At 57.3% G+C, this 257,806-nt stretch overlaps 2 protein-coding genes and 1 long non-coding RNA gene across 7 annotated transcripts; 2 read left to right on the top strand and 1 right to left on the bottom strand.

Annotated features, from left to right (window-relative positions):
• Window positions 1-57,580: 57,580 nt before the first annotated feature.
• Window positions 57,581-96,548, bottom strand: LOC142831135 (uncharacterized). 2 transcript variants are annotated; one of them, XR_012906790.1, is made up of 3 exons: window positions 96,113-96,548; window positions 59,484-60,257; window positions 57,581-58,485 (listed from the first exon to the last, which is right to left on the bottom strand). It is a non-coding gene; the product is annotated as an uncharacterized LOC142831135 (long non-coding RNA). The 2 variants fall into 2 exon arrangements; XR_012906791.1 differs by having other exon boundaries at window positions 59,790-60,257.
• A 23,933-nt stretch (window positions 96,549-120,481) lies between these two features.
• Window positions 120,482-244,991, top strand: ACSF3 (acyl-CoA synthetase family member 3). Of its 4 annotated transcripts, none has more exons than XM_075939852.1 (10): window positions 120,482-120,619; window positions 127,342-128,063; window positions 130,199-130,354; window positions 150,916-151,070; window positions 152,787-152,932; window positions 169,283-169,395; window positions 196,891-197,017; window positions 238,142-238,276; window positions 239,194-239,305; window positions 244,698-244,991. In XM_075939852.1, the coding sequence occupies exons 2-10, from the start codon at window positions 127,386-127,388 to the stop codon at window positions 244,822-244,824; spliced, it is 1,749 nt and encodes a 582-aa protein (XP_075795967.1). In that variant the 5' UTR covers window positions 120,482-120,619; window positions 127,342-127,385; the 3' UTR covers window positions 244,825-244,991. The 4 variants fall into 4 exon arrangements, with proteins under 4 accessions (XP_075795967.1, XP_075795970.1, XP_075795969.1 ...); XM_075939853.1 differs by lacking the exon at window positions 120,482-120,619 and adding an exon at window positions 125,566-125,700; XM_075939855.1 differs by lacking the exons at window positions 169,283-169,395; window positions 196,891-197,017.
• LOC142831034 (uncharacterized) lies at window positions 210,790-221,866 on the top strand. The gene is made up of 2 exons (XM_075939856.1): window positions 210,790-216,894; window positions 217,268-221,866. Exon 1 carries the CDS (start codon window positions 211,472-211,474, stop codon window positions 213,056-213,058), a length of 1,587 nt encoding a protein of 528 aa, XP_075795971.1. The 5' UTR covers window positions 210,790-211,471; the 3' UTR covers window positions 213,059-216,894; window positions 217,268-221,866.
• Window positions 244,992-257,806: the final 12,815 nt, after the last annotated feature.

The raw sequence follows: 257,806 nt of genomic DNA, 5'->3' as shown, positions 1-257,806 counted from the left end.
CCTGACAGTTAGGAACTGCTTCCTAATGTCCAAGCTAAACCTCCCTTGCTGCAGTTTAAGCCCATTGCTTCTCGTCCTATCCTCAGAGGCCAAGGAGAACAATTTTTCTCCCCCTTCCTTGTCACACCATTAGATGGCCTCTCAAGGTCCCTCCCGGGCTACATTAAAGCAGTAGATTTAGGTTTGCCTTCAGAAAAGGAAACGTCCCTAAAATGCCATGCAGAATGTAACCAAATGAATGCCACGCGAGAACCTTAGCTTATTCCCTTGCCTGAGTTTGGTATCCTCCACGTCTCCCCGGCAGTGTTTGGTAAATCTCTCGGCTTCCACAGGAGGGGAAATCCAACCCGACCTGAGCAAGGCAGGAATGTTCTAGCTCTCATGCATGCTTGAGCCGGCTGGAGGTGTTCCCAGCTCTCAGCTTTGGAGCGATGGTCCCTTCTTGGTGTGACCACAAAAGGAAGCCAAGGGTAGGGAGGGATGGGGGACAGAGCCCTCCTCTGAATGGCAATGTCTCTGTGTCCCCCTCGGCTTTTCATTCAGCCCCTGGGTTGAACCTCCTCCGTGTTCAATGGCGCCCCAGCGAGAGGCTTTCAAGGACGTCGGAGCTAGTTTGTGGCCATGGAGCCCTTGAGGGGCAAGGAGAGCTGGGGGCAGGTTGCCTGCCGAAAGGGACCCTCGACCCATTTTTAGCATTTGTAACTTACTGGCTCCTTGGAACCGAGGGATGGAGAGGAGCTCAGCCATGAGGGGAGACGGGGCTGCATTGCATTTTCTCTGATGTCACAATTGCCCCAGTTCTGAGTGACTCGGGTTTGGAAGGACTGCCATGTTGTAATGAAGGTGACTGTCCCACCCTTCGTTTCTCTCAGTTCCTCCACCGAAGCCCGCTGTTCGCTAGGGGACTTTCAATTCCTCACCAATGAGGATGGGGGGTCTGGGCCCTCCCTCTCTCCCGGACCCCAGCCCAGGGCCCTAAGGACAGGATCGCCCGGTCCTGCCCTGCTGGCGGGGCGGTTGCCCGAAACTCACCAGCACGCCGGCTCCTTGCCCTGCCCTGGGCTACTTCCTATCCTCGTTCTGTGTCCAGTCTCGCTGGCTCTGACACTCCGTGTCCCTCTTGCCAGTCCTTCTCTCCGTCCGTCCCGTCTCCTATCTGGGGGGATTCCCTCTCTCTCCTCCGCTCCCACGCCCTTCGTCTGCCCCCCCCCCCCGCTCTGGACCCACCTCGACTTAAAATGCCTGCGCCGGCGTCTCGACGTCATCACGTTGGCTGCCGCGCGCGTCGGCCCCGCCCCCTCCGGGCTGCGGAGCCAGAAAGCCACGTCCGGAGCCCGAAAACACCCTCCTTGGGCTGCGATGGCCGAAATCGACTTTTGAAGCCAAAAACGGCAACACGGACTTCCGCGCCGGCCCTACCGCCGCTTCTTAGCTGGGCGGCGGCGGCGGAGCACGCGCTGCACGTCCCCCTTGCACTTCGGGCGGCCCCTAGGAGCGTGAGGGCAACCGCAGGGTCGGTGCGGGGAGGGTCTGTATCCGCGGTGTGGAGGTGGCCCGCTCCGTCACACATGTGCAGAGAGACGGGGACGTCTCAGCTTAGAAAAAAGGAGACTAAGGAGGGATATGATAGCGGTCTATAAAAGACGGTGCTTTGTGCTGCTGTGAGGGCAGAGGACTGGACTCGATGACTCTCGAGGTCCCTTCCAGTTCTAGCGCTCTAGGATTCTATGAAAATCATGACTGGTGCAGAGAAAGTGAATAAGGAAGTTATTTACTTGCTCCCGTAACACAAGCACTAGGGGTCACCAAATGAAATAAATAGGCAGCAGGTTTAAAAGGAAGTTTTTCTCCATGCGGTGCACAGTCGATCTGTGGAACTCCTTGCCAGAGGATGTGGTGAAGGCCAGGACTTTAACAGGGTTCAAAAAGGAGCTAGATAAATTCCTGGAGGTTAGGTCCATCAATGCTTATTAGCCAAGATGGGTAGGAATGGTGTCCCTACCTCTATTTGTCAGAAGCTGAGAATTAGTGACAGGGGAGGGATCGCTTGATGATTACTTGTTTTATTCACTCCCTCTGGGGCACCAGCCACTGTCAGCAGACAGGACACTGGCCTGACTTTAGGTCTGACCCTGTCTGGCCGCTCTGATGTTCTTACGATTTGGGCTGTTGAAGTGTCCCTGTCAATAACCTATCGAGTCATTGTCACAAGATATGGTTGTCGTGAACGTCACCTTCTTGCAAGCAGGTTTCTTCAAACAAGGCCTAGGCTTGCCATCTCAATGAGGTGTCACGGCAGGAACAGTTTGGCGCAGCTATAGCATTCCATTCCCGAGACAGTTTGGGGCCAGAACGTTGCGATGCGAGATTCTGACTTTCTGAACGAAGCTATTTGAAAATTCAGTGCCGCTCGAGAACGCGCGAGCCGACTTGTGAACTCTCAGAAGATGCCTCATGGACGCCGAGTACGCGCTGCAGTTGTTGGGCTGATACACCGTATACGTGCTCAGACGTCACAGAGAGGGCGGGTCCCTGCTTTGAGGGCAAAACACAGCTCAGCTTTAACGGGGACGCTGTAATCAGTGCATCCATGACACACCAAGAAGAAATAACCTAAGGGCATAGTCCGGTGGTGTCCAGTGGTTAATAGGGAGCAGGTTTGGAAGAAGCAAAATGAAGTTTTTCTTCATGCAGCACCCAATCAACCTGTGGAACTCCTTGCCAGAAGATGTTCTGAAGGCCAAGACTTTATCAGGGCTCAAAAAAGAGTTAGCGTCATGCATGGAGGATAGGTCCATCAATACTTGCTAGCCAGGATGGGTCGGAATCGTGTCCCTAGCTTGTCAGAGGCTGGGAATGGGCGACAGGGGAGGGATCATGTGATGGTTCCCTGTTGTGTTCCCTCCCTCTGGGGCACCTGGCATTACTGAGGGCAGACAGGACACTGGGCCAGATGGGCCTTTGGTCTGACCCAGTCTGGCCGCTCTTATGTTGTTCTGAGCTTGGCCTGTTGTAAACCGTGGGAGTGAAGAATGAGTCACCATGGCTCCCGGCGGGAATTTTCTCATCTTACCTCGCTGCCTGTTTCTTGCTCTTAAAAACGAGGGGCCGAGTGGAGACTCTTTATCTCCCTGTTCCGAGTGGCCGTGCTAGTGTTAAGGGGAGGTCGCTGCCTCTCTGCTAGGAATGGCCGGAAGGGCATTCCCCACGCACCCCAGCCCTGCGCAAAGCCACGGCATATGGGAGGTGGCCCAGACACACGTAGGGATGGCGGGACAAAATCCAGCATAGGGCAGCTACCTGCCCCACTCACTTTAGCTCTTTGGGTGGAATAGGGGCGCCGACCCTGTGTGGGGTCCATGGCCAAACGAGTCCCTGTTGTCTCTCCCTGGTCCACGCCCCGCACGGCAGCGCTGCAGTGGTTGGGGGGGGGGGGTGCAGACAGGGGGCCCGATCCTGTTCCCGGCTCCGCGTGGGCTGTGTCCCACTGCCTGGGATGAGGATTCTGCAGGGATGGGCAAAGGGGAACAGCCCCTGGCTCGCACACATCACAGGCTTGTGGCCATGGGAGTCTGCAAATTGGCTGTAGGCAGTCGCTTTGGGAGGCGGTAGATACTTTATTGGTAGATACTTACGAGGAGATCAGTGACAGGGTCCCATTTCCTGGGCACGCTCCTCGCAGGCTGGACCCCGCGTCCATACCAGCTGTCTGCGCCGGAAGAAATTAACGAGGCTGCGTAATATTTTAGGAGACTCTTTGAGAGCCGATGGTGACCCCATAAAGGTCACTCAACCCATTCAGGGAATAAATTCCGGTGTTAACGAAGCCCTCGCAGGGGGGTAGAAGCAAAGGGGGCCTCCCCCAGTAACATGGTGGCTGTGCAGATATGTGGGGAGGGGGTCTTGTCTGCAAAGTAGGCCTGCGATTAGGATTAGCCGCACCACGGAGGGGAGTTTCCCACCGGCTAGAGATGGGAATGGGACCATGGGGGGGATTAGAGTCCTGTGGATCTCAGGGGGCTGCCATCTGCGTGTTTGTTTCAGTGTCTGGACCAGACCCCTGCTAACCGGGTCATGCTCCTGGCTGTGTCTCCGGAACGCGCTGCTGACCTATTTACACCGAGCGGCTCCGTCGGAAGCCAGGGCGATGATGGATGGAAAAATGCCCCTGGCACCTTCCCATATCTCCCCTCCCCTGCCCTTCGCACCTGCGGGCCAGAGCCACACAGGAAATGGGACCAATCCCAGGGTGTTGGTAGCGGAACCATGCCAGGGGGGTTGCTGCCCGACTCCTAATTGCGCTTCTCTGTTGGAGTGGAGGGGGGATATCGGCCGAACCCGGCTTATCGGGAATGGCTTGTGGAGACCGAGGCCAGAGGAGACGATGATCTCACACAGGAGATACAGGAAACTCTTGACGTTCACGGTGGATGCGTTGTTGGCTCTGCCACAAATGGCGAAATTCGCGAATGCGGGAACTCGCCACGGGGGCCGGGATCCGCGGGGAACCCGCCACGGGGGCCGGGATCCGCGGGGAACTCGCTGCGGGGGCCAGGATCCGCGGGGAACTCGCCGCGGGGGCCAGGATCCGCGGGGAACTCACCGCGGGGGCCGGGATCCGCGGGGAACTCGCCACGGGGGCCGGGATCCGCGGGGAACTCGCCGCGGGGGCCAGGATCCACGGGGAACTCGCCACGGGGGCCGGGATCCGCGGGGAACTCGCCACGGGGGCAGGGATCCGCGGCGAACTCGCCACGGGGGCCGGGATCCGCGGGGAACTCGCCACGGGGCCGGGATCCACGGGGAACTCGCCACGGGGCCGGGATCCACTGGGCACTCGCCACGGGGCCGGGATCCGCGGGGAACTCGCCACGGGGCCGGGATCCGCGGGGAACTCGCCACGGGGGCCGGGATCCGCGGGGAACTCGCCACGGGGCCGGGATCCGCGGGGAACTCGCCATGGGGCCGGGATCCGCGGGGAACTCGCCACGGGGCCGGGATCCGCGGGGAACTCGCCACGGGGCCGGGATCCACGGGGAACTCGCCACGGGGCTGGGATCCGCGGGGAACTCTCCACGGGGCCGGGATCCGCGGGGAACTCGCCACGGGGGCCGGGATCCGCGGGGAACTCGCCACGGGGGCCGGGATCCGCGGGGAACTCGCCACGGGGGCCGGGATCCGCGGCGAACTCGCCACGGGGGCCGGGATCCGCGGGGAACTCGCCACGGGGCCAGGATCCGCGGGGAACTCGCCACGGGGCCGGGATCCACTGGGCACTCGCCACGGGGCCGGGATCCGCGGGGAACTCGCCACGGGGCTGGGATCCGCGGGGAACTCGCCACGGGGGCCGGGATCTGCGGGGAACTCGCCACGGGGCCGGGATCCGCGGGGAACTCGCCACGGGGCCGGGATCTGAGGGGAACTCGCCACGGGGCCAGGATCCACAGGGAACTCGCCACGGGGCCGGGATCCACTGGGAACTCGCCACGGGGCCGGGATCCACGGGGAACTCGCCACAGGGCCGGGATCCGCGGGGAACTCGCCACGGGGCCGGGATCCACTGGGAACTCGCCACGGGGCCGGGATCCGCGGGGAACTCGCCATGGGGCCGGGATCCGTGGGGAACTCGCCACGGGGCCGGGATCCACGGGGAACTCGCCACGGGGCCGGGATCCGCGGGGAACTCGCCACGGGGGCCGGGATCCGCGGGGAACTCGCCACGGGGGCCGGGATCCGCGGGGAACTCGCCGCGGGGGCCGGGATCCGCAGGGAACTCGCCACGGGGGCCGGGATCCACGGGGAACTCGTCGCGGGGCCGGGATCCGCGGGGAACTCACCAGGGCTCCCAGCTGTCGCGGGGAAGTCAGCGCAGTTCTGGGCAGCCGCCAGGGAGCCAAGGGCGGGGTGCCGTGGTGGGTTCCCTGCAGCTCCCGGCTCCTGCTGCCTCCCCCCAGGCCAGGTCTCCTGGTTTCCCCTCTGGGTGCTGGGCCAGGGTGCAGTAAAGGTGCTTGCTGGCCCAAGTGAGTCCACATGGTTTTATGGTCACCTGTGAGGGTGGAGGAGGGGCGGGCCTGGTTAAACAAAGCCCTTTGGCCCAGCTAGCCCCACCCCGCTTGGCCTGTAGCCAATGGCAGGCCTGGAGGGAGGATAAAAGGAAGGAGCCGGGCTCAGTTGGGGGCTGACCAGCAAGGAGACAGGAGCTCAGTTCTGCCGTCTACAGGATACAAGCCAAAGCCCGTCCACTTGGCCAGCCCCAGGCGCCGGTAACCCTCCACCCCTGGGACAAAGGGGGGGACCTGCTAGAACCCTAACTAAGGGGGGAATCTGCACGCCTGGGCCCACGCCCCAATCTCAAGGACACTCATGTACTGGGCTGGAGTTTCCAGGCCGGGGCACCAGCAGCGGGGTTCTGCACCCCTTTTCTGCTGGCTAATTCTGGGACCTAACCACTAGGCCACCCTGCGGCCAGGGGGACCTGGCCACATCACCACACCCATTTCTTCTTGTCAGTGCCCGCCTGTGGGATGCCCCTGGGTGCCCAACCACAGTGTACAGCCCCCCCCCCCACATCACACCCCTGTCCGTCTGTCTGTCTGGGGGGGGGGGTCTACACTGCACCGTTCTTTCAAGATGACTAGCATTATTTCGAAAGAACGCGAGCATCGACGCCGCCATTCCGAACTCATTTCGACCTACCGGACGGCTTATTCCGAAATCTATAAACCTCATGCTACGAGGAATAATGCCTATTCCGAAATAGCTATTTCGACATAAGGTGTGTGTAGACGCGCCACTGCTGCTATTTCGAAATAGCCCCTCACGAGGACCGTTCCTAGTTTTTCCTCCCCAGTGCCTTCTGGGGCTCTAAATCGAGATAGTATGTCTACATTCGGGGAGCCTGCCTCGGACTAATTTTGAGGCTTCCCTGCAGTGTAGACGTGCCTCTCGTAAGAGCTCTCCAAGGGCCAGTCCTGTCCGCCTGGGATCCCGATGCGCCACGGGACTGATTCTGTTCCTACAGGTGCTCTTGGAACTCCATTGGCTTGGGTCGAATCACGCCGGGTGTACGCCGGGGGAGATCAGTCTTCAAAACATGGGCTTTTCCGTGTTTGAATATCAAAGAGATGCAGATTTGGGACTATTTAGCTTAGCGCCATGGGCACTGGTATTTCCAGCGCCAGCGAAAGGTGCTGGACAGAGAGCCATGCAAAATAACCCCCGGGGTGGGGGCTATTGGCCCAATTCGCCTCCCTGCTGAGGCTGGGCGCCAATCGGTGGCTTTGGTGATGGGGCGAGATGGACCGAGCCCCCCCAGCCACCCCGGACACCGAGAAGCCAGCAGCTAAGAGCAGCTTTCTCCCCAGAGACGTCTTGTCCTGTTTCTCCTCTTCCAACCGTGTGGGCCTATGAACGTCGTAGCCCTCCCTGTAGCCATGGGAGTGGGAGCAGCCCCCTCGCACCAGCTGAAAGAGAACCCACCCTGGTTCTTGAGGGGCTGGCTGGCTTGCTACTGTTCTCCAAAGACGTGGCAAGTCCCTCGGGCAAAGTGCTTGGGGACAATGAGGCCAGGTGACATGGCGTGCCCCGTGGGTGGGAACGCCGAGGAATGAGGGTTCCTGCCAGCTCAAAGCCTTAGAGCTTTGTACAAGGGCTTTTAAGAGAATCATAGAGTCCCGGGGCGGGCAGAGACTCAGGAGCTGAGTCCAGCCCCCTGCCCAAAGCAGGACCAACCCAACTCCATCAGCCCAGCCAGGGTTTTGCCAAGCCAGGACTTAAACACCTCTAGGGGTGGAGATTCCACCCTCTCCCTAGGGAACCCAGCCCAGCGCTTCCCCACCCGCCTAGGGAAATAGCTTTTCTTAATATCCAACCTAGACCTCTCCCACCACAACTTGAGACCATTGCTCCTCGTTCTGCCACCACTGAGAACAGCCTCTCTCCAGCCTCTGTGGAACCCCCTGTGACGGCGCGTTGGGGTCCTCCGTCTCCTGCACCCCCGAAATGGCAGGAACAGACTCCACCAGCCGGTAGAACAGAGGTGGTTTATTGCTCCTCCAAGATACAGCACAGCACAGATGTCATCAGGTTACAGGGCAGGCCTAGGATGCCTCAGCCCCCCTTGATATGGGGGGGGTCTCGGCTTCTAAACCCCCCAGCCTGTTGCTGAGGCTGCTTCTTCCTCCATGCTCCCAGACAGACACTAACTAACTCTCTTCCAGCCCTGCCCCCAGCCAGGGCAGCCTTCACCTTCCTTTGTTCCTCTCCATGGGGGGTGGCTGGTCAGACAGGTTGAGACACCCTTTGCATAATGACTCATCCTGTTTTGCTGGGCCGTGGTACCAACTGCAGCCAGTGGGGGTTACCCCAGAGCCAGCAGCACAGAAACCAGCCAGGTACCCCCACTACGTCACACCCCCCTTCAGGGAGTTGCAGGCTGCTCTCAAATCCCCCCTCACTCTTCGCTTCTGCAGACTAAACCAGCCCAACTCCTGCAGCCTCTCCTCTTAGGTCATGTGCTCCAGCCCCCAAATCATTTTCGTTGCTCTTCGCTGGACTTTCTCCAGTGTGTCACATCCTTTCCGCAATGGGGGCCTGTGACGTAGTGGGGGTACCTGGCTGGTTTCTATGCTGCTGGCTCTGGGGTAACCCCACTGGCTGCCGTGGGTACCACGACCCAGCAAAACAGGATGAGTCACTATGCAAACCAGTGGCCAGACACCCCCCATGGAGAGGAACAAAGGAAGGTGGAGGCTGCCCTGGCTGGGGGGCAGGGCTGGAAGTGAGGGAGTTGGTTGCTGGCTGTCGGAGGGCATGGAGGGGAGCCTAGGAGAAGGGGCTGGAGTTTAGGGGCCCAGTCTCCCCCATCCCAAGGGGGCCTGAGGCATCCTAGCCCAGTTCCTGTGACCAGACTACATCGGTGCTGCGCTGAGCTGGAGGAGCAATAAACCACCCTCAATTCCACTGGCTGGTGCAGTCTGTTTGTGCCATTTCGGGGTGCAGGAGACGGGGAACCCCCAACGCGCCGTCACACTGGTGTCAGGAGCGGGATGCACTGCACCCCGTGGATGGAGCTTCCAGCGGCAAGCGACAAGGCGCAGTAGAAGCAAGAGCCCTGGAGCCAGGCGTGCTGGAGACAGAGCGAAGCGGTTCCTGGGAATCGTGGGGCGCTGCAGCACTAGACTGGTGAGTCTGCACCGAGGGGCCCAGCGGGCAGATGGCCTACGCCCGACTCTTGAAGGCAGAGCTGGTGGGGCTGTGCAGAGAGAGGGGCTTGCCTGTGCAGAAAGCAACCAAGGCCCAGCTGATTGCCCAGCTGGAAGATAATGACCAGCCACAGGGCCAGGATCTTGTCCCCAGGGGAAGCAGCCAGACCCCCCCTGAGAGTGTGTCAGGCTCAGAGAGGGGGAGGAGCGCTGGAACCCACCGGAGAGATGAGACAGCGTCTCCCGGGAGGCCTGCAAGCCGTAGCCCATCTAGGGCAGGGGCCAGCCCAGCGGAGCTGCGGCGCCTGGAGATCCAGCTGCGGATCAGGGAATTGGAAGTAGAGGACCGAGAGAAGGACCGCCAGGATCGAGAGAGGCAGCGGCAGCATGAGCTGGCCATGGCAGAGCGGAGAACCGGCGGGGCACCGGCTGCGCCAAGTGCGGAGGGGCCCCAGGGTCCCAGGACTGCCAGATGCTTGGAGAGGCCCGTGGTGGCCCAATTGAAGGACATGGGTGACATAGACGGGTTCCTCAGTGCCTTTGAGAGGGCCTGTGGACTGCAACGGGTCCCCCCAGCTGACTGGCTGCAGGAGCTCATCCCCGCACTGAACCAGGAGGCGGCCGGAGTGCTCAGTCAGCTGGAGGACCTACAGCCAGGGGATTACAACCGAGTCAAGGAGGCCCTGCTGCACAAGTTCGGGCTGACCCCCGAGATGTACAGGAAGAAGTTCCGGGGGGTACAGAAAGGGCCACGGGAGACCTATGTGGACCTGGCCTCCCGCCTGGCGCAATACTGCCGCAAGTGGGTGTCTGGAGTCGGAGCCCAGACCGCAGAGGAGCTGCTCAAGCTGGTCATGATGGAGCAGTTCTATGAAGCGTGCCCACCCAAACTGAGGCTGTGGCTCAAGGACCGGAGACCAGAGAACCCCCAGGAGGCCGGGAGACTGGCGGATGAGTTCACGGAGAGCCGGTCCGGGTGTGAACGGGAGTCCCGGAGAGAGAGGGAACCGCGCAGAGACCGGATCTTGGATGAGCGACGGAGGGAGTCAACTACGGGGCGAGACCAAGGAACAGGTCGTCTGCACCCCAGAGAACCAGCCAGGGCCTGGACAGAGACAGCCCAAAGCCTAACTTGCCATCGCTGTGGGCAAAAAGGCCACAAGAGGGCTCAGTGCACCAGGTCCCAGGACCGGGGACTTTCCAGGGTTAACTGGCTGGGGCGGGAGGAAGGGCAGGCTGCCCCAGAGGCAGGGGCTGGCAGGCAAACCTCAGCTCAGAGAGAGGGGAAGGATGCTCAGTGCACCTCCCCTGGGAGGTCTGATTCTCAGGAGGCGGATTTCTCCGTGTACCGGGTGGGGGCAGGACGGCCCCTGCGGAGCGAGTGCCTCATACCCCTGGAGGTGGATGGTAGGAAGGTGACGGGCTTCTGGGACACGGGGGCGGAGGTGACTCTGGCCCGATCCGACATAGTGGCCCCGGAGCGGATACTACCCCACGCGCAGCTGACCCTGAAGGGCATAGATGGGTCCCCGTTTAAGGTGCCTGTAGCCCGGGTGCATCTGAAATGGGGGGCGAAGGAAGGCCTCAAGGAAGTGGGGGTGCACCCGCACTTGCCCACCGAGGTGCTGATGGGGAATGACCTAGAGGAGTGGCCCCATGAATCCCAGCGGGCTCTAGTCACTACCTGGAGCCAGAGCCAGCGGGGGGCTGACAACGTGGGTCCAGGGAAGGACTCCTGGCAGCATCCTCAGGGTCCCATCCCAGTGGACACGGGGTCCAGCCAGGCTGGGACTCCGGACCTAGGCAGAGGTGGGGGACAGGTCCCGATCCCTGCCTCAGCAGCTGAATTCCAGGCTGAGGTGCAGGCAGACCCCTCCTTGCAGAGGCTGAGGGACCAGGCTGGCCTCCGTACAGCTCAGCCCCGGGGGAGAGGTGGCCAGGAGAGATTCCTGCGGGAGCGTGGGCTCCTGTTCCGTGAGTGGCTCCCCCCCAGGAAGGCGAGGGCATGGAGGGTAGAGCGGCAGCTGGTCGTCCCCCGAAAGTATCGCCTCAAGCTGCTGTATTTGGCCCACGATTCCCCCGTTGGGGGCCACCGGGGGATCCGGAGCACCCGGCTGAAGCTGCTCCAGCACTTCTATTGGCCGGGAATCTTTACAGCCGTACAGCGGTACTGCCGGTCCTGTGACTCCTGCCAGAGGGGCGGGAAGGCCCAAGACAGGAGGAAAGCGGCTTGGGGGTCTCTACCCCAGATAGACCCTCTGGGCTTGCTGAGAGAGTTATGGGAGGGGAAGTCCTCCCTGGATGGAGCATCGGGGGTGGAAGCCGCCCTGGCTGTCCAGAGAAGGCTCGCTGGGCTCATGGCCCCGGCCCGAGAGACCCTGGCCAGAGATCAAGGCCAGCGGAAGGGTGGGTGTGACCCCCGAGGACAGGCCTGTGCCAGTCGCCCTGGAGCGGGGCGGCGAGTGGACGGAGGAAACCAACTCATGTGGGGCCTTGCCATGGCCGGCCTGAGTCAAGGGGAGCACCCATGTCCCCGGGGCGGGTTCCCACGCAGAGGACCCGAACTTCCCTAGGTCACGAGCGGAGTGACCCTGCTCAGTTCGCTCTCGGAGGGGGGAGAACTGTGACGTAGTGGGGGTACCTGGCTGGTTTCTATGCTGCTGGCTCTGGGGTAACCCCACTGGCTGCCGTGGGTACCACGACCCAGCAAAACAGGATGAGTCACTATGCAAACCAGTGGCCAGACACCCCCCATGGAGAGGAACAAAGGAAGGTGGAATGCTGCCTTGGCTGGGGGGCAGGGCTGGAAGTGAGGGAGTTGGTTGCTGGCTGTCGGAGGGCATGGAGGGGAGCCTAGGAGAAGGGGCTGGAGTTTAGGGGCCCAGTCTCCCCCATCCCAAGGGGGCCTGAGGCATCCTAGCCCAGTTCCTGTGACCAGACTACATCGGTGCTGCGCTGAGCTGGAGGAGCAATAAACCACCCTCAATTCCACTGGCTGGTGCAGTCTGTTTGTGCCATTTCGGGGTGCAGGAGACGGGGAACCCTCAACGCGCCGTCACAGGGCCCCAGACATGGCCTCTCCAGTGCTGAATAAAGAGGAATAATCACTTCTCTGGATCTGCTGGCAATGCTTCTCCTAATGCTCCCCAATATGCCATTAGCCTTCTTGGCTACAAGGGCGCCCTGTTGACTCATATCCAGCGTCTCATCCACTGTAACCCCCAGGTCCTTTCCTGCTGAGCTACTGCCTAGCCAGTCGGTCCCCAGCCTGTAACAATGCTTGGGATTCTTCCGTCCCAAGTGCAGGACTCTGACTTGTCCTTGTCCTTTTCAGCCGTGGGGAGCCCTGGGACTTGTCGATCCAAATGTAGGGCTGGTGGGCATTTTCCTCTTTGTCTGCTCCTGCCAGGAAAATAGCAGGAAGCTGTTAGCACCGCTAGAAATGAAAGTCTCAAGGGTACATCTACACTACAGAGGAAGATCAAAGCTACCACTGTCAATCTTCCAGGGTGTGAATTAATGGGTCTAGTGAAAACAGCTAATTCAAGCTGAGAGGGGCGCCCCGGTCGACGCCGGTAGCCCTGCTTTCACGAGAGCGTTCTCCCTTCGACTTCCTGCCAGGCGGCTAGTGCCGAAAGCCGAGTGAAGCTACTTTGACTTCAGCGGCACAGTTAACGGCGCTGAGGCTGCATAGCTGAATTCGACAGTGTAGACATACTCCCGGCTAAGCCCTGGGTCCACGGCAGCTTTTTACTGCTCCATGAAGGAACATCCCTGGGGGTATGTCTACACTACCATCCTGGTTCGAACTAGGGTGGTAGTGTAGACATACCCTGGGAGATTAAACCGGGCATAGAACGTGCCGGTCCAGGAACCGGGAGGAAGGTAGAATTCAAACCATCCAGTGCTTTTTCCTGTTCAAAACGTTTTTGAAGGTTCTCCGCTGTGTCTATGGAGGGATTTCTTTGTGCCGTCGTTATTTCCCCTGCGTTTTCTAAAATTAACGCACCCCACTTTCCTGCCTTGTTTCCATGGTTGGCAGCAGCCAAGTATTTAATTTAGGAGCAGGCCGGAGTAGCCCTTACTCACAAGTAGCCTCCGGGAGGGGGAACCGCTCGCACTAGGCAGAGCTCCCAGGATGGGCTTGAGCCTTCCTGACCGTGGCGTTGCTTTTCCGTGGGGCCAGATTTGGTATCGCTCTGCGGCGTGGGCTCAGGTCCCACCTGGAGTGTTCTCGAAACCGTTTTCTTGCCTTTGATCTTGCCAAAGGACACAGACTGGGCTGAGCCGGAGGGCTGCCTAAGGCACCGTTCCATGGCGTGCTGGCCTGCCCGGCCCCGGCACACGGCCCCTTTGCGAGTGCAGGTTCTCTGCCCTGGCAGCCCCCTTTCCCCAGAGCCGCTCTTGACCCCTCGACGTGCTGAAGAGCCTAGAAACACCTCGGATTGGGAGCAGACGGAAGCCAGGAGACCCGCTGCGCCTCGTGGCAGCTCCTACCCAGCTGCGCCCAGCTTGGCTGCTCTGCTGTGCTAACCAACGGTGACAACGTCAGCTGGCGGCGGCCTGAAATAGTCCTGCAGGCAGATGTGAGAGCCAAGGCAGCCGCGGGGAAACAATGGGTGGGAAAACCAGGATGGGCGGGGTGGGGAACAATCCACTTCTTTCCACAGGACGGGGATATGGGCTGAGGCACCAGCCTTCGCTCGACCTCTGCTCCGGTCATGGCAGGCCAGGAGAGTCCAAGGGCCCTGGGGAGGGAGCAGAACGGCTTGCTTCCCGTGGGCAAGAGGCCAAGTTTGCCAGCTGATTGTTCCAGGACAGCTGATGGACACTGCAACGGGACAGGAGTGATGTCCTCTATAATCTAGGGACTTGTGCGGCCACCCAGGAGAGATGCCGCCCTGCTGATTAGCAGAGCACTCCCAGCTGGCGGCCTGTGTGTCTACGGGTGGTGCACATCTGCCCATGCCGCAGTGCATGGAACAAAATTTATTCTGCTCATGGATGGAAAATTGGTGACTCGATGAATAGGGCTGTTGCCCCTGGAGCAGTGCCATGGGGTGATCCTAGGGGACACTCAGCTGCCGGAGGCCCTCCCTTAGCAGTAAGGCGCAAAACCAAGCTGGGATGACTGGCGGGTATGTCACTTTTCATAGAAATCAGAGCATTACGCCTGAAGTGCCGGCCAAATTCTAGCTGCCGTGATTACTTTCCACCTCCCCAAATTCCCCTGCAACTCCAACAGGAGCACCAGGGAGAGGTTATGCTCTTCCACGCCTAGCTCTCTGCGGCGTACAAAGTGCTGCCATGTGCTGTGTCCTGCTCCCCCCCAGCCATGGCTGCATTTCCACTTGTTTGCAGGGATCCTGGCATCATGGGAGAAGGAAATCTCCGGGGGATTCCCGGGGAGGCTCCCTTGTTGGATCACGGTGATTTGGTTCCCGACAACGGGCTTGTTTTCGTGTCCAAGAGGACAGCGCTCCACTGAACCTGGCCTTGCCGGGTGCCTGCCTGGCTGGACAGCAGACCTGCTCCATGCGCATGGGTCATGGAGTGGGGGGAGGGGGAGACACTGGGTCCTGCACCCGCATCTGCAGCCACATGTGAGCGTCAGCCGGCAGGAAGAGCGGAAGGTTTATTGGTTCACAGGGAGGCAGCGTAGAACAGACTTGTCAGCACAGGAACCAGGAGCAGCCAGGACCATACATCTGCAGGATAGGGGGGCCCAGAGCCCGGGCCCCCATCTCTGCGCCCCAAGCCAGCTGGACTCCCTGCATCCTCAGCCAGCCGAGACGAACTCACACACTCAGCAACCGGCCCCAGCCTGCAGGCAGCCCCGCCCCCTCCTTTGTCCAGCGTTCCGGGCAAAAGGTGTTACCTGGTTGTACCCCGTCCCCCGGCTCAGGTTCCAAGAGAGCCTGGGGCACCCTGGGCCAGCCTCCCCTTAGTGAGAGTCACACTCCAAATGCCCATCCCCAGCCAAGCACCGGTGCACTGCCCAGGGAAACTGAGGCACGCCCCCAGCATTACGACACAGCAGCCCCGGGCCGTCGCGCTCACACGCCCCGTGTCGTCCCAGCGTGGCGCGGGAAAAGCCGTTAGCGTTTCTTTTCCCACTTGGAAGCCGGGAATGACGATTCCCAAAGAGGCCGGATGCGCATGCTCCTTATGGAAGGTTCCGTCTGCCGCTGCCATGGAAACAGACGGGTATCCTGCCTTCCCCGAGTCGATCCGCCCACCAGCTTCCCACGCCCAGTCCACACGGGCCCTGCCCCTTCCCCACACACATCTGGCCCCCGGGCGCAGGCAGACCCTGGCGAGAGGATGTTTTCTGCCCTCTCGCTGTGCCAGAGTTGGTCTGTGCTGCTGCAAAATCCACCTGTGGGGCTCAAAGGGGCGGTGGGGGCTGATGCTTTACAGAGCGGAGCCAGGTCTGACTGTCAGGGTGGTGCCTGCCCACCCCGTCCATCCGCACACCCACAAGTTTGGGCGTCTGGCTCCTGGGCTCAGTCCAGAGCTCGCAGTGGGGACTGGATCTGCCCACGTGTGCTAGAAACCAGCCACGCCGACGGCCCTGCATTGCCAACCTCTCACGGTGCTTTCCCGCCGGGAGGGGACAAGGCCTTAGCTGCCCTCCGGCCCCATCGCGTACGGGAGGCCTCCCCAAAGCCGTCAGCAGGGGGGCGAATTTCAGCCCGGCCGATCGGTGAGCGATCTGCCCATTCCCGCGGCAGGTTTCTGGGCTCCCATCAGGCCCACGTGACAAGGCACCCAGGGCTTGCCAAAGGAGCAGAGAAACAAGCATGGCCGATTCGGGACGCAGCTGATGCTTTCGTGAAGGCGGCACGTGGGCAGTCTGGCTGTACCCAACAGGGCAAGCTCCCCATGGCTGCGTGATGGAGACGCCGGGATGTGCCGGGACATCGTGGCCCTACAGCCAGGCTCAAGCAGGGACCCTCGGGACCACCAAAGCCGTGAGAGATGGGGCGCACCCTGCCTGGAAAACCCCATCGGGATGAGGCCGGAGATGCTGCAAGCAATGGCCCCTGCAAAACCTCGTCCTCCACTATCCACCTGGGTCATGATGGAGGCTGGACGGTGGAGTCCACCTTCCCGCAGCCAAAGCAAGAGGGGACGTGGGGAGCCCCAAATCCGAGTCCCCCTGCCATTGCCACCGTGATAGGCAGGAAGGAGAATTCGGAGGGACTGTACGGAAATGGGACAGCCAAAGCGAGGGCTCAGTAGCCTCCCCAGGAATTGAAATGGGGGGTTCGAGTGTACAGTGGGGGTGTCCGGGCCGATGAGAGTGAGACCGTGAGGGTGAAGGTGGGCTGCATGGCACCATCGTTCACAAAACTGGGGGGGTGTTGGGGAAATTCAGGGGGGTGTACACCCGCATGGGGGGGTGTAGGGAAATCCCTGCACCAGCCGCCCGCACAGCCCCCTCCAGGAGTGCGGGTCAACGAATGGAAGGGAGGGAGCATCGCCGCAAAGAGCCCTCGCTCTGACGTCACACCGCAGACGCTGATTGCTCCCTTCGGCTTGGTTCGTCTGCAGGGCTGTGCCTAGACCGCACCTCTAGCGACAGAGGGACGGAGATTAGGCCCGTCGAAATTGCTAATGAAGCAGGGATTTAAATCTCTCGCGCTTCATTCATATAAACTTGGCCGTGGCTTTTTTTCAAAACAGCTTTTTTGAAAGAAAAAAAAAACCCAAAAAACTGTGGCAGTCTAGAGGCGGATCTGTATGCGGGAGGAGCAATAAACCACCTCTATTCTACTGGCTGGCGGAGTCTGTTCGTGCCATTTCGGGGGTGCAGGAGGCGGGGGACCCCCAACGCATCGTCACATCGGGATACAGCCGAACCTCTGTCACCTGAACCCCCGTTCCGCAGAACTCCCGGCTGCCCGGCTACAAGCCTGGCTACATCCCGGCCTTGTCCTGGGCTGCATCTCTCTCTGCCCCCAGCCTGCTTTGGGGCAGGCAGCCAGCAGGAGGGGCCAGCCGGAAGCCTTGAATGTCTGTGCCTACAGGTCCGGGGGCTGTAGACTGTAATGCTTGCTGGGCCGGCTTCTCTTATCCAGCTGAGACCACTGGACAGAGGGGCGGGGCGGTTTCTCCTGCGTCCTGGAATGGCACCTTAGGGGGTCTAAGCATTGGTCTGTTCTCGAACCAGCGTGGTGGCGGGAGGGACGGCTGGGCTAACGACCCAGAAAAGTGATTTGCGACCTTTGTTTAGCTTTCCTGCCGCACCGTGCCCTCAGCTTTGGGGCACCCATGTGCCAGCCCCCCGTCTCTGCCTCCCGGCTGCCACAGCTGGAAACGCAGCCCCTCTCGGGCAAGGTGGCGGCGGAAGTCCTAGAAGGCACCCTGCCTGGGAACGCGCGGAGAAAGCACGGGCGCTAGGGGATGGGTGGGATAGTTTATAGGGCACTACGTCCTGCCCCTGAAATCTCAGCTCACAAGTGGGGGGGAAGGTTTGAGACCACGTGTGACTCTGCCCCCTTGTCCCGCCGGGGTGGGGAGCGTGGGGCTGGCGATTTGACGGACGGGACAATTGCCTGTTCGTTGTCCCTCGTCCTTTCCTTTCTCCTCTGCCAGAACCGGGCGGAGGTAGGACTCCGAGCTATCAGTGGCCCTGCCTTGATGGGAATAAAATATGCACCGAAAGACGAGAAAATGGAGAAAATAAAAGAGATAAAAATGGGACGATCAAGCCAGGAACTTCTCCTCCTCTGATTAAAAAGAGAGCGGCGGGGGGGAGCGAGGGGGGGAAGATGAGCAGCCCTCGAAGAGGCAGCTGCTCCAGAAGCAGGCGCCTGATAAAGGGTCTGCGGCAGCCTGCTTGGGAGAGATAAAGCGAAGTCCCTGCATTTACTGTCCTCAATCCAAGTCTTACCATCAATATTAATACAGCCTGACAAACTGGCATTTAAGATAGAATAAATATAGACTGGCGCTGCTATTACCTAGACCTTATTAATCTGCTCGCAGGCATCTAAATGCCGTTACAAATATGGAGTTTACCACTCAGCGCGTCAATAGCTTTACAATCCATCACGCTTTCCTGCCGCGTCCCCCCCCCGGCTATTGTCTGTGAGCCCCCGGCGACCTGCGTGTCTTTAAAGCAAGCGGGGGAGGCGGGGGGGGGGGCTGATGGGAGAGGCGGCGGGACAGGCGGGGGCATTGTTTCAGAAGCGCAGCGTATGAAAATGGCAGCGGCGCAGCGGCCAGAGAAGGCACTTGGGAAGCTGAGTGCCGGCGGGAGATCCGCGGGAATCCCCCACGGCCGCAGTTCTTCGGGTCTTCCCCCTTGGCCGCCTCACAGGGCAGCCTGCAAAGGGAAAATCCCCCAGAGAGCGGGCCCCGGGGTCATGCTACTGTGCACGGGCGGCGGGTAATGTAGGCACGGGAAGGCGTTATCTTCCCCAAACCCGCCTACACTGCCCGGCGTTGCAGGAGGGCTGGGGATGCCAAGCCCTGCTCCCTGGGACTGGGCGGGGCTTGGCGGGGGGGGAGGGATTGTTGAAGGGGAATGGTCTCGGGGGAAGGGGTGTGGCTTCAGGAGGGAGGGGAGGGGCTTGGGCTTGCCTTCCCCAGCTGGGCCTTTACCTGCTGCCCATGATAGTGTGGGTGTTTGTAGTTAACAAGGTCCCTAAGTATTTGGCTTGCCTGGCTCCAGGGAGCAGCCCGCTAGCAGCTTCCAGATGGATGTACCATCGCTGGATGGAGGTGCCGGCGCCGTGTCTCCAAACGGTGCCACTTCCCTGGATGGACAACCCAGCTATCCCCTAGGCATTGGGCTCAGGCAGGGGCAGGGAAGCCCTTTGTCTGTCCGGGCCAAGCCATGCTCTTAAACAGTGCATGAGCGTGAAGGCAAGAACATAAGAACATAAGAACGGCCGTACTGGGTCAGACCAAAGGTCCATCTAGCCCGGTAGCCTGTCTGCTGACAGTGGCCAGCACCAGGTGCCCCAGAAAGGGTGGACTGAAGACAACGATCAAGCGATTTATCTCCTGCCATCCCTCTCCAGCCTCTGACAAACAGAGGCCAAGGACACCATTTTATCCCCTGGCTAATAGCCTTTCATGGACCTAACCTCCATGAAATTATCTAGCTTCTCTTTAAACTCTGTTATAGTCCTAGCCTTCACAGCCTCCTCCGGCAAGAGCAACAGGCAAAAAATGTTCAGTCAGTAGCTATGCTAATTAATGAGGCTCCAGAGACAATAGATCTCTAAGTGCCAGAGACACACCTGGGGAATGTCTTGATATCTGCAAGCCAGCCAGGATAATGGTTGCCGACTTGGGACACAGGGATAGGCCACTGACCAGGTGACCTGCTGCAGAAGATGCCAGGAGAGGTATATAAATGCCATGTGGCACTCTCCATCTTGCCTTCAGTTTTGCTCCTGATCTCAGAGGCAGACTTGCAGGGAACCACGAGCCAGAAAGAACAGTGGACCCATCCTGACAGCGGATGTACACCAGAGACTTTTAAGATAGCAGTTTATAACTTCTCTGCTAAGGGCCTGTATCGAGAACCGGGTGATTCGATGCATGTAATGTATTCTCCTTAACAACCTCACTCTCACGCTTTTCTTTCTTTTAGTAAGAAACCTTTAGATGTTAGATTCTAAAGGACTGACCCAGCGTGATCCTGTGGGTAAGATCCAGAGTGTAAATTGACCTGGGAACTGTGGCTGGTTTCTTGGGACCGGAGAACCCGTTTGGGGTAGGTGAGATTGGATCCTATGACCCCTCACCGGTGTGTTAGGCCCGGGGCTGATTGGGGCACAGGGAGAGCTGGGGTGTCTGAGGGGTTTTGCTCGTGAGGCTTCTGGCTGGCCAGGTAGGCAGCTGAAGCGCTCGGTACGACTGGTTTGTGGGCTATTTGGGAAGGTCTCCAGTCTGGGGCTGTAAGGAGCCCCGAATTTGAGCAATTCACCCTGAGCGGACGCCCTCAGCTGTGCCCAGACCCGGCCCAGAGGGAGGAGGGAGCGAGGACAGAGCACGAATCCACAGACTTGTGGTGTGCCAAAAGGGCTGGGAATGAAGAGTAGGAAGTGCGAGGCTCCGGTGCCCCAGCGCACGAGAGGTGTGTGAGGGGGCAGCCGGAGGGGCACGGGCCCCGGGTGGCATCACAGTGGGCTGCAGGCCGCAGATAGCCCCACGTTGCCCAAGAGTGGAGATCCCACGTTTGCTGCCCACACCTCTGGGTGTCCGTGGCACTGGACTGTCTCCCTGAGGACAGAACGACCCGGGGTGGGGGGAGAGGGTAGGTCAGGCTTTTGCAAAGGTCTAGAGGAAGCTGGGAAAATAGACCCCAGCAACGCCCTGTTTCTGCCAAGCTCATGAGCAGACTGGCCGCACTAGCCGCAAACCTATGTTACAAAGGGAAGACCATGAGATCCTTAATTCTGCTTCCAGCCCATTGTCCCCGGCTGTCATGCCCTCTGGGGAGCCTACCTGTGTGGCGGTCTTCTGCCGAACCCTCTAGGTCCAGCCTTATCCGGAGTAACGCCGGTGCACCCCCTGGAGGACTGTTTCAAATAAGGACATCCCTTTGTCACAGCCGGTACCGCACGCCCTTGGGAATGGGCGAAGCCTCATTAGATTTTCAGGCAGCCTCTCTGGAGTCGCCCTTTCCCGTGCAAACTAGACAGCTTCCCAACAGACGCAAGCCAGGCGCATCCGCCGGGTCCTCTCCCTACTCCACGTGCGTCTTCTCGACCCTCGACTCCACTCACCATTGGCAGGAGCCCGGACGAGTCTCTCGGCAGCTGCCGAGGCTCAACTTTCAAAACGGTTGCGAGCAGCTCAAGAGCAATTTGCCCTTTCGTCTCCTCGCCTCATTCCCAAAGGAAATAATAGACTAAAAATAACCCAGGCAGCGCCGGCTCTGAACCAGAACTAGACAGGGCAGTCTGGATCTGAGACGTGGGGACAAACCCCCTCTCCAAAATGTAAATGGTTTCTGTCCAAGGGTCTGATCGGACCCTTTCTCTGTTAATCATGAAGATAAACCTATGAAGGGAGGCTGAAAGAACTGGGTTTGTTTAGCTTAAAAAAGAGAAGATTGAGGGAGGACATGATAGCAGTTTTCAGGTATCTAAAAGGGTGTCATAAGGAGGAGGGAGAAAACTTGTTCATCTTGGCCTCTGAGGATAGAAGAAGAAGCAATGGGCTTAAACTGCAGCAAGGGAGGTTTAGGTTGGACATTAGGAAAAAGTTCCTAACTGTCAGGGTGGGTAAGCCCTGGAATAAATTGCCTAGGGAGGCTGTGGAATCCCCATCTCCGGAGATATTGAAGAGTAGGTTAGATAAATGTCTACCAGGGATGGTCTAGACAGTATTTGGTCCTTCCATGAGGACAGGGGACTGGACTCGATGACCGCTCGAGGTCCCTTCCAATCCTAGTATTCTATGATTCTATGATCCTTTGGGGTCATGTAGCACAGCCCAAGTTGCAAGTCTCATGTGAAACAGGCCACTAGCAGCACGGAGACATGTTGATGGCGGATCCTTAGTGCGTTCCCGTGCACTTCCTGGAGAGAATAAGTGACCGTGTGGAAGAGAAGACCGGGAGGTATCTGATGACCCTCTCTGCCGCTAAGTTCATTAGCATTCCCGTCGAGTTAGGACAAGAGACTTTCCCAGAACATCTAAGCTCGCCCGCTACATGTCACGTTACAGTATCTGTAAGGACCCGCTCAGCTCCTCTCTTTTGGCTTCTGCTGGTTTGATGTTGCCCCCAGCGTGTGCCGCCTACACTGTCCATATGTGTGGCCGCGTGCCTCGCGTAGCTCCCCACTCTGGGAAGTCATTAGGAGGGGATGCTAGGCCGTTAGCGGCACCATTGTTGGAAAGGCTGCTACACGGAGCTTGCTTCTGCCCATTTAGGGATCCACCAGCTGTCCAGGCCAGAATCGCTGGACCAGCCAACTGTGCAAGGCTGTGCAGGAACTCGGCAGCCACAGCACTGAGATACGACGGGCGGTGAGTGCTGTAAGCCACAGAGCTCATTCATCAGCCTGGGCCCCAAGGAACACTCTCCAGCCAAGGAATTCCACGCCCAGCAGTTCCCCATGGAATTCTTCCGCAGTCCTGTCCCTTCCTCATTGCTTCCTACAGGACTGCATGGCATGGACCATCTGCCCAGGGACGAGCTGAGTCCTGTCCACCGTCTTTCCTTTGCAGGAACCCTGCCAGATCAACAGCCCAGGGGCGTTTCTCGTCTCCTTGGCCTCCCGTTGATCGGAGCGCTTCTCTGTGGGCGGGGCCTGATTGTCCATGAAGAACTGAGCAAAGACCAGGCACTCTTGGGTAATGTCTTCCAGGCGTTGCTCCGGCCCACGTCCCAGCTGATTACCCCCAAGGTAATCGTTTCGAGTGGCTGTAATTCCCGGTAACAGAGCTGTGTATCGGAGAGTTTCTTTCCAGGGCTTCTTTAATTGCCGGTTACATTTTGGATTAGCAGCTCGAGCAGAAAGATATCCCTGAAGGACCGGCTCTTCACCAAGGCCTAAAGGCATCAAGGTGGGGAGCTGGTTGGCAGACAAATGAGTTGGGATTTCTTTCGATGTGCAGCTTGTTTGTTGCTCGTTCTGTGGCTTTGTTTGGTTTTGTTAGGGGTTGGCTACCCTGATCCATGAGCATGTTCCAACAGGCAAATGATAACTCTTGGGTGGAAGACGACAGCCGGAAAAGACAATCTCAAAGCCCGACAGCAAGAACACAAGGAGGCAGCCGGACCAGCAGAGAGGGCAGATTTCATCAGCTGGGGCAGCGAGTTGAGATGCTTGGCACAGAAAGCAATGAAGAGGGTAGAGAAAAGTTAAAGCATCCTGCAATAGAATTGGTAGTTAGGCCACGCTGCTGTACCCAGCATATCAATCGCGCAATCCGGCGATTCACCTTCAGAAAGCCAGGGCTGGTTTTGGTTTCTATTAAGATTAGACAACAGAAAGAGCGCTTGTGTCTCAGAGACACATGCACAGCCAACTCCTGGAGCGGCAGGAGATAATACCAAGGTCTAGGAATCCCGAAAGGGACAGCCACGCAATCGAGAAGTGGGCATCGACGTTGAATAGAAACACCCGGCAAAATTGAAGCGTCGGGCTGGATTCTGCTCTCCCTGACACTGCCTTAAGCCTGGAGAGACTCTGTTGATTCGAGCGTTGCTTCTGCAGCTTTACCTCCGGTGACTGACACCAGACGCTGCCCCCTTATTTCTAGAGCTCGGCTGCTTGGAAGGGTGTATGGAGGACGTTCGCTCAGGGCGTGCAGAGGGGAACCAGCCAATCGCGTGGATTCAGGAAGGTGGCAGGTGCTAGGAGGGCTTTCCTGGTTGGGGCCCAAATAACCCAAACGATGAGACTTTTCCTGCGGGAGATTCACTAGGAAGAGAGCCGAGGTCTCCCCCAATACAAAACACGTCAGTGTCACGCATTCTGCCTCGAGTTCTCCTGGGCAAGCGCGTGTCCTTTCCAGAGCGCTTGATTCTGCCCCCCAAAATCGCCAGTCTTCCCACAGCCTCCCCAGCGGCAGGGCCAGCCTTCGTGCAATTCGCCCGATTGCGCCCTGAAGCCGGAAGTGTGCCGGGCGCGCTGTGGGAGGGGGCTTCAGCCTCGGAGGAGAGGGGCCCCTGGTGAAACTTTTGTGTGCATGGTTGGTTTTTTTTTGCTCAACCAAAATTGCTGTCTGTGGCCGGGCCCCGTTGAAATTGTTCGAATTGGGCCCTGCACTTCCTAAAGCCGGCCCTGCCCAGCGGTTTCGTTTGGGCGCCGACGTTTAGAATTCAATGCGAAGCGGAGACTAAACAGCGGCTGTGTTCCCTCGCCCGCAGGCTGCTCTGTGGAAGTGATGCCAGATGAAGCCCTTTAAAGCAGGGTGGTGGGGTTTTGGGGGGACTGGGCTGCCCCGGAGTCCCGGAGGACCCTTTTACCGCATTGGTTTTGCCATGAGTTGATCTCTTGCGGTGTGTTTATTTAATGAGTTTATAAATCTCCTGGCTTCTCTTTTCCATCCTTGGCCTAACTAGCAGCAGTAGTGTGCTTTGGCACCCGGATTTTCATCCCAGGCCGCAGCGGGAGGTAGCGCCCCACAGCATCTACCCCTGGGACGGGGCGTGGCTACGGGTGAGCGTGAGTGAGTCAAGGCCCCCCACTTTGTGTCCACATCCACCCCCCACCAGCCTACCCCCCGCTGTGGCCAGGGAGCGGGAACGGGGCTTACCCCCCATTCGCCCTTTCCCCACCTCCATTCTTGCCCACCCACCCAATGTCGGGGGCATGAGCAGCTAGTATCCTAGGCAGGGGGAGGAGTTGCCTTCCCAAGCCGCCAGCCTGGCCCCGCCCACACTCCGCCCCCATTACAGCTGCTGTAGGAGTACTGCGGGCGGAGGGTTGCTGCTCTCAGCACCTGCCCTCCTCGTGCACTGGGCTGGGGAGGTCGGGGCTGGGGGTGGGAAGCAAGCCCCCAGCCCTGCCTTCACCGACCGCCCATGGTGGGGGGCCCTTCTGGCTTTGCCACTGCTCTGGGATTGTCTTAAAAGCACCATCCAAGCCTTGCTTGGCCACTCACTCATCAGTCTCATCTCCACAGCCCCCTTGCCCAGAAGGACCCCCAGTTCCCCAGTTGTGCCCGCTGGGATGAGCTGTGGGTACCTCCCCTTGCCTGGCTCTCCAGCACGCCACCGCGCCTGGGTCCCTCCCTCCAGCTGTTTCCTCTGCCTAGCTAGCCCCTTGAATGGCCCCCCATTCATGGCTCTCTCCCATCCCGGCTCCACGCCGCAAAAGACGTACAGTCCTTGCGGGACGCGGAATTCGTTATTGATGAGCCGGGAGGGGGGGATCCTCTGGCTCACTCCCCCTCCCCTACTTAGCACTCCCCGAGGGGGTCCCTGGGAGAAGGTGGAAGCACCCGGGGACGTGCTGTGCAAAGCAGGCCCTCCCACTCGTGGGGCTGGGCCTCCTTTGTTGTGCCTGGGACAACCGGGATCCTTCCCCGCTTGTGATCCGCCTGCCCGTGCTCCTGTAGCCTCCAGGGGCAGGGAAGAGTCCTGCCCCCGCCCCTGGGGGCACTCACAGGGATGGGGGGCCCAGCAGGGTTCTGCAGCTCGCCCAGGACTCTGCATGGATGGGATCCACACCGCTGGCCCTGCTGTGCGAGGAGAAGTTAGGTCCTGGAACAGCCCTGCGTCCCAGGGCAGAGCAGCGGAGCAGCTGGTCCTACTTCCCACCCTGGTGCCAACTCTGGCCACACCCTTACACAAGCGACACCATCACAGGAGCTAACCACAACAGCCAGGGGCTCCTACAGCCTCGACTGTGACCTCTGCCAGCACGGACCAGCCAGGCCCCTCTGCCATGTGTGTTGGCCAAACCGGGCAGTCTCTGCGACAAAGGGACCAAGTCACACACCGGAGATGGTAACACACCGAAACCTGTCAGGGAACTTTTTAACCCGCCTGAACACTCGGTCATGGATTTAAACGTAGCCATCCTTCTGCAGAGGAATTTCACCCCCCAAGTCCAGAGAGAGTCTGCAGAACTGGAATTTGTCTACAGATCTGACACTGTTACCCTGGGCTTGAACAAAGACATTAAGTGGTTAACACACTACAGAGCCGTTTCCCCTGTGTGACAGGGCACACACTCCCCGCACTGGGCAGGAGGAGGTTAATCCAGCTCTGAGGGCTGAGAAAGCCACACCCCCTTTGCCCTACTGGGCATGCTCAAACGGCACAGCTATAAAAGGGAGCAGCTCAGCTCAGTTGGGGCTGGTGGCTGGAGGGAGTGGATGTGCATCACCAGCTCCAGGCAAGCTGTAGTGACCACCCAGATGCCAAGGGGCTACCGCAGGCTGGAGGCCAGATGTTCCCAGAGACCTCATGGGTTCCAGAGGCAAACAGGAGCAGACAGATCCCAGCCGAAGGAGGGGAGATGGAGATTCATGATGGAGCTGAGGTGGCTGTAGCAGGAAGCGGCCCAGGGAAGGCGATGGCTACCTGGTGAGTGAACTGAAGCCGGGAAGTCTGCGTGTTTCAGGCGGAGCTTTTCCCTGCTGACTCAGTGGCTAGAGAAAGCCATTAACAGGGCGCTGGGCTGGATACCCCTGCGGGGGGATGTAAACTCTTCCCCTATCTCCTGTCCCTTGAGAGGGGATTGCACTACCCTACGAGTACTGTACTGTTGGGCTGCACTGCCCTGGGAGTGGGGGGCAGGTTGTGGACTGTGACCATTGGGCCTTGCTGCCCCATGGGGAGGGGTGAGTTCTTGACTCTGATCCTTGAACTGTGCTGCCCTGTGAATGGGGGTGAGTTGCGGACTGTGACCATTGGGCCGCACTGGCCTGCGAGTGGGGGAGGATGGCAGACTCTGGCCACGGGGCTGCTCTGCCTTGTGGACTGGGTGGGTGGGGTGTTTCTGCCTTTGGTGTGTGGGCCAATCGGTTGTGGAGCAGTGGATGCAGACTGGGGGGTGGGGGGCAAAGAATTCACAGGAGCGCCGAAAGTGAGACGGGTGCCCTTGTCCCGCACTGGGCGGGGTCTTCTCCCCGTCCGCGTCACACCCTGCCTTTAACATCCGCATTTTCCCAAAAACTACAAATGAGACCCATCTAGCCCACTGAATTAGCCTCACTATCACCGGTCCTACAATTGACAGGCCCTCCTTTTGCTGTTACATATCTCTTGGCTTCTGCTATTTCCACTCCAGTTCATCTGAGGAAGTGGGTTTTACCCTCCAAAGCGCATGGTTCTATACACTTTTCTGGTTAGCCCCTAAGGTGCCGCAGGACCACTCGGTTTTAAAGTTACGGACTCTCACAGTTCCCCTCTGAGACTTTTTAATAAAGGCACCGTTTGGTAGCCCCACACCAGTGCGGGAAGGTTTGTGCCCGCAGCCTTGGGGCCAAATGCAGCAGCAGGGAGCCCGGCTACCCCAGTGCGGTTTGCAGTTACTTGTCCAAACGCAATGCCCAGAGTTTTACAGGAGCAGAACTGGATGCTGGGTTGAGGCCAGCGAAAAGTTGGCACGAAAGATTCTGATCTGATGTAGGTCTAATCCGCAGCCTGGCTCGCTCTCCCCACCTGGCCGGGGTCTGGTGTGCACTGCTGTGTGTGCCGGCACACCTGGAGGGGCGGGGCTGCACTCCGTTGCCACGGAGAGCGAGACTGTTTCCATCAGCTGGGTTGCCAGGGAGATTGAGAAGCTGTTCGGGGTTTGCTCTCTGCCCACTGGGCACCTGGGCAGAATGCGCTGGTGGACTTCCTGGGAACGTCCCACCATCAACAGCTGCGCCCCGAGGGAGACTTCATCTAGGCAAAGCTTACTGAAGGCAACCGGCGCCCAGAGCCGGAACCAGCATGATAACATGCAGGGTTTGAATGTAGTTTGAATATATAGACTGTGAGCGGGCCCTATACATACCTATATAGACTGGGTGGCACAAATAAATGCCGTTTTTTTTAAAGGCAAGGGTAAAACGACATGAGCACGCTCAAAAGGGTCCAAACGGTCGTTAGCCCACTGGGCACGGCGCACGAGCACAGCTCTGGATTTCACACCGCAGCGCCCACAGTGCGGACTTTCTTGCGGCGCTTGGGTTAAAATGGCCGTAGGTCTTTGGAACTTCGTTGTACAAGTCGTCAGGAACATGTCACTGCTGCAAAACACCCGTCTGGACAGGTCTTTTGGAGATCGTTTGGACTTTGAACCTCAGAATCCTAGTGTGACGTAGCGGGGGGCTGTCTGCTCTGTGACCCGGGGTCCCCCTGCGCCGTGATGGGAGAGTCTCTCTGACTCTCCCAAATGTGGATTAACCCAGACACCCAGGCTCAGACTAAGTGAAGTGTTGGAACATAAGCTTTCCTGGGCAAAGGAGGGCAGAGACCAACACCTGGCTGGGGGCAGGGCTGGAAGTGAGGGAGTTAGGTTTCTGGCTGGGATCATGGAGGAAGCAGCCTGGGCAACGGGCTGGGATTTAGGGGCCCAGGCTCCCCCATCTCAAGGGGGCTGAGGCATCCTAGGCCTGGCCCTGTAACCAGATTCCATCTGTGCTGTGCTGTATCCTGGAGAAGCAATAAACTCCCTCTGTTCTACTGGCTGGTGGAGTCTGTCCGTGCCATTACGGGGGTGCAGGAGTCGGGGGAACCCCAACGCGTCGTCACACCTAGCCCACTAGAATGGGCAGGGACCTGGAGAGTTCTCGAGTCCAGTCTGCCTCGTGGACTGGGTGGGTGGGGTGTTGCTGCCTTTGGTGCGTGGTGCTTAGACCAAGCACCATCATTTTAGATCAGCCGTTCCCAACCTTTTCCAGATGGGGCCCATTTTGACAATTCAGAAAGACTTGGTGACCCAAGGCAATTCAAAACTGGGGGGAAGAGGAGGGGCGGAGACACTTGGCGACCCAGATTTGGGTCCCGACCCACAGGGACGACCCACCTGCTCTAGATCGTCCCTGACGGCTGTCTAGCCAGCTCTTCAATATCTCCACAACCCTGCTAGGCAATTTATTGCAGTCTTTAACCACCCGGACAGGGAGAAGTTTTTTCTAATGTCCAATCTAAACCTCTCTTGCTGCAGTTTAAGCCCATTGCTTCATGTCCTGTCCTCCGAGGCCAAGAAGAGCAATTTTTCTCCCTCCTCCTTGTCACACCCTTTTAGGTACTTGTCGTTTTAACATTATTGTTTTAATACATAATAGAATCCATGGTGTAAATCTCCAGTATATGACACTGGCGAGTGGAGCGGAGCCAATAAAGCGCGGGGCCGTATGCAGGGGAATGGACTTCACACGCCTCACAATACCCGGTCAGGGCCTGTTCCCCCAAGAGAGCAAAGGGGCAGCTGGTGACTCCCTGTTGTGATAGCTGAGCCTGAACCTTGCCCTTCCTCGTGAGCTCAGCCGTGAAAAGTGAGTGGGTGCCTGGCCACGGTCCCGGTCACCCGGAACAACCCGCGTGGGTGGGGAAAAGGCCGGAGGGGAGACAGAGGGACAATCCGAAGCAAAGGGCCGAGGGCTAGAACTCCGGGACCACGTAACGCTTGTGCCTGGGAAACTAGAGTAACTAATGAACCCAGCCTAGGACAAAATAACGAGGCCGGGATAGTCTGCGCCCCACCCCTCCCGCCTGCTGCCTTCAGAGTCCTGGAAGGGGAACAATTGACGACTGGAGGGAGCGTCTCTCGTGGCTGCCAGATCCCAGGCCTTCATCACCGGAGTCCTGACTGGCCGGAAAGAGGCCAGCGGGTGACATCCCCACATCGGCTGGCTGCAGCTGACACCCCAACACCACTCGGGCTCTGAGACTTTGTCCCACCCCCGCCTCCTTGTCCCGGGGCCTTGACTTTCCCCGCATCTTTCCTCTTGCCTGTCTGTCTCATCCTACCTCTGTCTGGGAGGAGCCTGGCTGTGCTGGTCTGGTCTGTCCGAGAGCCTCCTGGGGCTACCCCCCTCCCTGGGTTACTAAGCACCTCCCCACATCAGCCTGATCCTACTGCAGGGGCAAAGCTCTTCCCTGCCCAGGGCCTGGTCCCTGGTCCCCCAGACCTCTCCCAGGGGCCGGGGTGTGGGTGGGAGGGTGGAAGCCAGCCCTGCGGCCGGGGACCAAGCCGGCGAGCCAGTGCCCCTGGCCTGGATCTCGGGGGACTGGCCCAGGAAGGCTCGAGAGATGCAATGAAAAGTAAACGAATTCAGTCCCATGAAGAGCCCACCCCGGAGGCAGGGGAGGAGCCGGCTTTGCCGAGTGGAGGAGCTGGGGAAGCGCGGCCCACGCTTGGCTGCTGTCCCAGTTGAGGGAATTGCTCGGGGTTGGGCCGGCGCCTGGCTGGGCATCCCTAAAGCGGGGTCAGGGGGCAGCGCTGGCCTGTGGGGGGCTCTCGTGGCGGCAGGGGCAAGTGCCGCTTATCCACCAGGCCCTGGGCTCGCCCTGGCTGTCACCGGGCTCCTCACCCGTCCGCTCGGTGAGCCCAGCACCCACGGGATCCCAGCGCTAGAAGGAACCGCGAGCGGTCGTCTGGTCCCGTCCCCTGCCCTCGGGGCCGGGCTCCGTGTAAGCCGGACAGTCGTGGGCAGATGTCTCACCTGCTCTGCAACCCTCTAAGAACGGGGACTCCACACCCTCCCCGTCCTCGGCTTGGGGTTCGGGGAGGGGAAACTGAGGCAGGCGGAAGCCAATTGACATGCCAGTGGCAGAACCCAGGTGTCCCAAGTCCTGGTCTATGCCCTGGCACCAAACTGTTCTCCCGCCTCAGTGACGCCCGCTGGGCTGGGTGCTCGTCTCCCCGAGGAACGTGACTCTGGGCCCCGGCATCCATGCTCCCTGCTGCACCGGGTCCCCAGGACGGTCACTGCCAGGTCTGTGTGAAATCCACCTCCCAGAGCAGGGGCCTGCTCCGTGTTGTTCCCCCAGGGCTGTGGGGCCCAGGCGGCTGCGAGGGAACTGTGGGGAGGAGGGCCCTGTTGCCTTCACAGGACCAGAGGGTGGAAGGTGGCTGTATCTTGCTGTGCCCCACATCACGGGCAGAGGGTGGTGTGCCGGGTCACTGGCGCAGGGCGGGGAGGGGCTCCAGGTGGAGACAGACCCGAGCGGCAGAGGCTGGGAAGGGACAGAACGCTGAGCGAAGGGGGAAGGGTGTCCGGGAAGGGGATGTGAGCCGCGGGGAAGGCTCCTGGAGGCTTAGCTACGCTCTGGCAGGTAAGGGGGCCCCGCAGGGGCTGCCTGTGCTCAGAGGTTGGGGGGGAGTTTTGTAGCCACCGCTGGCCAGGCCTGGACTGGGTTTGAAACCGGAACTTCAGGAGGACACCCAAGTGGAGCCTGGTGTGCACCACAGGCCCCTGGAGCAGGGGAGGAAATGACAGGGGAGGGGTTTCCCCAATCTCTTCCCCCCTCCCCCCCGATAGAAGTGGCTGCCAGTCTGTGCCAAGGCAGGCTGGCAGGTGCCCAGGGCTGGCATTGTGGGGGGGTCCTGGTGGGGGATGCTGGATTTGGGCCAGCCAGGAACAGGGCGGGATGGAGGTGCGTTGGCCCAGTGGCATGATGGGGGAGGAACCCTGCATGGCATCTCCTGCCCCTGCCTGTTGTCCGGTTCCCAGGCCTGGGGGGGCGCTGGACTAGACGCAGCAGGAGGCCCTGGCAGGGTCCGTGGGGACGTGCCTGACCGGTGGGCTCTTGTGCAAGCCGAGCAGGCCGCCGGGCGTGGGCAGTGGAGGCACCCAGAGAGGCGCCGTCACCTCGGGGGGCTCCGGAGAGGGGGCGGCGGCAGCAGATGGCGCGGGCGAGAGCGCGTGATGGACGGGGCGAGCGAGCGCGGCTAAGCTGGGGATCTGCCCGAGCTGTGCTCGTTATAAGTGTATTATTCAGCAGCAGCTTCTGTCGCCCGCCATCTGTTCCTCCCGCTGGCGCCAGGCAGGCAGCATCGGCGTAGCAGGGCTAACGCCGCCCGGCTCCGGCTGCCGCCCGGGGCTCTCCAGCCGCGGGGCACTCGGCCGGGAGCCAGAGCAGGTGCGGGACAGGGGCACGGACAGACCTTTCTCCCCTCCTTCCCGGGCCCGCTCGTAGCCTGCCCTCTGCCCTCCTGCTCTGCGCTCTCGGCAGTAGGGCTGGTTTCTCAGCACCCTGCTTCTCAGGCAGGCCTGACAACTTCGGGTTAGCCCTCTGGAAAGGGAGCCCAGCCAGCCCTCTGGCAGGGGTGGGGCAGGCAAGTGATCACAAGCGCTCACGTTCACTGCAAGTGCTGCTCGGGTAGCTTCACGCCCGCGCTGGAGGAGGCCTGGGGGTGCAAAAGGAAAGAAGGCTTGGCCGGAACAACGGGACCCTCCCCAGAGCAGAGACCGTCCCACAGCCCCAGTGCCGCGGTGGAAGAGGCGCATGCTGCGGCTTTGATGGGTTGGGTTTAAAACATCTCTCCTCACAGGAGAGCCGTTTTAAACCCGAGAGCCTGGGACTTCTCAGTGTAGAAAAGAGGAGCCTATGGGGGGACGGGACAGAGGTCTATAAAATCATGAGTGGTGGGGAGAAAGTGAATATAGAAAAGTTCTTTACTTGTTCCCATGACATAAGAACTAGGGGCTACCACACGAAATAAATAGACAGCAGGTTTAAAACAAACAAAGAAGGTGGGTTTTTTTCACGTGGAGCGCTGTCAACCTGTGGAACTCCTTGCCAGAGGATGTTGAGAAGACCAGGATTTAACAGGGTTCAAAAAAGAGCTAGATACATTCATGGAGGATAGGTCCATCAATACTTATTAGTCAGGATGGGTAGAAATGGTATCCCTGGCCTCTGTTTGTCAGAGGCTGGGGTAGGGTAACGGGAGGGATCACTGGATGATTCCCTGTTCTGTTCACTCCCTCTGGGGCACCTGGCATTGGCCACTGTGGGCATCAGGATGAACCATTGGTCTGACCCAGTCTGGCTGTTGTGATGTTCTTAGAACTTAAATTGCAGCAAGGCAGGTTTAGGTTTGACATTAGGAAAAGCTTCCTGTCAGGGTGGTGAGACACTGGAATAGATGGGAGAACCCCCAGCACTGGAGGGTTTTAAGGGCAGGTTAGACAAACACCTGCTAGGGATGGTCTCGTTATCACCCCGTCCTGCCTTGGACAAGGTGGCCGGGTGAGGCGGCCTCCCGTCCTTCAGGTGGGTGGCCGGGCCAGTGGTAGCCGTGTGAAACGGAGGAGTTGGCCAAGGCAAAGGGAGCCCCGGTGCATGGCGAGAACGGGGCCGGTTGGTGCGGCGGCAGCGCGCCGGGCAGGGAATCGGACGCAGCCTTGGGAACAGCTGTGCGGAGAGGAGCGCGAACGGTCCCATCAGGACGCGTTCTGCTTTGTCGGGGAGATGAACGGAGGAAACTCGGGGCAGGGGAGGGTAGGAGGCCAAGACTGTTGGCCCAGGGCGCTCGGGTGCCAAGTGGTGTCTGTCCCCTGGGCTCTTAGCTCCAGGCCTGGTTCTATTGTGTTGGGGGGGGCCTGCCCCCATTCGAGACAGGGACAGTTTTCCTGTCCAGCCTCTCTTCCTTCCACAGTGCAGCCTGCATCAGCCCCCCACAGCCCCCGCCCCCCTCCCTTCCCGGGGTGCTACCAGAGCACAGATCGCACTGTTCAAACCAGAGTCAGTCGCTGGCTGCTGCCAAGCATCCTCCCTTGCTCCTCCCTCTCCCTCCTGGCATTGCTGCCGATTCAAACAGCGCCCCCCCCCCCTTAGCCGCAGGGCCAGCTCTGCAGCACTCCCAGGTCCCGCCAGCTCTTCCACTGCGTCAGGGTGCGAACCCCATTCTCCTGCCCCGGCACCTTTGGGAGCTGCTGCTGAGGCCAAGCTGTTCTGGTGGGGCACGCTGGAATCCGCACCCAGCTGGCTGACGATGGACCGAGCGGGCTCATCCGTCAGCACCTTCCCCGTGTGCCCTGGCCCTACCCCTGGAGATGGTGGATGTTTTCAGAGACCTCTCCACAGTGACTCCAAGTGTCTCTCTCGAGGGGTTGGAGCTAAATGAGTCCCCATCATTTTGCACCTGTAGTTGGGATGTTTTCCCAGGTGCGTGACTCTACCTGGATCAACGTTACATTTCATTTGCCGTTTGGTTGCCCAGTCACCTAATTTTGTGAGATCCTTTGGAAGCTCTTCACTTGGGTCTCAACTAGCCTGAGCGGTTTAGCATCGTCTGCAAATGTTGCCACCTCCCCGGTTCCCCCCTTTCTCCAGATCACTTACAATTAGGTTGAGCAGGATTGGTCCCACAACGGACCCCTTGGGCGCTCGCTCCAACCTGAGAACTGACCATTGCTTCCTACCCTTTGTTTCCTCTCCCTTAACCCCCATCAGTCCCCCGAGCCCACGACTCTTCTCTCTGCAGAGCAAGGGGGAGAACTGAGGGCCCTGTTCCTCTCCCCGATGAACGTCTGTGTGCTCCAGGCCACCGGGATCCTTGGTGCTCCGTGGCTCAGATGCCACCTGGCCGTTCTCTGGAGACGCTGCAAATCCGTTCTCCGGTGGGATTCCAGGGTTGGCCTAGCACGAACAGCACAGGAAAGAGCCACCTGCAGAGAGCCACGCTGGGCAGCCCTCGGGGGACAGGACACCTCATTTATGAATTACCAGCTGCTTCGGGAGATGAATTATTCATCTTGGCAAATGCACCTCACACCCACTCTCCCTCCGCCCACTCTGTTTGCAGGAAGGCCACGGGGGCTGCTTTCTCTCCTGCCCTAGCTCTGGACTCCGGCAGATCCCCTCAAGCACGCAGCCACGGGACTCTATGCTAGGAGATGTGCTGGTTTCCGCCTCTGCTTCAGCCCTCTCTGCACTTCTCCTGGGCAGGCAGGGAGGTATGAAGGACTGGCAGTACTGTGGGGGCAAATGATCTTGCTAGGCACTGAGGGGGAGTCTTGGCTGGTTTCTCCTGCTCTGCCACATCCTTTAGGGTCCCAGTAGCTCCTTAGAATCCAGGAGGCCAGGGGGATGGGCACAGGCGCTAGGAGCTGTGTCCAGGAGGTCCCACGTGCCACGGCAGTTGCTCTGTCTGTGCGGTTCCATCTCCTCGCTCATGTCACCTTCCCGGCAGCCACTCCACCTCCGGCATCCCCAGCCGTTTCCATGTCTTGCAACAGCTGGTTTGCGTGGTCATGGGGGGCAGCAGCTGGGCGGGCTCGGACTGGAGAGGGGTCAACTCAAGGGGCACTCGCGTTGGGACGGGGAGCCTGGGGGAAGTGTCGCGTCTCTAGCCAGCTCGTGTGCTAACCTCACGCCTGGCCCGCAGATTTTCCCCTCTCCTGCGACATGATGACAGTGCCGTGCCATGGCAGCCTGTGAGGAGGGCAGTGGTCCCTCCAATCTTTTCCATCCGTGTGCAGAATAAATTTTGTTATGTGCACTGAGGCCTGGGCAAATGTACACCACCAGTAGAAACACAACCTAGCAGTGGGTGCCCGCTGATCAGCTGAGCGGAATTGCAATCTCTCCTGAGTGGCCACATGAGTGCCCAGCTTCCAGGGAACACTGGGGGGTGCTGGCCATGGGGGGGGGGGGGCGCTGGCCCTGGGGCAGCTGGAGTGAGCTGAGCAAAATGCTGGCATAATTAGACATTGCGCTGCCCAGAGAACCCCTTTGGGCGCAGGCTGTGGCCAGAGCTGGGGTCTAGGGACTGGGCTGCTCCACGGGGCCCTGGCGTGGTGCAGGCGACCAGTGGGGTGGATTAAGCAGATGGGTTAACAAGGCTCTCTGGCCCCACACCCAGGGCAGGGGCAGGTGCTGGTGCTGGGCCTGCAAGAAGACACCCAGCAGGGGCCAAGGCTTATGCTGTGGGCCCCCAGACTTGCCTTGGCCACCTCGCCCAGCCCTGGAGCTCAGGGGATGAAAATCGCCAGGGCCTGACGGCGGCTCCTCGCTCCCTCCACCTCCCGGCGCACGGAGCAGCTGGAGCAGAGCTAGGCCAAGGGTTTGCTTGCAGAAGTGGCTGGGAGTTCGGGGGGGTATACACCCTGCCCCAAGGGGTCTAGGGCTGCCAGCCCCTGACTCCTCATGTCCACATCACGTCTGTGCTGCGCTGTATCCCGGAGAAGCAATAACCCCTTTGTTCTACTGGCTGGGGGAGTCTCATCTTGCTGCAGATGGAGGGCAGGATGGGGGGGTCCCCGATATTCTGCCACACTGTGCACACCCCGAATGTACACGCAAACACCACTGCCTGTACCGCCACACGCCTGCGCACGCCCCGAATGTACACGCAAACACCACCGCCTGTATCTCCACACGCCTGCGCACGCCCCGAATGTACACGCAAACACCACTGCCTGTACCTCCACATGCCTGCGCACGCCCCGAATGTACACGCAAACACCACCGCCTGTACCGCCACAGGCCTGCGCACGCCCCGAATGTACACGCAAACACCACCGCCTGTACCGCCACACGCCTGCACACGCCCCGAATGTACACGCAAACACCACCGCCTGTACCTCCACACGCCTGCGCACGCCCCGAATGTACACGCAAACACCACCGCCTGTACCTCCACACGCCTGCGCACGCCCTGAATGTACACGCAAACACCACCGCCTGCTCTTCCACTCACATGTCTACATGTTCACTCCTGTGCGTGCACCACTCGATCCTGGCAGGCCCTGTCTTTTCTTTCACCTAAGGGCTCCATTTCCAATGTCCCCTCAGCCTAGAGGCCTGCTAGCACAGCCCCGGGAGACATGCCCATTATACCCCCATGGCAGAGCCGCGCTGGAGGGTGAGTCCCTAACATGGCAGCTGCGGCTGCTCCGCGGGAGAAGACGGGGTTTGGCTGGTGTGCAGGGGGCCAGCCCCTGAGCCTGGCAGGCAGTGGGCCATGTATCAGCAGCCCCAGGCTACAGCAGGCACAGCGCTGTTACCAGGTGACTTGACCAGCGCCACACAGCGAGTCAGTGGCAGAGTCAGGCATTCTAACGTCTGGGCCGGTCTCTAACCCTTGGGCATGCTGCCACGGAGGAGCCAGCGAGCTAGCCTCTGGAGTCACGGCCTAGCTGGGGTGAGCAGCCGGGACAGGCTGCTGCCTTGTGGCCCTGTGCACACTCGCTCGGAGGCTGGAGGCGGGCCCGGGCACCAAGAAGGCTGGGTCCTGGCGTGCTGAGAGCGAAGTGACCTGCCAGAGCCACAGCTCTCTGGCCCTTGCCACTGGGGACTTGCTTGCCAAAACCTCCCCAACCTCCAGCAATAGCTGGCGGAGCTTAATGAACCCCCCCCCCCCCCCCCCCCCCGCAGTTCCACCTGGCGAGGAATTAACAACAATAACAAAGCGGCAAACAGGCGGCGGAGGTGTGAGCGGTGGCGAGCGCGCGGGCGGCTGGGCCGCAGCTATTTCTAACCAGCAGCAGGCAGGGAGCAGGGGCTGCCGGTCCCTCACCCCCAGAGCCGCTTGCTCCCTCCTGCTCCCCCAGAGTGCCAGGCCGAGCCCCCAGGAGCGGGGCCCTTTCCTGGCCGGCCAGGGGGGCAGGCGGCAGGGCTGTCTCCAGCGGCCGAGGCCGGTTCGGTGGTCTCAGCCTAGTCCCTAGTGGAGGGTTGGCCAAATGACAGGATCACCTCTGCTCAGCGCAGCCGGCGCCCAGGGCCGCAGGCCAGGCAGGTGCCTGAGCAGAGCTGTGAGGGAGCCCAGGGCTGAGGTACTGGGCCGGGCGGCAGGCCGAGCCCCTGACGGGAGAGCCCCGGGTAGGATATTGGGGCTGTGGGGAGGCTGGAGGTCAGGGCTGAGAGGCACCAAAAAAGCTGGGGGAGCCCTGGGGAGATTAGCAAAGGTGGGGCTGTGACTTGGGGTGAGGGGCATCGATGGGGCTGTGTGAGGGGAGGGGGCCAGTGTTGGCATTGGGGGGCACTGGCAGAGCTGTGGGCTGGGGGGAACTGGGGATCAACACTGGGGGGGCGCTGGCAGAGCTATGGGCTGAGTGGCTGGGGGTCGGCACTGGGGGGCGCTGGCAGAGCTATGGGCTGGGGGTCGGCACTGAGGGTGCTGGCTGAGCTGTGGGCTGGGTGGCTGGGGGTCAGCACTGAGGGCGCTGGCTGAGCTGTGGGCTGGGTGGCTGGGGGTCAGCACTGAGGGTGCTGGCAGAGCTATAGGCTGGGTGGCTGGGGGTCAGCACTGGGGGCGCTGGCTGAGCTGTGGGCTGGGTGGCTGGGGGTCGGCACTGAGGGCGCTGGCTGAGCTGTGGGCTGGGTGGCTGGGGGTCAGCACTGAGGGCGCTGGCTGAGCTGTGGGCTGGGTGGCTGGGGGTCAGCACTGAGGGTGCTGGCAGAGCTATAGGCTGGGTGGCTGGGGGTCAGCACTGAGGGCGCTGGCTGAGCTGTGGGCTGGGTGGCTGGGGGTCGGCACTGAGGGCGCTGGCAGAGCTGTGGGCAGGACTGTTAGGGGGGCTGTGGGTCAGGAGTGGGGGGTGCTGGTGGAGCAGTGACAGGGGCCTGCTTTCATCTCCCTGCACTGTCTCATTCAAACCCAGCCCATCAGTTCCTGGCTCTGGTGAGCGCCAGACCCACCCCCAATTCACTCCACAATCAGAAGGCCGGAGCAGGCCCCATGTGCAGCTGGGGGCCTGCCCCAGAGCCACTGGGAGGACACGGCCGAGTCTCGACCCAGTTCTGGGGATAGGGCTGGTTACGTGGTGAGACTGGAGGGGGGGGGCCTGGCTGGCACTGAGACTAGGCAGGGATTGGTGCTCAGGGGCCATGTGCAGCGTTGGGCCGGGCATGAGGCTTAAATTCAGCTGGTAGCCAAACATGGGCCTCAGGAGCCCCTCGGTGCAGGTGGCCCGCGAGGCCTGTTTGCCTCTGGCATGTGTGACCCAGAGCGCGAGGCCTGGCCTGGGGCGGTGACAGGGAGTCGGGGGAGGGGTGTCTGTCACCCCAATCTTGGCTGCGGGATCGTGGCATCCTAGTCCGAGGAAGCCTGGGCCCTGATCCAGCAAATCCCGACGAGAGCTGGAGGCCTCGGTCATTGCTGGCTTGTGCACCACTGTCTGTCGGCCCCTGCTTAGTACACTCAATGGAGGGCAGGGCCGTCCTTTGACTCTGTGTCTGCACGGCCCCTCGCACGGCCCCTCGCACGGCAGAGTCCCAGAACATAGTGCACAGAGATACCAACTGCAGCCCACCGGCGCGGGTGGGGGGGCAGGCTGGGCTGACACACATCTTTCCCTTTAAGCAGGTTTATTTGCAAAATTCAACCCTCCACAATAATAAATAACTGAAACCTCCAGCGCAGCCAGGTGGTGCCAACCCATGTGCCCTCTAATCTTTTCCATCGTGGTGTGGAATAAAATTATTGTATGTGCACTGCAGCATGCGCGACTGTGCACCACCCAGAGGCACACAGACCCTAGCTGTGGGTGCTCTGCTAATCAGCTGGGTGGTGCTGGCATTTCTCCTGCAGTCTGCACAAGCCCTAGCTTACAGGGAACACTGGGGAGGAAATTTCAAGGAGAGAGTCAGTCCAGACGGACATATGGGGCTCCTCAGAACACAGGCCAGGAGAAGATCCGGATGCCTGGGGATGAGTTTCTCTCCTTGCAACAAAGGATTTCTTTCCCCTTTCAACACCCTCCCCCCCCCACACACACACTCCCCCTGTGTGAACCCCCTCTCTGCCTCCCCCTTTGCTGGGCTGTAAACTGATTTCCTCCCCCCCCCCTTGCTGGGCTGTAAACTGATTTCCTGCCCCCCCTTGCTGGGCTGTAAACTGATTTCCTGCCCCCCCTTGCTGGGCTGTAAACTGATTTCCTTCTCCCCCCCGCCGGCAGGCAGCAGAAGTGGAAGCCCAGGCGCTCCTCTTGGTGATAATTATTGAAAAGTTCAGAGCCGAGCGAGGCAGCGCGAGGGGCGGGGGAGGCCATTAAAATGCATGTGCACAGCTTGGCTTTGCAGCAGATGTTGGCATAATTAGAGAGGAAAAAATTATGAAATTAATTTGTGGTTCAATGTAAATTTCAGCGATGGGGGAAACGCGCCGCGCCGCTCGCCTCGTGCGCACGGAGAGGGGCGCACACACACACACACACACACACACACACACACGCACACCCGCCCGCACACACGCCAGCTGCCGGGGAATGGTAATTGTCAGGAGGTATCCAGGGGGAGAGACTGGCATGAACAGCAAGGAAATGGGATGTATAATTCATCACCTTAAAGGGACAGGCCTGTGTATTTGGGGGCGTCTCGTTCCTTCTCTTGGTGGGCAGGCAGGGCCTGGCGCTGCAGGTCGGGTTCAGAGCCGAGGGGCGCTGGGGGGCCGGGAGACAAGGGGGAATGACGCGCTCAGAGGGTGCCTTCCTGCGCCACGAGCGGCGTCCGTGGGAGCGTCACGGTGCCAGCGAGCTCTTTAAATCGAGGGGCAGAACTCAGCTTTGTGCGCCCAGCCAGCCCCGACGGCAGACCCGGTCCAGCGCCCCCGGGGTGAGGGGGGGGGTCCTACTACTGGCTCCTGTGAGGGTCGGATCAGGTCGGAAGAGGCCAAAGGCTTTTCCCAGAATGCCGCGGGCTCAGTGGGGCCAGGACTCTGGAGGGGGCCACCCGGGCATGTCACCGCTACCTTCTGGAGGGACCGTGGCTCGGAGCCTGCTCTCCAGGTGGCTGTGCCAGCCGCCCTCTCCAGACCCGCTGGGCACCGGCTAGGCCAGCCCTCTTGTCTCCAGTCTCGCCCGGCCCCTCCCAGAGCCATGGGTCCCAGGGGGTGGACTTTTCGCTGTGGCGCCTGGCAAGAACTCAGGACGTTACAGCTCCGGGGACCAATCACGGACGCCCCCGGGCCTGCCTTGAAAGGACGGTGGGTTTCACAGCCCAGAGCCTCTGCCGGGGGGAGGGGGCCTGGAGGAAGCAGTGGAAAATGAGGGGGAACCCGGGGGTGTTTCAGAGTCAGCGGCCACGGGAGCCACTGGGAGCCCTGCGCGCAGAGAGCCGGGGAGTCGCTGTCCAGCGCGCTGGTGCTGAAAGGAGGACACCCAGGCGGCGTGCCTGGCGCTGGCAGATCTGGGCAGCAGCTTGGCCCCAGCGCTGCCTAGCATTGCGCCCGCTCCCAAAGAGGAAGGAGCATCTGGCTGCGAGGCTCTCCCGGAGGCTGCGGGACGTGGATTTTTTGTCTATCTCCTAGAACTAGAAGGGACCTTGAAAGGTCACCGAGTCCAGTCCCCTGCCTCCGCAGCAGGACCAAGTACCATCCCTGACAAATTTTTGCCCCAAATCCCTAAATGGCCTCCACAAGGATTGAACTCACAACCTTGGCCAATGCTCAAACCACTGAGCCATCCCTCCCCCCGGCGAGGGGGTGATGGGCGCCATGGAGACTATCCTCAGAGAAGCCCTCAAGCCCCGTCTTGCTCACTCAAGCACCTTACAGTTCCCGCAAAACTTCACACACAATGGTCACTTTCCAGCTGGCACCATTCCATCCGGCCTGCTCCAGACCCCTTCCGGCAGACTCAGTGGAGCTGAGTTAATTGTGGTCACTTTTCAGCCCAGAGCTGGCTGCATTTGGGTTTTGGCAAGAGACGAGATTTCTGTATAAATCGGTCCCCCCGTCACCCGCTAACCAGGGTCTGTTGTTCTAATGACAAGGAAAGTCTCAGTGGCAGCCAGAGGCCTTAGTAACCGCATTGCCTTGGGCGTCTGCCTTGCCAGGAACATAGCAGCCCCTTGCCCAAGACCAACAGGCTTCTGGCCTTTCTAAGCTATCTATCGTGTTGGGGTCCTTTTGGGTGGAAGGTGCTGGGAAGGACTGTCACTGGTGGCCAGGTCAGATTGGTAGAAACTGCAGGAGTAGGTGCATGGGAATGGCAGAATCATCGGAGGGGATTTTTCTATTTCTTTGTTCGTTCATAAGAGTTTTCCAGGTGGGAGGCGTTGATGTCACACAAGCTGCTCTGTCACACAATGGGACAGAAGAGGTCCCAGCCCGGAAAAGCAGGCATGGAAAATACACTTTGAACCATACATAAGAACAGCCAGACTGGGTCAGACCAAAGGTCCATTTAGTCCAGGATCCTGTCTGCCCACAGTGGCTAATGCCAGGTGCCCCAGAGGGAGGAAACGCAACAGGTAATCCTCACATGATCCCTCTCCTGTCATCCATTTCCAGACAAACAGAGGCTAGGGACACCATTCCTACCCATCCTGGCTAATAGCCATTGATGGACCTAACCTCCAGGAATCTATCTACCTCTTTTTTGAACCCTGTTAAAGTGCTGGTCTTCACAACATCATCTGGCAAGGAGTTCCACAGGTTGACTGTGTGCTGAGTGAAGAAATACTTCCTTTGGTTTCTTTTAAACCCGCTGCCTATTCATTTCATTCGGTTCTTATATTGTGGGAGTAAGTAAATAACTTTGTCCTTATTCATCTTTTCCACACCTGTCATGATTTTATAGACCTCTATCCTATCCCCCCTTAGTCTCCTCTTTTCTAACATGAAAAGTCCCCGTTTTTAACCTCTTTTCATAGGGGACCTGTTCCAAACCCCTCATTTTTGTTGCCCTTTTCTGAACCTTTTCCAATGCCAAGAGATCTTTTTTGAGATGAGGTGACCACATCTGTACGTGGTATTCAAGATGTGGGTGTACCATGTGTGACAACGCGTCAGGGAGCCCCCCGACCCTGCACCCCGTCTGCAGCCAGATGTGACACTCAGTCAGCCAGTAGAGTAGGATGTTTTATTGGTTCTCAGGGACACAGGCGATGGCAGCAGGAAACACTGAGAGCAGACAGCCTTACCCCTCCTGGGGGGTAGGGTTCAAGGGCCCCTGAACCCCCCTGTCCTGGCTTTAGTCTGCCTTGCTCTTCTTCCTCCCCCAGACTGCCCCTTCTCCCAGCCACCGCTCCGGAGACCCCCATCCCCCTCTGCATCCTGCACAGACACTCCCAGAATCCCTGCAGAGCAGCTCAGGATCACGAAAGCAGACAGCACCCCCACTACGCTACACCATGGATTTATATAGCGGCAAGACGCTATTCTCTGTCTTATTCTCTATCCCTTTTTTAATGATTCCCAACATTCCGTTTGGCTGTCTGCATTTTATAAGGACATGAGGACAGCCAGACCAGGTCAGACCAATGGACCATCTAGCTCAGTGTCCTGTCTTCAGAGAAACAGGTTAATAGGCAGCTGGTTTAAACCAAACCAAAGGAAGTATTTCTTCACACAATGCACAGTCAACCTGTGGAACTCCTTGCCGGAGGATATTGTGAAGACCAGGACTTTAACAGGGTTCAAAAAAGAACTAGATAAATTAATGGAAGATAGGTCCATCAATACTTATTAGCCAGGATAGGCAGGAATGGTGTCCCAGCCTCTCTCGGAGGCGGGGAATGGACAATAGGGGAGGGATCACTTGAAGATTCCCTGTTCTGTTTACTCCCTTCAGGGCTATCTTGGCTAATAACCCTGGAGGGATGCCACGTTGGTAGGGGCGTGGCCTGCCCTTGAGGGTACACCCGCCATGCCGGTCCAGTCCTCGCCTGCTCTCCCTGGCAAATGCTGAGCAATCCCCCCTTCGTCCCAGAGACCTGCCCTGTGCCCTCCCCTTGCACAACAAGTGAGTTGCTGGCTGTGCAGATGTCTCCACAGCTTGGCTGGAGGCAGACTTTGGGCTGCAATGCAGAGTGGGCAGGAGTCAACAAACCACCACCCCTGGGAAATTCTTAGCACCTCCCCCTCCCTGGTACGAGGGGCAGGGGAGGGCCCAAAGAAAAGCACAGTCAGCCGCGAAAGCGGGCGGGGCCAACTCCATGATCCTGGGCATGGGCCGTGCTCTACAAGCGAAGGCACCCGGGCTCTGCCTGAAGGATTGAGGATCCCAGGTTGCAGCTGGCCTGGGCTGGCCCCCAGACAGAGTCCGAGCAGGCGGGTATGAGCAGGGGACTGGGTTTTCATTGGCCGCATCATGCTCGTTGCATGCTCTTGTGTTCTGGATTGGATGTACCTGTCCTGCAGCAGTGGGGTAGGGCAGGCTGGGGAGGGGCCTCCGCTCTGGGGAGCTCGTTGGAAGAAGCGGGTGATGGAGAGGGGAGCAAGGCATGGGAGTAGGATCAGGAGGCCAGAGCCGACTGGCAGACAGGTAGAGGACACGGAACACTTCTTCCAGCCTGTGAGCCCTGCAAGGCAGGCCTGGCCTCTCGCCAGATGCGCGTGCAGCTCCTAGTATGGTGGGGGGGCCCGTTCTCAGATAGGCCCCGTGAGGCACGACCGCAAGAGCCGTAAGCATTTTCTTGTATTCCCCCCCAAGGTCATGGAGCCAGGTAATTCTGCAGGGCCCTGAGCGATGAGTGACCTCCCTGACCTCTGGGAAACAACTTTGCACGCTGGCCATTCAGCATGTGCTCCGGCGTCTTGCTGAATCGGGAAAAAATTCTGTTGAAGAAAGAAAAGGGGGGGAGACCAAAGGACTCCAACACTTATTAAGCAAATATATATAAAACAGCATTAAAACAGCATGTCCCCTTTAAGAGTGAGTGCAGGGATAGGAACAGGGGCATGGTTGAGCACTAAGACCCAGGGGAGTCATTGCTTCCCCTTGGTCTTTTTGCTGGCAGCCATTTTGTGCCGGCAGCCTTGCAAAACCAGGTAAACATGGGGTCTGAGGTTGAGGGGCTGGGGTGTTGGGGACTCAGCGTGGGGGGAGGCCAGGCACTGAATGTTTGTAGGGTTGCCATGTGCTTGGCATTTTCGCCTCCTGGCTGGGGGAAAAAAAACAGAAAATACTGGACATCTTATGTGTCCGGTATTTTCTGAATTTTTTTTCCAGAGAGGAGGCTAAAATTCACCTGTCCAGGTGAATACCAGACACCTGGCAACCCTATACTCCTATCAGAGGGAGGATGCTGGCAGGGCCACCCTCAGTGGTCAGGTTAGGGGTCTACACTAGACCTGCTAAACTGAACACTACAAGACCGACCTCCGGAGGGAGTATCCTCTCCGTTGTGCCAACAAGCCCTTGTTGTGCTGGTATTTCGAGAGGCACTCTGAGAGCGGGAATTCAGTGATGGCATGGGCACCTGGCTTCCTTTTCGCTCTGTCTCTCTCCTCCTCCTCTCCCCCTCCTCTCCCTCGTTTTATTGCCGGGTGATGGAAAGGAATTAATATCTGTCCACCTTCCATCTCTTGGGAATGGCGAGCCCATGTTCCCGTTGATGCAGGCAGCGATCATCTGGAGCATCTGTTTACCTTCCCTCTTTGCAGATGCGAGGTCAGTGCATAGTCTGTTGTTTCCGCACCAAGCTTGACCAGGAAAGGCCAAGCTAGCCAGAGAAGTCAGCATGCCAGGGCCAGGGGAGCAAAGCCAAAAAAGCAAAATGGCTGCTGGAGCTGGACTGACCTGGCTTGGTCCCTGAGAAGCTAGCAGAACAGTGTATAGAATGTGCCGTTTGCAAAGGCTGGGGTGATGAGGGGTGATCTCTAGTAGCCAGCACCAGTGTCGGCAAGTGACATGGATGGCCAGAGAGATGCAACGCTGGCCATACGAGCAAAGTCTGGAGGCCCTGGCTCTGTCTGGCATGGAAGAGAAGAAATGGGGGGGGGGGGGGGGGATGATAGCCCTCTTCAAATGCTTGAAAGGCTGCCCTAAACAGAGGGGCTGTGTCTAGACTGGCCAGTTTTTCCGGAAAATCAGCCACTTTTCCGGAAAAACTTGCCAGCTGTCTACACTGGCCGCTTGAATTTCCGCAAAAGCACTGACGCTCTCATGTAAGAATGTCAGTGCTTCTTGCGGAAATACTATGCTGCTCCCATTCGAGCAAAAGTCCTTTTGCACAAAACTTTTGCACAGAAGGGCCCGTGTAGACAGCTCAGATTTGTTTTGCGCAAAAAAGCCCCAATTGCGAAAATGGCAATCGGGGCTTTTTTGCGTAAAAGCATGTCTAGATTGGCACAGACGCTTTCCCGCAAAAAGTGCTTTTGCGGAAAAGTGTCCGTGCCAATCTAGACGCTGTTTTCCGAAAATGCTTTTAATGGAAAACTTTTCCGTTAAAAGCATTTCCGGAAAATCATGCCAATCTAGACGTTCCCAGGGAGGGAAGTTGTCCTCTCTTGCCAGAATGGGCAGGACGAGGGGCAAAGGGGTCACACATCAGGCGTGTGGATTTACATAGGGTTGCCAGGTGTCCGGTTTTGAACCGGAGAGTCCTGTATTTGAGCTTTTTGTTTGGGAAACAAATTGAGAAAACAGAACTGGCCGGTATGTTCTAACGAAGCTGGAATGTCGATTGTGATGTCATGGCAAGTGTGTCCGGTATTTTTGTTGAAACCATCTGGCAACCCCACTAGACTCCTAGGCTACGTCTAGACTGGCATGATTTTCTGCAAATGCTTTTAACGGAAAAATTTTCCATTAAAAGCATTTGCGGAAAAGAGTGTCTAGATTGGCACGGACGCTTTTCCGCAAAAGCACTTTTTGCGGAAAAGCGTCCATGCCGATCTAGACGTACTTTTGCGCAAAAAAGCCCCGATCGCCATTTTCACGATTGGGGCTTTTTTGCACAAAACAAATCTGAGCTGTCTACACTGGCCCTTTTGCGCAAAAGCTTTGCGCAAAAGGGACTTTTGCCTGAACAGGAGCAGCATAGTATTTCTGCAAGAAGCACTGATTTCAGACAGTAGGAAGTCACGGTGTGAAGACTTCAAGAGTGAGAATCTGCCACTGACGTTCATTTAAACCAGCAAGCGCCCCGTGCTCCGTGCTGCAGAGAAATGAGAACCCCCCTCCACACCCGAGGCTCTGCCAATCTGACCAGGGGAATTCCTGCATCGGCCCTGCACTGGCATTTTAAGGGTTAAAACCCAGCCCTGGGAGGGGGGGTGGGGCTGTGGAGCCCACAGCTGGGGCAGATGCAGCCAATCAGGGCCCAGCTGGGGCTGTATAAATAAGGGCTCCTGCAGGGAGAAGAACAGACTCACTTTTGCTCTGGCTGCGGAGCTGGAGGGAGTTGGAGGGACCTGGTGGCCAGCAGCCCTGTTAGCTTCCTGAGACAGAGCCGAGCTGGGGAAAGGCAGGCAGGGCTGGGGGCGCTCTGGCCAGGCGAGCTCCCAGGCTGCAGGGCCTGCGGCAAGGCCTGAGCGTACTAAGGCGGCAGGGATGCTACCAGTGATAGGCAAAGGCAGCAGGGCCAACCCCCTTGCCAATGCTGAGTGTCCATTTCAGACGGCAGTGTGCCCCTAGATGAGGCCTGGACTAGATGGGGCTAGATGAGGCTTGGACGTGGGTCGGCAAGGTGGGAGTCAGGGATTAGGGTCCCCAGAATCAGGGATTGGGGTTCCCTGGAAGGGAGGACCCAGAGGCTGTGTCTACACTGGCGGGGTCTTGCACAAGAACCACAGAGCGTCCACAGGGCCCGCCTGCTCTTGCACAAGACTTACAGTACGGTGTGGGAAGAGATGGCTTCTTGCGCAAGAGCTATGCTCTTTTCAAACAAGTGTAAGCCCTCTTCGCAAGAGCTCTTGCACAAGAGGGCAGTGTGGACGCTGAACAGGGGTTTCTTGCACAAGAAACCCCTATGGCTAAAATGGCCATCAGAGCTTTCTTGCGAAAGAGAGTGTCCACACGGCCACGGATGCTCTTGCGCAAAAGCACGTGGACGTGTTCTTGCACAAGAGTTTTTGCCCCAGAACCCTTGCGCAAGATGTGCTTGCATGAGAACCCGCCAGCGAAGACAGCCAAAGTGCGGGGGTGCTGACCTAGGACGGAACCAGCAGTCATGACACCAGCTGCAGGGGGCGCTCCAGGGCTGAGGAGCTAATTCCCAAGGCAACCAGCAGGAGGCACCGTAGGACGGAGTGCTCACCCCATGACCGTGCTCAGTTATATCCTGGGCAAGACTGGCCAGACAAAGGTCCAGCAAGGTTATTAGCGGGCCTAGCTCTAACAAGGCACTGCGGCCCGGGCCGCTGGCACCCGCACGCTGGGCCTGGGCTCCGGCTCTGTCCATGTAGGACTGCAGCTGCTGCGAAGAGCTCCCAGGCCGGCAATGGGGGGGGGCCCTAGGCCATCTGGGGGGGGCTAGGCTGTCTGGGGCACCTTCCCCACCAGCACCCGCGGCAGCCTCGCCCTCTTCTCCTGTGGGGCGGGGGCTCTGCCGGGTGCAGCCCGCACCCTTGTAGGTCGGACGCGCTGCCCACGCAAGCAGGGCCAGTAATAACGCACAAGGCCATGTGTGGGGGAACCGAGTGCACACGCCTCATGCCGGCCCTGGATACCAGGGCTTCTCCTGGCATCGCTGGCCCCCTGCCTCCAGAGCGTGGGTAGCTAGGCCGACAGGACACGTCTCCCATTGCCCAAGCGCCGGGGGCTCGGTTGGTTTAACTGCGTCGCTTGGGGGGGAGGGAGTTCACGCCTCTGTGCAGTGTGGTGACACTGAACCAATTTCCTAGCCTTAGCGACCCACCCCAGAGTACCCGGATGCCTAGAGCTCGCCCTGGCCACGTGGGAGACGAGCTCTGAGTCCTTGCTAGGCCTGGCCTCCTAATCACCCGGCTAGACAGTCAATCCCCGGTCCCTCTGGCGGGAGCGGTTCTCTTGCCTGTGGATAGATTAATGGGTCGTGGGCTGCTGGGAGAGACCGGCTCTGTAGGCCCAGACCTGCTCCACTGCTGGCTGTTCTGGGGAGGGGCTTCCTCCCTCCTGCCGCCGAGAAACCCGCCTGGCCAACCCAGCGCTGTTCCACTAGTGTTGGTGTCACTGCTGTGGGATTTTCCCACAGAAAACGGTCTCCATGAAAACGCTCCAGCTGGCGGCAAAGCTGAGGCAGGGAGCATGCTCGGACGCTCGTGCCAGGACCCAGATGCAGCGAGATCTGAGCCCTGGGCCTCCTACGCCCGGATGCAGGAGGGAGCGTTCAAGGCGCTCCTCACCGAACCACCCTGCCCAGTGCCTCTCCGTGCAGGCCTGGCGGTGCAATCCACGAGCGATTGTCCCACCCTCGTTAACCGGACGACTGCACGCCCAGAGAGACCATTTTATTCCTCAGCTGGAGTCTTGTGTCCAGTTCTGGGCACCACATTTCAGAAAAGATGGGGAGAAATTGGAGAGGGTCCAGAGAAGAGGAACAAAAATGATGCAAGGTCGAGAGAACATGAGCTATGGGGGAAACTGAAAAAACTGGGCTTGTTTAGTTTGGAAAAGAGAAGATTGAGAGGGGACATGAGAGCCGGATTGAGAGCCGTTTTCAAGTATCTAAAAGGGTGTGACAAGGAGGAGGGAGAAACATTGTTCTGCTTGGCCTTGGAGGATAGAACAAGCAGCAATGGGCTTAAACTGCAGCAGGGGAGGTTGAGGTTGGACATTAGGAAAAACTTCCTGCCTGTCAAGGTGGTTAAACACTGGAATAAATTGCCCAGGGAGGTTGTGGAATCCCCATCACTGGAGAGATTGAAGAGCAGGTTGGACAGACGCCGGTCAGGGATGGGCTGGACCAGTGGTCCCCAACACGGTGCCAGCAGAGGCATTTGTGTGCGCCCGCCAAGTGCTCGGGACTGGCCCCGCCCCGGTCGCGTGGCTGATGTGCGGTGCCGGCCTCAGCCGCACTGTGCATACACGGCACCAGCCCCGAGCGCATGGCGCATGGGGAGTGGCGGCCCCAGGTGCGCGGCCAATTGGCCACCCTAGCCCCAGGCACGGGGCAAATTGGCCGCCCCACCCTCAGGCATACGGCTATGGGGGGTGCCGGCCCTGAGCGCACGGCTATGGGGGTGCCGGCCCTGGGCACACAGCTCTGGAGGGCGCCAGCCCCAGGCTTGCAGCAAATGGGCGGCCCCGCCCGTGGCCACGTGGTGCATGGGGTTGCTGGCCCCAGGCATGTGGCTCATGGGGGTGCGGCATATGCGCGGCCCTGCTCCCGGGCGCGGGAGTGTCCCCTCCCCCTGGCGGGCGAACGGCCCCGCCTCCTGGCGCCCGGCAGCTCCAAAGGGTTGGGGACCACCGGTCTAGACGGTGCTTGGTCCTGCTGTGAGGGCAAGGGACTGGACTCAGCGACTCTCCCGGTCCCTCCCAGTTCTGTTCCAGGACTCTATCCTTGATGGAGCCGCATTGTCAATATTTAAGGGCACGCGGTTTGTGCGATGGAAACCTCTCTCCCTGGCCCCAGACCAACACGCTGTTGTCCACCCCTCACCTTTAACGCCCACCGGGGAGCGCTGCTGCGGAGCAAATCCCCGGCACCCATGCACTGGCTGTACCGGGCCTGCCCGCCCCTCTGAGCCACCCAGGAGAAGCAAGGCTCTCCGGGTCAAGCAGGAGCTTGCTGGGAGGAGTCTGCACCCGGTTCTTCTGGTGGCAGCAGTGGGATTTCCGGCTCCCTTGTTAGAAGATGCTGGTCTGCGCGCAGACTCCAGAGAGCATCCCCAGGGGGGCGGGGCAGCATGGCGCTGGTTAGTAATGGCCGTGATTATCCCTGCCTGTCTCTGGAATGGCCTCGGGACGCTCTCAGGGACCTCCCCTTGCCACGGCTGCAGCCCTCCCCATACAGACTTGCTCTTTCCGTCAGCTTTGGAAGCTCCTCCAGGCTGTGTCCCTCTGCTTGGTTGAATTTGCCACCGGGCTGGCCTGGCTCCAGGCCCCAGCACGGAGGCTGGACCAGCAAAGTGCCCTGCGTTTCCATACCTGGAGATCACCGATTCCCAGCGACTTCCCGCAGGGCCCGTGCAAAAGCAAATCAGCGGAGGCTGCAGAGAGCCACTCTCTGGCCTACCTGGCCAAGGCATCACACCGCTCTCCCGTCCGGCCCCGCCGGAGCAGCCGCCCTGCTGCGGGCTCTCGTCCCCCTTACATACTGGTCACGGTGAATGCCAGCGTCCCAGCCGCGGTGGGTCTGGGCAGCCTCTGATCCTGCCCCCCTCCGGCTGCAGCTTGGCTCCCCTGTGCCTCTCAGCAGGATGGGATTACTCGGCTGCTCTCAGAGCTGGCACTGGGGCTGGCTCCTTGAAAGGGCTCCCTTCCAGGGGATTATGGCTAATGCATCTGGAGCACCATTCACTCCTCCAGGTTTGTGATTTATCTGCAAATCAAATTCCCGTAATCCCGCCGGCCATCTGGCCCTGTGTCTCCAGCCGTCCGACGCGCGGCCACCCACGCTGGCGCTGAGGGGGAAGGGCAGATAGTGGCCCGTTCCTGGCCCCCCATAGCCTCCAAAGCTCCCACGGCAGGGGCTGCCTTCCTGCACACACGCCTCCCCGGCTCTTCTCATGCCAGCCCATGCCGGGGGAGAGCCCAGAGAGCCGACTGGCTTGTGGCATCCTCTCCTCGGGGGGTGGAGAGGCGGGTACCGTCGGGGAGAAGCCGGGAGAGTCCGAAGGCCACATGTTCATTTCAGTAAGAGCCAGCAGCCATCCCGGGCCTTGGAGCCTGCCTCCTTTCAGTAAAGCCCTCCCAGGCCTAAGGCGGTTGTTCCGGGACAGCTCTACGGGGGAGGGTGGCTGGTCTGGTTTGGGGGGTTGCTGGGGGTTCAAATCCCTGCTCCAGGGGACCTTGGGCGAGGGACTTAGCCGCTCCGTGCCTCAGTTTCCCTTCTGTACGAGGGGGCTGAACGCACCGCCCTGCCGCGCAGAGGGGCCGAGAATTGATCTGCGAAGGACCGCAAGGCCTCCAGATACTCTGCTAATGAGGCTTTTCCAACTTTGGGGGGGCTGTTTCTCAGCTGCTCCCTCATCCCATCGCTCTTGAGGGTTTCCGCAGCCCTGGCTTGGTGCAGCCCGCGAGGGTGTCGGGCATTCCTGCACGTTTTGTGGAGGATAGGGAGCTCTGGAGCCTCAGGCTGGGGATAGGCCCCTCCCAAAGAGGAAGACATATATAAAAGCCGGGGAAAGGCAAGGGACAGGATCAGGCTGCATCGTGCCAGCTCTAAGCAGCTGCTGCCCGCTGGCTGTGCAGGGCAGGACAGGGGTCCCTGCCTGTCTGGGGCAGGCCCAGGGACCCCAGCCAGGTGGATGCTAATGGAGGAGATGGGACCATTCCATGCAGCTCTGGCCAGGGATGTTCCTGGTGTCGCTGCTCTCGGAAGCACCCGGTAGGCCGGCGATCACCCCCTCCATCCCCGCCCCGTTCCCAGGCCCCTTGCCTAGGGCCCGGCACAATCGGGTGCTGAGCTGGCGGGAGGTTCGGGGTGGTTCTCATTCCTTCACGGGGTCTGTCTGCTCATTCAGCGCTCGTCCTGCCCCTCCGCAGACTCCCTGGGGCCCTCGCTGCTGCAGCACACGAGGAGGGGGCAGATCCTCAGAGCAGCAGCTGGGAGGAACCTTACGAGCACTTTCCATCTTCATGTTTCAGGGTGGGAGGGGTCAGGAAGGGGATTTCCCTCTGCGAGCCCTGTGGTGCATTGGTGCTTGGGGGCCGGCGGAGGCCAGGCAGCTGAGTAGTGGAACAACTAATCATTGCCTAGGCTTGTGTGCAGGGGAAAGGGAGGGTCTTAGCAAGAGAGAGTTTGAAGAAGGGGGTAGGGAGCAGCATCTGTCCCGGTTCTTGTTCCATTCTGTCCCCCCGGGCTCTTGTCTGACCCTTCTAGTGCTGTTTGCTCTCCCCCCTCTGGTTTGTCCTTCGCATGCGGGCTTGTCCCACGCCGGGGAGAGAGGTGGCCGGGGAGAAACCCCCCGCGAGTGGTGCTGGAGAGGCAGCGGGCCTGCGGGCTTTGTTAGGGGGCTTTGCCTGGCACACTGTGTCACTCGCCTTTTGCTTCCATTCCTTCACATGGCCGCACTAGGGGGAGGGGGTATTTTTCCCCCAGCAAATCCCCCCCCCCCCCCCCCAGTTCTCAGCTCATTAAGGCTCTCCCATTATTCTGACATTTGTGCGCGTCACGTACCGGGAAGAAGTAATTTACTTAGAAGAAATTAAAAGTTCATTTTAATTGAGCGCACACTGCAGTATGCAAATGAGGAGCGCATTATGTACGCTGATGCAGAGACAAAGGCTGTAATCAGCTGTTAACCCTCTGCGGGCCGGGCCGGGCCAAGGAGCACGGGCCTTCTGCTGCCAGGGTCGGGGCTCGGCCTTTGGGGCTTGGCGGGGAAAGACGTGGTGGTGCGCGGGCGGGTCGCCGCGCAGGCCCCTCCTCCGCCGCACACTTTCATTTGTGCTTCCGCCGCGGGGGATTTACTTGCTGCTCCCTGCAGCTGTAGTCGGGCTGCCCGGCCCGTCCTTGCAAATCCCCCGCGCCGAGATGGAGTTTCAGCCACGCAAACGAGACCCAAGGGGCTGTCCCTGGAGCGTGTGCGATATGCACAGCAAGGGCTCCCTCGAGGCATGGCCGGAAGGGGGTCGGAGGGAGCGGGGCTGGCTGGGGGGGAACCGGCCGGTGGGGAGCAGGACTGGCCGGAAGAGGGTCGGAGGGAGCGGGGCTGGCCGGGGGGGAACCGGCCGGCGGGGAGCAGGGCTGGCCGGAAGGGGGTCGGAGGGAGCGGGGCTGGCTGGGGGGGAACCGGCTGGCGGGGAGCGGGGTGCAGTGTGAGCGTGTCTACCAGCCGGGCAGTACACAACTGCGCACTGATACTCACGATAACAATAAAACGTATTGAATTAGAAAACACTGGACATTTCTATGTCCGGTATTTTCTCAATGTGTTTCCCGGACAGAACGCTCCAATTCCGGACTGTGTGGTTCAAAACCGGACACCTGCCCGCCCTGCCAGGATCAGGCACCTGCCCAGCTGCACGGTGTCTAGCGGCGTTTGGGCTGCCCTGGCGTTGGAATGGCCTGGACGCGGGGCAGCGCCAGTGGGTTTCGGGCGATTTCCCTTGCCAGCGGGTGTTCTGGGCACCTGGAGGAAATGCAGAGCCAAGGTGCAGACCTGCCGGTCCCCACGGCTTTGCCGGGGAGGGCTGCCTTTGCAGCGCTCGGTTCTGGGGGCCGCACAATGGATTTCCGAGTTTCCTGGCCTACGGGCCGCCAGTTGAGAACCCCTGGGCCAACCCATCTCCCGCCCCCTGTGGTGTGGGGACAAGCCAGGTCTCCCCTCCTGCGGCTCCTTCCGGGCGTCGTGCGGGCGGCTGGAGCCAAGTGGAGTCTGGATGGGGGCCCGGGATGAAAGCGTAAGGTGCCGATGATGATCTGCCCTCCAAGCTACCCAGTGAGACTCACAGCCAGCGCCTCCGTGCTCGGCGAGGCATAAAAGAGGGGAGAATTGAGGTTCTAATGGTCGTTTTCAGACTCGTGGAGGCCAGGTGCTGAGTCACTTTGGGGTGCTGATTTGGAAACCAGATTCGTGCAATGACCGTGTAGACACACTGGAACCACGTCTCTGCAGAGTCTGATGTAACCCCACACGTGCCGCCATCTCCAGTTTCATGCCCGCAAGTTTCACGTTCCCTGGACTTCACCCAGCCACTCCTGTGGCAAAGTGGGGACGCTTCCCAGTCCCTCTTTCAGTGGACCTGGGACAAGGACTTTTCTGGCTTGAGCCCCAAAACAAATCAGCAATGCCCTGCCGGCCGTGTTCTCTGTATGCTAGGTGCTTGCACGGCTGCTCTGGAGGGAGTCAAATGTCACCCAGTGGGTTAGCAGAGCGCCCACGGCTAGGTTTTGTTTCTCTGTGTGGTGCACATATCTCTGTGCATGCAACAAAATTTATTCCACACCTTGGTGGGAAACATTTGTCCATGGATGGAAAAGATTAGTGGGAAGATTGCCTGCCAGCCGTGTCTAGCTCTTGGGGCAGGCCCATGATCCATTAGAGAAGGCTCATTCCCCACTCTTCTCTCTAGCGTAGCTCCATGTTTCTTACAAATCCACCATTTTCCCAACACAATTTCAGAGGTTCTCCCCACTGTTCTTGGCCCGGCTGCTGTCATTCTGGGGCTGAGCTTTGCTCCCGGCTCAGCCCAGCGCTCAGCAACCCAGAAAGTCCTGGGCTGAGCTCGAGGCTCGTCTGCTTCCCCTCTGCTCTCCCCAGCCAGCCCTCAATGCTCGCAGGCCCATGCACCCTGCCGTGCGCCGTCGTCTGGGACCGGCGAGGATTCTGAGTCCTCCCTGCACAACGGGATCTCAGCCAGCGTCCCGCACCCTGCCCAGCACTGCAGGGACCTCCCGGCCGCTTGCTTTGCTCCCGGATGACTGACTGGTCGGGGGGTGGTTGTTTTTAGCTACCTGTCAGACCTGGGATTTTTTAATGAGAGTGCAGCCGCCACGGGTGTGCAGCAGGGAAGTGACAGCCGGCTGCGGGAGACAGACAAATTGCCTCCCCACCGGTTCAAGACACCCACCGCTTCCAAACAAAGCGTCGCACTCGGATGAGCAGGAGCTGGGGGAAGGAGGGGGCCTGCACCAAACTGCTCCGCTCCCTCAGACCGGCCACAGGCCGTGCACACAGCTCTGCTGCCGACATCCGTGGCAAGAGCCTCTCCAAGGTGTTCAGCCCCCTGCCCTGCAAGGGAAAACACCCACCTCCCTGCCTCCCGCAGGCTGCTCCGGCCCAGCGCATCTGGCTGCCACTCCCTGGCAGAGAGCCCCCCCCCCCGCCACGGCCTGCGGGCAGGGACAGGGGAATTCTCATCCGAATCTGCCAGGGATGAGCGCTGGGCCCAGGGTCTGGATCCGACCTGCATCAGACCGGGCCCTGAGCGCCAGTGAGGGGAGACCAGGCTGTTAGCCCTCCAGGAACGCCGAGCGCTCCCGCGTGCCCCCTCGCCGGCACAGCCTGGAGCTCCTTCTCAAGGCCCCCTGCCTCCGGCAGGGACAGGGGCATGCAGCCCCCGGCTTCCTCCCCTGCACCCAGCGACCTCCCCCCCGGGACTCCTAACCGGCTCTGGACATGGAACGCGGGATGGGGGAAGGCGCAGGGCAGGCAGAACAGAGGCGGCCTGGGAGGAATTTCTCCCCCTTCCCCTGCCAGCTCCCTCGCATTCGCAGCCCTCTCCAACCAGCCTGCCTGCCTTTTAAATGTGCTAAATGGGAACAAATGCAAATGCAGAGACACTTGGAACCTGTTAAAACAACATCCAGCCCCCCTCCCCGGGCCTGTCAATCCCTGCCGGAGAGGGGAACGCCCGATGCACAGGAGCCGGCAGGGGGCCAGGCGGGGCCCGGGCGTGGCACAGGGGACAGCGCCTTTCCACTCCGGCCTGCCCCTATGGACGCCGGCCCTGCGGGTGGTTCTGGGGAAGGCGCCCTCTCCGGCTCCACCTGGCCCAGTGTCCTGCCTTCGCCAGCGGGCAGGGCCAGCCCGGAGCAGTTACCGTGGCCCGTCCCCTCTCAGGCAGGCCCCGCTTCCGGCAGGTGGAGTTCTAGGGACCCCCCGAGCGTGGGCTTGTGCCCCTCGCCGTCTTAGCCAATAGTCCGTGAGGGACCTGCCCTCCATGCACCCGGCCTGGCACAGCCTGGCCCCCCATTTGCCCAGGAGTGGCACTGCCGGGGGGAGCCCCTTTCTCACCCGCCCTCTGCTTTGTACGGCACCCGATCGCCCCTGCTCTGGGCAAGCCCGGGCCCTTCGAGTGCCCCGGGACGAGGACAGCGCAGGAGCTGCAGGTTGCCCGGGGCAGCGGGCACCTGCCCCTGCAGAGATTCCCCTTTTTAGAACGGCTGGCGGGGGTAGGGCATTCCCCCAGCCGGGCTCTCCCGCGCTCCAGGCCTGCCTGCCGTCGGGGTGGGACTCGGGAGAGGGCTTGGGCAGTCCAAGGGCTGCCACCGGGTGGGGGAGGGGAAGGGGGAGGGCTGCCTAGCGCTTCCCGCACCTTGCCTGGCTCCAGCCAGAGCGGTCCGGCTGCCACTTTCCGAGAATTCCCTCGTTTTCTCTGCTGCGCCCCCTTTGCCCCTGTGCTCCAGCCGCCAGTCACTGCGCTTCACTGCCAGGCACCCCCCCGCTGTCGTGCTGGGAGGCCCCCGCTTGTCTGTGCTGTGCAGGGAGGGAGGGTCGGAGAGAGGGATAGAAGCCTAGAGCACTAGAACGGAAAGGGACCTCGAAAGGGCATCAGGTCCAGTCCCCTGCCCTCCCTGCAGGACCAAGCCCTGTCTAGATCATGGGTTCCCAAACTGGGAGGCATGAAGAAATTCCGGGGGGGGGGTGACGTAGTGGGGGTACCTGGCTGGTTCTATGCTGCTGGCTCTGGGGGAACCCCCACTGGCTGCCGTGGGTACCACGACCCAGCAAAACAGGATGAGTCACTGTGCAAACCAGTGGCCAGACACCCCCCATGGAGAGGAACAAAGGAAGGTGGAATGCTGCCCTGGCTGGGGGGCAGGGCTGGAAGAGTGTTGGTTAGTTGCTGTCTGGGAGCATGGAGGAGACAGCCTAGGGAAAGGGGCTGGAGTTTAGGGGCCCAGTCTCCCCCCATCTCAAGGGGGCCTGAGGCATCCTAGCCCAGCTCTGTGACCAGATGACATCTGTGCTGTGCTGTATCCTGGAGAGGCAATAAACTTCCTCTATTCCACCGGCTGGTGCAGTCTGTTTGTGCCATTTCGGGGTGCAGGAGACGGGGGACCCCCAACCCGCCGTCACAGGGGGTGAGTTGACCTAGATCCCCCCCAATAATTCCCCTCCGCCCCTGCAAGTTTTGTTGCTATTTTTGTTTTTTGTCAGTTCCTTTTTTTTTTTTCCTCAACAAGTTTTGCTGCTATTGCGGGGGGGGGGGGGGGGGGGCGGGAGGCGGGAGGGTTTCTCAGGAATCAAGAAGGGGGCGTGATGCTGAAAAGTTTCGGAACCCCTGATCTAGACCATCCCTGACAGGCGTCTGTCCCACCTGCTCTTCCATATCTCCAGGGATGGAGATTCCGCAACCTCCCTAGGCAATTAGTCCAAAGTTTAACCACCCTGACAGGAAGTTTTTCCTCATGTCCAACCTAAATCTCCCTTGTTGCAATTTAAGCCCATTGCTTCTTGTCCTCTTCTCAGGGGCCACGGGGAACAATTTTTCTCCCTCCTCCTTGTGACACCCTTTTAGATACCTGAAAACCGCTATCCTGTCCCCTCTGTCTTCTCCTTTCCAAACTAAACAAGCCCAGTTCCTTCAGCCTTGCCTCATAGCTCACGTTCTCTAGACCTTTCCTCAGTTTTGTTGGTCTTCTCTGGACCTTTTCCAATTTCTCCCCATCTTTCCTAAAATGTGGTGCCCAGAACTGGACACAAGACTCCAACTGAGGCCTAATCAGCGCAGAGCAGAGCTGAAGAATGACTTCTTGTGTTTGGCTCACAACACTCCTTTGAATAGGTCTGCATCTTCCTCCCCGGCCTCCTCTGGGCATTGGATATAAACAGGGAGCCAAGTCCCTAATGGCTAGAGGTTAGCTTTCCTTCCCAACCTCCTTTGGTTGATGTACATAGCCTACGGTATAAATGTCCAATCCCTCTTTAATTCTCGCCATGGTTGTGGCGTCACTGACATCCTGTGGCAAGGAGTTCCACAGGCTAATTGGATTTTTTGACTTGGCCAGGCGACCCCCCTTCGTGCTTATGCTGGGAGACCAGCGGTGCTCAGGCCCAGGAATCCCCTCTGCAGTTCGACTTTGGTGCGCTGGAGCTGCAGCCGTTCCTGCAAACGCCCCTTCTGTTCAGCCAGGCCAGGAATCAGCTGCTACCTTCTGTTCTTGCACCCCATCCCTTCCCCCCTCATACAGCTATTTGGCCTGGCTTGATCCTGCTGTCCTCTGTGCCCCCCAAGTCACACCCGTTGGCTTGCGGTGCATCCTGACACCACCTGGGCCGTGCCTTTGTGATGAAGTCCCCGCACGCCGGGTGATTGCCACTCCCACGTCGGGCTGCAGGGTAGATTTAATTGATACCACGTAACCTTTGCATCCTGTCCCCCGTGCCGCTGGCGCGCCTCACCCTGCCGCTCCAGATGGCACCTGCGAAAGAGTTAAGTCCGCTGTGATCAACAGCAAGAAGCGAGTGGTAAACAATTTTCCTCTCCCTCTGCTAAATTAATATGCAAATTCCACCCCTCCCCCCTCCACACACACACACTCGCTCTTCCCCTGCTTCGAAATTAGCGAGGTAGAATGCTTGGACTAATTATGCATTCAAACGAGCAGGCTTCGTTAATGTGGCACTAAGAGGAGGCTGAAAATGATTGTGAGACGATGAAATTGAAATTCGAGCACGGCACTTCTAGTGCATCTGGAATCGCTCTTGCGTGCCCCGGCAGATGTAACCTGGCAGTGACCGCCAGCGACAAGCCAGCTACCGCCTACATACCTGTGCTGGGTGGGGGCTAGAGGCAAGGAGAGTAAATACAGCACCCCCCCCCCCCGCCACACACACACACACATGCGATTTCTCTCTCACCTACCTTTCCAAAAACAAAACCACTTTGCACACAGACCCCTGTGCCTGTCTGGCCTTTGGAGAAGGAACCACGTCCTCCCAGCAGCTCTCGGTCGGCAGGAAGCCGTAAGCCCCTGAGAATTGTTTCTATGGGCATGACGCCGAACCAACGCCCGGGAGGTCGCTTGATCCTAAACAGGGTGGGTGTAGATTTGGGGCGTCTGTCTGTCAGGGCTAAGGCTGTGTTGGGAGGGACCCTGCTTGTCCGGCATTTCTCAGTGCTGGGGCTGAGGCGGGGGGGGGGGGGGGGGTGTGAACTGAAAGCACAGGCGGGGGGGTGCGGGTTTCGATTTGGCAGCATGGCTCCCGAGGTGGGGGAGGGAGCAGCTCATTGAATGCCTGGCTCAGGAGTCAGAGTTGAGGCAGCGTGGTCTAGCGGTTAGGGCTCTGGATTGGCACTTAGGAGATCTGGGCTCTCTGACCTGCTGTGTCACCTCGGGGGCTTTGTGCCTCAGTTTCCCCTCCCCTTTTATCTGTCTTATGTAAGCTCTTGGAGACCAGGCCTGGAACTGAGACTTACGTTGCACCTGTGCAACCCCCTAGCCCAGTGGGGCCCTGCTCTCAGTTTGGGGCCTCCAGACACAGCCGAGGTGCAAATAATGGAAGATCACGGTTGTCCTGGGTTCTGTGACTGGCCTTTCCGAGCCCTGATGCGAATCCCCGCTCCTCCGTGGCTGACCCGCCCCGCCCGGCATGTTGCCAGGCAGACCGAGTTCCTGCTGGTGGTGGCGATCGTGGGAGGGGTCACTGTTTGGAAAGCTCCGGGGACCCTTCTGAGGCCATAAACCTCAAGAATCCCCATTGCTCTCCCCGTCCCGGGACGCACCCTGGCTCCCACGAGGCGTCTGCGCTGGCCTGAGCCCGGATCCGCAGCCGAGGAGCCTTTGGTGAAATTCCAGGCAGCCTTCCTCCTCATTCCCACGTCCCGGTGGGTGGCCCCGAGCATCCCAGGCAGCAGCCGAGCAGCAATGGACACGTCCCTGCAAGCGCATGACCCGCCACTCCTCCCATCGCACTGCGCACTGCGCGGCCCCGTGCCCACCCTGGCACCGGAAGGCACCCGCTGCTGGGGAAAGCCAAAATCCAGGACTAGTTCGACCAGCAGGGGAAGGCCCCAGCACTGGAAAGCTCCTGGTGCCAGTGGAGGCTGGTGCAGATGAAGGCTCCCGTGAGAGCGCTGCGGACTATCCTACGAGCAGACTGTTGGACTCCCTTGGCAGGCCGAACAGGATCCTCCGTGTGACGGACCCAGCAGTGGCGGGGGAACCCCTCAGTCCCTGGCCACGGGCTGCATCTGCAGGGGATACCAAAACCAGAGAGAACGATCAATACGGAGAGCCGGGGGCTGACGCGAGACAAATTCACATTGCATGTAGCCCACGAGTTATTACCCGTGAGGGTAATGTACCTCCCGGCAGCTCCCCGAGGGCTGTGCTGGGTTCTCCACCAAGGGGAAGGTGGAACACAGGAGTGGCCAACCCATTAAACGAAGAGCCGAAACAGGAGCGGAAAAAATGCGAAGAGCCGCACCAGAATTTTTGTTTAAGTAATTTTTTTTTTTTAAAAAAAGGACACTGCCTCTTTAAAAGACACGGCCCATCAGGCACCCATCAGCCACCACCATCTTGGTGACGCCATTCTGAATAGCCGCACCAGATGGCTCCCTGCCCCGGAGAGTGTGACGTAGTGGGGGTACCTGGCTGGTTTCTATGCTGCTGGCTCTGGGGTAACCCCCACTGGCTGCCGTGGGTACCACGACCCAGCAAAACAGGATGAGTCACTATGCAAACCAGTGGCCAGACACCCCCCATGGAGAGGAACAAAGGAAGGTGGAGGCTGCCCTGGCTGGGGGGCAGGGCTGGAAGAGTGTTGGTTAGTTGCTGTCTGAGAGCATGAGGAGACAGCCTAGGGAAAGGGGCTGGAGTTTAGGGGCCCAGTCTCCCCCCATCTCAAGGGGGCCTGAGGCATCCTAGCCCAGCTCTGTGACCAGATTCCATCTGTGCTGTGCTGTATCCTGGAGAGGCAATAAACTTCCTCTATTCCACCGGCTGGTGCAGTCTGTTTGTGCCATTTCGGGGTGCAGGAGATGGGGGCCCCCCAACGTGCCATCACAGAGAGCACAGGGAGCTGGGGGCCGCGGACCATTTCTAGGGGCGCAGAGGAGGCGTCGCGAGCCACGCTTTAAAGAGGGGAAGGGCCGCATGCAGGTTGGCCAGCCCTGGTCTAAAGCAAGGTTGGATGTTTTTCTGAAAGATCTGCTCTTTTCCAAACAGGAATGAACTCAAGGGAGTCCCTGGCCTGAAATGGGCAGGGCGTCAGGCTCATAAGGGTTACCTCTTGGCCGTATTACTGACGACTTCATGAGTTTGTTTGGGCTTAAATAACAAAGGCATCGATGGATTTTGACTTTGGCCCATGACCTGCCATTCCCACCCCCAACGTGCTTAACAAACATTTAGTCACCGGAATAATCCGCCAGCACCAAAATGCAGCCGCCTCTGGGGTGGGACACATCGGCTGTGTAACAGCTCGTGGCAATGCTACTTAACATGCTAGGACAGGAAGCAAAGAAGAGCCCTGAGGTCCATGGGAAGGACGGTGGATCCCGACTCCAAGCCTCAGCGCGAGGCGGGAGGGAAGAAAGGGGGAAAGGAAGAGGGAAACCAAGCTGAAAACACACCTCCGCCCGCAGAGCCCGACGGGTTGTGTTAAATATTCATCAGGCGCGAGGCCTTTACTGGAATCGTCCATTAAGTTGTAATGTACAATGTTCAGCGTGCCCCTAGCACCCGGGGGTGTCAGACAGACGGACGGAAGCCAAGGGTGGAAGATGGATGGCCCAGAAGAGGCTGGGGATCCTAAGCTGGCTGCATGGTTAGTAATCAGTGGGGATGTGCAGACTTTAGGCAGCTCAGCAGTCAGTAATAAATAGAGGAAATAAATAGACAAGCAGATTAATAGCCCCCCAGTACAGGGAGCCAGGGAGCGGCCGGAGGTGGCCAGGCACAGCCCAGGAGGAGGGTGAAATTGACCGGGGACCAGGAAGTGCCACTAAAGAACCAAGCTATCTCCCTTCTCCTGGGACACGGCGGGAGAGGAAGAAACACGTCCAGGGAGGCCCCCGCTACCTAGCAGGACCAGAGCTCCGTGTCTAGCTGGAGCCTGGTGCATGAATAAACGCATTTGGGGAGAGCTGGATCAGCAGGCGTGGATCGGGTGGGGGGAGATATACGGGGGGGGGGCAGCCCGTGTGTCCCAGCCCCAGAAGGTCCCGCTCCTGCAGGGCCGCCTCTGCATGCCAGGCGTTGTGGGGGTGGCTGGTTTCCCCCTCTCGCTGGTATTTTTTCCCCTCTGACGATGATGCATGGCCGTGCTAATTCGGCATGCTGCCATTAATTCCAGCACAGCTGCTGCTCTCTCCCTCAAGGCGTTTCGCTAATACGCAGCTTCAGAGCCTCTCAGCAAATTAACATCATTTGTTCTGCAGAACATGTTTTATTTCCACACTACATGCAGCGCTTATCACGCCAGGCTCCGCGCCAGGAGGGCACCAGCGGGGCCCCTCCACGGGGCTGCCACCCTCGGAGACCCAGCTCCCGCCTGGGACATACACCCCCTACCCTCTTCCTGCCCCCTGCGCCCCCAGTCTAGAGTCTGCCAGAGGAAAGGAGCAAGGTGCTCAGGCGTGGGTCTCCTAGGGCGCTCTCTCGGTCGCATGCCTCTTGCAAGCTGCAGCTGGATGCACTGGGAAGCCCGGGACAGTCGTGCAAGAGGGGAGGCGCGGTCCAGAGGCGATGGGGGAGAGGCCAGGGAGATGGGTGCAGAAGACACCGTGGCAGGAAGATGACCCGCCCCTGCTGTTTGGACCAGACCGCTGCTCCTGCCCCTGGCTTAGGTCTGGGGTGGGAGGAAAGCCTCCGTCAGCAGCTGCCTGCACAGAGCAAGAGGATGCGGATGCAGTGAAATGAGCCCTGGATTTCCTGCCTTGCAGCAGCGCTAGGCCGGGGCTGGGGCGTTGCTGTGTCGCAGACCCGCTGGCTCGCTAATTGCCTTTCCGGGCTGCCAGGGCAGTGAAAACAAACACCCGCTCTGTGGCATGTGTTCTGATTAGCCGGCCGGTTCCGCAGCCCCTCGCGATCCCCCAGAGGACTGGAAGGGACCTCGAGAGGTCGTCGAGTCCAGTCCCTGCCCTCATGGCAGGACCAAAGTCTGTCTAGACCATCTCCGATAGACATTTATCTAACCTACTCTTAAATATCTCCAGAGATGGGGATTCCACAACCTCCCTTGGCAATTTATTCCAGTGTTTGACCACCCTGACAGTTAGGAACTTTTTCCTAATGTCCAACCTAAACCTCCCTTGCTGCAGTTTAAGCCCATTGCTTCTTGCTCTATCCTCAGAGGCCAAGATGAACAAGTTTTCTCCCTCCTCCTTGTGACACCCTTTTACATATCTGAAAACTGCTCTCATGTCCCCTCTCAATCTTCTCTTTTCCAAACTAAAGAAGCCCAATTCTTTCAGTCTTCCCTCCTAGCTCATGTTCTCTAGACCTTTCATCATTCTTGTTGCTCTTCTCTGGACCCTCTCCAGTTTCTCCAATCTCTTCCAAGGGGAAGAGCCTTGTTATCGGCTCAGGCTGGTCCTAGGGGTCTGGGCTAATCCACATGTGGGTGAGTCGGTGGGAATCGCACATCACAGCGCAGGGGACACCGGGTGACTGAGCAGACAGCCCCCCCGCCACGCCACACCTGTTCGAACCAAAGCCGTGGGGATTGCGGGTGCGGATCAGCCCAACACAAAGCAGAACTCGTGACTGGAAGAGTTTAGCCCAGCAGCGGGGCGACCCTCGTTGGACCGGCCCGGGCAGCTCTGCCCTGGTGCTGGGATTTCAGCGGTGCCGTGGGAGAGCCGGCTGCCCCACCGCCTGGGGAGGCAGTTCCACAGGCTGGAAGATCTGCCAGGTGGGTTTTCCCCATCATCAACCTCTATTTCCACTCCCAGTTCCATCCCCTGACTCCCGGGCATCCCCTGCCCCGGTTGGCTGGGCAGGCGCCGGGCCTCTGTCGAGCAGGGGTGGGCAATAACACGGCGGCGGTTCTCCGGAGTCGGCCCTGGCACGTGGCTGCTGCTCTGTTTACCTGCAGGGCCACGGATTGCGCTTCCCGGCCAATGGGAGAAGCAGGAAGTGGCGCAGACCAGGAAACAGCTTCCCGCAGCTCCCATTGGCTGGGAATAGCAGCCGGCGGCCAATGGGAGCTGCGATCGCCGGTACCTGTGACCATGCAGGTAAACAGAGCAGTGGGGGCCTGCCAGGGGCTAACCCTAGGAAACCGGATCCGGCCCACGGGCTGATATTTGCCCACCCCTGCTGTAGACTGAACACACTGCCGGGTTGGCCGTCCCGCGCCCACCAGGGACAGAGCTCGCTGTTCCGCCAGCCCTCCAGCCTCGGGGTCCTTCTAGCTCCTGTCTGAACTCTCCTGGATCCCAGGATCTTTCCAGGTGTCCAGAACCGAGCCCGGGGTTCCTGGCAGGGACTGGGGTGTTGTGACTACGCCCCAGAACTGCCTTGTGCCTGCTAAGATTGGCACAGGAGGCCGCCCACTGCTCCCCTGTGCTGGGGGCTGACTCCCTGGCAACGTTCCCTCTAAATGTTTGCATGGGAGTGCGGAATACATTTTGTTCTGCGCACCACGGCATGTGTGGATGTGCACCACCAAAGGAACGTGCTGCCAGCGCTCGGCTAACCCGCTGGGTGGCACCTGAATCTCTCCTGGGCAGCCACCCAAGCGCTCGGCTTATAGGGGACACTGCTTCCCGGGGCGGGGAGGGCATGGGAAGACATAGCTGGGCTAGAATGACGTGCCGGGGGGGGGGGCAAAGGGTCTTGTCTTCACGGGGTCAGTAAGGAATCTGTCCTGCAAGGCACTGCGGGCCCTGCAGCCTCACGAGTGCCTGGTCCGTATCTAGCGCATCAATGTAACTGCACGTAGGAATGTGCCCATCACCCTGGTATCCAGCCTCTGTTTAGGCTTCCTGCTCCCCCTCGCCTGGCACACCCACCAATGCACTGTGCCCCGGGCAGGCCAGCCCCCAGTAGAGGGCCCTGCAGCAGCCGGGCATGGGGGCAGCCTGGCACCTCGGCCATATTGATCGGGCCTGTGTGAGCAAAACCCACCGGCTCCCCTGCCGCCCCCAAGCCCTCCCTGGCCTGATCTCACTCTTAGTCCTGGCTTCTGCGGTGGGGATGATTGGCACAGCAGTTACAGCGCCGCCAGCAGCCATCCCTCCGCCGTGACAGGGACGAGGGAGAGCTGAGGACCTGGCCCCGGGCTGCCGCCCCGATCAGGGGCTGATCGATGCCTTCTGAATTGACGTGAATTATCTCGGCGCGAGGCACCGGGCCTGGGCCGGCAGGCCTGCTCCTCCACCACTAGCGCAGGCAGAGAGCAAGCCGGCCCCTGGGCATGACGTGTCCGTGGCACGAGGGGCCCGCTCGGCCTGGGCGGCGGAAAAGCCACGAGGCTCAAAAGCGGCTGGTGGTTCTGGGGTCGGCGCATGTGAGGCGCCCAGCGTGGGGCGGTGCAGGGGTGGACCGGGGTTCCGTGGCCAGGTAGGCCCGTTCCTGCCACAGGCCACACCTGGAGGGAGTGTCTGGGAACGGGCATTAACTGCAAATAGGTCCAGCTGGGCAGGAAGAGGGGCGGGAGGCTGTAAAGCCAGGCAGCTGGGAGAGGCTGTAGCAGGTTGGTGCTCCCGGAGAAAGGGGGCCCAGAGGAGTCGGCAGCAGGTCAGGGAAGGAGCAGCACAGCTTGGGAGAGTAAAAGCCCAGGGCTGCTGGGTTGAGAGTCCCTGGACTGGCGGCCTAGGCTCCCCTGCCCACCCTGGGGGTATGGGGCCAGCAGGGCGGTGGACTGGGGGGGGTGACGGAGCCCCAGAAGTGGGCGTTGCTGAGTGACCGGCCGGGGAGGACGTGCGGTCCCGGGAGCAGGGGGGGGCTGGGGAGCAGAGGTGGACGGACGACAGGGTGCAAACCGTGGGCGGGGCGCTGGCCTCAGGCGCTAATCCACAGCGACCCGGAGGAGGCGTCCGAGCATCGGGGAGGGGAGGGGTCTGATTGCCAGGCAGGGCTGAGCCCCCACCCTCTCCAGGCAGGGTCCCCGCAGGTCTCCCGTCTGCCCCAGCTCCGCCAACCGAGCCACGTAGGTTCGTGTTCCAAAATGAGACGCCAGGCTGTTTGGGAGCACGACGTGGCTGTTGTCGTTGCTGTGCAGCAAGGGGGTGGCGTGGCCCGAGTCACCATCCCAGCAAGCACGGGGGAGAAATCTGGGACACTCGCCTAGAACTATCCAAATGTCGGGTAGGCTCACGGCAGCCGGGCTGTCCTGCCCCGAGGAGGGTACGAGACAGGGCTAGACACTGACACCCACAGCCGGGCTGTCCTGCCCCGAGGAGGGTACGAGACAGGGCTAGACACTGACACCCACAGCCGCGCTGTCCTGCCCCGAGGAGGGTACGAGACAGGGCCAGACGCTGACACCCACAGCCGGGCTGTCCTGCCCCGAGGAGGGTACGAGACAGGGCTAGACACTGACACCCACAGCCGGGCTGTCCTGCCCCGAGGAGGGTACGAGACAGGGCTAGACACTGACACCCACAGCCGCGCTGTCCTGCCCCGAGGAGGGTACGAGACAGGGCTAGACACTGACACCCACAGCCGGGCTGTCCTGCCCCACGGAGGGTACGAGACAGGGCCAGACGCTGACACCCACAGCCGGGCTGTCCTGCCCCGAGGAGGGAACGAGACAGGGCCAGACGCTGACACCCACAGCTGCGCTGTCCTGCCCCGCGGAGGGTACGAGACAGGGCCAGATACTGACCCCCCAGCCGCACTGTCCTGCTCCGAGGAGGGAACGAGACAGGGCCAGATGCTGACACCCACAGCCGGGCTGTCCTGCCCCGCGGAGGGTACGAGACAGGGCCAGACGCTGACACCCACAGCCGCGCTGTCCTGCCCCGCGGAGGGTACGAGACAGGGCCAGACACTGACACCCACAGCCGAGCTGTCCTGCCCCGAGGAGGGTACGATACGGGGCCAGACACTGACACCCACAGCCGCGCTGTCCCGCCCCGAGGAGGGTACGAGACAGGGCCAGACACTGACACCCACAGCCGGGCTGTCCTGCTCCGAGGAGGGTACGACACGAGGCCAGACGCTGACACCCACAGCCGGGCTGTCCTGCTCCAAGGAGGGAACGAGACAGGGCCAGACGCTGACACCCTCAGCCGCGCTGTCCCGCCCCGAGGAGGGTACAAGACAGGGCCAGACGCTGACACCCTCAGCCGGGCTGTCCTGCCCCGAGGAGGGTACGAGACAGGGCCAGACACTGACACCCACAGCCGCGCTGTCCCGCCCCGAGGAGGGTACGAGACAGGGCCAGACGCTGACACCCTCAGCCGGGCTGTCCTGCCCCGAGGAGGGTACAATTCGGGGCCAGACGCTGACACCCACAGCCGCGCTGTCCTGCCCCGAGGAGGGTACAAGACAGGGCCAGACGCTGACACCCACAGCCGCGCTGTCCTGCTCCGAGGAGGGTACGAGACGAGGCCAGACGCTGACACCCACAGCCGCGCTGTCCTGCCCCGAGGAGGGTACAAGACAGGGCCAGACGCTGACACCCACAGCCGCGCTGTCCTGCCCCGAGGAGGGTACGAGACGAGGCCAGACGCTGACACCCACAGCCGCGCTGTCCTGCCCCGAGGAGGGTACGAGACGAGGCCAGACGCTGACACCCACAGCCGCGCTGTCCTGCCCCGAGGAGGGTACAAGACAGGGCCAGACGCTGACACCCACAGCCGCGCTGTCCTACGCCGAGGAGGGTACAAGACAGGGCCAGACACTGACACCCACATCCCAGTTTCAGACATTTGTTCTGATGGGTCAAAGCAAAGTCAGGAGATACCTGCAATGGGAGGAAAAAGACACCACAGCAAATTTCTGGTAACAGCCACTGCTCTCTTTGCTTCTCCCAATGATTCACCGGGCTTCTGGGATGGGAGTTGGTGTAACCACCCGGCAGATTTGGACCTGGGATCTCTGGAGCGAGGAGCTGCTACAGTGTGAGCTAAAGCCAGCTGGTTCTCAGCTGAGGCTGTAGGGGACGGTGCAGGGGTGTCCCTAGGGCGGTGTTCTAGACTGTGGCCATTGGGCCACACTGCCTCAAGATGGGGCATACGCACAATGTGACCCTGGAACAACAGGAACTGCAGAAAACTAACCTTGGGGCCACGGCGTCTCCCTGCACTAATCAGACTCCTCCGGTCCTGGCAAAGGCCAGAAACAGCTGGCAGCCCAGATCCCCATGGACTCCTAGTACCAATCCAGTGGAGAGTCTAAGGGAGGGAGGAGTGGCTCGTGCGGTGCCTCAGTTTCCCCTTTCACTCTGCTGTTTTGTCTCGGCCGGTAAGACTCCCTCCCGGGGGCCGTACAGCACCTCGTGCGCTGGGAACCCTGCTCTCCGGGCACCACGTCATGCAAGTCCCACCAGAGAGCAGTCGACACTGGCAGAACGTTTCTCCTTGATCCCTACAGTCGGCTCGGGCTGGGAAAACGCAGTGGGTTCTCGCCACGCAGTGATCAACACCAGGGCTCTCCTCCCAAAAAGAGGCAAGTTCCCCGGCCACGCAGCACTGGCCGCCGCGCTGTCCGATCCAGTGTGGACGGGCTCCCCCGCTGACCCGGTTTTGGGGGGCTGCTCCCCTGTGAGCGGCCGAACGGGTGGCTGTCGCTCCGGCGTTTGCTCGGCCGGCTTGTGGGAGGAGGGCAGAACTTCCCAGGCCTCCTTTCTGCTAACTTGGCTGAAGAGGGTCACCGGGCAGGCACCTCCCCAGGTTCCAGAGGAAAAAACTGCAGCTCAAGCCGGGATCGGATAGACCCTCCCAGGTGCAGCGTCCTGCCGGGAAGCCCCTATTCCAGTCTGGTCTGAGCTGGCCTTGCATCCCGGGTCTAAACGTTGGCTCCAGACGCAGACCGACGCCTTCCCCCACAGCCCCGCTTCCCAACCGTGGTGCTGCCCGCTCGGGTCGGCCTCCGCAGACATTTGCGGCAGATAAAGGGGGCGCTGCCGGGAAACCCAGCTGGGTGCTACCCACACGGAACCCAGGCTAAATTCATTCCGGCTAAGCACTGGTCCCGTGAACAGCATCTTCCTTCCATTCAGGCCCTGCCGCAGACAGACGCTGCACGAGATGGCCCAGTGCGGGCAGATCCTATGTACCTCCAGCGTCTCCGCGGCCATGAGGCAGGCACTGTGCCCGGCCGGCCGTGGCAAGCGGACAGGAGGAAGCCCAGGGGCTAGTGGGAATCTGGCTTGTCTCTGCTAAGGCCGCCATTGGAGGTAGGGTGCGTGGGTTTGCCCAGAAAGGAAGGGGAAGGCTGTCGGCCAGCCAGACACCCGGTCCAGGAGGGCAGGAGTGGCTGTGCCACAGCAAAGGGCAGGAGCGTTTTCCCGGGGCTGGCAGTTAGCAAGGCCATGGCTCCCTGCTGGCTCGGGGGCCGGCTCGTGCCGCGGTGCTGGGTTCGCCGGGGCGCGGAGCTGCGGAAGGCTTTCATGCCGAAAGGAAGCGCGAGGCTATGAATATTTCATTAGCAAAGCAATGTGGTGTGCTGCAGCAAACATCTGGCCGGGGTCTCCCGAGACCTCCAGCTCGGTGCAGGAAGCAGGAACTGTGAAATATGGAAGGAAAAAAGAGAGAACAGGAGCGGGGAGGGGGAAAGACCCTGGGGCACCTGCCGCACTGCTGCCGGGATCCCCGTCTATCCCCCTCTCCCCGCTCCCCAGCGGGCTCCCTGCCGGGAGCTGCTGCCATGTGGGCCATCTCCGAAAGAGGGACGATTGTGGGAGCCACGCGGGGGCTGTTGGCACGAGCCCGGCAGCCGTCTAGGGGCGTGGAGCGCGGGCAGCTGCGGGGGTGCTGCCGGCCTGGCAGAACAGGTCGTTTGTCCCGTGCTGAGGGCAGAAAGGGAGGGGTGCAGGCTCGCTGGGTTTAAGGCGCCGTCGGCACTCACAGGGCCAGGGTCTGTCAGGCTGTCGACGGGCGCTATGGTGCCCCTGGCTCTAGGAAAGGCCCGACGGGGGGCCCTGTGGAGACGCCAGCCAGGGTCAGGCGCTGCCCGGGCGGGACAGCTGGCACCGCTGGGGGGCAAGCGGGGTGGGGGCAGGTGAGGAGAGGCCAAGGAAAGTCGGAGGGGTGAGGGGCCCCTGGGTGGGCATGGGGCGGGCTGGTTCAGCAAGGCCTCCAGGGCAGGCCGTCCAGCAGAGACGCGCTGAGGGGAGAGAGTCGGAAGGGATGGGCCGCGTCGCTGGGGGGATGGCGAAGGGGGCGCTGAGCGAGGCATTCCTGAGGGAATCCGAGCAGAACGTCCTCTCCTCGGCGGGCCCTGAAACAGCCCCCGCCCGGACCCGCGTGCCGACGGGGGGTGGTTCCCGGGCTCCTCGCGCCGGAGCGGTGGCGGCACCTCAGGCCCGGAGTGCTCCCAGGCTCTGTCCCTACAGGAGAGCCCCCGGGTGTGTGGGACTATCCCAGGCAACCGCGACACGGCGCCGGACACCCAGGAAGGGTCGGTCCGATTCGTGACACTTGTCTGCCTACCCCCTGTGCTCCCCCGTCGGCCCCGCGTCTCTCTCTCCGCCTCGCTCCCTGGCGCGTCTTGTTCATCAGGCCTGTCTCGGATACCCCGTCCGTACAGCACCGGGCGCGACGAGGCCTCGCTGCAGCATTGAACCCAAATCCTACAGCTCCAAGTCCCCGGCTAGCCCTGCAGCGTGGCGGCTGGCGGGGTGGAGACTGCAGAGACTGGGCGGGTAGGAAAAGGGAATGAACCTTAAGCCAAAGGAAGAAAAAAGCAGGCACACCCCCCCCTGTGGCGCACAGTTCGTGTTCTCCGACCTAACGGTTTCCCCCACCCCCATGACAGAAACCAGCTCCTGGTGTGTTCCGTGCTGGGGGAGGCACGTCTATGGGTCACGGTGGTTAACTGGCGTCCATATCTCCCTCATCCCCACTCTGCTGCCGCGCGGCCGCTCGGGCTGAGCGGAGCTGGAGAATTTGCCAGACCGAATGGCCCGGCACCCGGCGCCCGGACGCGTTTCCTTTAAGGAGAACATGTAAAGTCAGCAGCCCCGAGACGCACCTGGGGCCAGGGAAGGCGCACGCTGGGGGCGGGTCAAGGGAGAGCAGCGTGCGTGGCCTGGTGCAATGGGGAGTCGCCCCAGGGGGGACTGCGGATGCACCGGGCCCTGCAAGCAGGGGGGTTTGGCTCAGAGCCTCCCGCGCGTTAACAGACTCCCTGAAATTCAACACCCGCCTTCCCCCTCTTGTCCCAAAGCACAAGGGCTCAGATGGGTCGGAAGAGTTTCTCTTCTGCCTGACTCCCCAACCACCGAGCCCCAGCTCCTGCCGGCTTTTGGGGCCCTGGGGGCTTCCCATGGAGAGGAACGGCTACAGGAAATGCAGGCCGGGCCGGGGGCGGCGTGCCCTCCCTGGACCGTCAGCTGGGCCGGACTTGGCACCTGGCTCCTGCGGTACGAAGCCGACTTCTTTGAAATTGGTTCCAAGGATTTGATGGCTGTTTCCACGGCCCCTCGCTGGGGTTCTGATTTTCCCAACGCAGGGTCCCTCGGGGGGAAAGTCTCCGACCCGACAGGGGGCGGTTTGCGTCTTGCTCCCTCGCATCCCCATCCTCTGCCGGCCCTGCCACTTCCAGCCGTTGCGTGCCGAGGGAAAAGAAACTGATCCCACCCCAAAAAAATCTCGAGTTTGTCCGAGCATCGGAGGAAAAAGGTGCCGGTTGAATGGATGCACCACTGCAACGCCCCCTCCTGCTGCAAAGCCAGGCAAGACCCACCCCCGGGCTGTATTTTAATACTAATGCCTCAGCCCCCGACCCCGGGCTGGCATTTGGACTGAGGCAGCTGCCCTGCAAGCCCCTCAGACAGACAATGCCCGTGTCTAGACCCCCGCCCGCTCAGCGCAAAGCGGCTGCGACACCCGTCGCGCTGAGGAACCGCTGCCGGAGAAGCAGGCCCCAAGCCAGTGGGTTATCCAAGGGCTTAGCCCCCTCCCCTTCCCCGTCGCACAGCTTTCCAGTGCCAGGGCAGGGCAGCAAATGCCAGCGTGGGGTGAGGGGCACGGCGCCGGACACACAGTTGTGTCAGCACCCACCCTGACTTGCCCCGGCACACGGCTCCCCGCCCCTGCACGCTCCATGCCCGCCGGCTCCGGTGTGCGCGCACACGCCCACGTTCACACGAGCCCACCCGGAGATTTTGAGACAAGTACCTTCTTCCTCTCCCGCTTCGCCGCCTGCTCCCTGCCCTGCCTTCGCCAGCGGGCCTGGGGCTTCTCTCTCGCTCTCCACAGCCCGTCCTCCATGGCACCTCTGCCAACACAGCCACCGCCTGCTCCGAGACGGGCTGCCAGCTTCTTTTCCGCTCCGCCTGGGTCGGGGCTTTGCTGTTGTTGTGTTTGGCCCCATGCTGCCTGCTGGCATGTTGGCAGCAGCTGCCCCGCCGCTCCGCCGATGGCATGGGTCCATTTTTTCCCCCCTTCGCGATCTGTCCTCCCCAGCCTCTCCTCTTTGCCTCTGGAGCCGCCCGGAGTGCCAGCTCTCAGTGAAATTGGCAGGGAACGAACAGGAGCCTCTCAGCAGCTGAGTGCAACCACACTTAAAAAAAAAAAAAAAAAAAAAGGAGCCCAAACAGCGCACAAACAGCCCTTCTGTTCGGCGCGACCGCTGGCAAAGGGGCTGGGGGCCGCAGGGGGCTGTGCCGGGGTTGGCAGCCGCTCTCCTGAAAGGAGCAACTCCATCGCGGCGGCCTCCTGCGCGTGCCAAAACAAAAAATTAATAACAGAGGATCTGGGATTCGTTTCCCACATCTGAGCCTCCTGCAGGGGGGGGCCGGAGGGACCCCCCTTTTCTTCACCTGGTCCCGCTTCACATCCTCTCCCCCGGCTTCTCGGTCCTCCCCCTCTCCGGCATAGGGGCTGCGGGGGCCTGGTCCAGCCCTGCGATGTTGCAAAGAGCGGTTGCCCGTTCGCGCTTCGTTCTCGCCGCCGCACGGAGAAAAAAACCCGCCAGGAATTGCAGCCTGAAGCCCGGCTACTTGCACAGACGAGCCTCGGTCTTGACGCATTTCAACAGGAGCTCCCCAAGCCACGCCCCCTTACCCAGCATCCTCCGCTGCCTCAGGTTCAGAAGGACCTTGGCAAATGGGGAAGGGGAACGCGGAGGCGGGGTGTCCTGTCGCAGGGTCTGGGGGGCTCACGATTATTTCCCCAGCGTGGCCCTGGAGGAACATTGGCTGAGCCCTAGCAAGGTTGGCCCACAACATTTTGGCACCTGAGGGGGGAGCTCAAATGACGTCCCCTCACTTGGGCCAAAACTTTGCAAAGTCTCAATTCTGCCTCCTTCCTGTTCTACACCTCTCACGGGACTGTTCTGCTACCTGCATATGCACCAGCAGCAGACACAATTTTCTACCCTCTGGTCCTAGTGGCACCCCCCCACAGTCTGGCACCTGAGGCGGCTGCCTCAGTTTACCTCGTGGTAGGGCCAGCCCTGAGCCCTGCTAGAGCAGGCCTCTGTGCCCCACGGCCGGCCTTCCTGCTTGTTGCACTACAGAAAAGTGCAAAGCCCCCTAGCACCAGGCCACCCCGGAGCCCTTTGGGGGGAGCCGGCAGGCACTCGGACGCCTGAGCTTTGGCTCGGCTCAGAGCCCCGCGGGAGGAGTCCAAAGCAGCGAATGGGATGAGAGGGGGCGCCCCAAGAGGTCGGAGGGGTGCTCGCCCACCTGCCGGGATCACCTCAAACCTTGGCACAAACGCATCCCCGGCCCTGAAGCGAAGACCCTGCCTCTGCTCTCGCCGGGGAGGGTTAAATCCAGAGCTCTCGACGCGGAGACCGGAAGGGAGCCTCGGGGCGCATGACGCCCAGTCTGGAGTGTTCCAGCTGGGCTGGGTGGAGAGTCCAGATGGCAGGAAGGGCTTGTTGGCTGCTCCTTGCCTCTGTCACGGCGCATCCTGTCTGCGACTAGGGGCACGTACCTACAGTGAGGCCGGATCCGTGCCCCCAAAGCAAAGCAGTTAGGAGGGAGCAGGCCGGCCAGAGGGGTCGGCGGGGGGAAGCTGGAGAAGGCAGAGAAGACGAATGCTCTTTGCTCATGTCCCAGCTATGCAGGGGCTCTGACTGGGGCAGCCTGGCTGGGCATCCTGCCTCCACTTCCACCGCCGTGCCGTATTGCTGCAGGGTGACATGCGCAAAAGTGACAAAGGAGCTTGGTAGGCCTCAGAGTGTCTAAGTCACTTGTGGCAAAGTTCGGGCCATGCCCCGTGGGTCTCGCGCTACCGGCGGATAATATGAGCCTCCGAGACTCGCTGTGGTCCTATACGCGGCTCCTTTCTCGGCACAGGAGGCAGGGTCCACAGCTTAGTGAGCCAGACTCATCACAGGCAAGTCCATGGTTTTGGGGTGAACACCCCCTGATAGTCCGGCTCTCCCTTCTGTGTTGGCGTGGGGGAAGCTTTGAGCTAAGTCTTGCAGATCTTTTTTTTTTTTTTCTGCATCAGCGTCTCTAAATGGTGGCCTGTCCTATCCATCCCCACGGGTAAAATCCTTGCCCAGGCTCTCACCATCTGGTGTCTTGAGGGTGGCCTTGACAAATGCAAGTCTGGTGCCAATGAGCAAAGGTTTTCATCCTCACCCGTTATCTTCCACCATCTCTCCCCTTGCTCTGCCTCCCTTTACCGGCTCCCTCTTCTCTATCGGACAAACCTAAGCTGCTGGTCTTTACTGCCAGGCCTTCCTGACCTATCCCCACCCTATCGTTGCTCATTCACTTTCAGAACACCGACCCTCCCATAGGTCCACGATTCTAGCTTACGTCGCCCACGGGCCACATTTTCAAACAGGCCCCTTCCTGGTTTCTCCCAGGCCACCCCACATGCTTGGCTCCTCTAAACATCCACAGGCCTAACGCCTTGTGTTTCCCCCAAATCCCCTAGGACGGGCCACGGTTGGAAGACAGCGCCCTAGCCTCGATGGACCTTTGGGTCTGAGCCAACATGGCCGCCCTTACGTTCAGCTCTCTCCTCCACGCTCCTCTCTGCTTTGATGCCTGTGGAAAAACTCGGCAAGCGCTCGGCTGCTGGTGTGTGGAGACCACAAGCCGTTGTGTTGACTCGTATTGTCTCCTCCTTCCTTTTGCCCATTTCTGTTCAGTGGCTGTTTGTCTTGGACTTTCGGCTCCTTGGGGCCGGGGCCAACATCTGTTCACACACAGAACCGAGCGCCCTGAGGCTCCGAGCTCCAGGCTCCCTCTGATGCCCCCACAGCCACTGTGGTGCCAGCGTCCGGGAGCCCTCTGTGCTTGCAGCTCCCCTGGGCTACTTGGGGGCGACGTTGGTGTAATGGAGGGGCATTTGGCCCATGTTCTTCAGCCATGTTTCTGCTCTTCATCAACGATTTAGATATCGGCATAGAGAGTACGCTTATTAAGTTTGCAGATGATACCAAGCTGGGAAGGGTTGCAAGTGCTCTGGAGGATAGGGTCATAATTCAAAATGATTTGGACAAACTGGAGAAATGATCTGAGGTAAACAGGATGAAGTTTAATAAAGACAAATGCAAAGTGCTCCACTTAGGAAGGAACAATCAGTTTCACTCATACTCCTTCCTAGACAGTCGCTTCCCATTCTGTATGGCAGAAAGGGATCTAGGGGGTTATAGTGTGTATGCAAGCTAAATATGAGTCAACAGTGTGACGCTGTTGCAAAAAAAGCCAACATGATTCTGGGAGGCATTAACAGGTGTGTTGTGAGCAAGACACGAGAAGTCATTCTTCTGCTCTGCTCTGCGCTGGTTAGGCCTCAGTTGGAGTCAGGAGCGGATATAGGGCAGGACGAACGGGGCGGCCGCCCCGGGCCCCGCACTTCAGAAAGCCCCGCGCATGCGCCATGGCAAAGAGGGGCCCCGCAAAACGGTCATCTGCTCCTGGTTAGAGTATTGTATCTAGTTCTGGGCACCACATTTCAAGAAAGATGTGGAGAAATTGGAGAAGGTCCAGAGAAGAACAACAAGAATGATGAAAGGTCTAGAGAACGTGAGCTATGAGGGAAGACTGAAAGAATTGGGCTTGTTTAGTTTGGAAAAGAGAAGAGTGAGAGGGGACATGACAGCAGTTTTCAGGTATCTAAAAGGGTGTCATAAGGAGGAGGGAGAAAACTTGTTCATCTTGGCCTCTGAGGATAGGAGAAGCAATGGGCTTAAACTGCAGCAAGGGAGGTTTAGGTTGGACATTAGGGAAAAGTTCCTAACTGTCAGGGTGGTTAAACACTGGAATAAATTGTCTAGGGAGGTTAAATATCTGTGGAGATATTTAAGTGTAGGTTAGATAAATGTCTATCAGGGATGGTCTAGATAGTGCTGGGTCCTGCCGTGAGGGCAGGGGACTGCACTCGATGACCTCTCGAGGTCCCTTCCAGTCCTAGTATTGTATGATTCTATGAAATGTGGCGTAGCACTTACAGAAGGCTTCGGGTGGTCCGTACCCTTTGCAACCTGTAACTAATCAAAGTAGCCCTGTGATATTTTTCAGCAGAATCCAAAAAGGGAGCTTCGGCAGCACCGACACATTCTGTGCTTTTCTGTTGAAAACTAGACACAATTCTGAAAGGTTTCAATTTGCCGTTAGAAACAAAACAGTTTGGAAATTTGCATCGGTTTGATTAAAAAAAAACTTGCTTGGAATCGAAATGAAACAGCGTCTTCAACCTTAACAATTCTGGACAGTTCAATTCATGGGCAATTTTGAAACAAAAACTGTTCATGTTACCCTGAACTGTTCTTTTTTGCAGAACTGCCAGCAAATGGGAAAATCCATTATTTGCACACTCCTTGTATTTGAATAAAACCTAAAATCGTCACTGATTAAGTTTGCAAATGACACCAAAACTAGGGAACGGCAGCTAATGAAGTAGGCAGGTCACTGATGCAGTGCAGTGTGGATCGCTTGTAACCTGGGGAAAAGCAAACAGCGTGCGTTTAAAACAGCTACCTGGAAAGGTATCCGTGTAGGGACAAAGCATGCCAGCCAGGCTTAGTCCAGCGGAAGACTCTTGGGGATGAAAGTAACTTACATTTCTTACAGGTACAGGGGGCAGAACTCAGAGGTACTGGAAGGGAGCTAAGGATGGGCAGGGTGCTGCAGTATCTCTCCAATACTGGGCCAGTGCCTGGGGCTCTCTGGCCAGTCCCACGTGCCCGGGGCTCTCCAGCCGGTCCCGCATGCCTGGGGCTCTCCGGCCGGTCCTATGTGCCCGGGGCTCTCCGGCCAGTCCCGCGTGCCCGGGGCTCTCTGGCCAGTCCCACGTGCCCGGGGCTCTCCAGCCGGTCCCGCGTGCCCGGGGCTCTCCAGCCGGTCCCGCGTGCCCGGGGCTCTCCAGCCGGTCCCGCCTGTCCGGGGCTCTCCGGCCGGTCCCGCGTGCCCGGGGCTCTCCAGCCGGTCCCGCGTGCCCGGGGCTCTCCAGCCGGTCCCGCCTGTCCGGGGCTCTCTGGCTGGTCCCGCATACCTGGGGCTTTCTGGCCGGTTCCATGTGCCCGGGGCTCCCCTGCCTGCCCTGTACATATGTGGTCCTGGCTGCCAGCCTTGCATGTCTGGAGCTTTCCTGCCAACCCCAAGCACCAGGGCTTTGCTCCCGGCCCCAAACTTGGGCAGGAGGGAGGACAGGGTTAAGGCGTCTTGATCAAAGCCCTGCCCCCCACAGGCCGCTGTCTCACCGGTGCGTCACGCCAGGGCGCATTACTTCTGCCCTTGAGGACTCTATTCTGGGCAGCAGTGACGGTGAACAAGGTCCAGGGGTCATGGTGGATAATCAGCTGAACAGGAGCGGCCGGTGTGACCCTGTGGCCAAAGGAGCCAACATGCTCCTGGGATGTACAAACCGGGATGCACAGTGGCGACCGCCGCCGGAGTCCTGTGTGCGGCCTGGTGCCCACAACTCAAGCAGGATGTTGACAAATGGCACAGGGCTCCGAGAGGCGCGTGGGACTGACGGACGGGTTAGGAAACCTGCCGTACCAGCGATGGGCTCACCGAGCATGGCAAAGAGAAGATTAAGGGGAGACCTGATCACAGACCATCAGCCCCTGCTTGGGAACCATTTAATAATGGACCTTCCTCTTGCAGAGACAGGTGGACACGGGCCAACGGCCGGGAGTTGACGCCAGACAAATTCAGACTGGAGAAAAGACGTCCATTGGCAGCTGTGAGGGTAATTAACCGTGGGAGCCATTTCCCAAGGGTCGATGATAAGATAAGGGCCTGAAACAAGCCCACGTATCACAGACCGGCTGTGAGGCCTCAGGTCTAGGCCGCAATGGGCAAGACTTTGCTACTGAGCTGTGAGTAAGGGGCAGGCCCCTGCCCACGGCTCTGGACACAAACAAGGCCGAGAGCGTAAAACACTAATCGTACTACCTAGGTTCCGTCTGTAAAACACTGATTGGTACTGGGCCTACGCTGGAAGCCCATTCCTGAAGGATGAACCCCCAGGGCACAGGGTGACGGGTGGTATCCAGGCAACGGCAGAGGGTGGCCGCCTGACACGTGAGGAGCGAGGTGTAACTCGCTTGTACCTGTGTGTAAAGGGGTGTCTTGGCGGGACTGACTTTGTCCAGCCTCGGGGGCGGCGGCGCCGTCCTGGCACTGACTGAGCCGCGCCATTGGCATGGGGCACAGATGTGCAGTGGTTGGGAAGAGAGCTGACAACTGTGACTGCGCTTCCTTTGACAACAGGCCTGGCCGGGCGCCTTTGATCCGTATCTGCCTGGGGGCTCTCTCAGAGTCTGCTGCGGTGGCTGCTTGTGCAAAGTCAGCCCAACACACAGGAGGAGCATAGGTCAGATGGTGATCATCACGGATGGAGCAGGGGGCCTGTCAGGAAACCCCACCAGTGACTCCTGACTACTACACGGTCCTGGTGGATTCTCCCCCATTGACACTGTTCAGATCAAGATGGGCTGTTTTCCTAAAAGCCCTGCTCCAATGTTCCTTCTAATTGTTTCCGTCCATGTACAGACTAAATTTTGTTCTGTGCACTGAGGCATGTGCAGATGTGCACCACCAGTAGACACACAGGCATGTGCAGATGTGCACCACCAGTAGACACACAGGCTGACTCTCTCCTGGGTGGCCGCCCGGGTGCTCACCTTCCAGGGAACTCTGCTCTGCCCTAGGATGGTGGGCAAGGCTCTGGCCCGTGCTGGGCAGGGCTCAGAGGAGATGACGCGCCCACCCAGGCTCACTGAGTCTGGGAATGTCTGAGGCGGAAAGGGCCTGGGCTAATACGCTTTATTTACACGCTCACGGAACAGATCCTGGGCACTTGCCAGCCTGAGCCAGCATCGAACGCTTGGTCAGTACAGTCACTGGTTTGGAGCGAGCCACGTGGCCCCTGGCTGGGCTCTGAGTGCAACCCAACAGGTGCCAGGTGGGACGGCGCGTTGGGGGTTCCCCGTCTCCTGCACCCCGAAATGGCACAAACAGACTGTACCAGCCAGTGGAATTGAGGGTGGTTTATTGCTCCTCCAGCCCAGCGCAGCACAGATGTAATCTGGTTACAGGAACTGGGCTAGGATGCCTCAGGCCCCCTTGAGATGGGGGAGACTGGGCCCCTAAAACTCCAGCTCCTCTCCCTAGGCTGTCTCATCCATCCTCACAGACAGCCACCAACCAACTCACTCACTTCCAGCCCTGCCCCCCAGCCAAGGCAGCATTCCACCTTCCTTTGTTCCTCTCCATGGGGGGTGTCTGGCCACTGGTTTGCATAGTGACTCATCCTGTTTTGCTGGGTCGTGGTACCCACGGCAGCCAGTGGGGGATCCCCCAGAGCCAGCAGCATAGAAACCAGCCAGGTACCCCCACTACGTCACAGTTCTCCCCCCTCCGAGAGCGAACTGAGCAGGGTCACTCCGCTCGTGACCTAGGGAAGTTCGGGTCCTCTGCGTGGGAACCCGCCCTGGGGACATGGGTGCTCCCCTTGACTCAGGCCGGCCGTGGCAAGGCCCCACATGAGCTGGCTTCCCTCTGTCCACTCGCCGCCCCGCTCCAGGGCGACTGGCACAGGCCTGTCCTCGGGGGTCACACCCACCCTTCCGCTGGCCTTGATCTCTGGCCAGGGTCTCTCGGGCCGGGGCCATGAGCCCAGTGAGCCTTCTCTGGACAGCCAGGGCGGCTTCCACCCCCGATGCTCCATCCAGGGAGGACTTCCCCTCCCATAACTCTCTCAGCAAGCCCAGAGGGTCCTCTATCTGGGGTAGAGACCCCCAAGCCGCGTTCCTCCTGTCTTGGGCCTTCCCGCCCCTCTGGCAGGAGTCACAGGACCGGCAGTACCGCTGCACGGCTGTAAAGATTCCCGGCCAATAGAAGTGCTGGAGCAGCTTCAGCCGGGTGCTCCGGATCCCCCGGTGGCCCCCAACGGGGACATCGTGGGCCAAATACAGCAGCTTGAGGCGATACTTTCGGGGGACGACCAGCTGCCGCTGGACACCCCATGCCCTCACCTTCCTCGGGGGGAGCCACTCACGGAACAGGAGCCCACACTCCCGCAGGAATCTCTCCTGGCCACCTCTCCCCCGGGGCTGAGCTGCACGGAGGCCAGCCTGGTCCCTCAGCCTCTGCAAGGAGGGGTCTGCCTGCACCTCAGCCTGGAATTCAGCTGCTGAGGCAGGGATCGGGACCTGTCCCCCACCTCTGCCTAGGTCCGGAGTCCCAGCCTGGCTGGACCCCGTGTCCACTGGGATGGGACCCTGAGGATGCTGCCAGGAGTCCTTCCCTGGACCCACGTTGTCAGCCCCCCGCTGGCTCTGGCTCCAGGTAGTGACTAGAGCCCGCTGGGATTCATGGGGCCACTCCTCTAGGTCATTCCCCATCAGCACCTCGGTGGGCAAGTGCGGGTGCACCCCCACTTCCTTGAGGCCCTCCTTGGCCCCCCATTTCAGATGCACCCTGGCTACAGGCACCTTAAACGGGGACCCATCTATGCCCTTCAGGGTCAGCTGCGCGTGGGGTAGTATCCGCTCCGGGGCCACTATGTCGGATCGGGCCAGAGTCACCTCCGCCCCCGTGTCCCAGAAGCCCGTCACCTTCCTACCATCCACCTCCAGGGGTATGAGGCACTCGCTCCGCAGGGGCCGTCCTGCCCCCACCCGGTACACGGAGAAATCCGCCTCCTGAGAATCAGACCTCCCAGGGGAGGTGCACTGAGCATCCTTCCCCTCTCTCTGAGCTGAGGTTTGCCTGCCAGCCCCTGCCTCTGGGGCAGCCTGCCCTTCCTCCCGCCCCAGCCAGTTAACCCTGGAAAGTCCCCGGTCCTGGGACCTGGTGCACTGAGCCCTCTTGTGGCCTTTTTGCCCACAGCGATGGCAAGTTAGGCTTTGGGTTGTCTCTGACCAGGCCCTGGCTGGTTCTCTGGGGCGCAGACGACCTGTTCCTTGGTCTCGCCCCGTAGTTGACTCCCTCCGTCGCTCAGCCGAGATCCGGTCTCTGCGCGGTTCCCTCTCTCTCCGGGACTCCCGTTCACACCCGGACCGGCTCTCCGTGAACTCATCCGCCAGTCTCCCGGCCTCCTGGGGGTTCTCTGGTCTCCGGTCCTTGAGCCACAGCCTCAGTTTGGGTGGGCACGCTTCATAGAACTGCTCCATCATGACCAGCTTGAGCAGCTCCTCTGCGGTCTGGGCTCCGACTCCAGACACCCACTTGCGGCAGTATTGCGCCAGGCGGGAGGCCAGGTCCACATAGGTCTCCCGTGGCTCCTTCTGCACCCCCCGGAACTTCTTCCTGTACATCTCGGGGGTCAGCCCGAACTTGTGCAGCAGGGCCTCCTTGACTCGGTTGTAATCCCCTGGCTGTAGGTCCTCCAGCTGACTGAGCACTCCGGCCGCCTCCTGGTTCAGTGCGGGGATGAGCTCCTGCAGCCAGTCAGCTGGGGGAACCCGTTGCAGTCCACAGGCCCTCTCAAAGGCGCTGAGGAACCCGTCTATGTCACCCATGTCCTTCAATTGGGCCACCATGAGCCTCTCCAAGCGTCTGGCAGCCCTGGGACCCTGGGGCCCATCCGCACTTGGCGCAGCCGGTGCCCCGCCGGTTCTCCGCTCTGCCATGGCCAGCTCATGCTGCCGCTGCCTCTCTCGATCTTGGCGCTCCCTCTCTCGGTCCTGGCGGTCCTTCTCTCGGTCCTCTACTTCCAATTCCCTGATCCGCAGCTGGATCTCCAGGCGCCGCAGCTCCGCTGGGCTGGCCCCTGCCCTAGATGGGCTACGGCTTGCAGGCCTCCCGGGAGACGCTGTCTCATCTCTCCGGTGGGTTCCAGCGCTCCTCCCCCTCTCTGAGCCTGACACACTCTCAGGGGGGGTCTGGCTGCTTCCCCTGGGGACAAGATCCTGGCCCTGTGGCTGGTCATTCTCTTCCAGCTGGGTAATCAGCTGGGCCTTGGTTGCTTTCCGCACAGGCAAGCCCCTCTCTCTGCACAGCCCCACCAGCTCTGCCTTCAAGAGTCGGGCGTAGGCCATCTGCCCGCTGGTCCCCTTGGTGCAGACTCACCAGTCTAGTGCTGCAGCGCCCCACGATTCCCAGGAACCGCTTCGCTCTGTCTCCAGCACGCCTGGCTCCAGGGCTCTTGCTTCTACTGCGCCTTGTCGCTCACCGCTGGAAGCTCCATCCACGGGGTGCAGTGCATCCCACTTCTGACACCAGTGTGACAGCGCGTTGGGGGTTCCCCGTCTCCTGCACCCCGAAATGGCACAAACAGACTGTACCAGCCAGTGGAATTGAGGGTGGTTTATTGCTCCTCCAGCCCAGCGCAGCACAGATGTAATCTGGTTACAGGAACTGGGCTAGGATGCCTCAGGCCCCCTTGAGATGGGGGAGACTGGGCCCCTAAAACTCCAGCTCCTCTCCCTAGGCTGTCTCATCCATCCTCACAGACAGCCACCAACCAACTCACTCACTTCCAGCCCTGCCCCCCAGCCAAGGCAGCATTCCACCTTCCTTTGTTCCTCTCCATGGGGGGTGTCTGGCCACTGGTTTGCATAGTGACTCATCCTGTTTTGCTGGGTCGTGGTACCCACGGCAGCCAGTGGGGGTTACCCCAGAGCCAGCAGCATAGAAACCAGCCAGGTACCCCCACTACGTCACACCAGGCCTTGTGCCTATTCCTGCCCTGGGGCAGCATTCTTAGCCTGGGCCCTGGACCACAGCCCCCTGCGTATCACCCAGGCTTACCTAGCAGGTCTGATGGGCATAACACTCGCCAGCCAGCCTGCTGAAACCTAACCCCAGCTGATTGTCACAGTAGGAACAAAATATTAAGGGGGATGGGAGGATTTTAACACAACGGATGGGCTCCGTGTCTGACTGCGGACATCCCCGGGTGAGCTCCCCTCTCCTAAGACAGTGTTCTGGTTTTAGACCAAAGTTCTTCTGATCTCCTGTGGTTCCCAGCCTTTTCTGGCCAAGCAACTCTAGCCTTTGCTGAGAAGTGGTGGAACTTTTGCCATTCTCTTTCCTCCCTGCTTGTTTCTCCCGACAGCCCCTCCTTAAACTAACCCCCTGGATCCAGACAGTAACATCCCAATAACCAGGTTGCCGTAGAGTTTCAAATGCTTTACTAAAAATTATAGCTATTCTCTTCCCCTCTTTCCGTTCATCCAGGAGCTCCGCCAGGCTCTCAAAAGCAGAACCAGCTTTTTCTGGCAAGGTCTGGGACACCAATGTTCCCTCTAATCGTTTCCATCCATGTGCGGAATAATTGTATGTGCACTGAGACATGTAAGAATGTGCACCACCAACAGCAACACACAACCTAGCTGTGAGCCCTCTGCTGATCCGCTGGGCAGCACTGGAATCTCTCCTGAGCAGCTGCACATGCGCACAGCTTAGAGGGAACACTAATTCTGTCCTGTGTCAGCACATGCTGCTAATTATTGATGATCCCATTGTCATCTCTGAGTTTAACGGGAGGGTTTTTTCCTATTAATATTTGTTCTGTGGCTTTACAAAGACCAGCCAGTAGCACTGCAGATTTGCCAGGATCACTCCTCTCTGTGATGTTAACGATCAAAGCTAGATGTGCTTGTCTCTAATCTCCCCAATGCCTCCCCCAGTTTCCATGTCTTTCCAAAATGTCAGTGGTGCGGTAAGTTTTCTTGCTCCTTCCCTTATCGTCTCGCATGCCTCTTGGCCAGACCAGCTGACTTGCCCGTGGGCCGGTTTTTCTGGGTGGTCCCTAACCTGCTCTAGAGCCACAGACACTTGTATAAAGTTTTTGCCCTAATTTTCCAGTCATCTTTTGTTTCATTGTCTGAGTGGGAACAGACTTGAAAAGAAGTTCGGCATCTCCCTTCCCCCTTCTGGGTCCTCAGTAACGCCGCTCGCTTGACCTTTCATGACGAGACCTAGTGGGTCCCTGTTTTCCTTTTCACTGACATATGTATCATAAATACCTTCAACTGTATCACAGGCCTTTCAGGTGGGATTCACTCCTGCTGCTTTTCTGCTGGCCTTCTCTGTCCTCTGCAAGCTGGCCCCAGCTGGGCACTCTTGCTGGTAGGTTTGCCAGATGGTCTCCCAAAAAAATACCGGATACCCGGTCTATTTTGGCCGAGCAAAAAAATAAAAGAACGCGAGATAAGCAGCAATCACAACCCTGACTCCCACCAGAATCTCCCAGGCTGGGAGGCGGGGCCACCATCGGTACTGGGAGCCGCCCACGTCAGGCTTCCGTCCGGTGCCCAGCCGGAAAAATCAGAGAATACCGGACACTGCATGTGTCCAGTGTTGTCTGATTATTTTTACCAGGCAGAGGGCTCAAATACCGGACTATCCGGTAGGTTACCGGACAGCTGGCAACCCTATTTGCTGGCTTGTTTCCCACGTCTTTTCTATTTAGTGCAAAGGATTGCAGGGGGTGGGGGTTCCCCTCTTCTCTCGCGTGAAGTCAGATTTGCCACTTCTAGCTCCCTGTGCTGTTCCTTACAGTCTTTTGGGCCTAACATACATGATCTCTTAGACTTTCCCAGTTGCCTTCTCCAGGGTTGGCTTGAGACATTCCCTCTACTCAGATGTGACTCCCGAGATCTTTTTAATTCCTGTGACGGGGTGTCTGTCCCACATTGTTCCCTTTAAGGTGCTTGGTGCTTGCTCCTGCCGTGAGGGCGGGGGATGGGACTGGACGACCCCGCGAGGTCCCTTCCGGTTCTAGTGTCCCATGAGTCTATGGATGTGTATTGTGGGGATGCTGAGCCATGGGACCAAATTGTAAACCCTGTGTATGCGGGAGGACGCTCCGTACCCCTCCCTTCAGTACCACCAGGTTTAGCCCTTAATCAGGTTTCATTTCCTAGAGTGTCATGCCAAACACAGGCCCCGTGCAGGCAGGGAGCAGCCAGAGCGACTGCCTTGCCAGTGAAGATCTCAACGCACCTTACAAGTGTCTCCTGTGATGCCCCTCTGGCCGGGGTGGGTTAGCCCCAGTGGGCCGCTGCTGCTATATTTATCTGCACCTCCACAGGTACAGGCAGTCCCATTGGCCGGGAATGGTGCTTTGCAGCCAGTGGAAGCTGCTGAAGGCTGTACCTGTGGAGGTGCAGTAAATATGGTGGTTTGGGGGCCCACTGGCGCTAACCCTGGCAGACTAGATCCGGCTCACGAGCCAGTATTTGCTCACCGCTGCTCTACGGCGTTTGTCCTGAATATATCGGCCGTGCTGCTCAAAGAGCCCCCTTGGGAGCAAGGCTGACCTGGGGCGAGGCGCTGCCCGCACACACGTGCGCACACACGTGTGCACTCATACTTCCCTGTGAAATCACGCTCCCTGCCCTGTGGAGGTTTGTGAATGGAACGCAGGGCACAGGGAGTTGAAGGGCAACCCATCCGGCCAGTTTGGTGCGGGGAATGTAGCTCTTCTAAACAGAAGCTTTTTGAAACCTTGTCTCCATCTAAAAACAAAACCCGCTGGACTCACTCCCCCCAGGCCGCGCGTGCAGCCAGTCGGCGCTCAGCTCTGCCGAGCCAGGGCGAGAGACAGGCCAGAGGAACTCAGCAGCAGCCCTGGAGACAGGGGGCCTGGTGCGTGGAACGGCCACTGGTGTTTGTGGGACTGGGCAAGAGAAGAGAGAGGGGGGATTTGAGAGCAGCCTTCAACTCCCTGCAGGGGGGTTCCAAAGAGGCTGGAGAGAGGCTGTTCTCAATAGTGACAGGTGGCAGAACAAGGAGCAATGGTCTCAAGTTGCAGTGGGGGAGGTCTAGGTTGGATATTAGGGAAAACTCTTTCCCTAGGCGGGTGGGGAAGCCCTGGGCTGGGTTCCCTAGGGAGGGGGTGGAATCTCCATCCCTAGAGGTGTTTAAGTCCTGGCTTGACAAAGCCCTGGCTGGGATGATGGAGTTGGGCTGGTCCTGCCTTGGGCAGGGGGCTGGACTCGATGCCTCCTGACGTCTCTTCCAGCCTTAGGGGCGTGTCCACGCTGCAGAGCTCAGCCAGAAATAAGCTATGCAAACGGAGCGACGTCAATTGCGTAGCTTATTTGGAAGTAGGGCGTGTCTACACAGCACTTCTTTCGCAGTAGACTCCGCTTACTGCTCGTACAATCAGGGGTGCAGGAGTCGGAGTCGGAAGTCCTCCGGGATTTTGACACTGGTTTGGAACAGTCTGCCTCCACCCAGCAGGCAAAGTGCTTTTGGAACAGCGCGCGTTCTTTCGGAATAGCGTTGCAGCGTCGCCATACCCTGTGCTTCTAAAGCAGCTCCCTGCCTGGTACTGTCGCGGAGCCAGTCGCTCCGAGGAACCGTAGGCATTTTACAGAAGCCTTTGTCAGGGAGCGCGATCTAGGTCCAAGGCACTGCCCGTCCTGCACTACCAGGTTCAGGCTCAGGGAGTCGTCTTGGATTCCTGTGCAGCCCAGGGCCAAATTCCTCCCTGGTGTAACTGCCTTGTTGTGATGGGCTCACGCGTGGGGTAACTGGTGCCATGTTATCATCCTGCACTCTGCCTGGCTACCAGCACACACCCCTCCCGGCCCTTGGGTGGGGAGCTATTCTGGGAACCCCCGGAACTCTCTGCAGCACGTCGAAGGGAGGGGGACAATCCAACGCAGCCCCCTTCCCAGCATGCTCCATCTCCCCCGGCCCCCGGACTCCTGTACGGCTCGGGGGGTGTGTCGTTCACTTGAATCAGCAACCCTTTCCATCCATCATCATTTGCTGCAATTATCCTAATCAGGCCATTCTGCACTTATCCCTCTTCATGTGACGCGGGAGCCACTTGGCACCACACTTCACGCCGCGTGTCTCTGAGTTTGCGCTCGTCCTGGGAGAGTCTTGTTAGCATCCCTGGGGTCCCAGGCCCCAGGAGGGCCAGACGTTTGCGGGGCCCAGCTGAGAACCCGTGGGCAGGAGGCTCCCTACGGCACAGCTACCCGCAGGCTGCAGGGCAGGAGGACCAAGTGGGAGACCTCTGTGTGTCTAGGCGGTATGATCTCGGCTTCCGGACTGCTCTCCCTCAAACTGCTTCCCGATGCGATGACCTAGAAGGCATCGAGCCCGCTCGAGTCTGCCTCGAATGATCCCAACACACAGCGTGCCAGTGGGGTACGGGGCAGGAGGAGACCATCAGGCTATGGCTCCAAGTCCCAAAAGTACCAGGTTCTGTGGAACACTGCTGTGAGGGTCAAATCAGGGCGAATGGCTCAGAACCAGGGTGTGACGGCACGTTGGGGTTTTCCCGTCTCCTGCACCCCCGTAGTCACACAGACTCCACCAGCCAGTAGAATAGAGGGAATTTATTGCTTCTCCAGGATACAGCACAGCATAGATGTAATCTGGTTACAGGGCAGGCCTAGGATGCCTCAGCCCCCCTTGAGATGGGGGAGCCTGGGCCCCTAAATCCCAGCCCGTTGCCCAGGCTGCTTCCTCCATGATCCCAGGCAGAAACTAACTCACTCACTTCCAGCCCTGCCCCCAGCCAGGGCTCCACTTCCCTTCTTCCCATTGTTCTGCTCCCTGGGAGATAACTGGTCGGACAGGTTCGAAGCCCCCTTGCATAATGACTCATCCCCTGCCCTGCTGGGCCGTGCTGCAGCCAGCAGCCAGTGGAGGCCACTCACAACCCACTGCCCAGCATAGCAACCAGCAAGGTACCCCCCACTACATCACACAGGGCTACTTACAGCCCAAGACTGAGGGTCCTCTTCCATAAGGCACCACACCCATCACACCGAGCACTTCAGCTGCCACTTTGGCCAGCAAGGCGTCACACAAGCACAATCCCTCAGACTCTTCAGCCTTACCTGGGCCATAACCAGCACCTGCCTTACACAGGTGAGAGGTTATGAAAACCAATCTCACCAAATCAGAACAGGTTCTCCCAGTCCCAAAGGACCAGTTGTGATGTAGTGGGGGCACTGTTACAGTCACTGCTATAGTGTGTGTGTGTGGGGGGGGGTGTACCTCAGTCCCATCCCCCCTTGCAGCTCTCTCTGCATGAGGTGGGAGAGGCCAGGCATGACTCACTGTGGAAGTATAGTGATAGAAATGTAGCCGTGTTAGTCTGGTGTAGCTGAAACAAAAGACAGGACTATGTAGCACTTTAAAGACTAACAAGATGGTTTATTAGATGATGAACTTTCGTGGGCCAGACCCACTTCCTCAGATCAAATAGTGGAAGAAAATTGTCACAACCATATATACCAAAGGATACAATTAAAAAAATGAACACATATGAAAAGGACAAATCAAATTTCAGAACAGAAGGGGATGGAGGGGGGGGAGGTAAATGTCTGTGAGCTAATGATATTAGAGGTGATAATTGGGGAAACTATCTTTGTAATGGGTAAGATAATTAATGTCTTTGTTTAAACTTAGGCGTAAAGTGTCGAATTTAAGCACGAATGACAGTTCAGAGGATTCTCTTTCAAGTGTGGTCTGAAAAGGTCTTTGAAGCAGGATGCAGGTAATCAAGTCGTTGAGACAGTGTCCTTTCTGGTTGAAATGGCAAGAAACTGTTTTTTCTTTGTGATCCTGTCTGATATCTGTTTTGTGGGCATTGATCCTTTGGCGAAGTGTCTGAGACGTTTGTCCAATGTACATAGCAGACGGACACTTTCGGCACATGATAGCATAAGTGATATTTCTGGATGCGCAGGAATATGTGTTCTTGATCTTATAACTCACTTGGTTAGGCCCAATAATGGTATCAGCAGAATGAATATGTGGACAAAGCTGGCAACGGGGTTTGTTGCAAGGGAAGGTGCCAGGGTTGGTATTAGTGTGGTATGTCCTGTGGTTGTTGGTAAGAATCATCTTGAGGTTAGGTGGTTGTCTATAGGAGACTATGGGAGTGTCTCACCTCCTGGGGATCAGATTACAAAAGATTCACCTTTGGTCAGGGAGCAGGACAGTGCAGGAGGCAGAGCTGCCTGGGGGCTCAGGGACCAGTTGCTGGGAGTTGCTTTAGTCTTAGTTGGGGGAAGCATGAAGAGAGCAGACTAAGTCCAGTACAGGGGTGGTCAGGGGCCTGTAAACCCCTTTCCCCCAAGAGGACTGAGGCTCTGCCCTGGCTCCTATGTCAACGTGGAGCCTATGCTGCGCCGTATCACTGAGAAACAATAAACCCTTTTCTTCTACTGGCTGGCAGAGTCACATCTGGCTAGGATGAGGGTGCAGGGTCGGGGGCTCCCTGACGCGTTGTCACATCAGCCACAATCCCAAGTCAATTCATACCTTAGGGTATGTCTACACTACCACCCTAGTTCGAACTAGGGTGGTAATGTAGTCATACGAACTTGCAAATGAAGCCCGGGATTTGAATTTCCCGGGCTTCATTTGCATGTTGCCGGGCGCTGCCATTTTTAAATGTCCGCTAGTTCGGACTCCGTGCCCGCGGCTACACGCGGCACGAACTAGGTAGTTCGGAATAGGCTTCCTATTCCAAACTACCTGTACTCCTCGTGGAACGAGGTGGAACTAGGAACTAGTTCGAACTAGGGTGGTAGTATAGACATACCCTTAGATCTTACCCAGAAGAGCACGCTGGGCCAGTCCTTTCGCATCTAAACGCTAAGGCTACATCTACACTGGCGCGTTCTCACGCAAAAACTCTTTTGCGGAAGAGTTCTTGTGCCAAACTCTTCCAGAAGAGAGCGTCTACACTGCCATGTGCTTTTGCACAAGAGCATCCGTGCCAGTGTAGACGCTCTCTTGCGCAAGAAAGCTCTGATGGCCATTTTAACCATCGGGCTTTCTTGTGCAAGAAATTCACGTTCCCTGTCTACACTGGCCTCTTGCGCAAGAACAGTTGTGCAAAAGGGCGTATTCCTGAGCGGGAGCATCAGAGTTCTGGCACCAGAAGCCCTGATTTCACACATTAGAATGTCAGTTTACTTGCGCAAGAATTCGCAGCCAGTGTAGACAGGCAGCAAGATTTTGCGCAAGAGTGGCCGCTTTTGAGCAAGATCACGCCAGTGTCGACAGCCTCAAAGGTTTAAAAGAAAGAAAGAAAAGGTCGAGAGTAGAATTGTTACGGGAAGCACGTTCCATCCATCCGTCACAAAGTTCCTGCTGCAGGCTCGTAGCATACGGGACGAGCTGCCGGCTTAAAAGTCTCTGGAGCCCGTCCTGTGCTAGGCTGGGTCAGCAAATCCTTCTGGGCCCTTTATCCGTAGCAAAGATGCTTCTGAAGTGAGGAGCAGGAAGGAAGTCAAAGATGGAGGAACCTCTAGGGCCCTTTTTATAGCCTTGCCCCCGTGGAGGGAATCCCATTGTTCTGTGTGATGGTACCTCCCAAAATGGGGTTTGCCACCGAAGCAAGGCACCTGCCCGTCCTTTCAGGCAAGCGGCCGTGGCGTACCTGCCGGCCTGCAGCAGAATTCCTCAGGTGCTGATTGGCAACACATAAGGCCCGTCAGAGGAGCGCTGCTATTCGCTCCGTAGCCGCCCCTCACAACAGGTGGGCGGCGCCTGTGGCTGTCACTCAGAAGTGAACATTTCAAAGTCCAGTCCCGCGCCCGTCCTCATAAGGTCACAGACACAGATCCTACAGGCCCGGGAGCAGCATGAACAGAGCCAGCAGAGCATGCGCTTCCATAGACGCCCTGCTTGGCCCGCTCAGCCCAGAACCTGGGGCATACACACCCTGTGGCTGCCACAATGAGCTGTGGGTCCCTATTGAAAAGCCAGTAACATCACCGTCTCGTTGTCACAAAGTAGCTGCCCCACGTTCTTTGGGTGCAGCTGGCCTCATAAGGGCATTCTGAGGGGACCCCATAGCCCGCCACTGGCTGAGAATGTCTGGTGGGTTTGGAGGAAGCCAGAAGTCAGCCAAACGTGTTGATGTCTCGCCCTCTGCCACGGAGTAGCCATCTGGTCCATTCCGGCCAGTCAGACGCTTGCGATCCAATTTCCTCTTTGGATGGACAAGGGGGGGTTGAACTAACCGAACATTTTCTCTCACGACGCCTGCCTCCCTCGGAAAGGTTTGCTTTTCTCCTCTGAAAACTGGGGGGCTGTGTCTAGACTGGCAGGTTTTTCCGCAAAATCATCTGCTTATGCGGAAAAACTTGCCAGCTGTCTACACTGGCTGCTTGAATTTCCGCAAAAGCACTGACGATCTCCTGTAAGATTGTCAGTGCTTTTGCGGAAATACTATGCTGCTCCTGTTTGGGCAAAAATCTTTTTCCGAAAGACTTTTGCGCAAAAGGGCCAGTGTAGATGTGACGGCGTGTTGGGGGTCCCCCGTCTCCTGCACCCCGAAATGGCACAAACAGACTCCACCAGCCAGTAGAATTGAGGGTGGTTTATTGCTCCTCCAGGATACAGCACAGCACAGATGTGATCTGGTTACAGGAACTGGGGCTAAGAGGCCTCAGTGCCCCCTTTGAGATGGGGGGATCCCAGCCCCCTCCCCAGTTCCTTCTTCCCTGCTTTCCAGCCAGGAACTAACCCACTCTCCTCCAGCCCTGCCCCCCAGCCAGGGCAGCATTCCACCTTCCTTTGTTCCTCTCCATGGGGGTCAGCTGGCCAAACCAGTTGGGATACCCTCTTTGCATAGTGACTCATCGCTTGTCTGCTCGGTGGTGCTACAGACAGCAGCCAGAGAGTTAACAGGTTACCCCCCACTACGTCACAGTAGACAGCAGAGATTTCTTTTCCGCAAAAAAGCCCCGATCGTGAAAATGGCGTCTCTGTTCCGAAAATGCTTTTAACGGAAAACTTTTCCGTTAAAAGCATTTCCGGAAAATCATGCCAGTGTAGACGTAGCCGGAACGTTTCCACTCAAACTGGTGGTTTAGTTTGGTGGGGGGGGGGGGGGGGGGGGAGGGGAGGTGGGTTTGGACAAAAAGAGTCAGGTTTCCATGGAAACCTTCCACAGCGCCCAGCCCGCTGTAGTCGGCAGGTGGGCCCGGAGCAGAACCACCGGCCTCGGGTGCGTCCGTGTGGGTGGGTGTGAAAGTGACCTGCTTTCTGGGACACTGCGGGCATCTCCTGGCTTTATCCAAATGCTCCAAGACACGGCCCCTGGGAGCAGGAAGGAAACCAGGGCAAAGTGCTGGAGCTGAGCTCACTGGGCTGATCACTCTGTGCTGCCTGGGGGCTTGCTGCACGGCTCCTGAGCCCGGCCACTGGCCACAGACTTGTTAGACTGTTGCGAGGCCGAGGGAGGAGCTTAGGACGTGGCTAGGTAGATGCATCCACAGTCGGTGTCCATGTCTGCCCTGCTCTGGCCCTTTAAGGGTTAAAACCCAGGCCTGGGAAAGGGGCGGAGCCAGCAGCTGGGGCAGATATAGCCAACTAGGGCCCAGCTGGGGCTATATAAATAAAGGCTCCTGCAGGGGTGGAGGCAGACTGGGTCCTGCTCTCGCTGTGGATCAGGAGGGTTCTGGCTGCCAGGGAAGCTGGAGGCTTCCTGACTTAGAGCAGGGCTGGGGAAAGGCAGGCGGAGCTGGGGAAGCTCTAGCCAGGCGAGCTCCCAGGCTGCAGGGCCTGAGGCCAGGCCTGGGGGTACTAGGGCAGTAAAAGGCAGCAGGTCCACACCCCCTTGCCAATGCTGAGTGGCCATTTCAGGCTGCAGTTTGCCCCTGAAGTAGGGGCTAGATGACGACTGGCTGTGGGTCCCTGAGCAAAGTGGGCATAGAGGGTTGGGAGTACCCTGAAGGGGAGGACCCCAGAGTGTGGGGACACTGAGGCAGGGAGGACGCCATGGTCTGGGAGGGACGTGGGTCCTATCGCAAGGTGGTGGAGCCATCAGCAGGTCAGCGTGGGCACGACACCAGCCAGAAGGGGGCGCTCCAGCACTGCAGCGCTAATTTCCAAGCAACCAGCAGGAGGCGCCATGGGGGTGAGTCCCGCCGCATTCGTGTCGGATCGATGCGCAGCGCGGACGTGTTGCCATGCCGACGCAGCGGACTCAATGCACACAGACACGTAGGCTGGTGCGCCTGCGGGGTAGATTTTCTGGCCCTTGGGTGCAGGGGCCGCCGTGGCAGTGGTGGGCGCTGTAACAACATTCCTGCTGCTTTCAAAATAACCGCCCAAGGAGCCGGCGACACGGCCGCGTGGCCTCGCTCCCCCGGTGACAAGCGGCGCCCGTCGGATTTCGCTGTGCTGGCTCCCCGGGGCGAGGAACGACTCCTGGCTAAAAGTCCAAATGTCACCAGCACAGCGGGCTTTAGAAAACCCACCAGAAGCCGTGGCCCTTGGGACGACTCCCTGGCGGGGAGGCCTTTGCCTCAGGCGAGGAATTCAGCAAATGTGGGGGCTGCGGGCCCTGCACCAATGCATCCGCTCCCCGTTGTGTGGGGCCCAGTGGGACGAGGCACCCATCCAGCCCCAGGGCAGAAGAGGCAGTTTTCCCTCCTGGGCGGGTGGGTTTGTCACTCCTTGACCCTCCTGGCAGGGAGACACGGCACCAGCATCCACAGCCGCCGCATCCCGTGGCAAGCGGCACCAGGAGCGCGGCTGGGCAGCGGCGAGAGGGTTAATCCCCGCCAGCCAGAGGGATATGAAGCATGGAGGCAGGCGGATGGCCCCACTCAGCCTGGGACGATCAATTAATGGGGTTTCTCCTGACTCACACCATATGGCCGGCCCCTCCAGCGCCAGCATTTAATTTACTCCCGGCCTCGCCTGCCCGACCGCGGCCTCCAATTTATTCCGATTAAATCAGTCCTGTGCACCGCAGCCACCACTGCTCACGAGAGGCAGGAGTGCCGCGCCAGCCCCCAGATGCCAGCGGGGGGGCACCACAAGGCTGGGAAAAGATTATGTGCTTCTCCCCCCCCCCCCCCGACCCACTGGGCTCGGGGCAGAGGGGAGAGATTAGCCCCCCAGCAGATGGACAGAGGGATCAAGTGTTTTGCTTCACCTTGTTATTGCTGGGGGTACAGATGCGGGGGGCAGGCCATGCCCACGCCCTTGCCAGGCAGTGCCCTTGTGCTGGGTGTGTTGGCATACGTGGGGGGGGTGAGCAGCTGCCGCGTGGCACTAGTAGGAAGTGAGAGGCAGGGAGCCGGGCCAGTTAAACGGCAGCGCCCCATCCCTGTCTGTGACGTTGCGGGGGGCTGTCTGCTCTGTGACCCGGGGTTCCTCTTCGCCGGGATGTGTGATTCCCTCTGACTCACCCACGTGTGTATTAACCCAGACACCTAGGCCCAACTTGGAGATGACAGGGGATCCCCAGGGGTAGAGACAAAGAGAGGGAGGTAGAGACCAATACCAGGTTTCAGGGGAAGGGGCAGTGGCTGGCTGGGAAACATGAAGGAAGCAGCCTTAGCTGAGGGTCTAGTGATGACAATGGACCCCCTAACCCGAGGGGTCTGAGGCTGCCTGGGCCTGACTCCTGAAACCACATCCCGTCTGTGCTGGGCTGTATCCCGGAGGAGCAATAAACCCTCGGGCTGTGTCTAGACTGGCCAGTTTTTCCAGAAAATCATCTGCTTTTCCAGAAAAACTTGCCAGCGGTCTACACTGGCCGCTTGAATTTCCGCAAAAGCACTGACTTCCTACTGTCTGAAATCAGTGCTTCTTGCGGAAATACGATGCTGCTCCCGTTCGGGCAAAAGTCTTTTTCCGAAAAACTTTTGCGCAAAAGGGCCAGTGTAGACAGCACAGTACTGTTTTCCGCAAAAAAGCCCCGATGGCGAAAATGGCGATCGGGGCTTTTTTGCGGAAAAGCGCGTCTAGATTGGCCACGGACACTTTTCTGCAAAAAGTGGTTTTGTGGAAAAGCGTCCTGCCAATCTAGACGCTCTTTTCCGAAAATGTTTTTAACGGCAAACTTTTCCGTTACAAGCCTTTCCGGAAAATCATGCCAGTCTAGACGTAGCCTCTCTGTTCTAGTAGCTAGAGGAGTCTCATCTTGCCGAGACGGGGTGCAGGATCGGGGGGTCCCCGCTGTGCCACCACACTGCCGCAGACCGCACATTCCCCATCAGAGCCACCTCCGGCCAGCAGGCTGTGCTCTGAGAGCTGGCCCGGGGGGTCCAGTCCTGGCCTGTCCCCAGCTGGCAGTGCTGCTGCGGTGTGCGGAGAGGCCTTGGCGCGCACGTGGCGGCTGTGGAGCATGTCTGTGTTTTGTGTCTCCTCCGCTTGGCTGGCTGGGGTAGCCAGGAGCAAGGGAGCCTTCTCCAGCAGAGGGCCCCCTTCCACTCAGCCCCTTTCTCCCCTTCCCAGTTAGTTGTCCCTGCAACCGCCCCCCTTGTCCTCAGGGCTGTCACTGCACGTGATGGGCAGCCTCTTACCCCTGTGCCTTCCTGCCCAGCCGGTGAGGCAGAGCCCCTGCTTATCAGCCCCAAACAGAGGCAGCTGCTGCGCTCTGTGCCAGGGAGGGGGCTGCTGGTGGTGTGGGCTTGCTTTGCCCGGCCGGCCTGTGGGGCTCTTTGCTAGCTCGGTGCAGGGCGCAAGGTGCCCATTGAAAGCACAGAGGCAGCCCCGAGCACCCTGGCCAATCGTGAATTCGAGTCGGGCAAGTTTTAAGGCCGTGTCAGGGTGGTTGCCGGGCCATCCGGGCTGGATACTTCAGGGTCGGGTTTCCCCGCGACTTACTGCCTTTGGCTGTTTCCATGCCAAGCCGTCCCACAGCTGGGCCCCGAGGCACCCACCAAACAGCAGGCGGCTTGCTCGGGACCCGCAAGAGCTGGCGTAGGGCAGGGCTTGCGCGCGGTGCCTCCGAAACGTTGTGGCTCAGACGGGGGTGCCCTGAGCTGGTTACACCCTGCACGGCCCTTCCTGTTCCTGGGCCAGGCGGGGAGCCAGGCCTCCTGGGCTCTGCTCCTCAGGATGGGGAAGCGAGTGGTCTTCGGGTGCTGCAGGGCGTTGGGAGAGCCGGGGTCTTACCCCAGCTTTGCTGGGGCTGCCTGCGCCGTCCCGCTGGCTGTGCCAGCTCTCTGGTGTCAGTCCCTGGTGTGGCCTGTGTGCTTTGAGAGCCTCCAGCGGCCGGCCTAGAGCAGGGGGTGGCACGCTGGCCGGTCCCCTGCCTGAGGCCCCTGTAAAATCCCGTTGCCCCGGAAACGCTTGTGAACTCACCACGGCAGCCTTGTGGAGTGATGGAGAGAGGGGAGGGGGGCCTGGTGTCAAAACCCCTGGGGACCCTACTCACAACCATTCGGAAGGGGGCCCCTCGCCAGGCCTTCCCACCCTCTCCGGGGACAGCACGGTGCCCTGGCTCTCCTGCTGGGGGGGATACTGGCTTAGGCACTGAATTCCCACCGCCCCTTCTCTCCAGCACGCTGTTGGCTGTGGCGCTGAGAGGCAGCGCCGTGCGAAGGCTGGGGAGGGGGCCGTCCCAGTAAAGCCCTGAACATGCCCCACCCTGCCACCAGGCCCTGCAGGCCCTTCACACCCACCGGCAGGCACATACACGCTCGCACCAGCGCTCTCCATCCTACACTCACCAGCATGCACACGCACAATCAGTCGCACACGCGTGCAGTGTGCTCACACACACACACCCCACTGCCCGCCTTCATACAGTAAACTCCTCCAGGCTCTCCCACACACAGCAGCACGTAGGAAGGTTTCGCTCGGAGGCCTGGCCCGTCTGCCTGGCGCCATGTCATACCAGGCAGCCTCCTCTCTGCCCACCCCGCATCCCCACCTGTTCACGGGGCCCACGCAGCGGGCTGGGAGTGCCCGGGGGCCCCCTTTCCCCTCACTCACTGTGCCCTACTCCGGTGCTCACTGTGCCTTGGCAGGGGTGGGGTGGGGGGCTGCATGGAGGCCGAGTCGGGTCGTGCCAGGCGCTCTGGCGGTGCTGTGGGGCTAAGCCACGGCCGTGCCCACGGCGCATCCCGCTCTCCTGTGAGAGCGCAACATCGACAGCACAGTCCCGATGACTTTCCTTGGTAATAAATACCCGCGTTGCCACAGGTAAATTCTCAGGTCCTAAAAGCTGCTTGCTCGATCTATAATTACCCAGCGAGCTGCTGCCTGCGGGAGAGAGTGCCATGGCGCAGAGCACACGGCCCACGCGCTGGGGCAGGGAGCCAAGGGGGGTATGGGGCTCCAGCCTGCGGCAGGGGACGTGGATTTCGGAGGGGAGGCCGGGGGGTCTTTGGACCTGGTGCTGCCGGGATGTCTCTGGGCAAGAGGCGGGTCCCTTCTGGGCGTTCAGCTGCTCGGCGCCTGTCGTGTTGCTGTCCCAGGGGTCTCAGACAGTCACCCGCTCTGGTAGCTGGCGAGGGCGCCCCAGTGGGCAGCCTGGCATAACCTGCCTGGGGGGAGCTACCTCCCACCATGCGACCGGAGCAGGAGGGGCTTGGCCGGGCAGTGAGACCCAGAGCCAGGCACAGGGAGATTCTCCACTGGCTTTTGCCCCCGAGCGAGCGCTGGGGAAAGGGGCAGGCACTGGCCTGTGCCACGGGGAGCTCTGGGGGGCCGGCGTGCTCAGGGACAGGCCGGGGGGCAGCACCACCAGATGGTGTGGGGGCGGCTCGGTAGCATCCTCGCTGCCCGGCAGCCTCCGTCCCAGTGCCCGGTTCCCGTGGCATGGCCCCAGCTGGGTCAGGACACTAGGGCAGGGCCTGGGGGCTGGCTGGGAGGGGCCCGGCTCGCTGGTGTGTCGCCCAGGCAGCCCCCGCCCCCGCAGGGTCAACGCCTCCCTTTCCAAGGTGCCTTTTCCAGCGGGCTTGGCAGGCCGGGAGCGGCACCATACGCCATGCGCCGGCCGCGCTCCCTCGCCGTGCTCTTACCCCGCGTTCCCCTGAGGGGTGGCTGGTGCGTTGTGGGGGGTGGGAGCCCCAACCCCTCGTGGGGAGCTGGCCCACACTGAAGGAAACCCCCCCCCAACAAAGCCCATCAGGATTTCGGCAGAAGGCCAGCTCCGTGCAGCCCCCCCGGCAGCAAAATGCTGACACAGAAGAAGCCTGCGCTGAGGCTGCTGAATAAATGAACTCCCCCCATCCCCAAGCAGCGCGGCAGGCTGGGAATGGCTGCTCCGGGGTGGAAGCGCCATCTGGAGAGGCAGCGCCTGGAGAAGAGGAACAAAGGCTGCGTGCCGTGCCAGGCCTCGCTCCGCCGGGAACCGTGGCGCTCCGTCCGGCGGGAACCGTGGCGCTCCGTCCAGCGGGAACCGTGGCGCTCCGGCCCGCGGGCCCGGGGGCAGGCCAGAGAGGGCTGTGGGTCAAACCAGGGCACAACGTGTGGGTGCCGCTCACCAGGCCTATGCCCAGCCCAGCGTGCAGGGGCCCTTGGCTCAGCAGAAGGCGCGGGGCAGGCACGGGGAGGTGTCCGCCCCAGCTGGTTAGCTGCTCGATCGAGGCTGAAATCGGCCCGGAGATGCCCTGTCACCTGGGGCCGTCGCCGCCAGCTCCAAGTGGGTCAAAATGCTGCCGTGGGATGGGTGGCATGTTACCGCCTGGTGCCAGCATCTGTCAGCCCCAGCGGGGGCCGGAGGACCAGGGTCCTCATGCCCAGCAGTCAGCAGCTTAAATGACAAAGCAGCCACCCAATGGGGCACAAGAGGCAACCGTTGTTCAGGGGGAGCCCAGGGCTGGGATAGCCGGGGGCTGCGGGTCAGGAGTGAGGGGCACCAGCAGAACTGGGGGGGGAGCCTAGAGTCTGGCTGGAAGAGGCTGTGGGTTGGGAGTGAGGGCGCTGGCAGGGGCAGAGATGTGGGTCCTGGCAGAGCTGCAGGGGGAAGCCCAGGGCTGGGCTAGCAGGGGCTGGGGGGCAGAGCTGTGGAGCCCTGGCAGAGCTGTGGGGGGCAGCCCAGGGCTGGGCTAGCAGGGGCCGGGGGGCAGAGCTGCAGGGGGGAGCCCAGGGCTGGGCTAGCAGGGGCTGGGGGGCAGAGCTGTGGGGCCCTGGCAGAGCTGCGGGGGGCAGCCCAGGGCTGGGCTAGCAGGGGCGGGGGGGGCAGAGCTGCGGGGCCCTGGCAGAGCTGCGGGGGGCAGCCCAGGGCTGGGCTAGCAGGGGCCGGGGGGCAGAGCTGTGGGGCCCTGGCAGAGATGGGCAGGGCCTGCACAGTAGTGAGGTGTGGTTACCTCATTCAGCTCCTCCGCATTGTTCCCCACTGCCCCATGCGCCCCGCCCAGCTCTGGGCAGGCTGGGGGTGCAGCAGCCCCGTTCCCCCCGGGGGTGGGACGGGGTTTGTGGGGAGAGACGCAGCGGAGCACAGATGGCCTCTGTCCAACAGGTGCAGCTGGGCACAAGGAGGAGGGGGGCGGGGAAGGGGCTGCCTGAGCCGGACATCTGCTGTGCACGCGGCCAGCTGTCTGCCGGCCCACTGGCCCCGGGGCCGGCCACCGGAGCAGAGCCTGGACCGATTCCTCCGAGCCCCCGTTCCTCAGGGCAAAGGCTGATGGGCCACGGTGCTCAGAGGGCTGGGCTTGGCGGTAGCCCCTGGGAGCCGCCGGCCTAGAGCTAACCGCCAGGCCCCCACAGACCCACAGAGCTGGAAGAGACCTCAGAAGATCGAGTCCAGCCCCGCGCAGCCAGGCGGAGCGTGTGCCGTGGGGCAGGAGGGTGTAGAGAGAAGGGTGCCCACGGCCCAGCACAGGGAGAAGCTAGAGTCTATTGTTCTGCCGGCATGCCCATCCCCGTGGACTCTGGGCCTCTGCTCAGCTGCCCTTTCCTCCTCCGCCTGGACCCTGGCACCTCCCCACCCTGGTCCCCTCCTGCCGCTCAGCCAACAGCACAAGCCGCTCGGGCAGGACCTGCCCCAAATGCCCCTTCAGCGCCGCTGCCTCCCAGTTATGTCCCAAGGCATCCCCACGGCAGCACCCGCCAAAGCAGCTGGGCCGTTTCCACCCTGGGTCGTCCCCTCCCCGAGCCCTGGGCCATCCCCTCTATGGGACCCCCAAGTGTGGGAGCAGCTCTTGTCTCAGGCCTGGAGCAGCCTCTGCGGCCCCCCCCTAACCTTGGCTCTTAGGATGGAGCGTCGCTCCCTGCACCACCTGCTCCCACCACCCGGGTGCTGTAGGTGTGCCCAAGCCAGCCAGGCTGATCCCTACGGCCTGGCTGCCCCCGGCTGAGCGGAAAACCGGGCCTGGGGGCTCTGTGCCTCGGGGGATGATTATGGGGGGCTGCTGCTCCTGCGGTGAGAATCCCAGCCAGCCCTGGTTAATCCAGCCCGGCCCGGCTGCCGGCGGAGAGGGAAGGACAGATGGCAGGGGCAGGAGGGGGATTAACGCCGCATGGCGGGGCGGGAGCTGCTGTTTGCCGGAGCAGAGGGCCGGGTGGAGGTTAACACGTGGGCCGTTAACCAGAGCAGAGCCTGCCCCACTGGGAGCCGCCCCTGCTGCTTGGAGAGCCTGGCCTGGCATCAGGCTGGCAGGGGCAGAGGGGGGGCAGTGCCCCACCTTCAGAGCACCCTCTTCTAGCCCACCCGCTCACCCTGTGCCCTAGGAAGGGGACTCACTCCCAGCTCCAGCAGGAAGGGGGGTGTCACGCTGCGCTGGGAAGCAGCCGCCGTGGTCTGGGCAAAGTGACGGTCCAGACAGGGGAGAGAGAGGTGGGCTGGTGCATCAGGCTGGCTGTGCCTAGCGCTGCCGGGTCGACGGCTGGGAGCCATCCGCCCACCCAGGCCAGGCGCCCGTCTGCATGAGGGGACCCCCCACCCGGAGGGGAGACACTGCAGAGCCCGGGATGCACCAGCCCACCTGGTAGAGCCAGTAGAGCCCCGGCTGTGAGCACCCCATCGGCCCTCGTGAGGCTGCAGGAGCTGGTCTGGGCCTGGGCCTTGGGGAGACACTGAGGCCCGGCTTTGGCAGCACCAGGGCGTGAGCGGAAGCTGCGAGCTGAGTCGGAGCACAGGCCTGGGCACCCGGGGCTGGCACCGTCTCCGGGCCCTGTGCACCAGGGTACAGATGCTGTCCCCGTATGGGCCGGCCCTCAGGGAATTACCGCGCAGCCAGGCCAGGCCTGCCCTGCCAGCGGCCAGGAGGAGGCCAAGAGAGCCAGGCCAGGGGCGCACGCTGTGTGCGCGGAGAGAGCTCTGCCTCGCCCGCTTCCGCTGCGGCTGGTAGGCAGCGCTGCTTCCTCATTCGGCGGCAGGGAGCGGCGCAGGCACCGCGCAGGCTGATGGAAACACACCTGATGGGCGGTGGGTGGGGAGGCGCCCACGGCCTCTCCGCTTTCTGCACCGCTGGGCGCCGGTGGAAAAAGGCGATGGCTGGGAACCCAGCCTGCGACAGAGGCGGCGCTGGAGCTGGGTGTCCAGTAGAGAGGGAGCGCGGGTGCGGCCATGACCCAGCAGCTGTGCCGTGGGTTGGCCGCGCCCTCTCCACGGAGGCTGGCAGCGAGGCCTCGTTCCTGCCCGCGGGTGCCCCTGCGATGGGGGCGCTGTCGCGCTAGGAGCCCAACGGCCGCACGGTGCACATGGATTGGCACCCTTGGGTGCCGGGGGCTCGTGAGCAGCCAGGAGCCAGGTCCCTCCTCCCCTCCCCCGTGCCCTTGCTGGATGGTCGCCCCTGCAGGGCCCTGCTGTCTTGACGAGCCAGGCGAATGCCCTGCACCTGCCAGCCGCCCACACGCGTCTGCCAGGCCCGGCCCCTCCCCTCACCCCACCAGCCTCTGCGGCCTGGTGCACGGGAGGGCCGGCCCTGTGCCACGGACCCAGGCACTTCACGGGGCGCTGGCCATTCCACCGGGCCACTGGCCCCTCCTCGGAGCTGGCCCCAGGTGCTGCCCTGGCTGGTACCCACCAGAGGGGGCCATTGGCCTCCTTTCCCTGCCTCATTTGCTCCCAGGCGACATTGGCTCCCCTCCAGCCTGGCACCCCCCCGGCTCCAGTCCTCCCCCACCACTGGCACTTTGCCCCCTGCCCCTCCTGCATCCCAGGGAGCCCACCCCCTCTCAGCGACCCCTGCTGGCCAGCGCGGGGGCAGGCAGGCCCACCCAGGGCCTCCCTCGTCCTCCCCGGCGCGAGGGCTCACCCCAGCCGCCCAGCTCCCCCTAGCTCAGCCGGTCCGCCTCAGCCTCCCAGTTCCCCATTCCAGCCCCCCCGCGGGCTCCAGGCGTGAGACCCGGCCCAGCTGCCCTCGTGACAACATGGCCGTGACGTGGGTGCGGTGGGGAGTTCCCCGGGCTGCAGCTCTGCTCTCTGCTCGGCTGGAGGCCGCTCGCCCGCCTGGCAGCTGCAGCGAGGGGCACGGCTCTGCCTCAGTCAGGGCAGGCCGGCTGGCAGGCGCCGTTTGGCCACTAAGAGCTGATGGAGGCTGACAAGCCCTGTCCTCCTTCAGGGACAGCCCCCTTCCCATAGCCAGACTCTGCCCCTGCCTGGAGGGAGGGCAAATGGGCCCCGCCCGGCACCAGGCCTGGGGCTGCCTGCTCCTCACACGACTGGGCATCGCAGTCTCCACAGCCTGGGCTCAGGCAGACCCCTATGGGACCCCCACAGCCCTGGCTCAGGAAGCCCCCTATGGGATCCCACAGCCCCAGCTCAGGCAGCCCCCTATGGAACCCCCCCACACACCCTGGCTCAGGCAGACCCCCATGAGACCCCCCACAGCCCTGGCTCAGGCAACCCCCTATGAGACCCTCCCCGCCATGGCTCAGGCAGTCGCCTATGGGACCCCCACAGCCCTGGCTCTGGAAGCCCCCTATGAGGCCCCCCCCACAGCCCCAGCTCAGGCAGCCCCCTATGGGACCCCCCCCCACCCTGGCTCAGGCAGCCCCCTATGGGACCCCTCCCCACACACAGAGCCCGGGCTCAGAACAGACCATTCAGAGGCTAACGCTAGTCGAGCGGCTGTGGCCATCCACTGCAGGGAAGGGGGCTCGATCAGCCAAGCCCTCGGATGGGAGGTAACAGGGTTGGTACCCAGCAGCCGGCTCTGCGGCCGGGCGGGGATGCTGGCTCTGGGGAGAGCTCATTTATCCCTCCCCCCAAAACAGCCAAGTGACACAGGGCAGGTGCGGCGCCGCCAGGCAGAGCCGAACCCGGGCCCTGGGGCTCACTGCACGAGCCTCTCTGGCTTGAGCGACGAGCCAGCCGCCTCTGGGCTCAGGCTGCAGAGCAAACTCGTTCTCCCGCCGTGCGGGTCTCGGTGCCACCCCGTGAGCCATGGCCACTGGAATGAAGATCCAGCGCCTGCATCCACCCAGTGCTTGGGCGTGGGGGGAGGACCTGGCCCGGCCACGCTCAGCTGTTTGGGGCAGGCTGCCCCCTGGCTGCCAGCAGAGGTGTAGTGAAGGGGAGGTGGGGGAGGGCAATTGCCCCCAGGCACCACGCTAGGGGGGTGCCGGATTGGTGTGGGACCGAGTGGACGCTGCTCTTGAGCTGCCGGCTGAGTGCTGCTGTGGCTGCCGGTGCTGCTCTCTCCAAGGTGCAAGCCAAAGCAGCCAGCTGGGGGGGAGGAGCAGGGCCGGATGGAGGCATGGGCGAGCCGGGCAGCTGCCCAGAGCGCCAACTGATGGGGGGCACCTGATGGCAGCTGTAAGGGGTGCGCAGCGCCGGCCCGCCTGCATCCCCACAACGCCAGCTAGCAACGCCCTTCCCCCACGGCTGCGGCGCCCTACACGGCCCGGCGCGCGCGCCAGCAGCAACAGCCGGGCCGGACAGGGCTGCGCTTGCATTGTGCGCCCCAGGGGTGGGCCCCGGGCTGGGTGCCAGCGGCTTTACCTCCCCTGTGCCCAGAGGCTCCTCAGCAGGGGAATCGGGCCCAGGTGCAGCCCCTGGGTGCTGCCAGGGCAAGACAGAGGGGGTGGATCGGGGCAGAGACTCGAGCCCAGCAGCCCCCAAAGCACACGGCCGGGGGGTGGGACGCACAAAAGGTGAGGTCGGAGGAGCCCGTCCGTGGCTTTTGGTTCGGTGCCGGTTGTGAGAGGGGGCCCGGCTGCTCTAACACCTGCCCAGCTCTCTGCTGCCCAGCCCAGCAGCTCAGGGGACTGGTTTCCAAGAGACCCCGGTGAAGCTGACGGACACCCAGGGGCCAGCTCACAGCTCAGCTGGCAAAAGCCCCTCAACGCGCCCTGCGGGGAGAGGGCAGGTAATGCCGCCGGGGGAGAAGCCGCTTCACGCTTGTTTCCTCTGTGTGCGTCGGGGGCAGGGCGTGGTTTCTTCCCATCTGCCCATGACCTTCCCGTCCAGGCCTGGCCCTTCACGGTGGATTTTAAAAATGCCCAAGTTGGTGGCAGAGTGGGATTTCCCTGGGGAAGTCGTCCGTAGGAGCTCGGTGCTGCATGTGCCAATACATCAATCGTGCCCACTCAGCATGCGCCCTCCCCTGGGAGCCAGGCACCGTTCTCGCTCCCCCTGTGGGGCTGCTGGCACACGGACACACTGGGAAAGGCCTTTGGCCCCTAGACAGGGGCGGCCCGCAAGCGACATGACACCATCCAACAGGACCGTGCCAGTGGGGAGATGCTCCAGAAGGGGACGCTGGAGCCCAGCTAGGGCCACACCCTGGGGACAGCCATGAGCCCGCCGAGCCGGCTGCTCCCAGAGCCATGTGATCCCAGCCATGTGCCCGCCGAGCCGGCTGCTCCCAGTGCCGTGTGGTCCCAGCCATGTGCCCGCCGAGCCGGCTGCTCCCAGAGCCGTGTGGTCCCAGCCATGAGCCCGCCGAGCCGGCTGCTCCCAGAGCCATGTGATCCCAGCCATGTGCCCGCCGAGCCGGCTGCTCCCAGAGCCGTGTGGTCCCAGCCATGTGCCCGCCGAGCCGGCTGCTCCCAGAGCCGTGTGGTCCCAGCCATGAGCCCGCCGAGCCGGCTGCTCCCAGAGCCGTGTGATCCCAGCCATGTGCCCGCCGAGCCGGCTGCTCCCAGAGCCGTGTGGTCCCAGCCATGTGCCCGCCGAGCCGGCTGCTCCCAGTGCCGTGTGGTCCCAGCCATGTGCCCGCCGAGCCGGCTGCTCCCAGAGCCGTGTGATCCCAGCCATGTGCCCGCCGAGCCGGCTGCTCCCAGAGCCGTGTGGTCCCAGCCATGTGCCCGCCGAGCCGGCTGCTCCCAGTGCCGTGTGGTCCCAGCCATGTGCCCGCCGAGCCGGCTGCTCCCAGAGCCGTGTGGTCCCAGCCATGTGCCCGCCGAGCCGGCTGCTCCCAGAGCCGTGTGGTCCCAGCCATGTGCCCGCCGAGCCGGCTGCTCCCAGTGCCGTGTGGTCCCAGCCATGTGCCCGCCGAGCCGGCTGCTCCCAGTGCCGTGTGGTCCCAGCCATGTGCCCGCCGAGCCGGCTGCTCCCAGAGCCGTGTGGTCCCAGCCATGTGCCCGCCGAGCCGGCTGCTCCCAGTGCCGTGTGGTCCCAGCCATGTGCCCGCCGAGCCGGCTGCTCCCAGTGCCGTGTGGTCCCAGCCATGTGCCCGCCGAGCCGGCTGCTCCCAGTGCCGTGTGGTCCCAGCCATGTGCCCGCCGAGCCGGCTGCTCCCAGAGCCGTGTGGTCCCAGCCATGTGCCCGCCGAGCCGGCTGCTCCCAGAGCCGTGTGGTCCCAGCCATGTGCCCGCCGAGCCGGCTGCTCCCAGAGCCGTGTGGTCCCAGCCATGTGCCCGCCGAGCCGGCTGCTCCCAGAGCTGTGTGGTCCCAGCCATGTGCCCGCCGAGCCGGCTGCTCCCAGTGCCGTGTGGTCCCAGCCGTGTGCCCACCAAGCCGGCTGCTCCCAGTGCCGTGTGGTCCCAGCCGTGTGCCCGCCGAGCTGGCTGCTCCCAGTACTTTGTGGTCCCAGCCATGTGCCCGCCGAGCCGGCTGCTCCCAGTGCCGTGTGGTCCCAGCCATATTCCTGCTCCCTGTGCCTCGTGGTGCCAGCTGTGCACCTGCTGAGCCAACCGTTCTCAGTGCCGTGTGGTCCCAGCCATGCGCCTGCCAAGCCAGCCACTTCCAGTGGCATGTGGTGCCAGCCGTGTGCCCGCTGATCCAATCCCTCCCTGGGTGGCTGGAACCGCTTCATGCAGAACTCACCTGCATTTGCCGGCGTTGAATTTCACCTGCCCGCTCGCCGCGCTGGGTTAGGCCCTTTGGGAGTTCCTCCGTTCTTGGTCACCAAAATCGTTTGGTGTCATGTTCCTATCTGGCCACCTGGCTGCTCACCCCCTTTTCCGGATCATGAATGGACATCGCCGGTCTGGGCACAGACCCTCTTGGTGCCCTGCTAGTCCTCTTCGCCGTGCTGGAAATAGATCATTGGTCCCTTCCTGACGCTTTGCCACTGCCTGCTGTGACCACACCTGCCCTCCCTCCTTGGGTCAAGAGTAGTTTCCATGGTGGGGTGTGACGGGGGTGCATACCCTGCACTGAACCAAGAGGGGTTAAATCCCTGTGGGCAGAGGAAGTCCCGCCCCTCCACCCAGACTGGGCATGATCCAAATGCTGGAGCAGTATAAAAGGGAGTAGCTCAGTGTAGTCTGGCTGGAGAAAGGCCTCCTGCAGGAGCAGCAGAGACCGGGAGACCCCCTCGAGCTGCCTGTGCTGGAAGATTCCCAGGAGAGGCTGTTGTGGGAGAACCGGAGGATCCAGAGACCACATGGATTGTCCCTGCACCAAGGCTGGTAGGAAGTGACCCCAGGAGGAACTTGCTGGGTCCCATCCTGGGACAGGGACTTTCCAGCGATCTGTGCAGCCCTGCTGGAGTCCTGGCTTCAGCCCCCATTCTGGCAAAGAGCTCGCAGTGCCATGAAGCCTGAAGCCGCCTTATTAGCTCTGGGGCAGTCACTTAGTCATCCGCTTCTTTACAACTTTGCTCGTGGTTCTGGGCTAGGATGTTGCCTTAACTTAGAATCCTAGGCCTGGAAGGGACCTCGAGAGGTCAACGAGTCCAGGCCCCTGCCCTCACGGCAGGACCAAGGACCATCTAGACCATCCCTGCCCGGTGTCTGTCCAACCTGCTCTTCAATAGCTCCAGTGATGGCGATTCCACAACCTCCCCAGGCAATTTATCCCAGGCTATGTCTACACTCGCGGCTTCTTGCGTGAGTAATATGCAAATGAGGCTACGCGTGGAATATCACCGAGCCTCATTTGCATACCTAACGAGCCACCATTTTTTTCAGAAGAGGCTCTTGCGCAAGAAGGAGCATCTACATGGCCCCTTCTTGCGCGAGAAAACCCCTCTAGTGCAATGCCGTTCTTCCTGAAAAGTAATAGGTGTAACGGCGTTGCACAAGAGGGGTTTTCTTGTGCAAGAAGGGGCAGTGTAGACGCGCCTTCTTGCGCAAGAGCCTCTTCTGAAAAAAATGGTGGCTCATTAGGTATGCAAATGAGGCTGGGCGATATTCCACGCTTAGCCTCATTTGCATATTACTCACGCAAGAAGCCGCGAGTGTAGACATAGCCCCAGTGTTTAACCACCTGACAGGCAGGAAGTTTTTCCTAATGTCCAACCTCATCCTCCCTTGCTGCAGTCTCAGCCCCCAGCTCCTTGTCCCGTCCTCAGAGGCCAAGGAGAATGATTTTGTTAACCTGACCCAGTGGAGAAAGGAAATGTCCCAAGCTTGGAGCAGCGACTCAGCCAAGCTTCCCTAATCCACCCCCCGAGCAAAACCTCCTGGCAAAGAGCGGCCCAGCAGCTCCCGCAGGGCGCCTCGGAAGCGGAGGGGGCGTCGGAGCGCGTGCAAGCCACAGAGCAAGGCCTGCAGGTGACGGGGCCATCTGGAGCGAAGTCCCATCAGATGGGTCCCGGGGAGCCGCAGAAGAGCTGCGTGGTTTTGAATCCCATTTCCATGGCACTCCCCGTTACCCACAATGCTTCACGGTGCTGCAGGGACACTTCCTGAGAGACGCCCGCGCCAGGCCACGATAGCCCTGCCCATCCGCCATCACTGGTTTCACACAGACTGTCCACCCCCTGTCTAGAGTGGGGACGCCATCTGCTCCCAGCTCGGGTCAAAGGCACAGGCACGAGATGGGGCTGGGGACAGATGGCAGTAGCAGCACCCAGGAGCCCGGGGCCCCTCGTCCTATGGCCTGGGGGGCAATTAGAGGTCTTGCCGCACTATTGAGTGAAGGGGGCGCCCAGTGAATGGCGCCCACGTACGGACTGTAAAGAGGGAATTCGTTCGGCGTTGAGCCTGGGACAGTGGGTCAAGACTCCTGGGTCTAGGCCCAGCTCTGACACTGACTCTCTGTGCCACTGTGGGCAAGCCATGGCTCTGTGCCTCAGTTTCCCCATCATGAAAACAGGGATAGTATCTCCCGACCTCACAGGTACAGGTTTGAGGCTAATATCCACGGCTGTGCTGTGAGACCCCCTGTGACGGCGCGTTGGGGTCCCCCGCCTCCTGCACCCCCGTAATGGCAGGAACAGACTCCACCAGCCGGTAGAATAGAGGTGGTTTGTTGCTTCTTCAGGATACGGCACAGCACAGATGTCATCAGGTTACAGGGCAGGCCTAGGATGCCTCAGCCCCCCTTGATATGGGGGGGGGTCTCGGCTTCTAAACCCCCCCCAGCCTGTTGCTGTGGCTGCTTCCTCCATGCTCCCAGACAGAAACTAATTAATCCTCCTCCAGCCCTGCCCCCCAGCCAGGGCAGCATCCACCTTCCTTTGTTCCTCTCCATGGGGGGTAGCTGGTCGGACAGGTTGAGAGATCCCTTTGCATAATGACCCATCCCTGTCCTTCTGGGCTGTGGTACCGGCGGCAGCCAGTGGGGGTTACTACAGACCCATAGAAACCAGCAAGTTCCCCCCACTACGTCACACCCTCCGATGAGCAGCGGTAGAGCCAGGCGAAGCACTGGGTTCGTATTTATTTCGTAGGTGTATGTGGACCCCAGAGACGTCATGGTCAGATCCAAGCCCCAGGGTGGGGCAGCCCAGGGCCTCTCAGAGCCTCCTTCCAACTAAGGATGTAAGAGTGTTGTTGATTAACCGATAAGCAAAAGCTTTTAGACAACATGCATACCCACCACCACCAGTAAATTTTTAGCAGGCTGGCCAGCAGCCTGGCTTAGTCCTGGCTCATGCCAGGTCCAGGACCTACCTCCGCTGCGGCTCTGCATGTAAAGTGCATTAGGAGCCAGGTGAGCAGGCAGCCTGGCTTGGTTGTGGCTCACACTGGGTCTGGGAGTTCAGGCCTCCTGGCTGCCACCACCCTGGGCTGCTGCCTCTGTATCAGAGGCAGCAGGCACCTGGTCCACGAGGGAGCTGGTTTTAAAACTGGCTCCCCTCACGGACCAGCTTGCGCCTGGCACCCCGCACTACTGCCTCTGATCCAGAGGCAGCAGCGCAGGCTGGCAGGGGGCTCCTCGGGAGTGGAGCTGGAGCACACTGGCTGCCAGCCCCGCCCCCAGGGACTATAGAACAGAGGAGTAACGGATAAGAATTCATGGGGTTAATCGATTATTCCATTAACCGATATTTAGCATCCCTACTTCCAGCATGTTCCACGTGGTGTAGGGATATGAAGGAGTAACTGGTTTGCTTACCAGGGTAACCGGTTAACCAGTGCCCGGCCCGGCTGAAGCAGCCCCCACAGGCGGTGCAGCTGGCCCCGCCGGAACAGCCCCCGCCCGCACCATGCCGTGGGAGGGGACACTCCGGCCCTCGCCACCCGCGGCACACCGCAGCAGGCCGGTGAAGCAGTGAGACCGAGTTCACCCGGTTCCCGTTTGAAAGGGGATTTCCCATGCCTGGCGTGGGGTACGGCGTATGCCAGGCTGCACGCGCGGGCGGTGCAGATGGCGACTAAGTGCCACGCACAGGAAACCTGCCAGGGGATCCTACCAGCAAAGGGGAATTTGGGGGGGGGGGGAGAGATGCTTTCAAGCGTCTGCAATATTTGGAACCCAGTCAAGTTTCCAGCTGCGCCGCGCTGCCTGCGTAGCCACAGGTAGCTGATGGAGCCGCGCTGCCTGGCATCCCAACTGGCGCGCCGAGAGAAAAGCCCCTCTCGCAGCTGCTTGCCGAGCTGGCAGATGCGCCCGACGTGCCATGTGTGTGAAAGCAGCGGCGGAGTCTCGAAAGCACGGGGCCCGTGCCAAGTCCTCGCTCGCCTGCTGCGCCGCACGTGGTCTGGCTCTCGAGCAATTTCCCCTCCTCGGCTTCCTCTCGTCACACAGCAGAGGCCGGTTCCCCTTGAGTGGGCGGGTGGGCAGGCGGGGGAAGCCGCTGCGTGCACTGGCGGGCAGGCCCCGCGGGCGGGACACAGCCAGCCAGCAGCAGGAGCCACCCCCACACACACCCACCCACGCTTCCTCTGCTGGCTTATCACCTATGCACTGTCCTGGGGGGACTTCACTTACTCCCCGCCGGCTCCCTCCCCACCCCCATTAGCCATCACTCCAGCACCACCCCGTTCCTTCCTGCTTTGGGCCCCACCCACACCATCCCTAGGTGCCCCTCATCGGCCAGATCCCCGATTTGCAGCCTTGCTCCTTTCGTGCTTTGTGCCTTCCTGACCTCTGTTCGCCCAGCCCTCTGCTTGTTCTCCAGCCATCCTCTCCCACCCGCCTGCAGGTGCTTCCCCACCCTGCCGTAAAGGGCACCATCCCCTCTTCCCCCCCCACCTTCGCCCACATAAAGCAGCTTTCAGCCTTCGCCTGAAGGACCTGTAAAAAATGCACCATTTCGTAACACTAGCTATTTCCATTTTCATAGGGGTTCGGGGCTTGGGTCCAGCATTCCTTATAAGCCGAGCGCTGGGGCGGCCTCCCAGGAGAGATTCCAATGGAGCCCAGCTGATTAATAGAGTGCCCACAGCCGGCAGCATGTGTTTCTATGGGTGCTGCACCTCTGTCCCTGCCTTGGTGCACAAAACAAAATTTATTCTGCACATGGATGGAAAAAAAATGGAGGGAACGTTGCTCGGGTCCCCGTGGTGCTGCATAAACCTGCTCCCTGCCCCCGAAAAGTTACAATCTAAACAGGCAAATGTTCCAGTAACACACAAGCAAAGCGTCAAGGTGTGCATATCAGGCCTACTTCTTCTTCTTGTTACCCCATTCCTCTGTCCTGGCCCATCCGGCAGGAGTCACTCTCTGCAGCCTAGAGTCTTATTTTTTCTCTCTTCAGATCATATTGTGATTATAATCGCGGGGGGCAGCCTGGCTGTGCGGCCGAGACGTGTGGGCAGTTCTAGCCTCCACCACACACAGGGCCTGGGGAGGGGGCCCCTTCTTGTACTAAGCACGTGGGGAGCCGTGTGATGACAGATTTCCCAGGGGGTCTCTGTCTCCATGGCAGCCCGTTGGGGCCTGTTTACTCCCTTGGGCCCCAGAATTCTTCTCATTCCTAGGCAGAAAGAGCCCGTTTCGCTCTTGGTGCTCGTGACGCCAGGGACGTCGGCTCGCTCGGGAGGTGCTGGCTGGCCTGCCCTGTAGAGGGGGTGTGCATGAATTAGGGATCTAACAGAATAACCGTTTCAATCAGAGCTCCTCAACCCGTGGATAACCGCCTGCGGCCCATTTGTGTGCAGCTCCCAGTGCAGTTTGGGTTTACGCAGGGCTCACCATGCAGCCCGTGGGTGGGATCCTTTGAACGTGGCCTCCGCTGGGTACACGCTCACAACGGCGAGGCGTCTCCCTGGCGGGGTGAGCACTGACAGACGCGAGAGGGCGTGCTGGCTGGAACAGACGGGTCCAGGGTGTCGGCGTTTCTAGCCCCCAGGGAGGAGGTGCCAGGAGTGCAGGGGCATTGTGGGAAGTGCTTTGTATTGATTCCCGTCAGTGTGAAAGAAGCTATTTGCATATAGATTCACATGTATATTTGCATGTCTATGCAACCACACTTAAGCTGCGGCCCTTGGCATGTGCTGTGAGTATCATTGTGACCCCTGGGGCTTCCAAAGTTGAGTAGCCCTGATTGAAATGGTTAACCAATAAGCTTGGGTTTATCGGTTTCCGTGCGCGGTTACACACGGGCCACCACCCCTGCTCCCGGAAAGCCAGCTGCCACCGTGCGCTGCTGGCTCTGCATCAGAGGAAGCAGCGTCGAGTGGCAGCCGGTTCCCTGGGAGCGGGGCTGGGAGACGGTGCACTCTGTATCAGAGGCAGCACTGCAGGGTGGCAGCTGGCTCCCTGGGAGCAAGGCCAGCTGGTGGGAGCTGGCTTAAAAGCCAGCTTCTGGGGTGTATTGGCTGCTGGGGATCCGGCAGCTGACCTACGCTACAGGCTCTGCAATATAAGCTTTATAGTGCAGAGCCCACAGAATGTAACCGTGCACATAACAAAATGTAATCCGCACATGGATGGAATTTGTGAGATATTCAGCAGTTACACGGTTACTTAAATAACCACTTCTTAACATCCATAGCATGACTCCTACCAGCTGGAGCCTGTCTGCCATTGGCCCCGCCGTCGCTTTGTGAGTCTTCGAGTGACCTTGGTAGACCCTGCCAGATGTGGCCGGCCACTTCGGCTTGGACTTGCAGAAATTGCCTGTCTCTTACCACGGGAGGGGAGGGTTGAGGTTACTTTGGAGCAGCTGTGATGAATTTGCGAGGCGGTTTGCCACTGCGAAAGGGGACGTGGATATCCGCAAGGAGCTGGGCAAACACAGCCGGCGGGTGAATGGGGTCTTGTGTGGGGAGAGGAGAGTCCCGGCTCGGGACAGCATGCGGCTCAAGTTCAGCGCCTGAGGGTTAGACATGGACAAAGCTGTGTTTGGCACACTCACAAATGAGTCCATTTGCTCTTCCTTCCAAGAAGCCAACGTAGTAACCCCTAAAGCAGGGATGGGGTGCCTAAGGCCTGGGAGCCAGATGTGGCCCCCGGCTTGTCTGCATCCGGCCCCCGAGGCTTGGGGCTCCCCCCAGCATTGGGGAGTCCGTGCTGGTGCTCCAGCCCTCTCTCCCCCGCCTCCGTGGGGCTGGAGCCCACAAAACCTACCAGCCTGGGCCCCCTAGTTCTGGTGTGCGAGGGGAATGTGAGGAGTGTCTTTCTCCTTTTCATTCAGGGGCCACGTCGGTGAGAGTTTGGGGGGGGTTGCTTCTCCCTTGTGTGCGGCCCCCGATTGATTTTTCTGTGGATCAGTGGCCCCCGACCCGAAAAAGGTTCCCCAGCCCTGCTCTAAAGCGTGCAGCCCTCTGCAGAGTTTGAGCTATGCCGGTGGCACAGCCAGGCAGGGATGCATGTTCGCGGACTGACTTGGTGGACACGCCGGGGGGAGATTCTTTCAAGCTCCACCCCTCAAATAAGCCCCACCCACTTGATTTCCCATAGCGAGAGGCCAGGCACGATAGACTGTGCAGATGGTTAAGAGCTGCCAGTGGGTCCTCGGTTCGTCCTCCCTAAACTTCATGGGGCTCCACTGGACTCTATGGGATCAGCATCCTCCAGGCTGGGGGGGCAATCAGTCATGGGGTCTCCCAAATGCCTCCCCCCCATGAGACATCACAGGCAGCAAAACTTGCTGCCTCGCCCCCCTCCCCCACCCTTTTGACACAAGGAAGAGTTGACAATGGGGGCGTTTAAATTATTCATGATCCATGTGACGGGGCAGAGGCGCCCCGCACTCCAGTCCTGCCGGTGGCCGCGCTGATGTCAGCTCATGCGGCGGAGACGGGCGTCTCAGACCCGTATGCGCCGCAATCCGGGGGCCAGCTATCGCAGCGGGGCACCCAGGCACACTGGGGGTTCCGTCAGACGTCACGACGGCGGTGACATCACCACGCGGCCCCCCGTCTGGCCGGAAGCGCACCCACGCAGGGAGGGGCGGGGTCCCCTTGGCTGGGAGACGGCGCCGGGATTTAAACCCCAGGAGCCGCCAGAGAGGGGGGGAGCTCGGAGAGAGTTCCCCCCCCCCCACACCGCAGAGAGCAGCAACGGATGGGACCCAAGACGAGGAGGTAAGCCCGCCGGCTCGGACCCAGTAGTGATGGCGGGGAGAGGAAGTAGCCCAGGGTGGGCAAAGGGAGCCTGCGGGCTGGCGAGTTACGGCAGACGCCCCGCCAGCCGGACCGGATGACACAGACGTTCGAGTCCTTAGGGCCCTGGGCTGGGGTCTGTGAGAGGGGGCAGGCCCGGACCTCTCTCTCCCCGCCTCGGGAGGCTAGTTGACTCTCGCCTGAGAGAGGTCCTACGGGCTGGTGGTGGGACAAACTGGGACGCCGGAGGGCGATTCGAAAAGATGACGGGAGCACGGGACGGGGGGAGAGACAGCTGTGCCAATGGGGCACCCTATAGCCCCTTTTACAATCCAGAAGGGACGAATGGATCCTCTAGTCTGACCCCTGGCAAAGCCTGGCTCCAAGACCGGGTGGGGGGGGTCCACGCCACAGCAGCCCCGCGGGGGTCCAGGAAGCAGAGAAAGGGCCGGCTGGTGAGATGGGCCATACATGGAGGGTAAAGCTCAGCAGAGCTGGTGTGGATAAAGCCAGGAAGCTGGCCACGGAAATGGCCGCAGTGAGGAAACCTGTCACCACCCTGTGTGTGCGAGGGAGGGGGGGAACCGTGTTTCTTGCCCTGGCCGTCTTTTCTTGCTTCTTGCTGTTCTACCCCCTGGTTCTAGGCCCTTTGCGAGCTCCCTGATTGAGTCCCTCTTCAGGCTCCTTTCCCAGGTTCCACGACAGACCCTGCGGGCTCCTGGGGTGTCCTCCCCCTCTCGATGGAAAAGGTTTCCAGGCAAGACCCACCCCAGCTCGATGGGACACAGCCTCCACCACCTGCTTCCATGGCTTTACCCGCAGGGGGATTTTTTGCTAAGAGGAAGGATCACCCCTTTTCCCCATAGGTACATTCCAACCTTGCACCCCTTGCTGGTAACACCCAACGGGTTTCACCAGGTCTCACCAGCCAAGCAAACACCCAGCGGTTGAGTCCGTCAACCCCTTTCCTTCTGACCCTGACTGTAAGGGTAGGCATGCCTTGAGCCCCGGGCTTCCCCGTCCCTTTAAAAAAAGGAATAACGGATCTTTCGGAAAAGGCTTTATTTTCCGAAAGATCCCCATCTAGATTGGCACTTTTTTCCGGCAAAGCTCCTAGCCGGAAAAAAGCAGCACCCATGTTTATGCAAATGAAGCGGGGGGGGGATTTAAATCCCCGCTTCATTTGCAATTGCGATGTGTCTAATTTGCATCCCTTTTACGGAAAAGGGATGCAGTCTAGACATAGCCACTATGTGTGAAACGGATTGTTTCTTCCTACGTGGAGGACTTTGCATTTGTCCTTATTAAACTTCATCCTGTTTACCTCAGACCATTTCTCCAGTTTGTCCCAATAATTTTGACCCTATCCACCAAAGTCGTAGCAACCCCTCCCGGCTCGGTATCATCTACAAACTTAATAATTGTACTCTGCATGCCAGTAGCTAAACCAGACCCCTGCGAAGCCCCGCCTGTGATGCCCTTCCAGCAGGATTGTGAACCGTTAATATCTACTCTCTGAGAACGGTTATCCAGCCTGTTTAATATTTCCATTACAAACAGGGCTCACGGTTTGTTTCAAAAGGCTCCCAGCACACCCACTATGCAACTTACTCTACCACCCCATGAAGTTCACCCCAAAACTCCACCAATTCACAGTCCGTCTCCCTTTACGCGTTCTTGTGGCCACTATATTGATAACACAGACGTTGCAGGGGTAAATGTGGGTTATTCTGTATTGCTGCACCAGCACCAATCTTCAGCATTGGACAGCGCGGTGAAAGTATCCCTAGAGGCTAGCCGAGCCAGGAGGACAGTCTGTCCTGCTGCGACAGGAGACCAGTCTGTCTTGCTGCGACAGGAGATGGGGAAGACATCTGAGAGAGCTGGGCCTGCAGCCGCAGGTGCCCGGCACTTCTGGAAATCAGGCCCTGGCTGGCTCCAAAAAGATGCAGTGAGCTGGAGGAAGAGGGCCAGGTTTCTAGAAGGACCCAGTTTGGAGGGGCCGCATGGAGCTCAGAACTGCAAGACAGGGCTGGGCTGAGATGCTAGAGTCTCTCGGCATGCCTTGGGTAGCGCGCTCTGCTCCTTGCTATGCCAACGTCTCCGGCTGGGCACCCCCCAGGACGGCCACAACCCACACCACTGCCCGCGTTGGACAGCGTCGGCTGCTGCCATCACGCCGCAGGCCTCAGATGACGGGGAAGCCAAAGGGAGGCGCAGGGCGTTTCCACGGTAACATCCAAAGGCGTGGCCGGCCGGCCGGGCGGCCTTCGCTCGGCGGAGACTCGTGCCACACACCGGCGTGTTAGTCGCCGGCTCGCGCAGGGAGCTCCGGAAATGCAGAAACAGAGGGGGTGAGGTGACCTCTTCGCAGGGGTCACAGGGCACGGACTGCCTGCCCATCTCCCTGCTGGCTGGGACCCTGGCGGCGGAGATGTGAGCGGAAAAGGGAGCAGGAGGCGATCCTGCCCCCAGCACGCTGCCTGCCTCTGCAGAGACGTGGCCTGGAGCCGAGAGAGAAGCATCCGGTGCATTCAGGCCTCCCTCCTGCCCCTGGCACGTGCCCCACGGATGTATTATGGGATGCCACGCGCATGCCCTCCTTTCCTTGGCGCAGCTGGGTTCAGCACCATCCTCCCATAGCCAAATTGTGAGCTGCCCAGCACCTCCAGCCCCAGCCATGACACGTGCAGGCCTCACGCTGGGAAACGGCGCTCCTGCTGGCGCTGGAGCAATACGTACCTCAGGGTACGTCGACACTGCACAGCTGTTTGGGGATCCCGAAGCAGCTACCCTGCGTCTGCACAAGCCGCCCGTTATTTCGAAATATTTTGCAAAAGAATGGGCGCACTCTTTCGCCATCCCAGTGAACCTCGTGGCATGAAATAGCGGGTTCTTTTGAAATCTGGCGCTGTGTAGACGCACCAGATTTCAAAATAAGCGATTTTGAAATAGTTTCGAGATAAGATACGCAATTTACGCTGCGCTGAGACTCTGTGCCATCAGGGGCCGCCCTGTAATTCTCTTCCTTTGGGGTCCAGATCTAATCTGTGGCGTTTACAAGGCAGCTGGAGACTCCTTTAGCTAGCCGAGCTGCAAAGCCAGCCCGGGAGCTGAGACTAGAGCTGAGGGTTGGTTGGTTTGTTTCTTCCCTTTTCCAGCATTTTTGTTTTCAAGGATTCCGCAATCAGCGCTGAGTTGAGAGAGTTGCACACAGTGTATGAGCCAGGCTAGAATCCAGGACCCCTTCCGTTAGCTGGGTTAGCTCTTCGGGGCTAGCCAGCATAGAATGGGTTTTGTGTCCATAGAGCAGAAGCAACATACAGACTCACAAGGAGTAGATCCAGTCAGCAGATTATTAGAAGACTCCAAAAAAGCTAGATCAATTCATGGAGGGTAGGTCCATCAACGGCTATTAGCCAGGATGGGCGGGTGCTGTTCCTACGCCTGTTTGTCAGAGGCTGATAATGGGTAACAGGGGAGGGATCCCTTTTCTGTTCACTCCCCCTGAAGCCTCTGGTATTGGCTGATGTGGGCAGACAGGATCCTGGTCTAGGTGGACCTTTGGTCTGGCTGTCCTTATGGAGAGACAGAACAGCTGCTGCAGCCCTTACTCAGACCCAGGAAGGGACGTTGTAAAAGGAATAAATCTTTGCGCGTGACTTAGGCTCTTGCTGCGCCTCTGTGTATAAAACGTAGCCATGAGATTGTTTGTGCTGTCTCCATTGCTACACATGAGGTCTGGCCGCAGTCTGTATCCTCCAAGGGACCGGAGTGAGGGAGCATTTGTGTGAGATGGGGTATTCTATCCTAGTCTGCTTTTTGTAGGCTTTTAATGCTCCTCTCCTTACGGGTGGATCTAGTGCCTTCCAGCTGCATATTAAGCAATGGGACTAATATTTGTCACGTGTTTCTGCTCCCTTCCCCTCCCCTCCCCTGGAGGAGAAGTATGTGAAGTGCATTGGTTTGGCTTTTATTAATTATACTAGCCAATTAGCCCGTCGTAAGACGGGATTTTCAGGTCTCTCCTCCAGGTTGGTCTTTTCTCCTGAGCCTCGGGTCTCTTGCTCCGTCTCTCTCTCTCTCTCTCTCCTCCTACTGCCTCCCCCCTCTCTCTCAGCTCTCCTCCGCCTTCTGCCTCTCTCGCCTTCTGCCTCTCTCTCCGTCTCTTTCTTTCTCTTCTCCCCCTCCTGCCTCTCACTCTCCCTTTCTCTTCTCCTCCTCCTCCTGCCTCTCTCTCCCCTGCATCTCTCCCCGCCCCCCTTCCCCTCCCGCCGTGGCGCTTGGCTGAGTGCTGGCTGCTCAGCCGGGCCACCGCGGGGGGAGGGGGGTGAGCGGGGCGGTGACGTACACGGCCAAGGTGTCGCCGCCCCCCCCTTCTCCTCCCGCCGTGGTGCTCGGCTGAGTGCTGGCCGCTCAGCCGGGCCGCCGCGGGAGAGCCCAAACGGCCGCTTGCGCTGCTTGCTCCCCCGCCGCCACCCAGCTGAGCGGCGCATCACTCAGCCAAGCACCATGGCGGGAGGCAAGAGCACCCCCCCCAGAGGCAAGTCTGTAACGCTACAGCAGCGTTACAGACTCACAGGCATTGGGCTACTATCTATATGATACAGTATAAAATGTGCACAGTGTAATATTTCCAATCTCTGTGTATCCCCAGGGCACAGGCTAACATATGTGTATATTCGACAAACCCAGAGCAAAGGAATGTGTCCTGTCCTAGGAGTGGAAGGTGGTAGGGTTTATGATAGCCCTGAGTTTCCAGGGTCGTGCATTCCCTAGTATTGGGCAATCCCCTGCACGGTCTCGCTTTGCAGACTCTTTTTGGAGCCTCTCTCTGGTGCTTTGCAAAACAAGAACTCACTCTCGGTGCTCTGTTCCCACATTGACAACTTCACTCCTTGGGCACAATGGGACTTTCTGCAAGGTGACATTTACTTTTATTTTTTTCAGAAAGTATTTTAGTAAAATACAAACATCTGTGTGCTTTGCTGACGCAGGAAGATTCCCCATTCTTCCAGCCCTGCGTGGGATGTGGTGGCACAGGTCAAGTTGATGGCTCTGTTTGCCAGTGGTGTTCTATGAGATTTTAGGTCAAGCATGCAATTCTACACTTGCATGAAAAATATTGGTCTCCATGTGGCGTAATTGCGCATGTACAGGTGTCCTGGGTACACATTTGGGAGCCAGGCAGGGTCATCCCATAGGCACAGCTGGCCTGGATTGTTTCCCTGCTTGGAGAAAGTAGAAAATGAAACTTCTAGAATCTGAGGGATTAAAATAAAAATTGGAGGTGTTGAAATATGCTTGTATGAAAGTTGTGCCCTAACAAGAACAACTCTAGTAGTTATTTGAGTGGGGTTTTTTTCCTACAGTTCTTTTGGATTAGTGTTAGCAGAGTTGAATAGTTAACATATTGCACCTTCTCCAAGGTGCAACATTGTCAAGTTTACACTCTGCAGGTTGATTTCCCATGTTCTTCTTGGCTGTCTGCTTTCCTTCACACGTGCTTTGCACTGGGTCTTTACACTATGGTTTTCACTTCCATTGTTTGACACCTGCCACAGCTCCTCTATTTAACCCACTGGTGAATGTGTTTTACAGATTCCCAATACGCAGAGGATGTGAGTTTTATTATAATTCCCCCCCGCCCCCTAGCTTTAACTGAAGCCATTTAACGGCTCACATTTTTAGTTCTGGATGGACCCAGTTCACTTCCCAGAGTGCCAGCCAAGATGGCGGCCAATGCATCTGCAGTGCTGGATATATTCTCGGATGTTCCCTCTACAGCTCTGTGATCCTCACCATGAACTTGCATGGCAGTTAGGGACTCAGGAACGATTCTGCTTTTCAGTAAACACAGTTCCCGCCCTGAAAACTGCTGGGGGCTAGGCATGGGTCATATCTATGGGGGCTCGTCCTCTTCCCTCTTTATTTTGTTCAGCTCTTGCATCCGAGCTGCTGTGTACATGGGGCGCTCTCTGGGGGTACGTCTACACTGCAACTCTATTTCGGGATAGCGGAGCCCCCCGGTGTGGCGATCCCACGTCTTCACCGCAAGCCTGGCAGCCCGTGCTCGCCATTCCAACGTGCCTGTGGCCCTCACTCTGCGAGGCGTCAGGGACACTGGGGAGCGGCGTGGCGTAGGCGGTGACGTCATGCCTCGCGCGGTGACGCCACTTGCGTGACGTCACGAAGCAGTGACGCCGCGCGCGCAGGGGGAGGGGGCGGAGTGTCACCCGGTGCTACTGGGTTGGCGGCTCCCCCGAGCGTCCGGCTCCGGCCGGGCCCGGAACCGCCGGCGGCCGCAGCCGGTTTCCGCGGGGAGCCGCTTCCCGGGCGCACCCGTCCGGCTCCGCGCGCCGCCAGCCGTGGGACGCGGCCCGGCAGGTGAGGCCCGGCGGGAGCCGCCGCTCCAGCGCCCCGCGTGCAGCCCCGCCCCTCGGGGTGTCCCCGCCCCCATCCCCCAGGGTGTCCCCGCGTGCAGCCCCGCCCCTCGGGGTGGCCCCGCCCCCATCCCCCAGGGTGTCCCCGCGTGCAGCCCCGCCCCTCGGGGTGGCCCCGCCCCCATCCCCCAGGGTGTCCCCGCGTGCAGCCCCGCCCCCATCCCCCAGGGTGTCCCCGCGTGCATCCCCGCCCCTCGGGGTGTCCCCGCCCCCTCCCCTCTCCTCCCAGGTGGCCCCACCCCCGCGTGCAGCCCCCATCCTCCCAGGGTGTCCCCGCCCCCCCAGGGTGTCCCCGCCCCATCCACCAAGGTTCCCTCCGCGTGCAGCCCCGCCCCCTATCTTCCCAAGGTGGCCCCGCCCCCGCGTGCAGCTCCGCCCCCTCCCCTCCCAAGGTGGCCCCGCTCCTGCGTCAAGCCCCGCCCCCAGCCACTTGTGCCAAGCCTGCTCCCCCAGTCCCTCGGGGGCCCTTCCCCACCCCTGTCTCTGGGAGCACCTGCCCCAGCTATGCTGGGGGGGGCGCTGCCCTCTCTCCTGCCCCAGCAGCTGCACAGGGCAGAGCATCCTCCTCCCCTGCTGGCCCTGCTGGCTGGGTGCTGGGGGGTCGCTGCTGCTGCCCATGTGCTGCCAGGAGGGTCAGTGGGGTGCAATTGCTGCTGTCTGTGTACCTGCAGCGGGGGCGGATTGGTGCTGTGCACCTGCTCTGTGCTTGCGTGGAGGGGGAATATGCCAGCAGCAAGGGGCTGACTCCCAGGCAGATAAAATATGGAAATGCGCAAGAAACATTGAAACACAAACTGTTTTGAAGTTTTTTTCCACAGCTCTTTAAATAAATCCCCCTACCCTGAAACCACTTCCTCCCGTCCCGATATGCGCACACTCATCTTCCTTCTCTCTCTAGGGGAAACACTCCCTCATTTTCCTGATCCTCATTTAACGGTAGCCTCTTGGGGTTTCTTAGGTTGTCTAAATCTCTGGATGGAAGTGCTGACATAGAGCTGTTTGGAAAGTTAGGAAGTTTGAAAGCATCTGGTCTTGCTGCAGACAACAGATGTGAGTTCTTTAGTTTGATGGAAGTGGTCCTTTCGCACACTCCAGGCTGGCAAGGCTGAGGCAGACAACTTGCAGGTGGTCTGAGTGTGCGTCTGGTTTCATTGTGTCCTCTGGAATGATGGCATACACGCCTCCTTTTGCAAGATCCGTTGCAATCTTGATATGTGCAAAGGCAAGAGGTGGTCTTGGCAGAGAGGCAGTGCTAACCAGGTGTCAAGATCAGACCCATCGCTTAGCTCAGCAAAAAAAAGCGTTGCTCAAGTCATCTAGAGTGTTTCTATTATTACATGTGTATTTCTTCTATGACCAAGGTGAGACTAGATAATGGGGATTTGTAGAGACACATGTTTGAAAGGGGATGAGTTGGAAATGGGATAGCAAGGAATGGGAAATTTTAGGAAAATTGTAAGTTAGCGATAAATTTCCTAGCAGTGAGGCATTTGTGTACTGGCATGATCTTTTTTCATAGAGTGTTAGCTGTCAGTCTGGGTAGAGATAGTTAAGAACCATACAATATTAGAACTAGAAGGGGCCTCGAGATATCAAGTCCAGTCCCCTGCCCTCATGGCAGGACCAAGCACCATCTATGTCATTCGTGACAGGTGTCTGTCTAACCTGCTCTTAAATATCTCCAGAGATGGAGATTCCACACCCCCCTAGGCAAATTATCCCAGTGTTTAACCACTGTGACAGGCAAGAAGCTTTTCCTAATGTCCAACCTAAACCTCCCTTGCTGCAGTTTAAGCCCTTTGCTTTTTGTCCTATCACCAGAGGCCAAGGAGAACAATTTCCTCCCCTCCTCCCTGTGACACCCTTTTAGGTACTTGAAAACCGCTATCATGTCCCCTCTCCGTCTTCTCTTGTCCACACTAAACAAGCCCAATTCCATCAGCCTACAGGACCTAATAATGACGGAGGTGACTGATAGTTTGTGTTGTCTCCAACAGAGTCATAGATGCCAAAGATGCAGCAGGGGCGGGGGACATCGTGGGAGAGATGGGGACAGGGCTGAGGTATCACCTTGTTCCTCTGTCACCTGGTCCATTGGTCATCGCAGGATGGTGTGCTGTAAGAGATCTTTGGGTGTACGGTGTGGTCCAGTTTCGAACACCAAGGTGCAGTGTTCTCTGTATCAATTTGACCCATAAGTGTGGGGTTTTACGGCTTAGAGCTGCTGAGCCTCTTCCCTTTTGCTCTTTCACAGACTGCTGTGCTTCAGCGTATGAAAGAGAAGAGTGATTACAGTGTGTGTGGTGCAGGTGGAGGAATACAGGCAGGACTGTAAATAAAGTGAGGGTGGATGTAGAGAAGCGGTGGCTTGCAAGGAAAGAATCCATCCGTTATTTTAATGTTATGCTTAATTTCATTTTAACCAGAACGTTATTTTCCTCCTGAAAGGCTGCATCATCTGAAATAAGTGACAGGTTTCCACTTTAAATCCCAGCTGGTTTCCTAAGAGGATTTATACCACCAGCTACTCTCTGTATTGTTGGTGGTCAGATGTGAACAATACACGGTTATTAGTGTCTTGGAAAAGGAACTGACATTGATAAATCTGTGACAGTTCCCCAGCTACTTTGCATTGTGTTGTGGCTCCATCAGCATTCTGTGCTCACCTGTGTGTGTGTGTGTGTGTTTTACTCCTAATTTGGGAGGCTGGCTCATTTTCCAACCTTTAGAAATATAATTTCTGGCTGAGTAAAGCGCTGGATTGGGGAACAGGGAGGATTGAAACACTGTCTAGAGCAGCTGTTTGCAAACAATGGGTCGCAGAATGTCAGGCATTGGATCGTCTTGCTGTAGGGTGACCCGTGGGGGTTCTCCGGCAGGCTTCCTGCCTGTCCTGGTAATGTGAACCTCGCTGTGCCCCGGTGGTGGTCTGGCCTCTAGGCTGGGAGGGGGTGTCACGGGGCTCCATACTGTCCCCACGCATAGCACAAGCGCCCACGCCCACTGGCTGGGAACTGATCTAAGAGAGCCCTGGGGGTGGGAGGGCTCTTAGGGGTGTAAAATCGCATTTAATTGGTTAAGCTGTTAAAAGTGATGTATAACTGGTTAACCGATCAAAGGGGGAGTGGAGGGGCCCATTAAGGGGTCATGCTTACTAGTTAACCTTTCACGCCCCTAGTGCCTGGGAGTGAAAGCAGTGTGCTTAGCCGCTTGCATACCTCTGCCTAGAAGCCAAACTTGTTGCTGGCCACTTCTGGGGTGCACTGTGGTCTCCAGTGCAAGGACAGGCTGGAAGCCTGCCTTAGTACCCGCCCCCCCCGCTGCGCCTGCCTTAGTACCCGCCCCCCCCGCTGCGCCTGCCTTAGTACCCCGCCCCCCCCGCTGCGCCTGCCTTAGTACCCGCCCCCCCCGCTGCGCCTGCCTTAGTACCCGCCCCCCCCGCTGCGCCTGCCTTAGTACCCGCCCCCCCCGCTGCGCCTGCCTTAGTACCCGCCCCCCCGCTGCGCCTGCCTTAGTACCCCCTGCTGCGCCACTGACTGGGAGCCTCCAGAGGTAAGCTCACACCCAAATCCTGAGCACCAACCTCTTGCGTCAGCCGTGAGCCTCCTCTTGAGTCCCCTCCTGCAGTCTATCATGTCATCCCCAGCTACACTCTGGAGCCTGTGCTCCCAGAGAAAGCCTGCACCCCTCCTCCCTCCCCGTACCTGCCCCTCATGCTCCAGCTCAGAGCCACCTCTCACACCCTGCCCCACGCCCCGGCCTGGAGCCCACTTCTGTACCCAGACCCCTCATCTCCACCCCAGAACCTGCTCCTGCACCCCCCCCCCACACACACCCCAAACCCTCCTCCCTAACCCCATCCCAGAGCATGCACTCTAGGCAAAGGATATAATTACGTTGGGTTGCAGGCATCTGCAGTTTTCTTCACCTGGGTCATGAGACCAAAAGTTTGCAAACGAGTTGGTCTGGGATGAAGGGAGAATGTCAACTCCTTCTATTTCAGTTTATTTGTATTGTTCCTGCTGCTCTGGCCAGTCCCAGCTGATCCGGGGGAAGGATGAGGGGTTTCCCCTCCCTATCTTCAGCTGCACTGGTGCTGCATTGTGTATCGACTTTGGACCCCACAGCAGCCCGTTACTGTCGCTCTCTGCTCCACCATTCATTGCGGGGCTGAGATCCCCACCCTGCTTTCGCTTGTTCCTTAGCCACAGTGGAGAAGGGTTTGAACCTTTTTCCGAACACACAAACCTAGGCCATTGGCTTGCTGTGTTGCTCCTGCAGTCCCCGTCTCACTCAGCTGCTTACTCTTAGCAGGGCTGGGGAAGAACCTGTCAGCAGACAGAATCGGGCCCATCAAGCTCCTTCATCCATCTGGCCCGGGAGCTCCTGGCCCTGCCCCCTAGCGCATTGCCTGGGAGCCGCAAGGGAGGCGGGGGCTCTTCCAACTCCTGCTATTTAAAAGCCCCGCCCCTTCTGCCCAAGGCCCCACCCCTTCTGCCCAAGGTCCTGCCCCTTCCCGGGCAGCCTGCGACTATTTTGAATATTTTTGAAGTGGCCCCCCCAAAAAAAATTATTCCCCCACCTCTCCCGCTTCTTAGTCACGTTTGATTTGGGTTACTCGTCTAGCTCCCTGAAAACCTGGCAAAAGAAAGGAATGTGCCCTGGCCAGTGGAAAACGTGTGCCATCCAGCACTTGTGTAATACTACACAGTTAACACAAGTTCTGTGAAGTCCGTAAATGCGCAGGACAAGTTAAATCTGCTGTGGCTTATTCCATTAAATCTGGACTGGCGCAGTGGTGAAAAGAGGGGAAGACAAGTCTCGGAAGCTGCAGAGACTAGCAGCTAACACCTGGCTTTTTGCACTTTGCAGGGAAACCAAGTCATCCGTACTTAACCTGCCCGGCCTGGAACTCTCTCCTTCTCTGTGAGACACTGGCAATGCATTTGGTTCCAATTAACACCCTGTAACATTTCATGTGTGCTCTCACCAGCGATCTGGCCTGGGGGCCCCTAGTTCACAGAGGTGATTCTGGTTTTGCTAACAGTCTGCGTTGTCTTCTCTTTCTTTTTTTAAATTCCTCGGTAAAGAGGAACGTGAGAAATGGAAAGAGGTTGTGCTTATGTCGCCTGTTTTGTTTTTTCCATTCCATTGGCGTGTCATGTGCGCGCGGTCACCACACTTAGTGTATAGCCCGCTCCCAGGTGCTTCTGCCCTAAGTCACAGGCCTCTCTGCGGAAGTAGACGTTGAGGTTGTTCCACACACAAAACACATGCAGACACATTTCTGGTTTGGGGAATTTCATTCGCACGGATGAGAGTCAGACCGAGCAGCCCACTTTCCTATGCAAAACATAAGTAAAAATCCATTGCTGACAGCAGGTGTTAGCAGCGGGGGCATGTGAGCTGGGTCAAAGCTCAGTTAAGTTGCAAATCATTTGTCTGTTAGATTGACAGGTGCCAAACACATTCTCTGGCTGTTCACTGTTTCTGCTAGGCCCCCTGGGGGGCGGCTGTGTGTTGTAAGCTGTTGCAGTACAGGTTTTACCTGCAGCATCTGGCACTCTCTATGGCTGCTCCTGGACCAGAGAGCCTGGAAGCCTAAGGGCAGGAGGGCCAGCCAGCTGTGCATCAGGGTCAGCAGCCTCCAGCAGTCCCTGGGAGGGCGGGGCTGAGGGAGGAGCCCTGTGGCTTCCCCTGGGCCAGAGCCCCAGCCCCACGGCTGCTGCCTGCTGCATGGGACTGGAGCCCCAGCTGGAGCCTGTGCTGCCCAGGGAGCCAGTAGTAGCTGGGCAAGCAGCCCGGCCAGGTGGGGAAGGTGGGAGGAGAAGGGCAAGGCAGGGTTGCCTGCTGGGGCAGCCTGCCGGCAGCAGGTGATAAGCTTGGGGGGCCAGTGGCAGGAGACCTCTCTTGGTCTGGCAAATTCTCTTGCTCGGGACTGGTCAGGGCCCAACAATACCGGACCAGGAAGGACCAATCCGGAATAGATTGTGTTTTTCAGAAGTCCCAGAATGTCAAATGGCCATTGACCATATCAAGGAACGCCCACCGCTGAGTGCAGCATTCCTGTGGGGTGGAATCTCCATCCCTAGCGGTTTTAAGTCCCAGCTGGACCACGCCCTGGCTGGGCTGCTGGAGTTGGGTTGGTCCTGCTTTGGGCAGGGGGCTGGGCTCCATGACTCCTGGGGTCTGTTCCAGCCCTGGACTCTAGGATTCCATGATTTATTTGGAAACGTTGTAACAAATCCCACATATCAGAAAGAGTGTGTGTTTGGGGGGGGGGGGGGCGGGGGGGTTGCTTGCTTGGCTGCCTGTGCTGCGGTCACCACTGTGTTGATGTTGTCATGAGGCCCGGCAGAGCCTTGGTCCTGACACGGTATCCGTGATGACCAGTCGGGTCTGGAGGGTAGACCGGCCTCCTGTGCTTCTTTTTGTCACTGGAAGTGTCGAGTTGCTCCAGGCCGGCGCCCATGGCCGGCTCTCAGCGCTGCGCTGGGTTCCCTCGGGGAAGGGAAATGCTTTTTTAACATGCATGCGTGCTGTGAGAGATTGCCAGGGGCCTAGCGCCTAAGCAGGCTTGGAATGCAAGCTACCTCCTCGCCCTCTGTGCGACTCCCTTGATATTCCCGCTCCCTGCTCATTGGCTCGTCTCCTTTCTCTCGGCAGCGTGGTGTCTCTTGTGACGCGCCGGCAGAAGGTTGGTCTCCGGGATGTTCCACCATGTGACTTTGCCCAGGCAATGTCTTGTCCGTGGGCTCCGCCGCTGGAGGTGGCCTGCCTGCGGTCGGAGGGAGGGAGGCCGTCTCAGAGAAGGCGTGCCCGCCACAGGCACGCCGTCCCGCGGTAGGGGTACCTCCGTCTTCACCAGAGCTTTGGCTTTTGGGGATAAAATCGCCATCGTGGATCGGAATGGGGCGCACACCTACAGGGACCTCTACGCTCAAAGCGCCCGTGTGTCGCGGCAGGTCTGTGAGGTGCTCGGGTGCGCCAGTGGAGACCTACAGGAGGCACGGATCTCATTTTTGTGCCCCAATGATGCCTCCTATGTGATTGCCCAGTGGGCTTCCTGGATGAGCGGCGGCATAGCTGTTCCACTGTACAGAAAGCACCCTGTGCAGGAACTGGAATATTTCATCCAAGACTCCCAGAGTAGCCTGGTCATTGCAGTGGAAGAGTATGTGAGGCGCATAACCCCGAGTGCGGAGAAACTGGGGATCCCCGTTCTGCCACTTAACGCTGCGGGTGCTCATGACCAGAGCGAAGAAGAGCTCCCCTCTGCTACAGACTGTCCAGAGTGGAAAGACAGAGGCGCCATGATCATCTACACCAGTGGGACTACAGGGAGACCCAAGGGCGTCCTTAGTACCCATCGGAACGTGCAGGCTGTGGTGAGCCATGCTTCCCTTGTGACGTATTGATGCCGTGCGAATGGGAGATGGGCTTTTTCAAAACGTGACTACGGATTTGGGGGGCTTCCTGTGGGGAGTGTGGCGTGAGCTACTGCTCGCTGAAAACCCAGGCCCCTCGGACGTGTCTCAGGGCGGCGCCCGAAATTCTTAGCCACGTCTGAAAATCCATATGAGTCTGCCTGCGCCGGGGCTTAGGCGAGGGCGGGTATTTCCCTGCAGAGCGGGAGGGGCGGTCGTGGCGCTGTGAGTTGCCTCTTTCCCTGGTTGCTTTTCTGCAAGAGGACTTTAAAAAAGGTGCCCAAGCCCCTCCCTGAAGTATCATTGGCTCCAGCACGTCACTGTTCTATAAAGTCCGTGAGTCTGTAGCTACGTATCCCCAAGGCAAAAAGTCCATTAGCCAGCTGAGCCAAAAGCAGAGTGGAAAGGAGCGCTCGGACTCCCGTTCGGGATCGCTGCCTGCTGCTGATAAGGGGCATAAATACATTGCACCTCAAGGACCGAAATGGCTCTCGATGCTCTGACACGACGGTGCAGCGTAAGAACCTCGCTTGAGAGGGACTTCGCTGGATGGAGGAAAGACTCCCCCCACAAATGTCAGAGCACTGGACAGCAGAGTGACCCAGGGCTGGGTCTGACGGTCCAGCACAGAGCACCCAGGCTGTGCGGGCGGGATAAACTCTGCCCTCCTCGCTGGAAGAAGGGGGTGCAACAGGGACCAACACTGCCAGATTCCAAATGACAAACACTGGTCAAATATTTTTTAGACAAACCTGAAATTACTATTTTGACTGCCGAGATTAGGCATTGAAAGGCATTGCCTGTCTAAAAGGGCCCCCATGCTGATATTTTAGAATGGTTTTTCTTCGTAATAAAGCTTTGTGGAAAATTAAAATTAATATTTGCCCACTGTTGGGTTTATTTCCCCTTCTATTTCTGGACCATTTGTTTCCTGCCCCTAATTTCTATTTCTAATCAATGTTTGTAAGCTAACACAGGCCAACCTAGTTTTTGTTCAGCAGCATTATCAATGGTATCAGCAAAGTTTCTTTGTTTCTGCTGATTCTGGTTGTGCAGCAGTAGGTTAATAATAGTGTAGGCCCTACCTAAAGAGCAGCTTTTAATTTATAATTTTTTGGCCACACAAATGGCGCTATGTGTGTGTGTGTGTGTGTGTGTGTGTGTGTACACACGTTCTGTAGACCCACAGACTGTTCCCTTTCAATTCTGGCTTTATGATTGTTGCTTTTCTCTTGTTGGCCTCAAAGGGGAGACTCCAGGTCCCTAGAGTTGATCAATGGAGACATAGGTCTCCCACCTTAAGCGTTCTCACCTGTTTGTTTGTTTTACGGGCGATGCGTTCATTTTGACACCTGTTTTTCCCCATTAATCCCCTGAATTGACATCACCAGAGACTAGCCTAGACAGGGACATGTGTCGCGGAGTGTGGGGGAGTCACCCCGCCCTACACCCCCATCCGCAGGCAGACGTGACTCTCAGCCGAGAAGTTTGTTGACAGGGACACAGCGTAGCACAGACTTGTTGTTAACACAGGAACCAGAAGCCGACGGTACAGTCCAGCTTGCGGAGAGGGGGGCCGCTGGCCCTGGGCCCCCTCCCTGCATCCCCTGCCACCAGAGAGAACTCCCACACCCTGTCACTTGTCTCCCAGCCTGGAGGCAGCTCACCCCCTCCTTTGTTGAGATTCCCGGGTAAAGTGTCACTTGGTTGCTTCCCTGCCCCCCAGGCTCAGGTTACAGGACAGCCTGAGTGAGCTATTGTTGTGTAGGGGCTAAGATGGCACAGCCTCCCCTCAGAGGCACACCCAATGTTCCCGTCCCCAGCCAGGCACCGGTGCAGTGCCCAGGGAAACTGAGGCACGCCCACACGGGTTACAACAGAACAGCACAGGACAATAGGCATCCCATACAACATCACAAAAGTGAGTACAGTCCCCGCTACGTCACATCGTGCTGCTGCCAGCGTGAACAGTGGCGCTAGGGTTTGAACTGGGGCTCTCGAGTTAGCCAGGCTTCCTCCAGCCTTCGAGCTCTGCCCTGTGTCTCGACTGCCTTGTCCCCCTGTTCTCACGCTGGCTTGGGTGTCTTTCCCCCCAGGTAACGGGGCTGGTTGAGAGATGGGAGTGGACGAAGGAAGACGTTATTTTGCACGTGTTGCCTTTACACCATCTCCACGGAGTGATCAACAAGCTGCTGTGCCCACTCTGGGTGGGAGCCACATGCGTCATGCTACCTGAATTCAACGCACAGACGGTGAGTGGGGCGCGGGGGAGGGGGGTTGTGTGTCGGCTTTGGAGTTCCTCAGCAAACCCCCCTGCATGCTAATTCGTCAGTTCCGGCCGGTTTAGCTTTTGGTCACCTACAGGTCACAAACTGTCTCGTTGAAAAGACTTTGCGCTCAATATTCGATCCGGGGCAAAGCGGTTTCTCTGGATGGTTTTAACTTGTGGGTGAAACAAAAACCAGGACCGTGTAGCACTTTAAAGACTAACAAGATGGTTTAATAGGTGATGAGCTTGTGGGGTTATTCAATGGCTAATAATCCGTCATAGTAAGCACTGTGCTGCCGGGTGAGGGTAGGAGTGCGGTGCTGTCAAACCAGGCCGCTACATGCAGAATAGCAAGAGTTGATTTCTTAGTGCTGAGGATCAGGAAGGATGGAAAATAACGTGCGCACGTCGCGGCTTGGCAGTGCGCTGCCTCGAACTCGGAGATGGTTTTTGTTGCCGTACTGAGTCGCTCGCGTTGCCCCTTTCCGTCGTACACACTGAGCGTCTTCTGCTCCGCCGTGTGGCGTGATGCTGGCGTGGAGAATTTCAGGTGCCGCAGGAGAGACTAACGCAGTAACACCTGATATTTGTATGCACGCTCTGTTCTTCCGCCTCTGAGCTCTTTAAAAACACGAGTAAATTCATCGAGATTTGACTGGATGGCCGGCCCCAGCGGGAGAGAGTTAGCAAAATGGAAACTTTTCAGGAGCCTCTAGGGCAAAAGGGTCTCCATGGGTCAGATCCGGCCTGCAAAGTGGGTGGATCCGGCCTGCCGAGGCCCTGCAGCTCCCCCGCCCCCAGGTCAGTTAGGGCCTGGGGGTGGGGAAGCGCGCAAAACCTTCTCCGCTCTGCCCCCGCCCTGCGAGCAATCCGGGCCTGGGGCGGAGAGCTGTGTAAAGCTTTCTTCACCTTGCAAGGAGCCTGCAGCACTTCAAAGTGCCACATGCTCCTGGCAGGGCGGGAACTGTGCCAAGCCTCTTCCAGGGCACGAGTGCCTAGTGGGAAGGGGCTCCCCCACCCCCAACCCAATCATGGTCTGGAAGTGGGGTAGCCCCCAGGCAAAAATTATTGCCCACCCCTGCTCTAGGGAAAGTGGTGGTAAGCAGAGTGTCCTCGCCCGATTGTGACGGGTTGGACTGTAGAGGTCCCCTCGAGGCTGTCACCCGGTGTGCTGATCCCATCGCTGGGCTCACCTATCTGCCCTTTGGGGCACCTCACCACCCTGTCCTGCCAAGCCAGAAGGTTTGGCCTTCTCCAGCAAAGGCACAGAGTTGGGGTAATGCCTCCCCCCCCCCCCCCCCCCCCCAGCCCCCAGCAGAGTAACATGAATGCTGATAACAGCTCAGCTCCGGAAAGGCTCAGCTACAGGGACTTGTCAGCACCCACACGCACAGCCCCAAATAGGACCAAACCCCCAAATAAATCCATTTCACTCTGTATAGAAGTTTTACACCGAGAAGGCTCAGCCGTTTGTTCTCTTTATCAATGGAAGAGAGTTGCGTTAGCAATTGCTCCTCTCCAAAGATAACAATTTCCACTGGGTTTGATAATAAACGTGGTTTTTATTAAGTATAAAAGTAGGATTTAAGTTAGTGTAAGTGAACACAGACAGACCAAAGCAAGTTACTACTCGAAAATACAGGCAGTCCCCGGGTTACGTACAAGATAGGGACTGTAGGTTTGTTCTTAAGTTGAATCTGTATGTAAGTCGGAACTGGCGTCCAGATTCAGCCGTTGCTGAAACTGATCAGTTTCAACAGTGGCTGAATCTGGACGCCAGTTCTGACTTACATACAGATTCAACTTAAGAACCCCAGGCATCCCCAAGTCAGCTGCTGCTGAAACTGATCAGCGGCTGATTCCAGGAAGCCCGGGGCAGGGGCTTCCTGTAGTCAGTCAGTGGTCAGTTTCAGCAGCGGCTGACTTGGGGACGCCTGGGGCAGAGCAGCTGGGGTGCTGCTGGGTTGGTCCAGTAGCGCCGCTCCTCGGCGCTACTGGACCAACCCAGCAGCACCCCAGCTGCTCTGCCCCAGGCGTCCTGATTCAGCCGCTGCTGAAACTGACCAGCAGTGGCAGAATCAGGATGCCTGGGGCAGAGCAGCTGGGGTGCTGCCGGGTTGGTCCAGTAGCGCCCAGAGCGGCGCTACGGGACCAACCGGCAGCACCCCAGCTGCTGTACCACAGGCGTCCGGAGCAAAGCCGCGGAGCACGGGGGCAGCGGGACAGCCCAGACGCGCCGTGGCTGTCCTGCTGCCCTCGGGCTCTGCGGCTTTGCTCTGCTTTGCTCCCCGTCTCCCTGGTCTGCAGACCAGGGGGACGGGGAGCAAAGCAGCGGAACACGCGGGCAGCGGAGAGGGCCCCGTTCGTAACCGTGGATCCGACATAAGTCGGATCCGTGTAACTCGGGGACTGCCTGTAAACAAATCAGGCCAGCTAAGTTTAATAAACTAAGAGAAATTGTTGCTAATTTCTCAGCCTAGCCATTATTTCGAGTCAGAGCTGATCTTTTCTCTGGCATGGGTCTAACAGCTTCTCCTCTAGTTGGTGGTGTTTGTTTCCAGGACTCTTCGTGTGCCTTCTTGTGGAGGGGAGCAGTTTGTAACGCCAGTTGGAGATGAGCATTAGTTGCTTCCCATCCCTTACATAGGTTTCCTGCCTCAAGACATTTTTGTTCAATTCTCCCCAAAACAAGCTCTAGAAAAGTACAAAATTCAAGATGGAGTCCAGCCCCTGGTGGCATGGTCACATGTCTTGGCAGGACCAACCACAGTTTAGGCCTGGCTAGGCCTAAAAATTCCCCTCCAGGTGATGCCAAAGAGAAGCCCATGAAGGGAGGCGTTCAGGATCGCTCAGGCTGTCAGTGCGGTACCTCAGTTCAAACTCTGCTTGAGGTGGGGGTTCAACAAGCAAATGAAATGGCGAAGGGATGGGAGCGCATGCCCGTTTACACGACTAACTGATGCGCCCGGGCTCTTCGCTTAATCCTAACGGTTACAGCAGCCCTCCCACCTCTGTATTGTGGAGTGAGCGGAGAGGCAGGAGCAGGTGCATGTGAGAAGCCAGTTTCTAAGCTGGCTCCCCACAGAGCCCCTTCTCCCCCCGCTGCTGCAGCGGGAGCTGGTGCTTAAAAGCTTCCCCCCCCCATCCCCCAAAGTACCAGCTCCCGTGGAGTCACCTCTTCTGCCCTGTGCACTGCTGCTTCTGATACCGAGGCAGCAGGGCACGGGGGGTAGGCGGGAGCCAGTACGCGTGGGGAGCCAGCTTTTAAACCATCTCCTGCAGAGCCGCCTGCTCCCTGCGCTGCTTCCTCTGACACAGCAATTACACGTTTGCAGAAATAAACACATTACATCAGACCAAAGGTCCATCCAGCCCAGTATCCTGTCTGCCGACAGTGGCCAGCACCAGGTGCCCCAGAGAGGGTGGACCGAAGACAATGATCAAGCGATTTGTCTCCTGCCACCCCTCTCCAGCCTCTGACAAACAGAGGCCAGGGACACCATTTCTATCCCCTGGCTAATAGCCTTTTATGGACCTAACCTCCATGAAATTATCTAGCTTCTCTAAACTCTGTTAGAGTCCTAGTCTTCACAGCCTCCTCCGGCAAGGAGTTCCACAGGTTGACTACACACTGTGTGAAGAAGAACTTTCGCTTATTAGTTTTAAACCTGCTACCCATTAACTTCATTTGGTGTCCTCTAGTTCTTCTGTTATGGGAACTAATAAGTAACTTTTCTTTATTCACCCTCTCCACACCACTCATGATTTTATAGACCTCTATCATATCCCCCCTCAGTCTCCTCTTTTCTAAACTGAAAAGCCCCAGTCGCTTTAAGCTCTCTTCATATGGGGCCCGTTTCAAACCCCCTCCTCATTTTAGTTGCTCTTTTCTGAACCCTTTCCAAGGCCAAAATATCTTTTTTGAGGTAACATCCCTAGAAGGGAATAAAGTACAATAACCAACCGTGCTGAGCTCTTCTCCTCTTACTACACCCGTGCTGGGGAGACTTTTAGCCATGCGGGCTCCATCTCCCTCCAGAGCTATGCAGATCAGCAGATTAGACTTGCATCTTTCAATGTGCCGGTGTCTCGAGGCTTAATTCTGCTTTGTGCAGTGGAATTCCTCAGTGTTCATACGAGTTTAACTGAGTTTGGAATCTGGCCTCCATCTTTAGCACCAGTTGCTTTGTTGCCAGAGGGCGCGTTGGCCTTTCAGGTGCTGGCTTTAGGTGAGAGCGGAAGAGTGTGTTTCCTGGGCTTACCTCTCAGAGACGGGTAAATCAACAGTCAGTCTTGCAGCCCTGGTGAGACCAGGGCCCACAAATTGCTAACGAGCAGTGATGGTTGGAGTCTTTTCGGTGTGCCTCGGGTCTGAGCAGATCTATAAACATGAGCCAGTGCAAGAAATCATTGTCGGACACAGATTTGCCTGACTCCTTTCGCTCTCCGGGGAGTTCTCTACGTCCCACATCGACATCTCTTTCTACCTCACGTCCCTCTCAGCAGTCGGCATCCTTCTGCCTGAGAGGAATGGAAGGAAACTTCCATCAGAGCCTGCCCTGCTGCTGGTGAATGGCATCAGGAAATTCCTTCCCCGAGGGGCCCCGCGGCTCCTGCAGAGAGGACGCCATCGGGAGCTGAGCCCATGATGATACTCAGCACTCGCAGACCCCGGGGGCTGCCCAGCATTCATATTTCAATGTTAAGTCCATAGCATGTGTGCATACTGTGTTTCAGACAGATGCAGGTCGTCTTTGGGGTCCAGTCTGAGTCCTGTTTGTCCCCTGATACTTAAAATCACTGCATTCTGAGCGCTCCCCACCCCCAGGGGTGAGCACAGAGGCAGGGACCCAGGGGCCAGATGTGGCCCTCAGCTTGCCTGGATCTGGCCCCCAAGGCTCTGGTTCCCCCCTGGAATTGGGGCGCCCGTGCTGGCGCTCCAGTTCCCCTGCTGCCCCGCTGCGGGGCTGAAGCATACAACATTGACTAGCCTGGGAATGCGGGGGGGTTCTTTCTGCATCTCAGTCGGTGGCCACTTCATGAGATGGGTTTGTCTTTTTTTTGGCTTCTCGCTTGTGTCTGATTTTTTTCTGCAGGCCCCTGACCCAAAAAAGGTTCCCCACCCCCGCCTTAAATTCTTTGGGAAGAACCTCTTGGAAACCCGCTCCTCCATAGACTATTTAGCACTGGCGGCGCTTGGCAGCTTCCACACGCTGTCCTGACCTTTGGCAGAAGGCCTGGGGGCCTCGCTGGCCTTGGTGACAGACCGCAGCGGCGGCAGGGTACAGATCGCCCGGATCATCCTGAAGCAAAGCCAGTCCAAAGCCCCGTGTGCCTGTCTCCCCATCCTGTGGCATCTCGTGATTGATTGCCCCTCCGACTCCGGTGTTTCTCTCTCCTGCTCTCCCGACAGCTGGAAATCAATGAGCTGACATTGAAGAATGGGCTCTGCTTGGAGGAGAGGGACGCCCGGTCCTGCGTTCCCCAATCAGAGGGCTCAGTGAGAATTGACGGGTCCAAGGGCAGGCGAGGGCCATGCTGGAGGGGATCTTTTGCTTTGATCCAGAGGGCTGCGCTCGGGCGGGGGCAGACTGCCTGGCAAGTGGGTCTGATTGAGGAGCAACTACTGCAAGAGCTCTGATGTGCAGTCGGGCCTTAGGAGCCATCCTTTGCCTTTTTATTTGACTTTTTTTTTCATTCCCTTTATTTTCCCAAGAGCTTCCCCTGGGAGCTGTGAGAGGTTTGATCGACACTCCAGAGAAAGCACATGAGGAGAAATCAGGCTTTCTGCTGGAGTTTAATGCAAGATGCCTTTCAGTCCCTGTCTATTTTCACCAGCTGTTTACCCAGTGTCCTTTGCTACCAAAATCAGCTCTCAGCAAAGAAGCTCTGTTTCAGTGGAGGATTTCGCAGAAGGCGTCTGCGTTTTGCTGCTTTTTTTTTTTTTCCCCTTCGCTGCACCTTGAGAAAACAGTCAATTACGGTGTGATGTAAAGAAACCCAAATGGCAGCTAAAACACGCGACATACGGATCAAAACAAGGCTAGGAACTTACTGTAAACCTGCTGCAGACATATTTAGCCTTGAGTGATACTGGCAAGGGTTCAAGAGAAACCGCAGCAGCATGCCCAAGCTGCGTTGGGTTTCTAATGACTAACACTTCATTATACGAAAGAAATACTTTATTATTCCAGCGTTCATTAAATGACCTAATTTGTGGCGTGCCGTAGAGTCAGATACAGGTGTCAGTCTGCGTTAGCTGGTGTTCGTAGCTGCATTTCCTCTTAGCTGGAAGATCCTTCCCATCTCCAATCGAGACTCGGTGTGCATCCTGCCAAGTGCGGGGCTACGAGTTGTTTTTCTGCCTGGTTCTGTCAGCTGCCCAAGAGGTGGTGAGAGATCTAGTACCGGGCAGCCAATGTTCCTTCTCTAACAGCCCCTACTGTCCGAAGCTGCGCCTTGAGCTATTGTGAAGCTCACAAAAGGACTCATTAAAGGTACCGAGAGGCCCCGAGCGTGAGAGTTGCTTCATAAAATCAGATTCTCTTTATTAAATCAAGGCGTGTGCTACTTGGCTGTAGCGCCTGTAGATTTATAATTCACTCGATAGCACCATCTGTTAAGAATGTCTTGGTAAAGCTTGCCGTGGCACCCTTGTATTGTAAGTTATTAACGAATATCGCGGCAGCTATTCATCATTTAGTAATAAAGGGTTTCTAAATGGACCCTTAATTCCCAGCATTGCTTTCTGCTCCTTTCCAGGAGCATTTTAAGTCCTGGGGGGTAGGTCACATGCCCTCATGCAGGCAACCCGGCAGAAGCTGCTTTTTCCTGGCCCGTGGGGGTCAGCGGTCTGGGTATGAGAAGCAGCACTTTCTACCCCCGAGGGCCTCTCTCGCTGCATGGGAGCGACCTCTCTGTCCGTCGAGGGAGCAATGCGACAGGCCTGGAGTGAGCCATGTTGAGGCTTCCTCAGCACGGGGGAGTTGGGCCTGAAATTGGAGGCGTCCAAGGAAGGGGGGGTGGGTGTGAATTTTGGAGCATCCCCTCCCCAGCAAGTACTGAGTGCAGGTGTCGCTCTGGCATTACATCTCTGCTGTTACGTGAGGTTAGACAAGGTGAGCACACGATGGTTAGCCCTGGGGAATAAAGGCCTCAGCTTATCCAAAGGATAGCTCCTCTGGAAACAGTGAGAGCCCGTGTGGCCCTTGCTAATGTGCCTCAGTCTTGCACTACAGGCTCCGAGGGGCAGGTTTGGTGCCTCTGTCGCTGGGTCCGTTTGCTGTGGCTACCAGCCAGGGTGCACCATGGCCTTCCAGCCTTGGGCAAAAGAGTGCCTTGTCTTTGCTCTGCAGTTCTTTTGCTCCTTCAGAACTTGTCTTGGAAAAACAATCTGCTGTTGAGAAGATTGTTGGCTATATTGAGGTCTGTCAGGGGAGTTACCCTTTGTCTTTCAGGCCCTAAGGTGTAAGGGTACAGTAAAAATAAGTCCTTAAACCCAGGGGAAACCACATGCAGACGCAACTGACCTTAGACGTGTGTGCAGTTATCAGCAGCATACGCCCTTGCCCCCGAAAGGACGAGTCCAATTTGGCTGCATGATTCAATTTGAGGGTCCTTCTTGCGGTCAGTAAAGCCCCTTGCTGTGACGCAGCAGCGCCTGTGCCGTGAGGTCCTTGCTTAACACCATGCTGACGTGTCTGTTTCTTGGCCAGAAGCGACCAGTCGTTTGGGGCGTCTGGGTTTTTGGCTGTCCAACTTGAGAGCCCTTAAAGGAATCTCATTGACAGAAGGCGCTGAGCTCCTGCCATCTGAACATCAGGCCCCCGGAAGGCGTCTCCCGCTGGGCGAGCACCCCGAATCGTTGGCCGCTTTTGAGAATGTAGGCTCTTACAGCTTCAGTGGTACGCGGTCTTAATTACACCAGCCTTTCACCTGGAGACAGGTGTCCACTAGAAGAAATGTCCGTGGCATTACACCACCCTGCAGCTGGGAATGGCTGGCATCTCTCCCCCCGAGCTGGGCACCGGGAAAGCGGCAGTGATGCGCTGGCCAGATAGCGTGCAGCACAGGAAGCACGCGCGACAGTTGTGTGAGTAGCACTGAGTTCTAGCCATCCCCGTCGGCCCCTCATTTCACGAACATTGGGTTAGCCCCTATATGTTAAAAATACAAGTGAATCCTGGCGTGCACATGTGCAAACTCCACGGAATGCAGCTATTGGAGGGGCACTGTTTGCTTTCTGGGTATGTCCCTTCCCAGTCTGTTCAGTTGGAGAATGATGATTTGTCTTTTCACCCAGTCATCTGTGGCTTCAGAAGAGACATTTGATTTCAGGCTGGAAGGGACGTCTGGACGGGGTTAGGGGCAGGTCACTGCTGGATGGATTATGTTTGATCAGTTCCTGCAAACCTTGGCTTTACACAGTGATATTTGGTCTCCACCTCTGCGTCGATCTGCTGTCTGTCCTCAGCATCGGTTACAGGGTAATGCCTTTTGATGTGCGTGGGGGGGAAATAATAATAAAAAAGAGCCGGAGCCTGTCATGCTGAGTTATTTTACTGGGTCCCAGGGCAAGTCCTTGCCCCTCTCAGGATGCCTGCAGTGTGACGAAGGTTTAAAAGCTTCAGGCTGGCATGTAGTGGGGGCCATTAGACTGCACCGGTGAATGCAGGATTACAGCTAGACTCATGCGGAGTGCAAACACACTCGAGTTATAACAAACGTAAGACAAAGCCACCCAGCGCCCAGTTGCATTGTGAAAAAACGAACGTTTCTCTTTCTGCGTTTGCTGTGAGCGGCCTGAGTTGAGCGAACGCTGGGGGTTCAGCCGTTAGCAGAGAGCAGAGCCCCCCAGCTGTTCTCTGCCCTCCTCTGTAATGTGCATGCGACTTCCACTCAGAAAGGAGCCCGCTCTCCACTGTACCGGAATGGCTGCATGCCTAGGAACCCTGCATCTACTGCAGCTGCCTTCGGTGTCCCTTCCCGAATAGATCTAGTTGGGCAATGAGGCACGCAATCTGACTCCGAGCCGTCGCTGTTACAGAACCGATGAAAATGTGGGCATAACCAGCCCGGTAGCAATCAATAGGAAACCATAAATCCATCTCCGAGATCACAAGGGGAGGAAAGGGATGATTTAACCTGCATTAGGGAGATTGTTACTTATGAAAAGCGTTTTTTAAAAATTCAATGGCAACTTAAATGATCCAATAATGTGTAACTGGTTTAGGAAAAAAAAGGAGCCGCTTAGCTATAGTAGCGCAGGTTGTCTATTACCTGTTTGGCTTTGGACTGGAAAATCCATTATGGCCTTTTTATTCCTCTTCTGATTGAAGGCATCTTAATATAATTTCCCCCTGGGACATTACCTAAACATTTCCTTTAAGAGGAATAATAGCTGTTTCAAGTAAAGGGGAAACCCTGTCTGCCAAATACCTGGTCCAAAATTCACTGGCAAGTAGGCATTCCAGCATTCTAAGCTCAGAATCTGTCACAGTCACTTGCAGGAAACGTGACCCAGATTTTCTATTAAATGAGCCAAGTGGGTTTGATGGCCTGCGTGCATCCGTGTATGTGAGGCTGTTGTAAGTCTTCCTGGTCTATAAGAAGCCTCTCCAATTTATGGATGTAAGCGACTAGTTGACTCTCTGATAAGCAAAAGCTTATCGGATAGTCGATATACTAGTCGATTAGTCCCTCCCCCTATCTCCCCCCGGCTTCCTCCATCATAAAGAGGCAGCAAGGAGAGGGAAGAAAAGGGGGTGTAGCGGCGGTGCTTCTTCTTTGAAATGTACAAGAGCCCCAGCAGGAGATTGAAACGTGGCATGGAGCCTGGGAACTCAGAGTCCCCCACTGGCCCTACATGCTGCACTTCCTCTTTGAAATCTACAAGAGCCCCAGCGGGGATTCAAAGTTGGAATGCTGGGTGGAGCTCTGGGCTCCCCCACTGACCCTGCGTTTCAGTCTTTGAAATGTACAAGAGCCCCCGCTGGGGCTCTTGTACCTTTCAAAGGTGGAACGCTGCGCTAGTCCTTACCAACTGATTGACTATCGATGGAAATCCCATCGACTATTTGATGAGTCAATTAATGGAAAAACGTAACATCCCTACTCCAATTGCTCGTTGTTCCTTTGCCTGCCAATCCCAGCCTGGAAAAGTTCACTACTTCTTCCAAATCCCCTTTCGTTCTCCCGTTCTTCTCCTGCCTCACCCCTTCTTCTGTGCTGCCACTTGTCAGGATTGACTCAGTGTCTTTGTACTCTCCACAGTACTCCTCCTGCCACTGAAAGCAAGGCCTCTGCGATGTGTGTGGCCTTCTCGCTCCCTTCAGTCTGTCTCGTGTGCACAGCAGAACTGGGTGCAGTTTGGGCAGGTCACTGTGCAAGACTGCAGGTTTTGTGGGTGAGACTTAGCCAATCCCCCTCCTTCTTGTCTCCCATCTGGCTTAGGAACTGGTAGGGTAGAACTTGCCCATTTCCATCACATTCGGGTTTCTTGATATGCAGGTGATAGTTCTGTTTGGTCGTTTTCCTTCTCCCCGTTGCCACTTTCCTTTCTGCGGTCAGGGTTGGATTAAGGGGGGAACTAGCCGGGCAGCTGTCCGGGGCGCCAACCTATGGGGTGTGCCTGATGCCAGCTGTAAAAGGTGCTGTGTGGCCGGCCACTCATCGCCCCTTAGAGCTGCAATCAGGCGCCATGTGCCCAGGGCCGGGGGCCGCGTGGTGCCCCGTAGAGCTGCCATCAGGCGCCATGCGCTCAGGGCGGGGGGCTGCGCAGTGCCCCTTAGAGCTGCCATCAGGCGCCATGCGCTCAGGGCCGGGGGCCGCGCGGTGCCCCTTAGAGCTGCCATCAGGCGCCATGCGCTCAGGGCCGGGGGCCGCGCGGTGCCCCTTAGAGCTGCCATCAGGCGCCATGCGCCCAGGGCTGGGGGCCGCGTGGTGCCCCGTAGAGCTGCCATCAGGCGCCATGCGCTCAAGGCGGGGGGCTGCGCAGTGCCCCTTAGAGCTGCCATCAGGCGCCATGTGCCCAGGGCGGGGGGCCGCATGGTGCCCCTTAGAGCTGCCATCAGGCGCCACATCAGGAAGCAAAAGCAACTGAAGAGAAAAAGCAACACTAGGAGGTTTAGGGTGGCCAGGAGGAAAACCTGCCTAACACTGTGGGTGGTTAAGCACTGCAATAAAGGGAGGCTGTGGAATCTCGATCACTGATGATTTTTAAGCACAAGTGAGACAAACATCTATCGGGGCTGGTCTAGGTGAGGGGTGGGCAACATCTTCAAACCAAAGAGCCAACCTACATCAAACTTCAGAGCAAGTGGTCAATAGGGAGCCGTGTAAGAGTGGCCATTGGCATGACTGAATAGACCACTTAATATTGATCATTGGCATGGTGATTAATAATAGCCTAAACGAAACGTTCGGTGTTGACTGTGGCACGCACGTCCTTTTGTGACTCTAGGTCTGTCTCCACTTGTTTCTGTTGGGTACCTATGGAAGTGAAATACGGGACCATGCCACCAAGGAGTCGGAGCGCTCCCCTGCCAGGGCTCCCGCCAGCCCTGTGGCAAAGGACGGTGGGAAGCGGCTCCCCACAGCAACCCGAGGAGGCGGGAGCAGAGCAGCTGGAAGGATAGCTCAGTGGTTTGAGCACTGGCCTGCTAAACCCAGCGTTGTGAGTTCAATCCTTGCGGAGGCCATTTAGGGATTTGGGGCAAAAATTTGTCAGGGATGGTACTTGGTCCTGCTGAGAAGGCAGGGACTGGACTTGATGATCTTTCAAGGTCCCTTCCAGTTCTAGGAGATAGGCAATCTCCATTATTAAATTAAAACCCTCGGGCCTCTCCCTAGAGCTGGCACCAGGGCCATGTGATGGCTGCCCAGCTGCTTCTGTGGCAAGCTGTGTGGGAATTGCTGGAGCTGGGCCTGCAGTGTGGCTGATCCTGGGGCTGGGGCCACAATGCACCCCAGCCCCGGCCTCCAGAGCAGCGGCACTGCAGCCCGGCTTCGGCAACCGCCCACCATGCAGCCCACCCTGGGACCAGCCGGGCAGCCACCATGCTACCCTCCCCCATCAAGCCCACCCGCAGCAGCAGCTTACCTTCCACATGCAAGGCAGGTGCATGCTGCTGTGCAAGGAGGTGGGCAGGATGGACCGTTCTTTGTGCACGCCCGTGTCATGGCTCCTTCCCCACTCTGGCATGATAAATGCAGAAGTGGGGGCCAGCAAGTGTACCCCAAAGCCTTATCTACCAGGCTTTGGTATCAAACTTCCCCCAAGATCTTAAAAACCTAGATCTTGGGAATAAAACTTCTGCTGCCACCACCCAAATGTTGATAAAGAAATCAGGGGAAAGATCATTTGGGAAATCTCACCCCTAAAACAAAAATTAGGGCACACCATTAACCACTGCCAGGTTAATAAAAAGAAAAGAAAGAACTTTTATTATTACAACAATATTCCGGTTGCAAGTGTAATGACTAGATAGATAGGAAGGTAACAAAATATACTCATGGAGAAATTCCATGGGCCTAGAACTTAATTACAAAGAAAAGCCAAAACATCTTTTAAACAGTGCCAGATCTCAGATCCCATACCCAACCCTTGAAACAATAAAACCTAACGAAACTACCTAACCCTTACCCTACTTACAGAAAATGAAGAATGAAGAATGGTGTCTTGGAGAGAGAGGGACATGCTTGTCCCTCTCTGGAGCTGCAGAGGACTCTCTCAGAGAGACAAAGAGGAGAAAGGAAAAAACCCAAATTCCTTTGTCCCAGTTTGAAAAGTCCCACCTACATTCCTATTGGTCACTCCACCTGGCTAGGTGTAGTTAACCCCTTAATCCCCAGGCTGCTGGCTAACCCTCATAATCATGACAGACCGCGCCGTGCATGCCCTACAGGGAACTCCCAGCAGCTGCCAAAGGAGCCATGTTTGCTTCCCTCACAAGCTCTGGTGCTTGGATCTTCCATGAGTGCAGGGGACTGGACCTGATGACTTCAGTAAAAGGCCCATTGAAACCCCTAACAGCGACAGGTAGAGAATACGTCTATAGGTGAAAGCAACGAGGAGTCCTGTGGCACCTGCCACCTTCTAGACTAACAGATGCACCAACAGACGCACCTTCTAGACTAACAGATGTATTGAAGCATTAGCTTTCATGGGCAAAGACCCACTTTGTCAGATGCATGTCTTGGAAATTTCCAGAGGCAGGTATAAATATGCAGGCCAGAATAAGGCTAGAGATAACGAGGTTAATTCAGTCAGGGAGGGTGATGCCCACTTCTAGCTGCTGATCTGGAGGTATGAACGCCAAGAGATGAGAAACTGCTTTTGTAGTTGGCTAGCCATTTACAGTCTCTGTTTAATCCTAAAATGATGGTGTCAAATTTGCACATGAACTGGAGCTCAGCAGTTTTTCTTTGAAGTCTGGTCTTGAAGTTTTTTTTGCTGCAGGATGGCTACCTTTAGATCTGCTACTGTGTGTCCAGGGAGAGTGAAGTGTTCTCCTACAGGTTTTTGTATGTTGCCATTCCTAATATCTGATTTGTTTATTCTTTTACGTAGGGACTGACCAGTTTGGCTGATGTATATAGCAGAGGGGCATTGCTGGCACAGGATGGCGTATATTGCATTGGTAGATGTGCAGGTGAATGAACCAGTGATGGTGTGGCTGATCTGGTTAGGTCCTGTGATGGTGTCGCTGGTGTAGATATGTGGGCAGAGTTGGCACCGAGGTTTGTTGCAGGGATTGGTTTCTGAGTTAGAGTTACTGTGGTGCGGTGTATAGTTGCTGATGAGAATTTGCTTCAGGTTGGTGGGTTGTCTGTGGGCGAGGGTTGGCCTGCCTCCCAAGGCCTGTGAAAGCGAGGGATCATTGTCCAGGATGGGTTGTAGATCACTGATGGTGTGTTGGAGAGGTTTTAGCTGAGGCCTGTAGGTGATGGCCAGTGGTGTTCTGGTGGTTTCTTTCTTGGGCTTGTCTTCTAGTAGGAGGCTTCTGAGTACATGTCTGGCTCTGTTAATCTGTTTCCTCACTTCCTCGTGCGGGTATCGTCTATAGGTGGGGTTTTAAACCAGTCTCGCTTTCGGTTCCTCTTTAAATCCGGTCTACTACATCTTAGAAACCAGCTATCTCCCAGTCACAAGAGCTGAACATCCACCAGCCCTGCCGGAGGTGCCAGACACCAAATGTGTTCAGCAGCAGCGAAAGTCAGGTCCTGAATGCCTGGCGATCACAGGTAAAGCAGAAGGCCAGCAGCCCCAAAGTACTGTGCCATGTGTTCCCTTGTTTTGAGAAACACTTTGTGTCTGGAGGGCTTGGGCAGGTCATTGAGGTGAGCAAAATAAAATTAAAATGAGGGGTTGTCAACTAGGGATGTAAAATCCCAGTTGAACTGAACACCAAAGGCTCTTGTGTAAATTACATTGCCATGCGATAAGAGGGAAGGTGTTTTCTTGGATTGAGAACTGGCTAAAAGACAGGAAACAAAGGGTGGGAATAAATGGTAAATTTTCAGAATGGAGAGGGGTAACTAGTGGTGTCGCCCATGGGTCAGTCCTGGGACCAATCCTTTTCAACTTATTCATAAATGATCTGGAGAAAGGGGTAAGCAGTGACGTAGTAAAGTTTGCAGATGATACCAAACTGTTTAGGATAGTCAAGACAGAAGCAGACTGTGAGGGACTCCCAGAAGATCTCACCAAACTGAGTGATTGGGCAACAACATGGCAAATGAAATTTAATGTGGATAAGTGTAAAGTAATGCACATCGGGAAAAATAACCCCAACTATACGTACGATATGATGGGGGCTAATTTGGCTATGGCAGATCAGGAAAGAGATCTTGGAGTTATCGTGGATAGTTCTCTGAAAACTTCCACACAGTGTGCAGCGGCGGTCAAAAAGGCAAATAGGATGCTAGGAATTATTAAGAAAGGGATAGAAAATAAGACCCAGAATATCTTACTGCCCCTGTATAAAACTATGGTACGCCCACATCCTGAATACTGTGTACAGATGTGGTCTCCTCACCTCAGAAAAAGATTTTGGCCTTGGAAAGGGTTCAGAAAAGGGCAATTGAAATGATTAGGGGTTTGGAACGGGTCCCATATGAAGAGAGGTTAAAGCAACTGGGACTTTTCAGTTTAGAGAAGAGGAGACTGAGTGGGGATATGATAGAGGTATATAAAATTATGAGTGGTGTGGAGAGGGCAAATAAAGAAAAGTTATTTATTAGTTCCCATAATAGAAGAACTAGAGGACACCAAATGAAATTAATGGGTAGCAGGTTTAAAACTAATAAAAGAAAGTTCTTCTTCACATAGCGTGTAGTCAACCTGTGGAACTCCTTGCCAGAGGAGGCTGTGAAGGCTAGGACTATAACAGAGTTTAAAGAGAAGCTAGATAATTTCATGGAGGTTAGGTCCATAAAAGGCTATTAGCCAGGGGATAAAATGGTGTCCTTGGCCTTTGTTTGTCAGAGGCTGAAGAAGGATGGCAGGAGACAAATCACTTGATAATTGTCTTCAGTCCAACCTCTCTGGAGCAGCTGGTGCTGGCCACTGTTGGCAGACAGGCTACCGGGCTAGATGGACCTTTGGTCTGACTCAGTACGGCCGTTCTTATGTTCTTATGCCATGGCACATGTTAATGTTAGGTTGACTTTAACATTTAACTGGTTAATCTGCTAATGCGGGATCTGGGCTGGATACCGTTTCTGGCTGGCTGGAGCAGCCCCCAGCGGTGGACGTGGTACACCTAGACTTTAGTAAGGCATTTGATGTGGTCTCACATGACCACCTTATCAGTAAATTAGGGCAAGACAAGTGAGATGGGGCTACTATAGGCTGGCTTCATAACTGTCTGGATAACCATTCCCAGAGAGTAGTGGTAAATGGTTCACAGTCATGCTGGAAGGGTATAACCAGTGCGGTTCCGCAAGGAAGAGTTTTGGGACCGATTCTCTTCAGTATCTTCTTCTGTGATTTATATAATGATTTATACAACTTGAGTGTTGTGAGCAAGACGTGAGAGATGGCCTACCCTGATCTAGATGGTGCTTGGTCCTGCCATGAGGGTGGGGGACTGGGCTTGGTGACCTCTCTCAAGTCCCTTCTAGTTCTCTGATTCTCCGGTGTCTGGATTTCCCTGCAGTGACCTTCGGAGAGCGTCTCTTCCAGCTCGCACTCACACCTTGCTCCTGTGATTAACTCCTTGGAATAGGGAGCCGAGTGAGGGGAAGCCACAAGATAAAATAACCAGGTGCAAGGCTTGGGGGTGGCACCAGTGACCTGAGCCAGGGGGCAACGAGGCATGGCATTGTAGCACCCCAGCTAGGCATGTGTGGGTTTTCTCTAATGCCCCCCCCCCCCCCCCCCCCGTGGTTTCTGTCGCTTCCTTTTCCATCTGCAGCCTGCCTGAAGAAGGAAAACACTTTCCGGGCCCCTTTTGCCCTTCCCAGTCCCGTGGTGTCCTTTCTGGTTCTCGATGTTTCCCCAAGACCAGGGAGCCAAGCAGCCCTTCCGCTCATTGCTGGAGGTAGGCTTGTGCACCTCGCTGGCCTGGGCGCATCCCTTGAGCGGGCAGTTTCCTCCTCTTCCCAACGACACGGCGCGGCTGCAGGGAGCCGTTCCCTGGCACTCGGCCATGGTGGAGCGGAGCATTTCCCCGCTCGCAGTGCGAGTCATTCCGTCTGCTCCAGGGGCTTGGTCTCCCACTTCTGCTTTTCCGACGGAGGTCCCCTTAGGTTAGATTGGCCTGTGTCTGGTGGATTTCTAACCCGCACGCTTCTAGCCCATGCGGCCAGGTGCTCTCTGGGTGGGAAGATGTTCCTTTAGGGCTGTGACCCTGCTGTACGAGCAATAAGACCGTGGTTTGTATTTTCATAAGAAACCTGTTTGGCTGAGGCAGAGGCGTGTGAGATGGGGGCAGGAGGAGGGGTTAGGAGCGCAGGTGGCCCAGTGACGTAGGAAGTAATGTAGTCGTGCCAGCGAGCAGGACTAAGGGGCAAGGTGCCAGGCAGCACCAGCAACCCGGGTGACAGCGTGGAGGAGGCTCGCTTGTTCCCCTTCAATCACTGCGTGCCTCTGAGCGGTGGCGCGTGCCGAGGGAAGGAGGGGAGAGGAGGCCGGCGTTGTCAGGAGCGGTTAAGAAATGCATTTGTCAACAGGACAATCCAGAGAGGAGGGGAGGATCCTGCTGGCACCACAGCAGAGCTGTGTTGGGGAATGCTCAGCAGAGGGCCAGTCGGGGGGAGATAGCCAAATGTAAATATTTATGTCCCCTCTGCCATTTTTAAGTGCTCCCAGGTGGGGATGTTCATCCTAGAGCCCGTTGAGTCACTCACATATTGCCATAGGAGCCCCTTGACTTTGTCCTGGTTTGTAGTTTCCAAGTGTTTAGTAGGATGGGTGGGTCCTTTTTGGAGTGTTTCTTGAGGATGGGTGCAATTGGAGAGAGCTTCCTCTGCTGCCGCCTGTTCAGGCTCACCCCTCTGTTGCTGTTAGATAGTGGCTGCATGTTACGCCATGTCTCCACTTGCTGTGCCGGTAATCGATCTTCTGGCGTTCGATTTAGTGGGTCTAGTTAAGACCCTCTGAATCAAACGCTGAGGGTGGTGGCTCTGGTTGGCAACAGTACCCCTTACAGTCATCGGCTTCCCTTAATCCTCACGGGAGCATTTGCTCCCATCGGCTTCCATCTGTGAAGATGGCACCAAGCTATTTTACGTAGCTGGAGTTGCGTACCTTAACCTGACCTTTCAGGTCTAATGTAGACCTGGCCTCAATCAAAGTCTTCGATGGAATATTTTTCAAACAAATGGAATATCAGGGTAAGCAGGTGGCGCATGGTCCTGTGATGAGGTTAATTTCCAGTGTGGTGCACATCTTATTTAAAATGGAAAAGGGCCCATTTCACAAAGCAGAAAACAATTGAGCCAACTCAGCTGAGAGAGAGAATTGAAACAGAAAAATGTGAATGGTAATTGGGAATTGTTTAAGAACGATTTGCTAAATGCTCAGAAAAAACGAGAGAGAGAGAGAGAGCCACAATAGTTAAAAATCTACTTTGCTTTGCAGAGAAGTGAAAGCAGCTAGAAAAGAATTATATATGAACACAAATGGGAGAAAGGGGACATTGATAATAATTAATTAAAGCAGAAGCTAAGAACTGTGGGAAGCAAAAGGACACAAGGAAAATGTCTGTGGACAGCAGCATTAAGGAAGAAATTTAAGAACAGGTGGAAATAGTAGAATTGTCAATGCAGAAAAGGCAGAATAGTTCAAATATTTCCATGCTGTATTTGGGGGGGGGGGGGGAAGCTGGATGATGAGTCCTATATGATCAGTTTCACATTTTCCTGTGTTACTGTTGGAATGGAAAGAGCAGCTTCTAAAGCTAGATACTTTTAAATCAGAAGACTTGGGTAACATGCATCCAAGAGTTTTAAAAGAGCTGACCAAGGAGTCTTTTAAACTGTTGTTGTTGTTTTTTCAAAAGTCTTGGAACATTGTGGAAGTTCCCGAAGACAAGAAGAAAAATAATGTGCCAATATTTTAAAAGGATAAGCTGGACAGCCCAGGCTGTGTCGGTCTGACATCAATCCAAGGAAAATAAAGGAATGACCGATAATGGGCTTGATTAATAAAGAATTAAAGGAGGGTTCTTTTATGCCAATCAATGTGAATTAATGGAAAACCGATCCTATCAAATAACTTAATATCTTTATTGATGAGATTACATGTTTGGTTGATAAAGTTAATGTGACAATATATTTAGACTTCTGAAAGGCATTTGAATTAGTGTCACATGATGTTTTGATTAAGAAACAAGAATCAGAATCAACCTGGTGACCAGTAAATATATTACAAGCTGGGAAAGCCTCACTGAGCAGCTGTTTCCAGTGGTGTCTACTGGGATCGATTCTTGGCCCTCTGCTAATAATTCATATTTTTTTATCAATGATCTGGAAAAAAACACAATTTGCAGATGATACAGGGATTTGAGGAGTGGTAAATAATAAAGGGGCCGGATCACTGATACAGAGCGATCACTTGATAGGTTGGATGCAAGTAAACGATGTGTGTTTCCATACTCAATGTAAGATCTTGCATCTCAAGACAGAGAACAGAGGCCATGCTGGCAGGATGAGGGACTTGGTTCTGCAAAGTGGTGGCTCTGGACAGGGCTGGGGTCCTGGTGGATAATCCGCTGAACACAAAACAGTACGACACTAGACAAAAAGGGCTAATGTAATTGTTGGAATCGTAAACGGGCATCCTGACCAGGGTTAGGGAGAGTATTGTATCTCTGTGGCGCGGGTTTAGCCGGCAATGGAATACAGTCTTGAGTTCTGGTGCCCACGGTTCAGGAAGGATGCTGGTAAACTGGAGAGGGTTCAGAGAAGAGCCACGAGAACGAGTTAAAGGATTGGAAAACCTGCCTTGTCGTGAGAGATTCAAGGAGCTCAAAGTTTTCAGAGTGACTTGGTGACAACCTATAAATACCTACGTGGAAACCAGAAACTTGGCAATGCATGGCTCTTCAGTCGAGCAAACAAGGATACAAGATCTCATGGCTGGAAGGTGGAACTAGACAAATTCAGATTAGATGCAAATTGGTAACAACAGTGAGGATAATTAATCATTGGAACAATTGACTAAAAGATGAGCTCCATTCTCCATTGCTGGCCACTTGGAAATCAAGAATGGATGTTTTTCTACAAGATCTGCATTAGTTCAATTAGAAATGAAATCAGAGAAGTTATGCAGAGGATCCGGGGGCCCTTCTGGCCTTGTCTGTGAACCAATAACAAGTCCAGCAAAGTCCATCTCCTGTCTCCCTCCCTCCCTCTCCCCACATGTACACTGCAGGAGTTTCTTTCTGGGATACGAGTACTTTGGCTCAGACCTTTTGCATCTTCTCTGTGCTGCGGAGCAAGAGGATCTCTGAGCTTTGAAAGGCTGGTGACTTCGTAGAGTGCTGTCTGGGGCTGCGGTTCTGAAAGGCACAGGTGGACTCTGCCACACTTTGTGGTATTGCCGTGCGTGCTAACATCCGTGTCTTCACCAGCCTAAATGGTGCTGGCTGTTGAAGGTACAGTGTCCACACGTCCTCCCCCAGTGTCTGACAACTGCCAGGACTCCCCTGGTGCTCCTGAGAATAACTGGATTGATGGTGTAGGGTCAGGATGGAGTCTCTTTGGAAATCCACACACTGTGGGGTGAGTTCAAGATGGCAGGGATTCAAGGGGTTCAACATTTTCGTAAGTATCAGGCAGCAGAATGAGTTAGAGGAAAGAAACTGCACTTGAGAGGCTTGTATTCAGACTGGACAAGTCACTTTCCTGCCCTCTGCCTCAGTTTCCCTTACCATGGTACTGACGTATGCCGACGCAGCTATTCAGAGCGTTTGTGAAGTGCTTGCTCGTGAGCCTTCTCCCAGAGGTAGTAGGGAAGAGCCGGTGGCAGCAGTGATGGTGATGCCAACGGTTCTCCACAGTTTGTATTTAGGTGGCTTTTCTTGTTTCCCTTTCCAGGTTTGGGAGACGTTCCTCAGCCCCAGAGTGCCCCGGATCAGCGTCTTCATGGCAGTCCCCACTATTTACAGCAAGCTGATGGAGCATTATGACAGGCATTTCTCTCAGCCTCACGTGCAGGATTTCGTACGTGCCATGTGCCAGGACAACATCAGGTAGCCAAAGGAGCGCTCAGCCTCTTAAGGGCAGGACTTGGGGAGTGCATCATCCCCCATATAAACGGCGAGCTGTCCTGTGGCACTGGAAGGACGAACACATTTATTTGGGCATCAGGCTTGTGGGCTGGAACCCACTTCGTCAGATGCATGAAGTGGGAACTTCAGCGTGGCAGGCAGGCGAGCGCATGCAAAGGTGGGGGTGTTTCTTCACCACGTGGGCGTGGCCAGCTCCCCGGGGAAAGTAATTTTCCCTTTTTTGGGGATTTTCACCTTCTCGACTGTGGGGAGGGGGCCACATCCGCCCTGACTGAATGACCCTCGGTAGCACTATGGTCCTTCACGTGGTCCTGGGACACTCCCTTCTTTGCGTGCGTCGAGATACCTGCCAAACACAAGTTGGCATTTCGTGCGTCTGACGACGTGGCCTCCTGCCCACAAGACTTACGCCCAGATCAATGTGTTTCGTCGTCAGGGTGCCACAGGACTCCTGGCTTTTGCTGAAACGGGGCTACCTTCCTGAGACGCTCACGCTGCCCCAGCGTCCCTGAGCTGGAGCAGGCTGTGAGGGGAGGGAGGGAAGGAGGAGTGGAGCCCTTGGAGCTGTGTGCAGAGCCTGGCAGACGGGTAGCTCCAGCAGTGAGTAGACTGGGTTGTAGGATGTCATTCTGGAGAGCATCCTATTGGGTGTGGCACCAGGTTCCACTTCGAGCCTGTGGCAGGCGGCCTCTGGCTCTGTTAAAAGCCCCTCATTCCGTACGGGCTTGCAGGCCCGGCCCCGAAGCCCAGATGGGTAGCAGTCACATCCGGGCAGAGGGGCTGGTTTCAGCCTGGCCCTGCTGGACTTTTTTCCTAAATGTGACCACACTAAGGATGGAAGTGACTGGTCGACTACCCAACAAACAAATGCTGATCGGGTAGGCGAGTAGGAACTCGACTAGTTACTTCGCCCCCACCCCTCACTTCCTGTCTCTATCAGAGAGAGGCAACGGGGTGGGGGGGAAGCATGAGCCGGTGCTGGGAGGAAGCCGTCTTAAAGGCCGGTGTCCCCCCCCTCCATGTCGCCCCCCCCCCCCCCCGCCAGCACCGTTTCCGCAGGGAGCAGGGGGAGGCAGAGGGTAGCGGGGAAATGGCGCGAGCGGGGATTGAAACAGTCCCGCTTGTGCCGGTTGACCACTGCTCCTCTCCCTGTGGGATGTACAGGAGCCGCTGGAGGCTCTTGTACTTTTCCACGGGAGAGGTGCAGCGGGATAATGAGCACCCCCCCCTTATCGACTAATTGATGGAAATTCCATCGACCACTCGTGTAGCTGATTAGTCGACATGTAACATCCCTAGTCCACGCCGCCATACTGGGCAAATTGCCTCACTTCTCTCCTTGCCAAGAGGGGCTGGCGATACTTGCGAGAGCGATTCCTATTTGGGGCCATTCTGATCCTCCGGCCTGACCTGCATAACCCAGGCCAGGGACCCTCGCCCAGGAATTTCCGCATCGAGCCCGTACGTTCTCTGTGAGCCAGAGGGTATCTTGTTGGAAACACGTCCAGTCTAGACTCCTGCCGCCAGTGACGGAGGGTCTGTGGGGGGGTGTCCCTCTCTGCCACCGCTGAGTGCTCGGAGGCCCCCCCAAGTCAAAGGCTGCGTGGACGACCGCAGTGATTCTCTAGAGCAAAGCAGGTACTGGGGATGCTCACCGCATGGCGTTCCCTTGCACAGGCTAATGGTGTCCGGATCTGCAGCCCTTCCCGTGCCAGTGCTGGAGAGGTGGAAGCACATCACCGGGCATACGCTGCTGGAGAGGTACGGGATGACTGAGGTCGGAATGGCGCTCTCGAACCCCCTGCACGGCGTTCGTGTCCCAGGTACACACCTTTGGCTGAAGGTGGTGAGATCTCAGTCCATGTCCGTTTTAGTCCAGTGCAGTGCGTGTTGGCCTCCTCATTGGGGACCGAGTCCTCAGAAAAGTTTGTCCAAAGTCAGGCGCACTGGGTTGCAGGGGAAGCTGCTGGTCCGGATTGAGTTAGTTGACAGGGCTATGGTGGGAGGACAAGGGTGCCTTAGGCCGATTCCCCCAAATCGGACCCTGCGCCTAAAGGGGCCCCGCGCCCTGAACCCGGAAGTGTGCCGCCGGGTGCGCTGCAGGAGGGGGCGGCAGCCCCGGAGGAGGAATGGAGGGGTGTGTGTGTGTGTGTGTGTGTGTGTGTGTGTGTGTGTGTGTGTGTGTTGGTGGGGGATTTTTTGTGTGCATGTTTTTTTGTTTGTTTTTTCTCAAAAAAATTCCTGGGCCCCCCCGTTGAAACTTTTGTGTCTTTTTCTTTTTTTTTCTCAACCAAAATTGCTGCGGGGCCCCATTTGAATGGGGCCCCACACTTCCTAAAGCTGGCCCTGGCCACCGGTCAGGATTCAGGGCGTTGGCAGAGCTCAGAGTGGGGACGCTGCCAGTCAGGATGGAGGGGCATTGGTGTGTGGCAGGAGAAGCAGAGTTAGGGGGCAGGCTGCTGCCCCTCATGATGGAGGTTTTGGGCAGCACTGTGGGAGTAGCCCTTGGGCTCTCTGGGAGCTTGCAGTGGGCCTCTTTGCCAGAAAGAAATGCAAACATCTGCACCCCAGCCTCGCCTTGCCCGGCCGTGGCAGAGCATTTTCTCCGCTGTGTTAGGGACTTGCAGTGATTACGGCCGGCACTCTGGCATGGCCGGGACAGAGGGCACGTCGCAGCAAGAGCCTCTTGTTAGAGCCCACGAGGGACTTGCTGCCTAATGGTGTCTGAGACGGAGGGGTCAGCCCCGTCTGTCTGCAGGGATTCTCCAGCGCCTCTTAGAGCTGTGAAGCCGCCAAACCAAACTGCGGCGTGGGCCCTCCTGCCAGTTGCCTCTGTTCTTCACTGGCTGACCTCCGCAGAAGTGATGCTGCTGGCTGGTTTGGTGCTCTGTCCGGCTCCTCAGGCACCGCACTTCATTGTTCCCGCGGGCTCTGTGCTTCCGCAGGGCAGCCCGGCGAAAGGGAGGGAGCCTTCTGTGGCTTCCCGTTTGCTTCAGCTCCTGGCTCAAAGCTTTCCTGCCTTCCCAAGAGAGGGCCGGGCACTTCGACCTCCATGAAGAAGTACCCTGAGTACACGGGACTACAGAGAGTCAGGCCCTGGAGACACACGTGATGGATATCCTTGGCGTCCAGCGAGGAGGGCTCTCTGAGACCCTTTTAATTCGGTCTGAGGGCATCATCTGACCTTTCTCCACCTCCTCCTCATGAGAGGAGTAGAAAAAGGCAGGCTGCATCGGGGTGGAATTTATTTACATAAGAATAAATGGCCATGCTGGGTCAGAACCAAAGGGCCATCTAGCCTAGGTTCTGTCTTCTGATAGTGGCCAATGCCAGGTGCCCCAGAGGGAGTGAACAGAACAGGGAATCATCAAGCGATCCCTCCCCCATCACCCATTTCCAGCCCTTGACAAACAGAGTCTAGGGACACCATTCCTACCCATCCTGGCTAATAGCCATTGATGGACCTAACCTCCATGAATTTATCTAGTTCTTTCTTGAACCCTGGTATAGTCCTGGCCTTCACAACATCCTCTGGCGAGGAGTTCCACAGGTTGACTGTGTGCTGCATGTAGAAAAACTTCCATTTACTTGTTTTTAAACCTGCTACCTGTTGTTTTCATTTGGTGACCCCGAGTTCTTAAATTATGGGAACAAGTAAATAATGTTTCCTTGTTCACTTTCTCCGTACCAGTCATGATTTCGTAGACCTCTATCCTATCCCCCCATAGTCTTCTCTTTTCTGAGCTGAAAAGTCTAAGTCTTTTTTTCTCTCTTCATATGGCACCAGTTCCAAACTCCTCCTCATTTTTGTCACCCTTTTTAAAAAAATTTTCCAATGTCAATATAGCTTTTTTTGAGATGAGGCGACCACATCTGTACACAGTATTCAAGATGAGGGCGTACCATGGTTTTATATAGACATAAGAAGATATTCTCTGTCTTCTCTATCCCTTTTTTAATGATTCCTAACATTCTATTTGGTTTTTTGACTGCCGCTGCCCACTGAGTAGATATGTGCCGGGAAATATCCACAATGACTCCAAGATCTCTCTCTTAAGTAGTTGTACCTAAATTAGTCCCCATCATATTGTGTGTGTGTGTGTGTGTGTGTGTGTGTGTGTGTGTGTGTGTGTGTGTGTGTGTGTGTGTGTGTGTGTGTGTGTGTGTGTGTGTAGTTGGGTTGTACCTAAATTAGTCCCCATCATATTGTGTGTGTGTGTGTGTAGTTGGGATTAATTTTTCCAATGTGCGTTACTTACCATTTACCAACATTAAATTATTTTGCCATTTTGTTGCCCAATTTTGTGAGATCTTTTTGAAGCTCTTCACATTCTGCTTTGGTCTTAACTATCTTGAGCAGTTTAGTATCATCGGCAAATTTTGCCACCTCACCGCTTACCCCTTTCTCCAGATCATTTATAAATAGGTTGAATAGGATGGGTCCCAGTACGGGCCACGTTGGGGGACACTACTCGTTACCTCTCTCCACTCTGAAAACTTGCCATTTATTCCTACCCTTTGTTTTCTGTCCTTCAACTAATTATCAGTCCATGAAAGGATCTTCCCTCTTATCCCATGACAACTTACTTTGGTGAGGGACCTTATCAAAGGCTTTCTGGAAATCTAAGTACACTATATCTACTGCATCCCCCTTGTCCATATGCTTGTTGACCCCCTCAAAGAACTCCAGTAGATAAATTAGGCAGGATTTCCCTTTCCAGAAACCATGTTGACTTTTCCCCAACAAATTATGTTCATCTGTGTGTCTGACAATTTTATTCTTTACTATAGTTTCAACTAATTTGCTCGGTACCGATGTTAGACTCGCTGGTCTGTAATTGCCAGGATCACCGCTAGAGCCCTTTTTAAATATTGGCATCATGTTAGCTATCTTCCAGTCATTAAGTACAGAAGCTGATTTAAAGGATAGGTTACAAACCACAGTTGTTAGTTCTGCAATTTCACATTTGAATTCTTTCAGAACTCTTGGGTGAATGCCATCTGGTGCCGGGGACTTGTTACTGTTCAGTTTATCAACTTGTTGCAAAACCTCCCCTAATGACACCTCAATCTGGGACAAATCCTCAGATTTGTCACCTAAAAAGAATGGCTCAGGTTTGGGAATCTCCCCAGTATCCTCAGCCGTGAAGACTGTAGCAGAGAATTCATTTAGTTTCTCCGCAATGACTTTATCATCTTTGAGTGCTCCTTTGGCACTTCAATCGTCCAGGGGCCCACTGGTCATTTAGCAGCTTCCTGCTTCTGATGTACTAAAAACACATTTTGCTACGACTTTCTGAGGTTTTGGCTAGCTTCTCTTCAAACACCTTTTGGGCTTTTCTTATTATATTTGTACACTTAATTTGACAGAGTTTATGCTTCTTTCTATTTTCCTCACTGGGATTTAACTTCCACTTTTTAAATGATGTCTTTTTCTCTCTCACTGCTTCTTTTACCTGGTTGTTAAAGCATAGTGGCTATTTTTTTGATTCTCTTACTGTGTTTTTTAATTTGGGGTATACATTTAAGAGGGGCTTCTATTACGGTTGTGACAGACTGAGCCGGGTCTGGGCACAACTGAGGGCGTCCACTCAGGGCGAATTGCTCAAATTCGGGGCTCCTTACAGCCCCCACACTGGAGACCTTCCCAAACAGGCCACAAACCAGTCCCACCGAGTGCTTCAGCTGCCTGCCTGAAGCCTCACGAGCAAAACCCCTCTGACACCCCAGCAATATCCGTGCCCCAGATGGCCCCAGGCCTCATACACAGGTGAGGGGTTTTAGAATCCAATCCCACCTACCCCAAACAAGTTCTGTCCGGTTCCAAGAAACCACCCACAGATCCCTGGTCAATTTACCCTCTGGACTTTACCCACAAATCACGCTGAGCCAATCCTTTAGAATCTACCATCTAAAGGTTTATTACTACATGGAAAAAAAGCATGAGAGCAAGGTTGTTAAAGTATCATACATTACATGCACCGAATCTCCCAGTTCTCAATGCAGGCTTGCAGCAGAGATGTTATGGCTGCTGGCTGAAAAGTCCTTGGTGCACATCCTATGTCCGGATGGGTCCACAGTTCTTCCCGGCTCGTGATTCCCTGCGAGCGTGCATCTGGGGTCAGGAGCAGATCTGAAGACCAAGATAGAGTCAGACACATGGCGTATTTATACCTCCTTCCTGGCTTCTTCCAAGCTGGAGACAGTCACATGGTCTCTGACCAGGCATCTAGATTCCTTCATAGGTGGATCTCTGGTACTTAAGAGACCTATTGTCCCTGGAGCCTTGCTAATTAGCATGTCCATAGGCTGAGCCCATCGCTCAACCACATACCAAGAAACTTCCAGTGTCCATACAGAGTACATATTCATAACTCCACACCCAGACATTATACAGATATATGAAAAGCATATACAGAATCAGTAGAAAGTAAGCTTTTGTTTGACACCTCATATAGCCCCCTTTGTACCACTTCTGGGGCGAACACCCCCCCCATTGGTGCAGCAGTGACCTGGCTGCTCCCCTCAAAATCCAATAACGTGACAACGGTGTCTATGTAGAATGGTCTGTTGCAGATCCACTGGTTTAGCAGAAACTATTCGCTGCTTTTGGTTTCAGTTCAGTGAGGACAGTCGCAGACTGACTCAGGCTCTTTAGAGCAGGGGAGGGGAAGGTTTTTTGAGTCCGAAGATGCTGATCCACAGAAAAATCAGTTGCGGGCTGCGGGGGGGCAGCAGCAGGGGCCTGGAGGGCCAGCGCAGGCTTCCCAACGCTGGAGGAGGCCTTAAGCCGCAGGGGTCAGATCCGGGCAAGCCAGCGGCCGCATCCAGCCCCCAGGCCTTAGCTTCCCCACCCCTGCTTTGTGCTGTCACTGCATGAGTGAAGAAAAGAACCATTGAGCGTAATTTTAAGGGGAAACCACATCACTAAACCAGGCCGCCCCCTTCTGGGCAGGTAAGTGGCTGAGCCTTCGCAGGGGAGTCCAGGGGCGTAGAATGCCACTAGGTTCCCTCTCTGGAAAAATAGCCCCGTTCAACGCTTCCTGAGCCGCCTTGGTGCTTATCGAGGGTTACAGATCGGGCCAGCCGTGCTTAGCCCACCCATCCGGAGCCCAACCTTACTTTTTGCTGCATCCTCCTCCCTCTGCCTTCGCGCCTTGCAGCTTTTGCATCTCCACGAGGTTTTCTCTTTTGATGCTCTTGTAGCTTTCGGTACCTAGGAGGGAACAGAGCTAACCTGCCAGATAAGGGTAGAACTGGCGATGGTCCATTGCTGGGTGCATGCGGTAGGCGTGTCAGTCCCAGCTGATTGGAGAGACCAGGTGGGTGAGGGATGTCTTTTATCAGACCATCATCTGTTGGGGAGGGAGACAGGCTTGTGTCAGAACTCAGCATCTCCTCGGCTGGGCAGCACAGGCCACCAAGAACACAGGGCTCCAGGGCACCGCCGCGCTCCCCCTGGCATACGGTCTCAATTGCAGGGGTTGGTTTCGGTCTTCAAAGTCCTCAGTGACCTGAGGGGTGGAACTCCTTGCCATGTGTCATCATGACTCGCCAGGGCAGCGCAATTCCACTGGCACAAACCTGTCCCCTCCAGGGCATCTTGTACGTACAGGAGCTTTCTCAGGCTTTTCCCGGTGAACCCGAGCATCGCTCGGTCCCCGAACACAATGCCAACGCGCTTCTCCAATCTTGGTTCCCTCCCCCAGACACATTCGGAGACGGTCATCCCTCTCCCATGCTGAATCTCATCCCAGCTGACAAAGACAGAGCAAGGAGGAGAAGTATTTTGTTGCGTGTGTGCTTTATAATTTTGTGAGGTGTCTGGATACGGCACTGATGGGCAGCAGCGGGCTCCCTAGGAGCTGGTGCATGACAGAAGATGGCTTTTAAGCCGGCTTTTGGTGCGAGCTCTCCAGGGAACTGGCTGCCGCCCTGCACTGCTGCCTCTGTATCAAAAGCAGCAGTGAGGGTCAGCAGTCAGCTCCCCGGGAGTGGGATCGGGATCCTGAGTGTAACCATTAGTGGGAACAGATCAACCCAGGTTTATCAGTTAACCATTTAAATGGTTATACTGTTACATCCCTCGTCTTCACTCCAGAGTTTGGTCACTGTAAGGCAGCGTATGTTAGCCTTGTTCCTGTCAATTTGCATGTGCCCTTACCAAACTACCTCCCCAGGAGAGGTGTAGGGCATATGCCGGGGTAGGTAGAGTGAGGTAGTGTCCACTGGGTTACTTACATCAGCGCTGGCTGTCGTTCTTGTCAGTTTCATGATTGCCTGCAGGATCTGTGACATTGACAAGAGAACCAGGCTGTTACTCGGGCGGGTGGGGGCTCCAGATACAGCCTGGCTGTTTCTGGCTTCCCACACTCCTCTGGGCTGCTGCCTGGGCTCCAGGCTCCTGGAAGGGAGCACGCAGTAGCAACAAGCCTGGCTACACTAGGGCTTTACGGGCTCCCCGCTGGGAGTCCGCCACCTGCCCAGACTTTGGGCACGGAGCTGCATGCAGAGCTGAGAGCCTGGGCTTTTCAGTTGGCGGAAGCACTGCCAGCGTGGCCATGCACCACCGACAGAAGGACATGAACCACCGCAGCAACCAGTGGGGCATCTGTAAGTCATCCCAACATGGGTCAGTCCAAGTGTATAGCATAGACATACCTGCAGAGCGCAGGGAGATCTGGTGTCTTTATTGCCTTCATAAATACATTAGAAGCAAGAGGAAGACCAAGGACTGGGTAGGCCCACTGGTCAGTTAGGAGGGAGAAACAGTAACAGGAAACTTGGAAATGGCAGAGATGCTTAATGACTTCTTTGTTTCGGTCTTCACCGAGAAGTCTGAAGGAATACCTAACATCGTGAATGCTAGTGGGAAGGGGCTAGGTTTAGAAGACAAAATAAAAAGAGAACAAGTTAAAAATCACCTAGAAAAGTTAGATGCCTGCAAGACACCAGGGCCTGATGAAATGCATCCTAGAATACTCAAGGAGCTGAGAGAGGAGGTATCTGAGCCTCTAGCTATCATCTTTGGAAAATCATGGGAGACAGAAAAGATTCCAGAAGACTGGAAAAGAGCAAATATAGTGCCCATTTATAAAAAGGGAAATCAGAACAACCCAGGAAACTACAGATCAATTAGTTTAACTTCTGTGCCAGGGAAGATAATGGAGCAAGTAATTAAGGAAATCAACTGTAAACATTTGGAAGGTGGCAAGGTGATAGGGAACAGCCAGCATGGATTTGTAAAGAACAAATCATGTCAAACCAATTGATAGCTTTCTTTGATAGGCTAACAAGTCTTGTGGATAAGGGAGAAGTGGTGGATGTGGTATACCTAGACTTTAGTAAGGCATTTGGTACGGTCTCGCATGATATTCTTATCAATAAACGAGGCAAATACAACTTAGATGGGGCTACTATAAGGTGGGTGCATAACTGGCTGGATAACCGTCCTCAGAGAGTAGTTATTAATGGTTCACAATCCTGCTGGAAAGGTATAACAAGTGGGGTTCTGCAGGCGTCTGTTTTGGGACCGGCTCTGTTCAATATCTTCATCAATCTTTATTTAAAGAGAAGCTAGATAATTTCATGGAGGTTAGGTCTATAAAAGGCTATTAGCCAGGGGATAAAATGGTGTCCCTGGCCTCTGTTTCACAGAGGCTGCAGAGGGATGGCAGGAGACAAATTGCTTGATCATTGTCTTCAGTCCACCCTCTCTGGGGCAACTGGTGCTGGCCACTGTTGGCAGACAGGATACTGGGCTAGATGGACCTTTAGTCTGACCCAGTACGGCCATTCTTATGTTCTTACATAATGATTTAGATATTGGTGTAGAAAGTACGCTTATTAAGTTTGCAGATGATACCAAGATGGGAGGGATTGCGACTAATCTGGAGGACAGGGTCATAATTCAAAATGACCTGGACAAATTGGAGAAATGGTCTGAGGTAAACAGGATGAAGTTTAATAGACAAATGCAAAGTGCTCCACTTAGGAAGGAACAATCCGTTTCACACATACAGAATGGGAAGTGATGGTCTAGGAAGGAGTACGGCAGAAAGGGATCTAGGGGTTATAGTGGACCACAAGCTGAATGAGAGTCAGCCGTGTGATGCTGTTGCAAAAAAAGCAAACATGATTCTGGGATGCATTAACAGGAGTGTTGTGAGCAAGACACGAGAAGTCATTCTTCCGCTCTACTCTGTGCTGGTTAGGCCTCAATTGGAGTATTGTGTCCAGTTCTGGGCACTGCATTTCAAGAAAGATGTGGAGAAATTGGAGAGGGTCCAGAGAAGAGCAACAAGAATGATTAAAGGTCTAGAGAACATGAGCTATGAGGGAAGGCTGAAGGAATTGGGTTTGTTTAGTTTAGAAAAGAGAAGACTGAGGGGGGACACGATAGCAGTTTTCAGGTATTTAAAAGGGTGTCATAAGGAGGAGGAAGAAAATTGTTCTCCTTGGCCTCTGAGGACAGGACAAGAAGCAATGGGCTTAAACTGCAGCAAGGGAGGTTTAGGTTGGACATTAGGAAAAAGTTCCTACCTGTCAGGGTGGTCAAACACTGGAATAAATTGCCCAGGGAGGTTGTGGAATCCCCATCTCTGGAGATATTTAAGAGCAGGTTAGATAAATGTCTATCAGGGACGGTCTAGACAGTGCTTGGTCCTGCCATGAGGGCAGGGGACTGGAGTCGATGACCTCTCGAGGTCCCTTCCAGTCCTAGTGTTCTATGATACATGTTCAGTGGGGAAAGGGCCAGCAACCACTAGAATCCGAGTGACATTTTCCAAGGGATAAAGGTGTAAAAGAAGTGAAACTGGGTGACACGAGAGAATCATTAGAGCAGCTGGAGACAGTGAATCTCTACCGCTGGATTGCTGACCCTCTAGAGTAAACTGAACCAGGGCCGGCCCGCAACATTTTGGCACCTGAAGCCAGGAGCTCAAATGACGCCCCCATGTCTCTTCGCTACACCAGCAGCAGACACCATTTTCTACACTCTGGGTCCTAGTGTTGCCCCCCCACAATCTGGCACCTGAGGCGGCCACCTCAGTTGGCCTCATGGTAAGGCCAGCCCTGAACTGACCCCATAGCAGAGGGAGCCCACAGGGCCTGGAGAAGTCCTAGGGTACGTCTAGACTACATGCCTCTGGCAACAGAGGCATGTAGATTAGGCTACCTGACACAGTAAAATGAAGCGGCGATTTAAATAATCGCCGCTTCATTTAAATTTACATGGCTGCCGCGCTGAGCCGACAAACAGCTGATCAGCTGTTTGTCGGCTCAGCGCGATAGTCTGGATGCTCCCCTGCTGACATCAAAGGTATTTGTCGACCACCCAGGTATGCCTCCTGGGATGAGGCATGTAGTCTAGGTGTACCCCTAGTGACAGCTCACACGGGCATACACACAGCGTCTGTATCTAAAGGGATCAGAGGCGGAACTGGATAACTACATACCTGTAGGCCTAACCTCTGTGTTGGAGAATACTTTAGAGAGAAGAGTAAGGGATAACTGGGTGGGGATGGGTTACTTAGAGACACTTGGTCTGGAGTTGCAAAAGGGAGGCTGTGATGAACAGGGTGGCTGAATTTCTTTCAGGAAGTGTCAAACGAAAAGCAGGCGAGTGATGCCGAGAGCTGGTTTCCTTGGGCTTTGGAAAGGCTTTTGCCCCACTGTCCCATGGGAGGCTGATGTCCGCGGTATCCAGGCACAGTGCCGTATTGAGGGCGACCTTTTCAGCAGGATAAATATGTTAGCGGGTTGGTAACAAAGGGCAGGGAGTGGGGGTGATTCCAGGACAGCAGCCTTTGGAGACTTCCCTGGCTTTACGTGGCCTTTTCTCCCCTCGCACTGCTCTGCCACACCCACCGCTAGCGAAGGGGGCAGTGCCAGCATAAGCAAGTCAGGGCAGCTCACCATGCCCAGCCACGCTCTGGCCATAGCGAGAGCGAACGTCTCCCACCAATACAGCAAATCAGAGGGCGGCGGGGAAGTGTTAGGAAGCCGCCACCCTCCCTGTTGTGACTCTGTGAGTGGCAGATCTGTGCTCCTGTGACAAGCCCCCGTTCTGCTTGAGCACACTGGCATATCGGCATTCAAAGGAAGTCCAGTCCCCATTACAGCAGGAGCAAGGGCAAAAATGCTTCGTTATTTGCTGTTTCCATAAGCTCCTGCCTCAGAGGTGACCGAGCAGTCCCCACCAAACCCGCCCTTCTTCGATGTAGCTGGTGTCGGAGAGGTCAAGAGCTTTAAAAGCCGCTCTCTCGGGAGCTCCGCCATGCCACCTGCAACAGCCCTGACAGCACGGCCTCGAGGGAGCGTTTGCTCACCAGCCAGGCTGGGCTCGCAAGGTGCAGGGGCAAGAGGGGGTGCCTGTATTTCCAAGAGGAGAAGATTTGGAAGATAAATGTTTGCTTGTATATGGTTAAACCCTGTTTAAAATGCCTCTGTTTTCGCCAGCTCTCGTTCTAATCCCCCCGGTGCTGTTACTGTGAAGGGAAATGAATAATTCATGGCCAGAGAATGCCTCACTGGGCCTAATCACCACTTTAATTGGAGGTTTAGATCAGAAGCGGCTAATAGCTCCTACAGCGGGGACTCCATGTCTTGTTGACAGGGAGATCGCTGAGTGCCTTATCGTTGGCCTGCTTCAATTCTCCCAGGACGCCACCACATATCCCAGCAGCAAGGTCCCCAGACACCCAAGGACGCGGACCACGAGGCCAATTAAATTGATCGGGGAAGAGCTGACAACTTTTTTAACCAGAGGAGAACCGAGGAGAACTGCAAGAATAATAGTGTCACTCTCCTGTCTGACTGTAGCCTGCCAGTGCCGACGCAGCTGACACTGTGCGGGCATGCTGCCAGCATTTCTTAACAGGCATGAAGCGGGGTGGGTTCTCCCCAGCTGGAGTCCTGAATTCCACCCCATACTAAAAGGAAGCCAAGGCAGGTTTTTACTCACTCTCTGCTTGTAACTGAAGTCTGCTCCCCCTGGCTGCGATGGAATGCCTTCTGATTCACACAGCGTGGGGCGCAGCATCCGTGGGCTCCTTTTCACGTGCCACGTGGGCCTGGGAGGCTCAAGCCATTGTCTTTGCGTGAAGACTTTCATTGTCATGCGGTGTCGCTGCTAGACAGTGTCAGCGTTTTCCAGCATTTGGGGGCCGTTTTCACAGGCTGGTCATCTTTGCTCCCCTCCAAAGAGACACTTTTTGGAGGGGGTGTGACAAACCAGCTTCCGATTTCTGTGGGGAGGGCCTCCTTTTACTTTCATTATAATTATTTTAGCCATAGAGGAAATCAATGGAGGGAGCTGTTTATTAGAGTAACGTGAGTGAAAACCTCCTCCCCCCCCCAGTATGAAATCCCTGCTGTGCTCGGAGCAGACCCTGTATGGAAACATGCCGTGATCGTGACTCCTGCCCAGTCTTGCACAGAAAGCACCGCAATCCTTTGCCCCTCTTTAAAATCAGCTCAGTATGAAAATGGCAGCGGGACTAGCTGCCTCTGTCGGTTGGAGGAGTCTTTCACGGGGGGGTCACCTGTTCAGATCCAGAGCAATAATGGCAGAGCCATTGCCATCGGATGACTGGGGGGGGGGGGGGGGGGACACTCACAGAATGACTTGCCTCTCGGACCAGTCCCTAGCAGGGCTGTGAAAGGTTAACCGGTAAGCGTCGTCCTAAACGGGTGATGCTTACCGGCTCCGGTTAACTGGTAGGGGCTGGAGCAGTTCCTCACCCACCCAAGGCAGGGGGCTGCGTCAGCCCTGCTGGACCCACAAGCAATGGTCGCTCCGGCCGTAGCAGCTGCTGTGTGCTGCGTCCGGCCCAGCCCCTCCACTGCTGGCTCCCTGAGAGTGGATTCGGCAGCGGCTGCTGACCCTGCTCCTAAGGATGATGTCAGGGGTTACATGGACACCGGTAGTAGCTACAGGAATCGTTTTCAAAAGCGTCCAAGTGAGCTTGGCACCAGAGTTCCGTTTTCAGAAAAAGCCGGTGAGGCTTTCCCCTAAGCAGGGCCGGATTAAGCGGGGGGCTAGCCGGGCAGCTGCCCAGGGCGCCAACCTATGGGGGGGTGCCTGATGGCAGCTGTAAGGGGTGCCGCACAGCACCCCTTAGAGCTGCAATCAGGTGTCGCGTGCCCAATTGCAGCTGTAAGGTGCACCAGGGGGCAGGGCCGCGCATGCGTCACACGCCCGCTGCCCGGGGCGCATGAATGGCTCAAACTGGCCCTGCCCCTAAGTACTCAGCAGTCGTAACTGCGTGGAGAGTAAAGCAAGGAGAGACCATCAGGTCATTTGGTCTGTGTGCCTGTATTCCATATGCCATTACATTGCACCCCGCTACCTCTGGATTGAGCCCAGTAACTTGTGTGGCTGAAGTAATCTTCCAGAGAGGCAGCCAAGCTTCATGTGAAGACCTTCAAAGATGGCGAATCCACCGCTTTCCCTGATCGTTTGTGCCTCTGAGTGATTCCTCTCACCATTAAAACTTTCTAACTAGAAATTGGGTGACGTTCGCTTCCGGCCGTTGGGTCTCGTTCTGCTTTTCCTTACTAGGTTAAAGAGCCATTAAGTACCTCATGTTTTCTTCCCAAAAGGGGTGGGGAAAAAGGTCTTGGGGCAGAGGCCCCTCAGACTCTGAATTATCACTGAAAATTTTGTCACGAGTACTCAGGGTGCACCCCGATGTGCTACCGTCTGTCTGGCTTTTCAGTTTTTGCTGTATTTTCAGTGACCTATAACATGACCTTGAGTGCTCCTAAAATTCACCAGGGGAAGGGTACCTGGTCAAAAAGTATTACTACCAATAGGCAACACCGTATCAAATGGAATGGTTAAGTCAGTGTTTCTTAAACGGTGTGCCACGAGGCAGTCGGTGATGTGCCACGGAGAACAGAATTCAAAATGGCCACCCTTAAAGGGGCAGGCGACTTTTTTTTCCTTCTCGTCTTGATAACTTTCCCCCCAACCCTTTTTTCCTCAATTTTTTTTTTTCTCAACCAAAAATCCTTGGTGTTCCTCATTTAAAAAAAAAATTATTGTTTGGTGTTCTTCAGTTTTAAAAAGTTTAAGAAACACTGGGTTAAGTGCTTGGGTCGGTCAGTCTCTCTGGTGTAATCCATGCTCTTGGACCAGATGAGAGAGAATAGTTTTCTTCAGCCTGGCAGGCCCTTATGAAACCAGTTCAGACCACACATCTAGAAGTAATTGGGGGCATATAGATGATCATTATACTGTAAAGCCTGTATCCCACTGGCAGTAGGAACCCATCCCTCCCCAGCCACGTAGTTTTCTGTTTGTTTCTTGCCAGATTGGCACAGTGCTCGGGCAGTTCTGTGGCAATAAAATCACTCTCCCTCGTAGCCCAGCTGCTCTTAGTTGATCCTGCCGGAAAGTCGTAAACCTAGACCTGACAATAGATTGGTGTCCCTGACAACTGGCTGATGTGACACACACAGGATTGTGATGTCACAAAGACATGACCACTGGAGGTTCCAACAGAAAGGGAGGGGGAGCAGGGAGGCAGGCAGCCCCCTTGGATCCCAGTGCCTCAATTACAGAGGACAGCGGAGCGAATCAGACAGTGCCCCCTCGGATAGAAACATTTCTACCCCCAGCTGTCGGTGGCAGAGTGCAGTCCCGGTTCTAATGCTGCCAGGCAGAGCAGCTGCACAGGGATGCCGCTGTTCCAACGCTGGCGGAGCCATGCCACCCGCCTCCCCTTCTACTCCCGCCCTCGGCGCCAGTGGTGAAGCTGTGCGGGTGGTAGCGGGGCAGACGTTAGGGGAGAAACGGCGAGGAGAGGGCTCAGCGAGCATCACCCCGGTTTTATCCCAAGAGGGGAGATTAAAATCCCTATTCCTCAGCGGGGGCGATGGAAGAAAGTGAAGCACAAAGGGATGAAATGTTTTCTGCAAGGTCCCAGGGCGCTGGAGAGCCAAGATCCCTGGCTTGTGCTCCAGTCTCCTCTGCCTCTCGTTCTACGTAGGTCACTTTTGCCTCTCCTTGCTGAGCCACAGTGCAATGCACCAGCCAACCACTGCCCTTCTTGACCTGATGCCGGGTGCTGCCCTCCAGTTCTGTTTGCTGTCCTCCAGCTTGCCCGGGGAGGGGGCAGCCGGGTTAGGGTGCAGAGTGACCTAATTCGCTCAGTTGCCTTCTGATGACATACCCCTGTCTTCTCTGAGCGCTGACGTTTTCCGCACGGAACTCTTCTCTGGCGGCATGGGACGCTGCTGGCTGCGAACCCGGCTTGGGAGAACAGTCACTTTCCACTGCCGGTTTCCCAGTTAGTCCCTCTATTAACCAGCTGCCTCTTGCCAGCCAGTCAGCGCAGTCGAGGGAGCCGCAAAGTGTGGCGTGGGATTTGCGCCTGGACGGGAACTCGAGGGGCAGCTTGGTGAAGCACCAGTTGAGTGCCTCTAAAACTCTGGCTCCCTCCTTTGTGTCGGGAGGACTGTTTATCCCATGAACTCTTCAGTGAAGTGTAATGTCACCAATGTAATGTATGCGAGAGAGAGGCAGCAAGCGGGAGAGCAGGAGCCCGTGCTGGAGGGGAGCCGGCTTAAAAGCTGGTTCCCCCCAGCACTGTCTCGGTGGGAGTGGGGACAGGGGTGCAGCGGGGAACTGGCGGCGCTTCTGCCTTTGACATGTAGCAAGAGCTACGTTTCAAAAGCAGAAGGGCCACGGGAGCAAGGGACGAGCCAGGGACTCAAGCAGGCTCAAGCAGTCCCCTGCTGGCCCCATGCTCCCCACGGTGACTCCACCTTTGAAACGTGGCAAGAGCCGACAGGGTTCTTGCTACATTTCAAAGGCGGCGGTGACCTTATTGGCTCATCGAATAGTCGATGCAAATTGCATCAACTATCCGATGAGTTGATTCATCTAAATTGAACATCCTTCATTTCGACCCAGGCCCGGCCTGTGCTCCCCACCCGCAGGGCGCTCCCCTGCACTGCTGCTTCCGCGGTTTTACCCCACAGCGAAAGCGGAACCTTAAAGCGGACGTTGAAGGGACAGCGTCTCCAAGGGTATGTCTACACTACCCCGCTAGTTCGAACTAGCGGGGTAATGTAGGCATGCCACACTTGCAAATGAAGCCGAGGATTTGAATTTCCTGGGCTTCATTTGCATAAGCAGGGCAAATTCCACGAGGAGTAACGGTAGTTTGAACTAGGAAGCCTAATTCGAACTACCTAGTTCGTGCCACGTGTAGCCGCGCGGCACGGGGTTCGAACGAGCGGGGATTTAAAAATGGCGGCGCCCCGCTTATGCAAATGAAGCCCGGGAAATTCAAATCCCAGGCTTCATTTGCAAGTGCGGTATGCCTACATTACCCTCCTAGTTCGAACTAGCGGGGTAGTGTAGACATACCCCAAGGGAGCACAGCCTCCTGCCAGCGCGTGCGGGTCACATGCACAGCCATGACCTTGGTGGAACCACAAACAGCCCCTACGGCCTCGGGCCGGCAGGAAGCAGGGTCACTGCTGAGCGCGCTTGCCAGTACCTCGGGGCCAGAGAGTTCTGCAGCAAGGCTGCCCCGGTTTCTCTCCGAGGATTAGCCTAGCCGGCCCTTCAGTGAACTAGGGCATTAGGATCCTGCTGTCCTGCCGCTTGAGGGGCTGTTGTTCCTGATGCTGTGTCAGATTTCCCTGGCCTGGAAGACAAGAACCTCTCGATAACGTTGTGTTTTGGACTCTGCCTTTCTCCTTTCGTGGTTTACGTGCAGCATCTTGGTGCAGTATAAAGCAGAGAGAATCCCTGGCAGTTCTTGCCTCTCTGTGCCTTTTCCTTCCGTCAAGTCCGCCTGGTAAGAAGCCGAGAGCAGGGATCATGGTCTCCGGGCTTTCTTGACACGCTTGTTTCCCTCGTACGGCGGTCTGAAGCTGGGTCGACATTTGCTCTGATCTCAGGGTGCCTGGAAGGGGCCTGCTCTGATGAGGAGCCGTGCTGGCTTTTCGAGGCATTTCCTGCCGTGCTTCCGTCGGGGCACGACTGCGAATGACCTAACAGAAGGCTTGGCAGGCGTGTGTCTGAGGTGTTCTTGCATCTGCATGAGGGACCGCTGTCTCAGCAGGGGAGGCCCTCCTGCTCTGTGGCGGCACAGTGTCACCCTGCAGAGTTCCGCTGTCTCACTCTCGTTCCCCCTTGTTTCCTTTCCCAGGGTCTGTGGGGACCCCGCTGCCGGGGGTGGAAGTGCGCATTGCCACGGAGAGCTTGCGGAGGGACGGGCCTTCCTACGCCATCCACGCTCAAGGCGATGAACGGGACACCAAGGTAGCCCTGCTGTCTGCGCCTGTCTCTTGTATCTGCTCCCAAAGCTGGGCGTCCGTGCGCGACCCATCTCGGAGCATGGCTTCTGCTAAGCAGCGTGCATCACTCTGGGTATGTCTACACTACCCCCCTAGTTCAAACTGGGGGGGTAATGTAGTCATATGGGGTACGTCTAAACTACATGCCTCTGTCGGCAGAGGCATGTAGATTTGTTTATTCAGCAAAGGTAAATGAAGCCGCGATTTAAATGATCGCGGCTTCATTTACATTTACATGGCTGCTGCGCTGAGCCGACAAACAGCTGATCAGCTGTTTGTCGGCTCGCCGCTAGTCTGGACGTTCCCCCTGTCGACATCAAAGCCCTTTGTCGGCAGCCCCGTTATTCCTCGTGGAATGAGGTTTACCGGGGCTGCCGACAAAGGGCTTTGATGTCGACAGGGGGAACGTCCAGACTAGCGGCGAGCCGACAAATAGCTGATCAGCTGTTTGTCGGCTCAGCGCGGCAGCCATGTAAATGTAAATGAAGCCGCGATCATTTAAATCGCGGCTTCATTTGCCTTTGCTGATCTGTCTAATCTACATGCCTCTGCCGACAGAGACATGTAGTCTAGACACAGCCATGGAGTTGCAAATGAAGCCCAGGATTTGAATTTCCCGGGCTTCATTTGCATAAAGCCGGCCAGCGCCATTTTTAAATGCCGGCTAGGTCGGACCCCGTGCCGCGTGTAGCCGGCTTTATGCAAATGAAGCCTGGGAAATTCAAATCCTGGGCTTCATTTGCAACTGCGGATGACTGCATTACCCCCACTAGTTCGAACTAGGGGGGTAGTGTAGACATACCCTCCCTGATCAAACAGCTTTCCAGCCCACTGTTTGGGACTCCGCCAGTCCCTGTCTTGCCTGGCAGTAATAATTAGTGAACCCCCATTCCCGAGTTCCTCAGAGTCGTGTATCCGCACACGGCCCAGAGGGATTCTTTGTGCAGCCCATGAGGCATTTTGTTACCGTTGCCCATGCGCAGGGTGGCCGGTTTCTGCTGGATTTGGTCTGCGTGGGGTTATTTACCTATCCTAGCACTAAAGTGACACACGTGCCAATCAAGGGCAGGTGCAGCGAGGGGCGGGCAGATGGCCCACAACGGGCCGGGAGAGCCAGGCACTCCCTCTGCGTCCAGTCACTGCGCGGCTGCTGTTCCGTCGGCACCACCCGCAAATTCTAGGGACGCCAGCGCGGTGTGCAAAACCCCCCTCCCCCAAGAGACTGGCTTGGTTATGACAATCTCGCTCGCCCAGCTTGCCCATCACTTTGCAGCTTATTGAGGTAACCGGGATAGGCAAACCCTCCGCTTCAGTCAAAGCTGGACTTGGTTTATAGTAAAGTAAGTTTCTTAAGAAGAGGGAATGGGCTTGCACGCTCTCCGGTGTCAGGAGTAAAGAGAGAAATGGCTGCAAAGGGAGACAGTGCCTCTCAGACGTCAGTCGACATTAACTAGTGTCCTTCGACTAGAATCCTTTGCTCCAAGAAGTTTTTCTCCCCAGTAGGGCTCAGCAGTGTGTTAGCCAGGGTGCTCACAGAGTTCACATCCTTGGTCTCCTGGTGAAGGGGAATTTAGGGTGTCCCTTTTCCTGGCTGGGTGCAGATGCCATGCTGTCTGCTGTAGGCTCCAGATTGGCTCCAAAGAATAGCCCATTCAATTTGGACAGTCCTGACTGGCGGTGCTGGCTTCTTTCCCTCTCCGGAGACACCCTGTCCATCATCTCCCCTGAGCTGCCGGGGCGAACGTGTTTTAGTTGTGTACTTCCAGCACGCCGGTAAAGTTCTATGTGGCTTAACTGCACGTACGTCACGCAAAACCATCCGCGCTCGGTGCGTTATCCGTCTTCCTGTGAGATTTTACAGGCCCCTTTTGCATAAAGACCGTGACAATCGTGTGTCAGCTGGCATTGGAGTGCTCTTAGAGTGGCGTCCTCAGGGAACATGATGAAGACACTTCTCTTCCCCAGAGACCGGGAAAGAGGCAGGCACCCTGGCTATTCTAGTCATGGTAGTAATTCTCCTCTCTGCTGGGGGCTGTGGTGTTATGTGGTCCCTGGAGCTTTTGAAGAACAGGTGGGACAAACTCCTGTCCGGGATGGGCTAGGTCCTACTCAGTCCTGCCTCATTGCAGGACCCTGGACTAGATTAGCCTCTCCAGGACCCATCCAGTCCTACGTTTGCGGTGATTCCATCTGTGGCACTTCACAGACCAGGAAGGCAGATGTCCGCACCCTAAGGAGCTAGCAGTGTACAGACCAGGTGTCCCAGAGAGGAGGGCACCCCCTGGGCTGGGCGTGGAGTGAAGGGCTCCAGGGACAGCAGTTGCTGTGCCGCCGAGGGACCTGGCCTGGGCTAAGTCGGGCGAAGGCTGGAAGCCAGCGTAAGGGGCTTCCATCTGCTGCAGACGGCTAAGGGAGGCCTTCCAAGGGAGTTGAGACGAGGCCAGATGTGCTCACCGGGGAGGCGGGGCGCGGGGGTGAACACTGGAGAAAATAGATGAGGCAGCTGGGGTGGCACAGGGGTGAGCTGGCCTGTGGCCTTGGACTGGAGCGCAGGGGGCGGCGAGTGGGGCTGCTGTCGAAGTGAACCCCTCTGGAGTTGTTGTGAGGAGCCGGCTGATGTAACGTCACCCGCTCAGCTGGGTACCAGGCACCGTGTCTGCACCAACCCTGTTGGAGCAACCTCCAGCTGCAGCCGTGAGTGGGGTTCCATAGCGCGCTGGTAAAATGCTCCCCCCCCCATGCTGAGCTGCCCTCGGGCCGTGGCAGTGCAGGGAGAGTTCCCTAAAACTGCCGATGTGCCAACCCGACACGCCTCTGTGGGGCTGCCACAGGCAGAGAGCAACTTCGGCTGCCGCCTTCCACCTCTTTCCACCTCCTGAAATGCAGACGAGCATGGGCTGGGCTGTCAGCGTTCCCTATGCGCTCGCTGGAAGTACCATTCACAGCGCTCCTGTAGGCCACTACAACAGCAGCCGCTTTGCTACCCTGTGTGAGTGCAAAACCGCTGAAAGCTGAGCCGAGGTAGAGCCACTGGACTCCTTAAGTCAACCAGGTCAATTTCTCCTGCAGCCAGCTGGGTGCCAGAGGTTCTCGAGTTCCGGGTGAGTATGGGCAACGCCTGCGCACGCTGCTAGTCTCCCTACTGGTGAAAAGTGAAAAGAAAACCTCTTCCCTCTGTCTCCGTGCTGTCACCTGCCTGGCAGAGCTGGCGGTGTGGGTCAGGGTGCAGCCGTGCTGAGGTCTCCTGAGGTGGAGCGGCAGGGAGGGCGATGCGGAGCTGGATTGAAATCCCTGGGGAGAGCTGTGCTTCGGAAGCCGATCCCAAGCAAACCCAGATCTGGGAGGAAAAGGGACCGACCATGAGTGGAGCTGTGCAGGGGGGTGTAATTACTGCTTTGGCCTTCGACGTCCTTGTTTTGGTGGGAGGTGGGGAGGGTAGAGGACTCGAAATTGACCCAGTGGGCAGTTTATCCCGCAAGAAGCTATGTCCCGGTTTTGTCACACGGGGAGCCCCCAGGGATGCTGTTAGCTTTCCTCCTTCTGACTCCTCCCCGTAGAGCTGCAGCCCTTTTTCATTTGCTTCAGGGGAGTAAACTGTGGGTGTAAATCCAGATTTAACAATGCTCCCCTACTGCTATTGCCCCTGAAGGCCCCCAGCGCACTTTACCAACTCGATCGAGGGTATAAGACTCCGTCACCCGTTACAGAAATCAGTTGCCTCCGGGGTGAGATGTCGTCACTGGTTTTAACTTACAGGTGAACAAAATAGGTTGGGGTTTGGTTGGGTTTTTGCAAAATGCCGGACGGACGCTAGGCTGGCAGTGTGCCCGTGCTCTCCTCGAGTCCCCCTCGGGGCGCCGGGCCTGGTTTTATTTCGAGGAAGCAGAGGAGAATGGCAGTCCAGACTTCGGGGGAGTAACCCTCAGTGGTCCGAGCCTGGCTCGCATTCCCCGGTGGTTCAGGGAGGTGAGGCTTTGTACCAGTCCCTGTGGTTCTGAGTAGGGATGTAAAATCCCCTTTTTAAAATGTTAACCAGTTAAATGACATGTTAACCCTCTCGCTGTGTCATGGCGTGGGTGGATGGGGGCTGTGGCTTGGCATGGTGGGCCTGGCCAGCTGGAGCCCCCTTCTCCTGCAGCACGCCACAGTAGGTGCCAGTTAACGGGTTACCAGGTGATGCTTACCCATTAACCACTTACCTGTTAACATCCCTAGTTCTGAGCTGGCTGGGTTTACATACCAGGAGCCATTGTTTACCCCTTTGTACCTGCCTGTCCCCGCCTCCCGATTATCCATCACTAGGCGTTACCATCATTCGGTGCCCCATACCGTACATCCTACCAGCCAAACTCCGCCCCCACGGAAACGGCCGTGGTACAGATTGAAGTCGAAATGCTCACTGGCCGTCACTGCGCGCGGCACTTCCTTACCCCTCACCGACTCCCCTTTAGCTGATGCCGAGCGCCCTCGGGCCTGTTGAACACTCTGGTGAGTTTGTGGCCGAATCCAAACACACAGGGGGACGGAGACGTTTGCCTTTGGGAACTGGCCTGATCATTCTTCTCGTGCGAGTCCACCCGGCTGTGGCCCCCTTCGCCCAGCCTGGCTGGGAGTTTCTGAGTACTGGGCCTAGCTCATCTCGGGAAAGGAGACGGTGCCTTCTGTCTGAGCCTGTCCTTCGGGCCACCTTGTGCTCACGGGGCTGGGCTTGGGCGCTGGCATTTCCAGCCCACCCGTTGCACACAGGCCCTTTCCAATGCCAAGCGCAGCCAGGAAGGGACCGAGAGGGAATGGGCGGGCGCCATTCAGCTCAAATCCCAGCAGGTCCAGGAGTTTCCTGTCGTTATTACATGGGAGCAGCCAGCGAGCAGCCTGACTTGATAGTCCCTGGCTGTGCTGCCCGCCAGGTGCGAGTCACCTGATGAGCTCAGAGTCTCTCACTGTGCACCTGTTCTGCTGGAAACAGCAGGGGCATTGGCTCTGTGTGTGTGTGTGTGTGTCTCCTTAATTAGCCATATAAGTTAACTACTTCCCGCCCACAGGGGCACCCTGAAAGGCCCAGCTACCAATTGTTCCTTGGCCACTGACTCCGACACGAAGCCGCCTGGGTTTCAACCCTGCATCTGCCACCTTGGCAAGTTTCTTAATGTCTCTGTGTGCCTGGGTTCCCCCCTTTTGTGAATATTTACAAGAATGTACTTTCCGCCTGCCCTGGGAGGTTGAGCCACAATTAACGTGTGTGGAGGACTCTGAGGGCCCGTCCACACAGGCAGGCAAAAGCCGAATTAAGCGATGCAACTCCAGCGAGGTCAGTTGTGTTGTGAAGTCGAAATAGCTTCCTTCGGCTTTGGGCGCTGCCTGCACAGCAGGGAATCAAAGGGAGAACACGGCCTCGGACTTCCCTTCCTCCTCGTGACATGAGGGTTACAGGAGTGGGAGTAAGAAATCCTCCAGCTCGAAATGACTTCGAAATAACGGCTTGCTGTGTAGACGCACGCTTTGTTATTCTGAAGTAACATCGGTTATTCCGAAATCACGCTGCTGGGTAGACGTCCGCTCAGACCCTTGTACTTAAGCCAAAAAGGAAAGGAAGCCAGGCTATGGCACGGGAATAAAGCCAGGGAAGATTAAAGAACAACGAACAGGGCAGCCAAGTAAGGGTTAAAGAACAAGGCCTACACAACATAGGAAGGACGGTTCCTTCCCATCTTTCTCCATGTATTCGGCTTGGATTGATAACTCCCTCTGTAAGCTCCCAGGCTGGGCACTGTTGGATAGAATCATAGGACTGGAAGGGACCTCGAGAGGTCATCGAGTCCAGCCCCCCGCCCTCAAGGCAGGACCAAGCTCCGTCTACACCATCCCTGACAGATGTCTATCTAACCTGTTCTTAAATATCTCCAGAGAGGGAGATTCCACCACCTCCCTTGGCAATTTATTCCAATATTTGACCACCCTGACAGGAATTTTTTCCTAATGTTCAATCTAAACCTCCCTTGCTGCACTTTAAGCCCATTACTCCTTGTCCTGTCCTCAGAAACCAAGAGGAACAAATTTTCTCCTTCCTCCTTGTGACACCCTCTTAGATATTTGAAAACCGCTATCATGTCCCCCTTTAATCTTCTTTTTTCCAAACTAAACAAGCCCAGTTCATGAAGCCTGGCTTCATAGGTCATGTTCTCTAGACCTTTAATCATTCTTGTCACTCTTCTCTGTACCCTTTCCAATTTCTCCACATCTTTCTTGAAATGTGGCGCCCAGAACTGGACACAGTACTCCAGCTGAGGCCTAACTAGTGCAGAGTAGAGCGGCAGAATGACTTCATGAGTTTTGCTTACAACACACCTGTTGATACAACCTAGAATCATATTTGCTTTTTTTGCAACAGCATCACACTGTTGGCTCATATTCAACTTGTGGTCCACTATGACCCCTAGATCCCTTTCCGCCATGCTCCTTCCTAGACAGTCGCTTCCCATCTTGTATGCGTGGAACTGATTGTTCCTTCCTAAGTGGAGCACTTTGCATTTCTCTTTATTAAACCTCATCCTGTTTACCTCTGACCATTTCTCTAACTTGCTAAGGTCATTTTGAATTATGTCCTTATCCTCCAAAGAAGTTGCAACCCCACCCAGTTTGGTATCATCTGCAAACTTAATAAGCGTACTCTCTATCCCAATATCTACATCATTGATCTACATCAATGGCCCGCTTATTTCATTCTCGGAAATAAACAGTTCACGCAGCCGTCCCTAGGGCTGGGAATGGTTAACCAGTAGCCCTCCCCCTTAGTGGGCAAGGCTTACTGGTTCCAGTTAGTAGGGACTGGAGCAGCTCCCCACCCTCCGCAGGCTGGGGCTGCTCCGACCAGTTAACCAGTTGTCTAACCGGTGAGCCAATGACATCCCTGGCCATAACAGTGTAATAAACCCTGACAAATTGTCTGGAGAGTTTCAGGGCAATTCCCTCTCCCGTCTGAAAAGCTTTTTAGTGGCGGTATCCCCTTAACGATATAGAAATGCAACCCCTGGCCACAGCAGAGAGTTGCACACTCGGCTGGAGGCTTGTGGGGAACTCAGGATGAGTTTGGGGGTGCCAGAGGGGCTGCAGGTGGCTGTCTGTGGGGTACACTAATGAGGAGCTGTGGTGTGAGATGGTTTGGCCCACAGCCTAACCCCGTGCGAAGGCTCTCCTTCTAATTGGGGGTAGGCAGGCTGTGTGCGAGGCAGTCACGCTTGGCCGTGCTGTCTGAATAACCAGAACCGTTCAGTCCGCGCAAGCAGACAAAAAAGAGGCTGCTTTTCCCAAGTCAGTGGTTTGCTCCCAGTTCTTTTCTTAGCTGTACCAAGTGCTGTGGGGTCTTTCCATTGTCCTGCTTGCATTTAGACATCCCATCCTCCGAAAGCAAGATGACAGGCACTCTCTGGGTCATGCGTTCCCAGTCCCGTGCATGGGGGGCTCATCTTGTTACCTGCCGGGGAGGTTGTGGTGTTTTCTGTTAAACATTCACCCTTTCGCACACCGTTGTGCTTCCGGCTGAAGAGAAGGATGCAAAGTCCTGATGAAACACTCCCCAGCCTGCCCCAGATGGAAGGGTGTGGCGCGTGTGTCCGGGTGGGGGAACATTCCCGCTTGGCAGCCTGGTAACTGGGTAATATTGCAGCCAGAGGACTAATGTAACTTGCAAAGTTGGTTCCTGGCGCGCCCTGGAGATCAATAATCTACTTAGCTGAAATTTTGCTGCATCTGTGGGCTCCTTCTCCCCCGCCTACCCCTTCATTAGCGTGTTGGGTTCCATTCGCACCCGCTGCTCCCCCCGTAGGCTTGCACGCCAGTGGTTCTCTCTGCTGTCCGCCCTGAGCAGCGGGAGTCTGAGAGCCGTGGGGGGTTGGGATTGGTGTGGGTTGGCTCTTGGCATTCACTTGGGGGGAGGAATAGCTCAGTGATTTGAGCATTGACCTGCTAAACCCAGGGTTGTGAGTTCAATCCTTGCGGAGGCCATTTAGAGATTTGGGGCAAAAATTTGTCAGGGATGGTACTTGGTCCTGCTGTGAAGGCAGGGGACTGGACTTGATGATCTTTCAAGGTCCCTTTCAGTTCTAGGAGATAGGCAATCTCCATTAATTTACTAGGAGGGAGTATGGCAGAAAGGGATCTAGGGGTTATAGTGGACCACAAGTTGAATATAAGTCATCAGTGTGATGCTGTTGCAAAGAAAGCAAACATGATTCTGGGATGTATTAACAGGTGTGTGGTGAGCAAGACACAAGAAGTCATTCTTCCGCTCTACTCTGCACTGATTAGGCCTCAGTTGGAGTATTGTGCTCTGTTCTGGGCACCGCATTTCAAGAAAGATGTGGAGAAATTGGAGAGGATCCAGAGAAGAGCAACAAGAATGATTAAAGGTCTAGAGAACATGACCTATGAAGGAAGACTGAAGGAATTGGGTTTGTTTAGTTTAGAAAAGAGAAGACTGGGGGGGGACATGATAGCAGTTTTCAGATATGTAAAAGGGTGTCATAAGGAGGAGGGAGAAAACTTGTTCATCTTGGCCTCTGAGGATAGAACAAGAAGCAATGGGCTTAAACTGCAGCAAGGGAGGTTTAGGTTGCACATTAGGAAAAAGTTCCTGTCAGGGTGGTCAAACCCTGGAATAAATTGCCCAGGGAGGTTGTGGAATCCCCATCTCTGGAGATATTTAAGAGTAGGTTAGATAAATGTCTCTCAGGGATGGTCTAGACGGTGCTTGGTCCTGTCATGGGGGCAGGGGACTGGACCCGATGACCTCTCGAGGTCCCTTCCAGTCCTAGTGTTCTATGATTCTCTGCCAGTGCCGGCTGCGTCGCAGTGCCCAGCCGTGAGACTGAGGAGCTGGGCCCTCCACTCCATGGCTCCTGGCTGCTTCTTCACTGTTGGCCCCGGGCAGCTTGTGCTTCCCGAATACAGCTGCATTGCCAAGGGGGCGCTTTTCGTTTCTGCCCTGGACGTTGTGCTGACGGGGGCTGAACGTGGCTCCTGTTATGGCCAAGGCCCAACAACCAGGGTTTGGCTGGCGAGTTTTCATTTCTTCCGAGGTTACAGTTTCAGCCGAGGGGGGCTCAGCTCATTCTCCTGGGAGTCCACCAGCACCCTGCTGGGAATGCAAAGCTGATTCCCTGCGGGCATCGTCTGAGGTACGTCTGCGGGTGCCGCCTGAGTAGGCGGCCCTTTCCCTCTGGGGCGGTCCTGAGCGGGGCCCGGTCTGGGATTGGGGCAGGGTGTGAGACAAGCAAACAAGGTCCTGACTCTCTTTCGTATTTAAGCAACTTCTGTGGGCAGCTGTATAAACCCAGGGGTGGTGTCCTGGCGAAGTCTGGCTCCCTGGATGCCCTTTGCCCGTGTGATCTGACTGTCCCTGGCTCCCTCTCCTCCGTGGCTGTGCGGCACCGCCGGGTGTTCTTAACTAGCGGCCCCGTTCCCTCAGTAGAGCGGCTTCGTTACAGCGACGCGGTGAGCACTTCAGAGAGCGGTCGACTGGCGGGTGCTGAGCAGATCGGCTTCCGCTCCTTGGTAACGGTGGCCGTTCTCAACCTCTTGCTGCTACAGATGCATGAGGCCATCCCCACCATTGCGGCCAGGGCTGCTTGCACCCTAAAGGGTCCCAGCATGCCTGTGGGGTAGAGCCACGCCTGGGTTAGAAGGGCACGTGGTACCCAGTTTAATTGGAGAGACGAGGACGGCTACCCTGGCCTTACTGGCGCTTCCTCTTTTGACCTGAGTTCATCCATCCTGCTTTTCTTTGATCCTTTACTTGGGACCTTTGCTCACTAGGGCTCCTGCTTGGGGCCGGCTTGCAGGAAAGGGTTACTTTTCTCCAGCCTTGAGTGTTTCAGTTTGCTTTGTTCCACGCGATGCATATTTCATACGTTGTAGCTTCCCAGCTGGCACAAGCCTGTAAACCCTGTAAGCGTGTCGGGTATTGTCTGTCTCGCTTTTATTTATTTATTTGGGAGGGGCCGGTTTGTTTGGGGGGCTTTTTCCCCTCCCCCCCAAATTGCTCACTTACACGAGAGCCAGCCCCCAGCCCCTGACAATAGGGGTCTATCAATAGATCAATGGCTTCACAGCTGTATCTAATGCTACCCTCCACCCAGGGCTTTTATGGCGAGTAATTTTCTTGTGATGAGTCTGCAAAGAGAGCTGCGCGGGACGGATGGGTGGCGAGGAGCTGGCAGCTGGAGGACGCTGCTGCGGTGGGGCTTTGCTTTCTCCCTTTTTTGGGTGGGTTTTTTTTTTCCCTAAGGTTGTAATTATCTGCTCGTTGATCCACATGCAAGCTGTCACTCTGGGTGGGGAACGGCCCCGCTCTGACCATTCCTCCCCACAGCTACCCGGGCCTCGTGGCCCCTGCCCCTGCACTCTCTTCAGCGCTCTGCCGTCTCTTAGGAGCAGGCTGCTGCCTATGTAGAGCGGAGCCGAGGAGCTGAGTCGCTCCCAGACACATCCCACCGCCAGCGGTTGCCCCCTCTGCCCGCATCCGCAAGGACAGGTGGTGTCTGTCTCATTCCTATTGATCCATGAGGAGTAACAGTTAATTCGAACTCAGGACTTAGTTCAAATTGCCGTTTCACTGCCGAGTGTAGCCACGGCCAGTTACTTCGGACTATTGGAATTTAAAAATGGCGACCGGACGGGAAGATGCAAATAAAGTCCAGGGTATTCAAATCCCGGGCTTCATTTGCGACTTCGAATGCCTACGTTAGCCTCCCTAGTTCGAACTAGGGGGCTAGTATAGACATACCCTAAGACAGAGGGGAGTTGCCATCCCATCCAGGGAGCAGATATTGTCAGGCCATGTATTTTACAGTCCTGAAAGCTGGCTAGTTTGCAACCCTTCCTCTCTGCCGCGGGACACGTTTTTGGCATGTGTGCAGCGCTTTGCTTTTCTTAACCATATCACTCCCGCAGAACGTGGGATGTCATTTTCCTTCTGCCAGGAGTTCTGTGCTATGGATAGAAGCTGAGGCCAAACTTGTGTATAAGGCGATGAGTTGACATACGAACAATCAGACCAAAGGTCCATCTATCCCAGTGTCCTGTCTGCTGACAGTGGCCAATACCAGGTGTCCCAGAGGGAGTGAAAGGAAAAGGGAATCCTCACGTGATCCCTCTCCTGTCATCATTTCCAGACAAACAGAGACTAAGGGGACACCATCCCTACCCATCCTGGCTAATAAGTATTGATGGTCCTATCCTCCATGAATTTATCTACTTCCTTTTTGAACCCTGCTAAAATCCTGATCTTCCCACCATCCCCTGGCAAGGAGTTCCACAGGTTGACTGTGCGTGCATGAAGAAACTTTTCCTTTGGTTTGTTCTAAGCCTGCTACTGGTTCATTTCATGGGGTGATCCGTCATCCTTGTGTTATGGGAACAAGTAAATAACTTTTCCTTAGTCACTTACTCCACACCAGGCATGATTATATAGATCTCGCTCCTATCCCTCCTTCGTCTTCTCTTCTCCAAGCTGAAAAGTCCCCTTCTTTTTAGTCTCCCTTCATATTTTCGTCTCTCTCCGTGTTACTGGTTGGAGGGGTCAGCCCTTTTCTGTACGTTTCAGCAGAGTGCACCAGTCTGTCTTGCTGCAAGTGGAAGGGAGAAGCCGTCTCCTCCTGTGTAGATGGACCGTCATGCAGCGGGGGTGAAAGCAGAAGCATCCTCCGGGGAAGGGGCGGTTTTGTGGGTGGGTGACAGAGGGAAGCTTCTCTGTGGGGAAGGTGGTGGTCCCGTGTGGCTAGTGCACTGTGCTGTGATGTTCTGTAGCTGAAATACCTGCCCAGCCTGACACTTGCCCATATTGCGGGTAGCGAAGGCCGGTGGGCGCTGTTGGAAACTCTTTCGGCATGTTAAAGGCTATTCGTTGTTTGCAGGGCGCCATTTGTGAGGCGTTAGGCCAGACGTCCCCTCTGCAGAAGCACAGCCTGGGAGTCAGCTAGTCCCCGGCTCGCTTGGTTGCTGGACCAGAGGATGAAGTGTGGTTAAGGACCGGAGGCCTGGAAATGTGCAAGCCACGTCACTGACCATTCTTCCTTCACAAAGGACAACAGTGATCATGGAACGGGGGGTGGATAGTACACCAGCAGCGGCTAGCCTCTGGCGGGCTGCTGCTCTCTTTACCTGCACGGCCACAGGCACCAGCGATCGCAGCCCCCCATTGGCCACGGATCACCACTCCCAGCCAATGAGAGCGTCTGGAAGCAGTGTCCCAGTCTGTGCCGCTTCCTGATGCTCCCATTGGCCAGGAACGGCGATTTGCAGCCAATGGGAGCTGCGATTGCCGGTACCTGTGGCCATGCCGGCAAATATAGTGGTGGGGAGTACCAGGCTCTAACCCTGGTGGAGCAGATCCGGCCCACGTGGGCCTCGGCTCAGAGTATTCACTGCATCCCCGAAATTCCACGGCTTGCACAATCAGCCTCGTGCGACGAGAGGGAATCCCAGCGTGGATAGACCCTTGCGGGTGTTGTGGGGGGTGGGCTCTGGGCCCCTGAGACTCTCTCAAACAGATCCAGGCATTTTCCAGAGCCGGCCCTTGTGCTACAACATGGCCCTTTTGTATAGGCCCTTTTCTTCTTTGCTGGTGACTAGTCTCTAGATACAGACTTTAAGTGCAGGTGTTTCAGTGCAGATACAGACCCCTACGACCCTCTGCACCCCACTTGCCATGGGCATTAAAAAGTTCTTGGGTCAAGGTTACCCCTTCCTGGAGTAAGGGGGTAACAGTCGAGGCCGCTGCAAGTTGACTGCATCTCTCAAACCGTCCTCATCCCTTGGGGTCCACAACCCATTCCGAAAAATCAAACTGCTGATTTGCTCCTTTGACATTTCTCTGGCCAGTGTGGTGAGTGAGTTAAGTGAAGGCGAGAGGCAGCTACCACTGGCTAATGCAAGGCACGCTGTGGGTAGACAGGGTAGTACAAGAGGCAGTCACTTGCAGTGCATGCAATTAACTTCCTGAGAGTAGGGCAGGAGAGGGGGAACCCTTGGGATGGATTTGAGCGAGGATCTGGTGGTGATGTGGAGAACTGGGGTTAGGAAGCCATTCTGGCTAGTGGATGAGAGGGGAAAAAACCTCAGGAATACTCAGTGTTGTGAGCAAGACATGAGAAATGATTCTTCCGCTCTGCTCTGCGCTGGTTAGACCTCGGAGTCTTGTGTCCTGTTCTGGGCACCACATTTCAAGAGAGATGTGGAGAAACTGGAGAGGGTCCAGAGAAGAGCAACAAGAATGATGAAAGGTTTAGAGAACATGAGCTATGAGGCAAGGCTGAAGGAATTGGGTTTGTTTAGTTTGGAAAGGAGATGACTGAGAGGGAACATGAGAGCAGTTTTCAAGTATCTAAAAGGGTGTCACAAGGAGGGGGGGAGAAAAATTATTCCCCTTGGCCTCTGATGACAGGACAAGAAGCAATGGGCTTAAACTGCAGCAAGGGAGGTTTAGGTCGGACATTAGGAAAAACTTCCGCCCTGTCAGGGTGGTCAAACACTGGAATAAATTGCCTGGGGAGGTTGTGGAATCTGCATCTCTGGATGTAAGAGCAGGTTGGACAGACACCTGTCAGGGATGATCAGACGGTGCTTGGTCCTGCCATGAAGGCGGGGGACTGGACTCGATCTTCCAGTTTTAGGGGTCTATAATCCTGTGAATGAGAGAGAGTGGAGCAGTCATTGAGACTGGGGTCCCTGCAGGATGGAGTTGGGGCATGGGTGGCAGAGGTTGGGTCATACCGTCCCCTGCGGGATTGCCTCTCTGTCCGGGATCGCCTTCTAAGTCCGGCTTCTGAGAAGCCAGCGGAGGCAGAATGTTAATTGATTCTCTGCCGGTTCTCGCAGGGACTGGCAGCCTGCCCCCAGTGCAGAATCAAAACAGGCCTGGCAAGTGCGTCTGAGGAATCTCTCGCTAATGAACAGTGTACGGGGAATGGGATGATGCGCTGCCATCTCGCCTCATTTATTATTTTCTGAAGCCTGTGAACAGGAAAGCCGGCACTGTGGAGCGTGGCGCTGTTGGCGTTTCTGGAATCACGTTACGCTTCTCATTTGGGGTGGGAATGTAGATCAAGAAGGTTTTTGTTGCAAAGATGATTGACTTTCCTTAGACCTGGTGGTTTCCTGTGGTTCTTGCGAGATCAGCTGGCATGAATCGGTTGCAGCAACTTTTGAAGATCCGCATCCCTGGAAAACCTATCCATTTGCTTTTGTTTTTCAAAGGTAGCAGCAATTGCTGTACGTTCAGGCTTTGGTTTTAAGTGACAACACCGTGAGTCAGTCTTGGTCTTACCCCTTTTGTTTTTAAACGTATAACCTTCCAAAATGAAAAGTAAATTGATTGTGTTATTCCCAGCCCTTTTATGAAACATTAACATGGCAAAAACAGGTGTGAAATGGGGCCTTGAAGATTAGTCTGGGCTTTGAAGGGGTTTTTTTGCTCTATGTTCTCTCCCTAAGGAGCAGAAATCTACCTGTCTCCAGTCAGAAGAAAACCGTACTGTGCCTAAATTGCCTCCTGCTTGCCTTCTGCAGGGCTGCACGCTCGCAGAAAAGATAACGCATGCACAAAACCCATGGCACTGGATGAGGAGTGTTTAATTATGAATGTATCTGTGTGAAAGCCGACTGCCGAAGAGACTGGTAACATGCTAGCAAACCTGTTACCTCTAGGACATCGGCTGGAATGTGGAGAGCCATTTAAAGGTGCAGTCTGGGGCTGGTTTTGTGCAAATGAGTTGAGGGTCTCGGGGCGCTTTCTAAAGGACGGGAGCCTGCCTTGCAAAACCACAGCCACAGGGCTTTGTCTTCCCTTTCTACAGGTAAACTCAAGCCAGGCTGCACAGTCTGCAGTGCGGGGCTGGCTTTCCGCTCCTCGGCCCTCCAATAGAGGCTGGGCATGAAGAAGAAATAGGCTAGACCCTCTCAGTCCGGCTCTGCGTTGGGCTGTCCGTCTAGCCAGGCTGGGGGCAGGTCGTTAGGCAGGGGCTGGGGGTTACAGTCAGGGTTTCCTCCTCAGTCATGCTCCGGGCTGCAATCCGGCTTGACTGTGGGAATCTTCAAGGGGGTTCGTGCTCTTGGGAGGGATTAGAGACCGTCCTGAGAGGCGCTGAGCACGCGGCAGCTCTTTGAAAAGAGCCACGCTATGCTTTCCCAGAACTCCACCCGCTCCCCTGGCCAGCTCCAGAGCGTTGCGGGGGCTGTGGCAAACGGAGGTGGGTACCAGGGAGAGAGTCACCGAAAGAAAGCTTCCAATGCAAAGCCCGTGCCATGCGGGCAAACGTTGCTCGGCAGGGGGAGGAACCGAGCTGTGGGCGCAGAAGTGAACCCCGACATAGAAGCAGCTGTCGGCTGGGGAGCTCGCAGTCCCAAAGACGCCTTATTGCTCCTCTGGGCGGTCTTGTGGGCCAAGTGCAGCTCTTGCTGGCCATGGTATATGGTGAGCTGGTTTTCTGTGTGATACAGTGCAGAGAGACAGCTCTGGGGCCGGTAACAGGCAGCCATCCCGTGTACAGTACGAACAAAGGGGCCGAGTGGCAGGCAGCCATCCCGTGTACAGTACGAACAAAGGGGCCGAGTGGCAGGCAGCCATCCCGTGTACAGTACGAACAAAGGGGCCGAGAGACAGGCAGCCATCCCATGTACAGTACGAACAAAGGGGCCGAGAGACAGGCAGCCATCCCGTGTACAGTACGAACAAAGGGGCCGAGTGACAGGCAGCCATCCCGTGTACAGTACGAACAAAGGGGCCGAGTGACAGGCAGCCTTCCCGTGTACAGTACGAACAAAGGGGCCGAGTGACAGGCAGCCTTCCCGTGTACAGTACGAACAAAGGGGCCGAGTGGCAGGCAGCCATCCCGTGTACAGTACGAACAAAGGGTCCGAGAGACAGGCAGCCATCCCGTGTACAGTACGAACAAAGGGGCCGAGAGACAGGCAGCCATCCCGTGTACAGTACGAACAAAGGGGCCGAGTGACAGGCAGCCATCCCGTGTACAGTACGAACAAAGGGGCCGAGTGACAGGCAGCCTTCCCGTGTACAGTACGAACAAAGGGGCCGAGTGACAGGCAGCCTTCCCGTGTACAGTACGAACAAAGGGGCCGAGTGGCAGGCAGCCTTCCCGTGTACAGTACGAACAAAGGGGCCGAGTGACAGGCAGCCATCCCGTGTACAGTACGAACAAAGGGTCCGAGTGGCAGGCAGCCATCCCGTGTACAGTACAAACAAAGGGTCCGAGAGACAGGCAGCCATCCCGTGTACAGTACGAACAAAGGGGCCGAGTGACAGGCAGCCTTCCCGTGTACAGTACCAACAAAGGGGCCGAGTGACAGGCAGCCTTCCCGTGTACAGTACGAACAAAGGGGCCGAGTGGCAGGCAGCCATCCCGTGTACAGTACGAACAAAGGGGTCGAGTGGCAGGCAGCCATCCCGTGTACAGTAGGAACAAAGGGGCCAAGTGACAGGGAGCCATCCTGTGTACAGTAGGAACAAAGGGGCCGGGTGACATATTTTGCTCTGTTACAATTGTCCCCCCCCACCTCCCGGTCGAAGGTTTTAAAAAATCTGTTGTGGGAGTGCTAGTAAAATGATTCTGTTGCCTAGAGCACTTGTCCTAATTTTTGTCTCGCTTAATAGACACTTTAAAAAAAAAAGTGCAGGATTGCTTAATGATTACTTGGTTCAGAATAATTTACTCACAAATGTGATGAAAACCCCCAAGCGGGGCTAGCCAGCACAGTATAATACTGATGGTGGCAGTGGGAATATGTTGCAAAGAATCCTTTTTTTCCCCCCAATTTTAATTATCTTGCTGCTTTTTCTCCTGTTGTTGTATCCATGATCAGGGCACAGCTGGTGCATTTATGACATACGTCCCACCAGCAAACATGGGTATTTTCAGCTTCCTCCGTTGCTCAGTGCTGAGAGGATGTTGCCTTCTGTGCACAAAGCTCGCGTTGGAATCTCTGCAGGTCCTAATTAGCATATGCAGATTCTCCTGTAATGCAGGTTTCTCGTCAAGGTCACTATTAGGTAGCACTGTGTGTTGCATGACACTCGTCGCATTGTCATTATAGAGGAACTTGTCTAGAATTACTTTTCTCTACCAAATACAGGAAGCCCTCGCCATTCACGGTGAATGCGTCCACAGCACTACCACGAATAGCAAAATTTGCGAATACTGGGAGCTGTGGCTCCTGGTTCCTGCCACCCTCCCCAGGCTGGGACAGCAGATCCTCGTGAATTTGCAGAACCATGCCCATCCCTGACACTCCCCCACCCACCCACCCCCTGGCCAGGAAAGGAGACCCTCACGAATTTGCAGAACCATGAATAGTGATTCCGCAAAGGCTCTCCTGTACTCAGTTTCCAGGGAAAGAAAAGCCAAGCCCCAGCTGAGTCCGTGAGGGGCATTGCAGAGATGGCCGTGCTGGGTGCAGTGAGTTTTTTCTGTGGTTTGAGAAATCGCTCCTCCGCAGAAGATGTTCCTGTTGGGCTCTGTTAGGAGAGAACTTTTCTCTCGCCTCTTCTGTTCTCTCCAGTGTTCGCCTGTCCCTGGGGTCACACACACACAGGCCTATGGACGCCATAAGGGCTTCCTGCTGGCTTAGGCCTTTGGAGATAGCCTTTCCCTGTGAGAAGATTTTTACGAGGCCTGTCACACAGGCCTGCACCCTATGGGCCATACGCATCCAGCGCTACTTCCAGAAAAGGTGCCTCTACAGCAGGGGTCTCCGACCTTTTTAACCACAAGTTTACTTTTTGAATTTAAATCAGTCCGGGGTCTACCTCAAACCCAAGTACCCCTGCCCCGCCCCTTCTCCGAGGCCCTGCCCCTCCCCCACCTCTTTGCTGAGGCCCCGCCCTCCTTACTCTGTGAAGATGGGGTACAGGGGAGCGGGACATCAACACCCCCTTGCCTCTGTCTCCCCCACCCTACACAACAATCAGGAGGCTCCCAGGGGGCAGCTCTGAAGCTCGGGGCAGGAGCAGCGGGGCAGGGAGGGAGGAGCGGGTGATGTGCAGGCGCTTGACAGCCTCCCAACCAAACCAGTCAGGATCACCTGTCAGAGGCTCCAAGATCTACCCGTAGATCCCGATCGACTGGTTGGTGAGGAGCAGCTGGCGGACATTTGCGCGACTCCATTGACATGCTGTCTACGCTTTGTTGGAAAAGTTTGTCTTTCTGTTAGTACAATGGTCCCTTGTTCCATCGCGCAGGCCTCCCGCTAGTGAAAGGTCTAACCCCATTAACGTCCATTCGAGAACCCTCTCCAGCGGCTCCCTGCAGCAAGGGTAGCGCGGCTCAGCTAGCGCAGGAGAACCAACGGAGAGGTTGAGCCAATCAAAGGACTGCTTGCTAAATGGGCACTCCCACCCGGTTACCAGCATCCTGCTCACAAAGCGGTAAAACGGGCACATTGAAAGTATCCAATTTTATAATCATCCCGATTTACTCCGTCCGGTGATTTAGTACATTTTATGGTCATGCGGAGAATCTTATCTGGGGCATGGGCAGGTCCAGTCCAATTTGCTGAATGCGTTTTAGAGCGGAAAGCTATCAAACGCCCGGCTTCCAGGGCACGCTGCCTGAATGTTCAAGTTGCTAGCATACAGAGCTGCTGAAACGTGCATTAAAATATCGCACTTGGAGAATAGGCTATCTGTGCAATTAGCAATCTGATGCTTTCAGCAGTTGCGTGTAACTTAGATCCAGCATAGCAACAAAGGGTACCTTTGAGATTTGACTGAGTGAGGCGCGCTCTCACTGGCTGAATGATGCTGCGGCGAAGGCCCTGCATTTGAAAACGTAGCCGTGTATTCTGCTTGGTGCGTGCCTGTGCTTTGGGCCCTGTGCCGAAGGCGAGTGGTTGTAACTGATAAGTGCCTTGAACCTTGATTTTTAATGTGTGCCCTTTTCCAGCAGCATGGGCTGCTGGCACTCGAGTGGTTTGCATCTTCTTTGGACACTGGGGAGCAGCACCAGTGACGTTCGGAGTTCAGCAGGCAAAATCCTATTAAGATAACGTCACGGCCTTTCTGTTTTACTGTTTGCAAGCCAGCCATAACATCATTAAATTACACAACAGGGAGGAGCCTGCTGCCAAGGAGCTCTGCTCTAGATAAGATGTGGGTTGAGCTTCTGCCAAAAGTTGAGTTGATACGACAAGAAATTTGGAGCCCGTTCAAGGTTTGATTCGCAAGGAGGAGCAGTGCGCAGGTAAGTACCTCGCTGGATTGGTCAGCCATGCGGGTGAAGATACATGCCCTCCCGTCCTTCTGGGATGTGGCAAGTGTTCTGCAAAGCCCTTTTATAAGGACAGGTAAAAACACCTGGGCACGTTCCTGCACGGCAGCGCAGCACAGCTTTTTTCTTGGTAACGTGCTGGATGCATTTACGTCAATCTTTGTTTCAACAGCTCAGAAAAGAAGATCTCAAATCAGGAAGGGGCTGCGGGAGAACCAAACGCAGCCACTAGTGAGTTTGAAAGTCATTTGCAGAGTCTCCGATATTCACCATTTTTGGAAACCAAGGAATAACCTTTCAGCTCAGGGACCTGACTCCCAGGGCTCAGACCGTTAATTAAGAGCATGTAATGTGGGATAATATAGAATCTGTTGTCGTATCTCGGTTTTGTACTTCGGTAACTTCAGTACCTTCGGTGGTCTGGACTGTCAGTGTCAGCGTCGTTTGGCCCGGGTCGTCCTGGCGCGCTCCTGACAGGACCTCTACTCCGTCGGTGATGATAAACTTTCAGCTGCCTGTGTAACAATCGGTACTTCCTTTATCTAGCGTGTTAGACCCCGTGCACTTGGGTCAACACAGGAGATCTCTGAAAGCCCCCAGAAACGACAGATGCAGGCAAGGGTTGAAATCAATCGAGCAGGTTTATTGTCGGATGTGAAGCTCTAACAGTTGGTAACAGAGGTCCTACAATTTTACACCACTGGGCACTCCCGCGTTGACAAGGTACCAACATCGGGAGGGCCTGTTGCCATATAAGAGATATTAACAGCGGTCAGTCAGAGTTAAGCCACTGTGCATTCTGTAAGTTTAGGCAATGACACCTGCCGTTCAGGCGCCTAGTGCGCCCCTCCCCCTAGGTCGGCCGGAGAGCACCCTTTGCGGTGTCCTTTTATAGACAGGTATAAACAACTTACATCACTTCTTTATATACCAGGTTACCATCCTTTGTTGCCTAGTTACCACCCCTCACCTTATGCAAGGGGGGCTTACCTTCTATTCGTCATCCTATCAGTTCCGACCTGGTCCTGAACCTAGGTTGGTATGTGCATGACTCCTAGGGAGTTCTTGTACCAGGGCATTCCTTATTAAGATGTTCCATTACTTCCTTTTGGTTCACAGTCTGTACGTGGTGCCTCCCTGTGTCCTTCCATGCTTCACCTAACTTACACAATTAGGGTATGTCTACACTACCCCGCTAGTTCCACGAGGCGTACAGATAGTTCGGAATAGCTAGCTAGTTCGAACTATCTAGCCCGTGCCGCGTGTAGCCGCGCGGCACGGGGTTCGCACTAGCCGGCTTTTAAAAATGGCGGCGCCGGCTTTATGCTAATGAAGCCCGGGAAATTCAAATCCCGGGCTTCATTAGCAAGTTCGGTATGCCTACATTACCCCGCTAGTTCGAACTAGCGGGGTAGTGTAGACATACCCTTAAGTAGTTATCAGTAGGGCCTCTTTATTGGCTCCTGTGTGTTCCTGAACCAAAGTCTTGCTCACTAGATTCTAGGCCTGTTGCTGCTTTCATGTTATAGGCCTCTACTCCGGCCTGCTGACTCCATGTTACCGACCCTCAACTTGCTACATCTGTCTTTCACCTTTTTAACTGAGATGTAGCTACAAGTGCTTAGCTCCAGTTGAAATTCAGACTGGTTTAATTGGAGCACGTGGGTTGAGAAATGTTTCTTTTGGAAGCCTAAGTAATGCGTCTTTGGCATCAGTTGTAAGAAACTATGCCTGAATACAGCATACCGATGTGGCCGCCTCATCTCAAAAAAGCTATATTGGCATTGGAAAAGGTTCAGAAAAGGGTGACAAAATGATTAGACGTGCAATATGAAGAGAGATTAAAAAGACTTGGACTTTTCAGCTTAGAAAATGTCATACTAAGGAGGGGGAGATAAGACAGAGGTCTATAAAATCATGACAGGTATGGAAAAAGGGAATCCGGAAAAGTTATTTACTTGTTCCTGTAAATAAGAGCTAGGGGTCATCAAATGAAATTAATAGGTAGGGGGTTTTAAACAGACCAAAGGAAGCATTTCTTCATACAGCACACTGTCAACTTGTGGAACTCCTTGCCAGAGGATGTTGTGAAGGCCAGGACTTTACCAGGGTTCAAAAATGAACTAGATAAATTCGTGGAGGTGATGTCCATCAATACTTATTAGCCAGGATGGGCAGGGATGGTGTCAGAGGCTGGAAATGGGCGACGAGTGGGATCACTTGATGAATCTCTGTTCCTGTCACTCCCTCTGGGGCACTGTGGGCAGACAGGCCCCGGGGCTAGATGGTCTGACCCAGCCTGGCTGTTGGTATGTATGCTCTCCAGTGGTAACAGCCTGGGCTGGAAGTGAAAAGAGCTCTACTCTGGGCTGGGTCACTGAATCACTTTCAACAACTGGCTTTGTCCTCTGATGCCACAGCTGTCCCGTCAGGAGGACAGGGTGAGGAAGAACCTCATGGCAAGACAGCACCTGGCAACGCCGCTGGGCTTTCCCAGGGAAGTGAGTTGCCAAGCGAGGTTTGGTATTTTCCAGTAGAGAACCTTTGTTTCCATCGGACTGTTCGGTGGAGATGCCAAGCCTGGCACGCTATGTGGTTCCCGCTTCGTTTGATTTCTTGGGGCACAATGCCCCAAGGCAGTTTGCGGTGTACAGCTTGTGGCGCCGCAACCACCAAACTACTATCAGTGGGGGTGTATCGCTGGTGGGGACTGACTGCAGCATCTTGCAGCCGGTGTGTTGCCAGAGCTACGGTACCTAAGAGATATTTATGAGCAGACTTGTCGGGAGCACAGTCTAGGGGAGCCCCCAATAATTATTGTGGTTCTCCATCTGCAGGCCTACATTCGTCAAGCTACACACAGTTTAGGAGCGGGTGAATTACCGTTCTGGCTCAAAAGTCTCGGGGGGGGGGAGCCGTGTCAGTCAGTAACTGAAAAACCTTAAACAACAACGAATGGTCCTGCAGCACCTTTACTGTGAGTCTCTGAAGTGCCGCAGGACCATCCGCCGGTTTTCCGTTCGGGCTCACACGAGCCTTGCGATGCTTCAGAGCCACGGGGTCCTCGTGTTACGTTCATAGCTGCAGTAGAGAGCTCCCTGAGACAGGCTGGCCGGACGCTGAAGGGTCACATGAGTCCGAGGTAAGCCGGAAGGACTCCCACCACTCTCCAAAGCATAGCCCTTTTCGATCTCCCATGGCCCTTTTCAAAAACCTGAAAGGTGGCGCGTTGACGGCTCAGCAAAGCGAAGTCTTCCAGTTTATACAGGTGAGGCTCTGTGGACATGGGAAAGTCAGTGGATGTGATATACCTTGACTTTAGCAAGGCTTTTGATACGGTCTCCCACAATATTCTTGCCAGCAAGTTAAGGGAATGCGGATTGGATAAATGGACGGTAAGATGGATAGAAAGCTGGCTAGACGGCCGGGCCCAGCGGGTAGTGATCAACGGCTCGATGTCAGGATGGCGGTCGGTTTCTAGCGGAGTGCCCCAAGGTTCGGTTCTAGGACCGGTTTTGTTCAAATCTTTATTAATGACTGGATGAGGGGATGGATTGCACCCTCAGCAAGTTTGCAGATGACACTAAGTTAGGAGGAGAGGTAGATACGTGTAAGGGCAGAGATAGAGTCCAGAGTGACTTAGACAATGAGAGGATTGGGCCACAAGAAATCTGATGAGGTTCAACAAGGACAAGTGTAGAGTCCTGCACTTGGGACGGAAGAATCCCAAACATTGTTACAAGCTGGGGACCAACCAGCTAAATAGTAATTCTGCAGAAAAGGACCTGGGGGTTACAGTGGATGAGAAGCTGGATATGAGTCAACAATGTGCCCTTGTAGCCAAGAAGGCTAATGGCATATTAGGTTGCGCTAAGAGCATTGCCAGCAGATCCAGAGATGTCATTATTCCCCTTTATTCGGCTCTGGTGAGGCCTCATCTGGAGTATTGTGTCCAGTTCTGGGCCCCCCCACTACAAAAAGGATGTGGACGCATTGGAGAGGGTCCAGCGGAGGGCAACCAAAATGATGAGGGGGCTGGAGCATATGACTTATGAGGAGAGGCTGAGGGAGTTGGGTCTGTTTAGTCTGCAGAAGTGAAGAGCGAGGGGGGATTTGAGAGCAGCCTTCAACTTCCTGAAGGGAGGTTCCAAAGAGGATGGAGTGAGGCTGTTCTCAGTGGTGACAGATGGCAGAACAAGGAGCAATGGGCTCAAGTTGTGGTGGGAGAGGTCTAGGTTGGATATTAGGAAAAACTATTTCACTAGGAGGGTGAAGCACTGGGCTGGGTTCCCTAGGGAAGTAGTGGAGTCTCCATCCCTAGAGGTGTTTAAGTCTCGGCCTGACAAAGCCCTGGCCGGGTTGATTTAGTTGGGATTGGTCCTGCCTGGAGCAGGGGGCTGGACTTGACCTTCTGAGGTCTCTTCCAGCTCTATGGTTCTATGATTCTATGATCCACACAGCGGCGTGCAGGTTTCCCCCCATTACCTCCCCTCCTCCAATACCGTGTGCCTCATACCACACCTGTCCGTCCCCCCCATGCAGTGGGGCAGTGCAGTCTCCAGCCCCCACCTCAAGGAATCAGAGAAGGAGCAGTGTCGGTGGTGACAGAGGTGCTCGTGCTGTGGACGCCAAAAGGAGGCTCATTCACCGAGCAGCTGTCGGATGGTGATGCCTTTTTGTCTCCGTAGCCAGACAAGGGTCGAGTAAGGGACCTAGGGACTGAAGAGCCCTTGGCTGTTTACCAGAAAAGCTTAGGTTTGGGTCTAGCAGCTCTGACCCGAAGTAGTAAACTGTGTATTTTGCAGCATGCTACTCGAGTCTGGCTCTGGGGTTACCGTCACTCTCCCAGGGTTGCCGTGGTTCCAAGCGTCCGGTGACAGGTCGAAAGAGACGGCTCTGCTGCCTTTCCCTGGAGAGCAGGAGTTGGCGTTTTTCCCCTGCCAGGTGCCAGGTTGCTGGAAGTGCCAAGTGGCACAGCTGGCGTCTGGTATCCTCTGCAGCTGTCGTGTCAAAGGCTGAGCTGGCCGCCAACCCACAGTTATCCCAGCTGAGCTGGCTGCTGTTGCTGCTAGACATACAGGCCTGGTGGGCAGCAGCTCGCTACTGACCGGCTCAGGCTGTCTTCAGGAGCAAGCCATTTAGTACGGCCGGGATAGGTGTGTCGGCCGGAATAGGTGTGTCAGCCAGGAACCCTCCTCCCTTGTCATCTTTGTTTCAGCCCCACGAAGGCTCCGTACTGGACAGGGACTGTCTCGCAGCCTCGGGAAGGTGGGCGTGGTCCCCTGCAGTGCACGCCCGTGGCGATCTCGGAGATGTCGGAAAGGCGGGCTCAAGAGCAACGCATGACACTTGGGCTGTGTCTACATTGGCATCCCTTTCTGGAAAAGGCATGCTAATGAGACACATCGCAATTGCAAATCCGCGGGGGATTTAAATATCCCCCGCGGCATTTGCATTTACATGGCTGCCGCTTTTTTCCGGCTTGGGGATAAGCCAGAGAAAAGCGCCAGTCTAGACGTGATTCTCCGGAAAAGAAACCCTTTTCCAGAGGATCTTTTATTCCTACAATTGCAGATTTGCAATTGCGATGTGTCTTATTAGCATCCCTTTTCCGGAAAGGGATGCCAGTGTAGACACAGCCTTGGTGTCCAGGCTGTTCCCCACTCTGGCACGCTGAGTGCAGTAGGGGGGAGCCCGCATGAGATCCTAAATACCTGCCTCTAGAGCAGTGGGTCCCAAACTTTTCAGCATCACGTCTCCCTTTTTGATGTTTGAAAAACCCTCATTGCCCCCCCCCAAAAATAGGAGCAAAGCTTGTTGAGAAAGGGGGGGGAAAGGAACTGAGCCGGGCAGCAAAACTTGATGGGGGGTGGGAGGCTGGACTGCCTCACGCCTCCCCCCCCCCCCCCGAATTTCTTCGTGCTCCCTTCCCAGGGGGCATGCCCCCCAGTTTGGGAATCCATGCTCTAGAGGCTCTGCTTACAAAAAACTCCCCAGAGTCACAGATGCACTGGCTCTGGAGGTTAAGTTGCCACCATCAACTGATTTTAAAGAGCCCTGAAAAACCAGGAAGGAACCCTTGAATTCCTTCCCCAGGGGTACCCCAAGCTGTTCTGCCACAAGAGAGCTTGAAAAAAGAACCAAAGAAAACACCGCAAACCAACTACATTTTTGCTAGCTGACCTCTCGGGTTAAGCAGGCACCCACACAGACCTGGTCCCTTCCAGGACACGAGAATCAAAACATCGCCTTAAAAAAGATGATTTTATTAACAAAAAACAAAAAGAGATCCTTAATAAAACATACCTGGTTGCTAGGTGTTACTAAGCAACTGAGAAAAACAAATTAAAACACAGAGAACGTCGTATCTCTGGGTACAGCTTAACTAGAGTGATTGGGGGAGGGGGAGAGCATGTGGATTTTACACAGAGACACTTAACCAAACCACCAGAACAAAGACAAATACCCTGATCGCGACTAAACGTACCGTCCTCCCTCTACTCACAGCCCGGCTGGTCCGTACCTCGAGGCCCAGTCCACTTCCATGCCCCGAATTCCTTGGAGGCATTGCAGTCCTGATGATTGCGTGGTGCTCCCTCCAGCCCTTCATATAGAACTCACCCAAAGGAAGAGCAGCCAGCTGTCTCTACACAATTCATATTTCACCCATCTTTCCCATTGGCTTTCTGCCAACACCCCTGCTACCTACCAGAGTTTAACCCTTCGGTCACCGGGGGCTGGCCAGCATTGCTCCTACCCGTCACACCTGGGCTCGCAGGAAATGCAACTCAAGCCACAAGAGCCTTTTCTGCTTGCTCCGGAGCCCGCTGCCCGCCCGCCCACGCAATAAACAGACTTCTGCAGACTCACGGATCAGCTGGGGGGCACGTCGATGGGGAGACCCCGTCGTGCTCCCGTTCAAAGGGCTCCTCCAGTGATGCCGCAGAGAAACCGTTCATGCTGCTGGGCTGCTCCTGGTTCCACCAGCAGGAAAGGCCAGGCCAGGCATTTCCGATGCACCAGGAGATAAAAGAAAGGTCACAAGGAGTTGAAGGCACAACCGATGGCATGGTGCACGAGCCAGCCCCTCGTGCCAGGTGAGAGGCACCACAGGAGAAATGCGTGCCAAGCCAAGGGAGCTTGCTCTTTGCTGGAGAACAGAGGGCCAACTCAGCTGACCCAGATGGTCTTCAACAGGGAAATCACCCTATTTCTGAAAGCATGTTGGAGCTTTTCCTCCTTGGGGGACGGTTAAGGAGAATGAACCCTTAATAGTTATAGACAAACTTCTCCCCCAGGACAGAGGGTTGCCTTTGGAGTCAGCATTTTGATTTACAAAGCCTGCAACCAGTGAATCCCCTTTTGCCACCTTTCAATGTCACTGTGAGCCCCTTCCTGTATTTGTGCTTCCATGTCGCGTGGCATGTCAGAGCAGAACGGGGCATCCGTCGTCTAGTCAAGCCTTTGAACGCGTACTGCTGGGTGAAAAGCAGGGACCTGAGCTTTCTGAGGCGCAGGACATCCAACGCTTTTTAATTCTGTTTACAATTAACCTGTGATGCTGGCTGGCTGCCGCAGCATGTTAGCGAGGCAAATAATTTAGCAAGAGTAAAAACGCTAGGTGGGTTCGGGGGTCCCTTCCGGCCCTTGACTCTGTTAATCTAGGAATGGTCAAAAGTGTGACTGTCTTCAGCCTTCCTGGGTCAGAGAATTTGATCACCGCCGGAAAGTAATTGCCCTGCTGCGAGGTTTTTTTGCAGCTGGCCAGATGCATTAGGGTGGTGTCTTCCTGTCTTTGGAAGAAGCACCCTCTGGCTTCTCTCAGGGTTTGGGTACCAGACTCCTTAGACGAGGGATTCAGTACAGCAGTTCATGAGTATCCATAACGATGCACAAGCACCGGTCCCTTCTAAGCTAGTAGGCGTTGACGTAAGCAGAGATCTTCCTGTCTCTCCCCTCTCTGCTCCTCATGGAAGGCAGGAGATGCTGCCCATGGAGCGAGACCATCTCAGCTCCCAGTCAGAGAGGACGTGAAAGGGCGTGCTCCCTGCCTCTCTGAGCCTCATCCTGTAGGAAGCTGTAGCAACCGTGGCTCTGTGGGGTGGAACTCCGAGGTGGCTCTCGCTACTGATGTATGAATATTTGTTACTGCTCCGGAGAATGCATCTGTTCTTCGTTTGCTTTAGGTGACCCCCGGCTTAGACGGCAAAGAAGGGGAGCTTTTCGTTAAGGGGCCCACGGTATTTCGCGAATACTGGAATAGACCCGAAGAAACAAAAGCTGCTTTCACACCCGACGGCTGGTTCAAAACAGGTACGGTGCTGGGCCCGCCGCGGTGTGAATGAACGGCAGCAGGGAGGGGAAGTTGGGTCCTCTTGCTGGCTGGGTCGTGAGAGTGTCTTCAAAGCCACGGACACAGAGGCTCTTTGGTTTCGCTATTCCCGTGCCAGTCAGCACCCCCCACTCTTAGCCACAGAGAGTTGTAGCCTGTTTGCTTGTAAACCTGAGAAGCCGATCCAATATGTGTGCCTTGACCGAGGTCTCTCGGAACTGAAACAAGCCCCGCACCTGCACACCTGAAAACCTGTCATTACTTAGCTGTGGTCACGGGACAGAGCCGAAATCCATTGAAAATGGTGCAAAACTCGCCTCAACTTGAGTTGGGGCTAGGCCCTTCATAATTAGAATTTGTTTGCTTTACATCATCAGCCGTGGCAGACCGGCTGGAGTATTGAAAACGGTGGATGTTAACAGTGCATGGTAGAATGAGTAACAACGAAGATGCAGAAAATGCTGTAAAAAGGACTATCGGGCACGGTTCAGGAATATTTTAATGCCCATGGTCAAATCTTTTGGCACAGGGTCTGTTTCAATACGTTGGTGGACTCAACAAAATTGGAAATTGTGGAAACTTTCTTGATTCGGTTTGTTTTCAAAACAAATCCCAACTTTCTTGCTCAAAACAGAGGTTTCTTTGGAAACTAGCAGATTTGCCTGGCATTGCAGGGGTCCATCAGGGCAGGGGGCTGGCGGTGTGGGGGGTGTAGGACTCAGGGCGGGGTCTTGGGGATGTGGGGGCGGCAAGCAGGGGGATGTAGACATGGGGGACTGCGAGAGTGAGAGTTGGAGGATGAGGAGGGGCTCAGGTGGGAGGTCCCATCCAGCAGGGCTTTCTCCCCTCAACCAGCACTGGCCTTCTGTCTCACCCCCAGCTCTCCCCCCCTGCACTGCAGAAAGGTGCTGGGGGGAAAGGGTTTAGGGCAAGGGGGCTACTTACCCACTCTGATGATAGTCAGGACGGTGGAGCCCCAGCCTTTGGTGGCTGCCCTAAGTGGCCACTCTACAGTATGGCTTCCCCTGCGTACACTGCCCCCAGTGGCCACTCCCCGTATTACAGTCCTCCTCTCTGTGCCCCTCCCTTTCCATGTTATGGAACACAGTCCCATTCCTGGCACTTCCCATTTTCCTGGCATAAAACCAAACTCTGGCCTTGCTTTTTGGCTCATGAAAATTGGTGAGATCTTGACTTTATTTTTTCCTGATTTGGGGCAGGTATTTGAAATCTCAAAAAGGTTCATTGGATGGGAAAACTATTTCACACCTGGCTCACCTGTTCCTTTTGCCAGCTGAAGATACACTGGCTCCGATGGTGATAGAAATGTAGCCGTGTTAGTCTGGGGTAGCTGAAGCAAAATGCAGGACAATGTAGCACTTTAAAGACTAACAAGATTTATTTATTTATTTATTTATTTTTTAAGATGGTTTATTAGATGATGAGCTTTCGTGGGCCAGACCCACTTCCTCAGATCAAACTTCCTCAGATACACTGGCTCCGATGATACCAGTATAGTTCGCATGCAAAGACCCCACTCCTGCCAGGGTGATATGCGGTTTCGGAGCGTCCCATCATTTGAGAAAGCGGAAACCGCTGCTCCAAAACAGGCTCTGATCACAGTAATCTGATGAACAAAACTATATGACTCTGGGTCTGGTCCAAACCGCTCATGCCCAGTCTCCCAATCAGGCCTTCTTTGAACTGCTGGTGAATAATTTTCGGTAACAACGTCAAGAGAATGAGATGTTGCTGGCAGTTCCTGAGCAGAAAAGCGTGATTGTTCTCGAATGTGCGCTGCCAGTGGCTCTGTTCACACTGATTTGACTAGCGATGTAAAATCCCGTTTGATTGGTTAACCAGTTAAACATATTGTTTGACTGGTTAACCAATTAAAGGGGAGAGTGGGCGGGGGGCACTTCCGACAGGGCTGGAGCAGCCCCACGCCCGCGGCAGGCGGGAGCTGCCCCAGACCCCAAGGGTTAACCTTCCCCAGTACACCAGTTAGCCAGTGAAGCATTCGCATCCCTAGAGTCGAACGCTCGGGATGTGCACAGCCCACGCTCGGTACTCTTGGTCACACCATGCATGGTGCGGAGCTACCCAGTGAACTGTAGGTGCGGTAGGAAAAGAGCCTGGTCCCAAAGTGAGTCTGAGGGCAGCGGTGCCACAGGGCACCCTGTGCCATTGTGGTTTCCGTGTTTCGCCTGCCGAGTGGGATCTCTGTATAGGTGTGTTCCCGTAATCTCTGGCAGAGGCAATGTGCCATTTGAATAGTAAACCACGCACCATAAGATTTGTCCTTCCTTTACCCAGCCCAGTGACCGTTACACGTGTGCCTTGCAAACCACCTATGGGGATTGGTTTACATTTCTGTCTACCCAAACCCTAGCAGAGTAGAGCACTGCAAACCAGGAATGTTACATTTCAATGAATCAGGAGCCGATGGAATTTCCATCGACGAGTCGATAAAGGGGGGCTCGCTATCCTCGCTGTGCCTCTGCCTTTTAAGCGTAGTAAGAGCTGCCCCCGGGGCGGGGAACCCGGGGCAAGTGGGGACTCGAGTAGGGGCACTTACTACATTTAACCTGCAGGGCTCTTACTACATTGAAAAGGCAGAGGTGCACTTCAGCCCCACTGCAGAGACAGTGATGGGGGGAACTGGCTTTTAAGCTGGCTCCCACCAGCACCAGCTCCTGCTCTCCCTTCCCCCTTGCTGCGTCTGATAAAGAGGCAGCAAGGGAGCCGGGGGAGGGGGGGAGCGACTAGTCAAGTAGTGACTTGACTACTCGATACGCTGAGGCTTCTCGGATAGTCGACTAGTCGCTTACATCCCCACTGCAAACCTGAAACCCGTTTTGCATCCAGGGACCATTTTGGGGATCGGATGCAGATATACATTTTGTGTCCACACAGGGCTCAAAACACAACAAGTCCTGGCTTTTCCCTTTCTCACTTCCTGCCTGACACTGGGCTAGATTTCTGGGGCCCTCTCTGTGGCCGCTTGGCTTATTTTGTGCTCCAGAAGAGACGCTTTCCTCACCGAAAACGACTGCTGGTGCAGCGACCCCGCGAGCTCCAGGTGTCATGGCAGCAGCAGGGTTTCTTGACACGGCGTCAGCGGGCCCTGCAGAGTGCAGGGCAATCAGCCTGAGAAACGTTTTTAGTCAACGCTCCTGATGAATATTTCAAATGCAAAAGAATAGCCTGCATTAATTATTGTAAAGAGATGTCTTTAGGAGAAAATGATTCTGAAATTCAGTTTAATTTCATTGTAATGCGCGGCAAACAGGAAGGGAGTATGTGTGTTTAATTGGCTCTCGGGGGTAAGGCCTGGAAGATGCCATGCCTTTGTCACAGGCCATTAGCGATACAGACTGCATAATGAGAGAGTACAATCAACTCACAGCTGCCGACTCCTACGGGGAGAGAATGATATTAAATAGAAATCAGTATAAATTAAACTTAACCCTTTCGCTAGCCAAATTAAGGCCATCAGCCAGGAGGGAAGTGGGAGCTACAGCAGCCGTGGAGTCGGGGGGTCGGGGATGGATTGGCGGGTGCCTGGGAGGTTTTCCCATGCGGAATCCACCGAGTCTGACTTCCTCTTTGATATTGTGGCAACATTGACGGGGGGGAAGGGGAGGAGGAGGATTTTGAGATGATTTGGTTTCCCCAACCCCATCTCGCTTGCATTTGTTTCTCCAGACCCTTTTCCCTGCCCTTTGCCGCTGTCGTGAGGACAGGCTTTTTCCGGGGCTAATGTGGCTCAGACAAGCAGTGGTGCTCTGCTGGCGGGGAAATCCAGAACCTTCCTAGACCACCATTTCATTCTTCAGTTTCATTCTGAAAGACGCAGCGCTCCCAATCCTGGGGCAGAACTATCAGAAGCCAGTGGGGAGAGCCCAGACTTTGGGATGCCGTAGCTAGGTGGCTGTTACCGAGTGCGATTTTAAGAATGAATTGAACATGTTAACTGGAGTGCATTGACTTTGCAGGAGAGAGCATGCTGCTAGAACTCAAAGGAGGCCAAATAGAGGTACAGTTCAGTGATAGACAGGAGTCCTGCAGAAAGGGATCTTGGGGTCATAGTGGACCTCAAGCTAAGTATGAGTCACTGTTGCAAAAAAAAAAACCAAACCTGATTCTGGAATGTGTTAACAGGAGTGTGTGAGCAAGACACGAGAAGTCATTCTTCCGATTGGCTCTGCATTGGTTAAGCCTCAGCTGGAGTATTGTGTCCAGTTCTGGGCGCCACATTTCAAGGATGATGTGGAGAAATTGGAGACGAGCAACAAAACTGATGAAAGGTCTAGAAAACATGAGCTATGAGGGAGGACTAAAAGACCTGGGCTTGTTTAAAAGCTTCAGAGGGGTAGCCGAGTTTGTTGTTTTTTAAGTTTATCCTGTACAGACTCATTGTCTGGTAGCACTTTACAGACTAACAAAACATGTAGATGGTATCATGAGCTTTCGTGGGCACAGCCCACTTCTTCAGATGTGAAGAAGTGGGCTGGGCTTGTTTAGTTTGGAAAAGAGAAGACCGAGAGGGGACATGATAGCAGGTTTCAAGTATCTAAAAGGGTGTCACAAGGAGGAGGGAGAAACATTGTTCTCCTTGGCCTCTGAGGATAGAACAAGAAGCAATGGGCTTAGATTGCAGCAAGGGAGGTTTATGTTGGACATTAGGAAAAACTTCCTGTCAGGGTGGTTAAATCCTGGACTTAAATTGCCTAGGGAGGTTGTGGAATCTCCATCACTGGAGATATGTAAGAGCAGGTCGGATAGACATCTAGCAGGGATGATCGAGATGATGCTTGGTCCTGCTGAGAGGGTCTCTTCCAGTTCTAGGAGTCTCTGATTCTATGAGCATTAACAGATAATGCACTGATATTTTAAGAGTGTGCGTGTGTACACTGCTTTGGAATGTGGCAAGCGCTGTCTGATTCTGCAGGTGCTGAACTGTCCTAACATCCCTCTAACGCCGATCGGAGGCCGTTTTAGCATCACATGCCAAAGCCCTACTCTGTGTCACAGCTACGTGCACAAGGCTAGCCTGGATGAGGGACCAAGGCAGGGCGATCGCAGGCTATTGACAAGGGTTTTCAAGCATCCTCAAGGCCATATGGAAGTTGCGCTCAGCTGGAGTAGAAATGACATGCGAGGAGAGTAAACTAGGGACCAGAGTGCGGTGCTGTCACTAATAACTCCCGAGCTGTAATTTAGCATTCATCTGATTGTTAATGACAGTCCTAGAAACCAGCAGGTCAGCAAATGAAGAATAATTACCGCCAGCAAAAGCCGAGTGTCACTCTTGCTACACCTTGGGATGGGTCTCGCCAAACAAAGGCACATCTTGAGCATGTAGATGTTGACACAATGGGGAGGAGATGAAGGGGGCAGCCTGCAGCTGTCTGTGGCTCTCTACAGTTTAAAGAGTGTGAGTAAACAATGAAATAAAACCTGTGCCGGTTTGAGACCAAGGCAGAGGATGCAGATCCTGAGCTGACCTTCACACGTGGCAAGTGGCAACTGCGGAGTTCAGCGACGGGGGCCGGGTTCCAAGCAGGCGTTGCGCCCTCCGCTCTCGTGCATTCACTTCGACCTCAAATCGCTCTGGTGGGCCAGCGAAATCTCATTGTTCCTGGAGAATCCCGCGGGAGAGCGAGAACTCTTGTGATCCAGCCTTCTAACGGGTCTTGGTTCAAATGCCCCATGTCGAAGGAAGTCCGAGCGAGCTCCCGTTCCCAACAGCTTCGTTGGCGGTGTGATCTGCATGAAGCTGAAATGCAGCATCGGCAGAAATACCAACTCCCTGCTAGCCGTGTGCATTGTGCAAGCCACCAGAAGGCAAGAATGAGGAGAAACAGTCTCCTGGTTCGGGATGTCATGGTGTAGTCGGTTCACCAATTAATCGATACGCAAAAGCTTATTGATTAATGCTATAAACTACATGCATTTCCCTCCCCCCTCCCTTGCCAGTATATTTTTTTAGCAGGCTGGCCAGCAGCCTGGCTCATAGTGGGTCCAGGACCTACCTCTGCTGCAGCTCTGCATTTAAGTGGGTTAGGAGCCAGGTGGGCAGGCTGCCTGGCTCAGTTCCAGGTCGTGCTAGACCCGGAAGCTGAGACTCCCACCCCATAGACAGGGGCTGCTGCCTCTGATACACTGGCTGTCAGCCCCGCCATCAGGGACTATACAAGAGTTGACTAACCGATAAGAATTCATGACATGACTCGACTATGCAATTAACCGATATTTAACAACCCTGCTGCTGGTGGTGCCCGCTGCAAGCATTCTCTAAAGTCCCGAGAGTGGGAATGTCTGCCTGCTTGCTTCCACGGCATCATTTTGGGGTTGTATGTAGTATCCATGCTTCGATCCTTCCAAAAAACCCATCGGTGAAGGGCAGCTGGCACCGATGTCGTTCTTCTGTGCCCTCTCAGACGTTTAGACAGTCACTTCTCCAGCCCACTGTGTTCTCCTTTACAAAAGGAGCCCCCATAAGGCATAGGCCTGGGACAAGGAGTCTGGTTGTTCACTGGGTCTCTTGCTGTGATGATAAAGACCCTCCCAGAATCTCCTTACAGAGACACGTGCTTTGCCGTGTCTTGCTATCCACTGTCTCATTCCTGCTGGAAGACTAGACCAGTTGAATGTATTCAGAATTAAATTCTTCAGTTTGTGTGTGCAAAAACTCTGGATTATTTCCTCAGGAACTGCAACCCATAGGCTTCCGTCTCAAGGCGGCTGTTTGCCTGGTAGCTATTGGTCCCAAATTACTGAGGAGGGAATCAAGAGGACTCCACTACTGTAGGGTGTGTGTCCCTTCTAAACCATAACGTCCTCCCGACGACTTCATTCTCCATCAGATCCTTCCAGCTGACATGCATCACTCGGGCTGGATAGGTCTGGTAGGACGAGTGTTTTGAAGACCCAGTCCCCTTTACCAAGTGCTCTTGAAAGGTGTTAACTGCTCAGGACGTGCAGAACTACCTGGACAGACATCTGTCAAGTGACCGCATGTTTCACTTTTGGGGGCTACATGCTCTTCAAGCAGATCAGTCTCTTCAGCTCTTCTTGGTGCTCCCACTTTAGTTCCTTTCGTTGCCTCGCCCGATACTCTCCTCCTTGGACTGTCGGTGCCTTTGTAAAGGTTCCTGCTAGATGCATATCAGGACACGCAGGAGGAAAAATGAGGAAGAAAACAGGGAAATGTCGCTTCAGTGGTCCGTTTCCACGTTTTAACAAACTCCTTTACTAAACTCCTTTCATCCTCTCAGGAAGGCGAAGGCCTTTGTCATAGGATCACCAACCTGTCCGGCTGAAAGGGACCTTGCAAGGTCATCTGTTCCAGGCAGGACCTAGGATGGGACTAATTTAGCTACAGCTACTCAAGAGATAGTTCTATGGAAATCTCCACTCAGTGTGCAGCGGCGGTCAACAAAGCAAACACAATGTTTGGAATCGCTACAGAAGTGATAGAGAACAAGACAGAGAATATCTTATTGCCCTTATATAAACCATGATATGCCCACATCTTGAATACTGCATTCAGATGTGGTAGCCTCCTCTCAAAAAAGAGATATTGGCATTGGAAAAGATTCAGAAAAGGGCAACAAAAATGATGAGGTGTTTGGAACAAGTCCCATGTGAAGAGAAGTTAAAAAGACTTGGACTTTTCAGAAGAGGAGACTACGGAGGGATGTAATAGAGGTCATGACTGGTGTGGGAAAAGGGAATAAAGAAAAGTTATTTACTTATTCCCACGATATAAGAACTAGGGGTCACCAAATTAAATGAATAGGCAGCAGGTTCAAAACAAACAAAAGGAAGTTTTTCTTCATTTAGTGCAGTCAACCTGTGGAACTCCTTGCCAGAGGATGTGATGAAGACCAGGACTTTAACGGGGTTTTAAAAAGAGCTAGATAGTTTCCTGGAGGTTGGGTCCATCAATGGCTATTAGCCAGGATGGGTAAGAATGGTGTCCCTAGCCTCTGTTTCTCTTGAAATGAGCGACAGGGCAGGGATCACGTGGGAATTACCTGTTGTGTTCTCTCCCTCTGGGGCACCTGGCATTGGCCACTGTGGGCAGACAGGACACTGGGCTGAATGGACCTTTGGTCTGACCCAGTCTGGCCGCTCTTATGTCCTTACCTTTGTTCCCTTGTCTTTCTCCAAACAGGAGGCCAGCCCAGAGGTCCATAATACAAAAGACGCGTGCATGCCTCCTATTCCACAGCAACATACGAACGGCCAGACTGGGTCAGAGCAAAGGTCCCTCTAGCCCCGTGGTCACCAACCAGTAGATCGCGATCTACCGGTAGATCTCAGGGGCTCTAAGAGTAGCTCTTGAGCCCTCTCTGAACTGCGCACCTGCGCAGTACATTTACATTAGATTTCCTTATGTAATGTAGGCGGGGCTTCAAGGAAGGGGTGGGGCAGTAGATCTTCGCCTGTTCTGAGACTTAAAAAGTGATCTTGGGTGTAAAAAGGTTGGAGACCACTGCAGTGTCCTGTCTCTTCTCACCTGTTCTTTTTTTAAGAGGCAGGACCGATAAGTCATCCATGTTAAAAACCCTCTGCTGCTGGGGAAAGTTCCTGGCATGAATTTCATGCCTCGTCCCAAGGTCCTTCGGGAAGAGCCTGCGCTGTTGTTGTCATGTGGGTTATTTACTGTTCCTGCCTTTCCCCTTCGTTTCCCTCCATTTGCAACAGGGACATTGTGTCTCTCCTGCACTTGGAGCGGGGTGAATCTGATTAGTTGGTGTCACGTTGCTGAATTGGAGGGAAGCAGCCAGATCGCTGCTGCACCCCTAGGTGGGGGTATTGGCCCCAGAAATCTGTATGAAAGGGAGCCATGTGGGGTATTGAATGGGAGATTATTGTTTGTTGATCTTATGTACGCTATTTGTGAGAGTGTATAATGTCTATGTGTGTAGGTAGGAATCTGTAATCTGTGTGGAAGCTGAATATTTCTGTGAATGTGGTTAAGCATGGCTATGGACAGGCTGAGTAACAAAGCCCTGTGGAACAATGACTCTCAATGGGCTATGGACACACCCAAAGAATGGGATTTGTCACCTGAGGGCAGCCAGCAGGAAACATAGAGATTGGCCTCTGACCAGGTGACTTGCTGCATACAAGAAGAGGCCAGGAAGGGAATAAAAGAGGCCATGTGGTCGATGCCATTTTGTTCTCAGCTCAGCACTTCATCCCAGAGGCAGCATTGCAGGGATTGAAGAGCCCGGAAGACCTGCGAACCCATCCTGATCGCAGGATGTGCAATAAGAACTTTTAAACCAGCAGCTGCAACATCTCTGCTAGAGCCTGCATCGAGGACTGGGAGATTCGGTGCATGTAACGTACTGTACTTTAATAACCTTACTCTCATGCTTTTCTTTCTTGTAATAATAAACCTTTAGATATAGATTCTAAAGGATTGGCCCAGCGTGATTTGTGGGTAAGGTCCAGAGGGTAAATTGACCAGGGATCTGTGGCTGGTTTCTTGGAACCGGACAGAACTTGTTCGGGGTAGGTGGGATTGGGTGCTAGGACCCCTCACCTGTGTATGAGGCCCGGGGCCATCTGGGGCACGGATATTGCTGGGGTGTCGGAGGGGTTTTGCTCGGGAGGCTTCAAGCAGGTTGCTGAAGCGCTCTGTGAGACTGGTTTTCGGCCTGTGTGGAGAGGTCGCCAGTCGAGGGCTGTAAGGAGCCCCGGATTTGAGCAATTCGCCCTGAGCGGACGCACTCAGCTGTGCCCAGACACGGCCCGGTCTGTCACAGTTGGGTTGTGTTAATGCTGCCAATAGAGCTGCCTACATCAAAGGCCTGCAGCCATTTCCAGAGACTGCTAGGCAGCCACCTGCTGTTATGTACCTGAGCAGTGCTGAGTCTTCGCAGAGCAAGACAAATCCCCAGTCAAAGTGAAAAACATCCTTCCTCTGTTCTCAGTGGGAGGCCGCACGGTGCTAGCGAGCCCAGCTGGGCTGGGAAACGAGACCAACTCAGCCCCAAATGTGCATCCCCGGCACCAGCACCAAAGTAAGCCCCGTGGCTTGGAGAATTTCGGTCTGGAAATGCTACCATGGGTCATCGCCAGCACTCTCTGCTCTTCTCTTTTCCCCTCCTCTGCCCATCCGCCGAAGCTGCCTGACACCTGCATGGGTTAAAAGCTGCCGCCCGTGGCTTTGCCTAGCAATTGGTGATCTTCGTCAAAGCATCCAGGAGACACTTCTGAGCCGTCCTCGTTGGGAGGCAGAAGGGTTTGAGGCAGGGCTACTCAACATGCGGCCCGTGGACAGCATGCGGCCTGCAACCCGCTTGTTTGCGGCCCACGGTGCGGTTTGGGTTTACTCAGGGCTCGACACACAGCCAACACAAAAAAAGGAGTCAATGTAATGGTCTTCTATTGAGATGCGTGTTAGTAGTTACATTCCTGGACTGTCGTTGCTCGTGTAAAGTGCTGTCACACGGATGGAAATCGGGTAAATGTTGCATTTTATTAATATCAGCAGAACTGACATAAATGGGGCCTGTGTGTTGTGTCGTCTTGCCTTAATCTTTGTATTCATGCCCGTCAGTGTGAAAGAAGCTATTGCATATATATTTGCATATACATGCAACCACACTTAAGTTAAGTATCAGAGGGGTAGCCGTGTTAGTCTGAATCTGCAAAAGCGGCGAGGAGTCCTGTGGCACCTTATAGACTAACCGAAGTGTTGGCGCATAAACTTTCGTGGGCAAAGACCCACTTCGTCAGATGCATGTCGTGGAAATTTCCAGAGGCAGGTATAAATATCCAGGCCAGAAGCAGGCTGGAGATCCAATAAGGAAGGATGAGGCCCACTTCTAGTAGCTGATCTGGAGGTGTGAATTCCAAGAGAGGAGAAGCTGCTTTTGTAGTGAGCGAGCCATTCACAGCCTTTGTTTAATCACACTTGAGTTGCAGCCTTTGGCATGTGCTGCGAGCATCAGTGTGGCCCCCGGGGCTTCCAAAGTTGAGTAGCCTTGATTTGAGGGGTTGAATGGCTTCCAAACTCATTATTGTGCCCAAAGTCTCGGTCTGACCCACACATCCGGTTTCCTCTTTGCTGTGACTGCCTGCTCCTGAGGTATCTGGCAAACCTAACTACAGGTTGAGAGAAGATGGCAGAGCTTCCTGGTTCCCAACAGGAGACTGGCGTCCAGTCTGAATTGCCCATAGAGCCAGAAAATTCACATCCGGTGTGTTTGGGGAGATTTCTTTTCAATTACAGGTTCAGTAGAGAGACGAAATGCACTGGGTTTGAAGGCTGTGCATAAATCCTGCTACAAACCCTTGTCTCTCCGCTCCATATAATAAGATTTTATTGATTGCTATATTGGATCTGTCAGAATAAAACTCTCTTAGTGCATGCATCAGGGCTGAGAAGATAGAAGGCTGCTTGGTGACAGAATCTGCTTTGAGAATCGGTGCACTTTGATTAACACGTCGTTAAGAAAGTCAGTTATTTAACTTGTTTGATGTGCATTGCAGAATGATGACTCATTTCTTTTAAGCTTCTTTCTTTGAGCGCATCTTAAAAAAAAATACAGTCCTTGTAGCTGTGTTTCTTGTTACTTGGATCTTGCCAGATGGTTTATAGTGGTCACGAAACCCACATGTGTGTGTTAGGGACATTTCCTATGGGCCAAATGTCTCTCTGAAGCTCCCCCGAAGTCCTTCCATGTAGAGCTTTAGGAGAGAGAGGGCTTTGGGGAACAGCTCTCCTCTTATTTCTGGGTCGGAAACTCCTCACGGACATTCCGCAGTGGAGATGGGACTGAAAAAATGGAGAGACAGACCAAGAGTGAAAGGCAATCGGTGAAAGCAGGAAGGACCCATCAAATCCGGCCTGCTTCTGCCTCTTCAAGCTAAGTGCAGCCCCGCTGCGTCTGGGCAAGGAGCAGGCTGTGCCCCTGGGTTCTCACCAGCGTTGCCTCTAAGCTGCTGGGCAGTAGCACAGCTTCCCAGGTGTGCCACACCCAGTCCGGACTCAGGGCTCCATGCAGGAGATGACTAACTGGGCAGGGCTGACTGATCACCTGGGAAGCTCTGGCTCTGGGGTAACCCCCACTGGCTGCAGTTGGTACCACGGCCCAGCAAAACAGGATGAGTCACTATGCAAAGGGTGTGTCAACCTGTCTGACCAGCCACCCCCCATGGAGAGGAACAAAGGAAGGTGAAGGCTGCCCTGGCTGGGGGGCAGGGCTGGAAGAGAGTTAGTTAGTTAGTTCCTGTCTGGAAAGCAGGGGAGAAGGAGCTGGGGAGGAGGCTGGGACTCCCCCTTCTCAAGGGGGGCACTGAGGCCTCTTAGCCCCAGTTCCTGTAACCAGATGACATCTGTGCTGTGCTATATCGTGGAGAAGCAATAAACTACCTCCATTCTACTGGCTGGGGGAGTCTGTTCGTGCCATTTGGGGGTGCAGGAGACGGGGGACCCCAACGTGCCGTCACACTGGTGTCAGGAGTGGGATTCACTGCACCCCGTGGATGGAGCTTCCAGCGGCGAGCGACAAGGCGCAGTAGAAGCAAGAGCCCTGGAGCAGGCATTCAAGAGACAGAGCGAAGCGGTTCCTGGGAATCGTGGGGCGCTGCAGCACTAGACTGGTGAGTCTGCACCGAGGGGACCAGCGGGCAGATGGCCTACGCCCGACTCTTGAAGGCAGAGCTGGTGGGGCTGTGCAGAGAGAGGGGCTTGCCTGTGCAGAAAGCAACCAACGCCCAGCTGATTGCCCGGCTGGAAGAGAATGACCAGCCAGAGGGCCAGGATCTTGTCCCCAGGGGGAGCAGCCAGATTCCTCCTGAGAGTGTGTCAGGCTCAGAGAGGGGGAGAAACGCTGGAACCCACCAGAGAGATGAGACAGCTGCCCCCAGGAGGCCTGCAAGCTGTAGCCCATCTAGGGCAGGGGCCAGCCCAGCAGAGCTGCGGCGGCTGGATATCTAGCTGCGGATCAAGGAATTGGAAGTAGAGAACCGAGAGAGGGACCGCCAGGACCGAGAGAAGGATCGCCAAGATTGAGAGAGGGACTGCCAGGATCGAGAGAGGCAGCGACAGCATGAGCTGGCCATGGCAGAGCGGAGAACCGGCGGGGCACCGGCTGCACCAAGTGCGGATGGGCCCCAGGGTCCCGGGGCTGCCAGGTGCTTGGAGAGGCTCGTGGTGGCCCAACTGAGGGACATGGGTGACATAGACGGGTTCCTCAGCTCCTTTGAGAGGTCCTGTGGACTGCAACGGGTCCCCCCAGCTGACTGGCTGCAGGAGCTCATCCCCGCACTGAACCAGGAGGCGGCCGGAGTGCTCAGTCAGCTGGAGGACCTACAGCCAGGGGATTACAACCGAGTCAAGGAGGCTGTGACAGACCGGGCCGTATCTGGGCACAGCTTAGGGCGTCCGCTCAGGGCGAACTGCTCAAATCCGGGGCTCTTTACAGTCCCCCTGACTGGCGACCTCTCCACACAGGCCAAAAACCAGTCTCACAGAACGCTTCAGCAACCTGCCTGAAGCCTCCCGAGCAAAACCCCTCCGACACCCCAGCAATATCCGTGCCCCAGATGGCCCCGGGCCTCATACACAGGTGGGGGGTCCTAGCACCCAATCCCACCTACCCCGAACAAGTTCTGTCCGGTTCCAAGAAACCAGCCACAGATCCCTGGTCAATTTACCCTCTGGACCTTACCCACAAATCACGCTGGGCCAATCCTTTAGAATCTATATCTAAAGGTTTATTATTACAGGAAAGAAAAGCCTGAGAGTAAGGTTATTCAAGTACAGTACGTTACATGCACCGAATCTCCCAGTTCTCGATGCAGGCTCTAGCAGAGATGTTGCAGCTGCTGGTTTAAAAGTTCTTATTGCACATCCTATCATCAGGATGGGTTCGCAGGTCTTTCGGGCTCTTCAGTCCCTGCAGTGCTGCCTCTGGGATGAAGTGCTGAGCTGAGAACCAAAATGGCATCGACCACATGGCCTCTTTATACCCCCTTCCTGGCCTCTTCTGGTATGCAGCAAGTCACCTGGTCAGAGGCCAATCTCTATGTTTCCTGCTGGCTGCCCTCAGGTGACAAATCCCATTCTTTGGGTGTGTCCATAGCCTATTGAGAGTCATTGTTCCACAGGGTTTTGCTACTCAGCCTGTCCATAGCCATGCTTAACCACATTCACAGAAATATTCAGCTTCCACACAGATTACAGATTCCTACCTACACACATAGACATTATACACTCTCATAAATAGCGTACATAAGATCAACAAACAATAATCTCCCATTCAATACCCCACATGGCTCCCCCCACACCAATTTCTGGGGCCAACACCCCCACCTAGGGGTGCAGCAGCGATCTGGCTGCTTCCCTCCAATTCAGCAACGTGACAGAGGCCCTGCTGCACAAGTTCGGGCTGACCCCCGAGATGTACAGGAAGAAGTTCCGGGGGGTGCAGAAGGAGCCACAGGAGACCTATGTGGATCTGGCCTCCCCCCTGGTGCAATACGGCCGCAAGTGGGTGTCTGGAGTCGGAGCCCAGACCACAGAGGAGCTGCTCAAGCTGTTCATGATGGAGCAGTTCTATGAAGCGTGCCCACCCAAACTGAGGCTGTGGCTCAAGGACCGAAGACCAGAGACCCCCCAGAAGGCCGGGAGACTGGCAGATGAGTTCATGGAGAGCTGGTCCGGGTGTGAACGGGAGTCCCGGAGAGAAAGGGAATTGCGCAGAGACCGGATCTCGGCTGAGCGACGGAGGGAGTCAACTATGAGGCAAGCCCAAGGAACAGGTCGTCTGCGCCCCAGAGAACCAGCCAGGGCCTGGACAGAGATAGCCCAAAGCCTAACTTGCCATCGCTGTGGGCAAAAAGGCCACAAGAGGGCTCAGTGCACCAGGTCCCATGACCGGGGACTTTCCAGGGTTAACTGGCTGGGGTGGGAGGAAGGGCAGGCTGCCCCAGAGGCAGGGACTGGCCGGCAAACCTTAGCTCAGAGAGAGGGGAAGGATGCTCAGTGCACCTCCCCTGGGAGGCCTGACCCTCGGGAGGTGGATTTCTCCATGTACCGGGTGGGAGCAGGGCGGCCCCTGCGGAGCGAGTGCCTCATACCCCTGGAGGTGGATGGTAGGAAGGTGACGGGCTTCTGGGTCACGGGGGCGGAGGTGACGCTGGCCCAATCCGACATAGTGGCCCAAGACCGGATACTACCCCACACGCAGCTGACCCTGAAGGGCATAGACGGGTCCCCATTTAAGGTGCCTGTAGCCAGGGTGCATCTGAAATGGGGGGCCAAGGAAGGTCTCAAGGAAGTGGGGGTGCACCCGTACTTGCCCACCGAGGTGCTGATGGGGAATGACCTAGAGGAGTGGCCCCATGAATCCCAGCAGGCTCTAGTCACGACCCGGAGCCAGAGCCAGCGAGGGGCTGGCAATCTGGATCCAGGGAAGGACTCCTGGCAACGTCCTCAGGGTCCCATCCCAGTGGACACGGGGTCCAGCCAGGCTGGGACTCCGGACCTAGGCAAAGGTGGGGGACAGGTCCCGATCCCTGCCTCAGCGACTGAATTCCAGGCTGAGGTGCAGGCAGACCCCTCCTTGCAGAGGCTGAGGGACCAGGCTGGCCTCCGTGTAGCTCAGCCCCGGGGGAGAGGTGGCCAGAAGAGATTCCTGTGGGAGCGGGGATTCCTGTTCCGGGAATGGCTTCCCCCCAGAAAGGTGAGGGCATGGGGGGTCCAGCGGCAGCTGGTCGTCCCCCGAAAGTATCGCCTCAAGCTGCTGTATTTGGCCCACGACGTCCCCGTGGTGGGCCACCGGGGGATCCGGAGCACCCGGCTGAGGCTGCTCCAACACTTCCACTGGCCGGGGATATTTGCAGCGGTGCAGCGGTACTGCCGGTCCTGTGACTCCTGCCAGAGGGGCGGGAAGGCCCAAGACAGGAGGAAAGCGGCTTGGGGGTCCCTACCTCATATAGAGGAGCCTCTGGGCTTGCTGAGAGAGTTATGGGAGGGGAAGGCCTAACTGGATGGAGCGTCAGGGATGGAAGCCACCCTGGCTGCCCAGAGAAGGCTCACTGGGCTCATTTCCCCGGCCCGAGAGACCCTGGCCAGAGATGAAGGCCAGCGGAAGGGTGGGTGTGACCCCTGAGGACAGGCCTGTGTCAGTCGCCCTGGAGCGGGGTGTCGAGTGGACAGAGGGAAGCTAATTCATGTGGGGCCTCGCCGCGGCCGGCCCGAGTCAAGGGGAGCACCCATGTCCCCAGGGCGGGTTCCCACGCAGAGGACCCGAACTTCCCTAGGTCACGAGCGGAGTGACCCTGCTCAGTTCGCTCTCAGAGGGGGGAGAACTGTGACGTAGTGGGGGTACCTGGCTGGTTTCTATGCTGCTGGCTCTGGGGTAACCCCCACTGGCTGCAGTTGGTACCACGGCCCAGCAAAACAGGATGAGTCACTATGCAAAGGGTGTGTCAACCTGTCTGACCAGCCACCCCCCATGGAGAGGAACAAAGGAAGGTGAAGGCTGCCCTGGCTGGGGGGCAGGGCTGGAAGAGAGTTAGTTAGTTAGTTCCTGTCTGGAAAGCAGGGGAGAAGGAGCTGGGGAGGAGGCTGGGACTCCCCCTTCTCAAGGGGGGCACTGAGGCCTCTTAGCCCCAGTTCCTGTAACCAGATGACATCTGTGCTGTGCTATATCCTGGAGAAGCAATAAACTACCTCCATTCTACTGGCTGGGGGAGTCTGTTCGTGCCATTTGGGGGTGCAGGAGACAGGGGACCCCAACACGTCGTCACACCATCCAGTTCAGGTCTTTGTTCAAACCTCTATTCCAGGTGTCAAACTTGTGAATGAAACCAAGTTCTGCAGCTTCTCTCTCCAGCTGGTTTTTGAAATTGCTTTGTAAGAGCAAAGTCACTTCCAGACAAACTCGGCTACTCTCTGAAACTTTGAGATCCACGAGGGAGTGCCTGGGCAAGTTTAAACTGCTCCCCAACAGGTTTTATCCTCTGGCACAGAGACTCTCCAGTATGGCCAATGCACGTGCTGGCACTTGCTGGCGTAGATCACAATGATGGACGTGCAGTTGTATGAGCCGCTGATGTGATTAGGTCCTGTGATGATGTATAGGTGTGTGGACTCTTCTTGAGTGTAGGGGCTCCGTGTTTTTCTGAAGCAGGCCTTATGGATGTCCCCCAGCCGCGTTCTGGTACTCGTCTTTCTTTCGGCTCTGTCCTCAGTATGCAGGAGGGCCGCCGGGCACTGGATCACAGTGGGAGTTCTTTTCTTTTTAACTTTAGGTGGAGGTGGTTCTGTCTACAGCTCAGTGCACCCAGTGGCACAGAGTAGAGCATTTCAGGAAATCGTTCTTGGCGCAACTAAATTACCAGCCAAGACGGCTTAGATTAGTCGCCTGGGAGGAAAGGGACAAGCTGGGATTCCCCATGATATTGGAGCCCCTCTTTAAAACTTCTGAGGCACACGACGCCGCCGGTCAGAGGTTGGCTCTGATTTAAACTGCGGCAAGGGAGGTTTAGGTTGGACATTGGGACAGACTTACTACCTGTCAGGGTGGTTAAACGCTGGAATAAATTGCCTGGGAGGTTGTGGAATCCCCATCTCTGGAGATATTTAGGAGCAGGTTAGACAGACACCTGTCAGGGGTGGGCTAGATCAGTGTTTCTTAAACTTTTTAGGATGGTGGAACACCAAACTATATATATATATTTTTTTAATAGGGAACACCAAGGATTTTTTTGTTGGGTGGGGGGGCGAGGAGGCTTGTCCCTTTAAGGGTGGCCATTTTGAATTCTGTTCTCTCCACAGCACACCTCCGACTGCTGTCTAACTGGTGCTTGGTCCTGCCATGAGGGCAGGGGACTGGATCGGATGACCTCTCAAGGGCCCTTCCAGTTCTCATGTTCTATGATTTCCACAGCTGGACAGTTTTACGCCAGCCAACCCATGAGGTTTGCCATCCCCGCCCCAAAATTGCCATGACAAATTGAGGCCCTTCATACTGATAATAAGGCAAATGCTGCTGCTACGAGCCAGCCCAAAGATGTCTAATGTCTGTGTGAATTACCTTGGGCAACGGGGCAAACCTTCACAGCGCAGCCTGAATATGCCTCCATTTCCCTGTCGACGTCATCTTCCTCCTCACGTCGCCAAGCGCAAAATGGGAGCAATGTGTTACTGAGCGGCCCCTTGGCGTAGACCGTCCCTGGTACTCGCCCATCTCTAGAGGCAAGCAGGTGTTTCCCCGTCAATGAAAGCGTTGACGTTTGTGGGCGTAACACCGACACCTGAAGCGGAAAACGTGCTGGCCTGATCGAGGTAGCGTATAAATAGACCTGCATCTAGTTAGCATCCTAATGTGCAATTTTTCTGTTTGTTTGCAATGACTCGCCGAGTCATAAATTCAGCTAATACAAGTCCTCTTTTTTAAAAAATTATTGCTTAATTATCTCTAGCAGATGTTCTGAGTGACTTACCAGTTTGGTGAGCCCCTGGGATGAACTATTGGCTCCCTCTGAAGTGGGGAGGGGGAGGAGAGTTTCTTTTTTTTTTTTCCCTCTCTCTTCCAAGCCAGGCATTGTGACTCTGGCGTGCTGTGCCTGTAGGTGTCTGATTGGCCCCAAGGCCCGTTCTGTGGCCTTTCCTGGACAGAGACTTCCAGCTGAGCTAAAATACAGCGGGCGACAGCAAATCGGAATGCATATACCTTTAGGGTGTGATAGAGACAACCAGCCCCACTCCACTTGGGAACCTCTCTGAATTTGCACCCAGGGCTGTGGATGTGGAAAGCTAGTGTGCTCACTCCCCTAGCAAATAGCCACGCCCCAAGCAGAGCTGGGTCTGGGAGTGGTCGGTAGGACTTCAGACTGAATATTCCTGGTGTGCTGACCCAGTTCCATCCCCAACGTCACATCAAAGGAAGGGGAGTCACACCCAGGATAACACGGGCCTGCGCTTCCAGCCAGCCCTTGCAGAGTTGCCGTCTAAGGTAACGGGTAAAGAGATCATGGTGACTAATGGGCTAATTTTTCGGACCATGTCGTTATAAAGGAGGCTGTGGTTCAGATAGCCAGGAAATCCCCTGGAGATTCCCTATGGCCTTGACGTGGTTTTTGATTTCCTACCAGTACAGCTGCTGCTCCCAAGAGAGAATTCCCTGTTCTTTTGTGTTGATTCCTCCTGGTTGGAAGTTTGCCCACGCTACAATGGAATCACGCGTCCGGTTTTTCTGGTGGCTGCTCAGTCTGAGGTGCACTGGAATGGAGCAGACCGCAGCGCCGTGTTTCCTTGACGGCGTGTGTAAGCCACGCCTTTGGGGCTTGCTCCAGATTGCCATCGCTGTCACTGGGCCCAGTGTCTGTGCGGCTCTAAAAACTCCTCTCGAAGAGCGTCACGCTCTGGCGGTGGCCCAGCTCTGCTCTTGCCAGAGCCCTGTGGATTTAGCCCCCAGCTTTCAGAAGTGCGGTGCAATCACTGCTCCAGCTGGGAGCAGCAGGTGCTTGGCACCTCTGAAAACCAGGCCCCTGGCTGTTCCTTCTGGTTTCTGGGGTTGCGGCGTGTCAGGCCACTCTCTGAGGCAGGCTGCCGTTCATTCAAGCTTCCGGGGATTGGTAACGACTGTTCCTTCCCTCGGCAGGCGTACGAGGTGCCCCTCACAGTCGTATTTTAGTCGACCCGTTGTGCCTTGCGCAGTAGGCTGGGGGGAAGCGGCGCTGCCCAGAAGGTCAAGGCAGCAGCGGGAGTTGAGGGGAGACGTGAATTGGAGAGCGAGCGCCAGTGGACTGCTGAGCCCACCAGTCGCCTTTCTGCGCATACTAAGTACATGCTGCTGCTGGATTGTTCTTTCTTGTGAGTACTTACTGCTCTTGGGCCTACGCCCAGAGCCGGATTAAGGGGGGGCTAACCAGGCAGCTGCCTGGGGCGCCTGATTGCAGTTGTAAGGGGCGCTGCGCTCGTGGGATGAGGTTTAACAGTTAATCCGAACTAAGGACTTAGTTCGGATTAACTTTAAACTGCCGTGTGTAGCCGCAGGCAGTTCGTTCGAACTAAGGGGAATTTAAAAATGGCAGCTGGACGGGAACATGCAAATAAAGCCCGGGATATTTAAATCCCAGGCGTCATTTGCAACTCTGGTTAACGAGCTAGTGTAGATAGTAACGAGCTAGTGTAGACATACCCTTAGACAATGAATCTAAATTTAACATCCCTACGTCCTTTTTAGGAAACATCTCCAAGAGGCTGAGCTGCTGCCTTTGGCTCTGATGGTGCATCACATCCCAGCTGTTGTTGGAATTCCCCTTGTTGGAATCCTTTGCACCTCACCTCCCCAGGGGACTACACCCTCCATCAGCACATCCATTGTGGCATTGGTAGGACCCTCCAGGCTTCTGCGGGTGGATGGCTGAGGGTGATGAGATCTTCTCGTAGGTCCCTGTTCAAAAGCAAACGGTTTAAAACCGATCTGCCTTTCTCTTTCAGTCTGCTCGCCTTCTGCTTTTGCGTCTTCCTCGTTCTCTCTCTTCTCACGGTCGCGTGGGGGAGGCCAGTGGGGCCCCTAACAGTTTTTCAGCATTTTGGTTTGCAAAATCCAACCTTGCTTGTGAGTGGAGCACAAACGTAGGGTGCTGGGGCCGCACACATTGCTTACAGCTCACGGGACAAAACCGCGAATTACAGGGACCTTGTTTGTCTCCTTTCCCCTCGGAGGCGTGAGGAGTGGCTTGTTTTTAAGGGACGTGATCCAAGCCCAGATGTCGGTAAGTGGTCACAGGTTTGTGCTGTGTATGTGGAGCAAGCTGAGGATAATGTATGAGAAGCCCAATGCCTTTAACTTTCCAGAGTCTCCTGCTCGCGATCCTTCCCGTCTGCCCTGCGCAGATAACATCATCGGAAGCGATCGCGCCGGGCTCTTTGCTTTCAGCACAGCCATCCCCGCGGGTTTCAGGAAAGACAGTCGAGAACATATTGACTCACAACAAATGGCATTTCGCAGCAGGCAGAAATGTCGGGGGCTCCTGTGCGTTTAAACAAACAGTTGGGTAGAAATCTTTCACCCGTTCCACCCACCCGCCACCCCATCAGCATTCCCCCTCCCCTCCCCCCGCTATCTCAGTGGTTTAGTTAATGAGCTGTCTCCCGAGGGACAAGGGCAGGCCGCGGCTTTGGGAAGAAGAGGCATTGCTCTCTCTAGCCACAGTGCAATTGATCCCTCTGCCGTTCTGCAGAGGGCTGGTGCAGAGCAAAGGGGTTAATTCTAATGGTTTTATCGTTCGTTATTATTTCTTGGCCGTTCCCACGCGATAGCCAAGCTCTTCAAAGTGACACGCCGAGTGACAGACCCGCTCTGCCCCACCTTGGAGCTGTTACTTATTTATTGGTCTTGGAGTTTTCTTTTTCATCTTGTCCTCTGCGGGGTTTGCTCTCCAGATTGACATGCAAATTTTTCCTTACCCAGCTTCTCTTCTGTCTTGTCCTTTGGGCACATCCATCTGCAGCCTGCCTGGCAGGGAACAGCAGGGGGGCTCAGCCTCCGTGTGTCAGATCAGTCCCCCCCTCGTTCCTGTTAACGAGGAGTGAACCTACCGGGGCTGGAGTGTGAGGCTCAGAGAAGCATCCAGAGGTTTCGGTTCCATTCCATTATGGGGTGTTCCTCAGCAATCGGCGCTTCCTTAGGGGGGACTTTGCAAGTCTTCCGGAGCCCAGACCTGCGTCGGATCTCACCAGTGGGAGTCGAGAAGGCTGTTCGTAGAGCCGTGCGCAGACACAACCGCCCACGGATGCGGGTATCCGTGGATAGACATGGGTACCCACTGATCCGCAGAGCTCTGCTCCCAAGAGACACTGCGACCAAGGGAGCGGAGTGGAGCCTTGTCACTCCCAGGAGCCACCTCTCCCTGGCAGTGTAACTGTACCCCTCCCAGCTCCACCCCCCACCATGGCGGCGATCTGGGTCATACAGCCCCACTGGGGGCGGTACCGCCGCACTGCCGGGGGGAGCTGCTGGCGCAGGGCACTGGCTCTCGGGAGCGACTGGACTACACACTGCCCCGTTGGCCCAGTGTCTCTTGGGAGCTGAGCCCTGCGGATCAGTGATGCCAGTGTCTGTCGGTGGGTAGCCGGTTGTATCCAGGCAGGGCTCTCGCTGTTAGGGCAGATCAGTGACGAGACGGGGGGTAACTGTGCCTGCAGTTGTTAAGGGAGCACCCTCCGCGTGCTAGGGACTGTCCACTCCTATAAACGCCATTCCACCCCCAAGGAGAGGCGGAGAAAACAAGGGCCTGAGGATGGGGGAGAAAGACAATACATATATGCCGGAGAAACCCCCGTGATACCTGTCCTTCAGTTTGCTGCTGTCTCCCTCCCCTAGCACCCTGGGCTGCGTGTGAGCACCTGTCCCTGTGTGCTAGCAGCTGGCGCACATTGGGGAGTAGCTAGCTGAGCATGCGCCCGGATAGCATGGAAGAAGGGAAACTGAAACTGTGCCTGGCATCGTATCTTCCCTTTGCAGGGGTTCTGCCTGCCGTTACTGTATTTTGGTAGCACCTCGCGGCCCCTGCCTGATCCCTCCTCGGGGTTACTGTGTGCACTAAGGATGTTAAAATGCGGTTAATTGACCAGTTGATGGAATTTCCATCGACTAGTCGACAGGCACTTCCGCATTTCTTCTTTGAAATGTACAAGACCCCAGGCTCCGCACGGCGCTTCCCCAGAACCCACCCCGGGTTCTGGGGAAATGCCATGCAGAGCCCGGGATCAGCTGGGGAGTCCCCAGCTGACCCCAGGCTCCACAGCAGCTGCCCCTTTGAAATGCCAAAAGGATCAGCTGTACAGCGGCTGCCCCTTTGAAATGCTGCCTTGGGGTATCCCTTGAAGTACCCCTTCCCCACCTTTGTTGCCTCTATCTCATAGAGGCAGCAAGGGGGTGATGGAAATAGACTAGTCAAAAGACTATCTGATAAGCAAATGCTTATTGGATAGTCGACTGGTCTCTAACATCCCTAGTGCTCACGAGGCACCTGTGATTCCCAGGGGCTGCCTGTTGGCGTCTAGTGAAGTTGGTGACGTTAAATATCCAGGTACTTTTCCACTGCATCGCTTCTCATTCCGCCCTGCCACTGGTGTGATGGGGAGTGAGACCCCCTGGGTTAAAATGCCAAGGCAAAAGGTTCTGTGCAAGGGGCCGCTCTTAGTCGGTGAACCCTCCCACCTTCCATCCACCCCTCTTGAAATGGGCCTATCAGCCCCCCTCTGTGCGTGCGAGACCTGCAGGAGGGTCACTGAGAGAGGCTGGGGATGAGACGTCCCACCGTCTATTCGTTTGGGCTCCGTGGGGGAAGCTGGTGCTACTAGAACTGTTCGTTTGTCCTGATTGCGATTTTTCAGCTCTTCAACAGCTGGAGCGTGGGACCGGTGTGCGTGCACGGGCCAGCCTCAGTGACGAGCGCCCCCTAGCCATGTCTGGTGGAGGTGAGGCAGGAAGCACCGTGGGGTCGTAATCGTGTTCCTGTGCACGCTGCTCGTGTCACACCAGGTAGCTGTGTCTGACCTAAGCGCAAGAGCTGCCCTGTTGCTATTGGTCCTCCAGCACGGCCCACGGGTGATGCCGCTGCTCCGGGGGATGTTTCATACCTAGTAAGAGGCCACACCCACTGCTAGGATGGTTGGCCAGAACATACGGCTCCTATTTGGCCCACAGGCAGAGTTTGCCGTGCGTCCTTCTGCTTCATAAGGCAGGCTGACCCAGACCCGCAAGGCGCTTGGCTGCTTCTGGGCCTGCAGCTTCCATCCGCCGACAGGGTCAGTCTCTCTTTGGAACGGGATGAGTCTCCTCCAGACGGAAGGAGCATCGAGAGGCTGCCAGAGAAGCAGAAAGCGCTGGCTGAGGTTGGACAGCTGTTTGCTTTCCCCAGCACGGGCCCAGGGGCCGCCGCTCCAGACCACACAGTGACTTGGAGTGCGGCCCTGCGATGTCCTAACGCACTCGTCTCTCCGGTGGGAAGCCCTTCCGAGGGGGGGGGGGGGGGGCGGTTGGGCAGGTCTGGGAGGAAATGTTGGAATGGGGAAGTCTCCCAGGGTAAATGTTGGCCGCCCCATTACTTCAGGGCATCCCAAAGAGATCAAAGCCCAGGGTTGTGCGCTGGACGTGTGCGGGCCGCTGTGGACCCAGTCTGTGTGTTTCCGGTGGCCGCAGGCCCCGCGTTGGTGAGTGTGGCTTGGAGCAGCCAGCGTGCCCCACGACTGGCCCTTTGTCCCTGTTTACACCCACATTGCACTTACCGAGGGGATGTAAATTAGATGGCAGACGTGCCAATTTTGGGGTGGGACTTGGGGCAGATGCTGGTCATTGAAATCAGGCCATTATAGCTGGACTGTGGAGAGCCCTAGCATGTATCCCCAGAGGCAGTCCAGCACCAAGCTGGGAACAAGGTAACCCAATCGGTTTTCCCTTTCTTTTTTGAAGTGCGTCTCTTGGCCAAGGGGAGCTGTGATGTTGTTTGAGAGGAGAATATCGGTTTGGTCCGTGGGCTTTTCCACAGTGGTCCAACCCACTGGTCTTTCAAGCCTGAGACCCTGCGGTTGGGTTGGGTTGCATAATAAGGTTCCCTCTAATCTTTTCCATCCTTGTGCGGAATAATTTTACATGCCCCGAGGCATGTGCAGATGTGCACCTCTAGTAGGGGAGAAACGAGCGGTGGGCGCTCTGCTAATCAGCCGGAGGGCATTTGAATCTCTCCTGAGCAGCTGCTCAAGCGCCCAGCTTAGGGAGAACTTTGGGGCAGAAGGGGGCTGGGGATGTGAGCTTTGGGGTGGGGCCAGGGATGAGGGCAGGAGAGTGTTCAGGGTGGGGGCTCAAGGTGGATCAGAGGGTTGGGGCACAGGCTTGTCTGGGTGGCTCCCTTCTGGGGATGGCAGCCCCTTTCCTCCCGCCATGGCAGCTCTCTGCTGGGGGCAGCTTAAGGGCTTGGAGAGAGATCTCTCCCTGCTGTCCCCCTGAGCCGTGTGCAGTGGGAAGCCGTGCAGCTTAGGGGGAGCGTGGGTGATGTGGAGCAGAGCTCGCAGGGAGCTAGAGCAGCTAACAGCCCCACACAAGGCAAAAGGAAGCCACTCGGGGTCCTGCGACATTTGTCTTCTCCAAAGCCCTTGCTTCCCAGATCCTTAGAGGGGCTCCCAGCATGTCTGGAACTGCAGCCCTCTCTGGCTTCCTGAGATCAGCTGTATTGCGCATTCCAGGGTGGAGCGGCTTATTAGCCCCGCTCTCTGTAAGATGCCCTTGAGTGGGTTTGTGGGGTTTTTCGGGTGTAAACACCAGGGGAGGCCCTGCTGGAGCCTCGCCTGCTTTCATCACGGCGGGGTTTTGCCCTGTCTCACAGCGTGGCTCTGACAGCCGGCTCGGCGCTGCCGTGCGCGGAATACAAAGAGGCTTCCCAGTTCAGAGCATGTCGCAAATTCCATTCCAGGCTGGAGGAATTTGTTTTTTAATGCTGGGTGCTCCAGGGATCTGGGGGAGACATTTTGAGAGCTGAATTGGGCTGCGTAACCCCTTCGTTGCCAAGACCCGGCCAGTCGTAGTCCGCCCCGGCAGCTTTCACCCACGGGGGGGCAGAGGAAAACAGAATGTGCAGATTCAAAGTGCGCTGTGAGGCCGGCCTGCCTGACAGGGCAGGTGGAGGGGGGAGCCAAACGCAGCGAAACGTTTGCACCCTTAGATCTCTTAAAATTAGCCACGAGGGCGCTCGGAGGGCCTGCTCTGTGCTTGGTGAGCGCACGGCAGCTGCCATTAGTGTTAATGGGAGTTAGGCACGCGCGCTGAGCAGAAAGGGTGCCCCGAAGCTACAAATCTACTTGGCAATTTTATTATGTAAATAAATGGTGCTTGCACATACACCTGCTGCTGCGGCTGCTCATGGTAATGTTCATGGCAAGATATGTAAACAAACAGCTATTCCCTTCTAATAGATTTATTTCCTTTCTCCTGAGCCATTAAATTACCTCCCGATCCTCGGCAGCTACAAATCTGGTGGGGTGTAAAGATTGCACTCTGTCTCAGCGGCCTCTGACCTGCAAAGCGTGACAGCTGGCTGTTGTTTTCATACTGTTTTGGTGGGCTTAGTAACCCATATCATCCTCAGTGCACTGGCTTTTGGGGACCTCTGCCCCCCGCAACAGCTTACGGCTGGGGTAGGGCCGTTACGTTTAGTTTAATCAGCTAATCGACTAGTTGATGGAATTTCCATTGATTAATCGATAATCGATAAGCAGGGGAGCTGCAATGGGATTAGCTCCTGGCCCTGGCAGGCTCATAATACATTTAAAAGGCTGATGCGCAGCAGGGGGGACCCAGGTCACCCCCAACCCCCGTGCTGTTCTTCTGCTTTTTAAATGTATTAAGAGCCGGCTTTTAATACATTTAAATAGCAGAGATGCAGCATCTGGCACTGGGCGTGAGCTGGGAATCAGCTTGCGCCTGGTCCTCGCTATTCCCCTGTTCCCCTTGGAGATGGTGCTGGGAGGGACCAGCTTTTAAGCCAGCTGCCCCCCAACACTGGCTCCTGCTCCCCCTCGTTGCCTCGGATAGAGGCAGCAAGGGAGGGGAAGCGACTAAGTCGCCTGCATCCCTAGCTCAGGGTCAGATTTGGCTCCTCGTTAAGTCAGTAGCAGCTCTCTCATTAACTCCGCTGGGAGCTGGGCCAGGCCCGAAGCGGGTCGTTGGAAAACCAGAACCTGCTCATGTCATCCAGCCCCCCGCGCCCCGGAAACGTGGCTTAATGTCCCTTACCCAAGGATGAAATTCACCTCTCAGCGGCAGGAGTAAATGGGGCTTCAGTGACACAAAACACCTGAGCGGAGTGGGGGGGGCTCTGTGAATTTCGCCCCCACACACACGCACACTCCTGCCTCCAGTACACAGGCTTATGGGGTCTCTGATGCGGTTCAGTTATGGCCGGGCCCATTTCCGAGCCGTGGGAATCTCTCTTGGCTCTCGCTGTCGTTCCAGCCCCTCGCGTCCGTTCAGTGGGCGCTTCGGCGGCCGAGCGGGGTGCCGTGAAGGACAGCTGCTGCTGGCGGGACCACAGAGGCGCTATGGCTTTGCTGTCAGACTCCCAAGATAGATGGGTGCTGCATCTTGTAAATTTCATGTCCCCTCTCCCCTTGGGCTTCTGCACTCACGAGGTGGGGTGTCTGTGTATTCGCCCTGCGCCAGTCCAGTCCCAGGCAGTGCCTCTGGGGAGGGGCGAGGTGCAGGGAGACGGCTCCTTCCCATCACCTGCTTGGTGTCCCAGCAAAGGGGAGCTACAGATTGTCGGGGGAGGGGAAGCGGATTCCTTATGAATAATTAGTACATTCGTAATATGAATGCGTGTTTTAAAGAGGCTTCCTGCTCCCCCTCTCTGCCGCTGTCTCTCCTCGCCGCAGCCTTTGATGCTTTATTAATGATCGCAGCGGGAACCAGCCAGGCACAAACCTGGATCACAGGAACGCCCCGGGAGCCTTGGAACAGACCAGCTCGGAATGCAAAAGCCGAAAGGTTATGGGGGGGCCCCCTTGCATTCGGGGGAGTCATCCGGCAGCTCTGCGTGACCGGGTCGCCCTCCGCGTGGCAGGAGGCAAACGCCCGCCCGTTTGTAGCCCCCGAGAGGAGGCCGCATCCGGCTTTTGCAACGAGCGTTTGGGCTGTGGCCCCGCTGCACCTGGTCACGTCTCAGGCCACGTGCGGCGGGAGCGGTCCAAAGAGCAGGGTTCAGAAAGAGCCTTCTGGCTTTACAGCAGGGGTGGGGAACCTCAGGCCCGGGAGCTGCATCCAGCCATCGGCATGCCTGGGTCGGGCCCCCGAGGCTCAGGGCTCCACCCCCAGCACTGGGGAGCCCACGCTGGAGCTCCATCCCCCTGTGGAGCTGGAGTGCACAAAATCTCCTAGCCTGGGCCTCCCGAGCTCTGGTGCGAGAGGGGCATGTGGGGAGGGTCTTTCTCCTCCTCGCTGAGGGTTGGTTTGGTGAGTTCTTGTTTTGATGTTTGCTTCTCACTCGTGTGCGGCCCCCGACTGATTTTTCTGCGGGTCAGCGGCCCCTGATCCTAAAAGGGTCTCCCTCCACCCCATCCCACTTCACAGCCTATGCCGACTGAGCTAAGAGAACAGGGAGGAGGGCTAACCGCCCAGTAGGCACCCATGGCGTTTGGGGTCGCTGCTGGCTAGCGACAAAGCAGGAAGGATGGGCCACATTATGACTTTCGTGGGCCCCTTCCTCTATAAAAAAAAAAATATTAAAAATTATATTTTATGACTGCATTGGTATAAAGACGAATATAATTTCATGGAGGTTAGGTCCATAAAAGGCTATTAGCCAGGGGATAAAATGGTGTCCTTGGCCTCTGTTTGTCAGAGGCTGGGGAGGGATGGCAGGAGACAAATCGCTTGATCATTGTCTTCGGTCCACCCTCTCTGGGGCACCTGGCGCTGGTCACTGTCGGCAGAAGGGATGCTGAGCTGGATGGACCTTTGGTCTGACCCAGTACGGCCGTTCTTATGTTCTTATAATCCAGGCTGGATTATAGTCGTCCTTATACCAACGCAGTCGAAAAACATTTTCTTCGACCCTAAAAGTTCATTTTTTTTCTTCTGATTTTAAAAGAAATTAAAACATTTTCGTGGGCTCCTAAAAGTGTTGTGGGCCCTAGGCACTGTGCCTAATGGATACGTCAGCCCTGAGTGCGAGCCAAGCCTTTATGTTGCAAAAAAGGCTTTATGACAACAGCAGCATAAGGAGCGTCGAGACCGGGAGGAGCGGCAGCGGAGGATGCAGGGGAAGATGGGAAGGAGGACGAGCCAAGCAACGCGGGTTTGCGAGCTGCGCGTGTTGGCCGCTCTGACTATAACGGAGGGGTTTCCTCGGGACAGCGAAGTTGCATCCAGTCTGTGTGGCCCGTCTGCCTGGGACCTCGGGGCGCTCTCCGGGCAGGCGGGGAACCCTGTGCGCACGAGGGGCAGTGCAGCTCTATCAGGGCAGGCAGCAAGAGTGAAATCCGCTTCCAGGGACGGCGCCGCCTCCTCTCCGCGAAGGAACCACATGGGCTCTCCCCGGGGGTGCTGAGCAACCCGTGTGGGTAGCCAGGGCTTACAGGTTCTGCCTGTGTCCGCGAGCGGATTTCCCACGTGCGTCCGAGCTTCAGGGCTGCGCTAGGGACGGTCTTTGGTGCTGCAGCTCTCTTGTGCGCTGGAGAGACGCCCTGGCGTGCATCCCACATCTTGCCACAGCCTTGTCCTAGGCCCCGGCCCCGCAGGCTGCAGGACGGCCCTTGAGAAGATGCCTCGATTCCAGGGCCAGAAGAGACCATTGTACTGCCGAGTCGGACCTCCTGCCTCCCGTGAGGGCAGGGGACTGGACTTGATGATCTCTCGAGGTGCTAGGATTCAAGCAGCCAGTCCTGATTTCAACATAGCCGGCGACGGAGAGTCCTCACGGCCCTCGGGAAGTTATTCCTGGGGTAGTGACTCTCACTGATACAGGTTTCCACCTCTTTTCCGGACTGGATTTATCTAGCCTCAGCTTCCAGCCATCCAGTCGTGTGAGACCTTTCTCTGCCAGAGCAAAGAGCCCGTCCCCATAGTCCATCCCCATGTCGCTACCCCATAGACCAGGGGTGAGGAACCTCCGGCCCTGAGGCCAGACGCAACCCCCGGATTGCCTGGATCTGGCCCCCACTGACACTCCAGTCCCCCAGCCTCCCTCCCACAGGGCTGGAGCACACAAAATCTATTAGCCTGGGCCCCCCGGGCTCTGATGTGCGAGGGGAATGTGGGGAGGGTCTTTCTCCTTCTCACTTTGCTTCTCGCTTATGTGCAGCCCTGGCTGATTTTTCTTGGGTCAACGGCCCCTGACCTAGAAAGGTTTCCTGCCCCTCCCGTAGACAGAACTAAAATGTCACCTTCTGTGCTAGCATGTTGGGCTAAAGAAAACCACAAGCCGACACGGACGCTGCTGGTGTGGCGCTTACAGGGCAAGAGCAGATTCCTTGGTCTGTTATTCGCTGCTGGCTTGCTGTGGAGTCCTGGGCAAGTTGCGTCACTGCTCCAGGCCTTTGTTTCTCCATCTGTAAAATGGGGTAAGTCATTTCCTAGGGATGTGGTGAGTTTTAATCAGTTTGTGGAGCCCTCCGAGAAAGGCAGGCATCTAGAAGGGTGAAGGAGGGTCCTACCCAGAGCCCAGCTGGTTTTTGGAAGCCCGGGGCATGCACAAGTGGAGCACAAGCTATTGCTCTGGCGGAGACGTGTAATCCCCTTCCCTGACCCATCCCAGGAGTGCCGCATACTGTGCAAACGCTCAGAACTCCCTGCACATCAGGCTAGCGTCTCCGGTGACCAGCCGGGTATGTGTGGCCAGTTGCGCATGTTCATCTGGTATGGCCAGTGTTCACCCCCAAAGCTGGTGGCAGAACTTTTGCTATCAGTCATGGCAGGAGATCGGAGCCCAAGTTTCCTGGATAACAGAGACGATGCAGTGAAAGGGGATTCCCCTCTTCATTAATCACCAGAAGGTTTAGTATTGGGGTTTCCTTGGGTTCTGCTCGGGTAAAAAGCAGCAGCTTTTGGAGACTACAGGGAGGCAGGCTGCCTGGGGGGCAAGGTGCGGGACTGCCATTCAGGAGAGCTGGGTTCAAAAGACTCCCCCCAGTCAGTTTCGCTCTGTAAATTGGAAATACTTCCCTGCTTCACAAGTCAAGGGGCTCGGATCCCCCACACATGCCTCCAGATTGATTGAGGCTGTTTTCCACAAATCCTCATTTGGACGCTCGACGACAGCCGCTTACTAGCTATTGGAGTCGTTACAACAATTGGCGAGAGAATTATTCTTCCAAAACGACGGCTCCAGCACCGTGTGAATTGCGGTTAGGGGCGGGAGCAGAACGGAACTGTGTTCAGCTGTGCAGAAGCGAGACACGCCCCTCTCTCTGCGGGAGCCCCGGCCCAACAGGAAGTGGAGTGGGTAGGGGGGCTAAGCGGATGGGTAAATGGTGTTGCAGCAGGCGGCCAGCTGGAATCCAGCGAGGCTGGGAATGGCCGAGTGGTGCTACTGTCCCAGGTGCTAGTGTGGGAGGGACTGGTGGGCAGAGCCCTTCTCCACCTTTGGGGAAACGTCTACGCCAGCGGGAAACCTTCCCGGCAAAGAGAAGCCAAGTGCTGAAAGGGTGACTCCTCCGGGGCCCCACAGCTCAAATGGCAGCGTCTCTCGGCAGGGGCAGAGAAGAACAGCCTGCCCCTGCTGTGTGGGCGGCGAGGTGGCATCAGTCAATCAGACACGTAGTTCACCAATGTGTTCTCCGTTGCTGCTGACCAGTGAGGATAAGCAAGCACAGCAGCCTGGCCGGAGACCAGTAATCTTGCGGCACTGGTGTCCCAGTAGCTACTCAACTCCTGCAGGTCTCCAGACGTAAAACCGCTGGGCTGCCACATCTCCAGGGACAGCTCGCGCCGGGGTCCGGAGAAATGGAACCGGGGACCTGCGGCCTGTTTAAGGACTTGGCAGGCCAGGCGCTGGGGAGCCGACTCGGGAACCGCAGTCTGGCCTGTACTGTCTGTGTGCGCGCCCGGGCTCTCCTTTTCCCAGTGCACCTGACATAAATTCTCCCAGTGCGTCCTAGCTCACTGTATCAATCTTGTTTAATAGACTGGAAAGCTTATTGCGTGGCAGCGGGTCGCAAGGAGTGTCGAGGTGATGGATTGTGCCTTCCCGGCGTCGAGCGTGGTTGATGTATAATGAAATATTTATGATTTATTCCAGCTAATAAACTGGAATGAAGTGTGCGCTGGATGGGAGCAGCTGGGAGAGCTATTGATGCAGTTTTCATTGTGGGGAGGGGGGGGCCGTTTATGTCCATCTCCGACACACACACACACGCGCACGAATTTACTTCGGGGAGCCTGGCCGGCCTGCATTCCGCTGTTCATCTTTAACTCTGTCCTCTAATTGCTTGCCACCCCTTGCCCTCTTCCGCGCCCGTTCTGGAGAGCGGGGACCCTGCAGCAGTAACAGGCTTTTCCTTTTGATGTTCAGACTTTGAGCTTCGTGCCCAACTGATCATGATTGAACCCCAGGAAAATGACACGCCCTTCTGCTTTTCCCGCCGCGGCCTCGGTCAGCCGGGAGGCTGGAGTAGCATCCCCGCTGTGCCGAGCTCTGGAACTTAACGCGCTTGGTGGTTCTGCATTTCCCTGCCAGTTGTGCTTGCCTGGGTGGTGGCAGGAACAAGATGCCCATCTCTTAGACATTCCGCTTTTCCTTGTCATCCTTGGGGACACTTTTTTCTGCAGTCAAGGAAACGATACGAGAAGAGGCAGCACAATTTTTTCATTGATTCCAAGGCTCGGTGGAAGCCTTGTGATCATTTGCACCGACCTCCTGTAAAGCCTACGCCAGCGAACTCTTTACAGCCGCTCCCCGAGTTACGAACAAGTTACAGACCGACACTTGGTCCGTAACTCAAATTGTTTGTAACTCGGATCCCATAGAGTTACATGGCAACCGCGCTGTTCATAAGCGCGAATTGCCGTTTGTAACTCGGATCTGCATTTACGACCGCTTTGGTCGTAAGTCCGGATGGTCGGAAGTGGAGGTGGTCGTAACTCAGGGAGCGGCTGTACTCCTACTGGAGATCCCAGGATCATGTGGGCTCTGTTGGGTGTTTGTATTCAGCTGATTTTACACCACGAGAGTGATCCCCGTAAGCTGGGCACTTCTGTGGCTGCTCAGGAGAGAATCAGATACTGCCCAGCTGATTAGCAGAGCGCCCACGGCAAAGGTTTATTTCCTCTGGGGGTGCACATTCGCACATGCCTCAATGCACATAATTTATTCCACACGTGGATGGAAAAAATTAGGGGGAATATTGCACAATGACCCCCAAATGTTCTTCACGGCCATTGCTTCCCAGAATAGAATCCCCAGTCCCGTAAGTATGGCTTTGCTCTTAGACGCTTGGGTTTATATTTAGTCATATTCAAGCACATAGTGTTTGCTTGTGTCTAGTTTTACCAGACAATCCAGATCACTCTCACTCAGTGACCTCTTCCCTTCATGGATTACTGCTCCACCAATGTTTGCGTCATCTGTAATCTTTACCAGTAATGGCATTATGTACAACCTATGCACGTGCCGTGGCATGTCCATTTGTGAAAATCTGGCCCCGAGTCCCAGATTCTCTGGTGCCCTTTGTTCCCCCTGCACCCTTCAGTTCCGGGGGAGAACTGAGCCCTAAGTGCCTTGCTCAGAGATACTCCAACCCAATGTGGTGGCAGAAGTGGGATTGGCGCTCAAGAATTCCTGGTTCCAAGCCCCATACTCAGTCTTCTGGGTCATCCTGCCTTTTAAAATCAGTCAGTAGATTAACCAGTAGCCTGGGGCTGCCGTAGTATAATCCTGTCTGCCCCCGCTGTGTCCCAGTAGCGCAAACACAAAGTAAAATGAACCCATCAAAGGAAAAGCGCTCGCAAGAGTCACAAGGGGGTAAAGCCGCTCCTGTTCAAAGCCTCCCAGCACCACGTCCTGCCCATCACCCTGTGCCAGGGAAAAGAGACAAGCCACGTTCCACCCTCTCGGCATGCCAGGGCTGTCCCGCCTGCTGTTCCTTTTTCTGCCTAATTAGTTCTCATTTGCAAAGCCCTTTGAGATCTTCAGATGAAAGGCGCTGGAGAAGGACAAAGTGTCATTGTTTCTGACTGCCTCGAAGAAGGGCTCCCGGAGGGGGGGTGCCTCACAGCTGGCATGCCTCCTGCCCCGCCGACATGCTCCTTTGGAGAGCCCTGCGGTTCTCCAGGTACCGGCTGTGCAAAGGAATCCAGTCGGGAGGATGCCTCATTCCGTCTTTGCCGAGCGAGCACGGGGCCAGCCAAACAGCCAGCAACAGGGAGTCCCTATCCGCGCTTGCAAAGAAAAGCTACCAGGCTTCCGAAAGAGCAGGCCACCAGGTTTCTCGCGTCAATACCCCTTCTGCAGGGGTGCAGAGATTTTTCCCAGCTGGCTGCCAGCAGCCCGGGACTCAAGCCGCAGGTGCGCACGGGGACTGTCCCTTCCGCAGCCTGGGTCAGAAACGATTTCCCGTCGCTTCGGCGGGAGCCTCGCTGGCGCTCCTGCTAAAGCCGTTGCTCGTGGCGTTCGCAGCTCTGGTCGCCTGGGGACGAGGGAGAGCGTCGAAATGCCAGGGGGGCGTCTGTGTGGCGGAGGAGAGGCAGGACGCGGGCGATGCCTTTTGCCTCTATGTCCCCGGTTCACGAGACAGCGTTGACACCGTAAACGTTCCTCTTTCCCGCTTTCCCGGTGACCAGACAGCAGCGCTGAGCCAAAGCCCTAAGAGGGACCCGTTGGGTCAGCCAGGGAGGGGAGTCCCGTCAAAACCACCACCCGTTTTTGAGAGTCTGCCTCTAATTTGTTTCAGCAGAGGGGAAGAGTTGGCCCAAATGCCGGCAGTTCGCAGCGTTAGACTAGTCCAGGCCATTTGCCCCCACAATGAATGGGAGCACAAAACGCAGGCAAAGGTCTCTGTCAGCGGCACTGGCTGTGTCGGTCACAGATGGAGCGTGGGAGTTGGATGGGGGACGCAGGGCGGGCTCCGCTGGCGCTGGGTTTCATGCTGCTCACGCAGCCTCTGCCCAAACAGTGCCCCTTTGTCCCACTCCCCTTGCCCCCTTTTCCATGTGCCCCTTAGATTTTCGGGAGCTGGTCTGCAGCCTTCTTCCACCAGAGACAGCTGGATCAGAACATGCGGGAGCTAAGGCACAATGAGCCTACAGCCTAGCCCCTCTCGGAGCGAAATTCAACCCCGCGCCAGGCCCGGGCAGCGCTCCAGTCCTGCTTCGTCCCCACGGCCTCCTGCAGCGGGGGGGTGTCACCTGGGGGCGCTGCCACGGCCGAACAACGCTCCACGCCAGCCAGAGAGTCCACATGCCTTCGGAACAGCTGATCGCAGCATCAGCCTCCGCAGCGGCCGGGCTCAGTCGCTCCCTTCTTCCTCTTTGCTCCGCTGCCAAATAGCTGGGCTTCCCAGCCGCCGTTTCACTGCTTGCAAGCACTGTGCGGGCGCGCCGCGGCGCCGTGTAACCGCACAAGGGAGGAGGGCCGGCCCGGTTCCGTGGGGCGAAGCGGCGCCGTGTAACCACACAAGGGAGGAGGGCCGGCCCGGTTCCGGGGGGCGAAGCGGCGCCGTGTAACCACACAAGGGAGGAGGGCCGGCCCGGTTCCGGGGGGCGAAGCGGCCGCCGTGCGAATGCCAGCTAGGGGTAGAAATGAAAGGAGGCCTTGTGGGTGGCTCTGAGCTCGGGGTGTAGCAGTGACGAGTCTTCCTGTAGGGGTGTCAGCGTGTACTCGACTGTGCAATTAACCGATGAGCCGGGGCGTCTCGATTAATCGAGTCAACTGCTCACATTCCCCCCTCTTGCTGCCTCGCTATCAGATGCAGTGGGGGGGGGGAAGCTGTTGCCGAGGGGAGCCCAGCTTAAAAGCCTGTTCCCCCAGCACTGGTTCCATGGTGCTGCCTGCCCCCCCCCCCCCCCCCCCGCCCATGCTGCTGCCTTTATCAGAGGCAGCAGCTCAGTGGAGAGGGGGACGGACGGCTGCTGTGAAACAGCCTCTGCCCCAGGCAGGCCCTGGTCCCCAGCAGCAGCCCCTGTCCATGGGGGGTCCGAGCTCTCTCCAGACAGGGGCCGCTGCTGGGGCAGCCTCTGCCCATCAGCTGCATGGACAGAGGCTGCTTTGTGACAGCCTCCCCTGCTCCCTAACCACCCCCCTCCAGGCCTCTGTCCACAGGGAGCTCTGATCCCCACCAGACGGGTTGGTGCCACCCCACACTGCTGCCTCCGTATCAGAGGCAGCAGCACGGGGGGGCAGCAGCCAGTCTACACAAGGAGCTGTGTTTTAAACTGGCTCCCCTCATGGACCAGCTCCTTCCTGGCCCCCCGTGTTGCTGCCTCTGATAGAGAGGCAGCAGCACAGGATGGCAGGGGGCTCCCTGGGAGCGGGGCCAGAGCACACTGGCTGCCGGCCCCGCCCCCGGGGACTGTCAAATAGTCAACTAAGCGTGAAGAATTCATGCGGTTAGTCAACTGTTCTCTTACCTGCTAGCTAACATCCCGATTCCCCCCCCCCCCCGCCGTCTGAACTGTAAGTGGAGCATCCTCTGATCCCCTGGGGAGAGCTGCGTGGTTATCCCCAAGTGCTAGGAACACACTGATAGGAATAGGCGTCTCCTCTTTTGAAGCCCTCCAAGCCCAGCGCCTTGCTTTGCAAGGTGAGGAGCTGGGCCTTTGTGGGCAGCTCCCCACTGCACCCCCACCCCGCGGTCCATGCATGAATTGACGTAGAAATGGCATCAAGCGATTGCAGAGGGGCTGGACGCTGCCGGTGCAGAAGAGGAGACCAGAGGAAGGCAGGCAGGCCAGCTGAGTCCTGGGGTCCTGCTTTCCTGCAGCAGGCGGCTACGCCGTTTCCTACGCGTTGAGCTTGTTTTCCCATCCTGCGGGGCTGGGTTCTGTTCTGCCAAAGGTGTCACTGGGGGGTTCTGTTCCCAGGCTCTGTCGTGGTGCTGCTGAAGGAAGCAGAAAGCCCGCAGCCTGGTGCTCGCCTGCCTCGCTGGGTGGGCAGCGCTGGCAGACCGCGAGCACGTCTTTGGTGTGTAAACCCGGCGGCGAGTGCGTCTGGAGCCGGCCAGGCGTGGCCCTTCTCCGGGCTGCCGGGAATGCACGTGCCAGCGCGCAGTGGAGTAAGGCGGGCGCTTACCTTCCAGGGAGCATCAATGCAAAAGACGCCACTTGTACGTAACGTTACGGTTGTGAAAGAAACTGACCAAAGCCAGGAAAGTCCAAGTGATCAGTGTGCAGTGACGCAGTGCTCAGGGGTGTCACAGTCTGCCCTCTCGGCACCACCCGTTCCTGTCCCCTCCAGGGACTTCCCCTCCCACGGTCGCTACATCACAGATCACAACATATGTTTCCGAGGGCTCTCTCCTCCCGCCCACGTGTGCCTGGTATTTCCAGACCCCTGGGTTCAAATCTGCCGTAGGCCAAGAGCGAAATGAGATGAGTGGTCTGGCCCGAGTTCCCGGCGGAGATCGTCTCTCCCCGACGTGGGGCTTGCCTTGTAGCACCCTTCGGCAGGGCTGACGCCCAATGTCACAGAGCGAACGGTTCTCAACCGCTCAACCTCTCATTTAATCCCTCTTTTTACTGGCGCATTGTGGGTCAAATCCATCGCTGGGGTAACCCCCCTGACATCAAGGGATGCAGCTGATGGTTGGTGAATGGTGTCGTCCATGTCTGGCCCTACTTCGGATCGGTATGAAATACATTCAAAAGACCATGTCGTTTCTGCCAGGCAGCTTTGTCGCCGAAAGTCAATAGTAGTGTAATCCATGAAGAAGGGCTCAGGGCTTTTCTACATTGTAACTTTCTCACTCACGGGTGTGAAAAAACACACACACACCCCAAGTGCAACAAGTTCCAACGCTGTAAAGTGCCTGTGTAAATGCATTACCAGCGCTGTTAGCTACTCCCCTGGTGGAGGTGGTTTATCAAGAGCACGGGGAGAGCTCTCTCCCAGCATACTTGCGCCGACCGTGCTGCCTTGTTGAAACACTGCCGGAGCAGCGGGCAAAAGCATAGACAACGTTTCGATAGGGTACCAGTTTCTGGGAAGCCGTCCCATGCAGAGTTGGTTGGTTCCCCTTACCCAGAGGTGACCTGTTTCAGCTAGCAGCATTTATAGTTACCAGTTACAGACCCCTTCACCCGGCACTGAAATCCAACCCGTCTGTTTGTACCAGCTCCTTAACTTCTCCTGCGCTTCCTTCCTTACCTTGGTTCTGGATGCCAGACTTCCAGGGCTGGCCTGTAAAGATACCATCTGGGCTGGTCCCAGAGCCGAGTTCATGCGTTTTCCCTTTGACAAGTGGCTTAGACCATGGCTACACCAGGAAATTATTTCAGAATTACTAAACCCGACTTAAGAACTCCCAATTTTAACGATTTCCAATATGCGTGTCCTCACTGTGGCAAAGCCTTGGAAGGAGTCCAAGGCAGGCTCCGATCATGTGGATGCACGACCTCAGACTCAGAGTCCCCAGAAGCTCTCTGGAGAACTGCGGGAGGCCAGTTAGTTCAAATCAGCGGCACTGGAGTGTCCACGCCACCGTTATTTCGAACGTACAAGTTCGGACTTAGCGTTGTTCCTGGTGAAAAGCAGGAGCACGGAGTTCGAATTCCATAGCCCGTGATTCCAAACTAACGGGCTCGGCAGCGTGGATGCACCACTTACTAATTCAAACTTGGGAGGAGGGTGTGACGTAGTGGGGGTACCTGGCTGGTTTCTATGCCGGGGCTGTGGTAACCCCCACTGGCTGCTGTCGGTACCACGGCCCAGCAGGACAGGGGATGAGTCATTATGCAAAGAGGGTCTCTCAACCTGTCCGACCGGCTACCCCCCAGGGAGAGAAACAAAGGAAGGTGGAATGCCGCCCGGGCTGGGGGGCAGGGCTGGAAGAGAGAGAGTTAGTCTCTGTCTGGTATCCTGGAGGAAGCAGCCTAGGCAACAGGCTGGGGTTTAGGAGCCTAGACCCCTCCCCCCCCATATCAAGGGGGGGCTGAGGCATCCTAGGCCTGCCCTGTAACCAGATGACATCTGTGCTGTGCTGTATCCTGGAGAGGCAATAAACTCCCTCTACTCTACTGGATGGTGGAGTCTGTTTGTGCCATTTCGGGGGTGCAGGAGACGGGGGAACCCCAACGTGCCGTCACAGAGGGTATTTCGGACTAAGGTCCTGGTGTGAACCAGGGCTTCTCATCTAATGCCACAGCTGACTTGAGCTTTGCTGAGCGCTAGGAATACATAGAATAAGCCAATGGGATTGTAGAAGGACATTGACCAAGTCACCACTAGAAAAACACTCACCCCCCCCCCCCCATAATGGTCGGGTGGTATATGTACTTGATGTACAGTAGAGTCCCAATTATCCGACCTAAACGGGACCGACACGTGGTCGGATTACCGAACATGTCGGATGATAGGGACTCTACTGTAGCCTGGCCCCATCCCTGCCTGGCCCTGGCCCCTTCCCTCCCTGCAGCTCCCTGGCGCCCGGCCCCTCTGCAGGTAGTGGGGCGGGAGGAGTTTGGAGGAGGGAAGGGCCCGCGCTCTGAGAGGGAGAGCTGAGGTCTGAGAGTCAGGCAGAGTGCGGTGGGGGAGCGGGGACAGGCTGTGCAGGTCCCAGACTCTGGCCCAGGGCTTTCACCCCATACTATGGGTGAGCCTGTGATGAGAAGGCACAGGAGGCTGTGTGGAGGGTCACAGCGAGGCTCTGAGGGAACCGCGGGGTCGGAGCTTTGCCACAGCACCCAGAGTGGCGCACGCAGGAGAATCAGAGCTGCCCTCGTGGGTTGCTTCAGCTGCCGCTTTCATTGCAACCCCAAGCTTGTGCTGTGGTTGGCTGAGTTTCCTGGGCCGGGGGCTAGTGGCTACAAACTCAACGACTGCAGCTCATTGGGGGTGGCCTCCAATGCCGCTGAACGGTCCATTCTGCAGCCACGAGGCCGGACCTCCCACGGCAAGGAGGCTGTTGGGAGCTCGGTGTGTCCCTTTCACTTGCTTGACCGGCAGCGGGAAGCCGATCACGCCGGTTTGGGGAGCCGTGAGAGAGGCCCCTGAACCACGGCAGCGTGGCCTCGCGGCGCTCGGGCTCCTGCAGCCATCTCTGTGCTAGAGCTTGCCCGCCCGTGGCTTGGCCACGCTGGAACGGTGCGCCGTGACGGAGATCGACGTCGAGGCCACGGCTCAGAGCGCTCCGCTGCTCCTATCGAGAGTCGGCATCGACGTCCTGAGACGCGCCCTCCCCTCTGCCCCATCCCAAAGGGGGCAAAGGCAGCCTGAGACTCCTCATCTCAAGTAGCTGGGCCCTCGCTCCACAACCTTCCGACACTCCTGTGCCAGTAGCTGGTTAGCGGCTCACGCTTGGCTCTGAGTCCACTCCCTGTTCCGTGGAACTCTCCTGTTCATGGGAGCGCGCCAGCCCCCTCTGTTCATTGCGGCTTAACCCTGCTTCAGGCATCAGACTCCTCTCCGGGGACTCTAGCACAGTGTGTGGCGCTGGCACCTCCCCAAGCCCAGCAAACACCCCTTTTAGCAGGTGTGGCTCATTGTTCTAATCCAGAGGTGGGGAGCCTCAGGACCGGCGGCCGGATGTGGCCCCTGGCTTGTCTGGATCCGGCCCCTGAGGCTCGGGTTTGTGACAGGAATGTGGGGAGGTCTTTCTCCTCCTCAGTCAGGGGCTTCTCACTTGTGTGCAGCCCCTGGATGATTTTTCTGTGGGTCCACACCCCTGCTGTAAGATGCAGAAGAAGTGGAGGTGGCTGTCTAGAAAGAACCAGGAAAGATCCAGGCCTTCAGCCGAACAATCCTGGTGCAGAAGCCCAGGGAAAAGGTCTGAGATGAGCCTCACGCTTCATCCTCATTCATTGCCCATTAAAGCGGGACGGGGTGAGTTGGGAGTTGATTAGTGTGTGGAGTGTGGCCAAGCACGTTGGGGGAGGGACCAGCCCAGTGCAGAGAGCTGGCTGGCTCCTGCTTGTACCACTTTCAGGACTCCGCTCGTCACGTTTCTGTCTGGTGGGCAGAGCGGTCCTTTCAGGGAGGAGACGTCTCCGTCTGTGGGTGCAAACCAGGAGCGCCTGTGTCTGGATCTCCACGCCAGGCCCTGGGGTCTGTGTGGGTCAGCCCAGTGCCTGGAGCCTTCAGACACCCGCAGAGAATCTCTTCCGGTGCCCGCTGGCCAACAGCAGACATCCAGCCAGCGGATCTCTTCCCAGAGAGGCGTTTTCACTCGGGCTTTGAATGTGGCTCTACGGACGAGCCCCGGAAACGGCTGCTAAGCAGCAACGTTCCCTCTAATTTTTTCCATCGGTGTGTGGAATAAAGTTTGTGCTGTGCACCAAGCCATGTGCAGATGTGCACCACCCATAGAAACACTGGCTGCCGGCTATGGGCGCTCTGCTGATGTGCTGGGCGGCCGCCCAGGCACTCAGCTGGCAGGCACGGCGGCTAAGCAGCGTTTGCTCTGTCTGCAGGAGACACGGCCGTATATAAAGGGGGCACGTATTGGATCAAGGGCCGCACCTCTGTGGACATCATCAAGAGCGGAGGCTATAAAATTAGCGCCCTCGAAGTGGAGCGCCATCTGCTGGCTCACCCCAGTATTGCAGGTAAAGCGCCGCCCCTTGGGATCTGTGCTCTCGGTTTGTGGGGGGCTTTGGAGGCGAATTACAGTGTTACCGCCCCGGTGAAGAGCTGTAGTTGGAGACGGTCCCCCAGCAGGGAGGCACTGGGCCTGCTGTCCCCTGGCATCTCTGTCCCAGATGGCAGTGCCCTCCAGCGGATAGGAGCTTAGCGAGGGTGCTGAATCGGGGCAGAATTCTATTGATCTCAGGAGTATGGGGGGGATTTGGAACCCCAGCTGCCCTGGGAGCTCCCTGCATGTTAGGTGCAGCGCTCCACCCTGGCCAGGGGCTAGCTGCCCCCTCGCTTTGGGTTTGCCACCGCGCTGCACGGTGACGAGGAGAGAAGGCACAGAAGGCGGTGGCTTTTGGGGGCCTTGTTGGGTGACGGCTGTAGCCCAGAGGACACTGAGAAGATGCTGGCGGAGGGGTCTCGCCTGGAGGCTGTTTCACAGTCTCTCCGCCGGCAGGGTGGGGTGTGACGGGACTGAATTCAGAGCCCAGCGCGGGGGGGGGGGGGGCGGAAGTCAGAAACTCACAGCCAGGTGCAGACTCAGCAGCAGATTTTTGGAAATGAGAAATGTTCGCTCGCTCTTCCCTGACGTTGCTGGGGGAGGGAACCGAGGGCTGCCCATCGGGGCTGGAATGAGCACAGGAAAGTTCTCACGCTATCCAGGCTGGCTGGGCAGCTCTTCCGCTCTTTTAGACTCTGCGAGCGGGAGAGTGCTTGATATTCTTCTGCCCGCTTTCCCCCCTTACTCTTAGCAATCCCCCGCCCCCGATCCTCTCCTCCCCCGCACGTGGCGGCTCCGGCCCACCTGGCTGGTGTCGCAATTCGCTTTCACGCTCTCCTGCTGTCTTGGAAGTGGGTCTGAGTTTCTGAGCCTTCTGCTCTCTCTCTCCAGATGTGGCCGTGATAGGGCCCCCAGATGTGGTGTGGGGCCAGCGGGTCAGCGCGGTGGTGCAGCTGAAGGAGGGCGAGCTGCTGTCTCTCGAGGAGCTGAGGAGCTGGGCCCGGTAAGCGTCCGCCACGGGCAGCACACGGCAAATGCTACAGAGGCTACATTTGGTGGGGTTGGTCGCACCCCCGGTCCGAGTCTTCCCATTCCAAGACCTTTGGTCATGGGCTTGTTTATAGCTTGGGCTGCAGTTTCTGTGCTCGATTAGTTTGGAAAGCTTCAGCCACAGTGGTTCAGTACGTCTACAGCAGGCATTCTGGGGGCGGAGTGTGGCGGGGCCAGGCTGGTGGCTTGGGAAGGAGGCCCATGCAGACGCGGACACCAATTTTATATGGGTGCAGGGCTCTACCTAGAACGCTGCTCTCTGCCCCCCCCCACTCACACATACCCAGTCCTCCTTCCTGGCCCTTGGCGCGTGGGCCGTGGGAACAGGGGAGATGAGATGCCGCAGGGCCCCGGGCAGTGAAGTTTCGCAGGGCCCCTCCTTTGGCACGGCACATACGCGGGGCCTCGGGAAGCGCGGGGCCCGGGGCAGCCGCCCTGCTCGCCCTGCCCTAAATCCGCCGCTGCGTGGGAACCCCTCCACAAGGTCTCCTTTCCTTCCCAGCGGGGAGCGGGGGGCGTGAGGCCGTGGCAGGAAAGATGCCAGAGGCCTGCAGCGGCACAGGCATTTCTGAACGCAAACCCTGGGCTTCTGTGACGGACCGGGCCGGGTCTGGGCACAGCTGAGGGCGTCCGCTCAGGGCGAATTGCTCAACTTCAGGGCTCCTTACAGCCCCAGACTGGAGACCTTCCCAAACAGGCCACACACCAGTCCCACCGAGCGCTTCAGCAGCCTGCCTGAAGCCTCCCGAGCAAAACCCCTCCGACACCCCAGCAATATCCGTGCCCCCGATGGCCCCAGGCCTCATACACAGGTGTGGCGGGGGGGGGGTTTCCTAGCACCCAATCCCACCTACCCCGAACAAGTTCTGTCCGGTTCCAAGAAACCAGCCACAGATCCCTGGTCAATTTACCTTCCAGATCTTACCCACAAATCACATTGAGCCAATCCTTTAGCATCTAACATCTAAAAATTTATTGCTACCAGAAAGAAAAGCATGAGAGTGAGGTTGCTAAAGTATCATACATTACATGCAACGAATCTCCCAGTTCTCGATGCAGGCTTTAGCAGAGATGTTACAGCTGCTGGCTTAGAAGTCCTTAGTTGCACATCCTAGGTTAGGATGGGTCCACAGGTCTTTCCAGCCCTTCGATCCCTGCACTGCTGCCTCTGGGATGAAGTGCTGAGCTGAGTACCAAGATGGAGTCAGCCACATGGCCTCTTTATCCCTCCTTCCTGGTCTCTTCTTGGCTGCAGCAGGTCACCTGGCCAGCGGCCTATCCCTGTGTTCCCTGCTGGCAGCCCTTAGGTGTCGGTCACCATTCCCGAGGCGTGTCCTTGGCCCGTCGAGTGCCATTGTCCCACAGGGCCTCGCTAATTAGCATGTCCATAGGCCGGGCTCTGCCCAATGCTCAACCACGTTCAGAGAGACGTCCAGTCTCCATACAGGTTACAGATCCCTAACTCCACACCCAGACATTATGCAGATCTATGAAGAGCAGATACAGACTCAGAAGAAAGTAGCTTTTGTTTAACTGAAGTGTAGGAGCATAAGCTTTCGTGGGCAAAGACCCACTTCGTCAGATGCATGTCACATGCATCTGACGAAGTGGGTCTTTGCCCACGAAAGCTTATGCTCCTACACTTCAGTTAGTCTATAAGGTGCCACAGGACTCCTCATCGCTTTTGCAGATTCAGACTAACACGGCTACCCCTCTGATGCTTAGCTTTTGTTTGACCCCTCAATGGCCCCTTTGGACCACTTTTGGGGCCAACACCCCCCCATGGGTGCAGCAGTGACCCAGCTGCTCCCCTCACAATCCAATAACGTGACAGCTTCCTTTCCCTAAATCTGCCCAGCAGGAGCAGCCAGTGGCTAAGGCAGAGGAGAGCATTGCCTTCCCAAACCACCGGCCTGGCCCTGCCCCCACTCCACCCCCAAAATGCCTGCTGCAGGCATTCTGCAGTGGAGTATGGCTGCCCCCAGCCCCTGTGCTCCTGGCTGGGGAGTCTGGAGCACGAGCCCCTGCCCATCTGTTCCCCTCCCTGTGGGGGGGGCTGTACATACTCAGCGCACTGCCCCGCCTCCTCCCCTCCCCATGGGGGTGGAGCCTCAGCAGAGGGGGTGGGGCTGGGGGCCTGCTTCCCCAAACCCCAGCTACCTCAATCACCCATGCTGCCCAGCGTCTATTCACTACGGCTTGGCACGCTGGAGCCAGACCCAGTACTGAGTAACGGGCTTGCCGGGCCAGGCCCTGGGAGCTCGAGGGCCTGCACAGCCGCGGAGCGATGGAGAAGCAGGATCACTTGGTTTATCATTAATTGATTTTATCATTGCACTAGCCGTGTATTGACTAGCGGGGCCGTTGGTTTTCCTGCCGACTCCCCTCCCTCGGGCTGCGGCGAGTTCTGGGGAGGCTGGCGCTGCTTCCCAAACAGTCGGAGCACTTGTTTCATCAAGGGCTGCACAGCTGGCCAATTAAAGATTCCCCTGGATTGGCAAAATCGCAGTTGGAAGACGACAATTGAGCAACTGCAAGGCAGAGTCTAGTTGGGCAGCTGCTGCTCTGATGAAACAATTACTTAGTGGGAGGGGAGGGAAGGAAATCAGACAAAGGAACCCAGCCCACGCTGGCTGGTCCCATGGAGCAGCCAAGTCTGAGCCCCGGCATCCTGCTGCCTGCTGGGCCGGCTTCCCGCAGTAAAAACTTCCCAGTCCCTCCACGCCCACTTGTCTGGGAATCCTGCCTCTCCCTGAAGGTTTGCGCCGTACCTCTGACGTGCCGTGCTCTTGGAAAATAGTGCTGGGCCTCGCCTCCCTCTCTCGTGTTTGCAAATCTCCCCTGGCTCCGCTAGCCACAAGGACCGGCCTTCCCCGGCACCGAGGGAGAAGGGAGAGCCGCAGGAGGGGGGTTGGAGGGGATCGCACCGGAGTGTGCGTGTTTGAGAGCCACTCTGCACTTGATTTATGGATAGCCCTTCCCCCTGTGCATCGGCCCATGGCCGCCGGCCCACACGCCGTCTAGGTGGCTCCGAAAGACCACCCTGGCCGCGTGGAATGAAGCCCCTGGCTGGGCGTGGGGGCCCGATGCGGCGCAGCCCAGGGTGCATTGCTGTTTTAGCGGGAGGCCTGCCTGGCCCAGCACACGCCGGCTCTCCCTTCCTGTCTCCCTTCCCCAAGCACAGGCCGACCGATCTCCGCTGCGCTGTGACCTCTGCTTCTGTCTCTGCCTCTGCTCCGTTCCCCTGTCTAGTGCCAGTCTGCCCTGAGTCGAGCCAGGCCTCGGGGGTTTGGGGGCCTCCCACCGCCTTTCCCTGCTGAGCCCCTCCCCGGCCGACACGCCTCTGTCTGTGCGCAGGAACGAGGAGCCCTTCTAGGGAAGCCATTCGAATGTGAAGAGAGGAGCCATCCTGCCAGCGCCTGCTGTGCCTCAAAGGGGCAGCGAGCGCCCCAGCAAGCTCCCTCCTGCGCTGTCTTGGTGCCGTCTCCCGCTGGCTTTTCCCTCCAGCCCCCTCACTCCCACACGCGCTGTCTCTCCCTTTTATTTTATCCGTCACTTACATTTGCCTGGCCCCTTTCTCGCCCTCCCTGGCAGGAGACACATGTCCCTCTTCGGAGCGATTCCTTCTGCAGCCTTCGCCTCCCATCTCGTTTCCCAGTGACAGGCGCCGTCCTGAGTGAGAGCCGCCCATATGGCAGGATGTGGTGGTTGGGCTCGGGGGGCGACGGCTGAAAAGCTCAGTGGACTTGGCATGTTGCATTAGAGTCAGTGCCAGGGAGCTGCCTGTCGGAGCCGGGCATGGCCCCAGGTTGGTGACACGCAGGCAGCGGGAGGCGGGAGACGAGCCCCCTGCGCTTGAAAGGCCAAAGAGACTCGGTTCCTGGGAGGGAGGGAAGGAAGGAACAGGGGGCCGCGTGCGTGTAAGAACATGCAGGTCTGTGTGTGAGGGGCACATTTGGGCATGGCCGGCCAGCCTGCGCGCATATCTGCTCTAGGCCAAGCGACTAGTCGCAAGGAGACCCGTTCAGAGCCGTGTAATTCGGCACGTTTGTGCTTCCGTAACGCTATGCGGTGTTTAGCATTTGCTTTCCCTGCCACTGCCAATCACGGCCCATTTCAGTCAATTTCATGCTCCGAGGGTTTCAAAACCCATCAATGTCCTGATTTCAGCAAGTGAAGTCGGAATGTCACGGTGTTGCCCTTGACGTCCTGACCCAAAAAGGCGTTTGGAGCGGGGGGTGCAGTACTGCCGCCACCTTGACTTCTGGGCTGCTGCTGGCGGCAGCGCTGCCTTCAGAGCTGGGCAGCTGGAGAGCGGCGGCTGCTGGCCAGGAGCCCAGCTCTGCCGCCAGCAACAGGGCAGAAGTAAGGGTGGCAATTCTATATGCTGCCACCCTGACTTCTGCACTGATGCCTGCAGAGCCGTGTCCTCGGTCAAAGCTGCCGCTCTGCAGCCTCCCAGCTCCGAAGGGAGCGCAGAAGGAAGGGTGGCGATACCGAAACCCCCTGCCACGCCCGTTTGGGTCAGGACACCCAGTCTGAGAAACGCTGCTTTCCCCTGGGTATGGTGCAGGGTCAGAGCCCAGAAATCAGGATGGGACAAGGTCAAGTCCGTTGCTGAATCCTTAGGAAGCGGTGGGTTGTGGGTTCATTGTCTTCCTGAAATGCCTCTTCCGAGACATCCAACGCACTCGGATCCACGGCCCCCTCCGCGCCTGGGCCCTTTGCTGCCCTGCTGCAGGACATGCTGACGGAGCCTGATGGAGCCCGTCCCGCAGGAGCGGCCCCACCCAGCGGCGTCTGGCGAGCTGCGCTGGGGAGCGAGCTGCAGCCAGACGCGCTTGGGCCCGCACGACTGAGAGGATCGTGTTGCCCACACCCCACACGGCGCAGGCCCTTTGGGATGTCTGAGGCATTCGATTGCTGGCTGTAGAACGGGAGTCCTCTGCCAGCCTGGGGTTAACCCTTCACATGCCGGCAAAGGGAAGCCGTGTTCCCCGGAGGGACTCCCTGGGTCTTGCAGGAGGTGAGGAAGGGTGACAGTTAACCCTTTCCTTGCTGGCATAGGTCAGAGACCTCTTCCACTGCTGCTTTAGTGTTCTTATCCCCGGTTTCTAACCCTTAACTCTCATGTGTGCCCCCATCCCGTGACTTGAGGGCGCGCCTCTTGAGGTTCATCTTCCTTTCACGGAGTCTTCAGCTACAGGGCTGTCCCCAAAGAGCATGGGGCAGACCAACCGGCGGCTCTGGAAGGGAGGTGCACCGGGGGCAGACCGACGGGCGGCTCTGGAGGGGAGGTGTCCCCAAGACGGTGAGGGTTATTGCAAGTCTGTGTCTGGTTGCAGGGACTCCATGGCGCTCTACACCGTCCCTGCGGAGCTGCTGCTGGTGCAGGAGATCCCCCGCAATCAGATGGGCAAAGTCAACAAGAAGCAGCTGGTGGAGCACTTCTACCCAGCCAGCCCGGGCTGAGCGCAGGAGCCCGCCGAGGTGCCGGCAGCCCACGTGGAGTCAATCGGCGGGGCTTGGGTGCGTCCTGGGCCGGGGGCCGGGCCCTGTGGGTGACGGCTGCTGTCGTGCGGGGACCGCCAGGCTTGGATTGGCCGTGGGGAACCGTCAATAAAAGCTGGTTTCACGCCCCCGGGTCTCCTCCTTGGCTGAGCAGGGCCTGGCCACCGGGTGAGTGCTGAGATGGGAGGGGCCGGTTGCGGGGGGAGGAGTAGAAAGCCCGTCCCCGCTTCCGCTCCTGCAGGCTCAGGCCGCTGGGGTCCCGGCAGCAGAGCGAGCCTCCGTGCCAAGAGCCCTGCGCTCGCTGTCCGGGTGTTTGGAGGGGGGTCCCGCCTGGCTTCCTGCTTTGGCCTGCGGGGAGCTGCACCTCCCGGGCGGGCATCTGGCCTCGTCCTCTGGCGATGGACGCGCAGGGCAGATGCGCCGTACCCAGCGGCCTGTGCCCAGGCTGGGAGTCCGTGTGTGAACGCAGGCCCTTCCCAGGAAAGGGGGAATGGCTGTTGGGGGGCAGGAGATGGCTCCGGAGGGCTTGACTCACCTGGCAGCTCTCCAGGAGTTCCAGGGTGTTTGCAGGCTCAGCACAAGGGCCACGTCGGGTTATTTGTCTCTCCCACACCAGAGCCCGAGTGCCGTGGAAATGGCCCTAAGGCCCAGCAGGCGTGGTCCCCGTGCCGGGCAGCGTGCCGGGGGAGAAGCGGGGTCCACGCGCTGCCACCCCTGCTAGCAGTGGGGAGAGCACACGGCGGGGGGGGGGGAGGAGACAGATCTGAGCCCTGACTTGCTTCCTTGCAAAGCAGGGTGGACGGAGCCCGGTTTGGGGGGGCAGAGGTGCAGCCTAACGCACACAGAGGCTCCCCCTGGAGTAGAGCTCACCCCCAGGAGCCAGCCTGTGGAGGTAGCCCATGGGGTGGGCTGGGGCTTTGGGGGGTGCGTGGCCTGCAGGGGGGCACCTGCAAAGTAGGCTTTGGGCTGTGGCTGGAGATGGCGACTTGCCGGCCAAGCCGTCCTCGCGTTTGCAGAGCCCCTGAGCCCTGTCCCTAGCCGCCTGCCCTGAACCCCTTGGGAACGGAGGGAGGCAGCCTCTTCGGCCCGGTCCCCCACTCCCTGCCTCGCGGCGGCTGCGCCGGCCTCCTCCTCCTCCATCAGCGCTGCGGACGGCTGGACGGAGCCCCCCCACCTGCGTGCAACCCCCGGGCTCATTGCGGATGCTGCAGCCTGCGTGGCACAGACTCCACCGAGCTCCCCAGTTAAAGCCAGGAGCCAGGCGCTGGGGGAGCAGCGCTGCCGGCAGCTCACTAAAAACCTGTTGGCTGCTCCCTCTCCTCTCGCGCTCCCCTGGCTGCAGCCGCGGGGCTTCTGGCAGGGACTGGCGTGGCTCCCAGGAAGGGTGGCTCCGTCCTGGGCACCCCACCCCAGGAGTGGGTACGGGAGGGGAGCGGGTCAGTCATGCAGCCCGGCTGGGCCCTGTGAGTGCCCCACGGCAGCTGCAGGGAGCCGCAAAGGGGCTGCGTTTCTCCACATGCTTCTTCCTCACACCGGAGCAGAGCCGGGCAGGGAAGAGGCGCTTGGGCAGCCTCTCCCAGCAGGCCTGGTGCGTGCCACACAGCCCCCTGCTCCGCCTGAGGAGCCGGCTCCTTCGTGTGCTCTGCCGAGGAACGCCCAGCCCGCACTTGGCTTGCTGGAGACCAGGCTGCTGCCAGCGAGTGTCCCCACGTCTGCCGCCGGCCTTGCTGGGCAGCCCGAGGGGAGGAGAGCAGGGAGGGTTCAGGGGTCGGGGCCACGGCTGGAAGCAGCCCTTCCCTCGGCCACATGCCAGAGGGTGGGCTGTAAAACGAGGGAAGGACCCCTCGCGGGCTGGTCTGCACTGAGCTCTCGGGGCGAGGGCTTCGGATCTGCCCAGCACCAAGCCCTGGGCAGCGGGAGCCTCGCCCACCCGAGTGCCCCCGAGTGCGGTGGCAGGGAGAGGTTTTGTGCACTGCCCCGCCCTCAGCACAATCTCCCAGCTCCCATTGGCCGGTGAGCTGCCTGTTTGCCCGGCAGGCAGCGTGCAAAGCCCCGCCCCCTCCCTTCCCGCTGGGCGCTGAGAGCGGGACGGGAGGGAAGTCTGCCTCGGGGGCCTGCTGGGCTGCTGGCTGGGAGCTGCTTAGGTAAGTACCTGTGGGCCAGAGCCTGACCCTGGCATCCCAGTCGCCCTCTGCTCCTCTTCCTGCACCCCTCCCCCACGTAACCCGACCCCTCTGCACCCCCAGACCCTGCCCCCTCCTGCACCCCTCCCCCACGTAACCTGACCCCTCTGCACCCCCAGACCTGCCCCCTCCTGCACCCCTCCCCCACGTAACCCGACCCCTCTGCACCCCCCGGACCTGCCCCCTCCTGCACCCCTCCCCCACGTAACCTGACCCCTCTGCACCCCCGGACCTGCCCCCTCCTGCACCCCTCCCCCACGTAACCCGACCCCTCTGCACCCCCGGACCTGCCCCCTCCTGCACCCCTCCCCCACGTAACCCGACCCCTCTGCACCCCCCGGACCTGCCCCCTCCTGCGCCCCTCCCCCACGTAACCCGACCCCTCTGCACCCCCAGACCCTGCCCCCTCCTGCACCCTTCCCCCACGTAACCCGACCCCTCTGCACCCCCAGACCCTGCCCCCTCCTGCACCCTTCCCCCACGTAACCCGACCCCTCTGCACCCCCGGACCTGCTCCCTCCCTCTCCCCCACGTAACCCGACCCCTCTGCACCCCTGGACCCTGCTCCCTCCCCCCTCCCTCTCCCCTCCCTCTCCCCCACGTAACCCGACCCCCCTGCACCCCCGGACCTGCCCCCTCCTGCGCCCCTCCCCCACGTAACCCGACCCCTCTGCACCCCTGGACCCTGCTCCCTCCCCCCTCCCTCTCCCCCACGTTACCCGACCCCTCTGCACCCCCGCTCCTGTACCCAGACCCTTCCAGTCCCATGTCCCACGTCGCAACCCAAACCCCTGCATGCCTCCTCCACTCCTGCGCCAGGTCCCAACCCCCTCTCAGCCCCTGCACTCTAGGCCCCTGCCCTAGGTCCCAACCCCCCTCGTCACCCAACCTCCCTCCCGGCCCCTGCCCCCTCCATTCCCACGCTGGAGGCGTGCAGCCCTTGCCCCCTTACCACCCCCTGGGAGTGGCCCCATCGCACACTATTGCCCACCCCGGCCTAGCCCGCGGGCGCTGCTCTCCCGGTGGGCGCCCGACACGGGGTGGAGCAGAGCTGTGACTGCGACAGGCGCCGCCCGGCCGGGACGAGGTGCTGGGCTGCCCCTGGCTGGACCCGCTTCGGTGGCTCATTGTCACGGATGGGGGGGCGGGATCAGCCGGGGCCTGTCGTGCTGGGGATCTGCAAGGAGGGGGAGCGACAAAGCCCCCCTCCTGTGCCTGCCGGGCCCTGCCGGCTCCAGGCCTGCCCCAGCCCCGGGGGCCGAGCGGCTCGGAGGTGGGGAGAAGACCTCTCTGGCTCACTCGGCCTGATTTGGCTCCGTGGCAGTCAGGGCGGAGGCCTGGTCCTCAGACTCCGGTTCCCTCCCTGGTTCCGCCCACCTGGGTGCCCCACAGCTGGAGAGACCGGCCCCTGGCATGGCTCCGGCAGGGGGTCACCTGGCCACCGCCCTGCAGCCCCCACGCTCCTGCTCCCCACTTTCACCTGGGCTTTGCATTGGGCCTGGGCTGGGGCATGGGGGCCCCCCCCCCCCCCACTCTGCCCCCTTCGCCACCGGGATGCGGCGGTGAAATGGACGCGAGCGGCCCGGCGTCGCGCGGTGCCATGGGGCCGCGGCTGGAGGCGGCCGGTGTCCTGGAGGACCGGCAGTAGCGATGGGCTGTACCTTTGTAAAGGGACTTTTGTCCCTGTTTGACCTCGGACACGCTCCGCAAAGCAAACCCGGAGACCCGTGTGAGGGGAGAGGGGGATCAGTCACGGAGCTCCAGGAGCCCCTCGCCGCTAACCGCAGAGAGGCCGGGGTGCGAGGAGGGGCAGCGCACGGTGGCACCTGCCTGGCAGCTTTGCCTGCCCCGGGGAGCTGATTAGAGGCTGCGGCCATCCATCTCCGCGCTGGCAGCTCGCGGGCAGGCGGGATGGATGGCGGGTGGGAACCAAAGTGATGGCTCTGGGTGGGGAGAGGGGAGGGAGAAATCCAGCCCCTTGCTGGGAGGATGATGGAGCTGCCACACCCAGCCTGCAGCACAAGAGTCCAGCCTGGGAAGGCTCCTAGTCCCTGGCCGGGGGCTCGGGGACGCAGAACAGAGCACAGCCTGTGCCCGAGGAAGGTGCAAGGGGTTCCCAGCCGTGGAGCCCTGCAAGTCCACCGCTCGCCGCTTAATGCCCGGGGCTACCCACCTCCGCGGATCTCCCGGCGCCTTTTGACAGACGCAGATACAAGACGTGTATCGAGAATCGTGCAATCGCAGGCATCCGCGTGAGAGCCGCAGGTACCCGCCTCCGCAGCCCTCGGTGCAGACGCCTGCCGTTCATTTTTGCGGCTGCCGATAGAAATTTGTATCGGTGCAGGTGTAACCCTCAGCTCCAGAGCTTCTAGGTTCAGATTTGCCAGGCGGCGGTTACACAGGGTATATGAAGGGCTGGAGCTTTTCTGGCTGCTTGGCATGTCCACTACAGCCCAGATGCCCTCCCCGGCATGCAGGCGAGACATAAAGGCCAGGACTTTAGAGCTACGTCTACTCTGGCAGGTACTTGCGCAAGAGCATCTTGCAGAAGGACTCTGGTGCAAGAACGCTTGTGCAAGAACACGTCCACGTGGCCACGTGCTTATGCACAAGAGCGTCCATGGCAGTGTGGACGCCCTCTTGTGCAAGAAAGCTCTGATGGCCATTTTAGCCACCATAGGGCTTTCTTGTGCAAGGAACCCCTGCTGCCCATCCACACTGCCCTCTTGTGCAAGTTCTCTCACAAGAAGCCCTCTCTTCCCACGCCGTACTGTAAATCTTGCACAAGAGCAGGCGGGCCCTGTGGACGCTCTGTGGGTTCTTGTGCAGGCACCCGCCAGTGTAGACACAGCCTAACGGTACAAAAAAGAACCACAGGAAACCCCCAACTTGTCACCTCCCCTCCCCCGCACTCACAACCATTTTTTATGTGCGGAAGGAGCCGAAACCCCCCGACTTACGTCCTCGGCCCCCATTTACGATGGCGCCCGGTGCCTGACGTCAATGGGGGTTCGAGTTACGACGCCCCCGACTTGCGACGCTTCCCCAGGAACCAATTGTGCCGTAGGTTGGGGGTCGCCTGTAGAGCGAGTCATGGAGGTTGGGTCCATCAGCGGCTGTTAGGCAGACAGGGCGGGGGGCGGGGGGTGTCCCTCGCCTCTGTCAGGGACTGGGTCTGGGTGACGGGAGGGGTCACGATGGTTCCCTGTTCTGGTCTCTCCCCCTGGGGCACCGGGCGTTGGCCACTGGCAGCAGACAGGCCCCTGGCCGGATGGGCCTTTGCTCTGAGCCAGGCTGGCCGCTCTGCTGCTCTGACTGCAGGCCCAGCCCACGCACTGACCTGGCTGCACCGCCCTCCCCTTCCTATGGACCCGCCTTGCAGCAGCCTGCGACTGCCGCCCCGCTGTGTCCCTCCGGCCCGGCTGCACGGGTCACGGGCCCACGGAGGCCTTGGGAGCGGAGCCCCCTCGGGTAAGCTCTCCGGTCTCTCGCGGCCCCGGGGCCTGGTGGCGGAGAGGCGGCCGGCTCGTCGGGGGAGCCCTGAGTTGGGAGCGTCGGGGAGCTCGCCTCAGGCGCGGACACACACACACACAGCCCCAATCCCGCCTCCGCCGCGCAGGCAGCCACGGCAGGTCAGCGCTCCCGCCCGCCGAGGCGCTGGCCCGAAAACAAGCACCAGAGGCCCCCGCCCCGCCCCGTCCGCTCCATTTCTTGCCGGAGCGTGTTCTGGCATCCCACGTTTCACTGCTCCGGGCTGCGAAATGGCCGGGGCCGCGCTCGGAGCAGCTAGTCCTGCGCCGCGGCTGGGGAGAAGGCCCAGGCAGACCCCGTCACGGTCGCATGAACCCCTCGTCCTGGCGCCTCGCACAAGGGAGCGCTGGCTGGGCAGGGCTGGTGCTGGGGGGAGCAGCAGCTTGGTGGGGGGACGTGTCTCTTCTCTGCAGACAGCCCCAGCAAACTCACTGGTGGGAACTAAGAGTTTGTTGTAAGCAAAACTCGTGAAGTCATTCTGCCGCTCTACTCTGCACTAGTTAGGCCTCAGCTGGAGTACTGTGTCCAGTTCTGGGCGCCACATTTCAAGAAAGATGTGGAGAAATTGGAAAGGGTACAGAGAAGAGCGACAAGAATGATTAAAGGTTTAGAGAACATGACCTATGAAGCCAGGCTTCATGAACTGGGCTTGTTTAGTTTGGAAAAAAGAAGAGTAAGGGGGGGACATGATAGCGGTTTTCAAATATCTAAAAGGGTGTCACAAGGAGGAAGGCGAAAATTTGTTCCTCTTGGTTTCTGAGGACAGGACAAGGAGTAATGGGCTTAAAGTGCAGCAAGGGAGGTTTAGATTGGACATTAAGAAAAAATTCCTACCTGTCAGGGTGGTCAAATATTGGAATAAATTGCCAAGGGAGGTGGTGGAATCTCCCTCTCTGGAGATATTTAAGAACAGGTTGGATAGACATCTGTCAGGGATGGTGCAGACGGAGCTTGGTCCTGCCTTGAGGGCGGGGGGCTGGACTCGATGACCTCTTGAGGTCCCTTCCAGTCCTATTATTCTATGATTCTATGAAGAGGCTGCAGGGCAGTGGCTGTGAGGGGGGGCTGATGTGGGGGGACCCTCCTTGTCTGCCAGGGACGGCAGGCAGGGTTCCCTGTAAGCTGGGCGCTTGTGCAGCCACTCAGAAGACATTCAAATGCCGCCCTGCTGATCAACAGAGCGCCCCCAGCTAGGTGTGTGTTTCTGCTGGTGGTGCACATTTGCACGTCTTGGTGCACACCAAAAATGTATTCCGCACCTGGATGGAAAAAATCTGCACCTGGATCAGAAAGATTCGAGGGAACATTAGTGGCAGGGCACGTGACTGAAGGGGGTGCCCATGTGGGGGGACCCGCCTCGTCTTCTGCCTGGGGCTGCAGGACACGTGGCTTTGGGAGGCACTGGGCAAGGAAGGGGAGCTCTGGTCCTGAGGTCTCGCGCAGGGCCCCGCAATGAGGAGTAACACTGGGGACGAGCCAGGGCGCACCTAGTGACGTGCACCCAGTGCCACAAAGCAGCCAGGGCTAGTGGGCACGTCATCCGCCGGGCGGTTCCTGAATCCCCTGGCTGTGCATTCCCTGCGCCCGGAGCCCTGTGCCCCATGAAGCGAGGCCTCGCAAACCGCAGGGAGGGGTCCAATGCGTGGGGGCTGGCGTAGCACCCACCCCTCCCTGGGCACCGGAGATCCCTGCTGTGCCAGTCGGGTAACACGGCCGCTCTGCTCCCGGCCCCTCGTACGCCTGCCTTGCGCAGGAGGGAGCAGTGGCAACGCAGACGCAGGCCGTTGAGCGCATCCACGCACCAGAGGACCAACCGCAGGGATCTCCAAGCGCGGGACGCGGGGAACGGGCCCGAGCGGGATGTTGGGTCAGAGAACGGGCGGCCGGCGGAGAAATCTGATTGGCGCGTCCTTTGCCATGGCTGCTTTCCAGCCTCGGCCTGGTAACCCCTCGGCAGCCCCTCCACTCGTGTCCTCCGCCAGGCGCTGGCCAGCTCTCGGGTCCATGGGATTCCAGGGCCTGCCGGTCACTGCAAGACGGCTTCCGCTGCTCGGACCCTTGGACCAGTTCCTTGGAGCCAGACGGCCCCGGGGGGGCATGTCTTGACAGGCATCCTGCTCCGTCAGCAATGGGTGCTGTGCGTGTGTGTGCTCCTCCCGTGTGCTGGGCTGACTTTGCACAAGCAGCCCCCGCAGCAGCCCTAGAGCCCCCAGGCAGATACGGATGGAAGGCGCCCGGCCAGGTTTATTGTCAAAGAAAGCGCAGTCGGAGCTGTCGGTAGACTCTCCCGAAGCACGGACCCCGTGACAACGGACACGGCTCAGTTGGAGACGTGGATCCCTCGCTGCCCCCCGGCCGGGCAATGGCGGCTCTTTGGGGCTCCCTTTTACACCCAGGTGCACGCTAGCGGCCCCTCACTCCTGACGCAGCCGGTCGCACCCTCTGCCGTACCCAGCTCCCCCGTTACCCTGACGGAGGGATCACTGCCCAGCCTGCGCTCTGTGAGCCACACTCAGCCTGGGCCGCGTTGTTCCTGTGACCTGGGCGGGTCGGTCCCGAGATGTTGCTCCGTGAGGTGCTGCATTAGGGCCCCTCTGGAACGTGCTCACGGCCCAGGCCCGGGCCCACGTAGGTCTGAGCGTTCCTGCCATCTCGGCCCTGCTCCTGCCAGCGTCCGGGAGCGGGGCCTGCCCCTCGCTCACGGCTTCCCTCCGCTTTAGTCTTGCCCAATGCGCCCTTGGCCTGCCCGGCCTGCGCTACAGGGGCATCTGCCCCCTCTCACCACACCCTGCAGGCTGGGACGGTGCTAACATTTCCGGCTGACGCTGAGTGGGACGGTCTTGCCAATGCAGAGGAGGCCTGGAACACCACACGAGAAGACCTTGAGGGCCTTAAAAACGGGCGTCACAGAAACGGGAGGCAGACCCAGGGTGCCGAGTGCGAGGCCGAGCACGCGAGGGACTTCCCAGGCCGGCGTGCGGTGCGCTGGGGGTGCGGTCGGGACCGAGGAGGAGTAGGAAGGTCTCCGCAGTCCCGGTCGATAACTAGGAGCCACGGTGGATGTGAGGAAGCTAGTGCCCGTCAGGCAAGGTATTACCAGTGGCGCCAGGGAAACGGTCTCTCCTGGAAACTGCCGTGTGAGAGACGTTGGACACGGCAGCGGGGAGACCTCATCCGCAGCACGGTGGTGGGTTCAAGTCCTGCCTCGCAGGGAGCAAGGGGACGTCAAACGCCCAGGCTGCCCCGGTGGAAGGTGGGAGAAGGTGAGGAGGTGGGCTGGGTTCTGGCGTGGCCTAGGGGATAGGGCGTTTGCCGAGGGAGGACAGGGTGATGGCTCAAGTCCCAATCCTCAGGGAGGGACAGGACGGGACAGGACATCAAACACCCAGGCCGCCCCGCTGGAAGGCGGGACGAGGGACGCGCTGAAGGCAAGGAGGGCTGCGAGGACGGTCACAGAAGGGAAAACCGCCCGACGGGAGCCGCTGAGGGTGTTTAGCCAAACCAAAGGCAGACTGAGGGGCCGGGGTTTGCTCTCTCCACACGCACCCGCTGGACGACTCTCGGGGCGGGAGAGGAGTTAGCTGAGGGCCACCGGGGACCCGAGAGCAAACGGCCGTAAACCAGCCAGCCCTGAGTTTCGGCTTGGAATTAGGTGGCGGTTTCCAACCAGCCCGTGACCGTCTGGGCCACCCTTGCAAAGGGGCAGGGGGCAGAACGTGTAACTGGCTCCAAGGCTGAGCTTGCCAAGTTTAATTGGGGGTAGGATGCGACGGCCCGCAGTGGGGTCGGCGGGCAGCGCGCCCCTGCTGGGGATAGGGTGCTAGCAGGGGAGGGCTCTGAGTTACCCCTAAAGGATTTTCCCAGGGGTCTTGTGGGTGGGCCCTGCCCATCTCTGTATTGGGGGGCAGGAAGCAAAGATTTGCAAAGATCCGGGGGAGGGGGAGTTGCCTTCCTCTGCAGCATGGGGCAGGGCCGCTTGCAGGTTTGATCCAGTGCCCATGGCGGGTTCCCTGTCCTGGGAGCCGTCTGACCGTGATGCGAGGAACCCGGCCGGGGGGGGGACGGAGCTTGGGCCTGTGATGTGCAGGAGGTCAGACCCCTGAGCCATGGCACCGTGGTCCCATCCGCCCCAGCTGCCGCCTTGGCCAAGGAGCCAGACGAGTAGGCGACAGGCCAGCCTCCTCCCCTGCCTGAAGCCGCTGGGGTGGCCCCACTGGTGACGCGTTTGCACGAGGCTGTGAGGCTGCCGTGCGCTAACGCCGGGGCCCCCGTCCATCTGGCCGGGGGCTCTGTCCAGACATGACCGTGGGGTCTGGGCTCCCTGCAGGACCAGCCCTTGCCTAGCGCGCTCGGCCCCGTGGCAGAGGCTGAGAGCAGGCGGCAGTCGCTATGTGCCCCAGCCATGGTGTGAGAGTTTGGGGGTGCGGCTCGTGCCCTTTCATCTAGGCACCGCACAGTAACCCACTCTGCCTGCCCCACCCACCCCACCTTGTTCCCATCACACCACAGGGGTCACCCCATGAAATGAACAGGCGGTGGGTTTAAAACAAACCAAAGGAAGTTTCTTTTCATGCAGCGCACTGTCAACCTGTGGAACTCCTCGCCAGAGGATGTTATGAAGGCCAGGACTTTACCAGGGTTCAAAAAAAAGCTAGACAAATTCATGGAGGACAGGTCAATGGCTATTAGCCAGGATCGGTGGGAACGGTGTCCCTAGCCTCTGCTTGTCGGAAGTTGGCGATGGGTGACGGGAGGAATCACGTGATGGTTCCCTGTTGTATTCACTCCCTCTGGGGCACCTGGCATTGGCCACCGTGGGCAGACAGGACACTGGGCTGGATGGGCCGTTGGTCTGACCCACTCTGGCGGTTCATATGTTCTTCTGTTCTCTCCTCCAATGCTCGTGGTCCCCCTCCCCCTGGGGACAGAGAGCAGCCAAGCCCCCTCTGCTGCTCACAGCTGCTCACGCCTGCCCGGGTGCACTGGCCAGAGAAGAACAGGCATAGGGGGCCTGGGCCCTCCGGGGGCAGGCTGGGGAGAGCAAGTGGGTGGAGGGGCTCATGGGAAGGTGACGGCGACCATCTGGGGCTGGGGGCTTCTAAGGGGCTCCCCTAGGCGCCGTCCTGTCCTGGCGCTGCTGGGGAGGGGGCTGCAGCGCACGTGGGCGGCACGAGGCTCCGGCACAGGGCTCACCTGGGGTTCCTCTGTGGAGGCCGTGAGCCCCATGGCTCACAATACCAAGCAGCAGCAATACCAGAAATACCCGGCCCCTGCACGCTGGGCTGATCTATTGCAGTATCATAGTCGGGCAATAAGAGACCCCCCCCGTGGTCCCCATCCCGGGGAGCAAAGCCACCCCCAGTGCCCCCTGGCAGCAGCCAGCCCTGCCCCCAGGCCAAGCCCCCCAGGAGGTTGTAGTGGGGTGGGGGGCGCGAGCACAGCCCTTCCGCCCCACGGCAGCAAGGAGCCTTTGTTAAAACACCAGGGCCCCGGTGAATTTTGTAACTTACCAAATAGATCAATATCAAATTATCATGTCTCACATTCATAACTCTTAAGCAAGCAACAATGGGGAGAGACAAGGTCACTGGAGAATAAATAGCAGCGAAAGCTCTTAATGATCGATCATTCCCGACAAGCCCCGGCACCCGGCCCCGGGCCCGTGACAAGATCATTAATAAAGCGCTGCAGGCGCCCGATCGATTGCTTTGATGGATGATCACAGGTAGCAAATACTGTAAAACACCTGGCCTGTCAGGCGCGCAGATGAGGGCTTGTGACGCCGGCTCGCTGGGGGGGGAGGGGCCCTCGCGCGTGGCCTGGCTAAGGGGATGGAGGCTTTCAAGGCCTTTCAGGGCTCGCCGGCCCTCCTGGCAGCTCAGCGCTCCTGCCCGAGGGACGGGGGCATGGGTCCGGGGAGGGGGGCTCAGCCAGTCCAGGCAGGAGTCCGGCTCCCTGCTTGCAGGGCCCCGGCGCCCCTTGAGTGGGGCGGGGCAGAAACAAAGGGCAGGAAACGATGGGGCCAGCGCCAAGCTGGTGCCAAAGGTGCCGTCCAGCGGGCATGGCCCTTGCACCCAGCCAGCCAGCAGAGGCAGGTCTGGCACCCCGCTTCTCCCGCCCACCTCCTGCTCGCCGCAGCCTCTTAGACTTGGCTGGGGCGGTGTCTGGATCAGGCCACGAGAAACAGCCCCGGCAGAGGGCAGGGAGGAAGCCGGCTCGGGTTTCCTGGAATGTGGGACCCATCCGAGCTGCTCCGCGTGGCTTTCCCAGCCCGGCGCACTCCCCTCCTCGGGCAGATCCGCACGCCCAGGCCAGCACTGCCGGGCGGGAGGGCAGCTGCAGAAGGAACCCAGTGGGGAGGGGGTTGCTTGTGGGCGCTGCCCGGGGGTGACCCTGCAGCTCGCTTAGGGCAGCCGTGGGCATTGGGCCCGGCGGAGCCAGGCACGTCATGCCGCCTGGAGCTCGCGGGCCTGGCGAGACCAGGGCATGTCCCCCGTGAGAGGCGTGTGTCTCCGCAGGACGCCCACCAGGGCCTGGGGAGGACTGAGGTGTGGTGGGGGAGGAGGGGAAGGTGGCTTGGGGGCGGGGAGCCGTCCTGGCAGGTGGAAGTTGGGGCGGCACAGTAGGGGGAGGAGGCTGGTTATGGGGGGGGGAGGCCGTGGGTGGAGGAGCCCCAGAGTCCCTGGCTACTCAGCCCAAGAAAATTCCCCTGTGCCGGAGCAGCCTCACGGCGCTGGTCCCAATGGCCCGACGGGCGTTGGCAAGGGCAGCATGGTAGGGCTAGGGCAGCGAAGGGTTTGCTCGTGGCCGGCGCCGGTGCTGTTCCTGGGACGCCGCAGGCACGTCCCAGAGGGGGCAGGTCTGACCCTCTGCCTCCTGACTCTGAGGACGGGGCAACTCGTGCCATCTACCTGCGTCCCCCCACGCTCTTCCACGCCTCCCCGTGGCCCCCTGGGCATGGGTGTGGGTGAAGGTAGGACTGGGGAAGGCCAGCCCCGAATCCCGCCCCCAGTCCCGCCCCTTCTTCCCAGGCCCCACCCCCAGCATCATGGGGGGCGTGGCTCCAGCCTCCCCGCCCCGGTGGGCATCGTGTGGGCAGGCCCACTCCGGCAGTTTGGGAAATCCCCTGCCTAGCGCACCAGCTGCCCACGACCCGGGTGGGGTTGCGAGCGGCCTAGGTACCGGAGGAGAGAGCGGCCCAGCGGGCCCTGACGGGGTGGCAGGCACCC

The sequence above is a fragment of the Pelodiscus sinensis genome, chromosome 12, assembly GCF_049634645.1.
Source record: "Pelodiscus sinensis isolate JC-2024 chromosome 12, ASM4963464v1, whole genome shotgun sequence".
In the NCBI taxonomy this organism is placed as follows: domain Eukaryota; kingdom Metazoa; phylum Chordata; order Testudines; family Trionychidae; genus Pelodiscus; species Pelodiscus sinensis.
Note: the sequence above shows the minus strand (reverse complement) of the source record. Positions and strands in the feature narration are given on the sequence as shown.

Bases quoted from the DNA above. Each gene is read 5' to 3' on its own strand.
- LOC142831034 (XM_075939856.1), top strand. From the start codon at position 211,472: ATGTACAGGAAGAAGTTCCGGGGGGTGCAGAAGGAGCCACAGGAGACC.
- ACSF3 (XM_075939852.1), top strand. From the start codon at position 127,386: ATGTTCCACCATGTGACTTTGCCCAGGCAATGTCTTGTCCGTGGGCTC. The intron at 151,071-152,786 runs GTAGCCAAAGGA...TCCCTTGCACAG, and splicing joins ATGTGCCAGGACAACATCAG to GCTAATGGTGTCCGGATCTG. The intron at 197,018-238,141 runs GTACGGTGCTGG...CTCTGTCTGCAG, and splicing joins CGACGGCTGGTTCAAAACAG to GAGACACGGCCGTATATAAA.